The sequence below is a fragment of the Erpetoichthys calabaricus genome, chromosome 12 (assembly GCF_900747795.2).
Source record: "Erpetoichthys calabaricus chromosome 12, fErpCal1.3, whole genome shotgun sequence".
NCBI lineage: Eukaryota > Metazoa > Chordata > Cladistia > Polypteriformes > Polypteridae > Erpetoichthys > Erpetoichthys calabaricus.
This window is the reverse complement of record NC_041405.2, coordinates 158,259,909-158,502,580: the sequence shown is the minus strand read 5'-3', so window position 1 is coordinate 158,502,580 and position 242,672 is coordinate 158,259,909. Positions and strand designations below refer to the sequence as shown.

Genomic DNA, 242,672 nt, shown 5'->3' with positions numbered 1-242,672 from the left:
CCGTTCCTTTTTAAGTACGGCGACACGCCCCTATTTATGCAAATTAATTATTTGCGTAAAGTCAAGCTCCGCGTGGCAGTGAAATTGGGGCACCGAGCGGAGGGGGCACTGCGCTGCGGGGTATGGAGAAATATTTTGGATAAACTAAAATAAATGAATACGCAAATAAATAAAATCACATCTTCTTCTTTCAGCAGTTCCCGTTTAGGGGTTGCCACAGCGGATCACCTTCTTCCATATCGTCCTGTCTTTTGCATCTTGCTCTGTTACAGTAATCAGCTGCATGTTCTAAAATAAGTAAAATCACTAACAATAAATAAAGAATAACAACATGAAAGGTAAGAACTTAATTTGGCCCTAGGGGAAAATTTGTTTTTTCACAGAAGCTGTTTAAATAAACAAATGAATGAATACATACATAAAGAGTCAGACAAGTAAATACGTAAAAAAATAAATATGCACATTCACTTTGGGCTGAACACACACCAGAACGACTATAAAGCAAGAAAATTAAAAAGAAAGAAAAGTTGTGATTTGACTGGCACAGTCACAAGCAGCCCTAGTAGCGTTTATTGAAGTATTAATAGTTAATCGTGTCATGAAATATTGTTGTTTATTTATTTTTTCATTTATTATTTAATTGACACCATATGCAGCATGAAATAAGCCCCGAAATGAAGGTTGTTACTTTCACTCATCAACGTTAAGGGGGCAGGCTCTAGCTCAGTGTATTGACATTTTGCCATCAATCATCCATCCAGCCCCACCCATCATCAGGGTAATATGCTGGCTACTACAGTACAGTTTGCATCCCTGACTACATGTGCATTGATGCTGTGATGCTGCCCGTGATATTCACTTGTGTGTGCTCATCCACACTTGGGCAATGATCTTTACATGCGTGTTGACTTGCATGAATGCAGCTTGCTTTAACTTCACGCGGAGTGGTGGGGACATGTATAAATCTGCGTATTACCTCGTGCATGGGAAGGGTGTTCAAAGTTTGGTCATAATTCCAGAAATGCTTGATTGTGATGTATCCAACTCATCGCTACTGCAAAGCTGCCTTTTCCCTGTGGCCAAAAAGCATAATCATCTTCAGATGACAGTGCATGGCTTCTCCGCATAGATTGGTGGTTCCCAGCCTTTTCTATGTCCTGCACTCCTAGAAAATGTTCGATTTATGTTTTCACCACCTACAAAAGTAATATCACATTTGAAGATGAAGTCCAATTTTTAATTTTTGAACCGCAAATTGACCTGCATACAATACTGCAGATGAACAACTTGAACTAAATTTATCTTTATAAATCTCCATAATCTTCTAAATGTGTCCCCCATGAAATTTAGACACTCAATTGATAATCCAGGGGGTTGGGGTATCTCTGCAAAGCATCAAGTAGCACAAGGAACTTATACACAACCAACAATCAAGGGGTTTGTGGGACTGGAGACCCCCGTCCATCCGTTATCCAACCTGCTATATCCTAACTACAGGGTCACGGGGGTCTGCTGGAGCCAATCCCAGCCAGCACAGGGCAGAAGGCAGGAACAAATCCCCAGGCAGGGTGCCAGTCCACCGCAGGGCACACACACACATACACACCAAGCACAAACTAGGGACAATTTAGGATCACCAATGCACCTAACCTGCATGTCTTTGGACTGTGGGAGGAAACTGGAGTACCCGGAGGAAACCCACGCAGACACGGCGAGAACATGCAAACTCCACGCAGGGAGGACCCGGGAAGCAAACCCAGGTCTCCTGACTGCGAGGCAGCAGTGCTACCCACTGCGTCTCCGTGCTGCCCAATTGGAGACCCCCATGAAGCAAAAGGTGCTGATGCATCGCTAAGCAATAAAACTCAGTCGACAAGCTTTGTCCACGCGATAACACCTGCACCGTAATGTTATGTTTGCAATATGTACATATTACGACAGTGTTTTGTTGTTTGCCGCAAAGTGTTTGGGGATAGAAGGTGAGTTTTTGGCAGGATTGTTTTTTCCGAAATAAAAGCCTTTTTGAGACAATCTGCACCTGCATGCTTTTGTATTGTATGCAACACACAGTTCTAATAGAGATGCCCCACACAGTTAAAATGGACCGCCAGCAGGAGAGATGGGCTGAGTACAAGCATCAGGTGTTGCGTCCAATTCAGTCCCAATTGCAACACTGGAAAAAATGTCAATCAATCCTCAAAATCAGTGACGTTTTTTCACAATCAGGGCTTGCACAGAAATCAATACCAAACCTCACCCTTCTCTACAAATCACTTCAAAGTCCAAATTCCATTCTCAAATTCAAAGTTATTCACCTTTATGAACACTCCGCCCGCAGCAAGGAACCCGCGAGAACACACATTTCTGCGCTCAATCACAGGTGACAATCGCATGCCCAATGCTGGATTCTTTTCATATCATAGGACAGGAGCAACAACTGATAAAAGGCCTATGAATGAAAAGACACTGCAAGATACCGACTGCACCAAGGTACAGTCGCACCTCACTCAAATCTGATGAATTGCAACACAGCCTTCCTTCTTTGCTGCACCCCCAGATGGTGTGGGCACTCCAGCATGGGAAGCCCTGGCATAAATGGATCGAATTTGCATTGTACAAGAATTTTATACTGTAGTAATATTATTCTGTCGCCATGAAATCAATATGTTTTAACAAGTTCTTTGTTGTCCAGCGTTTCCAAGACATTCAACTTCTCCTGGGACGTGCGTGTCGATCTCTGCTCTTCTAGCAGCCTCTACCTTGTTAGGACAGCTCACAAACCCACCCCCCAAATCCAGGTGAAGTTAAAAGTAGTTTATTAAATTAGAAAAATATGATAAAATGCTTTACTCCTAAAGTGGAAGTGGAGAGGAAGTTGGACAAATGCAGAAGGGCTTTGCAAGATAGAGTGTTGACAATAAATAGGAAAAAGGAGGAAGAGGAGGTTGGGAGAATGCACTGATAAAGCACATTGCTGAATCCACCACACGACAAACCACCCAGATTGGGACCCGAGTGCAGCCGTAAAGACAGAATATTCATGGTTTAGCAATGATCAGAATTCATAAGTTAGCCTGCAAGGGGTACAACTGAAAAGAGAGGAGAAGTTTAAATATGTACGATCAGTGGTAGACCGAGATGGAAAATGAGATGTAGAGAAAACCCATAGAGTGCAGAGTGGATGGACCAATTGGAAGAAGGTATCAGGAGTGTTATATGATCGAAAAACTAAGGCAACGGTCAAGGGTAAGGTTTTTAAGACAGTGGTGAGACCAGCAATGACGTATGTGTGACGGGTGTCTGGTCACTCTTACAGATAATCTAACCCTAGACACAGTTAAAATATCTGACTACGCCACCCAGTTTTTACAAAGAGACTGAGGACTTCTGAGATGTACTGATAGTAGCACACAAGATTCTTTAAATTGGGCGGTGAGTAAGCACACAATGAAAGACATGGCAGAAATTTTAGGAAATGTAACAGTAACTTGTATTATACCAGACAGTATAAAATGCACCAAGAAAAAAAGTAGACAAGAATTTAAAAATATCAGGAGCGAAAATCTTTTTTAAAAATACAAAAAAACAGTCCACCCTCTGTTAAAAACATAACAGTGGAGGATACAACCTTTAGTAGTGTGAAGTCCAGTCTACGCACCGTGTACCAGCTTTCTACTGAGACACTCTGTTTGCTGGAAGCTTGTTTTCCAAAAGAAGTTTTGCTAAATTGCTGATTCCTTGTCAGCGTCTCTTCCTCTTGGAGTGAGCGTTTTTTGTTTTTACTTCTGGGCTCCTTGTGCTGCTGCAGTGACCTCAGCACACCCTGCTCCTGGGCACCCCGTCCAGGGCATGTTCCTGCCTTGTGCCCTATGCTAGCTGGGATAGCCTCCAACAGCCCCCCCATTACAACATTAGACCAGTTTAGATGAAAACAAACCATTCAGCCCAACACAGCTTGCCGGTCCCACCCACTTCATTCTTCTAAAATAACATCATGTCAAGTTCTGAATGTCCCTAAAGTCCTCTTGTCCACTACACTACTTGGTCACTTATTCCGTGTCTCTGTGGTTCTCTGTGTGAAGAAAAAACTTCCTAATGTTTGTGTGAAATTTACCCTTCACAAGTTTCCAACTGTGTCCCTGTGTTCTTTGATGAACTCATTTTAAAATAACCATCTCGATCCACTGGGCTAATTCCCTTCATAACTTTAAACACTTCAGTCAGGTCACCTCTTAATCTACTCAATCAGCTTAGTCGCTCTTCTCTGGACATTTTCTAGTGCTGCTATGTCCTTTTTGTAGCCTGAAGACCAAAACTGCACTTAGTACTCCAGATGAGGCCTCACCAGTTTGTTTTACTGCTGTCACCATCCTGCTCCACTGACAGACTGAGGAGATCGTTCCTCCCCCAAACTATGCGACTCTTCAATTCCACCGGGGGGGTTAAACTTTAACATTATTCAAAGTTATTGTCTGTTTTTACCTGCATTTTTATTACTCTTTAATTTAATATTGTTTTTTGTATCAGTATGCTGCTGCTGGAGTATGTGAAGTTCCCCTTGGGATTAATAAAGTATATAGTGTCTTTCACATCTATCTATCTATCTATCTATCTATCTATCTATCTATCTATCTATCTATCTATCTATCTATCTATCTATCTATAGTGCCTTTCTATCCATCTATCTATCTATTATATAGTGCCTTTCATCTATCTATCTATCTATCTATCTATCTATCTATCTATCTATCTATCTATCTAAAGCTTGAGCAGAACCTCCTGTGACTTGTACTCCACACGTCAAGGCGCTATATAACCTGACATTCTGTAAGCCTTCTTAGTGGCTTCTGAACACTATCTGGCAGTCAATAGCTTAGAGTCCACTACGACTCCTAAATCCTTCTCATAAGGTGGACTCTCGATTTTCAGACCTATTGTGTATTCAAACCTCACATTTTTACTTCCTATGTGTAATTCTTTACATTTACTGACATTAAACTTCATCTGCCACAAATCTGCCCAAGCCTGTCTGGTGTCCAAGTCCCTCAGTCTGTTGTAATGAATTCTCGATTATCTGCCAATCCACCTATCTTGGTATCATCTGCAAGAAACTGGCTTATCCACTGTAGTAAAAGGGCAAGAGTTTGTGTGTGTATCTGTGTGTCTGTCCGGTTACAGTTACTCTGTGACATGCTATTTAATATGGGAATTGTAAAAGCAGTGGTAATGTCTGATGCACCATCTGTTGGAATGAAAAATGCAATGCCTTTTTGTAACTGCATGCGTTACAAAATACATTTCAATAGACGGTCCACTGTGAACTTTAACACTGAATATGTCCAACAGGGAGTAACTTCTAGATGGACAGAAATTAGTTTAGCTACCTTAAGAAAAGGGCAAGTGTCTGTATATCTTGTTTTGCTTTGGCCAGGGTTTCTTCTCTGACTAATTTTATTTTATTTATTAGGGGGCTGTGCCCCCTGCTCGCTTCACTCGCCCAACAACACCAACCCCCCGGACTCCCCGGGGTGCGTTATGTGCCAGCCAGTTTGTGTCTCTACTGCTCATGTTGTGAAGGGGGGCTGAATGCACGCTAAGGAGATGCGGACGGATCAGCTGCTGGCTTGCTGCTGCCGAGGTGCGTATTCTGCTTGTCTTGCTGTGCGTCGATCATTTAAAAGCCAGTACAGCAGCTGTCCTTTTGTCTCACTGCCTTGTCTCGCAGGCCGTTAAAGTGTCTTCTGAGAAGATGACATCTCAACCCAACATTTTTTTATTATAATAAAGAGATTTATTAGACGCCTTTTTGCAAGGCAACTTACAAAGCAAATTATAAGACATACAAGTAGGAGGGTGCAACAGAGAAGAAGATAAAAAGGCGAGCACAAGAGAGTAGAACTATGACATTATTAAACCTACAACTAGACTATAACAAACATCGGAATGCTACATACTTTTATCAGTGCAGCAGCAGCTATCCTGTAGAAGAGGAGCTAAGCAGATCCAAAATATTTAATGAAAAGGTGCGTTTTCAAGAGACAGCTAAAAGACATTGGGTGCAGTACCATGAGATAATGGGAGATTCTTCCACAGCTTTGGAGCGAGAAGAGAGGAGCACTGTCCAGTCTCCATCTGCCCTCTTGAGCCTTCCGAGGCGTGTAAGGTGCACTGAGAATGTCTCCGGGGTCCCTGGAATGCAGAGCTCAATACACCTATAAACGTTTTTGCTGTCGATCACCCCAACCAGCAACGCCTGTCTTTCAGGTGGATATGCTTTCTATTACACTATTTTATTTTAATGCAGGTAATGTAATGGAATGTAGAATGGCATCTATTTCTGTTACAGCAGACATAAGCACGTACCTAATTTGAGTGATGAATTAGACTTATTCGCTTTAACAAATGAAGATTTTGAACGAGTCGGTACTGTCATAAACTCTGGATTTGTTTTAGTTGTCCATGCAACTATGCATGCGTTTCATTGTAAAACATTAACAAAATAAATGTCGCCAACGATATATTATAATTCGTTATGATATACGCATGTTTTCGACCGCTGTAAATAGTTTTGTCATGTTCAGTGAAGCAAAAAAAAAAACGATCCAAGTTAACGTCGCCGCGACGTCACGTGACCCGGGGACGCTCGCTTTCGCCGATTAATGTCCTACGCAGAGTTGTGGCGCTTGCGCGTTGGACTGGAAGTGTTTATCGGACAAGCAGATGCTTACTTCTTGGTGTGTGTCCCCCCGAGCCACCTCCAGACGCACCTTCCAGTAAGATTTTTATTGTTCGTTAGTAAATTTACTCGAATGCGGGATGGGTGTCATTTAAATGCCGTGTAAGATATTCGCAGCAAAGTGGGAGACGTTACGTCGCGCCGGCTGTCAGGGCAGAAACCGAAAAGGAGCAGCGAGGTGGCAGGCAGCAAAACAGCATCGGCTACAAACAAACCAGCTCGGTTTTCGTTGTATTTTGCATTTCTATGAACGGGTATTAGCTGTGTCTTACCGTTTTAATGGTGAATGTGTTTCATACACTTTCTTGACGGGTGTTTAAGCGCATATGAAATCGAAATTTAACCGAGTAATCTTCCTTTGAATAAGCCACGTTTTTCAATCAAGACTCCGTCGGTTCAATGAACGCGAAGAGCTCATCGTTAACGGGCCTCGGCAGTCCGCGGATATGGTAGCACTCGGGAGATTGAATAAGCCTCGACGAGCGATCGTGGATAATGTCAATCGGAGTTTGCGTAGTCCGGGGGGGTTGGTGCGATGTCGGCAGACTGGGGACTTGTGACTTGGAGCGTGGAACGGGTGGCGTGCAGGGTGAATTATTGGAAACGTTAACTGTCATGACTTAGGAAAACAAGTAACAGACAGTCTTTTCAGCAGTTGACTTATAAATAACCCATAAAGAAGGGTGAATGTCAGGGCTGTCTTAACAGCATTATTGGTCCCCTGGGAAAGTAGTGTGCTGGGACCCCCGTGTTGATAGCAAAACAGAAACATACGTCAGCATCAGAAACATGGTGGACCCCTGGTCAGTTCCCATATGTTACGACGGCCCTGGTGAGAGGCCATGAAGTTGGCAAACCATAACAGACTGATGCTGAAGTGCATTACAGTTCTGAATTTGTGAATTGTATAATTGAATATGAATGGCATGATTCAGTTTTTTAAGTTTTCATTGAATTGCCTAGTTATGGAAGAAGATGATCCGCTATGACGATCCCTAATGGCTGCTGGAGTATGTGAATTTCTCCTTGGGATTAATAAAGTATCTATCTATCTATCTATCTATCTATCTATCTATCTATCTATCTATCTATCCATCCATTTCCCAACCCGCTGAATCCGAACACAGGGTCACGGGGGTCTGCTGGAGCCAATCCCAGCCAACACAGGGCACAAGGCAGGAACCAATCCTGGGCAGGGTGCCAACCCACCGCAGTCTGTCTATCTATCTATCTATCTATCTATCTATCTATCTATCTATCTATCTATCTATATCTAATGGGAGCAGCCGAAAGAAGAAGTTGTTGAATTGTCTGGTTTTCTTGTAAACACACCGGTTCGTGAATGTCATATTCCCAACACTTAAAATAAGAAAGTATGCAACAGCGATATGAAGTACATTTGGTAGCAATTGAAAATAATACACAAGAACATAACTTAGGGCGGCACGGTGGCGCAGTGGTGGCGCTGCTGCCTCACAGTTAGGAGACCCGGGTTCGCTTCCCGGGGCCTCACTGCGTGGAGTTTGCATGTTCTCCCCGTGTCTGCGTGTGTTTCCTCCCACAGTCCAAAGACATGCAGGTTAGGTGCATTGGCGATTCTAAATTGTCCCTAGTGTGTGTTTGGTGTGTGTGTGTGTGACCTGCGGTGGGCTGGCGCCCTGCCCGGGGTTTGTTTCCTGCCTTGTGCCCTGTGTTGGCTGGGATTGGCTCCAGCAGACCCCTATGACCCTGTAGTTAGGATATAGCGGGTTGGATAATGGATAGTTATGTTCCATCCATCCTACTTGAGATTTACTAGAACAGAATATTTAGCATATGCAAATGTTTAAATCTAACGCATCAAACAACCAAAATGAAATCTGCAGCTTCTGCCACTGGTTTGGTGCTCCAGTGTCACTTCAGAAGGAGTTTGTCCTCCTCAGAATGTCTGACTGCACAATACGACTGCCATTTTAAAGGACATATTCTAGGGTGTTTCCAGTTTGCAGTGCTTAGGACCTCCCAAAAGTGGGCTAAAGAGGGACAGCTGGTCATGGGTGCCCAAGGCTAACTGATGTGCATCGGGAGAGGAGGCCAGCCCGTCTGGTCTGATCTCACTGAGAAGCTGCTTTGATGCTAGGAGTGATTTTTATTTGAAGTCGCGGCTCTGTGGTTAAGGATCAGTGCTGATGTCTGGAAGGCTGTTGGTTCAAATCCTGTTACTGCCAGAAGGGTTACAACGGCAAGATCCTTAACCTGAAAATTGCTCCGGGGGTGCTGTACAATGGCTGACTCAGCACTCTGACCTCCAAAAGTTCTTGTAAAAAGACAATTTCCCTTTGGGGATTAACAAACTATATCAAATCAAATATTAATTACAATATTTTCCATTTGTATAGCGTATTTCTTGCTACTCAAAGTGCTTCAGTGAGTGGGGAGCCACTTCAATCATCACTAATGTGCAGCATCCACTTGGATGATGTGATGGTAGCCATTTTCACTCCAGTAGGCTCTATAGCTGTTAGGTGATGAAGGAGATAGCCAATTAGAGACAGGTGATGATTAAGGGGGCCAGAATGACTAGGCTATGGTGGGCAATTTAGCCAAGACATCAGGATACCCCCTGCTTTTTACGAAGAACCCCCAGGGATCTTTTATGACCACAGAGAGTCAGGACCTCAGTTTTACGTCTCATCTGAAGGACAGCGTCACTTGTACAGCTCGGTGTCCCCGTCACTGCACTGGGCCATTGGGATCCACATTCGGACCACAGGGTAAGCGCTCCCTGCTGGCCTCCCCAACATCTCTTCCAGCAGCAAGCCAATCTTTTCCTGGTTGGTCTCCCATTCAAGTACTGGCCATGCCTGAACATCTTTACCTTCAGGTGCACGACCTCTTCTGAAGTGCAGGTGGCATGGCTGCTGGCATATTCACTCTCTGATTAGCTTGGCAGTGTTGTTATTCTCACACAAGTGCAGTCTGTTGTGCCGGTGACATTTGGGAAGCCTGAATGACTTTATCTAGTGTCAGCAAAGTAGCATTCTTTCTGTTACTGCCAGGATTCGAACCGGCAACCTTCAAATTTCCAGTCCAGATCCTTGAGCCACAACGCTACCTCTGTGCCTTATGGCCATGGAGAAGGCCCTGAGTGCTGCTCTGGTGTTTCAGTTGGCCTCAAAGCACACCATCTCACTATTGTGACTTGCCCACTTTTTGCTCCTTTCAGTTCTCTTCGTTGGTCGTTGACCCTTTCAGTTCCTGCGGCCTGCCCAGCTCCCGTTTTGAAGCCTTTTGTCTCTTTGCATAGAGAGACACACAGTCCAGTGATTGTTTGCGGGAGTCTCATTCATTCACAGGCTGAAATCCAGTGGCTGCTGACCTTCGTACTGGCCAGTGCCAAAACAGATGCTGAGTCAGCCGCTAAAGGGGGTCGCCTTGAAGCTTCGAAATCCACTGGTTCTGGCCCACTTCAAGCACTCGGGGTCTGCCAGCGCCACGGTGGCACTTCCCGCTGAAACTCTGTGAGTGACGCAGTAATCAGCCTGCTGCTGCCCCTCAACTGTTGTGCAGTCCTGTTAGGCCAGGTTTATACTTCACACGCCGTTTGCTCCAGCGGACGCTCCTGCTACACAAGTGTTTTACTATTTATACTTGTGCATGTACTTTAAGTAAATCTGGAAGAATCCACCAGGTGGCAGTGCAAGGTATCATCACGGTGAGAACAGGTTCGGCTTCGCTGTGTTGTGAATTGCATGGAACGCCCGTTAAATTCCGATGACCCCTTATCTCTGAAAAGGATGTTTAATGATTTAATCCATCAATCCAGGGATGTGTCCATTCCAGCAAGCATTGGGCACGAGGCAGAAACAATCCTTAGATGGAGCATCAGCTCATCACAAGGTGAATACAAGCACTCGCATACACTGCCGTCATTTTAGCGTCACCAAATCTGTATATCTTTGGAAGGAAAGTGGAGCACATGGTGGAAACCCAGCTGGAAAAATGGAAACTCCAGGCAGGGAATACCAGCAATGTGACTCACTGAGAGACAGCAGTGCTACCGCTCCGCCACCGTGTCGTACCACATGTGTGTAATTATTAACAGTATTCATTATTTAAGTGAAATTTATCTGTAAAATGTAACATACATACTTTAATACTTCAACCATGTGACGCTGGACAAAACATTACCTGCATTCTCCCAGTATGTGGACTGTAACACCCGGGGAAATAAGACTATTGATTTACTGTATGCAAACGTTAAAGACGCATACAGCGCCACCCCGCTGCCTGCGCTTGGGGAAAGCAGATCATAACCTGGTTCTGCTTCAGCCTCACTATAAACCAAAAGTGAGAGTCCTACCTGTAACCACACGATCATTCAGGAAGTGGACCCCGGAGGCTGAGAATACTCTGAGAGAACTTTTTGGAACTACAGACTGGGATATCCTGCAGGGATCTCATAATGAGAACATTGAGGAAGTTGTTGACTGCACTACTGACTACATCAACTTCTGTATGGACATTGTAGTTCCAGTAAGAACTGTACGCTGCTATGCTAACAACAAGCCATGGATTACAAGTGACATCAAGGGCCTTTTGAACCAGAAGAAAAGGGCTTTTAAAAATGGTGATCAGCATGAGCTCAAGCGCGTGCAGAAGGAACTCCGAGTCCAGCTCAGGGCGGCGAAGGAGCAGTACAGGAGAAAGCTGGAGCAGAAGTTGCAGAATAACAGCATGAAGGAAGTGTGGGATGGGATGAAGATCATCACTGGCTGCAGCTCGAAGCGGGGTACCACCATTGAGAGAGACGTGAAGAGAGCAAACCAAATGAACAACTTCTTTAACAGGTTTGACCACCCTAACCCACTCTCACCTCGGAGTATTGCACCCTCCACACATCCTTCTGCTGATACCAGCATAGGAAAGACATCCCCACCCATAATTACAACAGCGCAAGTGAGCAGAGAGCTGAGGAGACTTCGTTCCAGCAAAGCAGCGGGTCCAGATGGAGTATCGCCACGACTGCTGAAGGTCTGTGCATCGGAGCTGGGGGGTCCTCTACAGCGCATCTTCAACCTGAGCCTGGAACAGGGGAAAGTCCCGAGGCTTTGGAAAACATCTTGTATCACCCCAATCCCAAAGGTATCACGTCCTAGTGAGTTGAATGACTTTCGGCCTGTTGCTCTGACATCACATGTGATGAAGACCATGGAGAGGCTGCTGCTTCACCACCTTAGGCCACAGGTTCAACACGCCCTCGACCCTCTGCAGTTTGCATATCAGGAGAAGGTGGGAGCAGAGGATGCCATCATCTACATGCTACACCGATCCCTCTCTCACTTGGACAGAGGTAGTGGCGCTGTAAGAATTATGTTTCTAGACTTCTCTAGCGCCTTCAACACAATCCAACCTCTGCTCCTTAGGGACAAGCTGACAGAGATGGGATTAGATTCATACCTAGTGGCATGGATCGTGGACTATCTTAAAGACAGACCTCAGTATGTGCGTCTTGGGAACTGCATGTCTGACATTGTGGTCAGCAACACAGGAGCGCCACAGGGGACTGTACTTTCTCCGGTCCTGTTCAGCCTATATACATCGGACTTCCAATACAACTCGGAGTCCTGCCATGTGCAAAAGTTCGCTGATGACACTGCTATCGTGGGCTGCATCAGGAATGGGCTGGAGGAGGAGTATAATCAATCAATGACTTTGTTAAATGGTGCGACTCAAACCACCTACACCTGAACACCAGCAAAACCAAAGAGCTGGTGGTGGATTTTAGGAGGCCCAGACCCCTCATAGACCCAGTGATCATCAGAGATGACTGTGTGCAGATGGTGCAGACCTATAAATATCTGGGAGTGCAGCTGGATGATAAATTAGACTGGACTGCCAATACTGATGCGCTGTGCAAGAAAGGACAGAGCCGGTTATACTACCTTAGAAGGCTGGCGTCCTTCAACATCTGCAATAAGATGCTGCAGATGTTCTATCAGACAGTTGTGGTGAGCGCCCTCTTCTACGCAGTGGTGTGCTGGGGAGGCAGCATTAAGAGGAAAGACGCCTCACGTCTGGACAAACTGGTGAGGAAGGCAAGCTCTATTGTTGGCATGGAGCTGGACAGTTTAACATCTGTGGCAGAGCGACGGGCACTCAGCAGGCTCCTATCAATTATGGAGAATCCACTGCATCCACTTAATAGTATCATCTCCAGACAGAAGAGCAGCTTCAGCGACAGACTGCTGTCACTGTCCTGCTCCACTGACAGATTGAGGAGATCGTTTCTCCCCCAAACTATGCGACTCTTTAATTCCACCCAGAGGGGTAAACGTTAACATTCAACATTATACATAGTTATTGTCTGTTTTTCTGTTTTTCACCTGCATTGTTATCATTCTTTAATTTAATATTATTTATTGTATCAGTATGCTGCTGCTGAAGAATGTGAATTTCTATCTATCTATCTATCTATCTATCTATCTATCTATCTATCTATCTATCTATCTATCTATCTATCTAATGCATTTCATCATGAAAGTGATATCAAGTATAAATCTAAGTATATGAAATGTGCAGAGAGTTGGAATATCATACATTTAATGTTCTCAGTGTGGTGATCTATTGCTGTTTGCCACTGCTGTCAGGTCAGGAAGGAAGCCCCAGGAAAAAAGTCGGCACAAAAGATGGTATGTGAGACTTTTAAAATGTATCATGTCATTACGATCGGGTATATGCAACGCTTGGATATAAAAAGCACCACTTTTTTCATTTGTATGTCGGCATTTTGCTTGACCACATCAAACCATTCATCAAACATCAAAGCGCGCACATTAATCCCGTAGGATCCGTAGGATTTCTGTAACATGTAGATAGTAAACAGAGACTCTGACATCACGTTCTGACTTTTATCACACTGAGCCGCCAAACTTTTTGCTGGTACTGCAGCCCCCGCACACGTCGCATTAATTTCTGATGACCTGCTCAGAGGACACTGGGAAGGCGTGGCAGCCATGATGCGTGCGCGTATATGTTCTGAGCGTGAAGTATAAACGAGCCCTTAAACAAACAAACGCCTCCTGCTGGAATACGAGTACCCGACAGCTTACTTGTGAGGCAGGCAAGATATTAAAAAAAAATAAATAAAGAAAGTGACGGCTGCAGTTTGGCACTTTGAGAAAATTTCTGCAAATGTTTAGAGGCGATCAACGATATTTATTTACATTAACGATGTGTCCAGCCAGTTGTCATTAGACAATATCATCAACCATCGGCGTAGCCCTAGTTTGTATACCATTTTAATGGATACTGTAACCACAAGGGGTGCCAGAGAGCCCCAAACCCAAGACACAGTATAACACCACACGTTATATGAATAAAGAGTACTAGGGGGCTTTGCTCGCCAACCCCCCTGGCCTGCACTATGCGCCAGCCATTTCTCATCTCTGCCGCCTGCGTATGTGGATTTCGCATTCACCAAACAGCAAAACTTTTATTTCTCACGGATACGCCTCTTCATTGGGAAGAAACACAACTTTTCCCTGATGTCAACACGAATTAGACAATCTACAATTCTCCGACTTAAAGTTTAAATCCGAACAATATATTTGATCTCTTTTCGTTGTTCTGTTACTTCGAGTAATAATTTGTTAACGCTAATGCCATCTTTACTATAATTTTTTTGAGACTTTCAAATTTTAGCACTTCCAATATCTGTAACCTGCTGTGCATGTGTATCGCTCCATTTTTGAATTCTTTCCGACATTCTGCTTTGTCATCTACTCTTTGTCTTTTATTTCCGGCCCTGGGCTTGGTTAAATCTCTAGGCACAATGTCTCATCTCACGGGACATGAAAGAATCTCTTCCCAGGCTAAAATGTCTCATCTTGTCCCAGGATTTTTGTATTATAATAGAGAGATTTATTCACACAGGCACCTTTAAACACAATCCTCTCTCCAGTAATAAGCCACAATAAATAGATATAATTTGTCACCTTCCTGTCCCCTCTTCTGAGTGTTGCCTGCTGCCTCCTGACTTGGACTCGATTCAAATAAGGCAGCGGGTTTCCTTTTTAACCCGACTTGAGAATTGCTTCAAGTCTCCTGTCCAGGTCGCCCAGAGCATTTCCGGGTTGTGTGGAAAACGGGGCAGTCCTCCTCCCAAAAGACCCAGACAGGGCTGCATTTCCGGACTTCAACTGCCATGACAACCTGTGGGTGTCCTGCACGGGTTTAGGTCGGCGGGACACTGCCACCTGTCGTGTCGGGGAATGACCTGCTCCCGATGAGCCCGTTCACCTGTTCATTCTATTATTGTCCATTATATTCTATTACTATTCCTTCCGTTATCCCGGCCAGGATGCCTGTCCTTCCTCTCTGGCACTTACAATACATTCTTTAGATAGTATATTTAAATATTGACACAATAAAATAAAGTGGCCAAGAAAAAAAAAAAGTGTATCTTCTAAGGGTGAACTGGGGTCCAAAACTGACAGTGCATTGGATACTAACCCCCCCTTGCACCCCCTTTATTGCAGAAACACACATAGCTTTGTAAGCAAAGTAGTCAACTGTGGTGACCAGAAGCATTTTTGACATGACAGTTCTATTGGTGCCATACCAGAAATGTCTTCTATACGTGTAGACTTCTGTAACGTTACCATATGAAGAATATTGACAAGTCCCCTGATTGTTAATGACTAGTGAAACATTCAACTTCATACTTGTCTTATGCCACAAAGAAATCAATCCTACAGTGGGCTGCTGCTGCTACCTGGTCTGTCTTGATTGGCATCAGATTGGTTTAATATTCTCTGACGTTGTCATGAGCTGATAATTGTAGGTGCCATGAAGGACAAGGGTATGCCAGTTGGATAGCAAAATTACTTCTTGCCTGACCAAAGGTATATAAAGAATGGACCAGCAGAAGCTGGAGGCCAGGAGCAGTTCCGTCACCCATACGACAGGTGGCAGTGGTCCGCTTGAGGCGCCCCCCCCATGTTAGAGTCCGGAAGTCTGGCGCTGTTGGGGTCTCTAGGTGTTGTTAGATGGTGCTTTCAGAGGAGAACCTCCCTGGTTTTCGTATGACCGGGAAGTGCTTCTAAGAGGATACATTATGGCCCCCAGAAGAATTCCCAGGTCCAGCTTAAAAGGAGCCCACTACTTCACCTGGATGGGTCGGAAGGCCATGAGTGACAGTCAACAAGTTGATTATAATTGTGCTTGGTTGCTTTTGCATGTTTGGTGATTCATATTTATGTAATTAAATCCTTTATTTGAGCCTGCTACTGTGTTTACATTGGTGTAGTCGGCAGGATTTCCTTGCCTTCTGTTGTTAGGGTCCTGAAAAAAAATATAATTTAACATAACTGAGACGCATGGGGAAGACCACTGCCACATGTGGTATTGGAGATGGAACTGCTCGTGACCACTGACTTCCACTTCTCTATCCTTTATATACCTCTGGCCAGGCAAGAAGTCATTTTACCATCCAACCTGCATACCCATCTGTCCTTCATGGCACTTTCACAAAATACAGGCATAGAGATTTAAACGCTAAGTAAAAAGAGAGACGGTCAACCAAACTTTTCCAGATGATCGCTTTGCTTATTATGTTTTTTTTTCTTTCTAGTGGTCTACGGATGACTTCCAAGGGAAAGAAGCGTGTGGTTCTACCAACCCGCCCTGAGCCTCCAACTGCAGCCCAAATCCAGGAAGACATTGAAAAGACATCTCCAAATGATCCTGTCTTCACAATGCTCAAGGACACCACTGAAGGTGCTTTCAAAACACATTTAGTGCCTTACATATTAGAACATTACACAGAGTTTGATGAGGACAGGCCATTCAGTCCAGCAAAGCTCATCCAATTCCTCCAAGATAACATCAAGTTGAGTTTTGAAGGTCCCTAAAGTCCTCCTGTCTACCACAGTACTTGGTCACTTATTCCACGTGTCTGTGGTTCTCTGTGTGTAAAGAAAGACTTCATAATGTTTGTGTGAAATTTACTCTTCACAATGTTCCAACTTTGTCCCCATGTTCTTGATAAACTCATTTCAAAGTCACCATCTCGATCAGGTCAGGTCAGGTTGGGAAGCATGCACTGGTACAGAATGTTGCCGCACCCACCACATGACAAAACAGCTCGGGATCCTCGTTGGCAACCCTCCAGACAGACACATGGTCCAGTCCCACCCTCTGGAAATTGACCCTCTATCTGCCACAGCCAGGTGTTACGTGGGCATCCCCTTGACCTGGTCAAGCCACTCAGGTCCTCAACAATGAGGGTCCTGCAAGCCGGAAACCCTCGTGGAATCGCGCCACATGGCCGTAGTGCCGTAACTGACGCTCCCTCACAATGTAGGTCATGTGCCTCATTCAGCACTCCATGAGTAACACAAAGTCAAACCAGTGGTACCCAAAGATTCTCCAAAGAGACACGGTACCAAAGGAGTCCAGTATTCGTCACTGGATAGCGTCCATGTCTCGCAACCATATAGCAAGACATGAAGCACCAGGACTCTAAAGACTTGGACCTTCATCCTTTTGCATAGATATCAGGAGCACCACACACCCCTTTCCAGCTACCTCATGACCCCCCATGCTCTCCCAATCCGTCCACTGACTTCACAGGAAGAATCACCAGAGACATGAATGTCACTGCCGAGGTAAGTAAACCTCTTGACGAGGTCGACACTCTCTCCGCTGACAGACACACTGCTGATGGCCGTGCCCAAGAGGTCATTAAAGGCCTGGACTTTTGGTTTTTATCTGGACACTCCAGACACTCAGACTCCTCACTCAGTCACTCGAGCCCCGATCAGAGCCTCCACTGACTCTGCGAAGGTCCAGGGTGAACTTCTTCAGGCTGGTGGTAAGGCTGTCCTCCTGGCATTGCAAGCAATCTTTGCTTCCATTTGGGAGACGAGTGCCATCCCATCTGACTGGAAAACGGGACTTGTCGTCCCTATCTGGAAAGGGAAGGGTGATAGCCTGGATTGCGGCAACTACAGGGGTATAACAGTGCTCTCTGTGCCGGGTAAGGTCCTTGCTAGGGTCGTCCTCAATAGGATCCGTGAATACTTGCCCACCTACCAGTGACCGGAGCAGTCCGGTTTTACACCTAAGAAGTCTACCATCGACCTCATCCTGGCACTGAGGGTTCTCGTGGAGCGCAAATGCTAATATCGGCAGAGTTTCTTTGCAGCCTTTGCTTTTCATAAATTGTTCGACTCAATTGATCGAGCTGCCCTGTGGGACATTCTGAGACTTTACAGGATCTCCACTTGAGGTTGCTGGATATCATGGCCGGCCTGTACACTGGTACTGTGAGTGCTGTGCAGAGTGGAGGCAAAACCTCTGTGCTTTTCGCAGTTGATTCTGAGGTCCTTCAGGGGTTGTGTTCTCCTGCTACTCTGTTCAATGCTTGCATGGAGTGGGTGTTGGGCAGGGTGGTGGGGTCCGGCAGCTGTGGAGCATCTGTTGGCAAAGAAAGATTCATGTCTCGATTCACTAGACTTATTCCCTTCATAATTTTAAACACTTTAGTCAGTTCTCCTCTTAATCTTCATAGGCTCAGCTCCTTCCTCAAAACTCATCCTCTGTATGAATATTTATGACTGATGGCCAAGCAAGTAGCTGTGAAGGTGAAACTGGAAAGAGTTTAGTGAAAGCATATGACATAAAGGTCACAATGCCATTGAAAGTATCGACCTTAACTCTTTAAAAATATTACAGCAGTTCTAACATGGCACCTTACTTTGTTGTGTGGTTCCTCGCAGAACTAGAGCTTTACCAAAAACCATTTCATTCTGTAAGGGTTCTCTGCATGTGAAGTTGGATCTTTGGTCTTTGAAATGTTTCCTAATACAGTGCCCTCCATAATGTCTGGGACAAAGTCACATTTCTCCCTTTGCTCCACAAGTTTAAAATGACAAATCAGACAAGTCCGATAGGATTAAAGTGCACATTGCAGACTTTCATTTTAAGGGGATTTTCATACCTTTTGGTCACACGCTTTTTCTACACTGACTTCCCGTTTCAGGGCACCATACTGTTTGGGACAGTTGGCGTCACAGTTGTTTGTGATTCCTCAGGTGGGTTCCATGGCTTCATAAGATACCTCGGCCTGCTTCACCCTTTGGAGTCTCTGTGGTCGCCATTGATGGACTGGGTGGTTTCCTCTCATTTGTAACATTTCTTACATTCAGGGTTAGTTTGTGTGCTTGTAGGACTGAGTTCTGCTCCGTGCTATAATCGTCGGATTGGCTGGACCAGAGCTGACTCAGCTGTGGAATGGCTAATAGAGGGAAGCAGCTTGATGGCAGAGGTCTCCAGGACTCTGAACAAATCCTCTTCTTCTTTCAGCTGGTCCTGTTAGGGGTTGCCACAGTGGATCATCTTCTTCCATATCTTTCTGTCCTCTGCATCTTGATCTGTTACACCCATCACCTACATGTCCTCTCTCACCATATCCATAAACGTTGTCTCTTAGGCCTTCCTCTTTTACTGTTCCCTGGCAGCTCTATCCTTTGCTTCCTTCTCCCTATATACCCAGCATCTCTCCTCTGCACATGTCCAAACCAACGCAATCTCGCCTCTCTGACTTTGTCTCCCAATCGTCCAACTTGAGCTGACCCTCTGATGTCCTCATTTCTAATCCTGTCCATCCTCGTCACACCCAATGCAAATCTTAGCGTCTTTAACTCTGCCACCTCCAGCTCTGTCTCCTGCTTTCCCATATAACATAGCTGGTCTCACTACCGTTCTGTAGACCTTCCCTTTCACTCTTGCTGATACCCGTCTGTCACAAATTACTCTTGACACTCTTCTCCACCCACTCCACCCTGCCTGCACTCTCTTTTTCACCTCTCTTCAACAATCCCCATTACTCTGTACTGTTGATCCCAAGTATTTAAACTCATCCACCTTCGCCAACTCTACTCCCTGCACCCTCACCATTCCACTGACCTCCCTCTCATTTACACACATGTACTCTGTCTTGTTCCTACTGACCTTCATTCCTCTCCTCTCTAGAGCATATCTCCACCTCTCCAGGGTCTCCTCAACCTGCTCCCTACTATTGCTACAGATCACAATGTCATCAGCAAACATCATAGTCCACGGGGACTCCTGTCTAATCTCATCTGTCAACCTGTCCATCACCATTGTAAATAAGAAAGGGCTCAGAGCCGATCCCTGATGTAATCCCACCTCCACCTTGAATGTATCCATCACTTCTACCGCAGACCTCACCACTGTCACACTTCCCTCGTACATATTCTGTACAACTCTTACGTACTTCTCTGCCACTCCCAACTTCCTCACCCTGTCATATGGTTTCTCCAGGTCCACAAAGACGCAATGCAACTCCTTCTGGCCTTCTCTAAACTTCTCCATCAACATCCTCAGAGCAAACATTGCATCTGTGGTGCTCTTTCTTGGCATGAAATCATACTGCTGCTCTAATCATCACCTCACTTCTTAACTGAGCTATTTGTACAGAACTCCTGGAGCAATTGCAGGTTAAGGGCCTCGCTCAAGGGCTTTATGATCAGAACAGCAAGTCTGCGTTTATTTCTGTTTTCTCTTAGGGAAAGCAGCTGCTGAAACTGTAGTGATGCCTAAAACTGCTTTTAAAGAGGAAGCTTTAAGTAAAACTCAGGTCTACGAGTGGTTTTCGCGTTTCAAACGAGTGGAAATGTCACTTGAAGACCAACCGAGAGCTGGCTGACCTTCTGCAATTAGGAAGGATGAAAATCTTGAAAAAGTTCACAATGCAATTTACGAAGATCGTCGTCAGACTATTGAAAAGATTTTTGAATTGACTTGTGTGTATCTTGAAGTTCTTGCCACCTTCTCTTCTCGCCTGCTCTTTGCACCGTGCGACTTTTTCTTGTTCCCGCATATGAAAAATGAACTTGAAGGAAAGTGTTTTTGTACCATGGAGGAACTAAAAGAAAAATTACTATAGACATAGGACAACGTTCCTCTTCAGCGATTCCAAAAATGTTTCCACTAGTTGGAAAACCATTGGGACAAGTGCATTCATTTACATGGAGAGGACTTTGAAGGAGACTAAAGTCTCAATAAGTATCAATTTTTAATACAATTTTATTTTTTCAATTAATTAATTATAGTTAATAGATATCGGATCACTATCACCCCAACACGGTTAAAGTTCCGTATTTTTTACGTGCCCTTTTACGTTTGTAAACCGTGCTCGAACAACACCTGCTTATTTGTCAAAGATTGTTTTGTATCTTTTGCTTGCTCGCTCCACAACACTGGCACAAGCCGGCTCTGTCCACAGCACGTGTTTAACAGCACCTTCATTTTATAAAAAAAGTTTTCTGTCTGTTTTAAAAACATAACGACCCTGACTAGAATTGCACAAATAGCTGTGCTATTAGTCTGGATTAAAAGCATGAGCTTCAGCGTTCGCTTTACTAAGTAATTTAAAATTGTCCACGTGTTTTAAGATCAAATAAGTTATTACGTTTGTGTAATTTTTGCCATGGACATTCAGAACTTGAGTGTAGAGAAGTCCTGGATTATTGTGCTGGCTGGTACTGGTGTGTATGATCCTGATCATATAAACCGAGAAGGTATCATGGGAACTTGCGTCCCTCCATTATCTTGATGTGTCTTGTTGTTCCTTCCACAGAGATGCCCTTCACTACTTCTACCCCAAATATGGACAGTGAGCTGGAAAGGAAATACCAACAAAGCCGGCGATACTACGACTTAAATGAAAAGCTGCTGCAGATGCGAGGAGAAGTGGCCGCCAAAAGGCAGGAGCTTCAAGAAACAGGCAGGCGGCTGGAGGAGAGCACAGTTGACATCAAGGGGAAGTCACTCTGAGGAATCTTTACAAAGATCGGTAATTTAGGATTTGCACTTTTGTCGCTGTGCTGGTCCCTTAATGGTGACGGTATTATCATCCCGTGGAAAGACGTTAATGGAGGTGGCAGGGCCAAGCCGAGCATGATATTGAAATATTTAAAAAAAAAATTTTTTTGGCCTTCCTGGGCCACAAAACCAAAATTCCACCTCTTAACATTGTGGACTGAAAAGGAAAGACGTCAGTCCACGATGACATATACATTCATGAAGTACATGTCGCTTTACACGTCTACAGAAATGGCTTGGCTGCAGTTAATCAATGGGGCTTTATTTTCTAAAACTATATTTGTTTTCAGACTTGACGCTTACAGAAGCAGGCATACGCATCTGAGGAATACAAAGAATTGTCCTTTGTTCACAAATAAAACAGCACAGGATCTCCTGACGTCACTTTTGCTCAATCTGTCTTGTTTTCATTTTTTTTTCTCTTTGTCTGTCTCAGGGTTTCAGGAGAGCGTAAGGCGGTCGTTTTTTGCCTGGCACCTTTGTAGTTTAGTGTTGCAAGCTCATCTAGGGGCAAATTAAAAATGAACCGTGAACTGCACATCGTAAGATGGCAACCCTGCCTGCTCTAACGCTCGTCATGTGGCCAATAGCGTTAAGATGGCCACTCACTAACAAAGCCAGCTAAGCTCTCTGTTGGTGAAATAAGCTTTTTCCAAGTGATCTTAGAATTTCCTTCGTGTCCATCATATCATTTGCGTCATAGTTTCTGTCAAATGTGATTCTTTCTCTTTTCATTGTTGTACTTTTTTTAAAGACACTCCATTACTGATGATGTTGAGCACATAAAAGCACCACGCTCTTGTGATGTCTTTGTAAAGTGCGAGTTTTGATTTCAGGGTCGTTCTGAACACAAATACCAAGACCTGAATCAAGGCTTTTACCAGCGTTTCTCAACCTTTAAGTATTTGCGACCCGAGTTTTCATAACAGTTTTAATCGCGCCCCGCTAACGTTTTTTTTGAAAGGAGCCCACTAATACCAATTTCTTCTTTTTTAATTAATGATATATCATAGATGCATATTTTATTATACAGTGGGTACGGAAAGTATTCAGACCCCCTTCAATTTTTCACTCTTTGTTATATTGCAGCCATTTGCTAAAATCATTTAAATTAATTTTTCCCTCATTAATGTACACTCAGCACCCCATATTGACAGACAAAAAAAAAGAATTTTTGAAATTGTTGCAGATTTATTAAAAAAGAAAAACTGAAATATCACATGGTCCTAAGTATTCAGACCCTTTGCTCAGTATTTAGTAGAAGCACCCTTTTGAGCTAATACAGCCATGAGTCTTCTTGGGAAAGATGCAACAAGTTTTTCACACCTGGATTTGGGGATCCTCTGCCATTCCTCCTTGCAGATCCTCTCCAGTTCTGTCAGGTTGGATGGTAAACGTTGGTGGACAGCCATTTTTAGGTCTCTCCAGAGATGCTCAATTGGGTTTAAGTCAGGGCTCTGGCTGGGCCATTCAAGAACATTCACAGAGTTGTTGTGAAGCCACTCCTTCATTATTTTAGCTGTGTGCTTAGGGTCATTGTCTTGTTGGAAGGTAAACCTTCGGCCCAGTCTGAGGTCCTTAGCACTCTGGAGAAGGTTTTTGTCCAGGATATCCCTGTACTTGGCCGCATTCATCTTTCCCTCGATTGCAACCAGTCGTCCTGTCCCTGCAGCTGAAAAACACCCCCACAGCATGATGCTGCCACCGCCATGCTTCACTGTGGGGACTGTATTGGACAAGTGATGAGCAGTGCCTGGTTGTCTCCACACATACCGCTTAGAATTAAGGCCAAAAAGTTCTATCTTGGTCTCATCAGACCAGAGAATCTTATTTCTCACCATCTCAGAGTCCTTCAGGTGTCTTTTAGCAAACTCCATGCAGGCTGTCATGTGTCTTGCACTGAGGAGAGGCTTCCAACAGGCCACTCTGCCATAAAGCCCTGACTGGTGGAGGGCTGCAGTGATGGTTGACTTTCTACAACTTTCTCCCATCTCCTGACTGCATCTCTGGAGCTCAGCCAAAGTGATCTTTGGGTTCTTCTTTACCTCTCTCACCAAGGCTCTTCTCCCCCGGTAGCTCAGCTTGGCCAGACGGCCAGCTCTAGGAAGGGTTCTGGTCGTCCCAAACGTCTTCCATTTAAGGATTATGGAGGCCACTGTGCTCTTGGGAACCTTAAGTGCAGCAGAAATTTTTTTGTAACCTTGGCCAGATCTCTGCCTTGCCACAATTCTGTCTCTGAGCTCTTCAGGCAGTTCCTTTGACCTCATGATTCTCATTTGCTCTGACATGCATTGTGAGCTGTAAGGTCTTATATAGACAGGTGTGTGGCTTTCCTAATCAAGTCCAATCAGTATAATCAAACACAGCTGGACTCAAATGAAGGTGATCTCAAGGATGATCAGAAGAAATGGAAAGCACCTGAGTTAAATATATGAGTGTCACAGCAAAGGGTCTGAATACTTAGGATCATGTGATATTTCAGTTTTTCTTTTTTAATAAATCTGCAACAATTTCAAAAATTCTTTTTTTTGTCTGTCAATATGGGGTGCTGTGTGTACATTAATGAGGAAAAAAATTAATTTAAATGATTTTAGCAAATGGCTGCAATATAACAAAGAGTGAAAAATTGAAGGGGGTCTGAATACTTTCCGTACCCACTATACCTACTTAACTTTTATCGACATTTATCTAACTCTATATTTATTTTTCTAGTATCAGAAGGTACAGGTAGTTTAAGTTAATTTGTTTTGGTTTCAATAGATGTATTTTTCATATTTTCGATTCTCGTTTTCTTTTTTTCACATCTTCGTGCCCCCCTTTTTGTTACTTCGTGCCCCCCTAGGGGGGCCCACCCTACAGATTGAGAACCACTGGCTTTTACCAAATAAAGGATGATGATGATAACCTGCTGGAGCGAAGAGCTCGGCTTAAGACACCGTAGCACATGTGCATGAAATCGGGGTCCTTTATGTTCCTTACTCCATGACGATGTGGTGCAATAGCAAATATAGACTGACTGGTAAGAGCTGGGTTGGTATATCCTGTAATATACAAGGCCTGCAGTGAGACTTGGACATTTGTAGGGACAATATCAGCCAGATTTTACTTAGCCTTAATATGTGAATAACCTCCTTGGTGTTCTTTGCAACTACGGTTAAGCCCTAGTGCCTCTCAGTCTAAGCTGTAATGAAGTGTTAAGTCTGAATAATGTTTGGGGCAGTTTTCTGCTGCCATCTAGTGGTTGAAATAATATTTTGCTGTGAAATATCATGACTAGTTCTATGCATTTTGCCACTCTATGGCAACTTATTAATATTCACGAGTTGGGTGGATCCTTCAACTAAAACACACACACAATGGCACGTAAATAAAAAGCTGTAAAGCCAATTTTAGAACAAACTGAAACTGAACCTTTAGTTGAATCAAGTGTTAGTGACGAATAGTGAAACCGATGCTTCCAAACAAATCACCAGGGCCAGAGGAGATTTACCCTCGAGTGGCCTAAGGAGGTTAGCAAAGTACTCATATAAACCCTTGACACTTATTTTTAGGAATACACTGTGAATCTGAGGAAATTCTGAAGGACTGGAAAATGTCAAATGTTATCCCTTTACATAAAAAGGAAGATCAAGCAGATGCTCTAAACTTGCATTTTTCTGAGGTCTTCACAAGTGAGGAGGTGGATAACCCCCCACAGGTCAATGGGACTACTAAGGAGGTACTGAGGGATTTGGAAATTGTAGAGGGAGAAGAGCTGCTCAGATTAAATAGGCTGAAATCAAACAAATCACCAGGACCAGATCAGATCATATTCACCCTCGAGTTGTTAAAGAGGCTAGCGAGTACAGATATAAAGCCTTGATACACATTTTTAGGAAGTCACTGCACACTGGAGAGATTCCAAAGGACTAGAAAATGGCAAATATCATCCCATTACATAAAAAGTGTGACAGAGCAGATCAAGCAACTATAGGCCAGTAAGCTTAACGTGCATCACAGGAAAATTAATGGAAGAAATTATTACGGATAAGATTGAGCAACACCTAGCAAGAACAGGAGTTATTAGGAACAGTCAGCATGGGCTCAGAACAGGGAGGTCATGTTTTACTAACAGGCTGGAATTCTATGAGGATCCAACAAAAGGATACGATCAGAGTGGAGCAGATGAGATTATTTATCTGGACTTTCAGAAAACATTTGATGAGGTGCCACATGAGAGGGTGGACATCAAACTAAAAGAAGTGGCAGTTCAGGGTGTGGGGTGTAGATGGGTGCAGAATTGACTCAGAGACAGGAAGCAGAGGGTGATGGTGAGAGGAGCTCATTCAGAAGAGTGGTGACCAGCAGGGGGCAGTGCTAGGGCAGCTGCTACTTTTAATATCTATAAATGATTTAGATAGGAATATAAATAACAAGCTGGGTAAGTTTGCAGATGATGCCAAGACAGGTGGACTGGCAGATAATCAAAAATCTCTGATCATCAAAGAAGGACTTGGATAGCATACAGGCTTGGGCAGATTTGCACACAGGAAGTAAAAATGGGAGGTTTGAATACACGATGGGAGGTCTGAAAATCGAGAGTCCACCTCATGAGAAGGATTTAGGAGTCGTAGTGGACTCAACACGATCAACTGCCAGACAGTGTTTAGAAGCCATTAAGAAGGCTAACAGACTGTTAGGTTATATAGCGCCTTGATGTGTGCAGTACAAGTCACAGGAGGTTCTGCTCAAGCTTTATAACACACTGGTGAGGCCTCATCTGGAGTCCTGTGTGCAGTTTGGGTCTCCAGGCTACCAAAAGGTCATAGCGGCACTAGAGAAGGTCCAGAGAAGAGCGACTAGGCTGATTCAGGGCTACAGGGGATGAGTTAGAAGGAAAGATTAAAAGAGCTGAGCCTTTAAAGAAGATTAAGAGGAGACCTGACTGAAGTGTTTAAAATCATGAAGGGAATTAGTCCAGTGGATCAGGACGATGATTTTAAAATGAGTTCATCAAGAACACGGGGACACAGTTGGAAACTTGTGAAGGGGAAATTTCACACAAACATTAGGAAGTTTTCCTTTACAGAGAGAGGCATAGACACTTGGAATGAGCGACCAAGTAGTGTGGTATACTTTATGGTCCTTCAGAACTTGACTTGATGTTATTTTAGAAGAACTGAGTGGACAGGGCTGGCAGGCTTTGTTGGGCTGAATGGCCTGTTCTCGTCCAGATTGTTCTAATCCGGCACTGTACGACTGAAATGCTTTGATATGCCTGGTGACCTCAGTCTTTTAAAGCTGTGGGTTGCTGTATCTGTGTGGCAAAATGACTGCAATCGGGTTTAAGGACAAGAAAGGCGTCAGGCTCCTAAGCTCTGTTCACAATTCAGCCACTGTCAGTGTTTGTGTCAATGAAATGCAGAAGTGACTACGTCTTGTGCTGTGGCAGCCTACAGTAACACAAGGGGCACATGTATTATCGCTGATCAGGCGCTGACATTCTCCCTCATCATGCACAAGCAACAGAACAAATATAAGAAAAGCACAGAGAAATGCAATTCTGATTATGCAAGAATGGGCTGCCACCAGTCAGGATTGGGCCCAGAAGGTGATTGCCAGCCTGCCAGAGTGAATTGCAGGGGTCTTGAAAAAGAAATAAGGGCCAAAACTGCAAATATTGACTCACTGCATAAACTTTATGTCATTGTCAATAAAAACCTTTGAAACTTCTGAAATGCTTGTAATTCTACTTTCAGTACACCATAGAAGCCTCTGACAAAAATATCTAAAAACACTGAAGCAGCAAACTTGAGAATGACACAAATATTAATTTTCACAAAAACATTTGGCCACAACTGTAGTCCTGAGGAACAGACTTGCTGGTACCCCTGGAGCCCAATAGAGGGAGCTGTGGGATTTGGGAGTCCGTATTCCATGGGGCTTCCACCTCACCCAGAAGTGCTTTGGAGCTGCAGCATCATATCAAGGGAAGCACTCCCAGGAGAATTAGAATAAAAGGAGCTGCCTACCTCACATTGATGAGCCAGAGTCGGGTGGACGCAGAAGACGCTTACAAGGAGGAGTGGAAGAGGCAGTGAGTGACCGAGAGCGAGAGAAAAGAAGACAGTGTGATTTATTGTGCTTTATTGTACTTGTGGCTGCGATTGTGGTGGGAAACGCTCATAGGGAAGAGTTTGCCACAAATAAAGACTCCTTGTGCTTTGAACTTGTTTAAGAGCTGGAGTGCCCCCTACTGTCCACAATACATTTTAAAATGCTTTTGAAGATAAATAGCGTTTTCCCACATTTTTCTTACCATTTCTACCATTTTGAGGAGTATCTGTGGGCGGTTGCTCTTGCTGGTGGTCGTTGATTGGATTCCACCCACACCTCAGAACTGTAGCCTCCCTAACGTTATGTTTACCCAGGAAAAATGAGCCAAAAAACGTACAATTTCTTTTCAACAAGAAAAAATGTGATTACGTGTTACCGAAACACATCAATACCAAAACATCGAAAGGCCTGTCAAGTGTCCCCTGCTATACTGATGCAGATTTAGTACACGTCCTTAATGTGACACGTTTTGAAACAGCCACCAATGCACAGCCCGACGTCACAATCGGGACAAGTAGACGTGTGTCTTTTTCTGCACTTGTCTTATATTTTTTTTCTGTTGCTTGCAAACAAGTGAGTAGAATATCCGTGATGGATCCGCACAATCGACCCACCGCTTGTGTAATTGTAGGCTACCACAGTGCAAGGCTGAGCGACTTCCACATTACCACAGAGACACAAACGTCGACAGTTACCGCATTGTGAATTGTGCTTAGGGTGGGGGGGCTGACGTCTTGCTTGCTCTTGCACTCGATCTCAAATGTTACACCTTTTTGTCTCACCGCTAATATCGAACCCTGCTGAAGCTTCAAACAACCAAATTCAGCAAGCGTATCACAGTGGTTTGGGCGTACAGTGCATTATCGTGCACCAGTAATGGCGCACTGCATGATAACGTGCAGTGAATCCACTTGACTTGAGCAGTCCTAGTTTTCCTCCTCTTTCTCTGTACGTTTAGCATTCGTTTGCTCAGATCTTGATGCGTTTGCTCCTTCCTGTGCAGGTCTCTTCTCCACTCTAGCGGCCCACTTCTTCTCTTTCATCAGCATCTTTTTGCGTTAAAACTGATCAAGTCAGTGTTTGTGTTGCAATTACTTAGTACATTTTCTTTAATTTTTTCACTTAAGCTGGCACTTAAGTCTTCAGTCTAACTCAAGAATGATTTAAGATATGAAGAGGTAGAGGAAGTGATGGAGAAGGTGGTAGGGAATGAGAACGGCGCCCATACGCATGCTGGCCACTGCCGACAGTTGATTCTACAATAAAATAAAAAGAGGAATAACCTTGGGAGTCAATCATCACCCCGAAAGCAGATAGTAGGCGTCACGTAGTGTATGTGTACCAAATTTCAGGTCAATAGTTCGAACGGTGTGTGAGCTGCCAGTGATTTAAAATCCTGGACAGACAAATGGACAGCCAGAGTAATGTATTATATGTAAAGAAAACCCAACATCTGTCTGTTTGTTTGTATGTCTGTCCGCTTTTCACAAGAGAATTTGGAAAATAAAAATGAATTAGCACAAGCAGATATAAACCTTAGTGTGATCTTTTATAAGCATTAAACTTAGTGTGAGTTAGGTATGTTAAGTAAATAGTTAAATACAGGCATATGCCATATTTCTTTTTTAGTTAAATCTCAGGGCAAAACCACCGATATTGAGCAACTCAGAAAGACAGAGAAGGAAGAGAAGGACGTACAGAAACTGTCCGAGGACAGAGAAGGGGGAACGCCTGTTGTTAGAAGGACGGTTAGGAAATTAAGGGAAGCAAGGAAAGAAAGTAAGAGATAAACTGAGAATGCGCCGCCCTGCTGGCCACCGCTGAGAACTGATTCTACAATAAAATAAAATAAAAATAAAAAGAGGAATAACCTTGGGAGTCAATTATCACCCCGAAAGCAGACAGTAGACATCACGTAGTATATGTGTACCAAATTTCAGGTCAAACGGTTTGCGAGCTACAGGTGATTTAAAATCCTGGACAGACAAACGGACGGCCACAGTAGCATATTATATATAAAGACTAGCAAAATACCCGCGCTTCACAGCGGCGAAGTACTGCTTTAAAATTTTTATTAAGAAGAAAAGTAAACCATTTTAAACTGAGGGAAAATATACCAATAATTATTTGTTAAGGATCTCTTTGTATACCATGTTGTCAGTTCGCCCCTCTGGTTGTAATATGACCAAGCTGTGTGCTGAGCTTACTCTTGAGCATGCAGCGTACAGTTGGCCATGTGAAAAGCAATCTCGCCTCAAATCAATGCCAACCTTTTGTAGGGTCTGTCCCTGAGACTTATTGTCATTGCAAAGCAGAGCCTTACTGGAAAGTGAAATGGGTTTCATCGATAACTTTGCATCCAGCATTTGAGAGTTTAAACATTCATAAACATCAAAGTGTCCACTACTTATATCGTCACCTGTGAATCTAAGACGTTTAAGAGGCATTGCCAGTTCTCCAAAGGTGTAAAATATTTGGCCATTTCTGTACACTTGAAAGCGACAACCGAACAATTCAGCAGCAGCCATCAACTCACATGCAGAACCATAGGTGAAGGGCTTAAGCATTTCAGTCTTATAGTGCTCCTGTACCGTCATCAGTCCACACCTTGAACCTGTCCCAGTCATTCAATACATAAGACACAATGTTCCTCCGGATATCAAGAGTGAGCCTGATATGGCCGTGCAATATGTAACACAGAGAATGGAAAAGGCAGTCGCCATCTCCTGGCATGGAAACCACTCGGTAAGTGACAGTTCTTTGATCGATGGTGATCACCTCCATAGACATGTTAATGGGGGTACGGTTGGAACGAAAAAGCAAATGGGTACCTGAACAATGTAAACTAAGTCTAAAATACCTACACAATAACTATAATCATAATAACAAACAATAAAACAGCGGAGAAGATGTAGATTAAATAAAAAGGCTGCAGTTATCAGCAGGGAGACATGAATACCGTGGCGAAGCAAGGAAGGGAATGAAGAGACCGGAGCGACAGACGGCCTTATATTAGGCAGGCAGCCAACTACGTGGGAGGCGTGGGGATGGGGGACCCAACGGCGCCTCACACGGCGAATGAGCTGCAGGCTATGGACGTACAAGTGCATCCGGAAAGTATTCACAGCGCATCACTTTTTCCACATTTTGTTATGTTACAGCCTTATTCCAAAATGGATTAAATTCATTTTTTTCCCAGAATTCTACACACAACACCCCATAATGATAACGTGAAAAAAGTTCACGCTGACGGCTTCTACAAACATTGGTGACAGAACGGGTCACTCTCATTAGCTCAGTGAATTCAAGCCTGGTACTGTGATAGGATGCCACCTGTGCAATAAGTCCATTCGCCACTAAATTTTCCACAGTCAACTGTTAGTGGTATTTTAACAAAGTGGAAGCAACTGGGAACAACAGCAAGGTGGTAGGCCACGTCAAATCACAGAGCGGGGAGAGCGCATGCTGAGATGTGCAGAAGTCACCAACTTTCTGCAGAGTCGATAGCTACAGACCTCCAACAGCTCAAGAACAGTGCAGCGTAGAGAGAGCTTCATGGGATGAATGGGTCTCCATGGCCGAGCAGCTGCAGCCAACCCTGACATCACCAAGTGCAGTGCAAAGCGTCAGATGCAGTGGTGTAAAGCCCACCATAACACCACTGGACTCTCGAGCAGTGCAGACGTGTCCTCTGGAGTGACGAATCACGCAGTCCGATGGACGAGTCTGGCCAGGAGTATGGAACTCACCTGACTGCATTGTGTAAAGTTTGGTGGAGGGGGGATTATGGTGTGGGGTTGGGCTTGGCCCCTTAGTTCCAGTGAAAGGAACTCTTAATGCTTCAGCCTACAAAGCCATTTTGGACAACTTCATGCTCCCAACTTTGTAGGAACAGTTTGGGGATGGCATCATGACTGCACACACACCAGTGCACAAAGCAAGGTCTATGAAGAAATGGAGGAGCGAGTTTGGTGTGGAGGAACTTGACTGGCCTGCACAGAGAGAGCCCTGACCTCAACCCGACAGAACACTTTTGGGATGAATTCGAGCGGAGACTGTGACTGAGCCAGACCTTCTCATCCAACATCAGTGCCTGACCTCACCAATGCTCTCCTGGTCACAAATCCCCATAAACACACTGCTACACCTCGTGGGAAGCCTTCCCATAATAGCTGAAGAAGTTAGAGCTGCAAAGGGTGGGTCAATTCCATATTAAAGAGAATAGGGTGTCATTAAAGTTCATGTGTATGTAAAGGCAGGTGTCCCAATACTTTTAGCAATATAGTGTATGTCCTTTTTGTAGCCTGGAGACCCAAACTGCACCCAGGACTCCAGATGAGGCCTCACCAGTGTGTTATAAAGTTTGAGCAGAACCTCCTGTGACTTGTACTCCACACATCAAGGCGCTATATAACCTGACATTCTGTTAGCCTTCTGAACACTGTCTGGTAGTTGATCATGTCAAGTCCACTACGACTCCTAAATCCTTCTCATAAGGTGGACTCTCAGTTTTCCGACCGCCCATTGTGTATTCCAGCGTTTCTCAACCTTTAAGTATTTGCAACCCGAGTTTTCATAACAGTTTTAATTGCGCCCCCCTAACGTTTTTTTGACAGGAGCCCACTAATACCGATTTGTTCTTTTTTAATTAATGATATATCATAGATGCATATTGTATTATACCTACTAAACTTTTATCGACATTTATCTAACTCTATATTTATTTTTCTAGTATCAGAATGTAGTTTAAGTTAATTTGTTTTGGTTTCAATAGATGTATTTTTCATATTTTTGGTTCTTTTTTTCACATCTTCACGCCCCCTTTTTGTTACTTCGCGCCACACAGTTTGAGAAGCGCCCATTGTGTATTCAAACCTCACATTTTTACTTCCTATGTGTAATACTTTACATTTCCTGACATTACATTTCATCGTCCACAAATCTGCCCAAGCCTGTCTATTGTCCAAGTCCCTCTGTGACGATTTAACGGATTCAAAATTATCTGCTAATCCACCTCTCTTGGTATCATCTGCCAGTTTAACCAGCTTGTTACTTGTATTCCAATTTAAATCATTTGTTTCAAAAAGAGCAGCAGCTCCAACACTGACCCCTGCTGGACACCACCATTAACATCAGCCAAGCACTTCAATAAAAGCACACTAATCCCATCCTAAATTGTGTAAAGCAAATATCATGTGCTATTTATTAAGCCCCTGTGGCTGCAGATTTTTGTTCCAACTCGCTTCTGTTTTTAATTGGACTCCTGGGCTAATTAAGTGAACTGTTGTTATTTCCCAAGTTCTGTGTTTTGGGAACAATACAGAAATTAGAGTTTGGTAAAAAAAAAAAAAATAATTAAAATGTACCAAGCAGTTATATGGGAATAATGTATTTTTTTCTTTTTAACAATATTTTCATCTTAATTTTCATTCCTCTTTTCCACATGTTCTAATTGTTTAATTAATCCATTATTTACTAATTAGTGGGTCTGACGCTCAAGTAGTCGCAGCCTTTGATTATTCCGTTTTTTCTGCCTGGATGTCTGCTCTGCTCATTTTTAAATTGTCATTATTAAGATACAACGAGTCCTGCGGTGGGCTGGCGCCCTGCCCAGGGTTTGTTTCTTGCCTTGCACCCTGTGCTGGTTGAGATTGGCTCCAGCAGACCCCCGTGACCCTGTAGTTAGGACTCAGCAGGTTGGATAATGGATGGATGGATGGAAGATACAACGAAGGGGGAAAACTGTACAGAGAAAGGGCAACATAGAATGAAATCAACAAAAGAGAGTTAAGCATTTAAATCAATAGCAAAAACAGAAGTATTGCTAAATCTGTATATATAAAAAAAGCCAAATACCACTGAGTCACTCATCACAAAATCTCCCGAACCATGAAATTCAGAATGTTGGTTACCCTCGGCCCATAGCTGCTCGCTAAGAAACGATTTTAAAAATGTTGTGGTCCAACCGCCAGATTTCTTATAGTCTTTTAGACCCGTCTGTATGTCTGTCTGCTTTTCACGAGAGAACTACTTAACGGATTTAGATCGCTTTTTTTCTAGAATTTGCTTGAACATTCCGGTTGATATTTTGCAACTTCTCTCATTGGGCTAAGTATCAGAGTTCACTTGCGGTACCGATTTATTAGTGCGAATCCGAGAGAGACTCATCAGGCTGCAAGGCCTTCCTCACTCACGCGTCTGACTCTGGGTGTAACCTGAACTCCGCTTAGCTAGCGAACGAGAGAACTACTTAACGGATTTAGATCTTTTATTTTCTATAATTTCTATAATTCACTGGCGGTACCGATTTATTAGCGCGAATCCGAGAGAGACTCATCAGGCTGCGGGGCCCTCCTCACTCACGCGTCTGCCTCCGCTTAGCTAGCGAACGAGAGAACTACTTAATGGATTTAGATCGCTTTTTTTCTAGAATTTGCTTGAACATTCCGGTTGATATTTTGCGACTTCTCTCATTGGGCTAAGTATCAGAGTTCACTTGCGGTACCGATTTATTAGTGCGAATCCGAGAAAGGCTCATCGGGCTGCAAGGCCCTCCTCACTCATGCGTCTGACTCGAGGTGTAACCTTAACTCCGCTTAGCTAGCGAACGAGAGAACTACTTAATGGATTTAGATCTTTTTTTTTTCTAGAATTTGCTTGAACATTCCGGATGATTTTGCAACTTCTCTCATTGCGCTAAGTATCAGAGTTCACTTGCAGTATCGATTTATTAGTGTGAATCCGAGAGACTCATCAGGCTGCGAGGCCCTCCTCACTCACACGTCTGTCTCGGGGTGTAACCTTAACTCCGCTTAGCTAGAGAACGAGAGAACTACTTAATGGACTTAGATCTTTTTTTTTCTCAAATTTGCTTGAACATTCCGGTTAATATTTTCGACTTTCTCATTGTGCTAAGTATCAGGGTTCACTTGCAGTAACGATTTATTAGCGTGAATCCGAGAGAGACTCATCAAGCTGCGGGGCCCTCCTCACTCACGCGTTTGCCTCCATTTAGCTAGCGAATGAGAGAACTACGTAACGGACTTAGATCTTTTTTTTTCTCGAATTTGCTTGAACATTCCGGTTAATATTTTCGACTTTCTCATTGTGCTAAGTATCAGAGTTCACTTGCGGTACCGATTTATTAGCGTGAATCCGAGAGACTCATCGGGCTGCGGGGCCCTCCTCACTCACGTGTTTGCCTCCACTTAGCTAGCGAACGAGAGAACTACTTAACGGAATTAGATCTTTTTTTTCTCGAATTTGCTTGAACATTTCGGATGATATTTTGCGACTTCTCTCATTGCGCTAAGAATCAGAGTTAGCTTGCGGTAACGATTTATTAGTGCGAATCCGAGAAAGACTCATCGGGCTGCGAGGCCCTCCTCACTCACGCGTGTAACGTTAACTCCACTTAACTAACGAACAAGAGGACTACTTAACGGAATTAGATCTTTTTTTTGTTTCTTGAATTTGCTTGAACATTCTGGATGATTTTGCAATTTCTCGTAGTGTGCTAAGAATCAGAGTTCGCTTGCAGGAGTGATATATTCACGCTAATCTGAGACAGAGGCTGCGGGCCGAGGGGAGGGGACAGAGTGACGTCAGGAGTAGAGAGCTGGGTGGGCCCTCCTCACTGTCCTGTCTCACTAATACGCGGGCAGAGCCGGCTCGTGAGTTATAAATGTAAAAAATCAGGCTGCTGTGCTTTTCTGAATGTAGAATAAAAGAAACAAAAAATACCAGCTAATTAAATGAGATCAGGGTTATCAGGTGTTGTCACCAATTATGAATCTGTTTGGAGCAAAACCGACAGCCACGGGGGGTCCCCAGCACAGAGTTTGAGGACCCCTGTACTAAGCTAGTGTAACAATGTTTTACAACCTAATAAAAATACAAGCAAGTATCTGCAGTTGGATTAACACACTTAGAGTTGACATGTCCGGAAGGTTGTTTCTGGCTAGCAACTGTGAGCCCCGGGACCCTTGGGGTTCGGATCCCTAACTGCACCTACTTACCAAGTGACCCCACATTATTTGGAGGATGAGGACAGGGTGGGCCTCTGATAAAACCAGTTGGGAGACTAAAGGGATTGTGATCACTCATGAACATTAATGAGTTAGAGCAGCAAAATCCGTAGTGTGGTGGATGGCTGGGGCTCCTGCTCAGCCGGGACGCCTGGACGATGGATGGACCGGGAGAGGAACAATATCTCTCCCCAGGACGTGAGAGGGCAGCCACCCTGGTTTGCATCTGGGCTTAGAAGCTCAACCCTGTTGGGGCCCGTTGGCCACCGTCGGGGGGGCGCCCAGATGGTTACGGAGCCATGGGCTGCAGCACTTGCACCCCACTGCCGGAACAGGAACTCATTACACCCGGGGTGCTTCCAGGTGCCCATGCAGCAGTTCCGCCACACCAGGAAGTGCTGCAGGAAGGTCATCAGGGAGCACCTCTGGGTGAAGTGTACTCCATTTGGGGAGCCGGAGTCGGGAGGCAGAGTGGTAGCGCTGCTGCTTTGCATTAAGGAGACTGTGGGTTCGCTTCCCGGGTCCTCCCTGTGTGGAGAGCACTATATAAATGTAAAGAATTATTATTATTATTATTAGAGCTTGCGAGAGAGGAGTGGAGGTGGCAGTAAAGGAAGTGAGAAGAACAAAAAGGAGTGAGCACCGTGGGTTTGTTCATTGTGTTGTGCTGAGGACTGAGAAAAACAATAAACGTGTATTTCTGGGACTTCTGAGTCTACGTGTCTGTCTGTGTCGAGGCTGATCTTCCACAATAGAAATGTTTGCTGCACGAAGCTATTTCATCCACTAGATGGCAGCGTTATTCAGGGTTAAAAACGTAAAGCGGCTCTCTACACGTCACCCCGAGACTGACTTGTGGTTAACCCTAATTCTGCAGAATGCCAGGCCCGAGTCAAACTCGGGGTTAATTCCATTGCTGTTTTGAAATATTTCTAGTAAATGAATTCCAGCTCGGCTTTTTGACGTAGTAACAATTTGGCTGTCAGGTACGTGGGGGAAATAAAACCTGGGAGAAGAATGGCCCGACGCAGTCCGAGCGACCAGCCTCCATTCCCCTTTCTAATTCCTTGCCGTCAGCCCTTGTTTTGCTCGCCAGCTTCAATCCCAAGAAGACGCCAGACGACTCCTCATCTGTTGTAGCATAGTTGAATTTAAAGCAAAAGAGATGCATTTGGTGAATAAAAGTCGATACGTTACACATCTAGTGAGTCGGTACAACTTGTTACATAATCGTGGATGCACACCGTGTACTCTACTTACATGACAACAGAGAAAGAAATTTCTAGACCAGATGAAGAACATACGTTGCCCACTGTAGACCTGCCGCTTTATCCTACAGACCACCAGGAGGAGCAAGTAACAAAATGCGTGATCTCAACAAATAAGAGAAAATGTGACATGGATATGTTGTGCCAGGGGTATGGCCGATTGGCCGACACTCAGTTCAGATCCTACCAATGGGCTCACCGTGGCAAGGCGTCTGCTACAGAAGGTGCCATATCAAATAAAGAGTGGCAGACTCTGCCCAGTGGCCATTATCGCGCTCCATTATATAATTTTGTACTACGATGCACAAGAGCAGCGATTATCGTCCCCTAAAGAGAGCTCAGCTAGCAGGAATCAGATTGGATCCTGGTGGTCCGAAGAGGCAGCAGCACTTCTAGCACCCCAATGTCTTTGAGTCATTTGCATTTTTTTTTTATTAAATTGTCCCTTCCCACCGGAAACCTGGGGACACACACAAGAGGGGTCGAGTACTTGAGTGAGCAGGTGAAGCCGAGATAACAGTCAGAAGGCCTCCCCGCTACATGGGGCTTGTGGGTTCAAGTCAAGTGGAAATGGTGCGTTGTGATTGGTAGCTGAGGCCCTTTCGCAGTGCTGCCTTTTGGCGGTCCCACGTCATCGTGGCAGGAAGGAGGTGTCACTCGAGCAACACTTTTGATCGTTTGGCGAGTTTCTAAAGCATTCCCAGTTCAGTATCCAAAGCGGAATGCTTCTGATTTCGACAGTAAATGGACCCGACGGAACCGTTCATCGGGAAAGTTTATATTTACAAGCGATAAAAAAAAACGCACAAAAAGGTGCACCTGAAACTGTTAAGTAACAAGACGTTCAGTCGGCTCTCGTTGCCCTGGCACACCCTTCCCGTTGAAATGTCTGTCTCGGCCATAGGGGAGCACCAGCAGTCAGCCTAAAAATCGGGAACGGTTCACTTGAAATGGCTTCGTGGAGGACTAGGCCCCCGAAAGTCATCCTTCCAGAGGCAACGGATTCTACTGAAGTCCACAGTTAAACCCCCGCAAAGGGGTGAGATGGGCACACGCGTGCATTGGCTTTTGTTTCCTCGGGTTTGGTAATCCACTTAGGCTTCCAGTTTCTCCGCTGGTTTCTCGTTGAGGGTCAGTGCTTGCGCTTGGGCATTCTGAGAGCCGCACGCCATGGGGCTGGGAATGTAGTTGAAGGGGGTGACTCGGACAGCCCTGCTGGGAGAACTTTGCCGGAACAAGCCCATGCCAGCTGCTGGAGCCTCCCCGGAGCAGCCTTTAAAGGAAACAGCCTTGTCCCCCGAGTTGACATCGGGTACCAGCAAGCCGTCACCGCGTGCCACGCTGATCTTCCTGTACAGGGAGCACTTTGCCGCCGTCTCCCCGAATATCGGCACCCTCTCGATGTTGGGCGAGGTGCTCGAGTTGATCCGTGTGGTGGAGAAATCCTCCGTTTGCACCGTGGCATCGCTCGTCTTCCTCGGGGGGTGTACGAAGGTGGCGTGCTTCTGGATAGTCGGGGGCAGCTGCCTGTGCCCATCAGTGGGAGAAGGTGCCAGAGGCAAAGCTGTCGACGGGAGAGTGCTTTTTAGAATGTGGGGCACGTCCTCGTCTTTGATCCTTCTCCAGGTCACTTTGCTACTGGGATGAGAGTAGACCTGTGGCGGTTTCTGGATTTTTCCAGCCGGGGTGCCGTCCCGCATGCTTTTCATCTTGCCGCTGGATTCTGATGAAGAGGAGGAGGACACCACAGAGCAGGGGCTGCTGGCTCTCTTCAGCGTGTCAATGTGAGGCGATGAAGAGTGCCTCTTAAAGGTCTGCTTGTCCTTCTGCCAGGTTCCAGTGGGTTTCTTCTGGATGATCCTCGAAGGACTCTCCGAGTTGGTTCTCCTCGCCGGGTGGGTTACGGCCGAGTTCCTTTCAGCCGACATGCCCCTAGGAATCTCTGCTTCCTTTGCTTTACTTTGATGTGCCGTTTTCAAGGGTTTAAGATCCTGGCACCGTGAGGAGCAAAGAAACACCGCTGGCGTGCCACTTTGGGTTTTGCGTGGCGATGCACACTGGGAAGTGGGAACGGACCTTGAAGACGGCATCGCGGCTCTTTGCCGTATTAGGCTTGGAGACTCCTTGATGAATGTCAGCTGTCGGAGGAAACCAGAGCGCTCCGAGTCACGGGCCGTGGACATTCGGACTAGCTCCACCCTGCTGGCATTGAGCCCCCTTTTGGCAGTCACCTGGGGGGTCTGCTTGGGGCCGCAGCCCGTCTGGTTGCCTGCAAAGGGGGAAATCACTTTGGTTTGCGAGCTCTGCTTGACCTGCATAAACGGGATGCGGACCGGAGATTTCTGGGTTTTCTTGTGAGCTGGAGACTTTGTGCCAGCAGTCGTCTTGGGAGAGGAACAAGGGGCCGTGCCGTTTGTTTTTCGCTCCACTGGGCTTGGCGTGGTTTTACTTGGCTTACTCTCCAGCGAGGGCGAGGGCGAGGTCAGTTTTTTTTGCGGATGCCTGGACGGGGTGGAATTTCGGGAGGACCCAGAGGAGCTGACTTTCGACATCCTGGCAGGAGGAGTGGAACTGCGTTTTGGCAAACTTAACTCACTCTTCTCATGGGGTTGCCCAAGTCGGTGGAGGCTTCGTGACCTTTGCTGGGCCAGGCTTGGATTTTTCATGGGGGTCTCTGTCTTGGGTGAGGTTTTCTTGGGGTCAGTTCTTGGTGAAGCATCGGCGGTCTTCTTCATGTTGGGCATATAAATCACGGTTCTACCCCTGAACACTACGGGTAGGTTCGGTACGGGCTTGCGCTGGACAAAATCTAGCGGCTTGCGGGAGTCTCTGCTTTCCGTCTTTTTCAAGATTTTACTGCGTTCCTTTCTTTCTTTCTCTTCCTGCCTCCCCTCTCTTTTTTCACGTGTCATCTGTAGCGTGGAGCCCATGGACAGTCCAGATATAAAGGAGAGGACTGAGTCCACGTCAGAGTCGGGTTCTTTGCCATGTGAGGCAGCCTTAAGTCTGGTCACGACCGAGTTGGCACCTTCCTGGATGGCCTGCCATTCCATGCTGTTAAGATCCGAGTCTTTGTCCGATTCACCCTCACCACTGTTGTCTTTGGGTGAGCCCCAGTCCTCTAGAATGTTCCCTGATGTCTTTCCCGACTTCTCCTTCCGCCCATTTTTCTTTCTCCTGCCCAAATGCAGCCAGTTCTGCTTGGGCATGGCTGAGGTGATACACTTGTGCAGAAGGTCATCTTCTGAGTCCAGACTGACTGAGCTCAGAGAGCTGTCTTCTTCATCATCATTTTGGGTGCGGCCCGTTGGCACCTTTGGAGCCCCCTGATGCTGATGCTTGTATTTACTCCATATCTGAGGGATTTTTCCATGTTGTTCATCCAGATCCATATCGCTGAGGGAACTTAAGGAAGAGCTGAGGGAATAGCAGGGAGGAGTCTCGTCCATAATGTTTGTATGTGGCACCCTTCCAGAAACACCTTTGTGCCAAGTGAAGCCCTGAGTTTTAACACACGCACCAGGCTTAGTTGGCACCACTCGGCTTGCCTCTTTGGTTGGCTTCTTACTGCTTTCGGAGATTTCAGGACCCATCAACTCGGTATCGTAGAAGCAGTATACTGCCTCCTCTGTCGGTGTGGTGTGACAAAACGATGGAAAGGCCAGATTGCTCTGGTCGTTGTGTTGCTTCTCCACCAGGGTGCTTTTCGGTTTGATAATTGGCAAGTTCAACTTGTGCAAATCCTTGGGTTGAGCTTGAGTTTGAGCCTGGGAGGATTGTGCGGGAGAACGGTCTCTGCTCAGGGAAGACACACTGGGACCATCTTTAGCCTGGGGATACGTTCCTCGAGTGGCGTTCCCCTTTCTACCGACCATCTTCCCCTGCTGAGCTACCACATCGGTAGAGCCAGCCGCATTGGCACTTTTGAGGAAGTGAGGGTAGGAGAGGGCTTCTTGCATACCTTTCTGCCCTGGCAACAGGAAGTCTTGTCTTCCTTTCCGCTTGGACTTGAAGTCATCCTTAACCGAGTAGTGCAGTGTCTCGTCACTCAAGGATGCCGCACTAGAGAAGTTGACGGGAGTTAAGTCGGCTGAATCCGTAAACGAGGAGTCGTCTTGGAAAAATTCTTTTTCTGGCCTGCCGTTCTTTGCTCCGGAGACTTGCATGGTGTGGGTGGGCAGAAGCATGTAAACGGGCATTTGCATGGACTTGCGGGCTTGGTTGTGGAGGACTTGGGCTGATAAACTGGACATGAGCGAAGTCTTGACCTTCTTGAACTTTGAGGGCATCGCCGAGTTAATGCATTCCTTCAGGATTTCGATGTCATCATCGGAATTGCCCTCGCCGCCTCGTTCTGCTGACTTTTCAAGTCCAAAAATGGCCCGTCCTTCTCCAGCTTCCTCACTATCCCTGTTCTCAAGGCCAAAGTTTAGACTGTCTTTCTCGTGGAAGAGCGGCATCAGCTTCAGCTCAACATCCTTCTGGATGTAATGTTCATGGAGCGGCAAGGCACTAAGGCTAGAAGCGCATGAAAAGTTCTCGGTTGGCTTCTCCACAGTAAAGTAAATCATTGTGTCCAAATCGGGAGGGAAGTTAAAACGTTCCTTGAAATCGGCAATCTCCAGAAATTTCCGAAAATTACATTCCCACTGACCAGCGCTTTCCCTCTCGGGCCCACTGGTGTCCATGCAGCAGGGCGTCTTGCTGCGACTGGGGGGCATGGTTTGCCCGGGGCTGTCGGGGAGGTCACTGGGGCTAATGGTGCCACTGATCATCTCGCTGCAGGGATCGCTTTGGACAGAACTAGCGATGGATGGCGATTCGAAACTCCCCAGCGAACTGACTGAGCTGCAACGACTCATCATCAGTGGCGTTTCATGAATGTAATTCTCGGAAGAACTCGATGGAGTCAGGTCGTCCTGTCGGCCTGGTGAAGTCTCTCTTAAGAAGACTTTCTCACGTTTTGTAGATGAAGGGATTTCGATGGGCTGGGAGGCCGGTGATGTGGAGGAGTTGCTGCTACCTTTAAATTGGTTCTGCTGATTATCACTGAAACTTTCCTCTCCGGGAGTCTCCAGATGGTTGTCCTCTGTCTTGTCAGCTTCACATTCCTCCACTTCTATGATCTCCAGGGAAGAATCACTGTCCAACTCATTGTCACTTTGACTCTGCCCGTCAATTGCCCCGTCTCCAGAAGACAGAGAAGACAGGGAGCTACAACGTGAAAAGCAGATGGGAGTATTTTCTACAGAGTACTTCTGCAAAGTCTCCATCTGAGTTAGAGGTGTACCATGAATGGAACCCATTGGAGAGAGCTTACTTAAGATTGTGCTGTTGGTGACAGTGGGTAGCCAGGCATGACGCCGCCCTCCTGGTGGAGCTTGTGGACTGACTGGCTGTCGAGCAACGGAATACTTGGACATGCTCTGTATCAAGGGGACGTACTGGTAAGATGGAGACAGCTTGATGGTAGGTACGCTAGCCTCAGAAGAGATTTTTGATGTGTCCGTCGCCGGCGTGGGCGGTGGAGGTTCTTGGCATTTTTCCTCTAAGTCTGTACTGGACTGATTAGACAAAGACTTCCTGTCTTTCCTTTCTGTTGCCCTTTGTTGTTCTTCTGCTTGGACTTGTTCCACTCGAGATGGACAAGGTTCTTTATCCGTGTAACCCTGCTGAGCCACCTTCAGCTCCAACCTGTTGGGTCGCCTCTGGATGGCGGCAGATCTAGCTGAGGGTCTGACCTGTTCCTTGCCGCCGGAATACCCATCACTTGTGCTGCCACTGTTCAGACTGTCTGTGGACAGGCTGGTATAGGCGGTCTTCAGGCGCAGCAGGGCATGGGCTTTGCTGAGTCGCTCCCTGCGGGCAAAACTGCTGGTGTCCGACAAGCGACATGGAGAGCATGATTTGGCTCGAGCTTCGTGAAGGTCATCCGAGCCATAGTGCCAGTCCATGAAGTGGTCCTCTGAACTCAAGCTGAAGCTATCCTCGGATGATGTGTTCAGTGTAGAGATGTCCTCTACCAGCTTATCAATCTTGGCCACCGTTTTTGTGATCTTCTTAGCCAACTGCTCGGCCGCCTGAGACACCTCATCATCAGAGGGCTGAAGCTTTTTCCCTTCCTCTGGTCTGGAGTCAAGGTCTCTCTCAAACTCCCCTTCTTTCCTACGAGGTTGCATCTGCAGGAAGTTGGAAGAGTTCATGTACATAGACAGCACCGAGAAGCCACCTGTGTCCAAACCAGAAGAGATGTTGGGGGCTTCGTCATCATCAAAGCAACCGGAGTCAGAGGCGTAGTCCTTGGCCAGATTCTCAATGTGCCGCAGGGGTTTGTTGATGCTGGTGAGTTTGGGGCTCTGCTGCTTGTCTATGGTGTCGAAAGTCTCGCTTAGGTTTTTGGCATCAAGCTCAGCTTCCAGAGCTTTCTGCTTTCTCATGTAGAGTGAGGGCATACAGGACCCTGGGGAGATGACCGCGGCGTCTTTGTACTTGAGCGGCCGGTTGGTGAGGAGATTGCGCAGAGCAGCCGCACTGCCCATTGCAATCATTTTGTGCTTTGAGTTAATCAGGTTGCGCAGCATGCTGACTGCTCCCATGTCCCACAGAAGCTCTTGATCTTGGGGGCTTCGTGCCGAGAGGTTCCACAAAGTACCACAGGCGTTGCTAACAATGGTGAGGCTGTGGGACCTGAGGTGCTGAAGTAACGTCTGAAGGCAGTTGTGATCTCTGAGGATTTGGCTGCAAAAAAGAAGCAAAAACAACACACAAATATGATGTAGGAAAAGGTTCAGCTAAACATTTCACTAAAATTACGAAATATTTATATAGCTGGTCACTTACAGTGCATCCAGAAAGTATTCACAGCGCATCACTTTTTCCACATTTTGTTATGTTACAGCCTTATTCCAAAATGGATTAAATTCATTTTTTTCCTCAGAATTCTACACACAACACCCCATAATGACAACGTGAAAAAAGTTTACTTGAGGTTTTTGCAAATTTAGTAAAAATAAAAAAAAACTGAGAAAGCACATGTCCATAAGTATTCACAGCCTTTGCCATGAAGCTCCAAATTGAGCTCAGGTGCATCCTGTTTCCCCTGATCATCCTTGAGATGTTTCTGCAGCTTCATTGGAGTCCACCTGTGGTAAATTCAGTTGACTGGACATGATTTGTAAAGGCACACACCGGTCTATATAAGGTCCACAGTTGACAGTTCATGTCAGAGCACAAACCAAGCATGAAGTCAAAGGAATTGTCTGTAGGCCTCTGAGACAGGATTGTCTCGAGGCACAAATCTGAGGAAGGTTACAGAAAAATTTCTGCTGCTTTGAAAGTCCCAATGAGCACAGTGACCTCCATCATCCGTAAGTGGAAGAAGTTCGAAACCACCAGGACTCTTCCTAGAGCTGGCCGGCCATCTAAACTGAGTGATCGGGGGAGAAGGGCCTTAGTCAGGGAGGTGACCAAGAACCCGATGGTCACTCTGTCAGAGCTCCAGAGGTCCTCTGTGGAGAGAGGAGAACCTTCCAGAAGGACAACCATCTCTGCAGCAATCCACCAATCAGGCCTGTATGGTAGAGTGGCCAGACGGAAGCCACTCCTTAGTAAAAGGCACGTGGCAGCCCACCTGGAGTTTGCCAAATGGCACCTGAAGGAATCTCAGACCATGAGAAAGAAAATTCTCTGGTTTGATGAGACAAAGATTGAACTCTTTGGTGTGAATGCCAGGCGTCACGTTTGGAGGAAACCAGGCACCGCTCATCACCAGGCCAATACCATCCCTACAGTGAAGCATGGTGGTGGCAGCATCACACTGTGGGGAACTGGGAGACTAGTTAGGATAAAGGGAAAGATGGCTGCAGCAATGTACAGAGACATCCTGGATGAAAACCTGCTCCAGAGCGCTCTTGACCTCAGACTGGGGTGACGGTTCATCTTTCAGCAGGACAACAACCCTAAGCACACAGCCAAGATATCAAAGGAGTGGCTTCAGGACAACTCTGTGAATGTCCTTGAGTGGCCCAGCCAGAGCCCAGACTTGAATCCGATTGAACATCTCTGGAGAGATCTTAAAATGGCTGTGCACCGACGCTTCCCATCCAGCCTGATGGAGCTTGAGAGGTGCTGCAAAGAGGAATGGGCGAAACTGGCCAAGGATAGGTGTGCCAAGCTTGTGGCATCATATTCAACAAGACTTGAGGCTGGAATTGCTGCCAAAGGTGCATCAACAAAGTATTGAGCAAAGGCTGTGAATACTTATGTACATGGGATTTCTCAGGTTTTTTTATTTTTAATAAATTTGCAAAAATCTGAAGTAAACTTTTTTCACGTTGTCATTATGGGGTGTTGTGTGTAGAATTCTGAGGAAAAAAATGAATTGAATCCATTTTGGAATAAGGCTGTAACATAACAAAATGTGGAAAAAGTGATGATGCGCTGTGAATAATTTCTGGATGCACTGTAGCTGGTCTCACAACCATCCTGTAGACCAGCGTTTCTCAACCTTTAAGTATTTGCGACCCGAGTTTTCATAACAGTTTTAATCACGCCCCCCCTAACGTTTTTTTGAAACCCTAATAAGATGTATTCCTATATTTTTTGCTGCCGATACACCAGTACAAGTTTAAAATTTCCCTACGAATAGCGAAATTACGCCACATATGGCAACATTCGTGCCCCACAGATTGAGAACCGCTGCTGTAGACCTTCCCTTTCACTCCTGCTGGTACCCTCCTGTCACAAATCACTCACAAATCAGTGAATTTGAATAATTTTACCACAAGGCTGCAGCAGCAAAATGTTTAAAAAGTGAAGGGGTCTGATTATCTTCTGAATTCACTGTAACTTTCATAAAACAGAAATGTGACCCGAAAATTAAAGTTTTGAGAAGATGTGCCCAAAATTGAAGTAAGAAGAAAATGAACTGAATTGATTTTTAGCAAAGGCAGCAGCATAACACTATGGGGAGAAAGCAAAGGGGTCCGAAGACCTTCTGCATTTACTGCACACATTTAATTTGACATTCTTGCCCATCTTTGACAATCAGATAAATGAAAACTCCAGCTGTGAATCCTACACTTACAACTTCTCAGGTTTTCTCAGTTTTCTGTTTTGTTTTACACTTACCGATAATCTTCACGGGTGGCCACCAGGCTGGAGACATTACGCAGGATTCCTCCACCGCTCTCGATGATGGCCAGCGAGTTACTCTGGCATTTGTACGTCAAAGTGCTGACCAAAAAGGCCAGCGCCCCCTCCACTGAGCAAATGGCGACTTTGTTTTCGGTGCTGTGAGCAGAGAGGTTCCAGAGAGCACTGAGGAGGCTCTTCAGCGTTGACTCCTGCGGGTTTAAGAGACACAGGGGAAGATGAGAGACATGTTGGTATCTTAGGGGTCCTCAACAAACTGACCACACTGGGAACAGGTGCAGGAACAACACCCAGAAAACAGGGTGGAGAATGGAGGGCTGGTTAGTGCTATGGGATGTAAGGGACAGGCAGGGTGCCTTGGAAGCCCCCGGTAGCACTTCTTTTTCCGATATGTGTTGTAGTCATTGCAGTTTTTACACATAATGTGTGGTTTTGTACACTGCAGTTCGTTTTTGAAGCATTTCTTATCTAGTTGTGGAAAAGTTTTAATTGTTGTCATGTCTCAGCCAGGGTTCCTTGTATGGTCTCGTACAGTTTGTGAAGTATCACCATGGGCAGACCCATTGACTGTGGACCTTAAACCCACCGTGGCCTCCATATCTTTAATCCCTTAGCCTGGGAAAGAGAGACGGATTACCTGGGTACCCTTTCAGGTCTGGATCTAGATGGTCTTTTTTAATTCTTTAAGTATTTCTTGCCCTATTGCAATGTCTTTTTGTATTTATTGACACTTAAGTACTGTTTGGCGTACTTTGCATTTCTGACCTTTAGGAATTGTTTGGCCTATTTCACAATTGTATCTGTTTGTATTTTCGGTCTCTTATTTGCCTTGGTTGTTAAATATTGTTTGACTTTCTTCGTCTTCATCTTTTCCCACTTCTGTCTGGGGTCAATGTGCCTGATCAACCTTCTCCCTATAGCAAGCTCCTGCACCTCCTTCATAGTCAAGTCCTTTTTGCTTTAGATCCTCTTTTACTTTATCCATTTACAGTGCATCCAGAAAGTATTCCCAGCGCATCACTTTTTCCACATTTTGTTATGTTACAGCCTTATTCCAAAATGGATTCAATTCATTTTTTTCCTCAGAATTCTACACACAACACCCCATAATGACAACATGAAAAAAGTTTACTTGAGGTTTTTGCAAATTTATTAAAAATAAAAAAATTGAGAAATCCCATGTCCATAAGTATTCACAGCCTTTGCCATGAAGCTCAAAATTGAGCTCAGGTGCATCCTGTTTCTGCTGATCATCCTTGAGATGTTTCTGCAGCTTCATTGGAGTCCACCTGTGGTAAATTCAGTTGACTGGACATGATTTGGAAAGGCACACACCTGTCTATAGAAGGTCCCACAGTTGACAGTTCATGTCAGAGCACAAACCAAGCATGAATTCAAAGGAATTGTCTGTAGACCTCCGAGACAGGATTGTCTTGAGGCATATATCTGGGGAAGGTTACAGAAAAATGTCTGCTGCTTTGAAGGTTCCAATGAGCACAGTGACCTCCATCATCCATAAGTGGAAGAAGTTCGAAACCACCAGGACTCTTCCTAGAGCTGGCCGGCCATCTAAACTGAGCGATCGGGGGAGAAGGGCCTTAGTCAGGGAGGTGACCAAGAACCCGATGGTCACTCTGTCAGAGCTCCAGAGGTCCTGTGTGGAGAGATGAGAACCTTCCAGAAGGACAACCATCTCTGCAGCAATCCACCAATCAGGCCTGTATGGTAGAGTGGCCAGACGGAAGCCACTCCTTAGTAAAAGGCACATGGCAGCCCACCTGGAGTTTGCCAAAATGCACCTGAAGGACTCTCAGACCATGAGAAAGAAAATTCTCTGGTTTGATGAGACAAAGATTGGACTCTTTGGTGTGAATGCCAGGCGTCACGTTTGGAGGAAACCAGGCACTGCTCATCACCAGGCCAATACCATCCCTACAGTGAAGCATGGTGGTGGCAGCATCATGCTGTGGGGAACTGGGAGACTAGTCAGGATGAAGGGAAAGATGACTGCAGCAATGTACAGAGACATCCTGGATGAAAACCTGCTCCAGAGCGCTCTTGACCTCAGACTGGGGCGACGGTTCATCTTTCAGCAGGACAACGACCCTAAGCACACAGCCAAGATATCACAGGAGTGGCTTCAGGACAACTCTGTGAATGTCCTTGAGTGGCGCAGCCAGAGCCCGGACTTGAATCTGATTGAACATCTCTGGAGAGATCTTAAAATGGCTGTGCACCGACGCTTCCCATCCAACCTGATGGAGCTTGAGAGGTGCTGCAAAGAGGAATGGGCGAAACTGGCCAAGGATAGGTGTGCCAAGCTTGTGGCATCATATTCAACAAGACTTGAGGCTGGAATTGCTGCCAAAGGGGCATCGACAAAGTATTGAGCAAAGGCTGGGAATACTTATGGACATGTGATTTCTCAGTTTTTTTATTTTTAATAAATTTGCAAAAACCTCAAGTAAACTTTTTTCACGTTGTCATTATGGGGTGTTGTGTGTAGAATTCTGAGGAAAAAAATGAATCGAATCCATTTTGGAATAAGGCTGTAACATAACAAAATGTGGAAACAGTGATGAAGCGCTGGGAATACTTTCCGGATGCACTGTATAAGCCGTTATTCATCCTCATCTGACTCCTGTTATTCCCCTGCTGTAGTTCTGCTTCTAATTAATTCCACCAAGAATTCTTGGCTGAGCGTCCAACCCCTCTCTCTCCATCATCTCTGTCTGACAAGGCCTACCTGTACACCCTACTGGCCTGACGCTTGCTAACATTATTTACAGCCAAAGAGTTCACATTCTCTCTATGGCCAATGGCGTTCATCCTTTCCAGCTCTCCTGCACATCTGACCTTTGGCTTAATGAACTACTGGTGGTTTCTAGCTCATACCGAATAATAAATATACAGTGTGTATAGAAAAGAATCCCCCCTTTGAAATATTCCCATTTTTTTTTGCTTTAGAAGCCTTAAATGTAAACACACAAACCAATATTTTTTCCAGCTGTACTTACTGAATGCAATCTGTAATATCCAAGTGAAAAATATCACAGCTACAGTTCAGAAGAATTAAAAATAATCAAAAACAAGAAATCCTGAGATTAATAAAAGACTCCCCACCCCAACCTCAATCAGGTGTCAGTGCCCACCATTCCCGTTGCGGTTACTGGTTTCCTTTCACCTGTGATCAGTTGTAATGAGTGTGATTAGTGAAGATGTTCCTGGTCCATTCATTCCCTTGCTTAGTAGTGCAACTGACAGACAAACACCTGACTGTGGGTGGCAAGCCAGTTTCAAAAGATCTCAGGGATAGAGTTGTGGACGGACATAAGGCAGGAGATGATGGAGACAAAAAATCTCAAAGGCTTTATCAACCCCAAGGAGCTCAGTAATGTCCATCATAAAGTCATGTTTGGTACGACTAGGACCCTCCCTGGACCCTCCAAACTGGATAGAAGAGCAAGGAGGAAACTGGTAAGAGAGGCTACCGAGAGGCCAATGGCCACTTTGAAGGAGTTACAGGATTTGATGGCACAGAGTGGTCATTAATGGTGTGCAGGTGACAACCATTTGACAAGCGCTCCACAATTGTGGCTTGTTCGGGAGGGTCACAAAGAAATACAATACAATGCAATTTATTTGTGTAGAGCCCAAATTCACACAAGAAGTGCCGTAATGGGCTCTAACCTGCTCTGCATGTGTATTACGGGACTTGCGTCTGAAGATTGTAAGTATGTCCGATGTAAGTATTGTCCGTCTCGCAGGACGTGAAAGTGTCTCTCTCTCTCTGTCTCTCTTCTAAAGATTACGTCTCATCCTTGGGAAAAAGTCTCATCTCATCACAAAGTTTTTTTTTGTAACAGAGAAATAAAAGGACTTTTGCAAATTACACCTTCCCCTTGCTTAGTTTGGTGTCCTCATTGTCCAGCTCATCCGGTTACATTACTGGCGGTGTTGGGTTCAAGAGGCTCCCAGAAGGGAGATAGGAGCAGGTGGAAGTGGGCAATGATGCAATGGCCGTGTCAGTCACATGGATCCTCTTATTTTAGGGCAACAGACAAAAATACAAGAAAAGTGTGCAAAGAAACTCACGTCTACCATCCAGACTGAAACATCAGGCTGCACGTTAGTGACTGTCTCAAAACATGTCACACAAATGTCATGTGCTACATCTGTATCAGTAGAGCAATGGGCCCTTCACATGTCTTTATGCTGACATTTTGGTATTTACAGTTGGGTCCATAAATACTTGGACAGAGACAACTTTTTTTCTCATTTTGGTTCTGTACATCACCACAATGAATTTTAAATGAAACAACTCAGATGCTGTGTGTGGGCTGGCGCCCTGCCCGGGGTTTGTTTCCTGCCTTGCACCCTGTGTTGGCTGGGATTGGCTCCAGCAGACCCCCGTGACCCTGTAGTTAGGATATAGCGGGTTGGATAATGGATGGATGGACAACTCCGATGCAGTTGAAGTGCAGACTTCCAGCTTTAATTCAGTGGGGTGAACAAAACGATTGCATAAAAATGTGAGGCAACTAAAGCATTTTTTGAACACAATCCCTTCATTTCAGGGGCTCAAAAGTAATTGGACAATTGACTGAAAGGCTATTTCATGGGCAGGTGTGGTCAAGTCCGTCGTTATGTCCTTATCAATTAAGCAGATAAAAGGCCTGGAGTTGATTTGAGGCGTGGTGCTTGCATGTGGAAGATTTTGCTGTGAACAGACAACATGCAGTCAAAGGAGCTCTCCATGCAGGTGAAAGAAGCCATCCTTAAGCTGTGAAAACAGAAAAAACCCATCGGAGAAATTGCTACAATATTACGAGTGGCAAAATCTACAGTTTGGTCCATCCTGAGAAAGAAAGCAAGCACTGGTGAACTCAGCAACGCAAGAAGACCTGGACGTATACGGAAGACAACAGTGGTGGATGATCGCAGAATCATTTCCATGGCTTCACAACAGCCAACCAAGTGAACAACACTCTCCAGGGGGTCGGCGTATCGATATCCAAGTCTACCATAAAGAGAAGACTGCATGAAAGTAAATACAGAGGGTGCACTGCAAGGTGCAAGCCACTCATAAGCCTCAAGAATAGAAAGGCTAGATTGGACTTTGCTAAAGAACATCTAAAAAAGCCAGCACAGTTCTGGAAAAACATTCTTTGGACAGATGAAACCAAGATCAACCTCTACCAGAATGATGGCAAGAAAAAAGTATGGAGAAGGCGTGGAACATCTCATTATCCAAAGCATAGCACATACTCTGTAAAACACGGTGGAGGGAGGCAATGGCTGCCAGTGGCACTGGGACACTCGTGTTTATTGATGATGTGACACAGGACAGAAGCAGCCGAATGAATTCTGAGGTGTTCAGAGACATACTGTCTGCTCAAATCCAGCTAAATACAGCAGTCAAATTGATTCATGATCCAGATGGACAATGACCCAAAACATACAGCCAAAGCAACCCAGGAGTTTATTAAAGCAAAGAAGTGGAAGATTCTTGAATGGCCAAGTCAGTCACCTGATCTTAACCCAACTGAGCAGGCATTTCACTTGTTGAAGACTAAACTTCTGACAGAAAGGCCCACAAACAAACAGCAACTGAAAGCCGCTGCAGTAAAGGCCTGGCAGAGCATTAAAAAGGAGGAAACCCAACATCTGGTGATGTCCAGGAGTTCAAGACTTCAGGCTGTCATTGCCAGCAAAGGGTTTTCAACCAAGTATTAGAAATGAACATTTGATTACCAGTTATTTAATTTGTCCAATTACTTTTGAGCCCCTGAAATGAAGAAGGGATTGTGTTCAAAAAATGCTTTAGTTGCCTCACATTTTTATGCAATCGTTTTGTTCACCCCACTGAATGAAAGCTGAAAGTCTGCACTTCAACTGCATCTGAGTTGTTTCATTTAAAATTCATTGTGGTAATGTACAGAACCAAAATGAGAAAAAAAGTTGTTTCTGTCCAAATATTTATGGACCTAACTGTATATGTTTCTGTGACATGTGTAATAACATTTTTTCTTGTTGAAAAAAAAAAATGCAACCTTTTTGCTCGTTTTTTCCGGAGTTAAACACTAAGGAGAGTACAACTATGTGAAATATTCAAGCAAAGTGTGTTATGGAGTACTGATCCACATATTGCAACAGCATATCTGTTATACTTCAGCCAGGCATCCTTCCCGGGCTGGGGTTGAAATCCTGGTTTTAAGTCCTTTTTTTTGTGAGAAGTCAAGCAAAATGACCCCTTTTATTGGCTAACTAAAAAGATTACAATATACCAGCTTTCGAGGCAACTCAGACCCCTTCTTCAGGCAAGATGTGTTAGAGAAATTGGAGTTCCCTGTGTTTTTATAGACACTAGGAGAAGTAACAACATCAGTAAATCTTTAAGTGAGACATCTTAAATGTAAAAAATGAAGAGACCTCTTCAGGCTAAGGTTCATTTAACAAGAGAGAAGAACAATGTATGGTTAAGATCTTTGGATAAGATGAATGTCCAAGAAAGTCTTTTGAAGTTTCTGATGGGTTTTTTCCATACAATGTGGGTCTGTAGTCAGGTTGTCTGGATCAGTCTGAGAGATGCAAACAATTCTCATATCTGGCCATAAGACCCATGTCTCTATTCAAACCATGTTGTAATGTATTAAATTTTAGCATGAGTTTGACTTCCCATTCTTTTCTCTTTTTTAATCATTTATTTATGTTAATGGTTTTTGCATTGTGTAATATGCCTTGGTTATGATCCATGTGCTTTGTGGGTGATTTCCCCCCAAGGGTGGAGCCATCTGCCAATCACCACCAGGAATTTCCCTTCTGCCCTCTAAATCCAGAGGGTCTCTCATTGTCCCTTATGGTTTATTTTGAATGTGCTATGGAGTTGGGGAATGTTCCACTACGCTTTTCCTGATTTTTTGTGCTCTGGTTTCTGACTACTCTTTGGATTCTGGATTAGGACTTACAGTAGTTGCTTTTGGAATTGCCTTTTTGCAGACATTGTATGCCTTTTGTGCTTCACACTGTAACAGAGCTTTTGTGAAATAAACATTCAATTTTTTAATGATCCTCCATTTGCCCTTATTACTATCTGGGGTTTGATGGTGATATCCTCCTCTAGTGGGCATTTTTGGAACTATTAACTAACTATTAACTATTTAACATTATACAAGGTTACTGTCTGTTGTACCTGCAGAGTTATCACTCTTTAATTTAATATTGTTTTTTATCAATATGCTGCTGCTGGAGTATGTGAATTTCCCCTTGGGATTAAACAATTATCTATCTATCTATCTATCTATCTATCTATCTATCTATCTATCTATCTATCTATCTATCTATCTATCTATCTATCTATCTATCTATCTATCTATCTATCTATCTATCTATCTATCTATCATTGTAATAAGTACATAATTTTATTATTGCACTGTGCTCTGTACAAAAAAAATATTTTATAGATCCTGTGGTGGGCAGCTGGGTCCCATGCCCAGCTGGGACGCCCCTTCTACTTATGTTCCAGGGGAGCAACCATGGGCTCCTCAGTACCTCACCCAGGATGCTTGGTGGCAGCCTTCCTGGTTGACGATGGTGCCTCAGTTTCCCACAGGGTTCCATGGGAGATGGAGTTCTCCACAACCGTGTGGGGATCTGGGGTGGCCGCAAGGGGGTGCTGCATGGATCCCGGAGCCAACGTGGACACCTGTACAGCCCCGCCCGGAAGTGCAATTAGCAATAGGTGTGGGCTATAAAAAGGGCCAGCATCCACCACTTAGGAGCCAGAATTGGGAGGAAGAGGACGAGGTTGCCTGGGAGGAGTGGTGGTGCCAAGGTGGAGAGTTGTGTGGTTTATATTAAGTGCTTTTGGGACAGTGTTGTGGCTGGGGGGTTCACGGGGAAGATGTGCCCTCCAGCTGAAGAAAATAAAGTCCATGTTTGGATTTTACACGTGCCTCTGTGCCAGTCTGTGCCGGGTCGGGCGCTATATAGTGCCTTTATCACAATCCACTCACATGTACAGCTAACACAAGGCCAGATTTAGCACACAGGGGCTCATCATTTAGAACTGATAGGCAACCATTAGAAGACAAGAAAGGGACAACTACGAAAATGGCGTTGTACTATTTCTGTGTGACAGAGTCAGCATGACATTGGATCTTCTTTTCCTTGTTTGGAATGGCATGATTTACCTAAGTGGGGGCCTGCACATGAAGAAAGGGTATAAAACCTTGGAAGATTGCCCGGCACACCTTTGAAGCCGACGGATGGATGGGAGATAACGTCATCCGATCCGGAAAATCCTTCCAGTGCAGCAACGAAAATGGCAGACTGTATACATTGAGCTCCCACTTCAGTAATAGTCTTGCTATGGCTTCCTTCGTCTGTAATGCCGCGTAAATCGTCATTAAAGACAGCTAAGTTATTTTCTCTTATGCGATTTCTTACAGCTGTATTAGTTTGGGTGGGATATCGCCTCTTTATAATATATCTATTTAGGTTCAGGTTACTTAAGATGCCACAATTGTAAAACAAACATATTTCTAGGGAGCTAGCGCCTCCTAGAGGAAAACACGTGTGTGCTTTGAGTATCCCAGTTCATAACAACTGCTATATTTATTTACAAAAATACCAAACATGTCCTTTAATGCTTATCATATTGCTCAGAAATTATCTTGCCAGTGGTCCCCATAATGATATACTATATGTACTGTATATTTTACTTTATCACTGGCTGATACCAATATAATGGCCTATTCATTCTGCCTCACTACTCAGAATTGTGTCCCAGTGGTCTGCCCTGCCATATGACTGAAAGTTACCATACAAAAGATACACCAAATAAAGCGCAGTCACCTTGCTGGCTCTTAGCACGCAGGTCATCAGTCCACTGACACAGCCCACGTCCCGTAGAATCTTTTTACTGTTGATATCTGCTCGCCATGACAGGTTCCTCAGTATGCTGGAGACGACCTGCAATGAGAAAAGACAACACAAATCCGTACATTTAAGTCTTGTTAGATGAGGCGGTCTGCTGGTTTTGATCTGTGCATAAGAAATCCTTCCAGTGAAACATTCCAAGAGGGCATCTCTCCTGTCAGAAAAAGCCTACCAAGCAATCATCTTACTAGGAATGGCATTGTAATTAACTGGCTGTGTATTCTGAGTCATGGCTTTTAATGTCAGGTTTGATGTGGAAACTGTAAATATACTGTGTGTATATATATATATATATATATATATATATATATATATATATATATATATATATATATCTCATATCCATATTACTAACCGAGAATGGTAAACCGGAAGGCACAGACGCAGGTCTCAGTAAACCGGAAGGCACAGACACAGGTACACGCCGATGGACCCAGGAGACATAGTGCGCAGGCGCCTACAGCCTGCGTCTCATAAACTGCAAGCGACGTGTGATCCACCGCAAACGAAGGAGTTACGGCTCAAAAACGAAAGAGCTCAACTAACGTAAATAAGACATGAAGCAACAACGCGCCCATAGCTAACGACTAACGACACGGCCACACAGAAAACAGAATTCTGCACTGCACCCCAGAGTCAAACGTAAGTCACTACGGGGTCCGCAAAGGTCCACAAAGATAGTACGGAAAGCGCGAGAAACTACAAAAGGCGCATGCACCTACAACGCGCTTCTGAACTAAATGAACTAACGTACATAAGACATGAAGCAACAACGCGCCCATAGCTGACGACTAACGACATAGCCACACAGAAAAGAGGATTCTGCACTGCACCCCAGAGTCAAACGTAAGACACTACGGGGTCCGCAAAGGTCCATAAATATAGGAAGGCGCGAGAAACTACAAAAGGCGCATGCGCCTACAACGCGCTTCTGAACTAAACGTCCACACTACACAGCATGGTCCGGGTAATAAGAATAAACAAACTCTCCGTATTAATCGTACGGCATCCTCACACGTCCAAACCATATAGCATATGTGAATCACATTACAGTGATGCATTATTAACAGTACAGGCACAGAAAGCGCTCCGTATTAACAGTAAGTGCTATTATCCATATTACTAACGGTAGACAACGGATAACTAATGGAGTCACGGTCACGGCTACACCTTTACACTCCAATATATCTCATACATTCATCAATGTATTTCAGGTTACCCAACACCGGGGGTAGGCGAGCAGGGGGCAGAGCCCCCTTGTATATATATAAGACATGCAGGTTAGGTGGATTGGCGATTCTAAATTGGCCCTAGTGTGTGCTTGGTGTGTGGGTGTGTTTGTGTGTGTCCTGCAGTGGGTTGGCACCCTGCCCGGGATTGGTTCCTGCCTTGTGCCCTGTGTTGGCTGGGATTGGCTCCAGCAGACCCCCGTGACCCTGTGTTCGGATTAGGCGGGTTGGAAAATGGATGGATGGATGGATGGATATATTTCTCTTCTGGTTCGTCCTGCTTCCACTTCAAAACTGGTCCCGCCCACACGCAGCCGACACGGCATTTCTCGATTCCTATTCATCCTCTTCCATGTCATGCACTATACTGGCCTGCTGACCGTAATCCATTCAACAAGTACTCGAGGTGCTGCCACAACGGTGAAGTAGCTTTACCACGCTTGCGGGAGCCACCTGTGTCTTTACAACAGCTTCTTACACAGCAAACATCAGAAGCTAAAAATTATTGTGAACACATTCGAGAATACAACTCTTCTCTAGCGTTTGCTTCTATGGGTGCACAGATAACTCAACCTCCTGGCCACGGACCATACTATTTTAAAATACACAGGCAAATTTATAACCAAATCTCTCCACTATACGCTAACACTTCTGCCTCTCCAGGATATGGACAGTTGTATGTTTTTGACACAGCGCAAGCTACTGATGTATGCTTACAAAATAAAGCAAACTCTGCATGCAGCGGAAATGTACTTCTCCAGCTAGATTCCATGCTCAGAACAATCAACCCCTTCGCTAAATCATACAAACACATGCATGAAATCGCTCAGACCAATCCAACAGCATCTGTACGAATGGTTTTCAAGGAAAACCCTGGGCAGGATTTACGACGATACAATGCCCCGACATGTCACAGCGATGTTGCAGCGATTTTCGTCGGAGAAGATGGCGGAACGCCTGCCGAAAGGGACATTTTGCATCTATCCCATAGGCAACTCCTGTAAACAGATTTCCACGCTCAATATGAATTGCGATCCTATGGTTTACCCACTTTTATTCCCTTATGGAGACATTGGCTGGCACAAAGATTTACAACATGTTCCCAATAAAAGAAGCGCCAAGCGAATAAGGCTTACTCAATGCCAATTTTACGCGTACAGATTAGCAATGAGGAATACATTTAGTATTTTGCACTCCAGCGGCAAACTATTCCAACAGTATGTCATAGATGCGTATGTTAAAACAGAGGGCGCGCGTCTCAACTACTGTATCTCAGATTACATCAACAAGATCTGCGCATGGAACTATCAGACGCACTGCAAGCAATCACTGAAAATAACAATGTACGTGTAGGCAAAATGATCAGATTACCATCCGCATTTCCAGGAAGTCAGGATGCCATGGCCATAGTACGTAAAAATCGGAAAGCCTGATTGATTTATCACTTTCACATGTAATTCTGCTTGGCCGGAAATTCTACATGCACACTGCCTCTGTCAAGAAGTATTTATTTCTTCATTCCTCTCTCACCGTTTTCCGTTCCTATTCTTACATCGCCGTATGCTACGCCGGGCGTCGGCTAGTATATATATATATATATATATATATATATATATATATATATATATATATATACACACTATATTTAAGACACTAGGGGCCTCATTTATAAAACATTGTGTGTATTCGAGTGTGAAAGTATGTGTATGCCAAATAACAGAAAAATGAGTATTCCAAAAAAAGTCTGACTTATAAAACCTGCTGTGCACACATTTCTACACAGTATACATTTTATAAATTACAATCACATTGTAGCGGGGCTACATAACAATCGTATGTTCTATGTTTGTGCTGAGTGTGTTTAATTTTCATTCTCCCGTTTACTGTCCATTATGTGTGCATCAGTGAATGTTGTCCCCGTAAGTGCAGAGGAGAAGGATGATGGAGTGAGACCGCAGCCTCGAGACCGAAATCACCTGTTGGATCCACCAGTTACATCCGGGACATTTTGCATTTAAAAAAGAGGGGTGAAGGCGAGAGAGAGAGGTGAGGAGACAGAGGAGAAAGGAGACAATTTACCCACACGTATGCAAAGACATCACCGCCATTTATTGCATCATTCCACTGCTTTCTTTTTTTACAGCCGATTCAACATCACAACAGCCAGAGCTGAGAAATCCCAGGGTTTGGATTCATAGCTGCCATTACCAGGACTTTTCACGGTGAGGTTGTTTTGTTTTCGTGAAGAAGCACAAGAACACTACAGCCAGTTTCAGTACCGACGGACTTTATTTTGGACTCATTTTTCACCAGATTTCAATCGGTGTGATTACCTGATCCATGTTTGTATTTGTGTTAAGTGTTTTTGTTAATTGTTTAGGGGCAAGTGAGGGTCAATGTAAATATTTGTATATTCCTATTCTTATACAGGAATTAGTCACTGATGTTTATGGGATTATGGTGTTTTGCATGCGCACATTATTATGTATATTGTCACAGGTGGCTGGGGGGGGCGACCCGGCCGGGAAACCTTGCAGGAGGTCTTACGCCTCCCCAAGACCACATGGGTGTGACCGCCATGGTGGCTATGGGGACCATGGGTACAGATCTTTCAAGCTCAACCCTGTAGGGGCCCGTGGTCACCCCGATGCCTTGGGAGCCCTGGACCTCAGCACTTCCGCCACACCCAGAAGTGCTGGGGGGAAGAGGATCGGGGACACCCGGAGTGCTTCCGGGTACGCAGCCAGCACTTCCGCCACACTAGGGAGTGCCGGTGGAAGATTGCCGGGAAGCACCTGGAGCACATCCGGGTGATTATAAAAGGGGCTGCCTCTGTCCATTCAGCGGCTGGAGTCGGGAGTGAAGGAAGGACGAGGTCTTGGAGGAGGCAGGGAGGCGGCCTGAAGAAGGAAAGGCATTGGAGAAACAGGCCTGGACATTGGGGGAGTATTGGGTTGTGTGCACTTTTGTAAATAATGGACTGTGTAAATAAACGTGTTGTGGGTGATTTGAACATGTCCGCCTGTCTGTGTCCGGGTCATCTTCCACAATATATTTTATATATATATATATATACAGTATATATATATATATATATATATATATATATATATATATATATATATATATATATATATATATATATATATATATATATATATATGGTTGAAATAGTTTACTGTCAAATAATGCAAAGAGTATGCGATACGTGTTTCGCCCTCATTCTGGGCTCATCAGGCGTACACACTCACTGCACTCCCTCTCGGGAATTGAAGCGTTACCTGGTAGGGAACCACCCATGCAATCAGATTGTGACACAGACTACGAATGCCGTGAATGTAATTACCCCGATCTACATGCTGTCAAATAAACGAACCACACGCCGTGGCACAACACTAGGGGCTTCGCCTCTAGCGCTGACGTCCGAGGTTCGATTCCTGAGAGGGAGTGCAGTAGAGTGTGTACACCTGATGAGCCCAGAATTAGGGCGAAACACGTGTCGCGTACTCTTTGCATTATTTGACAGTAAACTATTCAACCATTCTATGATCTGCTTCTCACAACTGAAAGAGGGCACCGTGGCGGATGTTAGCAGACTTGCTGGCCAACCACAAGCGTTACCTGGTAGGTAACCACCCATACAATCAGATTGTGACACAGACTACGAATACCGTGAATATATATATATATATATATATATATATATATATATATATATATATATATTCTTCTTCTACTTCTTTCGGCTGATCTCATTAGGGGTTGCCACAGCGGATCATCTTCTTCCATATCTTCCTGTCCTAGTCATTTGCTCTGTCACACCCACCACCTGCATGTCCTCTCTCACCACATCCGTAAACCTTCTCTTAGGCCTTCCTCTTCTCCTCTTGCCTGTCAGCTCTATCCTTAGCACCCTTCTCTCATTATACCCAGCATCTCTCCTCTGCACATGTCCAAACCAACGCATTCTCGCCTCTCTGACTTTGTCTCCCAACAGTCCTACTTGAGCTGACCCTCTAATGTCCTCATTTCTAATCCTGTCCATCCTCGTCACACCCAATGCAAATTTTAACATCTTTAACTCTGCCACCTCCAGCTCTGTCTCCTGTGCCACCGTTTCCAGCCCATATAACATAGCTGGTCTCACTACTGTCCTGTAGACCTTCCCTTTCACTCTTGCTGATACCCGTCTGTCACAAATCACTCCTGACACTCTTCTCCACCCACTCCACCCTGCCTGCACTCTCTTCTTCACTTCTCTTCCACAATCCCATTACTCTGTACTGTTGATCCCAAGTATTTAAACTCCTCCACCTTCACCAACTCTACTCCATCATCCTCACCATTCCACTGACCTCCCTCTCATTCAAACACATGTATTCTGTCTTGGTGGTCCTACTGACCTTCATTCCTCTCCTCTCATATCTCCACCTCTCCAGGGTCTCCTCAACCTGCTCCCTACTCTCTCTACAGATCACAATGTCATCAGCAAACATCACAGTCCACGGGGACTGCTGTCTAATCTCGTCTGTCAACCTGTCCATCACCATTACAGATAAGAAAGGGCTCAGAGCCAATCCCTGATGTAATCCCGCCTCCATCACTCCCACCACAGACCTCACCACGGTCACACTTCCCTCGTACATGTCCTGTACCACTCTTATGTATTTCTCTGCCACTCCTGACTTCCTCATACAATACCACAGCTCCTCTCGAGGCCCCCTGCCATTTGCTTTCTCAGGTCCACAAAGACACAATGCAACTCCTTCTGGCCTTCTCTCTAAACTTCTCCATCAACACCCTCAGAGCAAACCTCACATCTGTGGTGCTCTTTTTTGGCATGAAACCATCCTGCTGCTCACTGATCATCACCTCACTTCTTAATCTATATTATTGAATATTTGTCTGTCTTTTCAATTTACAATATATCCGTGTTTGATTTTACATATCTATTACTGTTTTTTGGTTATTTCATCGTGTCAGGAAAAGTAAGACAACTTGTAAGGAGTACGGCTTGTTATTAGAGCATGAAATCTCAGGCGATCCAAGGAACAAGTCTTGGTAGTGTAGTGACCGGTCTGGGTAAGAGGTCGGCCGTTACAACCTTATAAATATGCGTATGTTGAATGCACCTTAAACACCTCCACATCAGGAGTATGCTAATTAACCTCATACTTATGTAATCACCATGCTGCAGAACTTCATTGGCTGGTGGAGCAGCCCCTCCCTCCTGATGTACTGAGACTCCGCCCCCTGCCTTGAAGAGTATCAGGCTGCACTCTGTAACTGACAGTGCAAGATCATGTCTAGCATTATAGCGCCTCTCCTCTGCACTCTGGTGTAAGGTGTCAGTGTCTGAGAGAGTAGTCACTGTCACCCGGCACATGTAATGATGTGATTGTTGTCAAAGTGTCAAAGTCAAAGTGAACTTTATTGTCATCTCAGCCATATACAAGTATACGGATAGATGAAATTGCGAAGCTCAGGGTCCACAGTGTAACAACATGATGATTGTTACAAAGAGTACAATTAGTGCAGGCCGTGGTGAGGAAGGCAGGCTGTATTGTAGGCACGGAGTTGAACAGTTTGACATCTGTGGCAGAGCGACGGGCGCTGAGCAGACTCCTGTCAATCATGGAGAATCCACTGCATCCACTGAACAGGATCATCTCCAGACAGAGGAGCAGCTTCAGCGACAGACTGCTGTCACCGTCCTGCTCCACTGACAGACTGAGGAGATCGTTCCTCTGTCACACTATGCAACTCTTCAGTGCCACCCGGGGGGGTAAATGTTAACATTAAACAAAGTTATTGTCTGTTATACCGGCATTGTTATCACTCTTTAATTTAATATTGTTATTATCAGTATGCTGCCGCTGGATTATGTGAATTTCCCCTTGGGATTAATAAAGTATCTATCTAATCTAATCTAATCTAAAGCACTGAGCATTCAGCCACATATCTAATCAACAAGCCAGACACCGCATGCAGCGCCATCACATCTACCAAAGCTACTCGGCCTCAAAATAAACGAATCACCAGTTGGCCCAGGCTACCGAGACACAATGTTTGCCAGTCACTTCTTGGATGACTTGTGCATTAATGGAATGTCACCGTTTAGTGTTAACAAAAGTAGCTTCATTCTCAATCGATGCTCTATTATAATGCAAGTGCAGTAGAGTACTCTGATTACGTTAGGAGAACTGCAGATTATATGCTGGTAAAAATGTGTGACGTTTTATCTACGGGCACCCACAACATACAAACACTAAATGTACTGCCTCACTGGTCAGTTAATGGCTGCCAGCATTAACTGGTAACGGAGTTAAGCTTGGCTGAGATATCCCTGACCTATCAGTCAGTTCCTTTAGATGTGATAAAAAGTGATTGATATAAACTGACAAAAAAAAAATTCAGGAGTGCGCTCCCTTCGACTTTCTCGTATACCAAGATGGAGGAAAAGGTCATGAGAACCACTGCCAGTTGCGCAATATTTTTCAAATATCAGATCTCTTTGTTTCTCATCATAACAGATTGATAATATCGATATACAATCATTTATCTCTATTTATAATAAAGCTAGGGGGTTCACCCCCTGCTTGCTTCGCTCGCCAACCCCCTGGCCTGCGTTATGCACCTGCCACTTCGTGTCTCTGCCGCTCGCTCGAATTGTGAAGAGGGGGGCTGAACGCACCCCAAGGGGACACAGTTGCTCCTCCGAAACCCCCTCTTAAACGGTGATACAATGGGAAACAAATAGTTTCTTTACTCAGTCAGCTGCTGGCTTGCTGCTGCTGCTGCCGTGCCGTGTGATCTGCATCTCGAACATTTAAAAGCCTGTGCAGCAACTCTCCTACTCTTTGTCTTTTATTTCCTGGCCCCGGCTGTGGTTACATCTTTTGGCACAAAGTCTCATCTCGCGGGATGTGAGTTCTTGATATTTTTTAGTTTATAATTTAAAAATGGAATACGAATCTGAAAATCTAACAACATCACATTAAAGTTCGATAAATTCTGAAAAGGATGATACCAAACATTTATAGGAAGGTTTTAAAATAAGCTCGATTTAAAGCGTGACAAAAAAACGTCACCTAAAGTCGTTGCACTTTTAGACTTAGGATTTTATATATAGAGAGTAGATGATATTTTTGAACTTTGGGAGGTCGAAAACGGTGGTGGAATTTTTTCGTGACTACATAAGCGTTATCTCGATTACGTGCAAAGTAAAAAAAAGTGTAAACCTACCCATAAGCCATCGCCAACGTATCGTATTGCATCAGCTTCTATCCATTGAGGCAACTGCATGATTTACAGATTGCCTGTATTTTTTGATTCACACTCATCATATACATATATATTGTGGTGGATTGCCGGTTTCCCATTCCGGCCCTCACCCCCAGGCCGCCAGGAGGAGCTCTCCCGACAGCATGATCGTGCCCCGAGTTCCAGCAGGGCCTCATAGACTATGTAGTGTTTATACACAGCCCTGCTGGATACCTTGGGGGCCACCAGGAGTCACTGTAGGGGGGCTCATGGGCTCTTATGTGCCCTATAACCCGGGAGTATGTCACGGTCACGTGACAGCAAGGAATGACGTGCTCCTGGGGTGAAGAAAAGGACTGTTTACCCTGACCCGGAAGGAATACGGACTTGTGGGTAATGGAGCAGAGGCACCTCCGGGTCAGGGTGTATAAAGGACTCATTGGAAAGCCCAGACACTGAGCTGAGCTGGGAGGTAGGAGGGTGAAGTGTCTGGGCGAGGAGGAGTGTTATTGAGTATCGGTATTGTGATATATGAGTAGTGTGGTGTGGAGAGTGCTTTGTGCACATTATTGTTATAAAATAAAGAAGTCTTGGACTTTTATCCAGTGCCTGGAGTGGTACCTGAGGGTGTTAGAGGTGGACAAAGACCTCTACTGCTACAATATATAGTGACCAAAAGGCGCCATATCAACACCTGACCCGACACAGACAGACATGGGAGGCACACATGTAAAAGAAATAAAGTTTCGTTTTCTTCACCTATGGGGTACATCTTCCCCATGTCCTAAAGGCACAAACAAGTCTCCTTTTCTTCACCACCAAGCGTTGTCTCCCTCCTCCTGACTCGGGCTCCTGGAGTGGTGGCTCCTTTTATAGTCCACCCGGAAGTGCTCCAGGTGCTTGATCACCCGTTTCTGGTTGAACTTCTGGGTGTGGATGGGTCCAGAAACCCCTACAGTGGGCCACCGGGTCCCCACAGGGCTGTGGAGAACTCCATCTCCCATGGAGCCCTGCGGGAATCTGAGGCACCATTGCCACCCAGGGGGGGCTGCCATCTAGTGACCTGGAGGAGGTATTGTGTAGCCCATGCTTGCTCCCCCAAAGCATATACTGAAGGGTCATCCCAGCCGGGCATGGGCCCCAGCCGTCTGCCACAATATATTGTGATGGATGGCCGGGGTCCATGCCTGGCCGGGATACCCCTGCAACATATGCACCAGGGGGGCAAGGATCGGAAACCCAGTATCTCCCCCTGGACGCTAGATGGCAGCCTCCCTGGGTTGCAGCGGTGCCTCGGACTCCCCCAGGGCTTCATGGGGGTTGGAGTTTGGTGCAGCTCTGTGGGGTTCTACAGGCACCACCAGGGGGTGCTGCAGCAGGAGCTGCTGGCCCCTTTTGGGCACTGGTTTCGCCACACCCAGAAGTGCAGCCGGATGTCGGCAATCAAGCACCTGGAGCACTTCTGGGTACCTAATAAAAGGAGCCAGCGACCACCACTCAGTGGCCTGAGTCGGGAGGAGGAGGACGAGGTTGCCTGGGAGGAGTGGTGGTGAAAAGAAATAGTGTTTTGGTGTGTGTGTTTGTGCTTTGGGACTGTGTTGTGCCTGTGGGGATTACGGGGAAGACGTGCCCCACAGGTGAAGAGAAATAAAAAGTCTTTGGTTTTTATACATGCCTCCATGTCCATCTGTGTCGGGTCAGATGCCTATATAGCGCCTTATTGTTACTATATATATATATATATATATATATATACAGTAGACCCCGCAAAATCGCGGTTCAGGGTTCGTGGACTCAGTCGTTCGCGGATTTTTCCTTAGAACCTAACTATTAATTGTTAGTGGGAAGCACAAATATCCTCCGCAATTTTTTATGGCTTTTTCCGTGGCAATACTGTGCTGTAGAGGGAACTGCGGCTTGGGATGGTGAAAGTAGCCAATAGAATTTGAAACTGCAACTCCCAGCAGTCCCTGCAGTGGATCTGATTGGTCTTGTGCTGAGAACAGGAAGCAACCGCTGAGAGAAACGTGGTTTGGGATGGTGAAAGTAGCCAATCCGAGAGCGTTATTCATTTCTCCTTGCTGCTGATTGACTGCTGCCCTGTGCTGCGACTCCAGCTGAGTGTCCTCGTGTTTTCTATTTTGTTATTGTAATCATTTTGTTATTCTTAAACGCACAAGATGTCGCCTAAATGCCCTGCATCTTCTAAGGCTTCTGGCACTGAGCCTAAGCGCCAGAAGAAGTTTAAAACACTCCAGGAAAAGGTTGAACTACTGGATTTGCTCCGGGAACTAAAAAGTTCTGCTGCAGTAGCGCGCCAGTATGGCATTAATGAAAGCACCGCACGCTACGTAAAGAAGAACGAAGCAGCGATCTGGAGTACCGTATTTGTAAATTTCTGTGATAGTGCCAAAAAGGTAACGACCATAAGGAATAAAAATATCAGCAGGATGGAATCTGCCTTGACATTGTGGATCACCGACTTCAGGAAGAAGAACATCCCCTTGGACGGTAACATCATCCGTGAGAAAGCATGGAAATTGTACCAGCAGTTCACTACAGGAGACAATGTAGCAGCTTCCCATCACAATGTTCCTGAAACCTATAAAGAAAAGTCAGCACGAAACCTCACCAGAAGAAGACCCATCCAAAGATACGACTCCTCCTGAAGCGCCTGAAGAAGAGGCGCCACCTGAGGAGTTTTAAATCCTCTGCATTGTACTGCACAGCTACTTCATCATCATCATCATCATCAATGTCATTCATCTTTGGTGAGTACCCGTACATTTTACTGTATTTTAATTAAATGAAATTATTATTGCTGCGGTGGGTTGGCACCCTTCCCGGGATTGGTTCCTGCCTTGTGCCCTGTGTTGGCTGGGATTGGCTCCAGCAGACCCCCATGACCCTGTGTTCAGATTCAACGGGTTGGAAAATGGATGGATGGATGGACTGGACTGCCAATACTGATGCTCTGTGTAAGAAAGGACAGAGCCAACTATACTTCCTTAGAAGGCTGGTGTCCTTCAACATCTGCAATAAGATGCTGCAGATGTTCTAAACCAGACGGTTGTGGCGAGCGCCCTCTTCTACGTGGTGGTGTGCTGGGGAGGCAGCATAAAGAAGAGGGACGCCTCACGCCTGGACAAACTGGTGAGGAAGGCAGGCTCTATTGTAGGCACGGAGTTGGACAGCTTGACATCTGTGGAAGAGCGACGGGCACTGAGCAGACTCCTGTCAATCATGGAGAATCCACTGCATCCACTGAACAGGATCATCTCCAGACAGAGGAGCAGCTTCAGCGACAGACTGCTGTCACCGTCCTGCTCCACTGACAGACTGAGGAGATCGGTCCTCCACCAAACTATGCGACTCTTCAATTCCACCCGGGGTTTGGGGGTTTAAACGTTAACATTATTCAAAGTTATTGTCTGTTATACCTGCATTGTTATCACTCTTTAATTTAATATTGTAATTATCAGTATGCTACTGCTGGAGCATGTGAATTTCCCCTTGGGATTAATAAAGTATCTATCTATCTATGTAATCCTGCCCACTATACTAAAATTACATTCTATCTATTATAGTGCCTTTCACATCTATCTATCTAAATATTTACTCTACTTATAACAAAGAAAACAACAGCACATACCAAAGAAAACACGCTTGCATGAATTACAGTACGTATAGCGGTAACATCAGTATTTTACATTCTAGCACCGTGGGAGACACAGCAGTACAGTACTGTACAGTAGACGGGTTTACCTTTACATTCTGTTTTTAGGTAATGTATTAATGTATTAAGATAAGTTTGCAACGAAATTGAAAGTGCTTTGTGGGCATATACTGTATTTAGGATTGAAACTATAAAAATAGTTTACTGTAAAAGGCATTTTTTAACCACATCCAAAAGTCCCGGTTTTTCACAATTCGCGGATGCTCTAGGAACGAATTTTGGGGGTGTACTGCATATATATTATATATATATATATATATATAAATATATATATATTGCCTAGTTTTACTGTCAAATAAAGCAAAGAGTACGCGACACGTGTTTCGCCCTCATTTGGGCTCATCAGGCGTACACACTCTACTGCTCCCCTCTCAGGGAATCGAACCTCGGACGTCAGCATCAGAGACGAAGCCCCTTTACGCTGCGCCACGGCATGTGGTTCGTTTATTTGACAGCCTGTAGGTCCACAGTAATTACATTCATTGCATTCGTAGACTGAGTCTTGACGACCTGAATTGTGTGGGTGGTTACCTACCAGGTAACGCTTGTGGTTGGTCTGCCGTCGGCAAACATCTGCCACGGCGCCCTCTTTCAGTTACGAGAAGCAGATCATGGAATGTTGCATAGTATATACACCTGTATATATAAAGATGGTGCTTGTGATCAGTAGCATGAGGCTCATGAGAGGTGCTGCATGGCTTACCTGATGAAGCTCTTCACTGTCTGAAGCCAGCTGGGCCACAACTGCTTGCAGGCAGCTTTTCTTTGAGCACAAAGTGGCCTGAGAAGAGAAAGAAATAAAGAGAAAAATATAACATTTAAAAAAGAGAATGAGTTTGTATAACTGCTTTGGTATGGCCAGCAGAGGGCAGCAGAGACCGTGTTTTTATATCCTCCAGGTATATTAGTCTATCCCAGAGGTGGGCAGCGTCGGTCCTGGGGGGCCGCAGTGGCTGCATTTTTTTTTTTCCAGCCCAGTTTCTTAATGAGAAGTCAATTATTGCTCAAGTGACATTTTGATGCTTCATTTTGGTTGTCTCGCTTGTTAAGGTTCCCCACCCTTAATTGCTTACTTCAGTCTTAAACAGCTGAATTCAGTGTTTTAATTGCTCCTTATTAGCAATAAGATGTAAATGACAAAGCAGCCAGCAGTTCTCCATCTTGCTTGTTTCCATTTCCATCTGTGTGTGTTCATCATGCACTGTTTAATTCAATAAAACACGTAATAGAAAAATGTGACGGACTGAAAATGATTCTGTTTAAGGCTTCGAATCATTTTTGGAGGATCTCCTCAGATATAAGAACTTTACATTGCACAGGGCAACAAGCCATCAAATTAAATAAGGTCTGAGATTGGCAATCATTAGTTTCTAATTAAGCAGTTGGGTTGGAATGAAAACCTGCAGCCACTGCGGCTCTCCAGGACCGACGTTGCCCACCCCTGGTCTATCCTGTTAGATATGAACACAGGTACTGATGAAAGGAGCTATAAACAAAAAAACACTTACCTGGCAGGAGTAAATGTGCTGTGGCCCACTGGTGTTGTGAACACCTGGGTGAAGGGGGTTAAGGGAAGGTTAAGCAGGGGGAGTAAATGTCAGGGTGGTTATTTTTTTTTGTTTGTCCTCTTACCTTGTTTACCACGTCTCCAAAGGTGAGGTTGGTGAGGGCCATGCCAGCATAGCGGCGCAGAGCCACATTCAGGGGGTCGTTGTTCAGGCTGTGCATCTCGTGGTCCAGCTCTAGGAGTTCAGCCACCGCCTGCAGGCCACCTGAACGGCAAACGGCAGAAAATGTTGAAGAGTGCAGCCCTTGGCACCTGGAGTTCATTGTGGGACACTACTGTTAAATTCTGCTCCGTACTTGTAATATTTTTATTTTTATACTGTATTGTATGTTGTGAGACATGGACGCTATCCAGTGACCTGAGATGAAGACTGGACTCCTTCATGTGTGTCTCTCTGGAGAATCCTTGGGTACTGTTGGTTTGACTTTGTGTTGCTCACGGAGTCTCGAATGAGGCACATGACCTGCATTTTGAGGGAGTTTCAGTTACGGCACTACGGCCATGTGGCACCATTACCCGAGGGTGATCCGGCTCGTAAGAACCTCATTGTTGGGGACCCGAGTGGCTGGACCAGACCAAGGGGTCACCCACGTAGAGGGTCATTTCCGGAGGGTGGGACTGGACCGTGTGTCTGCTTGGGGGGTTGCCATCCGGGATCCTGAGTTGTTTCGTCGTGTGGTGGGTGCGGCAACGTGCTGTACCAGTGCATGCTCCCCAACTTGACTTGACTTGATTAAGGATTTGTTCTATTCTGTGTATTGTGTTGTATTGACCCCCTTCTTTTTGACACCCACTGCATGCTCTTTGAACTGCCTTTCCTGAGGTTTCTTCCATTTTTTCCCCTTTTTTTGGGAGTTTTTCTTTGTCTCCTTAGAGCAGGGGTGTCAAACTCCAGGGCCTGGAGGGCCGCAGTGGCTGCAGGTTTTCATTCTAACCCTTTTCCTAATCAGCGACCAGTTTTCACTGCTAATTAACTCCTTTTCCCTTCATTTCAACAACCCTGTTTTTAAGGATTCATTCTTCTGAATTGATTTGTTTCTTCCTTAAATGGCAGCCAAACAGAAATGAGACGTGAAACGAGCCAACAGATGATCAGCTAAACCGGGATTTCAAACTCCAACCAATTTCATTCCAACCAGTCTCTTAATGAGAAGCTGATTCTTGCTGTTAAGTAAGCCCGTTATTTAATTCAACGGCTTGTTGCTGCTCTCATTCTGCCACAGCAGACATTTCCAAATCGGTTGATTTTTCTGTTTTTTCTGTCATATGGTGGCTTGTTTTGTGTCTCATTATTGTTTGGCTACTAATTAAGGAAAAAGAGACAATTAAGGGGCCTGAGCCAAGTTAATTAAAACTAAAGCAAAAGAAATTAATTAGCAGTAAAAACGGCTCACTAATGAAGAAGATGGTTAGAATGAAAACATGCAGTCACTGCGGACCTCGAGGACCGGAGTTCTACGCCTGTGACCTAGAGAGTCAAGGCTGGGGGGCTGTCAAGAGGGTTAGGGTCTGTTAAAGCCCATTGCAGCACTTCTACAAAAATCAATTGTATTGTATTGTATTAACAATAGGAATTGTGTTTGTTCCCCCTGATCTCTGCTGTTGAATTCTGATGGATGATTTTTTTCGAAGTGCACATCCGTGAATCAGTGTTATGATCTGCTATATATTTAAATATTATAAAAATATTTTTGTGAGAATTCTAGAGTCCTTTTTTAATGTTTATGCATCCAAATGAATTTTTGACATTTGTCTTTTTCTGGAAAAAGTTTTAATGTTGTATCACCATTATGTATTATTATAGCACTGCCAATTTCTGCACTATAGTAACGATTGTTTTCATGATGAAATTACGCAGAAGAAAAGGGGGACTGCATCCCCTGTGACAACAGCAGAGCCCCCGTATAAAGGTAAGCGCACACATCCCATGTTAGGTGTGGATGATTTAAGTGGAGTGATGAGGGAACCTTGCAGAGTTTGCTTCACTGCAAGTTCTGTGAAATCACACAAATACTCGGAAACTTCTCCGAACTTCACGAAATGCACTCAAGTCAACAGGCTTATAATGGTGTAATGGGGTTTGAATAGCCCCTGAGGGCTAGGTGGGCTTCTGCCAACTATGCTGGACTAATGTAGGTTATGTATGACATGGGTGGCACGGGATGCTTGCACCAACAAATTTAGAATAGTGATTTCAGCCTATTGGGGGTGTGTGAAATAAAAATGAACTGCTTACAAGTTACTAAGGGTTAACAAAGGGTATCCAAAGGGCAACCCCACAAAGACAGAAGGTGGCATGGCTCTACCTAACTTTCAGTTTTACAAACTATAAAAACCTGGACATGGACACAAATAGATGAACATGCACAGGTTTGGTCCACAATAGAAATAAAATCCTGCTTTATATTCCTTGCTTTGTACCCCAATAAGTACAAGTTATCGTCAATATACAGTGGAGCCTTGGATTGCGAGTATAATTCGTTCCGGAAACGTGTTTGTAATCCAAAGCACTCGCATATCAAAGTGAATTTCCCCATAAAAAATAATGGAAACTCAGATGATTCCTTCCACAACCCAAAACTATTCATATAAAAATGATTAATACAAAATATAAAGTAAAAATACATAAAACAAATTAACCTGCACTTTACCTTTGAAAAGAATCATGGCTGGTGTGAGTGAGTTTCTGAACTCTTTTGGGATTCCACCCAACAGGCAGAAGAGCGTCCCAAAGCAATCGCAGTCTCCCAGCGCTGTAGCAGTTCACCGTAAAAGCGAATCCGAAAAGATCGCAGACATGCTATAAGCACTTGCCGTCGATGGGTGATACAAGGAACATTATAAATGTGCAGGGCACAGTACTACTTGGCCATGGCCCTGCCTGACTGCTGTCTCTGTGTATAGGAGAGAGTGGCAGATCCCGCTACAATAAATAACCGCGCTGTTCCTGTTTCAAGCTGAATAAAGCTGGTGTTGCTAATGTACTGAGACTCAGCTTCGTGTTTTGGGGTGCAAGATGGGGACACGTACGTCACAGCACACACACGTGGTCACCATGCTATAGTAAACAGTATATGATTGTACGGATGTTGACTGTGCGAGTGAGGCACGCCGACTGAGCCTGAGAACTGGAGATGATTACCCACAATCCCGCAGCGCGAAAGAGAGAGAGAGAGAGAGAGAGAGAGAGAAGAACCATCAGCTCAGTTGTAATCACGTGACGCTCTGCAGACAAAGCGTATACGTACTACTCGTATTGCAAGACCTCGCTCGTTTATCAAGTCAAAATTTATTAAAGATTTTAGCTCGTCTTGCAAAACACTCGCAATCCAAGGTTCCACTGTACTAACAACTCAATTGTGCTTCACTCACTCAGAATATGGAAGTACTTTAAGACAGTGAAGCTTTTATCGGTGGCACCTCTGCATGATAACCATCTTTTTTCCATGCTCTCAAACATACGCAATTTTTAAAGCCTGGAAAACATCTGGGATTAAATCACTCAGAGATCTGTACACAGACAACGTCTTCGCATCCTACAAACAATTACACTCAAAATTGAACTTTCCGGCACTAACGAGGGTTGTAAATGACATTCTGATATCCTCTGATGAAGGAAACTCCACTGCAATTATGTTGTTAGACTTAAGTGCAGCATTTGACACCATTGACCATTCTATTTTACTGCACAGGCTAGAAAATGATGTTGGGCTTACAGGCCCTGTGCTCTTATTTATCAAATTGATTCCAAAATGTACAGAAATGTGCTGACAGGACTCCATCATTATACACAGAAGTTCAATATGGTGTCCCGCAGGGCTCAGTACTCAGACCTTAACTGTTTTCACTTTACAGGCTTCCACTGGGATCTCTCATTAGGAAACATCATGTTAATTTTCACTCGTATGCAGATGACACCCAGTTATACTTTTCTTTTAGACCAAATGAAGTTTCTCAGATGTTGTCTTTAATTAGTTGTATTAGTGAATTAAAGGAGTGGATGAATGAGAACTACTTGTCTGTAAAACAGAGATTTTAATTATTGGAGGGAATGACGCTGATCACAACAATATTCTGTCATCATTTAACTCAGTTGGAATCTCCATTAATTTCACTGAATCAGCCCGCAATATCGGAGTTATCTTTGACTCTAGCATGTCATTTAAAGCACACGTCTCAAAGTTGTCCAAAACAGGTTTCATCCATCTTAAAAATGTTAGGAAATTAAGGCACTTTCTAAATAAACAGGATTCTGAGAAACTAATTCATGCATTTATTTCTAGTAGGATTGACTACTGCAATGCGGTGTTCACTGGATGTTCAAACTGTTCTTTATAAGCCTCCAGTTAATCCAAAATGCGGCTGCAAGAATTATTACAAGAACAAAAAAATACGAACACATAATTCCAGTCCTTGCATCCTTACACTAGCTCACGGTTAAGTTTAGGGCAGATTTCAAAATCCCCCTTTTAACATATAAAGCACTAGCAAAATACCCGCGCTTCGCAGCGGAGAAGTAGTGTGTTAAAGAGGTTATGTAAACATATATATACATAAACATATATACTTATATACATATCTACATACATACATTCACATATATATATATATATATATATATATATATATATATATATATATATATATATATATATATATATATATATATATATATATATATAAACTGTATATATATATATATATATATAAACTGTATATATATATATATATATATATATAAACTGTATATATATATATATATATATATATACATATATATATATATATATATATATATACTGTATATATACATATGTACTTATTGGCTCCTGTATTTAGGATATAGCAGGTTGGATAATGGACGGATGGACATTTGTATGCATAGCCCCATTTGCCCGTTTTCGTTTTTTTTCTTTCTTCAGTAATATTTCAGCAAACCCGGAGCTTGTCAGTTCAAATCCTGGTACTGACACCACTGTGTGACCCTGAGGAAGTCACTTCACCTGCCTGTTGTGCAAAAAACAAAAGTAATGTAACAAATTGTACCTCAGATGTTGTAAGTTGGTGGAATAAAGGCATAAGTAAAATAGATAAATATGTATTATACACATAGGAACTATTCATTTATTTTCAGTTAAGTCATCTGCAGCAAACTTTTATAAATGAGGGTTTCTGATTTTTAGATAGTGCAAAGTGTTTCTTCTTTATTGACGTTTTCTCTTGGAGAGCTTTTTTCATTTTATTGAAAATGAAAGCAGCAGCTGCCAAAATATGTAGCTTTTTTATTAATTTTTCAACATTGTGTAAAATAAATGTATAAAGTAACATAAAAACTTTAAATACTGGTTATTGTTTTACACTAAAATATTACTACAGAGATAGAAAAAAAGTAAAATGGATATGTTCTTTTTCTTTAAGGAGATTAAATATTGGGCGGCACGGTGGCGCAGTGGGTAGCGCTGTTGCCTCGCAGTTGGGAGACCTGAGGACCTGGGTTCGATTCCCGGGTCCTCCCTGCGTGGAGTTTGCATGTTCTCCCCATGTCTGCGTGGGTTTCCTCCGGGCGCTCCGGTTTCCTCCCACAGTCCAAAGACATGCAGGTTAGGTGGATTGGCGATTCTAAATTGGCCCTAGTGTGTGCTTGGTGTGTGGGTGTGTTTGTGTGTGTCCTGCGGTGGGCTGGCACCCTGCCCAGGATTGTTTCCTGCCTTGTGCCCTGTGTTGGCTGGGATTGGCTCCAGTAGACCCCCGTGACCCTGTGTTTGGATTCAGCGGGTTGGACAATGGATGGATGGATGGAGATTAAATATTACTGAAGAAAGAAAAAAAAAAATTAAACAGCCAAATGGGGCTATGCATACGAACTTAAAAGGTTTAAATAAAACAGAAATATATATTTTATTTTTACTTGCTTAACTTGTGGAGGGTGTATCCTGTAGCAAAGCCCTAACTTTTTTCGTGAAAGCACGTTTCAGTCAATAAGTGTTAAAAAAACGTGTAAAGATATTGACAATAAGCTAAGTCATCTGCAGCAAACTTTTATAAATGAGGGTTTCTCCTTTTTAGACAATAAGCTACGCAAACCCAGGAAGACATGGAATCGTTTAAATCAAGTATCATTACATCTTCCTTTCTTAAAGAGAAGTAAAGCAGTACTTATAAGCTTACATATTTATATATAGACATACATATATATATATATATATATATATATATATATATATATATATATATATATATACATATATATATATATATATATATATATATATATATATATATATATATATATATATATATATATATATATATATATCTATATCCGAAGCCGTGCAAGCACACTCTTTTGAGAATGCAATATATAGTTGTACAGAAGAAAAGCAATCTTGCCTCAAATGAATGGCAACCTTTTGTAGGTCTATGAAGTTAATTTAAACTTTAGGTTTACGCGGTGCTTTCTTTCCGAAGTACCTGCACTCATGAATATGTCTGTATGTGTCAGTGGGTGAAATCCACGCGCTTCGCACCGGCGAAGTACCGCTTTTAAATTTTTATTAAGAAGAAAATAAAACGTTTTTAAATTGAGGGAAAATATACTAATAACAGTTTGTTAAGGATCAGTTTTTTTGTGAAGCTGCCTTTACTCGAGTGATCACTTCGAGCTGACTTGGTGGCCAAGTGTAAGCGTTACCTGGAAGTAAGCACCCATACAATCAGATTGTGAATCAGACTACGAATGCCGTGAATGTAATTACACACTCACTGCACTTGCTTACGGTAATCGAACCTCGGACGTCAGCGCTAGAGGGGCTTAGCAGCGGTGAAGTATTGCTTTTAAATTTTAATTAAGAACAAAAGAAAACCTGAGAGGTTCGATTCCCGAAAGGGAGTGAAGTGAGTGTCCGGTTACCTACCAGGTAAAGCTTATGGTCGGACAGCAAGTGACGTAACATCAGCCACGGTGCCTTCAGTTGTGAGAAGCAGATCATAGAATGATTGAAAATAGTTTTGCATTTACCTTTTTAGTAAAAGGCGAGCTTTTAAGCCTGAGAAATCACCGCGTAAATGCACACGTTTAATTGCACATGTGTTAATATGTATGCTTACACAGTATTAAAAGACACTCAAAAATTAACGTCATTTACCTTCGTTCCCGCGTGTGACTCGTGCTGTAAATCTCTTCCTTGTTTTCAGTTCACGTGATTACGTAGGAGGCGTGATGACGCGATACGTGACTCCGCCTCCTCCATTACAGTGTATGGACAAAAAATATGTTCCAGTTATGACCATTACGCTTTGAATTTCGAAATGAAACCTGCCTAACTTTTGTAAGTAAGCTGTAAGGAATGAGCCTGCCAAATTTCAGCCTTCCACCTACACGGGAAGTTGGAGAATTAGTGATGAGTGAGTCAGTCAGTCAGTCAGTGAGTGAGTCAGTGAGGGCTTTGCCTTTTATTAGTATAGATTAAATGGCAGAGGTCTGGCTTACTTGTCTGAACTTATCATGACTTACAAACCTGAGTGCACAGTAAAATCTCAAGATGCCGGTCTGCTTATGATTCCAAGGATTAATAAAATAACAATGGGAGGTCAAGCTTTTAGTTACAGGACCCCCCTAAACTGTGGAGTGGTCTGCCTGCTACTATAAGAGATGCCCCTTCGGTCTCAGCTTTTAAATCCTAACTGAAGACTCACTACTTCAGTTTAGCACACCCTGACTAGAGCTGCTGATTAACTGTACAGACTGCATCTCTGTTGTTAGTCATTAGCACTAAAACATACAGTAAGTCACATGACAGTTAGAATTTATTACTAACCCTCACCTATTCTGTTTCTCTTCTCGGTACTCAAATGTGGCACTTGGTGCCACGGCCCACCTGCCAAGTTGTTTAGCCTGCCTAAGGTAAAGTCATCCCTGATGGAGGATCACAGGAATTGTGGGAAAGAGGGGTCCTTTCATCAGATTAGCGCTATTTCAGCTGTGGAATGGCCAAATGGGGGAGACAGCTTGATGGATGAGGTCTCCAGGACTCTACACAAATCCAAATCATATTATGGGATATCATCTACTATTAAATTCTGCTACGTACTTCTAAAATTTTTATTTTTATATTGTATTGAGGATTTGTAGTGTTCTATGTATTGTGTTGTATTGACCCCCTTCTTTTTGACACCCACTGCATGCCCAACCTACCTGGAAAGGGGTCTCTCTTTGAATTACCTTTCCCAAGGTTTCTTCCATTTTTTCCCTACAAGGTTTTTTTGGGAGTTTTTCCTTGTCTTCTTAGAGAGTCGAGGCTGGGGGGCTGCCAAGAGGCAGGGCCCGTTAAAGCCCATTGAGGCACTTCCTGTGTGATTTTGGGCTCTACAAAAATAAATTGTATTGTATTGTATTGTATTTCTTTCACTTCCTGCAAATTAGAAACTTAAAAAAAAAATTGTAGCCAAAAAAAAAAAATCGGTTTGCCAGAAAGAAAAGTGGAATGAAATCCCATTGTAATCTTTTAGAGTTTCACCCTCAAACGTGGAGGATTGCAGACGTGAACGGGCTGAGCCTTGTCCAGCTGCAGCTTCTGACGTCACAAATCACCTGTGCTGGTAATGGGAAAGTCACCGAGGAAAATGACAGCAACCATTTGAAGCAGAAATTTGAAATTTCAATATTCAAAAATCACACCAATGATAGCAAAAGGTGTAAATGGAGGCTAAGAACATTTTAAAACAAAGAAGAATGAACTCCAAAACTGGATAAACCTTGTGTGGGTTAATGAATTTCTAGCGTTTTTGTTTTTCTTTTGGTTCCACAAAAAATATTTCTGGCTTAACGGCTTTGATTCCTGGGTGACATTTTGGTTTACACAACTGATATCCCACACTTCCATCCATCCATTATCTAACCCACTATATCCTAACTACAGGGTCACAGGGGTCCCAGCCAGCACAGGGCGCAAGGCAGGAAACAAACACCGGGCAGGGTGCCAGTCCACCGCAGGGCACACACACACACACACCAAGCACACACTAGGGACAATGTAGGATCACCAAAGCACCTAACCTGCATGTCTTTGGACTGTGGGAGGAAACCCACTCAGACACGGGAAGAACATACAAACTCCACGCAGGGAGGACCACTGCGCCACCGTGCCACCCCTTCCTGGTACACAAAATTGTCTCGACGTTTCACTACATACAACTCCCGGTCCTCTCTCATTTAAAATTTTCTCCATCTCAATCGCAAGTCGGAAAACAAATCTGTGAGTTCGGCCAAACTGGACAAGTGGAAGTCGTGGGGATGGTGGCTGGAAGTGCCAATTTAGAAGGAACGCTCCATCTGGCACTTTGTTTGTATACCCAGAAGGCGAGGCGCATCACAAACACTTACCCAGCTCGTTCATGGCCCTTCGATATTCCTCCTCAAAGGACAGCTTCATGATGGCACACATGGCCTGGCAGATCTGGGGCTCAATCGGGTCTGGGGGGTCTTAAAGAAACAAAAAGAAGTGTGACAAACATTCAGCCATACTGCCCACCTCATGCTTTTCTTTAATCAATACTTAGATTTCTTAAAAAGCACTATATGATTGATGTGGAAGCCATATTGCCTGGTGCTTCCCTAGGTCCTCAACTATAAGTAGGTGCACAGAGACGCAGATCATGACATTAAGAAATCTGGTGCCAGAGGTGGCCCAACAACTCACTGACTGACCGCTGCTTGGTCAGTTGGAATGACTGTGGCATCTAAAGCCACTTCACTTCACCCTACGCCAACAAGACTTGGTCACTTGGACAACATGGGTGGTGATGGCTTCAGCTCCTCTTTGCTCCTCCATTGTCCTAGTAGCCCAGTAGTGTGGAAGACAGTAGGACTTTAGAGACCTTCAAATCTCGACTTGATGTTACTTTAGATAAATGAAGTGACACTAAATGTTATCTGATATTACACCTTTCACAAGTCAGAGCAACACCCACCTGTAGTGCCCTTGTGCTGACCCTCCAGCCAGTCCCATCCACTCTCACAGTGCGCCCGGATCTGCTCAAGAATGTGCAGGACCCTCATCTCTCTCCGGGCCTGGCCTTCATCTGGCTGAGAGTAAACGATGTTATGGAGGGCCGCACTCGCCCGAGTGCGGGACTCTCGAGTGCACCTCCCAGCCGCCTCCCCTCCGGCCGGGCCATCATGCAGGATCTGCACCAGCAGGGGCATACAGCCAGATTTGCGCATCGCCAGGCAGCTCTCCTGGGAGCTGGACATGGCCAAGAGGGTGCGTGACATTTCCTCCCGGTCCCGTGTGGCCAACATGGACAACAGCCAGAAGACCATCTCCACCTGAAAGGCAGACAGGAGATGAGCAATGAGGACAAGTGACAGAGAGGAGGAGGAGGAGGAGTTGGTCACCAAACTGCTCATTTATTACCTTGTTACCCGATTCGCTGGTCACTTCTGGCCCAGTGGGATTATTTGATGTGTTCTCCAACTCGGGTGCAAGCAGCTTGGTACTTCCAAAGGCCTGAAGAGATAAGGCAACAGCATGTGGTTATCATCATGGAGACCGACTTGGTTTAACAATTTAGAAAATGTCTGCATGGGGCAAGGTTTTAGGTTGTTGGGGTGCTTAGTAATTCGACTTTAAAATCTGAGAACTTCACGTCAAAGAGTCAATTACCACATCTTTATTAAATATTTTTCTAACAATCAGTCAAATAGAAAATAACAGCGGTAACAGAATGCAATAATATGCTAGTAGACAACATTAAATACTTGATTTATTAACGCACTTTACAATGACATGTAGTTAAAAACAAAGCCCAGATAGTCTTGTGGTGTCCAATTCAAGTGATGAAAAACAGAATTGAGTGAGAAATGCAGAATCAACCAATCATCTATCTATCTATCTATCTATCTATCTATCTATCTATCTATCTATCTATCTATCTATCTATCTATCTATCTATCTATCTATCTATCTATCTAATCCTGCCGACTATGCTATCTATCTATCTATCTATCTATCTAATCCTGCCAACTACGCTATCTATCTATCTATCTATCTATCTATCTATCTATCTATCTATCTATCTATCTATCTATCTATCTATCTAATCCTGCCGACTATGCTATCTATCTATCTATCTATCTATCTATCTAATCCTGCCAACTACGCTATCTATCTATCTATCTAATCCTGCCAACTACACTATCTATCTATCTATCTAATCCTGCCAACTACACTATCTATCTATCTATCTATCTATCTATCTATCTATCTATCTATCTATCTATCTATCTATCTATCTATCTATCTATCTATCTATCTATCTAATCCTGCCAACTACACTATCTATCTATCTATCTATCTATCTATCTATCTATCTATCTATCTATCTATCTATCTATCTATCTATCTATCTATCTATCTATCTATTATAGACAGCCTTTCCTGTTTATCCATCTGTCTACTAATCTATAGTACCTTTCATGTCTATCTGTTTCAGGGGTGCCCAACTCCGGTCCTGGAGGGCCCCAGTGGCTGCAGGTTTTCATTCTAACCTTTTTCTTAATTAGTAACCTGTTTTTGCATCTAATTAACTTGTTTCTGAATTAATTTTAATTGACTTGTTTTATAAGATTTGTTTCCCTGAATGTCTTCATTGTTCCTCTGAATTTCTTCATTTCTTTCCTTAAAAGGCACCCAAACAGAAATGAAACGTGAAGTGAGGGAGCCAACAGAAGAACAGCTAAGTCAGGGCCTCAAACTCCAACCAATTTCACTCCAAGCAGCTGCTTAATGAGGCGTCGAGTCTCGTCGTTAATTAAACTTGTTCTTTATTCTTTAATTCCATGGCTTGTTGCTGCTCTCGTTGTACATTAGCAGACATTTTCCGAAATTGTTGATTTTCTCTTTTCCAAGAGCAGCTCTGTTAAAATGTTTTGAGGACCTGAGCAGATCCACATTCCTGAGACCTTCATCTTTTTTGATGTTCAGATATTGTATGATGGACACGGTTTGCTGGTCGTGTTTTGGCTCATTTTCTATCTCATTATTGTTTGGCTGCTGATTAAGAGAAAAGAAACAGCACAAACAGGTCACTAATTAAGAAAAGGGTTAGAATGAAAACCTGCATCCACTGCGGCCCTCCAAGACCAGAGTTGGGGACCCCTGATCTATCTGTTATATATTGCCTTTCCTCTCCCTCTCAATGTCTATCTTCTATAATATAGTGCCTTTCCTCTCTACAGATACTGTATTTTTCTGTTATATAGTGACTTTCACACATCTACTGTACCTGTCTGTTATATCATGTCTGTTACACAGCATCTATACTAAATTGTTATAGAGTATCAATTATATAAAGCCTTTACTCTTTATCTTAGTAAATGCAGTGCATGATGTTAACAGACAGCGAGGCGGTGCCATCTGTGCCTATTCTGACCCACACGTCCTTTACGGACAGACACAAGTTCAACCATCTTGTCCTGTTACAGAGCACAAAATGAAGCTTGAGCTCCCAGCTGTCATGTCCTACCTGTCCATCTGAGTGCTGCATCTTCTCCTGCACGTCCTGCATCTCCTTCTCCAGTTGCTCCAGCCGAGCAGCTCGGATCTGTAGAGAGCCAGTGGGAAGATTAATTTAATCCAATAATGAGTCTCCCAGGAGCACACAAGAAAGAGTGTGACTGGTCATCACACAGTGCTTTTCACAATGGAGCTGTTTTAGATCAAGGGAGGACCGTAAGACTTGTGGCCATTGTGCCTTAAATGCCGTATGTTGTCCCAATTACATGTGAGCCAGAAGGAACATCCGAATTCTGTACAAGTGACAAACCTGCTGTAACATTTTGAAAAAAAGAAAAAGAAAACAGCATTCTGTACGCCACCCTCATGCCTGGTTGTCAACTCAAATACAGTCGAGCCCTTCAATGAAAACCCCCTTTGAAAGAGCATTAAAAAAAAGCCAAGAGGAGCCCCCTTCACAAATAGACTTTCATCTCAAGTCTGTCCAGCTTCTGTATGGAGGAGGAGGAGGAGGAGGAAGCTTGGGAGCGTACGCTGATTTTACAGCACAGGTGATACTATTGGGAAAAGCCCACACCTTTACTTTACATGGTGCCCTTCTATAGTGAATACCACAGATACAGGACTACAGTGCCATTGTGATGAGCCGTGCCGTGTTAATAGCGGCTCCTGTGTGGCTCCATTTAGGCGAACAAGCAAACCTTAACTTTACATATCAACTTTCGATAGTATGCCACAAGTACAATGGTTCAGTACCACTTGATATATTTTGGTGGGAGATTAATAGGACCAACACACAAACCCTTATAGAGCGCCTTTCTATACGCCACATGTATTGAAGTACAATACGTCTGTATGTGTATTTTATCAATATGGTGTCATTAGGGCCAACAAACAAACCTTTATTTTATACACCAGCTTTCTCTAGTGTGCCACAAACAGAGCAGGACAGTACGATTGTCTGGATGTGAATTTTAATAACTGCTCCTGTATACTGTCATTAGGACCAACAAACAGCATCTTCTTTTATAGTGCTTTTCTATAGCATTTCATAAGTACAGTTGTAGAGTACATCTATTTTATTACCAACTTTAACAGGATTTAATTAGGACCAAGACACAAACCTTCATATAGTGCCTTTCTCTAGTATACTACAGGTACAATGGCTCCGTATGTGTACTTATATAACAGCTCCTGTATGATGCTTTTGGTAAAATCAGACATTGTTTTATTTTATTTAGCACCTTTCTTTATATATATATATACTGTATACAGTATGCCACAAGTACAGCAGGATGGTAAACTTATCTCTGTGTGTGTTTTGTCATCGGGTTTTGCAGGAAATCATGAGGACCAACAAACAAACCTTTATATGGCACTGTGACACATGGAATGTGGTAGAGAATACAACTGGATGAGTATTTCATTAGCACCACTTAAATGGTGCCATTGGGACCACAAACAAAACTTTATTTAATATAGTGCCTTTCTCTAGTATTCCACAAGTATAGTGGTACGAGTATTTTCAAAATGGGATTAACGATTAGATAGATAGATAGATAGATAGATAGATAGATAGATAGATAGATAGATAGATAGATAGATAGATAGATAGATAGATAGATAGATAGATACTTTATTAATCCCTAGGGGTAATTCCCATACTCCAGTAGCAGCATACTGATAATAACAATATTAAATTAAAGAGTGATAACAATGCAGGTATAACAGTCCATAACTTTGTATAATGTTAACGTTTACCCCCCCGGGTGGAATTGAAGAGTCACATAGTGTGGTGGAGGAACGATCTCCTCAGTCTGTCAGTGGAGCAGGACGGTGACAGCAGTCTGTTGCTGAAGCTGCTCCTCTGTCTGGAGATGATCCTGTTCAGTGGATGCAGTGGATTCTCCATAATTGACAGGAGTCTGCTCAGCACCCATCGCTCTGCCACGGATGTCAAACTGTCCAGCTCCATGCCTACAATAGAGCCTGCCTTCCTCACCAGTTTGTCCAGGTGTGAGGTGTCTTTCTTCTTTATGCTGCCTCCCCAGCACACCACCGCGTAGAAGAGGGCGCTCGCCACAACCGCCTGACAGAACATCTGCTGCATCTTATTGCAGATGTTGAAGGACGCCAGCCTTCTATGGAAGTATAGTCGGCTCTGTCCTCTCTTACACAGAGCATCAGTATTGGCAGTCCAGTCCAATTTATAATCCAGCTGCACTCCCAGGTATTTATAGGTCTGCACACAGTCACCTCTGATGATCACGGGGTCCATGAGGGGCCTGGGCCTCCTAAAATCCACCACCAGCTCCTTGGTTTTGCTGGTGTTCAGGTGTAGGTGGTTTGAGTCGCACCATTTAACAAAGTCCTTGATTAGGTTCCTGTACTCCTCCTCCAGCCCACTTCTGATGCAGCCCACGATAGCAGTGTCTTCAGTGAACATTTGCACATGGCAGGACTCCGAGTTGTATTTGAAATCCGATGTATATAGGCTGAACAGGACTGGAGAAAGTACAGTCCCCTGAGGTGCTCCTGTGTTGCTGACCACAATGTCAGACGTGCAGTTCCCAAGACGCACATACTGAGGTCTGTCTGTAAGATGCCACCAGATATGAAACTACACCCATCTCTGTCAGCTTGTCCCTAAGGAGGAGAGGTTGGATGGTGTTGAAGGTGCTAGAGAAGTCCAGAAACATAATTCTTACTGCACCACTGCCTCTGTCCAAGTGGGAGAGGGACTGGTATAGCATGTAGATGATGGCATCCTCCGCTCCCACCTTCTCCTGGTATGCAAACTGCAGAGGGTCAAGGGTGTGGCGGATCTGTGGCCTCAGGTGGTGAAGCAGCAGCCGCTCCATGGTCTTCATCAAATGTAACGTCAGGGTGACAGGCCTGAAGTCATTCAGCTCACCAGGACGTGATATCTTTGAGACTGGGGTGATGCAAGATGTTTTCCAAAGCCTCAGGAATCTCCCCTGTTCCAAGCTCAGGTTGAAGATGCTCTGTAGAGGACTCCCCAGCTCCAACGCACAGGCCTTCAGCAGTTGTGGCAATACTCCATCTGGACCCACTGTTGAAGGCCTGTGTTGATTAGCCACTTACAGTCATATGAAAAAGTTTGGGACCCCCACTCAGCCTGCATAATAATTGACTCTCCTTTCAACAATAAAGATAATCAGTGGTCTGTCTTTCATTTCGTAGGAACATCTGAGTACTGCGGTGTTTTTTGAACAAAGATTTTTAGTGACGCAGTATTTAGTTGTATGAAATGAAATCAAATGTGAAAAACTGGCTGTGCACAAATGTGGGTCCCCTTGTCATTGTGCTGATTTGAATGCCTGTCACTACTCAATGCTGATTGGTTGATGAGCTCATTAAGCCTTGAACTTCATAGACAGGTGTGTCCCATCATGAGATATACAGTGGTGTGAAAAACTATTTGCCCCCTTCCTGATTTCTTATTCTTTTGCATGTTTGTCACACAAAATGTTTCTGATCATCAAACACATTTAACCATTAGTCAAATATAACACAAGTAAACACAAAATGCAGTTTGTAAATGGTGGTTTTTATTATTTAGGGAGAAAAAAAAATCCAAACCTACATGGCCCTGTGTGAAAAAGTAATTGCCCCCTGAACCTAATAACTGGTTGGGCCACCCTTAGCAGCAATAACTGCAATCAAGCGTTTGCGATAACTTGCAATGAGTCTATTACAGCGCTCTGGAGGAATTTTGGCCCACTCATCTTTGCAAAATTGTTGTAATTCAGCTTTATTTGAGGGTTTTCTAGCATGAACCGCCTTTTTAAGGTCATGCCATAGCATCTCAATTGGATTCAGGTCAGGACTTTGACTAGGCCACTCCAAAGTCTTCATTTTGTTTTTCAGATGGCCGGACATTCTCCTTCAGGATTTTTTGGTAGACAGTAGAATTCATGGTTCCATCTATCACAGCAAGCCTTCCAGGTCCTGAAGCAGCAAAACAACCCCAGACCATCACACTACCACCACCATATTTTACTGTTGGTATGATGTTCTTTTTCTGAAATGCTGTGTTCCTTTTACGCCAGATGTAACGGGACATTTGCCTTCCAAAAAGTTCAACTTTTGTCTCATCAGTCCACAAGGTATTTTCCCAAAAGTCTTGGCAATCATTGAGATGTTTCTTAGCAAAATTGAGACGAGCCCTAATGTTCTTTTTGCTTAACAGTGGTTTGCGTCTTGGAAATCTGCCATGCAGGCCATTTTTGCTCAGTCTCTTTCTTATGGTGGAGTCGTGAACACTGACCTTAATTGAGGCAAGTGAGGCCTGCAGTTCTTTAGACGTTGTCCTGGGGTCTTTTGTGACCTCTCGGATGAGTCGTCTCTGCGCTCTTGGGGTAATTGTGGTCGGCCGGCCACTCCTGGTAAGGTTCACCACTGTTCCATGTTTTTGCCATTTGTGGATAATGGCTCTCACTGTGGTTCGCTGGAGTCCCAAAGCTTTAGAAATTGCTTTATAACCTTTACCAGACTGATAGATCTCAATTACTTCTGTTCTCATTTGTTCCTGAATTTCTTTGGATCTTGGCATGATGTCTAGCTTTTGAGGTGCTTTTGGTCTACTTCTCTGTGTCAGGCAGCTCCTATTTAAGTGATTTCTTGATTGAAACAGGTGTGGCAGTAATCAGGCCTGGGGGTGGCTACGGAAATTGAACTCAGGTGTGATACACCACAGTTAGGTTATTTTTTAACGAAGGGGCAATTACTTTCTCACACAGGGCCATGTAGGTTTGGATTTTTTTTCTCCCTAAATAATAAAAACCATCATTTAAAAACTGCATTTTGTGTTTACTTGTGTTATATTTGACTAATGGTTAAATGTGTTTGATGATCAGAAACATTTTGTGTGACAAACATGCAAAAGAATAAGAAATCAGGAAGGGGGCAAATAGTTTTTCACACCACTGTAAAGGGATTTAAGGAGGTCAATTACAAGTTGTGCTTCCTTCCCTTTGACTCTCCTCTGATGACTGACAGCATGGGATCCACAAAGCAACTCTCAAAAGATCTGAAAACAAAGATTGTTGAGTCTCCTGGTTTAGGGGAAGGCTACAAAAAGCCATCTCAGAGGTTTAAACTGTCAGTTTCTGTAACTGTAAGGAATGGAATCAGAAAATGGAAGGCCACAGGCACAGTTGCTGTTAAACCAGCAGGTCTGGCAGGCCAAGACAAATACAGGAGCGGCATATGAGCAGGATTGTGAGAATGGTGACAGACAACCCACAGATCACCTCCAAAGACCTGCAAGAACATCTGGCTGCAGATGGTGTATCTGTACATCGTTCTACAATTCAGAACATCTGTATGGCAGGGTGATGAGAAAGAAGCCCTTTCTGCACTCACGCCACAAACAGAGTCGCTTGTTGTATGCCAATGCTCATTTAGACAAGTCAGATTCATTTTGGAACAAAGTGCTTTGGACTGATGAGACAAAAATGGAGTTATTTGGTCAGAACAAAAATCGCTTTGCATGGCGGAAGAAGAACACCGCATTCCAAGACAAACACCTGCTACCTCCTGTCACCTTTGGTGGAGGTTCCATCATTCTGTGGGGCTGTGTGGCCAGTTCAGGGACTGGGGCCCTTGTTAAAGTCGAGGGTCGCATGAATTCAACCCAATATCAACAAATTCTTCAGGATAATGTTCAAGCATCAGTCACAAAGTTGAAGTTACGCAGGGGTTGGATATTAAAACAAGACAACGACCCAAAACACAGTTGGAAATCTACAAAGGCATTCATGCAGAGAGAGGAGTACAATGTTCTGGAATGGCTGTCACAGTCCCCTGACTTGAATATCAGCGACAATCTATGGGATGATTTGAAGTAGGCTGTCCATCAAACTGAACTGAACTGGAGAGATTTTGTATGAAGAATGGTGAACAAGACCTCCATCCAGAATCAGACACTCATCAGAGGCTATAGGAGGACAGCGTCTAGAGGCCAAAAGGAGGCTCAACTAAGTATTGATGTCATATCTCTGTTGCGGTGCCCACATTTATGCACCTGTCTAATTTTGTTATGATGCATATTGCATATTTTCTGTTAATCCAATACACTTAATGTTACTGCTGTAATACTACTGTGTCCATAAGGCATGTCAGATATGAAAAGGAAGTTGTTACTTTGAAAGCTCAGCCAATGAAAAACAAAAATCCAAAGAATTAAGAGGGGTTCCTGTATTTAGGATGTATCCATCAGTTGTCAAACCTGCTTAATCCAGTTTGAGGGTACACCACCATGGGGGTCTCAGCTGACCCCAGCCCCAATTACAAACCGTAGGTGCAGCCCATGTCACATTTGATTTGCACGTATCCTTTTGGTATGAAATGCTGTTTAATGTTCATGTCTTTGTTATATTGCCTTTCTCTAGTATTTCATAAGTGCGGTGGTACAGTACAATTATCTGGATATCTGTTTAGTATCTGGCTTTTGCAGGACATCATTAGTGTCAATATTCAAACCTTCATTTTGTATGCCACAGGTATGATGGCACAGTACAATTCCCTGTATGTGTATTTAAATTAAAGCTCCTGTGTGATGTCATTGGGACCAACAAACCTTCCTTTATTTTACATTGCACCTTCCTAGAGGACGCCACAAATACAAGAGTACTGTACAGTTATCTGTGTGTGTGTTTTATCACCAGATTTGGCAGGAAATCATTAGGAACAACTAACAAACCTTTATATGGTAGCTTTCATTATGGAGCACGTACTGAGGAGTTATACAACTGTACTGTATGTGTAATTCATTAGCACCTCTGAAATGGTGCCACTGGGAACAACAGACAAGCCTTTATTTAATTTATCATCTTTCTGTCGTATGCCACAAGTAAAGCAGTACAGTTCTGTTATCTGTACAGTATGTGTGTTTCATCACCAGCTTTTGCAGGAGATCATTAGGAAATCAAGCATGTGAATTTCCCCTTGGGATTAATAAAGTATCTATCTATCTATCTATCTATCTATCTATCTATCTATCTATCTATCTATCTATCTATCTATCTATCTATCTATCTATCTATCTATCTATTATATAGTGCCTTTCACATCTATCTATCTATCTATCTATCTATCTATCTATCTATCTATCTATCTATCTATCTATCTATCTATCTATCTATCTATCTATCTATTATATAGTGCCTTTCACATCTATCTATCTATCTATCTATCTATCTGGACCACCAAACAAACCTTCACTGTATATAGGACGTTTCTCTGTCACTCATGTGATTCTGATTATAGTGGTTTTGTTTGGTTTTAATTTTTAGATTTTCTGATGTTTTAAGTTGTTTATAATTGTGTCTTTTATTTATTTATTGTTTGCTTGGTGTTTTTGAGTTCTCTGAAAGGTGCCTTGTATAAATAAAAATGTATTATTATGTACTGTGGTATAGTACCACTGCAGGTGTATTTTGTTAGCATTTCTTGTACGGTGCCATTGGGACCAACAAACAATGCTTTATTTTATATGGCACCTTTCTATCATATGTCCCAAGTACAGCAGTACAGAACTATTATCTGTATGCGTGTTTTATCACCAACTTTAGTAGGAAATCATTAGCACCAACAAACAAACCTTTATATAGCACTACTATAACAACTACAGTAGATGTGTATTTCATTAGCACTTCTTGGATGGTGCCATTGGGACCAACAAACAAGCCTTTATTTTATATAGCACAAGTAAAGCAGTACAGTTTACAGTATACAGTACAGTCTGTATGCCTATTTTATCACCAACTTATTCCAGGGGGTGGCGCAGTGGGTAGCATGCTGCCTCGCAGTTAGGAGACTCGGGTTTGCTTCCCAGGTCCTCCCTGTGTGGAGTCTGCATGTTCTCCCCGTGTCTACGTGGGTTTCCTCCCACAGTCCAAAGACATGCAGGTTAGGTGCATTGGTGATCTTAAATTGTCCCTAGTGTGTGTGTTTGGTGTGTGGGTGTGTGTGCCCTGCAGTGGGCTGGTGCCCTGCCCCAGATTTGTTCCTGCCTTGCCACCCTGTGTTGTCTGGGATTGGCTCCAGCAGACCTCCTGTGACCCTGTAGTTAGGATATAGCAGGTTGGATAATGGATGGATGGGCTTATTCCAGGACATCATTAACAAACCTTTTCAGCGCCTTTATATAGCGCATTTCTATTTGCCACATGTGCTATGGTGCAGTGCAATTGTTTTTGTATCAGCCTCTCTTATATGGTGTGTGGTATATGGCTGGCAGTTCATCCCGGCCAATACCCCCACGCCGCCAGGTGGAGGTGCCCCGAGTTCCAGCAGGGCATCATGGACAGTGGAGTTTTACATCACAGCACTGCTGGATACCATGGGGGCCTCCAGGGGACGCTGCAGGAAGGCACGAGGATTTTTATTATAGCCCGGAAGTACTTTCTAGTCACGGGAATGGAATTAACTAAGTACTTCTGGGACGAAGAAAAGAAGGAGTTTTCACCTGACCCGGAAGTGTTATAAAATCACATGGACTGAGAGAAAGAAGCACTTCCGGGTCAAGGACTATAAAGGATTCTGGGAAAACCCAGCAAGTTGAGCTGAGTTGGGAGGAAGGGTGACTGAGCTGCTGGGAGTGGAGGAATTGATTATTGTGGATTACTGTTTATTGATTGTTTATTATTGAGTATTGTGGAGTGGAGGTGCTTTGTGTACATTATTAGAATTATTAAATTTACTTATTGGACTTTTACCTGGGGGCGGCACGGTGGCGCAGTGGTAGCGCTGCTGCCTCGCAGTTAGGAGACCTGGGTTCGCTTCCTGGGTCCTCCCTGCGTGGAGTTTGCATGTTCTCCCCGTGTCTGCGTGGGTTTCCTCCGGGCACTCCGGTTTCCTCCCACAGTCCAAAGACATGCAGGTTAGGTGGATTGGCAATTCTAAATTGGCCCTAGTGTGTGCTTGTGTGTGTGTGTTTGTGTGTGTCCTGCGGTGGGTTGGCACCCTGCCCAGGATTGTTTCCTGCCTTGTGCCCTGTGTTGGCTGGGATTGGCTCCAGCAGACCCCCGTGACCCTGTGTTCGGATTCAGCGGGTTAGACAATGGATGGATGGATGGATGGACTTTTACCTGGTGTTAGAATGTGTTGTCTGAGGGTTCAAGGGGACGATAGCGTCCCTTATCTGTTATCTGTCCCTTATTAGCGCCCCTTATCTGTCACAGGTGCCATTGGGTCCGACAAACAGCCCTTTACTTTTATATAGCTCCTTTCTCTAGTGTGCTCCAAGTGCCGTACAGCCGTGTGGATGTGTATTTTTTTTTTAGCATACAGGTTTGGTGACTCCTACACAGGTAAATCCAACATCTTCACCACTAGACGCTGCCACAGTGAATCAAGCAAAGATGGGCCCTTTAACCTTTTCTGTTTTGATGGCCACTTATTCTCCATCGCCGCCATGCTTCTTGTCTGCTGTTTGCTGCTATCACGTGGGGTCTTCTTATGAACTTCATCAAACTCTTGTCAGAAAGAATTCCAAAGTGTCTGACACCCCAGACAACTTTGGTGAGACCATGAAAAGGTGAGAAATGAACACCATTTGGATGGTACCAGCCCCACAACCTACATTTTTATAGCGCCCTGCGTGTATGTTGTAAGTGAAGGCCCCCCCATGAGTGAATGCACTCCGCTCATTGAGCTGAAGTAACCAGCTGCTGACACATACATTTGTTTTGCATGTTTGGGGTTTTTTTCGATAGTAAGATTCAGGATCCAAACGTTTGGGTTTTCTGCCAGCAGATGGCAACACCCATCATTAGCGGGTGCAGGACGGCATGGCCTTTGAATGTTAATTAGGCTGCCGCTAAGGCCAACTGCAAGGATTTGTGTGGCCCCTGCTGACTGTCTGTCATCCCATCATGGCCCACCATTAGTCCACACCTTCAGACATTGAGCCTACCGAGCCAGACAAGTCCTGTCATGGCCACACCACACCGCCCTGAGCAGAAAAGTGAACTGCACTTTAAAGCAACTTTCAGCCAAAAAGTGCCGGACCTGTGGAGGGGCAGCCCCAGTTTCTGTGACACCCTTGTATGACTGTACCAGTTTAGCTTGTTTTGAAAGGCACTATATGAAGTATGAAGTTGACTGAGCATATTCCACCACAGCTTAGTAAGAACTCTGTCTCGTTGAGCTGCTTTAAGCATCACAATCAGGACATCAAGAGCCACGTCATTTACGATGTTATAATTAACCATTGTTGGTGTCTCTTTCTTACTGTAAGCAACACAAAAGAAGTAAAAAGGAAGACCTGAGTACGCTGAACCATCTCATCACTGGTGCCAAAGCGTTCCTCCATCACCGAGCGCAGCTGATTGGCCTCAAACTCGAGCTGCTGTCTGATCAGGTCCATCTGCATGGAGAACTGAAAAGAGACAAGCAAGTGGGAAACTGTGAGTCCTGGAGACATGCAGAATACACAGTCCATCCAATCATTCACCCTGCACTGCACTGGTCACAGCTGAGGTGGCATAGCCTATATGTAAAGCAGCAGAAAACCTGCCCTGTAGGGGGCGCCAATGCATTCCGTCACTCGTAGGTCAGTTTAGGGTCACTCGACAGTCTGACTGGACATGTGACAGGAACACAGGGATTCAATGAGGAGTGCCATGTGGTGCCATCACTACCCTCATGAACCACATAGGCCACTGCTTTCATCTTGAAGTTGGCCATGTGTGACACCGGGGTCTTTTCCAAAAGTCCCTTACCACTGCCATTAGTGAGTCTCTGGTCTCTCGAGGCAGGACGGATGACATCTTGGGGCTTGTGAGTGGTCCGGGCCCTGGGAGAGAACACGCGCTGTCAGACCCCTCGTGCAGCCAGGCACTCGTGTCTCTTTGAGGCTGTTACCAGTAAGCTCACCTCAGGCTCTTCCTTATTCAGGGCCCCTCCCATGGCTGTCAGTGGGTCATGTGGGGGAGTGTTGTGTTACATGATGTTAGCAGTGGGTTTTGGCTCCACCCCAATCCTACCTCTTCTGGGCTCCACCTCTTTCTATCTGTTTCAACTGTGGCCCCATTGGGGGGTTTGCTGTTACCAGGTGTTACCAGTGGGTTTTGTCTCTGCACTTGTTCTCCCCATATCTGATTTTATTTCCTGGCCTGTCCCATTTCTACTCTTCATCTTCTTCTTCCTCTTCTTTCGGTTGTTCCCATCAGGGGTTACCACAGTGGATCATCTTCTTCCATATCTTTCTGTCCTCTCCATCTTGCCCTGTCACCCCCATCACCTGCATGTCCTCTCTCACCACATCCATAAACCTCCTCTTAGGCCTTCCTCTTCTCCTCTTCCCTGGCAGCTCTATCCTTAACACCCTTCTCCCTACATACCCAGCATGCACCTCTCCTCTGCACATGTCCAAACCAACGCATTCTCGCCTCTCTAACTTTGTTTCCCAACTGTCCCACCTGAGCTGACCCTCTAATGTCCTCATTTCTAATCCTGTCCATCCTCATCACACCCAATGCAAATTTTAACATCTTTACCTCTGCCACCTCCAGCTCTGTCTCCTGTGCCACCGTCTCCAGCCCATATAACATAGCTGGTCTCACTACCATCCTGTAGACCATCCCTTTCACTCTTGCTGATACCCGTCTGTCACCAATCACTCCTGACACTCTTCTCCACTCACTCCACCCTGCCTGCACTCTCTTTTCTTCACTTCTCTTCCACAATCCCCATTACTCTGTACTGCTGATCCCAAGTATTTAAACTCATCCACCTTCACCAACTCTACTCCCTCATCCTCACCACTCCACTGACCTCCCTCTCATTCACACACATGTATTTTGTCTTGGTGGTCCTAATGACCTTCATTATTCTCCTCTCTAGAGCAGATCTCCGCCTCTCCAGGGTCTCTACTCTCTCTACAGATCACTGTCATCAGCAAACATCACAGTCCACGGGGACTCCTGTCTAATCTCATCTGTCAACCTGTTCATCACCACTGCAAATAAGAAAGGGGTCAGAGCCGATCCATGATGTAATCCCACCTCCGTCACTCCTACTGCAGACCTCACCACGGTCACACTTCCCTCGTACATATCCTATACAACTCTTACGTACTTCTCTGCCACTCCTGACTTCCTCATACAATACCACAACTCCTCTCTAGTCACCCTGTTATATGCTTTCTCCAGGTCCACTAAGACACAATGCAACTCCTTCTGACCTTCTCTCTACTTCTCCATCAACATCCTCAGAGCAAACATCACATCTGTGGTGCTCTTTCTTGGCATGAAACTACATTGCTGCTCACTAATCATCACCTCACTTCTTAACTGAACTTCCACTACTCTTTCCCATAACTTCATGCTGTGGCTCATCAATTTTTTCCCCCTGTAGTTACTACAGTCCTGCACATCCTCCTTATTCTTAAATATCAGCACCAGTCCACTTCTCCACTCCTCAGGCATCCTCTCACTTTCCAAGATTCCATTAAACAATCTGGTTAAAAACCCCACTGTCATCTCTCCTAAACACCTCCATGCTTCCACAGGTACGTCATCTGGACCAGCGGCTTTTCCATTCTTCATCCTCTTCATCTCTGTCCTTACTTCCTCCTTGCTAATCCATTACACTTCCCTGATTCACTATCTCCACATCATCCAACCTCTTCTCTCTCTCATTCTCTTCATTCATCAGCCTCTCAAAGTACTCTTTCCATCTTCTCAACACACTCTCCTCACTTATGAGTATGTTTCCATCTTTATCCTTTATCACCCTAACCTGCTGCACATCTTTCCCAGCTCTGCCCCTCTCTGTAGCCCACCCATCCTTTTCTCCCTCCTTAGTGTCCAATCTGTCATACAACTCATCATACGCCTTCTCTGCCACTCCCGACTTCCTCATACAATATCACAACTCCTCTCATCACCCTGTCATTTGCTTTCTCCAGGTCCACAAAGACACAATGCAACTCCTTCTGTCCTTCTCTCTGTTTCTCCATCAACACCCTCAGAGCAAACATCACATCTGTGGTGCTCTTTCCTGGCATTAAAACCATCCTGCTGCTCACTAATCATCACCTCACTTCTTAACTGTGCTTCCACTACTCTTTCCCATAACTTCATGCTGAAGGCTCATCAGTTTTCTCCCCCTGTAGTTACTACAGCTCTGCACATCTCCAGGTTTTATGCCAGATCACTGTTCTCTATGGTCCTGCCTGGTATCAGCACTAGGGTTTGGCCACGCCCCTTGTTCTTTTCTACAGTCTGTCTGTCTTTATCATTTGGCTCCTCCCAGTTTTATATATAGATCACTGGTCTTTCAGTAGTGGGCTTTCTTACATGCTACAGTTAGCCCGGCCCCTAGTTTTAACCTTCCTGTCTCTTAATGTCAAAATTAGGCTCCACCCCGTCTGTTCAAAAGTGATCTCATTGGGGGTTTGATGTGGGTTTTAGCTCCACCCCTATCTTTATCTCCTGCCCCTCCTCCCATTTATATAGACCACTGGTGTCTCAGGGTGGGGAGGGATAGCAATCAGCTTGGCTCTGTCCCAAATCCTATGCCTGGTCCGTCCAATTTATGGGTGTGCTGTTACCTGGTACCAGCTGGAGGGCAGCACCACTTTTATATTTGATTGGCGCCTCCTCCTGGCTGGAGTGAGGAGGTCAGGTAAAAGGAGCAATGGGAGGAGTCAGGCAAAGGTAGAGACACCACCCCCATCACACACCTCATCTCACCCCCCAATATGGACACAGGCAGCCCTTAAGACACACATGTGCTCCCTTTTTTGATAAAGCCACCTTTTTCTTCCACCAAAAGAGCTTTGGACATCACAAGAGCCAGCCATTGAAGACACTTACAACTAGACTGCTGCTGGAGTGAGTTTCTGGCCTGCAGCGAATTCTAAGGACACATCTACTTAACTGCAACATGTGACATGCTGGTGAATGACCACAGAGTGGACACAAGTTGAACCCGAGTCCATTCAGAACCCATCCAAAATGAGAAAGACGAGGAGATCCCAGGGCGGGATGGAAGGAAGGAAGGAAGGAAGGCATACCGTGTCAATGTGTGGCAGCTCGGCGAGTCTCCTTGACAGGCCCTGCAGCTGACTGTAGTACCAGTGCCGCTCCTTCTCCTCCTTCTCAATCTCCCGGAGAAGCAGAATCCTGGAAAAGGAAAGAGGATAAAGTTAAGGAGGTGGGTAGTTGTTGGTTGTTATAATATGTCTTGCACATTAATTAAGTTACATTTGCCCTTGGGACAAATAAAGTGCTGTCTAGTATCTTATATAATGTCTTTCATATCTGCCTATCTATCTATTTATCATATAGTGCCTTTTATATCTATTTATCTATCTGTTGTATAGTGTCTTGCATATACATGAGGGACGTTCAAAACGTTCCCTCACTTTTATTTTTTCATTGGAAACGGTGAAGACGGGAGGAGTAGTAATTGGTCGTGTTTGACAGTGTCATGTGACTGGGAAAACTGCATCACAAAGGAAGGTGACTGTGTAGAAAAGTGATGTATAATTTGTTTTTGAAATTCTTAATAAATAGACTTAAAAAAATGCGCAAAGGGTTTGAATGTCCCTTGTATACCAGCTATGCTACCCCTGTAAGACAGGTTAAAATCTAAGTAAAAAATGTTAATGTTTTCAGTTCACCATGCAATGGATATGTCTCTGTTATATCCCATTTGGTATGGGATTCATAAAAAAAAAACAGTTTCAGTGTCTGTGATGTGCCATCTGCTAGAATGACAAATGTGGTGGATTTTGTTGCTACAAATGTTTGTGATGCGCCATCTGTTGGAATGACTGGGACACAGCAACCGGACAGAAACACAAACACTTCCCTTAAGGTGGATTATATAGTGCGTTTTGTATCTATTTATGTATCACATAATACCCTTCATGCTGTCTATAGATAGATAGAAAGGCACTATATAATAGATAGATAGATAGATAGATAGATAGATAGATAGATAGATAGATAGATAGATAGATAGATAGATAGATAGATAGATAGATAGATAGATATGAAAGGCACTATGTAATAGACAGATAGATAGATAGATAGATAGATAGATAGATAGATAGATAGATAGATAGATAGATAGATAGATAGATAGATAGATAGGCACTATATTATAGATAGATAGATAGATAGATAGATAGATAGATAGATAGATAGATAGATAGATAGATAGATAGATAGAAAGGCACTATATAATAGATAGATAGAACTTTATTTGTCCAGCTAACATCATTAAAAACTCCTTGTATGTGAGCTTACTTGCCCAATAAATTTGCTTCTAATCTTTCTATCACAATAAACATCCCCACCTGTCACTTATACACTACATTGGTTCAGGTTTTCACAGTCTAATTATATTAAACTAACATTTAAAACACAGCTTTATCAGTGCGTCTGTACTATATTCTTGTCTAGTTGATGCTTATAAATAATTATATGTGAAATTTTTTTGCTGTTTCTCTATATATGAATAAATCTATGCAAAATGTATCTTAATTTTTCTCTATATGTCATTTTAATTTTCTATTTACTGTACATAGGTTAACATATTCAGATATGTTGGAGGGCAGCAAACTGAAGCAGCGCCCCGTCCCGAGCGCCATGACCTCGAGCTCTGCCACTAAATGAGCAGTCTTGGGTGACTGCATTACTCGTGAGCAGGGTATTCCAGTGGTAAAACATTGCACTTTAATCCCCAATGCTGGTGGTTCAAACCCCACCTCTGACGGACTCCCTTCGGTGGTCTGTCTTCCTGCTATGGTAAAACACATGTAAAGAATTGGTGTACAGTATATCTCTGGTGTATTAGCATTCACTGTCGAAAGGCATTTTATAAAGTAAAGGTTGGGTGTTTGTTAAAGCGTGTTGCTGTTTAACGCTGCATATTAATCCCAACAATATCTGCAAATGCACTGAACAAAGGTGCAAGTTATAATCGCTCATTAATGGAACATCACCAACCTTTGGGAGGAAGTCACTTAGAGAAACTGACACAATAGCATTCATTTATTAAGTTCAATGTAACCAAAGGCACTTTATAAGGCTATATTTTAATAGTTTATATCTTATTTTTTAGTGCAGTCTCACTCAGGGTCACACAATAGGTCAAGTGAAGTTCAATGCCTTAGTCAGCAGGGGGCACACTGAATGGCAGCCAGTCACATCACATTTTCCTAATCGCTGCCCGTACTCACACGGCATTATGGAATGGAGAGTATTTGGGCATGAAATGCCATTGGTTAACAAATTTGGGGAGGAGCCACATGACATGGGGTGGGGTCAAACTAAAAAGAGGTGGAGTCACTTGGAAGGCTGTGATTAGCTTCATTACCGTGTGCCAATTCTGTGCTCATTGCCAACACAATGGACATCCACAAGAACTGACTCAAGGACCAAATACCTTAAAGTGCCAGAGCATGCCCCAAAATGCCAGGAAGACTATTTTTTTTTTTTTTTTTAAACCTTCTGCCTACTTGTTGTTAGCTGCCACGGCACACCTGACTTCCAACTTACCTCTCCTTTTCCAGCTCTTCGAGATGCTGGGCTGTCACGCAGTCCTCTCCTGAAGTCCCGCTCTTGTGTGCAGTGCCTTCTAGCACCTGAGGGGTCCCGGCATGCAGGGCACCACCTTCTCCCAACACTGAAGAGGGCTGCCTACTCGCGGGGTATGGGGGGCTGCCTTCTCCTTCTCCTCCTCCTCCTCTGAATGTCACATCCCTCAACAGGGACTCACTTGAAATGGTGGCTCCTTTGTTGCACCGCAGGTTGTGAGGCTGGCATTTGAGCTCATAGTAAGCTGTCAGGTCCATGTGCAGCTCTAAGGGGGGAAATGGAGAGACAATCTGTGAGCTGCATTTATTACAAGAAGGTTACCAGAGAGGCCAGGCAGCAGGGCACCATGATGGGCATGGTGAGATGGGGATCAAAACAGATGTCCATCCTACTGCTGATCTCGACACATCACACCCGACATCAATACTTGTTACAATAATCTGTTGAGTTAAGATGAGTAACTCCAATTAATAAGAAGGAGCATAATGAAGTGGACGGGTGTAGAATGTGGCCTGGCTCGCAATATGACAGGACGGAGCGAGACAAAAGCACAATGCAGTGAAGTGAAGATGCCTGGTGCAGGCGGAGGTTTACGTCATGTTCATTTTCGGGCGTTCAGTATGGGCAGGAATCCTTTCGAAAACGACACACTTGAACTCCACTGTAGACCGAGATCATTTTCATTTTCGACTTCATTTTTAAATGAAAACGTGGTAGTGTGGGCGCCCAAAAATGCATATGACGTAAATCTTCGCCTACACCAGTAGTCTCAAACTCCGGTCCTGGTGGGCCACAGTCCCTGCAGGTTTTCCTTCTAACCATCTTCTTAATTAGTGAGCCGTTTTTGCTGCTGATTCACTTGTTTAGCCTTCGTTTTAATTGACGTGACTCAGAACCCTTAGTTATTTCTGTTTCCTCCATGAGCAGCCAAACAATAATGACACACAAAACAAGCCACCAACATGCCCAGCTCACCTGAAAATAAAGAAAGATGAAGGTCTTGGGCATGTTGGTCTGCTCAGGTCACCTAAACATCTTGACGGTGGTCTTAGAAAAAACAGAAATTCAGCAGTCTGCTGTGGCAGAACGAGAGCAGCAACAAGTCCTGATATTCAATAACGGCTTTAATTAACAGCAAGAATCGGCTTCTCATTAAGAATCAGGTAGGAGTGAAATTGATTGGAGTTTGACGTTTCAGCTTAGCTGTTCATCTGTTGGCTCATTTCGCATCTCATTTCTGTTTTAGCAGCCATTTAATGAAGAAACAAATCCATTCAGAGGACCAAATCCTTAAAAACAGGAATTAGCAGGGAGGAAGTAAGGATAGTAAAGAAGAGGACGAAGAATGGAAAAACCGTTGGTCCAGGTGACAAACCTGTGGAATCATGGAGGTGTTTAGGAGAGATGGCAGTAGAGTTTTTAATCACATTGTTAAATGGAATCTTGGAAAGTAAGAGGAGGCCTGAGAAGTGGAGAAGAAGTGTACTGGTGCTGATATTTAAGAATAAAAGGGACGTGCAGGACTGCAGTAACTACAGGGGGATGAAATTGATGAGCCACAGCATGAAGTTATGGGAAAGAGTAGTGGAAGCTCAGTTAAGAAGTGAGGTGATGATTAGTGAGCAGCAGGATGGTTTTAGGCTAAGAAAGAGCACCACAGATGAGATGTTTGCTCTCAGGATGATGATGGAGAAGTTTAGAGAAGGCCAGAAGGAGTTGCATTGCATATTTGTGGACCTGGAGAAAGCAAATGACAGGGTGACTGAGAGGAGCTGTGGTATTGTATGAGGAAGTCGGGCAGAGAAGTATGTAAGAGTTCTATAGGATATGTACAAGGGAAGTGTGACAGTGGTGAGGTCTGTGGTGGGAGTGACGGAGGTGGGATTACATCAGGGATCAGCTCTGAGCCCCTTATTTGCAAGATGAGAGATGAGACTAGATGTTTGGTGATGACATTGTGATCTGTAGTGAGAGTAGGGAGCAGGGTGAGGAGACCCTGGAGAGGTGGAGATATGAGGAGGAGAGGAAAGGAATGAAGATCAGTAGGACCACCAAGACAGAACACATGTGTGTGAATGAGAGGGAGGTCAGTGGAATGGTGAGGATGGAGGGAGTAGAGTTGGCGAAGGTGGAGGAGTTTAAATACTTGAGATTAACAGAGAAATGGGGATTGTGGAAGAGAGGTGAAGAAGAGAGTGCAGGATGGGTGGAGTGGATGGAGAAGAGTGTCAGGAGTCATTTATGACAGATGTGTACCAGTAAGAGTGACAGGGAAGGTCTACAGGATGGCAGTGAGACCAGCTGTGTTATATGGGCTGGAGACGGTGGCACAGGAGACAGAGCTGGAGGTAGCAGAGTTAAAGATGTTCAGATTTGCACTGGGTGTGACGAGGATGGACAGGATTAGAAATGAGGACATTAGAGGGTCAGCTCAGGTTGGATGGTTGGGAGACAAAGTAAGAGAGACGAGATTGCGTTGGTTTGGACATGTGCAGAGGAGAGATGAGGGGTATAATGAGAGAAGGGTGCTAAGGATAGAGCTGACAGGCAAGAGGAAGGCCTAAGAGAAGGTTTATGGATGTGGTGAGAGAGGACATGCAGGTGGTGGGTGTAACAGAACAAGATGACGAGGACAGAAAGATATGGAAGAAGACGATCCACTATAGTAATGCCTAACAGGAGCAGTCAAAAGAAGAAGAATCCTTAAAAACAAGGCTATTAAAATGAAGGGAAAATGAGTTCATTAGATAGATAGATAGATAGATAGATAGATAGATAGATAGATAGATAGATAGATAGATAGATAGATAGATAGATAGATAGATAGATAGATAGATAGATAGATAGATAGATAGATAGATAGATAGATAGATACTTTATTAATCCCAATGGGAGCAGTGAAAACTGCAGTTTGAGACCACTGACGTAAGATTATGTTTATGGAGGTCTTTTCTGTGTTTTATTTCATCATATTGTGGTGTACCATGCATGTGTATAACATTTCCCTAATTTTCACTCCCCTGTAACTCGAAAAGGATACGGCGTAGGAACATTTCATTCGCACCAGTAACTTTGTCATGCGAGTAAATCCAGTACTGCAATTTTAATCAAAATCTAAGATCCAGAGGTGAAATTTGAAATAAAAACAAAAAAATGTTTGTGGTAATCCATCGTGGGACAAACTCATTGAAGAAGATAACAGTAGTTGCCCTGACCTCGCTGCTGGTTGTAAAGGGGCCCCCATAGCAGTTCAAGATTCAGGTCCCCAGAAATGTAGGCCTGCTGAAAACACATTACTTTAACATGGCCTTCTCATAGTGTTAAGAAGAACATCCTCATAATAAATAAAACTCTACGACCAACACCCTCCTAACCTCCCCACCTCATTACCCCCCCACCACCTAATTTTGCTATATATTGCCTTTGATTCTTGTATGTCTAATCATTATCCTCTGATGACGGCTCCTGGCAGGAGCTAAAGGCTCAGGAATAAAAACTACTTTATGATACGTGATTCATTCTCTCCCTTGGATCTCCAACTACATATATAGCATATATAGATATATATATATTGTGGCAGACAGCCGGGTCCCATGCCCAGCCAGGACGCCCCTTCTGCATATGTCTTAGGGGAGCAACCATGGGCGGCTCAATACCTCCCCCGGGACGCTTGGTGGCAGCCTCCCTGGCTGTTGGAGGAGCCTCAGTTTCCCACAGGGCTCCATGGGAGATGAAGTTCTCCACAGCCCTGTTGGGATCTGGGGTGGCTGCCAGGGGGCACTGCATGGGTACCTGATGAGCCCGGCTGGATGAGTCTTCAGCCCCATCCAGAAGTGCAACTGGAAACAGCTGATCAAGCAGCTGGAGCACTTTGGGGTGGGCTATATAAGGGGCCAGCAAGCACCACTCAGTGGCCAGAGCTGGGAGGAGGAGGACGAAGCTTGACAGGAGGAGTGGTGGTGGTGCCATAAGGGAGTGTTGTGTTGGAGAATTGTGTTACTGTTTTGGACTGTGTTGTGCCTGTGGGGATTACGGGGAAGACGTGACCCACAGGTGAAGAAAAATAAAAGTTTCTTCATTTTATATACGTGCCTCTGGGTGAGTCTGTTACAATATATATATATATATATATATACAGTGCATCCGGAAAGTATTCACAGCACATCACTGTTTCCACATTTTGTTACGTTACAGCCTTATTCTAAAATGGATTCAATTCATTTTTTTCCTCAGAATTCTACACACAACACCCCATAATAACAATGTGAAAAAAGTTTACTTGAGGTTTTTGCAAATTTATTAAAAATAAACAAATTGAGAAATCCCATGTCCATAAGTATTCACAGCCTTTGCCGTGAACATCGAAATTGAACTCAGGTGCCTCCTGTTCCCCCTGATCATCCTTGAGATGTTTCTGCAGCTTCATTGGAGTCCACCTGTGGTAAATTCAGTTGACTGGACATGATTTGGAAAGGCACACACCGGTCTATTGAAGGTCCCACAGTTGACAGTTCATGTCAGAGCACAAACCAAGCATGAAGTCAAAGGAATTGTCTGTAGACCTCTGAGACAGGATTGTCTCGAGGCACAATTCTGGGGAAGGTTACAGAAAAATGTCTGCTGCTTTGAAGGTCCCAATGAGCACAGTGGCCTCCATCATCCGTAAGTGGAAGAAGTTCGAAACCACCAGGACTCTTGCTAGAGCTGGCCAGCCATCTAAACTGAGCGATCAGGGGAGAAGGGCCTTAGTCAGGGAGGTGACCAAGAACTCGATGTTCACTCTGTCAGAGCTCCAGAGGTCCTCTGTGGAGAGAGGAGAACCTTCCAGAAGGACAACCATCTCTGCAGCAATCCACCAATCAGGCCTGTATGGTAGAGTGGCCAGACGGAAGCCACTCCTTAGTAAAAGGCACATGGCAGCCCGCCTGGAGTTTGTCAAAAGGCACCTGAAGGACTCTCAGACCATGAAAAAGAAAATTCTCTGGTCTGATGAGACAAAGATTGAACTCGTTGGTGTGAATGCCAGGCGTCACGTTTGGAGAAAACCAGGCACCGCTCATCACCAGGCCAATACCATCCCTACAGTGAAGCATGGTGGTGGCAGCATCATGCTGCAGGGACTGGGAGACTAGTCAGGATAAAGGGAAAGATGACTGCAGCAATGTACAGAGACATCCTGGATGAAAACCTGCTCCAGAGCGCTCTTGACCTCAGACTGGGGCGACGGTTCATCTTTCAGCAGGACAACGACCCTAAGCACACAGCCAAGATATCAAAGGAGTGGCTTCAGGACAACTCTGTGAATGTCCTTGAGTGGCCCAGCCAGAGCCCAGACTTGAATGTGATTGAACATCTCTGGAGAGATCTTAAAATGGCTGTGCACCGACGCTTCCCATCCAACCTGATGGAGCTTGAGAGGTGCTGCAAAGAGGAATGGGCGAAACTGGCCAAGGATAGGTGTGCCAAGCTTGTGGCATCATATTCAACAAGACTTGAGGCTGTAATTGCTGCCAAAGGGGCATCGACAAAGTATTGAGCAAAGGCTGTGAATAATTATGGACATGGGATTTCTCAGTTATTTTTATTTTTAATAAATTTGCAAAAACCTCAAGTAAACTTTTTTCACATTGTCATTATGGGGTGTTGTGTGTAGAATTCTGAGGAAAAAAAATGAATTGAATCCATTTTGGAATAAGGCTGTAACATAACAAAATGTGGAAAAAGGGATGAAGTGCTGGGAATACTTTCCAGATGCACTGTAGATATATCTATTATAAAAAAAAACCTGGAAAGCAAAAGCAAGACCCGTGAGACCAAAGAGACTTGCCATGATGTGTCTCGTGGGGACCATAAACATGAGACATTGTGCTAAGAGACTGGCCCAGGACTGTCTCGCAATGACGTAGAACATAAGATTCTTGCAAGACACGTCCTACTTACTATCAAATAAGACAACGGGGCAGCCAAACATTCAGTCTTGTGAAGGATTTGAGCACATACAGATCCAGGGTCTCAGCGCATATAAAGCGTATAAGGACAATACGTTACAAATGAAACATCGACGACTAAGCGAAGAAGAAACAAGCGTGGAGAAAAGAGACTCAAAAGCGTTGGAAAGAAAAAAGAAAAAATAATCGAGGTGCAAATTCAGAAAATAAGGCAAGTAATTATCAGCCCATAACAAGTGGAATTGAAACAAAGCACGTCCAATCGGGCTCAGAATTAAAAGACAGAGTAAAAGACAAAGTAGAACTTCATAAAGATGTTCACAAACGTTGGCTCAATACACATGCAGAGCAGATTATGAAAGCAGTGCAATTCGAAAGGCTCAAAAAAAAAAAACGTATGCGCGATTCAAATGTGGAGAAAGTTAAAGAATATGAAAGTAGGAAAATTAGAAAGTATAAAAAAAATAGAAAGTAAACATCGCAGGAGCGCAAACAAATGGAAATTATTCCTCAAAAAAGGGAAAATAATCACCACGGACCAGGTGTCATTGAAAAAAAAAGCAGGATAAAGCGAGGCCAGAAATAAAAGATGGAGTAGAAAACAAAGTAAAACATCGTAAAGAGGTTAAAAAACAAGGGGGCCAAACACATGCAGAGTAGGTTAGAGATAATTCAGGATAGGTTTCTCTGTTTGGAATTTCAGCACAGCCAAAGCGATCTTCATCATCATCAGCAGTTAATAATTTTTTTTGCAGAGTAACCAATAAATGCATGTGAGGTAAAACACGTTTTTGAAATTCTCTTGACTTAAACTTCAAAGACTTACAATATTTACATATCACCTGTGTCCATATATTCGATCTCTAATCGCCTTTTCGTTATTTCTCCGAGTAATAATTTCTCTTTTTTTGCGCTAATGCGATGTTTACTTTTTTTTTTTTGACACTTTAGTTTTTTTTCTGCTTTCATATTCTGTATCTTGCTCTGCATGTGTTTCGCGCCTACGTTTTTTTGGGGTCTTTTGAATTCCAGTTTTCATTATCTCTAACCTGACAAAGTCATTAAACACATGTCTCACTGACCTCATTTAAAAGATTCAGCATATTTGGACTCGAAAGATTCCAAATATTGTTTCTACAGAAGTTCTGAAATAAAAGTGAAACTAATGAAATAGCAACAATTCAAAGAAAAAAAAAACTTAAAAGTGTGTCCGGAAAACCAAACATGGGGGTTGGCGAGCGAAGCGAGCAGGGGGCAAAGCCCCCTAGTATATATATACATATATATATATATATATTTTTCACATCCTTTCCTACAAGGGTTTTCTTGTCTTCTTAGAGAGTCGAGGCTGCTGTCAAGAGGCAGGGCCTGTTAAAGCCCATTGCGGCACTTCTTGTGTGATTTTGGGCTCTACAAAAATAAATTGTATTGTATTGCATTGTGGGGACTGTGGACTGTTGAATTAATTCCAGTTAGGTTAGTGGGCAGGCTGCAAATATTTATAATAGTAGCGAGGTGTGGTGGGTTGTGAAGTGGGTCGCGGTGGGTCACACATTGGATTGCCCCAACGATCGCTCTCAATCGTCCCCCTTTACCCTTCCTCGATGGGTCTCAAAGACACTTACTTGGGCTGGATTAGATGACACTTCTGCATGTCCAGCCCTAGACCAACAGTCCATGTTCGGGTCAGCATGCATTAATTACACCTCAGTTGCTTGCACGTGTGACAGTTGAAGTGAAACAGCCAGTGAAAATGTTGTCCTGCTCTGACTCTCACCCACCACACGTACCTTTCAGCTGCTCCAGCACATCAGCCCTGCCCGAAGACGCCAGGCTCCGAGCCTCCTGCTCCAGTTTGCCCTGCAGTTGCTTTAAGACCTCCTGCAACAAGAAGAGGGCAGCCATGGTCAGGCACCAGGTCACGCATGAGGCTGAGAGGCCTTCCTTTCGTCCTCGGGGTCGCTCACCTTCATGTCTGACGTCTCTGTCTCCAGCTTGGTCAGGTGGTGGGTGTTGTCTTCCAGTTCCCGGCGCAGGTGCGAGTTCTCCTTCCTTAGCGCCTCCACCTGGTGGACCAGCTGGTCATACGAAGTCTCAGAGTTTGCCATTTTCAGCTGCTCCAGAATCTGTGGACAGACAGACAATGCAAAGGTCAGAGCAAAATGTCCCAGAAGGCCAAACTCACCCCAGACGGTTACCAAGAGTGTGGCAGTGCCATCAGCATGTGTCCTGTACCAGTGTGGCGATGTAGTTCTCCCACCCAATGGGGAGGCTTATATTCTGGAGGCCGTCACAGGAAAGCCTGTACTGAGGTCATGTGGTAAAGGCACTATAAACTCAAAAGAGAATGGACCACAGCATTACCGTGAGTCCGACTGGTGTCCAAGGAGTCGCACAATTGTGGTGCAAAAAACACAAAGAGGCTCAAAGGTGAGGAACCATGGCAATGGTGTGTTTAAGACACGGTGGCATAGTCAGCGGGAATGTTGGCATAAGCATCTGTAACATGAGCTTCATAATCTTAGAACCCATAAAAATCCAAACTTGACGTCGAGGGCCGTCACACAGCTCAGGCAGCAGCAGTCAAACAAGGAAAGCTGCCATGAGATGAGAAAGTGTGTGTGTGTGGTTGTGTGTGCGCTCATCTCTGGACATGCTGGTGGCACTCTGTTTGTTTGTGTTCATGTCTGTCACATGCACAGAATGCCCGAGTGTGCCTGCACATGAGTGTGTCCATGCAGATCTCTGCCTTGACCGTATTATCACTGTGTGTGTGTGAGTGAACATGTTATACGTGTATGCACACACATCTCTGAATACATGGACTGATTATGTTTTTGTCCTACCAGGAATTTGGGAATATGTGTGTATCTGCGTGGTCCTGCATGTCTTGTGTGTGTGTGTGTGTGTGTGTGTGTGAGCATATCTACGTGTCCACATGCACATCTGTTGTATGTGCAATATGGCTTATGAGTGAATCTGTGTATGTGTTATCTAAGATGGCTACATGGAAGGATACTACACAGATACATGGGTATGAAAAGCACTATAAAATAAACTGATCTTTCATATCTATCTCCCTATCAATCTCTCTATATATAATAATATCTATATCTATTTATAATATAATATCAAATCCAATGTCTGTCTGTCTGCTTTTCACGAGAGAACTACTTCATGGATTTAGATTTGGTTTTTTTCAAGACTTTGCTTGAACATTCCAGTTGATTTTGCGACTTCTCTCATCGCACTAAGAATCGCAGTTCACTTGGATCCATGTGATATACAGTAATCCCTCGCTATATCGCGCTTCGCCTTTCGCGGCTTCACTCCATCGCGGATTTTATATGTAAGCATATTTAAATATATATCGCGGATTTTTTGCTGCTTCGCGGATTTCTGAGGACAATGGGTCTTTTAATTTCTGGTACATGCTTCCTCAGTTGGTTTGCCCAGTTGATTTCATACAAGGGACGCTATTGGCAGATGGCTGAGAAGCTACCTAACGTACTTTTCTCTCTCTCTCTCTTGTGCTGACTTTTTCTGATCCTGATGTAGGGGGATTGAGCAGGGGGGCTGTTCGCACACCTAGACGATACGGACGCTCGTCTAAAAATGCTGAAAGATTATCTTCACATTGCTATCTTCTGTGTGCAGCTGCTTCCTGAAACGACATGCTGCACAGTGCTTCGCATACTTAAAAGCTCAAAGGGCACGTATTGATTTTTGATTGAAAAACAAACTCTGTCTCTCTCTCTCTCTTTGTCTGCTCCTGATGGAGGGGGTGTGAGCTGCCGCCTTCAACAGCTTTGTACCGGTGGTGCTTCGCATACTTAAAAGCCAAACAGCCCTATTGATTTGTTTGCTTTTCTCTATCTATATGACATTCTCTGCTCCTGACGCGCACTCCTTTGAAGAGGAAGATGTGTTTGCATTCTTTTAATTGTGAGACAGAACTGTCATCTCTGTCTTGTCATGGAGCACAGTTTAAACTTTTGAAAAAGAGACAAATGTTTGTTTGCAGTGTTTGAATAACGTTCCTGTCTCTCTACAACCTCCTGTGTTTCTGCGCAAATCTGTGACCCAAGCATGACAATATAAAAATAACCATATAAACATATGGTTTCTACTTCGCGGATTTTCTTATTTCGCGGGTGGCTCTGGAACGCAACCCCCGCGATGGAGGAGGGATTACTGTATTAATGTTAATCCGAGACAGAGACTGCGGGCTAAGGGGAGCGGGAAGAGTGACGTCAGGAGTGGGGAGCCGGGCAGGGCCCTCCACACTGTCCTGTTTCACTACTACGTGGGTGGAGCCATGTGGGACGGCTAGTTTATTATATAGTGCCTTTCATATCTATTTATCCATCTATCTATCACACAGCACATCTACAGTACGTATTTGTTGTGTGTCTGAGCTCACACATTTAGCTCTCTGTTATATAGTGGCTTTCATATTTAATTCAGTTCTTTTTGTATAGTGACTTTCGTACATATCTTATATAGTGCCTTTCATATTCAACTTTTTTTGGTATAGTGCTTTTCAAGTATGCCTACCTATTCTTCTCATCTATCTATCTATCTATCTATCTATCTATCTATCTATCTATCTATCTATCTATCTATCTATCTATCTATCAACCATACAGTTCATCCATGTGTCTATGTATGTGTCCATGTGCCTGAGCACACATCTATGTACTGTATCTGTCTATCTATTATAGTGCCTTTCATATCTACTGTATCTTGCTATTATATAATGCTTTTCATAACAATTTACCATATAGTGTCTTTCAAATCTATCAAAGTGGGCCCATTGTGTATGTGTAAAAATACCTGGGAGTGCAGCTGGATGATAAACTGGACTGGACTGCCAATACTGATGCTCTGTGCAAGTGAGGACAAAGCTGACTATACTTTCTTAGAAGGCTGGCGTCCTTCAACATCTGCAATAAGATGCTGCAGATGTTCTATCAGACGGTTGTGGTGAGCGCCCTCTTCTATGCGGTGGTATGCTGGGGAGGCAGCATAAAGAAGAAAGACGCCTCACGCCTGGACAAACTGGTGAGGAAGGCAGGCTCTATTGTAGGCACAGAGCTGGACAATTTGACATCCGTGGCAGAGCGACGGGCGCTGAGCAGACTCCTGTCAATTATGGAGAATCCACTGCATCCACTGAACAGGATCATCTCCAGACAGAGGAGCAGCTTCAGCGACAGACTGCTGTCACCGTCCTGCTCCACTGACAGACTGAGGAGATCGTTCCTCCATCACACTATGTGACTCTTCAGTTCCACCCGGGGGGGGGTCAACGTTAAATTATACAACGTTATTGTCTGTCTGTATACCTGCATTGTTATCACTCTTTAATTTAATATTGTTATTATCAGTATGCTGCTGCTGGAGTATGGGAATTTCCCCATGGGATTAATAAAGTATCTATCTATCTATTATATAGTGCCTTTCACATCTATCTATCTATCTATTATATAGTGCATTTCACATCTATCTATCTATCTATCTATGATCAGGGGTGTCGAACTCCAGGCCTGGAGGGCCGCAGTGGCTGCTGGTTTTCATTCTGACCCTTTTCCTAATCAGTTTTCACTGCTAATTAACTTTTCCCTTCATTTTAACAGCCCTGTTTTGAAGGATTCAGTCCTCTGAATTTATTCTTTTCTTCATTAAATGACAGTCAAACAGAAACGAGCCAACAGATGACCAGCTAAACTGGGATTTCAAACTCCAACCAATTTCACTCCAACCATTCTCTTAATGAGAAACTAATTTTTGCTGTTAATTAACCCCGTTATTTAATTCCATGGCTTGTTGTTGCTCTCATTCTGCCACAGCAGACATTTCCAAAACCGTCAAACCTTCAAAATGTTTTGGTGACCTGAGATATCAGCCTTTAGTTTCAGATATTGAGTGATGGGCACAGGTGAGCTGGTAATGAGGCGGCTTGTTTTGTGTCTCATTATTGTTTGGCTGCTAATTAAGGAAAAAGGAACAACTAAGTGGCCAGAGTCACATCATTTAAAACTAAAGCAAATGAAGTTAATTAGCAGCAAAAACTGGTCACTAATGAAGAAGATGGTTAGAATGAAAACCTGCAGCCACTGTGGCCCTCCAGGACTGGAGTTTGACACCTGTGATCTATGTGTTGGTCATGTACAGTGTGTGTCCCTGTATCAGTGCACTCATGTCCCTCTTGGTATGTTGTTATTATTTGGTGTCTTTCTTATTTAATGTCAGCTCTTCTGTATTGCATTTGTGTTTGGCTCCTTAAAGCATAAAGTGAATGTGCCCGTTGTGAAAGACACTAAATGAGATTTATGGGGAGAGGTGTTTGTCCAAAAGTGTGTGTGTGCCCACATCCCACACACATGTCTAGCAGGCGTGTGACCTCAGGTTTCTGTTGTATTTTAATTTTCCTTTTTTTTTTTGGTTCTGTTGGGGGGGGGGGGGGGGGGGGGCTTTGTTGTGATGATCGGTTGACTAAAGCTTTGCATTTTGGGTAATCTCTGTAAACTCTCCCTGGAGGGATGTGAACAACCGCAGCACAGTTAACGGCAATCAGCCAATCAGGGGGAGAAAGGCTCTGCTTGTTGCTACGGTAACAGCCAACCCTGCCCCGGGGAAAGTGCAGCCAGTGGCTTCAGATGCAGCAGCAGACAAAGCGCCTGGCAAGGCCTTTGTGTTTCAGGCTGGTGTTTGGCTTCTTTCTTTCTTTCTTTCTTTCTTTCTTTCTTTCTTTCTTTCTTTCTTTCTCTTTCTTTCTTTTTGTGTTTTGTGGAAAGATGGAGAAGCAAACTGAGAGCATAATGGCAGCCCGTCCTTTCACTTGTGCAACTAATAGTGCCATTCAATACCAGTATGGCATGTTCTCTCAGATGGGAAGTGGTTGTCTTTTATGTGTCACAGCTCATCAGTGACGTAAGAAGTGACAATTCCTTGAAGCTGATATTAGATCCTGCACACATGTATTATTGTATATAGTGCCTTGAACATAACACTTAAGAAAAAACATGACAATCCATTAAACATAATCTGGCTAGCGACACACTGCAGCACTACACTAGAACATTAGAACACTCTAGATGAGAACAGGCCATTCAGCCCAACAAAGCTCACCAGTTCTGTCCACTTATTTCTTCTAAAAAAACATCAAGTCGAGTTTTGAAAGCCCCTGAAGTTTTATTGTCCACCACACCACTTGGTCGCTTATTCCAAGTGTCTGTCGTTCTTTGTGTAAAGAAAAACTTCCTCATGTTTGTGTGAAATTTCCCCTTCACAAGTTTCCAACTGTGTCCCCGTGTTCTTGATGAACTCATTTTAAAGTCACCGTCTCAATCCACTGCACTAATTCACTTTATCATTTGAAACACATAAGTCAGGTCTCTTCTTCGTCTTCTTTAAAGGCTCAGCTCTTTTAATCTTTCCTCCTAACTCATCCCCTGTATCAGCCTAATTGCTCTTCTCTGGACCTTCTCTTGTGCTGCTATGTCCTTTTTGTAGCCTGGAGACCCAAACTGCACACAGGACTCCAGATGAGGCCTCACCAGTGTGTTATAAAGCTTGAGCAGAACCTCCTGTGACTTGTACTCCACACATCAAGGCGCTATATAACCTGACATTTTGTTAGCCTTCTTAATGGCTTCTGAACACTGTCTGGCAGTTGATCATGTCAAGTCCACTATGACTTCTAAATAATAATAATAATAATTCATTACATTTATAAAGCGCTATCCACACAGGGAGGAAACGGGAAGCGAACCCACAATCTTCCACAGTCTCCTTACTGCAAAGCAGCAGCACTACCACTGTGCCACCTTTCTCATAAGGTGGATTCTCGATTGTCTGACCCTCCATTGTGTATTCAAACCTCACATTTTTACTTCCTATGTGTAATTCTTTACATTTACTGACATTAAATTTCATTGTTCACAAATCTGCCCAAGCCTGTCTGCTATCCAAGTCCTTCTGTGATGATATAATGGATTCCAAATTATCTGCTAATCCACCTATCTTGGTATCATCCATAAACTTAACCAGCTTGTTCCTTATATTCCTATCTAAATCATTTATAGATATTAAAAATAGCAATGACCCCAGCACTGACCCCTGCTGGTCACCACTCTTAACATCGGCCAGTTCTGATGAGGTCCCTCACACCCTCATCACCCTCTACTTTCTGTGTCTGAGCAAATTCTGCACCCATACCTTGAACTGCCACTTCTTTTAGTTTGATGCCCACCATGTGGCACCTTCTCAAATGCTTTCTGAAAGCCCAGATAAATAATCTCATCTGCTCCACTTTGGTCGTCTCCTTTTGCTGCTCCCTCATAGAATTTCAGCCTGTTAGTAAAACACGACCTCCCTCTTCTGAGCCCACGCTGACTGTTCCTAATAACTCCTGTCCTTGTCAGGTGTTGCTCAATCTTCTCCATAATTATTCCTTCCATTAATTTTCTTGTGATTCATGTTAAGCTTACTGGCCTATAGTTGCTTGATCTTCCCTGTCACCCATTTTATATAACGGGATGATATTTGACATTTTCCAGTCCTTCGGAATCTCTCCAGTGCACAGTGACTTTCTAAAAATATGTGTACATGGATGGTCTTTATTACTCCTGATCAACAGGGGGCACAATCATCACAGCAGACGCTGTTGTTTTAATTAAAAGAAACCTTACTATGGTGTTTGTGGTTTTCAGGCCACTAGAGGGCACTATTTTGTACCCTCATAAGGGACCTGGGTAGGACAGTGCGTTAGGTCCCCTCCAGTACACCTCTTTGGTTGTGGGGAGCCTGTAGAAATACCTGGTGCCACTAGGGGGAGCTCTGCCTACACCAGCGGACTGATGACATTGCAAAGGCGTTCCAGTTCTTAGTCCAGTGAGCTTAAAGGTGTCAAGCAGGCCTGTTATGGTCATGAAAATATGACTGATGATTAATTGCCATAAAAATAATTGCATTTAACAATGAAATGTTTTCTGCCATTACAATTTAAGAGTACAACTTTAGTGATATTATAATTATGCATATAACACCTGATGAAGAAGAGTCCATATATTGACACCAAACATCAGAATATAAATCCACACTGGGGATGACCGCAAATCGTACTTCATGGCACACCAGTCAACCTGAGCCTGACCAACTTGTCACCATCTTTTCTTCTGTATGTGAATCCTCAAACACTCCGGCCTTCTAAGACACCCCACCACACACAGCACTTCCACTCCTGTATACACCTAGCGAGGGGTCCTCCTCAGAAGGGCTCACCACACGGTCAAAGCTGCCAGGAGTCTGAAATTGGCATTGAAAATTTCAATGATGCCCCAAGAGCACCTGGAAACAGCCAATGGCAGCTACACCACCACCAGGTGTGCCAAAAGATCCACAGACACTTCACCGGCATGTATACGGATCAGCCCAGGTCATCGATTTGTTTAATATGGGCGAGCCGCCAATGTGACGGGGCACAATAGTTGCTAAGACGAGCGGCTTTGTGGATCATCGATACAACAGATAAGGTGCCCGGCTGGACACGGGATATTAAAATCAATCTTGGCAAAGCATTTGGGGGTAGCAAGTTGATGCTTAAACTTTGTGAAGTGTCTTTTCAGGTGTGCAGCATGTGTCCTCCTGTTGTAGACCCCAATAAAGCTGTGCGAGTGTGTGCGTGAGTGTGTGTGTTAGTGTGCGTGAGTGTGTGTGTGTGTGTGCTTACATAGCAGGAATGCCCTGCCTTCTTCTTCTTGGTTTATATGCCCACAAGAACGCCCTGTTATGGTGTTTCTATTTCGATTCTGGGAACCCCCTGCGTCTGCACACCCACCTTCTATGGTAGAATATTTTGGACTAAAAAATTAAATAAAAAATGACACAAATTAAAATTATAGCAACATGTGACAATAAAAATAAAAAAAATATTAGCGCCGCCCCGACAGAGACTGACACCGGAGGCGCACGTAAAATAAATAAACTTTGATTTTCTTTGTCTGTAGGCTATGTCTCCCCCGTACCCACAGACACAAACACAAATCTGTTCTTCTTTGAATCCCCAACTCCTCTCTGGCTGCTTTGTCCCCCTTCACCCGACTCTGCCTCCCTTGGCTCGTTTTATAGCCCACCCGGAAGTGCTCGAGGTGTTTGATGACCGATTTACAGCTGCACTTCTGGGTCTGGTGGAAGAACCACCCAGATGGGCTCAGGAGCCACTGCAGTGCGCCCTGGTGGCACCCCTGAATCCCAACAGGGTGGTAGAGAACTCCATCACCCATGGAGCCCTGCGGGAATCTGCAGCACCTCTGCCACCCAGGGGGGCTGCCATCTAGCAATCCGGGGGAGGTACTGATCAGTCCATGCCTCTTCCCCCGGACCATATACAGAAGAGGCGTCCCGGCCAGGCAAGGACCCCAGCCATCTGCCAGAGTCAGCCTAAATAATTACATGTTTAACAAAAGGTGCTTCTCATTGCTAATTTTGTTATTTGTTTATTGAATTATTTCTTCATTTACTTATTTCACAGACACTCCACACAACATGAAATATGCGATACAATAAAAACTGTCACTTTCACCCATCAGAATGAAGAGGGTGGGGACAGAGTGAGTACTGTGTTTCGATTGGTGCATCATTAATGGAGAGCATGTAGTCGCACACAGCGGCTCCTTTCATTCCAGACGCTCTGAATTCGCCATCAGGAGTCTGCGTCTGAAGAGGCTGCTGGGAATGTGGCACTTAAGAGTTACAGCAGCCTAACCGGCGATCCACCAATCAAAACGCAGTGCTCGCTAGGGCCCACCCCCTCGGCCTCAGGGCTCTCTTTCAAGGCATCTCTCACGACGTGTGCGGCGTCACTGAAATGAATCAGCGAAGACAGACATCAAGAGACCAGCCACCAAACACACTGCATGACACGGTGAATTATTTAGGCTCACACAGGACTGTTCTTAACATATTTATCGTCAAGTTTCAAATGTATCTATTTATTTTTTGTATATCTCTCTTGCTTGCTCTCTCATTCTGTCTTTCTCTCTTGTTCTCACTCTATAGCTTATTCTCATTCTTGCTCACTCTCTCTCTCTCTCTCTCTCTCACTCACGGTCTATTGCTCACTCTGCCTCTCACTATTTTGCTCACTCGTACTCTCTCTCTCTCTTTCTTTCTCGCTTGCACTCTCTGTCTCACTCCTGCTCTGTCCTTCCCTCTTGCTCTCTCACTCTCTGCCCATCTCTCTCTCTCTCTCTCTCTCTTACTCTTGCTTTCTTTCTCGTTCTCACTCTCCCTCTCTCACTCACACTATGCTGTTCTCTCTGTCTCTCACTACCTCTTGTTTTCTTTTTCACTCTCTCACTGATTCACTCTTTCATCATTCTTTCACTCTAATTCACTAATTCTTGTCCGTCTGCTTTGCTCACACTTACTCTCACTTATTCTCTCTCATGTTTTATTTCTCATTCACACACACTCTCCCTTTGTCTGTTTTGCTCGTTATTTCCATCTTTCTCTCACTCTTTCATCCTCTGTCTCACTCATGCTGTCTTTCTTTCTCAATCTCTCACCAACTCACTTACTCATGCTCTGTCATTTTCTCATCTCACTCTCTGTCTAGCTTACTCTTACTCTCAATCACTTTCTCTCTCACTCTCTCTGTCCCTTTGTTGCTCTTGCTTGCTCTCTTTCTCTCTATCTTGCTCATGCTCTATTGTTCTCTCTGTCACTCTCCATCTCTAACTCAATCTCTGGCTCACTTTCACTCTCTCTCACCTTTCTCACTCTCCGTCTCTCTGTCTTTGATCTCTCTCTCACTGTCTTGCTGATGCTCTGTTGTTCTCTCTGTCTCTCACCCTCTTGCTTTCTTTCTCACTCTCTTACATACTCATTCCTTCACTCTCTGTCTCACTCATTCTGTCTTTCTCTCTTGTTCTCACTCTATAGCTTATTCTCATTCTTGCTCACTCTCTCTCTCTCTCTCACGGTCTATTGCTCACTCTGCCTCTCACTATTTTGCTCACTCTCTGTCTCACTCACTCATTCTCTATCTTTTATTCTCATTCTAACTCTCACTCTCGGTCTTACTCATTCTCTGTCTCACTCACTCACTCTCTCGTTTGCTCAGGTGCAGAGGGGGCCGTTAAGAGCGCCTTGTGACATTTGACTGTAAACCCCTGAATTCACACACTCCTGTAAAGAGATGGCAGTCAGGTCGACTAACGGTGATCCTGCAGTCCTGTCGTATGTCACAATGGGGCCTCGGAGCGCTGCAGCGTTTGACGGCGAGGGAGCCGACGTGGGAGACCCCTGCTGTTTAGGTGGGCCACGAGGGCGGAGGCGTCCGTTATTTGCGCCCTTCTTTCATTAATGAAAGCCCCGTTTCTCTGTTCCTTTGCACTTCTGTGTTGGTGATTTGGGCTCACAGTCAGCTCAGCGGCGCCCCCACAGTCCACCGACGACAATACAATGGGATCATTTTAGTCTCTGTGTATCCCAGCTGGGCAGACACGTGGCCGGCATGTGCAACTTCAACAAATTATGTAAAATGCTCCGAATGTCAGGTCACATTAACAACCGTGTGCCTCCAGGGCACAACTCACAGCCCATCCACCAAAATCACATAACAATGGCATGGAATTCCTTGGCATGGAGGGGGGCATAACTGGGTACAACACGTCATGCAGAATCAGGCGATCTGACAACCTCTCGTTACGCTCCAGTGCCATCATCCCCTCACATTCCCCAGAACGCCCACCTTCAAATACCCAAGAATAAATCTTCAACCATCCTTCACCCAGATGCCATCTGCAGCATCATATCAATGCCATTCAAGTCATTGCTGTAGTTAAGGGTGCATCTCTGCCATCCCACGTGCTCTTTTGTTTTCTCGTCATTGTGCAGCTGCCCCCTGACTACCCTTTGGCACTCTGTTCATAAACAGCGCTTTACCACTCCTTGGCTTTGTTGAAAGGCGCTATATAAACTCCGGCCACTAGACTGAGCCAAAATGGCGGAGCCTGCAGCACTTACTTGGTTAAACAGACTTTATATGGCACCCTTACACCTGCCCAGTGGGAGACGAGTTTCAGTCACCCTCTTGCCCATACTGAAGCCAATGCACTGAGTACTCAAAGGGCATCATGAAACCATAAAATGTGTAAAGTCTGGGTAAAGCACGGTAAAGCTGGGAAGGGCACTCTACTGAATCCAGCATTCGAGAGCAGACACCCCACCCAACAGCAGTGTGGGGAGCTGCTCTGGCAGCGGGGTGAGGCACCCAGGTGCAGACAGACTCCTGGAGGCCCTCTCAGTTTGTTCACTCTGGGGTTTGAGCCTTGGCATTTGATTATTAAAGCCTGAATCCTGCCATCTTTTGATCCCACTTGGTTGCATTTCAGGTTCATAAGGAGGCAGAATCCATCCACGTAACACAAGGGGACAAGACAGGGGGGACACCAGTCCCTCACAGACATGAAGAGAACAGACTGGCGGCACACAGGCCACGGCCCGATCAACTCTTGAACTTCAGTCCCAGTGCTTACTGCTACAATGCCAGGGCAGCCAGGAAAATCGATGCCAGGAAAATCCCACTACATTCCACTTTCTCTCATCTTCATACTGACACAGTGAATAAGAGGCTGACCGAAGATTAGGGAGTTAAGCCGCATCTGGTCAGAAGTGGAACGCACGTGCTGGGCAGACAGCTGGGTGTCATGGACATCTGTCAAGCGGCGTTGTAAAGTAGACAAAGTGACCCCCGTGGAATGTAGGATTGGAGGACTCTGAATGGCCTTTAAGGGACTAGTGCCCCCTACAGGAGGACTTCCTGTCTCACAACATTAGGCTCCGCCTCTCCTGATTGGCAGACTACAATGAGATTCTGCTGTGCAGTAGATGGGGAGCCATTCCAGGAGTGAGCAGACAAGCAACTTGCACCCGGGTTCATATGCGTGGGCGAGGCTTTACTGAAATAACGGAGAAAGAAATCAAATTTTGGATATTCCAGAGTTACTTTGATGGCCTCACTGGAATGCACACAATGGAATATGACCAGGAGGAGCTCCATGTACCGCCAGCACAGGGCAAGGACATCCCAGAGTTATTAAGTCTAAAGTTGCTGCAACTCAACAAATCGCGGCTTTTGGGGGGTTGGGCTTTGGGGCTTCCCACAATCCATCCTTAGTCATGCGTAAAAATATAATAAAGCTCTCTGGTGGGTAATGTCCCAACTCTATGGTATCTAACATATAAAGCCTTAAATGGCCGAGGTCCGGCTTACTTGTCTGAACTTCTCATGACTTACAAACCTGAGAGCACAATAAGATCTCAAGATGTCGGTCTGCTTATGACTCCAAGGATTAATAAAATAAAAGTGGGAGGTCGAGCTTTTAGTTACAGGACCCCCCTAAACTGTGGAGTGGTCTGCCTGCTATTATAAGAGATGCCCCTTAGGTCTCAGCTTTCAAATCCCAGCTGAAGACTCACAACTTCAGTTTAGCACACCCTGACTAGAGCTGCTGATTATCTGAGCAGCCTGCATCTCTGTTGTTAGTCATTAGCATCAAGTCACATGATAGCAAGAATTTGTTACTAACCCTCACCAGTTCTGTTTCTCTTCTCGGTACTCAAATGTGCCACTTGGTGCCACGGCCCACCTGCCAAGTTGTTTTGCCTGCCTAAGGTAAAGTCATCTCTGATGGAGGATCGCAGGAATCGTCGGGTAGAGGGGTCCTGTCATCAGATTGGCTGTCTCAGCTGTGAAATGGCCAATTGGGGGAGACAGCTTGATGGCCGAGGTCTACAGGACTCCAAATAAATCATATTATGGGATATCATCTACTGTTAAATTCTGCTCTGTACTTGTAAAATTTTTATTTTTATACTGTATTGAGGATTTGTTCTGTTCTGTGTATTGTGTTGTATTGGCCCCCTTCTTTTTGACACCCACTGCATGCCCAACCTACCTGGAAAGGGGTCTCTCTTTGAACTGCCTTTCCGGAGGTTTCTTCCATTTTTTCCCTACAAGGGTGTTTTTTTGGGGAAGTTTTTCCTTGTCTTCTTAGAGAGTCAAGGCTGGTGGTCTGTCATAAGATAGACAGGGCCTGTTAAAGCCCATTGTGGCACTACTTGTGTGATTTTGGGCTCTACAAAAATAAATTGTATTGTATTGTACTGCTGGTAACATCACTTTAAGAGAGGACCACCGAATCAACAATTTGATTAGAAAGGCAGGCTCAGGTATGGGACGCCCTCTAGACACCTTGGAGGTAGAAGTGGACTACAGAAGAAAAGACAAAACTGAGGGCCATTAGGAACAATGCTGCACATCCTCGCTGGGAGGCACCGACATTGAGGACTTCAGCAGAAGTGTGTGACATGATACACGACTGGGGCTCTTTCATACCTACAATGGTATGTTTTTATAGCGCCTCAGTGGGGGCGAGCGAGCCTGCTCTTTTTATTTTTAGCCATGTCAGGCTAAAGTGAATGCAGGTTAGGTGGATTGGCGATTCTAAATTGGCACTAGTGTGTGCTTGATGTGTGTGTCCTGCCCGGGATTGGTTCCTGCCTTGTGCCCTGTGTTGACTGGGATTGGCTCCAGCAGACCCCCCGTGACCCTGTGTTCGGATTCAGCGGGTTGGACAATGGTTGGATGGATGGATGTCAGGGGCCTTTTTTATTTCTTTTTTGCTTTCTCTAGGGAAAGTATTGGAATCATCCAAAAATTCAACGTTGAGGTTTTGATGAATCTCGACATTTTAGATCTCCCCAAGTCTGATTTACTTTCTCGTAAGGAAAGTATTGGAATCGTCCAAAAATTCTATTTCGAGATTTTGATGAATCTCGACGTTTTAGACGTCCCTGAGTCCAAAAATGGTATTTTTGGAATTATGTCTGTGTGTGTGTGTGTGTTGTGGTAGTTGGCTGGAGGCTTATGCCCAGCCGGGACACCTGGAAGGACCAGGAGAGGGATTATACCTCCCCTGGGCCACGAGAGGGCCACCGCCCTGATCTGTATGGGGGCGACGGGAACCGAGCATGGAAGCTCAACCCTATTGGGGCCCGTGGCCACCACAAGGGGGCGCTCGGAGGATTGAGGAGCCCTGGAAGCAGTCAATGGAGTCAATACAGTCCTGTCTGTGTAAATATTCTATGGTGGCTTTCATACGTATCTATCTACACTATATTGCCAAAAGTATTGGGTCCCCCCTCCAAATCATTGAATTCAGGTGTTCCAATCACTTCCATGGCCACAGGTGTATAAACTCGAGCCTTTCGGCATGCAGACGGCTTCTACAAACATTGGTGACAGAACGGGTCACTCTCAGTAGCTCAGTGAATTCAAGCCTGGTACTGTGATAGGATGCCACCTGTGCAATAATTCCATTTGCTACTAAATATTCCACAGTCACCTGTTACTGGTATTTTAACAAAGTGGAAGCAACTGGGGACAACAGCAACTCAGCCACGAAGTGATAGGCCACGTCAAATCACAGAGTGGGGACAACGCATGCAGAGGTGTGCAGAAGTTGCCAACTTTCTGCAGTGTGAATAGCTACAGACCTCCAAAAGCTCAAGAACAGTGCAGCAGAGAGAGAGAGCTTCGTGGGATGAATGGGTCTCCATGGCCGAGCAGCTGCAGCCAACCCTGACATCACCAAGTGCAATGCAAAGCATCAGATGCAGTGACATAAAGTCCACCGCCTGCCACTGGACTCTCGAGCAGTGCAGACATGTCCTCTGGAGTAACGAATCACACAATCCGATGGACGGGCCTGGCCAGGAGAACGGGACTCACCTGAATGCATTGTGTAAAGTTTGGTGGAGGGGGGATTATGCTGTGTTGATTGGGCTCGGCCCCTTAGTTCCAGTGAAAGGAACTCTTAACGCTTCACCATACAAAGCCATTTTGGACAATTTAGGGATGGCCCCTTCCTGTTCCAACATGACTGCACACACACCAGTGCACAAAGAGCAAGGTCTATAAAGAAACGGAGGAGCGAGTTTGGTGTGACTGGCCTGCACAGAGAGAGCCCTGACCTCAACCTGACAGAACACCTTTGGGATGAATTCGAATAGAGACTGCGAGTGAGCCAGGCCTTCTCGTCCAACATCAGTGCCTGACCTCACAAATGCTCTACTGGTCACAAAATACCCATCAACACACTGCTACACCTCATGGAAAGCCTGCCCAGAACAGTTAAAGCTGTTAGAGCTCCATATTAAAGCCTATGGTTTAAGAATTGGATGTCATTAAAGTTCATGTGTATGTAAAGGCAGGTGTCCCAATACTTTTGGCAATAGAGTGTCTGTCCTTTTTGTAGCCTGGAGACCAAAACTGTGCACAGGACTCCAGATGAGGTCTCACCAGTGTGTTATAAAGATGAGCAGAACCTCCTGTGACTTGTACTCCACACATCAAGGTGCTATCTTTCTATCTATCTATCTATCTATTATATAGTGCATTTCATATCTACTTATCTATTTAGTAGATTAGGAGGCCCAGGCCCCTCATGGACCACGCGATCATCAGAGGTGACTGTGTGCAGAGGGTGCAGACCTATAAATACCTGGGAGTGCAGCTGGATGATAAATTAGACTGGACTGCCAATACTGATGCTCTATGCAAGAGAGGACAGAGCCGACTATACTTCCTTAGAAGGCTGGCGTCCTTCAACATCTGCAATAAGATGCTGCAGATGTTCTATCAGATGGTTGTGCCGAGCGCCCTCATCTACACGGTGGTGTGCTGGGGAGGCAGCATAAAGAAGAGGGACGCCTCACACCTGGACAAACTGGTGAGGAAGGCAGGCTCTATTGTAGGCACGGAACTGGACAGCTTGACATCTGTGGCAGAGCGACGCGCGCTGAGCAGACTCCTGTCAATCATGGAGAATCCACTGCATCTACTGAACAGGATCATCTCCAGACAGAGGAGCAGCTTCAGCGACAGACTGAGGAGATCATTCCTCCCCCAAACTATGCGATTCTTTGATTCCACCCGGTTGGGGTGCAGGGGGTAAACGTTAACATTTAACATTATACAAAGTTATTGTCTGTTTTTTACCTGCATTATTATCAATCTTTAATTTAATATTGTTTATTGTTTCAGTATGCTGCTGCTGGAGAATGTGAATTTCCCATTGGGATTAATAAAGTATCTATCTATCTATCATATAGTGCCTTTCCTCTCTATCTATCTATCTATTATATAGTCCATTTCATATCTACCTATCTATTTAGTATATTGTTCCTTTCATGTCCATTTATCTATCGAGTTTTCCCTGCAAGTTGGAGGACCTGCTTGCAGGGCTAGATGCAGGTTGACGTCATACTCGGGACGGAGGAATTTACAGGTTAAGGGCCGTGCTCAAGGGTCCAATGTAGTGGAGTCACTTCTGGCATGTATGAGATTTGAACTGGCTACCTTCTGATTGCTGGCGCAGATCCCTGGCCTCAGAACCACCACTGCGTCACATATCTTAGATAGAAACATCTACACGTGGAAGTGTTTGTTTGTCCGGCCTGGAAGTGAGAGGTGGAGTCAGGATAAAGATACACAAGCGAGGCCATCACATCAGCAAAATGAAACCTCAGAAAAGAAAGAGTCACATGCTTAGTAGCTAATATAGGAGTGAGGGGAACACGCGGGCAAAAGGAAACCTCCAAAAACAGACAGTCGCTTAGCCTCTAATGCACAAACAATGCAAGCACATCGGCAACACGAAACCTCCTAGGAGGCCCAGAGCAGTTCCTATCAATTCCCTGACATCTCTACATTTCAGTTTATTTTCTGATGATTTCAGTAGTTTCTAGGACCCCGGGCTTTTTTACAGCACAGGCTTACACAGCTAGTATGAATATGACTATATATATTAATTGCTATTTACAGTCATATGAAAAAGTTTGGGAAGCCCTCTTAATTCTTCAATTTTGTTTCTCATTGGCTGAACTTCCTTTTAATATCTGACATGCCTTATGGACACAGTAGGATTTCAGCAGTGACATTAAGTTTATTGGATTAACAGAAAATATGCAATAAGCATCATAACAAACTTAGACAAGTGCATAAATCTGGGCACCTCAACAGAGATATGACATCAATACTTAGCTGAGCCTCCTTTTGTCCTCTAGACGCTGTCCTCCTATAGCCTCTGATGAGTGTCTGATTCTGGATGGAGGTCTTGTTGACCATTCTTCATACAAAATCTCTCCAGTTCAGTTCAATTTGATGGACAGCCTGCTTCAAATCATCCCATAGATTTTCGATGATATTCAAGTCAGGGGACTGTGGCGGCCATTCCAGAACATTGTACTTCTCCCTCTGCATGAATGCCTTTGTAGATTTCCAACTGTGTTTTGGGTCATTGTCTTGTTGGAATATCCAACCCCTGCGTAACTTCAACTTTGTGACTGATCCTTGAACATTATCCTGAAGAATTTGTTGATATTGGGTTGAATTCATCTGACCCTCGACTTTAACAAGGGCCCCAGTCCCTGAACTGGCCACACAGCCCCACAGCATGATGGGACCTCCACCAAATTTGACAGTAGGTAGCAGGTGTTTTTCTTGGAATGTGGTGTTCTTCTTCTGCCAAGCAAAGCGCTTTTTGTTCTGACCAAATAACTCCATTTGTGACTCATCAGTCCAAAGCACCTTCTTCCAAAATTAATCTGGCTTGTCTAAAGGAGCACTGGCATACAACAAGCGACTCTGTTTGTGGTGTGAGTGCAGAAAGGGCTTCTTTCTCATCACCCTGCCATACAGATGTTCTTTGTGCAAATTGTGCTGAATTGTAGAACGATGTACAGATACACCATCTGCAGCCAGATGTTCTTGCAGGTCTTTGGAGGTGATCTGTGGGTTGTCTGTCACCATTCTCACAATCCTGCTCATATGCTGCTCCTGTATTTTTCTTGGCCTGCCAGACCTGCTGGTTTAACAGCAACTGTGCCTGTGGCCTTCCATTTCCTGATTCCATTCCTTACAGTTACAGAAACTGACAGTTTAAACCTCTGAGATGGCTTTTTGTAGCCTTCCCCTAAACCAGGAGACTCAACAATCTTTGTTTTCAGATCTTTGGAGAGTTGCTTTGAGGATCCCATGCTGTCACTCTTCAGAGGAGAATCAAAGGGAAGGAAGCACAACTTATAATTGACCACCTTAAATCCCTTTATATCTCATGATGGACACACCTGTCTATGAAGTTCAAGGCTTAATGAGCTCATCACACCAAGTCATCAGCATTGAGCAGTGACAGGCATTCAAATCAGCACAATGACAAGGGGACCCACATTTGTGCACAGCCAGTTTTTCACATTTGATTTCATTTCATACAACTAAATACTGAAAAAAAATTTGGAAAACACCGCAGTACTCAGATGTTCCTAGGAAATGAAAGGCATACCACGGTTATCTTTTTTGTTGAAGAGAGAGTCAATTATTATGCAGGCTGAGAGGGCTTCAGAAACTTTTTCATGTAACTTTATATGGTGCCTTATATCGTCAGGGGTCGCCAAGTCCACTCCTGGAGGACCACAGTGGCTGCAGGTTTTCATTCTAACCCTTTTCTTAATGAGTGTCCTGTTTTTGCTGCTAATTAAGTCCTTTTCCATTCATTTTAATTGACGTGCACTTGAACACTTAGACCCCTTAACTGTTTCTTTTTCATTAATTGGCAGCCAAACAATAATGAGATACAAAATGAGCCAAAACAACTAGTGACCATCAAACAATATCTGAAAATAAAGAAAGATGAAGGTCTCAGGAATGTTCATCTGCTCAGGTCCTCAAAACATTTGCTCAGTGCTCTTAGACAGAGAAAATCAATAATTTCAGAAATGTCTGCTAACAAGCCACAGAATTAAAGAACAAGTTTAATTAACAATAAGAATTGACACCTCATTAAGCAGCTGGTTGGAGTGAAATTGGTTGGAGTTTGAGGCCCTGACTTAGTTGGTCTTCTCTTGGCTCCCTCACTTCACATTTCATTTCTGTTTGGGTGCCATTTAAGGAAAGAAATAAAGAAATTCAGAGGAACAAATCTTAAGAAAGCAATTCAATTAAAATGAATTCACAAGAAGTTAATTAGCAGGTCACTCATTAAGAAAAGGGTTAGAATGAAAACCTGCAGCCACAGTGGTCCTGCAGGACCAGACTTGGCGACCCCTGGATTATATAGTGCCTTTCATATCCATATTTACATTTGTTCACTTGGCAGACACTTTTATCCAAAGTGACTTACAAAAGACCTCAAAATAATTTTTCAGTCGGTATATTGTAGTACTGAATATTTATATATACACAAACACACACACATACACTGGCTGTGCTACCCATCTTTTGGCTTAAGGGTGAATCAGGTACTAGAAGACATCAGTGGAAATTAAGAGGAAGTGCACTGAAGACTGAGGTGTGGAAGCTCTTCATTACTCAGATAGTTGTGGGACTCCAAAACAGACTACAGAGACATGGAGGTGACAACCTTTAAGAAGAATCGGGACAGCTGAGCTATTAGCTAAATAAATGAGCTTGATGGACTGAACGGTTTCTTCTCATTTGTCAGATTTCTTATCTTCTAAGACAGGTTTTGAAACCTAAGTAATCAATGCAGACCTCAGATTTAACGTTTACAGTCAGTCATTATCCAACCCACTATATCTTAACACAGGGTCATGGGGGTCTGCTGGAGCCAATCCCAGCCAACACAGGGTGCAAGGAAGGAACAAACCCTGGGCAGGGCGCCAGCCCACACACCAAGCACACACTAGGGACAATATAGGATCGTCAATGCACCTAACCTGCATGTCTGTGGGAAGTGAACCCAGGTCTCCTTACTGCGAGGCAGCAGCGCTACCACTGCGCCACCGTGCCGCCCCGTTTGCAGTTCACTATGCAATGCCTTTATCTCTGTTATACAGGTAAGCTATTTGGTATGGGATTCGTAAAAGCAGTGTTAATGTTTGCGATGTGCCATCTTTTGGCACGATAGACTCACAGCAACTGGACAGACACGCAAACACGTATCCTTTTAATAAAGTGGCTGTATATTGTGGCCACCAGGGGGTGCACCAACGTCCCAATCCCCTCAGACAGCACTTTTCGTGATGGTTCCAAGTTACTGGCACAGTTCATTTTTCTGCAAATACCTGTCCCAGGCTTTCCTTTGCACTCCTGTACAAAACAGCAGAATCTGATTTAAGCTGTGAAATGTAAGGCAGGGGTGATGGTGTGTGTATCAAACCAGTTTGGGAAGAGTGACTGGGTTTGGACTTACATGAGCCTATAAAGACATCACCCTACATAAACAAGCCAACTGCGGAGTGAGTTGTATTTGGGCACTTTCATTGGCCCAGGAAGGGACAGGTAAACGAATTCTATTGGTCTGGAGTACGGCGGTTTATGATTGGTTCTGAATCAGGAGCCAGTCTGTACCACGATGCTCCATTGGTCCGAACTACAAAGGCAAGTTGCAGTAAAGATAGATAGATAGATAGATAGATAGATAGATAGATAGATAGATAGATAGATAGATAGATAGATAGATAGATAGAGTGAGTGAGAGGCACTATATAATAGATAGATAGATAGATAGATAGATAGATAGATAGATAGATAGATAGATAGATAGATAGATAGATAGATAGATAGATAGAGTGAGAGGCACTATATAGTAGATAGATAGATAGATAGATAGATAGATAGATAGATAGATAGATAGATAGATAGATAGATAGATAGATAGATAGATAGATAGATAGATAGAGTGAGAGGCACTATATAATAGATAGATAGATAGATAGATAGATAGATAGATAGATAGATAGATAGATAGATAGATAGATAGATAGATAGATAGATAGATAGATAGATAGATAGAGTGATAGGCACTATATAATAGATAGATAGATAGATAGATAGATAGATAGATAGATAGATAGATAGATAGATAGATAGATAGATAGATAGATAGATAGATAGATAGATAGATAGATAGATAGGCACTATATAATAGATAGATAGATAGATAGATAGATAGATAGATAGATAGATAGATAGATAGATAGATAGATAGATAGATAGATAGATAGATAGATAGATATTAGATCAGGTATTTATAGATCTGCAGCCTCTGCACACAGTCACCTCTGATGATCATGAGGTCTATGAGGGGCCTGGTCCTCCTAAAACCCACCACCAGCTCCTTGGTTTTGCTGGTGTTCAGGTGTAGGTGGTTTGAGTCGCACCATTTAACAAAGTCATTGATTAGGTTCCTATACTCCTCCTCCTGGCCACTCCTGATGCAGCCCACGATAGCAGTGTCGTCAGTGAACTTTTGCACGTGGCAGGACTCCGAGTTGTATTGTAAGTCTGATGTATATCAGCTGAACAGGACCGGAGAAAGTACAGTCCCCTGTGGCGCTCCTGTGCTGCTGACCACAATGTCAGTCCTGCAGTTCCCAAGACGCACATACTGAGGTCTGTCTTTAAGATAGTCCACGATCCATGCCATCATGTATGACTCTACTCCCATCTCTGTCAGCTTGTCCCTAAGGAGCAGAGGTTGGATTGTGTTGAAGGCGCTAGAGAAGTCTAGAAACATAATTCTTACTGCACCACTGCCTCTGTCCAAGTGGGAGAGGGATCAGTGTAGCATGTAGATGATGGCATCCTCCGCTCCCACCTTCTCCTGGTATGCGAACTGCAGAGGGTCAAGGGCGTGGCGGACCTGTGGTCTCAGGTGCTGAAGCAGCAGCCACTCCATGGTCTTCATCACATGTGAGTAGTCTTCATCACATAAAGAGAGCAGAGTTCCTTTTGCCTGAAGAAGGGGCCTTGAAAGCGTGCATACTGTAATGTGTTCAGGTGTCTTTTTCTCGTTGCATTCATAATGGCTAACACGGTACAACACCCTACTATTACTTGAATACGCTAATTAACATGAAACATGTCTTCATCATTAGTGACTGACCTCGACACTTCTGTCTTCCTTACCTGGAAGATCCAAACAATCCCAGCAAATGCCAACTGGGCTGTGGGATTTTCCAGTTTATATGTTAACACACCTTCAGGTTGAACATTGCAAAGGTTTAATCAAATCGATTTAATACCCATAATCCTTATGTAAATGTCCCTGAAAACATGAACAGGTATGCAGCTAACGGAGTTGCTATAGAAAGTACACATTGCTTGATTAACACAGGGGAGCAGCACCCAGTGGACCCCCCCGAAGACCTGAAAGCTGCCATCAAAAATTCTGTGCTGCTTACTCACAGGCGGCCCTTCATTGTCAAAGTGGCGGCAGAGGGAGGAGGAGGAGGAGGAGGAGGAGCGATGCTGTGCGGTGGGGGGAGGAGCAGGTTATTTACATTTACAGCCATCCATAAACTAGAAGCAGCTCACCGAGGACATGAAGGGAGGATAAATAATGACGATGGGGGTCCGGTGAAGTGTGGGACTGTGCAACATTAAAAAACAACAAAACAAAACAACCTCCTCCAGGGCTCCCTAGAGCCCCACATTCCCGGGGTCCGCATCTCCTCCCTGCCGTCGCCATGGCAGCCTGACTTTGAGGCGTCTGGATTATTTATGCCGATTGTACTCAAATGTGGGGCTCCTTCTGATCTGCGTCAGACTCTCAAGTAGCTCGGCTCAATTCAGCCATGCAAAGCAAGAGAGAGAGAGAGAGAGAGATGGCAGTAGGGTGGTCTTAAGAGAATAACTGAAAGGTGGTCTGCTGCTGCTGCTGCACCTCTGGAAGGGTAAGGCCATAATTCAGTGGTCCTGGGGACCCCCTGTGGCTGCATGTTTTTGGTTCCACCCAGATTCACAATCGGTGATAATAGTCGATAACAACTGACCTCATTTAATTCGCTGCTCTTTGTTTACTCTTCTCTTATTCTGCATTCAGAAAAACACAACAATATGGTGTTTACAATTAAAAGACATTTTTAAATATTTCTATTTCTATTTGTTGTTTTCCAATTACAGCTGGGAAAATAAGTAAATACAGGGCTACTCAAAATGAAAGAGCAGATTTCAAAAATGTATTCCAAGTAAACTGTATAAGACAGAAACACATTTGGCACATCACTGGATAGAGGAACGTTCAAAATTTGGTCCTGTGGTCCTTGAGGTTGCATGCACTCAACATGAGCACCATGTGTAGCGCGACAAACATCAAAACAGTACACCATTTCTTGCCACACGAAACTCAACTGGTCCCTAATTACTGAATTCACAGCTTCCTCAATCGCGACCGTCAATAATCAAACAGGATGAGATGAGCCGGGCAAACGAGGACACACAGAGTTAGCAAGGGGTAGGTGCGAAAAGAGTTAAGTCAGTCAGTCAGTCAGTCAGTCAGTCTGTCAGTCATTATCCAACCTGCTATATCCTAACTACAGGGTCACAGGGGTCTGCTGGAGCCAATCCCAGCCAACACAGGGCACAAGGCAGGAAACAAACCCCTGGGCAGGGCACCAGCCCACCACAGGGCACACACACACACACACACATACCTGGGACAATTTAGGATCACCAATGCACCTAACCTGCACTGTCTTTGGACTGTGGGAGGAAACCCATGCAGACATGGGGAGAACATGCAAACTCCACGCCACCATGCCGCCCAACAGTTAAGTGCTTTACTTAAAACCAATCTGAAATAAAGTGCAAATAGTGCAGCGATTCAAAACTCTTCTTAGTTAAATAAATAAATAATCCCTTAAAGGTGGAATAAACTCAAGGAGGTTTAAATATAGACATATGAAAAAATTTGGGACCCCCTCTCAGCCTGCATAATAACTGACTCTCCTTTCAACAATAAAGATAACAGTGGTCTGTCTTTCATTTCCTAGGAACATCTGAGTACTGCGGTGTTTTCCGAACAAAGATTTTTAGTGTCACAGTATTTAGTTGTATGAAATTAAATCAAATGTGAAAAACTGGCTGTGCACAAATGTGGGTCCCCTTGTCATTGTGCTGATTTGAATGCCTGTCACTGCTCAATGCTGATTGGTTGGATGAACTCGTTAAGACTTGAACTTCATAGACAGGTGTGTCCATCATGAGATACAGTATAAAGGTATTTAAGGAGGTCAATTACAAGTTGTGCTTCCTTCTCTTTGACTCTCCTCTGATGACTGACAGCATGGGATCCTCAAAGCAACTCTCAAAAGATCTGAAAACAAAGATTGTTGAGTCTCCTGGTTTAGGGGAAGGCTACAAAAAGCCATCTCAGAAGTTTAAACTGTCAGTTTCTGTAACTGTAAGGAATGGAATCAGGAGATGGAAGGCCACAGGCACAGTTACTGTTAAACCAGCAGGTCTGGCAGGCCAAGAAAAATACAGGAGCGGCATATGAGCAGGATTGTGAGAATAGTGACAGACAACCCACAGATCACCTCCAAAGACCTGCAAGAACATCTGGCTGCAGATGGTGTATCTGTACATCGTTCTACAATTCAGCACATCTGTATGGCAGGGTGATGAGAAAGAAGCCCTTTCTGCACTCACGCCACAAACAGAGTCGCTTGTTGTATGCCAATGCTCATTTAGACAAGCCAGATTCATTTGGGAACAAAGTGCTTTGGACTGATGAGACACAAATGGAGTTATTTGGTCAGAACAAAAAGTGCTTTGCATGGCGGAAGAAGAGCACCCCATTCCAAGACAAACACCTGCTACCTACTGTCAAATTTGGTGGAGGTTCCATCATGCTGTGGGGCTGTGTGGCCAGTTCAGGGACTGGGGGCCCTTGTTAAAGTCGAGGGTCGGATGAATTCAACCCAATTTCAATAAATTCTTCAGGATAATGTTCAAGCATCAGTCACAAAGTTGAAGTTACGCAGGGGTTGGATATTCCAACAAGACAATGACCCAAAACACAGTTGGAAATCTACAAAGGCATTCATGCAGAGAGAGGAGTACAATGTTCTGGAATGGCCGTCACAGTCCCCTGACTTGAATATCATAGACAATCTATGGGATGATTTGAAGCAGGCTGTCCATCAAACTGAACTGAACTGGAGAGATTTTGTATGAAGAATGGTGAACAAGACCTCCATCCAGAATCAGACACTCATCAGAGGCTATAGGAGGACAGCGTCTAGAGGACAAAAGGAGGCTCAGCTAAGTATTGATGTCATATCTCTGTTGGGGGGCCCACATTTATGCACCTGTCTAATTTTGTGATGATGCTTATTGCATATTTTCTGTTAATCCGATAAACTTAATGTCACTGCTGAAATACTACTGTCTCCATAAGGCATGTCAGATATTAAAAGGAAGTTCAGCCAATGAGAAACAAAAATCCAAAGAATTAAGATGGGCTCCCAAACTTTTTCATATGACTGTAAATAGCGATATATATATATATATCGAATATACTGGCTATTATGTGAATAAAATTACGTGAATTTCCCCTTGGGATTAATAAAGTATCTATCTATCTATCTATCTATCTATCTATCTATCTATCTATCTATCTATCTATCTATCTATCTATCTATCTATCTATCTATCTATCTATCTATCTATCTATCTATCGATCTATCTATCTATCTGTGTAAGCCTGTGCTGTAAAAAAGCCCGGGGTCCTAGAAACTACTGAAATCATCAGAAAATAAACAGAAAATGTAGAGATGTCAGGTAATTGATAGGAACTGCTCTGGGCCTCCTAGGAGGTTTTGTGTTGCCGATGTGCTTGCATTGTTTGTGCATTAGAGGCTAAGCGACTGTCTGTTTTTGGAGGTTTCCTTTTGCCCGCGTGTTCCCCTCACTCCTCCATTAGCCGCTAAGCGAGTGACTCTTTCTTTCAAAGGTTTCATTTTGCTGATGTGATGGCCTCGCTTGTGTATCTTTATCCCGACTCCACCTCTCACTTCCAGGCCGGACAAACAAACACTTCCACACGTAGATGTTTCTATCTAAGATATGTGGCGGAGTGGTGGTTCTGAGGCCAGGGATCTGTGCCAGCAATCAGAAGGTAGCCAGTTCAAATCTCATACATGCCTGAAGTAACTCCACTACATTGGACCCTTGAGCACGGCCCTTAACCTGTAAATTCTTCCGTTCCGAGTATGACGTCAACCCGCATCTAGCCCTGCAAGCAGGTCCTCCAACTTACAGGGAAAACTCGATAGATAAATGGACATGAAAGGAACAATATACTAAATAGATAAGTAGATATGAAATGCACTATATAATATATTCAGTGGTGTGAAAAACTATTTGCCCCCTTCATGATTTCTTATTCTTTTGCATGTTTGTCACACAAAATGTTTCTGATCATCAAACACATTTAACCATTAGTCAAATATAACACAAGTAAACACAAAATGCAGTTTTTAAATGATGGTTTTTATTATTTAGGGAGAAAAAAAATCCAAACCTACATGGCCCTGTGTGAAAAAGTAATTGCCCCCTTGTTAAAAAATAACCTAACTGTGGTGTATCACACCTGAGTTCAATTTCCGTAGCCACCCCCAGGCCTGATTACTGCCACACCTGTTTCAATGAAGAAATCACTTAAATAGGAGCTGCCTGACACAGAGAAGTAGACCAAAAGCACCTCAAAAGCTAGACATCATGCCAAGATCCAAAGAAATTCAGGAACAAATGAGAACAGAATTAATTGAGATCTATCAGTCTGGTAAAGGTTATAAAGCCATTTCTAAAGCTTTGGGACTCCAGCGAACCACAGTGAGAGCCATTATCCACAAATGGCAAAAACATGGAACAGTGGTGAACCTTCCCAGGAGTGGCCGGCCGACCAAAATTACCCCAAGAGCGCAGAGACGACTCATCCGAGAGGTCACAAAAGACCCCAGGACAACGTCTAAAGAACTGCAGGCCTCACTTGCCTCAATTAAGGTCAGTGTTCACGACTCCACCATAAGAAAGAGACTGGGCAAAAACGGCCTGCATGGCAGATTTCCAAGACGCAAACCACTGTTAAGCAAAAAGAACATTAGGGCTCGTCTCAATTTTGCTAAGAAACATCTCAATGATTGCCAAGACTTTTGGGAAAGTACCTTGTGGACTGATGAGACAAAAGTTGAACTTTTTGGAAGGCAAATGTCCCGTTACATCTGGCGTAAAAGGAACACAGCATTTCAGAAAAAGAACATCATACCAACAGTAAAATATGGTGGTGGTAGTGTGATGGTCTGGGGTTGTTTTGCTGCTTCAGGACCTGGAAGGCTTGCTGTGATAGATGGAACCATGAATTCTACTGTCTACCAAAAAATCCTGAAGGCGAATGTCCGGCCATCTGTTCGTCAACTCAAGTTGAAGCGATCTTGGGTGCTGCAACAAGACAATGACCCAAAACACACCAGCAAATCCACCTCTGAATGGCTGAAGAAAAACAAACTGAAGATTTTGGAGTGGCCTAGTCAAAGTCCTGACCTGAATCCAATTGAGATGCTATGGCATGACCTTAAAAAGGCGGCGGTTCATGCTAGAAAACCCTCAAATAAAGCTGAATTACAACAATTTTGCAAAGATGAGTGGGCCAAAATTCCTCCAGAGCGCTGTAAAAGACTCATTGCAAGTTATCGCAAACGCTTGATTGCAGTTATTGCTGCTAAGGGTGGCCCAACCAGTTATTAGGTTCAGGGGGCAATTACTTTTTCACACAGGGCCATGTAGGTTTGGATTTTTTTTCTCACTAAATAATAAAAACCACCATTTACAAACTGCATTTTGTGTTTACTTGTGTTATATTTGACTAATGGTTAAATGTGTTTGATGATCAGAAACATTTTGTGTGACAAACATGCAAAAGAATAAGAAATCAGGAAGGGGGCAAATAGTTTTTCACACCACTGTAGATAGATAGATGTTAAAGGCACAAAAAGACAGCACTCTATTGTCAAAAGTATCGGGATGCCCTGCCTTTACACACACACATGAACTTTAATGACATCCAATTCTTAAACCATAGGCTTTAATATGGAGCTCTAACAGCTTTAACTCTTCTGGGAAGGCTTTCCACGAGGTGTAGCAGTGTGTCATCTAATGAGAAACAAAAATCCAAAGAATTAAGAGGGGTTCCCAAACTTTTTCATATGACTGTATCCATAATACATTTGTTCTGTTAAAATCCACAGCAGGTTTAAACTCTTTAAAGATGCCTGCACCCAGGTACCTCCATCTTGGAACAGACGTCTCTCCAGCTTACCCTTTGTGGATCCCTCGGCACGAGGAGACGCGCCCCCCCCCCCCCCCCCGAGAGGCACAGCCACCCCTCTTAAACAGACTCGGGTCTCTGCTGCTTACAGGCACCAAGCTAGGACTCCCAATCCGAGGCTCGCTTTGCTCCATCCGTCTCCAACTGCCTCTCCGCTGACTTATGTGGGAGCCCGCTGAGAAGATCAGATCACTCTGGCTTCCAGTAATGCTCAGCCAAGTAGACCCTCTCTTCAGCCTCCATCAAGAACCTATCCTTTGCTACCCTTGGGGCTCGTCACCTGGCTGCCTGCCTGTTTCACTGGCTTACACATGTTGCCACCTCCATCATCCCTTCTTTCAGTTCAACCTCCGTTCTCTGTTTCTCGTTCGTTCCGTGTTGGCTCCTCTTATCTTACCCTGCCTAAGTGACAGTCCGCGGGCTCAGAGGTGCGAATGAGGCACCTGAGTGACACTCACATTCGCATGTGTGCACAAACGATAAGCCAGGCCACCCAACCATCCCCAGAGCACAGCACACACACACACGCACATCTGCACCCGATTGGAACCTGCACACCACTGGAACCATCACGGACCACTTCTGGTACTAAAACAAGCAGACAGGAACGTAATGGAATGAAACGAAAAAAAAAAAGAGTTAACCTGTCCTGTGGCATCAGGGAAGCAAAAAAGCAGTACAGCAATAAAATATCTGGACGCTTTAGCACCACCAGAGATGCACAGTCTCTCTGTCATGGCATCCAAACCCTCACTAATTACAAACCCCCACCACAGACCTGTGAAGGTGACATCACACTGCTTAACTGCCTTTGGCCGGTTTGAGACATAATTGAGCTCACCAGCACAGAAAAACATCCCAAACCCCCAACGGGGCGAGCAGGCCATATGTCTGGCCCCAGCCAGCTTGAAGAGAACCCTCTCTAGGATCAACCCACAGAAGGCAGTCGGACCAGATGACATACCTGGTCGTGCGTTGAAGGATTGTGCTGAGGAGCTCAAGGATGTCCTTGCTGACATCTTCAACATCTCCCTGGACCAAGCTGCTGTTCCCACATGTTTTAATGTCACAACCCCAATTCCTGTCCCTAAGAAGCCCCTCCCATGTAGATATAATGATTATCGGCCTGTAGCCCTGACTTCCACCATCATGAAATGCTTTGAGCGGCTGGTTATGCAGAGCATTGAGTTCATTCTTCCCGCCTCCCATGACCCGTTTCAGTTTGCATACTGGTCAAACAGGTCCATAGAGGATGTCATGTCTGCTGCTCTCCATCCAGCCTTCACCCACCTGGACTCAAAGAACTCCTATGTATGAATGTTGTTCTTAGATTTTAGTTCAGCATTCAACACAATCATTCCCCAGCAGCTAATCCAAAAACTCAGCCATTTGGGACTGTGGCAGCCCCAGCCGGGACGCCCAGGAAGACTGGAGGAGGGCCTGCGCCTCCTTCAGACCATGAGGGGGCGTCCGCCCTGGTTGTGTTGGGGGCCACGGGTACAGGGCTGTGAAGCCCAACCCTGTAGGGGCCCGGGGTCACCACCAGGGGGTGCCCCAATGCCTGGAAAGCCCTGGACCTCAGCACTTTCCACCACACCAGGAAGTGCTGGGGGGAAGAGAAGCAGGGACACCCGGGGATGCAGCTGGAACTTCCGCCACACTGGGGCGTGTAGGTGGGAGATTGGAGTACATCCGGGTGCTTATAAAAGGGACCGCCTCCCTTCACAGAGAGGCTGGAATCGGGTGGAAGAAGGATGAGGCCTTGGAGGAGAGACAGGAGGCGGCCTGAAGAAGTGAGGCATAGTGTGGTTTGGCCTGGACTTTGGGGGAGTTTGGGGTTGTGTGGCACTTAAGACTGTAAATATTAGTGGTATAATAAACGTGTGGTGGTGACTTTAACATGTCTGCCTGTCTGTGTCTGGGTCTCATTCCACAGGACTCAACACCTCTCTCTGCAATTGGGTGTTGGACTTTCTTGCAGGGAGGCCACAAAACGTGTGGGTTGGCAATAACACCTCTAAGACCATCACGTTGAGCACAGGGGCCCCACAAGGGTGTGTGCTCAGCCCATTGCTCTTCACCCTGCTGACACACGACTGTGTACCAATCTACAGTTCCAATCACATTGTCAAGTTTGTGGATAATACAACCGTGGTTGGCCTCATCACCAACAATGATGAAGCCAACTACAAGAACGAGGTAAGCCAACTGGTCCAGTGGTGTAAAGACAACAATCTCTTCCTGAACGTGGGAAAGACCAAAGAGATAGTGGTCGATTTCAGAAGAGGACATTCACATTACCCCCCATCCCCACCAAACAACCCCACTGACCATCGATGGTGCAGCTGTGGAAAGGGTGAGTAGCACCAACTGCTTGGGGACATACATCTCCCAGGACCTCTCCTGGTTTGATAACACCACATAACTGGCCAAAAAAGCTCATTCCCACCTCTACTTCCTACGCAAACTGAGGAGAGCACAAGTTCCAGCCCCCATCATGCGTGCTTTCTACCGGGGCACAACCGAGAGCATCCTCACCAGCTGCATCTCTGTGTGGTATGGAAGCTGCACTGCCTCCTGTAGGAAGTCCCTGCAACGCATGGTGGATGTGGCCAGTAAGATCATTGGTGCCCCACTGCCCTCCCTCAAGGACATTTTCCACACCCGTCTCACCCGTAGAGCCATCAGCATTGCTGGTGACTCCTCTCACCCCTTACACTCCCTTTTTAGGCTCCTCCCCTCAGGGAAAAGGTACCGGAGCCTCTGGGCCCACTCCATAAGAATGTCATCCACCAAGCTGTCAGGATGCTGAACTCTGTCCACTACCTCAACCTGTCCCCTGCCCCTGGACCGTAACAAGAGTCACCATCTACAAGTACCCTACATCAGTTGGTATTATATAAAGTCTCAATATTACATCTGCTGCTAACTGTCTGTCTTTGTGTACATCTCATAAGCTACTCTAGAATGGAACTTCTCATTTGAACTACTGATTATTGCACATTGTACACAGGTCTACTTACAAGCTCTAATGTTATTTATCTTATATGTTATACTTTATACTTTTTATATTTTATTGTACTACGAAGATGAGAGAGAAACAGTATTTCGATTCTCCTGTATGTTCTGCACATATAGTGAATTGACAATTAAAGGCTATTTGATTTGAAAAAAAATACAATCCAGTTAAGGAATTAATTCATTAGTAAATCATTCTTATATAGTGCCTTTTCTTTTTGATTTCTTGTAAAGCATTTTGATCTCTACCCTTTATATGAAAATGTACTTAAAGAAATAAAATGTTGTTTCTAGTTAGAAGTATTGAAAATAATTCAGAAGAGCACAAAGGTGGGCATGAGCATAAGTGGGCCCTGTGGTGCCACTCCTGTGGTTGCCTTTTGCCAATTGCACCCAGGATCAGCTCCAGCCTACACACTGGTGAGCCTTACTGGTAAAACTGGATTAGGCAGGTTTATTAAGTGATGTTTAAACCCAAAAAAAATCTCATTCAGAGATGACTCGGGCGCCGCCGAGAGTGGCAGCCTTTCCAGCAGCTCCGTGTACGACTTATTTTTCTACCTTTTTTGTCTATTTTTCTCTTTTTTTATTGATCACTCCTTTCACTTTCTTTTATGTGGATTCGTTCCCTGGACACTTTTACTACTTGGACATGTATTTTTTTTTATAAAAATGTATGTGAATTTCTCCTTGGGATTAATAAAGTATCTATCTATCTATCTATCTATCTATCTATCTATCTATCTATCTATCTATCTATCTATCTATCTATCTATCTATCTATCTATCTATCTATCTATCTATCTATCATATAGTGCCTTTCATCTATCTATCTATCTATCTATCTATCTATCTATCTATCTATCTATCTATCTATCTATCTATCTATCTATCTATCTATCTATCTATCTATCTATCTATCTATCTATCTATCTATCTATCTTTCTGATATGGTGATGTGTGAGTAACGAAAAGATGGAAATGAAAATGATCAACCGACAGAGGAACACCCCAAAAATCAAAGGGAACAAAATGATGCAGTGGCAGGCAGACGAGTCCATTTGGACGAAATTTCCTTGTAGCAACTCACAATCGTACTCAGTAGTTTGTATGCCCCCACCCAGCCCCCCATGCCTGACAACGTCCTAATGAGACGACACATGGTGTCCTGGGGGATCTCCTCCCAGATCTAGACCAAGGCATCACTGAGCTCCTGGACAGGCTGAGGCGTCAGATGGACTGAAACATAATGTCCCACCCAGAGGTGTTTTGTTGGATTGAGGTCAAGCAAGTGAGCATGCATGGGGGCAGTCAATGGTATCAATTCCTTCATCTTCTCGCCACATGAGGCCGGGCATTGTTGTGCACCAGGAGGAACCAGCTTAGGGTCTGATGATGGATCCAAGGATTTCATCCCGATACCTAATGCCAGTCAAGGTGCTGTTGTCTACCCTGTAGAGGTCTGTATGTCCCTCCATGGATATGCCTCCCCAGAACATCACTGACCCACCACCAAACTGGTCATGATGAATGATGTTACAAGCAGCATAACACCCTCCACGGCTTCTCTAGACCCTTTCATGTCTGTCACATGTGCTCTCAACTGTGAAAAGCACAGGGCGCCAGTGGTGGACCTGCCAATTCTGGTATTCAATGGCAAATACCAATCGAGCGCCATGGTGCCCACTAGAGGATGTCGGGCCCTCAGGCCTCCCTCATGAAGTCTGTTTCTGATTGTTTGGGCAGAGACATTCACACCAGTGGCCGGCCTGCCTGCTGGAGGTCATTTTGTAGGCTCTGCCAGTGCTCATCCTGTTCCTCGTTGCCCAAAGGAGTAGATACCGGTGGGTCCTGCTGATGGGTTAAAGGACCTTCTCCTTCTTCTCCTAGAGGAACTGCCTGTCTGTCTCCTGGTATCTCCTCCATGCCCTTGAGACTGTGCTGGGAGACACAGTAAACCTTCTGGCAATGCCACATGGTATTGAGGTGCCATCCTGGAGAAGCTGGACTACCTGTGCCAGCTCTGTAGGGTCCAGGTATGGCTTCATGGTACCAGTAGTGACACTGACTGTAGCCAAATACAAAACAAGTGACAAAACAGATGAGGAGGGACAATTGTCAGTGGCCTCCCCCCCACCTGTTAAACCATTCATTCCTGTTTTGGGGGTCATCTCATTGTTGCCCCTCTAGTGCACCAAAGCAGCTGAAACTGATGAACAAGCCCCTCTGCTACTTCACTGAGCAGATCAACAGCACACAAGTGTCACTGACTTGATACGATACTCTCATTATAAAGGGGTCTCTTCATTTTTTTTTTTTGAGTGGTTTATTTCACTCTGAGGATGGCACAAGCATTGTGCAATATGGGGAATACCAGGGTAATATTACTATGGGGGCAACAAATGTTAGAAAAATGGCAGCACCCGTAGAAAAACAAAAATGGCACCATGGCATCAAAACTCTGAGAAAATTAAACTTTACCGATATTCAATATCCAACTGTAAACTCAAAATCTGTGGGTCCCAATCCACTATTTAAGACTCCTGGATTGCTAGAACCCATACAGGAATTCTAACAAATGGGATCACAACACATTTAAATCAGTCAGCCTTCTGTTTATATAGCATCTTTCAATGTGGTCACAACCAGAGGGCATGCAGAGTGGCACATCAAAAATAATAAAGCAAACGAAACACAACACAACTGCCTAATAGTGAGTCCTCCTGGTGAGCTGATGCCACCCATGCGAGCTGGTCACCGCCTTGTGCCAAATGACTGCTGAGAGCAGCACTGACCCCACACTGCTCAGCCCTTAAACTGGATTAAACCGGCTTGATTCCTGATGGTCAGATCCTAAATCACTTTACATTCTAAGGTTAAATATTGATTAGTCAATCAGTCTTTTGCTCATGCAGCACCTTTTAAAGTGGGCACTACTAGAGGTCATGTAGAGAGGCATTTTGAATATGAAATCCATCCATCTATCTATTTTCTAACCAACATGATCCTGAGTAGGGTCGTGGGGGACTGGAGCCTATCCCAGTGGGCATAGGACAAAGGCAGGGACAAACCCAGGACAGGGTGCCAGTCCATTGAAGGGCAAAAACAATTTTAGCATTGCCAATCCACCTCACCTAAATGTGTTTGGACTGTGAGAGGAAACCCACCCGGACATGGGGAGAAAACATGCAAACTTCACACAGGGAGGACTTGGGATGTGAACCCCCCAACTCCTTACTGTGAAGCAGTAGTGCCACCACTGTCCACCATCCTGCCCATGAAAACTGAATATCAAATAAAGTGAAGCCCAGCACTTAATGTACGAGTGTGCCCTGTGAGGGACTGGCACACCTTCAGGGGGTTGGTAACTGCCTTGTGCCAAATGCCAATGGGATCAGCTCTGGCCCTAAAATGGATTACGCAGGCTCCATAACAAAGATATGAACATTAAACAGCATTTCATATCAAAAGGATACGTGCAAATCAAATGTGACATGGGCTGCACCTACGGTTTGTAATTGGGGCTGGGGTCAGCTGAGACCCCCATGGTGGTGTACCCTCAAACTGGATTAAGCAGGTTTGACAACTGATGGATACATCCTAAATACAGTCATATGAAAAAGTTTGGGAATCCCTCTTAATTCTTTGGATTTTTGTTTCTCATTGGATGAGCTTTCATATCTGACCTGCCTTATGGACACAGTAGGACTTCAGCAGTGACATTAAGTTTATTGGATTAACAGAAAATATGCAATATGCATCATAACAAAATTAGACAGGTGCATAAATGTGGGCACCCCAACAGAAATATAACATCAATACTTAGTTGAGCCTCCTTTTGTCCTCTAGACGCTGTCCTCCTATAGCCTCTGATGAGTGTCTGATTCTGGATGGAGGTATTGTTCACCATTCATCATACAAAATCTCTCCAGTTCAGTTCAATTTGATGGACAGCCTGCTTCAAAACATCCCATAGATTCTCGATGATCTTCAAGTCAGGGGACTGTGACGGCCATTCAAGAACATTGTACTTCTCCTTCTGCGTGAATGCCTTTGCAGATTTCCAACTGTGTTTTGGGTAATTGTCTTGTTGGAATATCCAACCCCTGCGTAACTTCAACTTTGTGACTGATGCTTGAACATTATCCTGTAGAATTTGTTGATATTGGGTTGAATTCATTGGACCCTCGACTTTAACAAGGGCCCCAGTCCCTGAACTGGCCACACAGCCCCACAGCATGATGGAACCTCCACCAAATGTGACAGTAGGTAGCAGGTGTTTTTCTTGGAATGTGGTGTTCTTCATCCGCCATGCAAAGCACTTTTTGTTCTGACCAGATAACTCAATTTTTGTCTCATCAGTCCAAAGCACTTTGTTCTCATATGAATCTGACTTGTCTAAATGAGCATTGGCATACAACAAGCGACTCTGTTTGTGGCGAGAGTGCAGATAGGGCTTCTTTCTCATCACCCTGCCATACAGATGTTCTGAAGTGTAGAACGATGTACAGATACACCATCTGCAGCGAGATGTTCTTGCAGGTCTTTGGAGGTGATCTGTGGGTTGTCTGTCACCATTCTCACAATCCTGCTCATATGCCGCTCCTGTATTTGTCTTGGCCTGCCAGACCTGCTGGGTTTAACAGCAACTGTGCCTGTGGCCTTCCATTTCCTGATTCCATTCCTTACAGTTACAGAAACTGACAGTTTAAACCTCTGAGGTGGCTTTTTGTAGCCTTCCCCTAAACCAGGAGACTCAACAATCTTTGTTTTCAGATCTTTGGAGAGTTGCTTTGAGGATCCCATGCTGTCACTCTTCAGAGGAGAGTCAAAGAGAAGGAAGCACAACTTGTAATTGACCACCTTATATCCCTTTATATCTCATGATGGGACACACCTGTCTATGAAGGCATAATGAGCTCATCAACCAATCAGCATTGAGCAGTGACAGGCATTCAAATCAGCACAATGACAAGGGGACCCACATTTGTGCACAGCCAGTTTTTCACATTTGATTTCATTTAATACAACTAAATGCTGCGTCACTAAACATCTTTGTTCGGAAAACACCGCAGTACTCAGATGTTCCTAGGAAATGAAAGACAGACCACTGATATCTTTATTGTTGAAAGGAGAGTCAATTATGATGAAGGCTGAGAGGGGGTCACAAACTTTTTCATATGACTGTATATGGTGCCTTATATCGTCAGGGGTTGCCAAGTCCACTCCTGGAGGACCACCGTGGCTGCAGGTTTTCATTCTAACTCTTTTCCCAAACTTTTTCATATGACTGTACGTTGCTTTTACAAATACCAAATGGCACATAACAAGAAGCTTCCAATTGCAGAGCTGCACCACAACTTTACACCAGCAGTTTTACGGTGGAAGTGATGTCACCACACATCTGTACTGCTCACTAATGGCACTAAGCTTAATCTTAACTTACGCCTGATCTTAACCATTTATACTACAACGTACAAGATAACCACACTAAACCATTTTTACTTGACATAGAACCATTTTATTCTGGGAAGGCGTCATTTGTATATGATGTTGTTTCTTTGGGCTTAAAAAAGCTCCTGGACAAAATAGAAATCTTTAATATACACTCTTAAAAATAAAGGTGCCAAAGCTGTTCATCCACATGAAGCTTCCAGAAAGAAGCTTTATTTGTTTAAGTTGGTAAGAGTGTCCATAAATAACCACAGATGATAATAGATTTACATTTTAGATTTTAGTGCATCTTCAACCTGAGTCTGGAACAGGGGAGAGTCCCGAGGCTTTGGAAAACATCTTGTATCACCCCAGTCCCAAAGGTATCGCGTCCTAGTGAGCTGAATGACTTCCGGCCTTTCGTTCTGACGTCACATGTGATGAAGACCATGGAGAGGCTGCTGCTTCACCACCTGAGGCCAAAGGTCTGCCATGCCCTCGACCCTCTGCAGTTCGCATACCAGGAGAAGGTGGGAGTGGAGGATGCCATCATCTATATGCTACACCGATCCCTCTCCCACTTGGACAGAGGCAGTGGTGCTGTAAGAATTATGTTTCTGGACTTTTCTAGCGCCTTCAACACCATCCAACCTTTGCTCCTTAGGGACAAGCTGACAGAGATGGGAGTAGATTCATACCTGGTGGCATGGATCGTGGACTATCTTAAAGACAGACCTCAGTATGTGCATCTCGGGAACTGCACGTCTGACATTGTGGTCAGCAGCACAGGAGCGCCGCAGGGGACTGTACTGTCTCCGGTCCTGTTCAGCCTATATACATTGGACTTCCAATACAACTCGGAGTCCTGTCACGTGCAAAAGTTTGCTGACGACACTGCTATCATGGGCTGCATCAGGAGTGGGCAGGAGGAAGAGTATAGGAACCTAATCAAGGACTTTGTTAAATGGTTCGACTCAAACCACCTACACCTGAACACTAGCAAAACCAAAGAGCTGGTGGTGGATTTTAGGAGGACCAGACCCCTCATGGACCCCATGATCATCAGAGGTGACTGTGTGCAGAGGGTGCAGACCTATAAATACCTGGGAGTGCAGCTGGATGATAAACTGGACTGGACTGCCAATACTGATGATCTGTGCAAGAGAGGACAGAGCCGACTATACTTCCTTAGAAGGCTGGCGTCCTTCAACATTTGCAATAAGATGCTGCAGATGTTCTACCAGACGGCTGTGGCGAGCGCCCTCTTCTACGCAGTGGTGTGCTGGGGAGGCAGCATAAAGAAGAAAGACACCTCACACCTGGACAAACTGGTGAGGAAGGCAGGCTCTATTGTTGGCATGGAGCTGGACAGTTTGACATCTGTGGCAGAGCGACGGGCACTGAGCAGGCTCCTGTCAATCATGGAGAATCCACTGCATCCACTGAACAGGATCATCTCCAGACAGAGGAGCAGCTTCAGCGACAGACTGCTGTCACCGTCCTGCTCCACTGACAGACTGAGGAGATCGTTCCTCCATCACACTATGCGACTCTTCAATTCCACGTTAACATTATATAAAGTTATTGTCTGTCTGTACACCTGCATTGTTATCACTCTTTAATTTAATATTTTTATTATCAGTATGCTGCTGCTGGAGTATGGGAATTTCCCCTTGGGATTAATAAAGTATCTATCTATCTATCTATCTATCTATCTATCTATCTATCTATCTATCTATCTATCTATCTATCTATCTATCTATCTATCTATCTATCTATCTATCTATCTATCTATCTATCCATCCATCCATCCATCCATCCATCCATCCATCCATCTATCTATCTATCTATCTATCTATCTATCTATCTATCTATCTATCTATCTATCTATCTATCTATCTATCTATCTATCTATCTAGATTTGTGAACTGTCAATGGCTTCCTGACTCTTGCTTTATATAATAACTCAGGGTAAGTTAAGGTTTTCTTTACATCTCATATCCTGCTAGTCTTCTACTGTTTATTAAAGATTTCTGGTTTGTCCACATGAGGACCTTCTTCAAAGCAATGGCTCCTCAAGGTGCCACAAAACCCAGCAAAGTGCCATTAAGGGACTGTAAAGAAGGCCACTTAGTAGGACGCAAACAGGTCAAGAAAACCTGAACTTAGCCTGTGTGATTGAAGAATAATAATAATAATACATTTTATTTATATAGCGCCTTTCCCATGCTCAAGGCACTTCACAGAGTTTAAGAAAGAATGGCAGGGTATACAGTATATAGCATTGTACAAACCCAATAAATAAATAAAGAAGATTACGACAGTAAATTCAGAGAAAAGTCTAACAGACAACATAACTGATGGTCTCGCACACACACAGGTTACATGAGCATCTTGACATGGAGGTAAACTGAGAGAAGGTAATAAAGTCAGGTAGAGCTAAAAGCCTTCCTGAACAGATGAGTTTTAAGTTGAATTCATGGAGTCAGCTGACCTGATTAATTTCGGTAGGTCATTCCAGAGTCTGGGCGCCATACAGCTGAAGGCCCTGCTGTCACCCATGGAGTGTAGATTAGTGTGGGGCACAAGATTACCAGAATCAGAGGACCTTAGTGGGCAGACAGGCACATAGTGATGGAGAAGGTCACTGATGTAGTTTGGCGTGAGGTTATTTAAGGCTTTGTAGGTTATTAGTAGGATTTTATATTCAATCCTGTAGGACACAGGGAGCCAGTGGAGACGGAGCAGGATGGTGTGATGTGCTCACTGCTGGTGGTCCATGTCAGGACTCTTACAGCCGAGTTTTGAATAAGCTGGAGCAGTGTTAGAAGATTAGAAGGGGCACCTGCCAGTAGGGAATTACAATAATCGATGTGGGATGTGATAAAAGCAGGGACAAGTTTCTCAGCATTAGAGAAGGAGAGGAAGGAGCGAACACGGGATACGTGACAGAGGTGAAAGTAATAAAGTTTCTTAATGTTGTTTATGTGGGAAGAATAAGAAAGGGAGGAATCAAAAATGACACCAAGATTCTTTACAGTAGAGGCAGGTCTGATGAGATCACCGCCAAGATAGACTGGGAAGGAACTCATTTTATGAAGTTGCCCTTAATTGTCCCAATTTGCAGGAGGTCAGTTTTGTTGCAATTTAATTTTAAAGAGTTCTGCTCCATCCAGGTTTTAATTTCACTGAGGGAAATTGTGAGCTGAGAAAGCTCTGATGAAGTTCCACTTTTGATATTGAAATAGAGTTGAGTGTCATCTGCATAAAAATGATAACCCAGTCCATAGCTACGTATAATATGACCAAGGGGACGCATATAAATACAGAAGAGAAGAGGGCCGAGGACAGAGCCCTGAGGAGCTCCTTGTGTGACTGGCACTGTGCTGGATCTGCTGTTGCCAAGACTAACAAACTCCTGCCTATCAGTCAGATAGGACTTGAACCACTGGAGGGCAGTGCCAGAGATACCCAGCATGTTCTCCATTCTGGACAGTAGGATGTCATGTCTGACCAGAGTGTCAAATGCTGCACTGAGGTCTAACAGAATTAATATGCTGGTCTGTCCAGAGTCTGCTGCCATAAGTAAATCATTGGTTACCCGTAGCAGAGCAGTTTCACAGCTGTGCTGTGCCCTGACACCAGAATGAAAGGGTTCCATCAAGTTATTAGAGGTTAGGTAGTTGGTGAGTTGGGAAGCTACAACACGTTCAAGAACTTTTGACAGGAAAGGTAAGTGGGAGAGAGGCCGGAAATTGATAAGACTGTCAGCATCAAGACCAGACTTTTTTAACATTGGGGTCACAGAAGCGATTTTAAAAGTGAGCGTCACAGAGCCAGTGTCAAGGAATGAGTTTATTATTGTTGTAACAGTCAGGATTATGGAATGAAGGCAGGATTTAAGTAGTGTGCTGGGGATGGGGTCCTGTACACAAGTAGTCGTCCTCATCTAACAAAGCAGATGTGACTGGTGAGAACTTAGAGAAGGAGCTGGATGGAGTGGGAAACAGGAAGAGATATAAACAGATGATGGATTTATGTTAGTTGAATTATTTAGATCTTTAATTTTGTTAAGGAAAAAGTGGAGGAATTCCTCACAGACTTCAGTAGAGGAGGTAGTTGGGCCAGATGCGGGTTCCAGTCGTTTATTAACTACAGAGAACAAAACCCTTGGGTTATCGTGGCCACTTTCTATTATTCTGCCATAATGAGTGTTCTTGGCAGCAGTTAGTGCTTCTCTGTAAGCTCTTTGGTGGTCATTGAAAGCCTGGATGTGCACGGTGAGGCCAGACTTACGTGACATTCTCTCAAGGCATCGGCCAGCTGCTTTCATAAATCGTAATTCTGAGTTATACCAAGGAGCTGAACGTTGAAATGAAACCTCCTTATGTTTTAAAGGAGCTGTTTAATCTAATGCTGAATGAAGGGCTGAGTTATAGTGGACAACAAGACTATCTAGTGTTGATGGAATAGGAGAAGACAGTAAAAGATCAGAAATGGATTCAGAAAGGATAGAGGGACAGATATTTTTAAGGTTTCTGTAAGAAATTTGTCGTTTACAGGTAAGAGGAGGGAGAGATAATGAGACAGTGAGAAGTGCTGCTTTATGGTCAGAGAGTCCCAAATCAGTGCTATAAGTGATGGCAACAGATAGTCCAGAAGTGCAGATCAGATCCAGTATATGACCACCAGAGTGAGTGGGAAAATCAACATGTTGTGTCAAGTCAAAGCAGTCCAGTAAGGATAGGAAGTCATTTCTCAGTTTAGATGTGAGGATGTCAATATGGATGTTGAAATCACCGAGAAGGATAACTCTGGGAGTAAGAGCTTAGGTGGGTTAATAATTCAGAATGTATGCAGCAGGAGTCCTTTTAAAAATCAGCTGGCCATTGGTATTTCACGTATCTGTTATCATCTTTTTATGGCTGTCTATGAAGCCTGATTGAAGATTTCAATAAATAAATGTTTTGGTTTTTTTCTGATGAGTTCTTTTAGGAGCCAGAAATGTTCCCCTATGGCATTGCTCTGAACTTTGACACCTTTATTTTTAGGAGTGTAGTGGTTATGTATACTGAAGACACTTCTTACTGTGTCAGTGGCATGCATTTCAGGTCAGGCCAGGATGGGGGGCATGCACTGGTACCGCATGTTGCCGCACCCACCACGTGTTGAAACAGCTTGGGATCCTGGTTGGCAATCCCCCCAGACAGACACGCCCTCCAGAAATGACCCTCTATCTGTCACAGCCAGGTGTTATGTGAGTGTCCCCTTGGCCTGGTCCAGCCACTCAGGTCCTCAACAGTGTATATATCAGTCTTAACAGCACTTACAGAATTTCAAAAGATCTCTGGTCTCAGAATCAATTTGACTAAACGTGTGCTCTTTCCAGTGAATTCTCAAGCACACAACATCAGATTGGACACCTTCCCTTATATTATTGCAGATCAGTTTAAATACTGTGGTGCCCGGATGGGGGTGGTACCCACCCGGGATGCCCGAGAAGACCAGAGGAGGGCTTGTGCCTCCTCCAGACCTCGAGGGGGCGACCACCCTGGGGGCCACGGGTACAGAGCTGGGAAGCTCGACCCTGTAGGGGCCCGTGGTCACCGCCAGGGGGACCCCAATACCTGGAGGACCCTGGACCGCAGCACTTGCGCCACAACAGGAAGTGCTGGGGGAAGAGGAACAGGGACACCTGGAGTGCTTCCGGGGAGACAGCCGGCACTTCTGCCACACTGGGACGTGTCGGTGGGAGCACACCTGGAGCACATCCGGGGGCTTATTTAAAGGGGCCGCCTCCCTTCAGAGATGGACTTGAGTTGGGTGGAAGAAAGGACAAGGTTGCTGAAGGAGAGAAGGAGGCGGTCTGAAGAGAAAGAGAGAAAGAAGGCATTGTGATAAGGCCTGGACTGAGGGGTATTGGGGCTTGTGAGTGATGCATTGTATCATGGAGACCCTAAATAAACGTGTGTGGGGTAATTTAAACGTGTCTGCCTGTCTGTGTCCGGGTCATATTCCACAATACGTAGGGGTAAATATCACAAGTTAACATAAAGCTCTTTATCAACAAAATTTCACCTTCTGTATGGAAAAAATTAAGCAAGCCTTGCATAGATGGTCAACCCTCCATCTCACTCTATCTGGAATAATTAACGTTGTTATGAAGAATATTCTTCCTACGCTTTTCTTTTTATTTCAAAACATTCCAATATGCAGTACATCAGCAGATCATTTTTAAGCAATTAGAGTCAACCATAACCTCATTTATTTGAAATTCAAAATGTCTATGTATCCAAAGAGCGACCCTACAAAGACCTAACGCAGAAGGTGGCATGGCTTTACCTAACTTTCAGTTATATTACTGGGCAGCAAACATACAAGCTATAAAAACATGGACACAAATAGATGAACATACACAGGCCTGGTCCGCAATAGAAATAAAATCCTGTAGTACTTCTTTATATTCCCTGCTTTGTGCCCCAATAAATACAAGTAATTGCCAATATACTAATAACCCAATTGTGCTTCACTCACTCACAAACCAATGTAGGAAGTATTTTAAGATGGAGAATCTTTTATCTGTGGCACCTCTGCATGTTAACCACCTTTTCCCATCCTCTCAAACATACGCAGTTTTTAATGTCTGGAAAACATTTCGGATTAAATCACTTTACACAGACAACGTCTTTGCATCCTACGAACAATTACACTCCGAATTGAACTTTCCAGAAACACTTTTCTTTCACGACCTTCAAATCTGAAACTTTGTTAAACAGAACCTGCCCGATTTTCCTCACTTCCCACCTACCTCTAATATTGCTCAGTCTCGAGGACTCGGTCAGCATTTCTATAATATATAAAAACTATTTTATAGGCCCTTTCTTTCAAAGATCCAAGAGGATGATGGGAAAAGGACCTCTCTGTCAACATCTCAGAAAAGGAGTGGAAGGTAGCAGTGCAGAGAATTCACTCGAGTTGCATATGTGCAAAGCATACAATTATACAACTCAAAATGATACATCGAGCACATCTGACTGTCTAAAATGTTTCCAGGACGACAGCCAACCTGCGAACGTTGCAATCGAGCTCCAGCCTCACTGGGCCGCATGTTTTGAGCCTGCACCACATTAACATTATTCTGGACCAAAATGCTTAACTGCCTATCAGGCAGCCTTGGGGTCCCAATCCCTCTTAACCCACTAGCAGCTGTGTCTGGTGGGCTCAGAGAGGGGCTTAAAGCGGAGAAGGACAAACCAACTGTCATTGCCTTTAGATAGATAGATAGATAGATAGATACTTTATTAATCCCAATGGGAAATTACTACACTATTGGCACGTAGACTTATTTTGCTAAACTGGAAGAATCCTAACTCTCCTCTTTTAAGTCAGCGGGTAACTGATGTTTTATATTATGTGACTGAAAAAAATCAAATTCTCACTTAGAGGATCTGTGCAGAACTTTTTCAAAACCTGGCAGATCTAATTAATAATATTTTAGAAGCGCAGAGGAAGTAGATTGTCTTCTCATTTCTTTTTCTTCTCCATTTATCTGTATCCGCCTAATAAACTCATCAATGTATATATATAATTCACTAAGCCGCCGCCAGCGCAAGCATGACACCCATGGAAGCATGCAGGACGGAGCCACGCCCACCAACTCTAAGACCATTGGATATGACGACAACTCGCAGAGCCACACCCACCAACTCTAAGACCATTGGATACGACGACAACTCGCAGAGCCATGCCCACCAACTCGGATGCAGCAACTCACAAAACAGGGCGTCATTCGTGTTCGTCTCTGCTACACTTCACGTGTACCTCTGAGCCACGTTGACTTTTCATTATTCTTTTTGGTTACGACGCACGACCGCGTCCACCATCGCAAACTGTTTTACACACCATGGTCTTAGAGTTTCTCCATGAGTTGCTCTAGTGAGTGGGCACATGACCAGGCGGTGTGTATGCTTCGAGAACGAGGGTGGACGCGACAGGATCATCTAAGAAGAATCATGTTTGTCGCGGATGTGAATCGCTGTATGCAGCGTGTAAAACAGTTTGTTTGTCGCGGATGTGAATCGTTGTATGCAGCGTGTTAAACAGTTTGCAAGGGGTATCCCATGGTCTTATAGTTGGTGGGCAGGTCTCTGTGAGTTGCTCTAGCAAGTGGGCACATGACCAGGCAGTGTGTATGTTTCGAGAACGAGGGTGGACGTGGCAGGACCATCTAAGAAGAGGCATGTTTGTCGTGGATGTGAATCGCTGTATGCACCGTGTGAAACAGTTTACGAGGGGTATCCCATGGTCTTAGAGTTGGTAGGCGGGTCTCTGTGAGTTGCTCTTGCGAGTGGGCACATGACCAGGCGGTGTGTATGCTTCGAGAACGAGGGTGGACACGACAGGATAATCTAAGAAGAATCATGTTTGTCGCGGATGTGAATCGCTGAATGAGCGTGCGACGGCGCTCCTCCAATTGTCAGTCACGGACAGTTGTATGTTGCCCTCTCCAGAGTTTCATCTTTTCGTTCACCTACAGTCGTATCCTCAAACCCACCCCATTTGGACAACTGTGTCTTTCAGGAAGTGTTCACCCATCAATACATAATTATGCGGCGTATGCTACGCTGCGGGTTGGCTAGTGCATTTTATTTTACTAGCTTTAAGTTTTACTGTGTTAGCTATGCTCTCTTTCTTAGGGGTGGGGGTTGATTTGTTTTCAATCCTATTTTTGTTTTGTAGAAATTGATCTATTTGTATGGAATGATTACAATAAAATTAAAACTAAAAAATAAAAAAAGAGGCAGGGCTGTTAAAGCGACAACTGACCCCGAGCGGACTGGCAACACAGCTAGGGGCAACCAAGACGGGGGTCAGGACGGAGAGGATCGCAGCTGCTGAACGAGTGATGGGTGAGCTCTGGGGAGACTAGAAGGGAGTTGTGCTCGGCTCGTTCAAAACTGCAAGCGACACTGACCTTGACGACTGTTGGTTTTTATTCTCGTTTTTTCTTGTCTTCTTAGAGAGTCAAGGCTAGGGGGGGGGGGCTGTCAAAAGGCAGGGGCCTGTTAAAGCCCACTGCGGCACTTCTTGTGTGATTTTGGGCTACACAAAAATAAATTGTGCCGTATTGTATTGTAAAGTTTGTGCAGACAGAAATGGAAATATCCGCTTTGCGGGAACTTTTAATATTTAAAATGGGCTCAACTGTCCTGTGGTGTCTCCCAAAGGAGTGTAAGCCACAAAAACCTTTGGCTCAGGGAGACAAACAAAGCAAGAAATCTTTACAGAAAGCAGGAGTTGCCTGATGTGGTCATTTGTGAGCTTTGTGTCTCGGTTCGTTTTTTTTTTTTATCAAGCTAAAGTGATTTTTTTTTTTGAGGGTTCTAACCATTTTTGTTTGTTTTTATAAATTTTACATTTTGTTTTTTATGTTATTCTGTTGTTTGTTTTGTGTGCCAAGAGAGACGTGTCACGTGAGTGCAATCAGCGCATTTGTGACTAAGCAGTCGTTACACTTTACATTGGGTGGTGGCTCCATGTTGTCGTCTCTCTCTGCTGGATACACTTTTAACAATCATTCACGGTAGTGAGTCTGCAGCTCAAGGAGGCCGAGCGCTGGGTTTTGTTTCGTTTCTTTTTGTTGATCGCCTTTCTCTCCTGGATTTTCTCGCATACTCAGATATGGGGATGGATATTTGAGGGGTAACCCACAAGACAAGGATTATATTTCTATATGAAGTACTAGGGGGCTTCGCAACCCCCAAGGCCTGTGCTACGACACCGCTGTGAAGAGGGGGGCTGAACGCACCCCAAGGGGACGCAGTCGCTCCTCCGAAACTCCCTCTTAAACCAGCGGTTCTCAATCTGTGGGGCGGGCCCCCCTAGAGGGGCGCAAAGTAACAAGAAGGGGGGCGCGAAGATGTGAAAAAAAGAAAACAAAAATCGAAAATATGAAAAATACATCTATTAAAACAGAAACAAATGAACTTAAACTACATTCTAATACTAGAAACAGAAATATAGAGTTAGATAAATGTCGATAAAAGTTAAGTAGGTATAATAAAATATGCATCTATGATATATCATTAATTAAAAAAGAACAAATTGGTATTAGTGGGCTCCTTTCAAAAAAACATTAGGGGGGGCGCGATTAAAACTGTTATGAAAACTCGGGTCGCAAATACTTAAAGGTTGAGAAACGCTGCATTATGGGAAACAAATACCGTTTTCATTTGACCTCCTCTTTGCTCGATCAGCTGGTGTCTCGCTGCTGCTGCTACCGTGTGATCTTCATCTCGTGCGGTGCTTCGAAAATTTTTAAAGCCTGTACTATAATATGATTATTATTATTAATTTTATTATTAATTGCGTTTGGCTTTGTGATGAGGGTGTCTAGGAAAGCATGTCTATATAAATAAAATATATTACTGTTTACTGCATTCCACATGGGTGTGTAGGGATATACAAATAAAATGTGTTATTACTATTATTATTATTATTATTATTACTATTAATTTTATTATTAATTGCGTTTAGCTTTGTGATGAGCGTGTCTAGGAAAGCATGTCTATATAAATAAAATATATTACTGTTTACTGCATTCCACACGGTTGTGTAGGGATATACAAATAAAATGTGTTATTACTATTATTATTATTATTATTATTACTATTAATTTTATTATTAATTGCGTTTAGCTTTGTGATGAGCGTGTCTAGGAAAGCATGTCTATATAAATAAAATATATTACTGTTTACTGCATTCCACATGGGTGTGTAGGGATATACAAATAAAATGTGTTATTACTATTATTATTATTATTATTATTACTATTAATTTTATTATTAATTGCGTTTAGCTTTGTGATGAGCGTGTCTAGGAAAGCATGTCTATATAAATAAAATATATTACTGTTTACTGCATTCCACATGGGTGTGTAGGGATATACAAATAAAATGTGTTATTACTATTATTATTATTATTATTATTACTATTAATTTTATTATTAATTGCGTTTAGCTTTGTGATGAGCGTGTCTAGGAAAGCATGTCTATATAAATAAAATATATTACTGTTTACTGCATTCCACACGGGTGTGTAGGGATATACAAATAAAATGTGTTATTACTATTATTATTATTATTATTATTACTATTAATTTTATTATTAATTGCGTTTAGCTTTGTGATGAGCGTGTCTAGGAAAGCATGTCTATATAAATAAAATATATTTCTGTTTACTGCATTCCACATGGGTGTGTAGGGATATACAAATAAAATGTGTTATTACTATTATTATTATTATTATTATTACTATTAATTTTATTATTAATTGCGTTTAGCTTTGTGATGAGCGTGTCTAGGAAAGCATGTCTATATAAATAAAATATATTACTGTTTACTGCATTCCACATGGGTGTGTAGGGATATACAAATAAAATGTGTTATTACTATTATTATTATTATTACTATTAATTTTATTATTAATTGCGTTTAGCTTTGTGATGAGCGTGTCTAGGAAAGCATGTCTATATAAATAAAATATATTACTGTTTACTGCATTCCACATGGGTGTGTAGGGATATACAAATAAAATGTGTTATTACTATTATTATTATTATTACTATTAATTTTATTATTAATTGCGTTTAGCTTTGTGATGAGCGTGTCTAGGAAAGCATGTCTATATAAATAAAATATATTACTGTTTACTGCATTCCACATGGGTGTGTAGGGATATACAAATAAAATGTGTTATTACTATTATTATTATTATTATTATTACTATTAATTTTATTATTAATTGCGTTTAGCTTTGTGATGAGCGTGTCTAGGAAAGCATGTCTATATAAATAAAATATATTACTGTTTACTGCATTCCACATGGGTGTGTAGGGATATACAAATAAAATGTGTTATTACTATTATTATTATTATTATTATTACTATTAATTTTATTATTAATTGCGTTTAGCTTTGTGATGAGCGTGTCTAGGAAAGCATGTCTATATAAATAAAATATATTACTGTTTACTGCATTCCACATGGGTGTGTAGGGATATACAAATAAAATGTGTTATTACTATTATTATTATTATTATTATTACTATTAATTTTATTATTAATTGCGTTTAGCTTTGTGATGAGCGTGTCTAGGAAAGCATGTCTATATAAATAAAATATATTACTGTTTACTGCATTCCACATGGGTGTGTAGGGATATACAAATAAAATGTGTTATTACTATTATTATTATTATTATTATTACTATTAATTTTATTATTAATTGCGTTTAGCTTTGTGATGAGCGTGTCTAGGAAAGCATGTCTATATAAATAAAATATATTACTGTTTACTGCATTCCACATGGGTGTGTAGGGATATACAAATAAAATGTGTTATTACTATTATTATTATTATTATTATTACTATTAATTTTATTATTAATTGCGTTTAGCTTTGTGATGAGCGTGTCTAGGAAAGCATGTCTATATAAATAAAATATATTACTGTTTACTGCATTCCACACGGGTGTGTAGGGATAAACAAATAAAATGTGTTATTATTATTATTATTATTAGTATTATTAATTTATTGCTTTCGGCTTTGTGATGCGGTTATCTAGGAAAGGTGCATAAATCAAATATTATTTATTGTACTTGGCTTTGCGGTGAGGGTTTCTAGCAAAGGCGCTCTACAGATTAAATGTATTATTATTATTATTATTATTATTATTATTATTATTATTATTATTGTTCATTGTATTCGTCTGAATGATGAGGGTTTCTAGGAAAGTCGCTATAAATAAAATGTCTTTATTATTTATTGCGTTCGGCTTTGTGACGAGAGTATCTATGAAAGGCGCTATATAAACTGTCAGATTGCTGGTGCCGATGGACCCTTATTGAAGGCTCGCTCCTGGCTTGAAGGGTGCCCTGTGGCCCACCGCTGCAGATCAGGCTGTCTTGAAGGATGCTGCGCGGTGTCACCTTCCAGCGCTGGCAGGTGGCACTGCTCGCCATCTCATAAACACATAAAGGAGCTGCTGCGGTCTGCGCACATACGAACGCTATTGAGCAAAGCCGTGACCATCTGGACAGTTAAACCATTTAGGTGGCATCAAGCCATGACGCCGAAGGGGCACATGCAGACATGCCGTACTGCTGCCCGGCGGGACCGGACTGGGCGCTGTCCCGTGCCGATAACAAAGGGGGACCGCCTGGCATTCCTCTTGTCTACATGTACAGATGCCCGGCCTTCGCCGATAACCCCACAGATCTGCATTACCAAACAGTATGTGGGGAGGGGGGCATAGGGGACAACAAGGGCATCACATAGTCTCCTATCACCCCCCCCCCCCCTCCCCCCAACCAAACACCATCACTCTCCAGGTAATAATAAAAACATAACAGCAGAAACCTCCAGCATGTAATGATCCCGAATCAAATAACGGATTGCGATATTAAGGAAGAAAATGGCTAAAATATCTAAAATATATAATAAGTATAAGTAATAATGAGTTTTTACACCAAATGAAATAAACACCGAGCCCCCAACACGACTGCGCGTCCTCCGCTGCTAGGCTCCGCACCAAATTCTCATCAGCACCGCAGCTCAGCCGCCGCTGCCGCCGCATCATTCCGGTCAGCCAGCGCCTGTCATTCCGACGGATACTTCGAGGACCGACCACTCAGTCACTCAGCCAAGTCACTCACCTCATCTCTGAAAAGGGCGGACTGTAGCAGAGAGCTCATCCACAGAAAGACCATGAACGCCGCCGCGCTCTCCGACGCCGCTCGCCTCCTTTCGCTGCGCCCCGCTCGCTGTGTCTTCTTCGCGCAGCCTGCAGGGCTGGGACTCACTGAGCAGACGGGCTCGTCCGCTAGGGGGCGCTGTTGTGTAGCAAGCCGTTGTGACTCAAGGCCGTCTTCGCGTTCACCTCTCTTGACATCACAGTCGGGTGTGTGCGTGCGCGCGCGCGTGTGTGTGTGTGGCGTGTGAGTTGGGGTGGGGGAGAGCTGGGGGTCTTCAGGTGAGATCTGATTTACTGCTGATTTACCGCGGCTTCATTTAAAAGCGTGCAGTTCACACCGTTATAAAGAATGAGGGTGGGCGATGGGGGCCTCCCAGCTCCATCATTGCCTCTGCTGTCTGTTTTTCCACGCCAATTACATCTTGATTACATCTTGCCTGAAGAAGGGGCCTGAGTTGCCTCGAAAGCTTGCATATTGTAATCTTTCTAGTTAGCCAATAAAAGGTGTCATTTTGCTTGGCTTTTCTCTACACGCCAATTATAAAGCACTTTACACTGAAGGGCAAACAGCGCGCTATTAACTGGTAGAACCAAGGAGGCGTAATGGGGCCCTTCTAATGTATTCCTCAGAAAAAAAATCAAATCGTGCGGGACTGAAGACCGCACATAAAAAAAAACAACTCAGTCATGGAGTTGAGCCAAAGATTAGGAGTGAGACCCCCACAGTAAAGTCGAGCCCCTGTGCACTCGACAACGCAAGGCCGGCGTGGGACGCTGTTAAAATGCGATATTCGTATACGGGAGCCCTCCAGTGGACAAGAAGGAGAACTGCTTGTTAAGTGGAAGGGCCGGCACCTTTCTGTGAGTCGATTCATCCGGCAGGTCTCGCTCGCTCTCTAATATACGGGAATGGGGTGGACTCCAGAAAGGCGCTATATAAAGGCCCAAGTACACAGCTTTACCCTTCACCCCCTCACTCGCTTACATTCACCCCTCGAGTTTCTAAACCAGCTTAGCTTATCCAGAGCATGGGCGTGAGGAAGATGGAGCCTAACCCAGTCAGCACCTGGTGCAAGGCAGGAACAACATCAGGATTTGACAGAAGCCCATCAGGAGGCGAACACACAAACCCCCACACACTGGCTAGATTAGCATCGCCAGACCACCTAAGTCAAGTCTAGTAGCTTTATTATCACAGCATCCATACCAGTGACGTGCGGTGAGGTCCATGGCTGGAGAGGCGCTGACTCCTTCAGAGTGAGATTTATAAATATATGAACCCCAAAGAGTAGCTTATTCACTATTTGATTTACGGCATGCACATACGGGTTATGTTTCATATCTTATCAGCATTCTTTACACACACACAGGTAAGGCGCATATTTGGCTGAGAAAGAACGTTACAATTATAGCGGAGAGAGAGAGCGCATTTACACCTCACCCTCCATGTGTTCTAAATTTGCCGTTGCAATTCCACAATTCAAACTCATTCAATACAAATGACAGTATATAGTGGTGTACAAAAAAAAACGGGTTTCAATTTTGAATTTAATTGAAATATTAAGTTTTTTTTTTTATTCTGATGCTTTAATCAATTTTAATGCAGACTGTTCAATAAAAGGATAACAAGAACAATAAAAGAATATTTTATTTAAAGTCAAAATTTAGCTTTTAAATATTGGATTGTTTTTTTTTTAGTCTGATCCCATTTATTTTGCAAAATTGAAAACCTTTTACCGTCTTACCTTTATTTGTAAATGAAGTCCATGCGCCTATCCTTCTCCACGAAAATCTCCGTCACTTTTTTGTAAAAGTCCTCCTTATTTTCCTTTAGTTTTAAAAATCTTAAATCTTCCATTTTGGCAGTCAGCCGGAACAAAAAAATAAAAATAAACGGCCCGCCGCAGTGCACTTGACTTTCTGATGTCGCTAACTTATCGGCGCCTCTGCGTAGAAGAATAGCAGCAACGAGCAAACTGTTGGGCACGCATGCGCCCCCTTCAGGACGGCTCGGTACTGTCTGCCTTACCTTGTACCTTTTCACTGCGGTTTTATGTCCGATCAGCAAGACTAAATATGTCACACACATTCATTAGAGATATTAGCCAGACTGTGGCAAAAGGACCATGGTGGAGGGAGTGTGGAGTGGTCCTTCACAATGCGGATACATCACTTTACAAAGATGTCTGTAATGGAGGGCAGAGAGGACCCAACGGTCTTTTCTGTACTATCGATTGTAGGACCTTACGGTCAGAAACACTTCAGTCACCAAACCAGACGGAGATGCGGCCGGTCAGGACGGTGGTCTCTATAGAATGTGATGAGAACTGGTTAGTCTTGCCTTACTTGAGCCACTGAAGGAAGTGGAGACGTTGCTGCTCTTTCTTGGCTATGGAAGTAGTAAAGTCAGCTGACAGGTGCACAACAAGGAATTTGGCGCTCCTGTCCAATTCCACTGCAGAGCCCTCGACGGGCAGTGGGGTGCGGACAGCATGGGGTCTCCCTGAAGTCAACAGTCCTCTCCTTCATCTCGTCCACATGAAGAAACAGAGCTCTGCCCTCGCACCCGCCCGCCAATCGTCGTGTCTCCATTCTGTAAGCCGTTTCATCTCCACCGTTGATGAGACCCTCCACCATCATGTCATCCGCACACTTAATGATGGCACGCAGCAGAGTGAACAGAAGGAAGTAAGAGGATGGTGCTGGAGAAGGCATTTCTGATAGACTTTCTAATCAATTATAATTATAATAAGGTGCCAGTAAAGCACCATGGGATGGAAAGGCGCTATACACGATACAGCTGGTGGTATGCGTTATCAGATCAGATCCTGTGAAGGATCTATAAAACATTTAGCTTGATGTTTGTAACTCCTGTCACATACCAGGAACCCTCTGAAAGCAACAACTTAAAAAGAATGACAATGGATGGTGTCAGGCACTATAAAGGAGTTTTCTAAGTTTATGACCCACAAGTATGGAGTTTCTATGTTGCTTCTGTTTTTTAACCGCACTGTATGATGCTTCTTACGAAAGGCGTTATATCAGAATAATATTCCATTATTAATGTAGTGACTGATGACCAGTGAGTTTGGACTTTATGACCAGTTCATGACTAACCATTAATGTTAACCTACATGTTTGTAACTGCTGCATGCCTGCTGTCTCTTACCACACTGTGTGATGCTTCTCATGAAAGGCGCTATATCAAAGTAAATATTCCATAACTAACGGAGTGACCGATGACCAATGAGTTTGGACTTTCTGTCTCGGCCATAGAGAAGCATTAATGTTGTCCTATATGTCTGTAATTGATACACGCCTGGTGGTGCTGATGTCACAGTGTGATAATGCTTCACGTGAAAGGCACTATATTAAATAAACTAATGCAATAACTGATAACCAATGAGTAGGGACTTATTGGATATTTCATAACTAATCATTAATGTCAACACACATCTTTGTAATTGCTGCATGTCTGCTGTTTCTTACCTCACTGGGTGATGCTTTTTATGAAAGGCGCTATATCAGATTAATATTCCATAACTGAGTGACCAAAAACTGACCAGTATGGACTTTCTGACTGGTCCATAGCTAATCAGTAATGCTGGCCTATATGTCTGTAATTCCTACCTGTCTGGCATTTCTGGTGTCACTGTGTGATAATGCTTCTCATGAAAGGCGCTATACTAGATAAATATCCCATAACTAATGTTGTGACTGGTAACCAATGAGCATGGAGTTTATGGCTACTCCATAACTAATCATTAATGTTAACACACATTTTTGTAATTGCTGCATGTCTGCTGTTTCTTACCTCACTAGGTGATGCTTTTTATGAAAGGCGCTATATCAGATTAATATTCCATAACTAACAGAGTGACCAAAAACTGACCAGTATAGACTTTCTGACTGGTCCATAGCAATCAGTAATGCTGGCCTACATGTCTGGAATTGCTACCTGTCTGGCATTTCTGGTGCCACCGTGTGATAATGCTTCTCATAAAAGGCGCTATATCAGATAAATATCCCATAACTAATGTTGTGACTGGAGTTTATGGCTACTCCATAACTAATCATTACTGTTGACCCACATGTTTGTAATTGTTATATGCCTGCTGTTTCTCACCTCAATGTGTGATGCTTCTACTAAAAGGCGCTATATTAAATAATTCCTTAACTAATAATCAATATGTACATTTACTTATTTGGTTGCCGCCTTTATCCAAAGCGACTTATAGTATTTATGACACAATTGGTTACATTTCTTTTATTGGTTTTCCAATTAGAGCACAGGCAGGTCATGTGACTCGTTTAGGGTCACACGTGGTGTTAGCAGTGGGATTTGAACCCACAGCCTCAGAGTCTGACGTCCAAAGCCTTAACCAGTACACCACCCTGCCTGCCTATATGGAGTTTACAGCCATTCCATAACTAATAATTACTGCTAACCCCCATGTTTGTAACTGCTACATGCCTGCTGTTTCTTCTATCATTGTGTGATGCTTTTACTAAAAGGGTCTATACCAAATAAATATTCCATACTTAATGTAGTGACCGATGACCAACAAATTCTGACCAGGCCATACTGTAGATATTCATTGATGTTAACCTAAAAGTCTGTAATTGCTACATGTCTGGCGTTTCTGAAGTCACAGTGTAATAATGCTTCACGTGAAAGGCACTAGAAGAAATAAATCTTCCATAACTAATGCAATAACTGATAACCAATGAGTAGGGACTTTATGGATATTTTATAACTAATCATTAATGTTAACACACATCTTAGTAATTGCTGCATGTCTGCTGTTTCTTACCTCACTGGGTGATGCTTTTTATGAAAGGCGCTATATCAGATTAATATTCCATAACTAACAGAGTGACCAACAACTGACCAGTATGGACTTTCTGACTGGTCCATAGCTAATCATTGATGCTGGCCTACATGTCTGGAACTGCTAAATATCCCATAACTAACATAGTGACAGATGACCAATGAATTTGGACTTTTTGACCAGGCTGTACTGTAAATAATCATTGATGTTAACCTACATATCTGTAATTGCTACCTGTCTGGCGTTTCTGGTGTCACTGTGTGATAATGCTTCTTACAAAAGGCACTATATTAAATAAATATCTCATAACTAATGTTGTGACTGATAACTAACAAGTATGGAGTTTATGGCTACCCCATAACTAATCATTAATATTAACCCACATGTTTGTAATTGTCACATGCCTGCTGTTTCCTACCTCACTGTGTGATGCTTCTACTAAAAGGTGCTATATTAAATAATTATTTCTTAACTAATAACCAACATGAACATTTACTTATTTGGCTGCTGCCTTTATCCAAAGTGACTTTCAATATTCATGACACAACCGGTTACATTTCTTTTTTAGTTTTCCAATTGGAGCACAGGCAGGTCAAGTGACTCATTTCAGGGTCACACGTGGTGTCAGTAGTGGGATTTGAACTCACAGCTTCAGGGTTTGAAGTCCAAAGCCTTAACCAGAACACCACCCTGCCTGCCAATATAGAGTTTACAGCCATTCCATAACTAATCATTAATGCTAACTCACATGCCTGCGGTTTCTTACCTCACTGTGTGAGGATTCGATTCAAAGGCACTATATTAGATAAATATTCCATAATTAATGTAGTGACTGATAACCAAAAACTTTAGGCTTTCTGACTAGTCCACAGGTAATCACACTCACGCTTTATAACACACTGGTGAGACCTCATCTGGACTCCTGGGTGCAGTTTTGGTCTGCAGGCTACAAAAAGGACACAGCAGCACATGAAAAGGTCCAGAGAAGAACAACTAGGCTGATTCAGGGCTACAGGGGATGAGTTAGGAGGAAAGATTGAAGGCATTGAGTCCTTTAACCATTTAATGTCAGTAAATGTAAAGTATTACACATAGGAAATAATAATGTGCGGTTTGAATACACAATGGCCGGTCGGAAAATTGAGAGTCCACCTTATGAGAAGAACTTGGGAGTCATAGTGGACTCTAAGCTACCGACTTCCACACAGTGTTCAGAAGCCATTAAGAAGGTTACCAGAATATCCAGTTATATAGCGCCTTGATGTGTGGAGTACAAGTCACAGGAGGTTCTGCTCAAGCTTTATAACACACTGGTGAGGCCTCATCTGGAGTTCTGGGGACAGTTTGGGTCTCCAGGCTACAAAAAGGACATAGCAGCACAAGAGAAGGTCCAGAGAAGCGCGACTAGGCTGATTCAGGGCTACAGGGGGCGAGTTATGAGGAAAGATTAAAAGAACTGAGCCTTTAAAGAAGATTAAGAGGAGACCTGACTGAAGTGTTTAAAATTATGAAGGGAATTAGTCCAGTGGATCGAGACGGTGACTTTAAAATCAGTTTATCAAGAACACGGGGACACAGTTGGATACTTGTTAAGGGGAAATTTCGCACAAACATTAGGAAGTTTTTCTTTACACAAAGAACGATAGACACCTGGAATAAGCGACCAAGTAGTGTGGTAGACAGTCAGACTTTTAAGACTTTCAAAACTCGACTTGATGTTTTTTGGAAGAAACAAGTGGAGAGGACTGGCGAGCTTTGTTGGGCTGAATGGCCTGTTCGCGTCTCGATTGTTCCAATTAATGTTAACTAACATTTTAGTAAAAGTTGTGTTCCTGCTGTCTCTTAGCTTACTGTGTGATGCTTCTGCTACAAGGCACTATATTAAATATTCCATAATTAATGTAGTGACTGATAACCAACAACTTTAGACTTTCTGATTAGTCCACAGCTAATCATTAATGTTGACTCACATTTTAGTAAAAGCTGTGCTTCTGCGGTCTCCCATCTCACTGTGTGATGCTTCTTCTGAAAGGCGCTATATCAAATGACATATTCCACAACTAATGGAGTGACCGATAACCAATGAGTTTGGATTTTCTGACTGGTCCATAGCTAATCATTAATGTTGGCCTACATGTCTGTAATTGCTGCATCCCTGGTGCTGCTGAAGTCACAGTGTGATAATGCTTCATGTGAAAGGTGCTATATTAAATAAATACTCCATAACTAATGTATAAACTGATAACCAATAAGTTTGAATTTTGTGGCCATTTCATAACTACTCATTAACGTTAACCCACATGTCTGCCGTTTCTTTCCTTTGTGTGTGTTGATTTTGTATATATATATATATTTGTATTTGCTATAACTGGAGTCACCAAAACCGGAGTCAGACTCCTTGTGTGTGTTCACACTCGGACAATAAATCTGATTGAGATTCTGATTCTACCTCATTGTGTGATGCTTCTCATCAAAGGCGCTATATTATAAATATAAATGGACCACTCTCCCCCACCCCCATTTCCATTCTCATGTGTTCATACTGTGTTCTCATCCACTGGTTACAATGACCTGCCAACCCCCCCCCCCCCCCCCCCCCCCCAACTGCCCAGGACTGACTTTCCCAGTGGACCAAGTGAAGAGACAACTATGGAAACTCAGGCCAGGCTAAGCTGCTGGTGTTCACCCTAAGGTGCTGAAGGAACGTGCAGGGCGACCATGTGCAGTTTTTTCAGTGTATCTTCACCCAGAATCTGGGCTCCTTCCAAATGCAGGAAAAAAAACATCTTGTGTGATCAAGGGGCCAATGCAGCAGAAAGTCTTAAATGAGTACTGACCAGCGGCTCTGCCCTCACACACTACAAAGACCTTGGAAGGGGTAATGTTGGTTCAGTGCCACCACGTGGTCAGAACAGCACTAGACCCTCTGCAGTTTACCAATCAGGACCATTTAGTAGTGGACGACATGGTCATCTGTCGGCTGAACAAATCCAACTGCCATCTGGAGAAACCAGTTTGTGTGGACTTCTCAACACCACACACCCCAAACTGCCAGAGGAGAAAGTCTGGTCAATGCCACCACAGTGTCCTGGATGATGGGCTACCTAACTGGTTTGTGTGGCTTAAGAACTCAATCTGATGTGGTCGTGAGTGGCACAGGGGTCTGTCCTGTTTACCCAGTACACCTCAGACTTGAGATATGATGCTGAATCAGAAAGTTTCTGATGACACAGACATAGCTGGGGGGAGGGGTGACCAGTGGTGGGCAAGAGATTGAATACAGGACACTTATGGAGGACTCTGTTGAATGGTAGAAACCGAACGACCTGCAGCTCAACACAAAGGAGATGATCGTAGGCTTCAGGAGGGTCCTCACTGATGGTGGAGATATGAAGGTGGTGAGGACATTCAAGTACCTCAGGGGTCCATCTAAACGACAGGCTTGAGTGGGGCACCAAAAGAGACACCATCTGTATGCAGGGGCAAAACTAATGAAGCTTAAGCTTGAGGGTCTCCAATACCAGGTGGGCCACAGAAGCGACTTCAGTCCACATTGGGTGCCTACTGTATGAGAAGGGGATTTTAAAACATAATAACAATAGAGTGATTCAGTACAAAAAGGTTATTAATGTATTCAAAAAATAAAATTTGTGGTGATCTGTCGTGGACCAGCTCCATTGAAGAAGATAACCATGGTTACCCAGACGTCATGGCTGGTTGGAAAGGAACCCCCCATAACAGTTCAAGCTTCAGGTCCCCAAAAGTGTCGGTCTGCCACTGTCCATATATGAGAAGGGGACGAGTCACCTCCGAGGAGGCCGAGGTCGTTTGGTGTCTGTAGGCCACTCTTTCCCGTATTCTACCTATTTTTATTGGCCAGTGCCATCTTCTGTGCAGTAGTGGCATTAGTGTGGGTGATGCCAACAGCCTAAATAAACGGGGAGTCGGGCTGAAGGAAGTGATGGAACTCGGACGGTCATTTGGGAAGCCGCTGGCCATCTTGGACAATGACAGATTTCATTGGTGACTACGGTTTTATTTGTGAAGGATTATAACTGAATGTATACATAAACAAATAAAAAACTGAAATGAGGACGAAATGCCTTTACCCCTTCATTTTATTATTTGTTTCTGCCTCTTCCTTACTTTTCCTCTTTTACCATTTGCTTTTTATTTGATATGACGAGCAGACCATTTTAACATTGTGACCAAACCCCAATGTCACTCTTCAGAGAGGCAAGGGGGTTCTTCTCCATCACCAGAAGCACATACTGTGTATGTCCAAGCTGTCCACCAGCTTGTAAATCTCACTCTGGACCTTACTGGGTGGGTACACTTAACACCAACATCAACTCAAAGCATCAGCTACCCATATGGTGAGGTGGTGCAAAGGGATTAAATGCCATAAAGAGAAATGGACACAAAAGGTCCTAGTGTCCCCTAGGGGTTCCTCATGTGACAAAATTGCAAATGACAGGTAACAGTGTTGCTTGTATACTGAAACCAGACTAGAGAATCCCCCAAAGACTTGAAAGGCCAGGAGTGTGGTGATGGCTGTGTTAGGGCGAGCAGTGACAGGTGACACTTTCTGCTAAACACACTCCTGTGACAGTAAAACGAAAAACTCCAAGGGACAATCTGCATGAGACACAGAATAGGACTGGAGATTAGCAAATGTAATGAGGGCCAAGTGTTGGACCACCACACTCAAGGTTACCATCACTACAGACTCCACTTGAAACTTGCCTCTCATTGTCACTACAGCATCGCTAACAGGCAGGTGTTTGGACCCGCAGCAGCCCATCAGCATACTGGAACTGATCGCTGTTCTCATACTCGTACATGTCCAGTGCCACCTCACAGCTCTCGTGCACCACTCGTTCACCATCACCAAGATGTTTCCGTAAAATCTGCAGACAGGGTTCCTTGCCAATGGCTCCAAGGGCCTCGGCACACTCGTGCCGCACCATGGCATTTTCTTCCAGCTTGGACAGCGCTGTGCTCAGCTGGGGGACGCAGGCCTCGTGCTGCATCTGACCAAGAACGTAGCCGATCTCATGGCGGAAGAGGGCACTGCTACACTGCAGACCTGAAGGAGGACAAGACACACACTGTTATCCACTTGGAGATTTATCTGTGACACCAATAAGAGAGCAAAAACATCATCAGGTGAAGCGAGTCTGGATGTGTGTGCTTGTGAGAGACGACCCTGCAGCCCTGATGTGGCCAGAATGACCTCAAGTCACCCAAAACACTAAACCGGATTAAGCACATTTAAGAATGTTAACTCAACAGCTCTGAGAATTACAGTTCTGTGAAAAAGTATCTGCCCCTTCCGGATTTTCTTTATTTTTGCTAATAACACCGTCTCCACACAAATATACTAGAATACAAAAGATAACCTGAGTTAACACAATACAGTTTTATAATTGATCATTCAATTTAATCAAGGAAAAAAGTTCACCGATATTTACATCATCAGCGTGAGAAAGTAATTGCCCCCTCAACTTAATACTCGGTTGTGCCACCTTCAGCAGTAACAACTGCAATTAAACACATCTGGAAACAGGAGATCATTCTTCAGCATCGCTGTGGGGGAAAGTCTGGCCCACTCGTCTCTACGGAATTGTCTTAATTCAGCCACATTGGAGAGTTATTGACAGAACTGGCTGTTTAAGGTCACACCACAACATCTCAGTGAGGTTCCAAGTCAGGACTTTGACTCGGCCACACCAAAACCTTCATTTTTTTCCCCCCAGCCACACAGAGGTGGACTTGATCTTGTCCTGCTGCATAACACAACTGTGTCTGAGCTACAGATCAAGGACTGATGACCGGACATTTTCCTTCAGTACTTTAAAGTAGAGAGCAGAATCCATGCTTCCCTCAGTTATGACAAGTCACCCAGGCCCTGAAGAAGGGTCGGAGACATGGCATGAGTGTTATTTCGCTTTGTGCCATCCCCCACCATAACCTCTCTTTTATGGGGGAGGAGTGAAAGCTTTAGATTTGTCAAAAATATCCATCCCTGCTTTTCGAAGGATCTTGATGTTTAAGGTTCCACTAATACTGAAAACATTGATATCTTGATGATGAATGCGTGTATCACAGTTTCTTTGAGGACGGTTTGGAGCTAAAAATGACTGGGCGGAAAAACACCAAACCCGAAACTTAAGCCTGTTATGAGACGATGATGTGCTGATTAGTTTTTGAACCAAATCATACGAGAGAAAGAGGTGCTCATGAGGAACCCTCAAATACCAGAATTCTGCAATGAATTAGGAATTCTCATCAGTTGCTATCCTAATGCCCTGTTTTAGGATTAGAAAGATCGGCAACAGAGCGGAAAATCATTACTCAAATGTTAGAGAAGTGTTTGGGGAACTTGTTTCCAAGGGCACAAAGCCTACTGACGCTCACTTCTGAATTTTTTTTGTTTATACTATATAGATATTTTCATGCTTAGGTTTGATTTATTGTGTCTTGCATTTGTATATCTCTCTATTATAAATAAAAAAAATAAAAAAAACTTGTAATGAAACGTGATCTTTTGAAGAGAGACAGGGAGACAGAGACACACTTTCATGTCCCGTGAGACGGTCAAGTCACGTCATACTTACAATCTTTGGAGGCAAGTCCCGTGATACACATGCAGAGCAGGTTAGAGATAATGGAAGTAGGAAAATTCAAAAGTCTCAATAAATGAGAGTAAAGATCGCATTAGCGCAAACAAATGGAGATTATTACTCGGTGAAATAACGGAACAGCGAAAAGAGGATATCTGGGGGAGAAGAGAGACTAAATGAAGATCACACGGCATGGCAGCAGCAGCAGGCCAGCAGCTGATCAGCATTGAATCAACGTTTACAAGGGGTTTCGGAGGAGCGGTCACATCTCCTTGGGGTGCTTTCAGACCCTCTCTTCACAATGGCTGGCAGGCTGGTTGGGGAAGGGGTTGGCGAGTGAAGCAAGCAGGGGGGCAAAGCCCCCTAGTTTACTTAAATAAAAAAAAAAACACACATACACAGTGCCCTCAAGAATTCTTAAATAGAAGATGTTTGCAACAGCCACAACTCTTACAAGAGCTGGCTGCACGACCAAACTGAAATCATGGGAGGAGACCCTTGGTAGGAGAGGAGCTCAAGAACCTGATGGCCACTCTGGCTGAGCTCCAGTGGATCTGTCTGTATGGTCGATGATAGAAACCTCCAGACGGACAACCATCAGTGTAACGCTCCACCAATTTGAGACAAGGTTCTCTGGTCTGATGAAACCAAGATAAGTGCCATGTCTGGAGGAAACCTGGCACTGCACACCACCTGTGCAAGACCATCCCAAGGTGAAGCTTTTTTGGGGGTGTTTGGGGCAACATCAGGCTTTAGGGTTTAAGGAAGGCTGAACAGATCAAATAAAGAGATGTTCTTAATGAAAGTCAGCTGCAGAGCACTTGGGACCTCAGAATGGGCCAAAAGCAAAGACAACACAAGAGTGAATGTTCAAGAGTTGCCCAGCCAGAGTCCAGATTTGAACCCAATCAAACATCTCTGGAAAGACTGGAAAATAGCTGTCCACTGATGATCTCCATCCAACCTGACAGAGAGCTTGAGAGGATCTGCAGAGAAGAATGGCAGAAAATCCCCAACTCCAGGGGTGTAAAGCTGGTTGCATTAAACCCAAGAAGACTCCAGGCAGGAATGGCTGCCAAAGGAGACTAAACTAAGTACTAAGTAAAGGGTCTGAACACTTGCATCAATGTGATATTTAACTTTTTAATACATTTGCAAAAATTTCTAAAATTCTCTTTTTCCTTTATCCTACAGGGGTACTGAGTGTTGTATGATGAGGAAAAAATGAATTTAAATGATTTTAGCACAGTGGTTCTCAAACTTCTTTAGAATTTCTTGCGTGGCGGTCCCTTTAAAAATTGTTCGATGGCTCGTGGACCCTTTTATTAAAAATTAAAAAATCAATATTATTTCAAGAAAATTGGGGGTGCCAAACACTTTGCACAAGGGTGCCACATACCCATTGCGCGGCACTGCATAGGTACAGGCTGCTGTGAATAAAACATTTTTTGACAAACAATTACTTATTCAGAAAATATTATGTACATTTTAGTTATTAAATTTAAGTTAAAATTTTAATGGGATGGATGTCTGCTTTGCCTTAACCATTTGTGTTGAGCGGGCAATTTCACCACTTAAAAACACAAAATGTAAAATATGTTGTTGATTATCTGTACCCACCTTTAGCGCACTTATTTGCTTCTAAAATATACGAAAACTGTTCACAAGTGTTTTGATTCTACGAAAGAATCGATAATTTTTGATTATGATAAAAATAATAAGGGCTGGTTTGTGCCGAGCGATAACGGTGGGAAAACAATGCAGTGGCAGCGAATAACGGAACAGCGGATTTGTGGTTGGGTCTAGGTGGTTGGGGTAACGACGGAGCTCAGTCACTTACTTCCCCTCGGATGGTAAAGGTTAATAATGATAAAAATATAAATAGTATAAATATGCAATCATTTCTCACGGACCCACCGAAACCACTAGGGGACCACGGACCCCAGTTTGAGAACCGCTGTTTTAGCACAAGGTGGCAACATAAACTGTGTGAAAAGTGAGGAGGTCTGAGGACTTTCTGAAAGCATCGTATCTGGTGGTGCATTCAATTTCTGCTCTTGGTATTACAAGACAGTCATGGCAGTAAGAATTTGACTACACTCCGGACAACCGGGAATAAACTTGAGGAATTTTCACAGCTAGTTAGTTCGTTTAGAGTAGTTAGTTCTAAATCTAATCTGATACAAAACAGCTTTTACCTTTTTGTCTAATTTTGCATTGAAAAAACTGCTATATGGAGAGATTACTATAAAAAAAATTGGTCTTGACCATGAAGATTGCTTAATGTTTTCAGTAAAGGAGGAGTCACACAAAGAGATCTCGTTACGTACCATCTGCCAATGCAAGTACAGCTTCCTCTGAGCCATCGTTTCTCAGGGCAAACATGGCACGGTAGCGTTCAAATAAAGGCAAGGATTCATCTAGTAGCTCTGCCCTTAACCTTGAAACATCTCTCTCTTCGGATGGGGGTGCTGGGTCCACTGACAAGTAAGGCCCCTTCTCTAAACTGCCTTCCTGCTTTAACTGGAGCCATTCGATTCGTCTTACAGCAAGCTGACAGGTTTCTGCCACCTAGAAGATGGGGAAGGCAAACAACAGATTTTTTATTAAACTAATAGTAGGAGCTGTCCCTCAGTTTGACTTCTGCTGGGGTCTCTCAGGCAAAAGTAATGTTTCTGAAACCTCTGTGAGGAATAGTATGCTCTACACTAATGTAAGTGGAAGCAAAAGCAAAGCTAGAAAGAATGGAGATGAGAATGATCAGATAGATGTGTGGAGCATCACAAGGTAATAAGAGGAAGATGAATGTCGAGTTGAGAGAAAGTCTTGGTGTGGTGGTAAAAGAAGAAACCAACTAACTAGGCTGGAACAAGGTGGAGGTGAAGGAGATGAGGCCCTGTTATGAAAAGATCTGGGTGTTTTGTTTGATTCTTACCTACATTTTGAAAGCATTGTGAAATGGGGTTGTTCAGACGTGATTATCATCCAACTGATAGATACTATGTCGATCACCGTCATTAAGGAGGTTGGGAACATTCACTGATAGTGCGTTGCTGCACCCACCACATGATAAATCACCTGGATTGGTAATAGCTCAGTACCACACAGGAACAGTGTGAGATTTTTTTTTTTTTATATAAATGGTGGCTGGAGTGCCAATCCTGCCACCAACCCCCAAGTTTTCCCTACAAGCTGGAGGACCTGCTTGCAGAGCTGGATGCAGATTAACATCATACCTGGGATGAAGCAATTGCAGGTTAAGGGACTTACTCAAGGGCCCAACAGAGTAGAGTCACTTCTGGCGATTTAACACTTGAATTACCAAAGCCTATGAAAAAGCCTGTAAACTTGGCCCACCTTACATCTGTTCGCACATCTCTGTCAGCGTCTTTTGTTTTGTAAATGTGTGGAAAAGCACAAGTAGCAAGCAGCCTACTATCCTATCCTCCCACCGCTACAGAAACGGCAAAAAGCTCTCCCTGCTCAAGCCTGGTTTATCTGGGAGTGAGGTACCAGGAGCTGTAGAATGTAAATAATATCATTATTTGAAACGCATGCATTTCATATGCTGGGCACGTCAGCTTTACCGACTAGGTTGAAATTTTCCAGCATGGCTGTTCCCACCTCTTTTTTCTGACAGCCAAGTGTGTGTCGCCTGGTTGTACAAAGGGATAGCGGGAGCGACTTCAGCAGCTATCTCTGCCTTTTTTTCCCCATTCTGTTTTAATATGTGACACACAAGATCACAGAAAGACCAAGCCTCTCATGTTTGCAAGGTTCACAACTCATGTGCTCCTTATTACTCATTGCTACATTCTATGCACTCAAATTCCGCAAAGCAAACCTGCCTTATGTTTATATAGGATTTGTTTTGCTGATCTTACACCTGAATGAATATCATGGGAGTAAGACTGTGAATGTTTCTTTCGAGTTTGTGGCTATTTACTCTTGCATACGCTTGCTGAAATTGTGTTTCTCAGAGTTAACATTATATAATAACCCTGTAGTACTTTTTTCACTACACAAGCCGCTACAGAGAGTGGGGAGGCACTTTAAAAACCACCAATGTGCAGCACTCAGCTGCAGCAATTTTGGGGTGAGAGAGAGTTAGCCAATTAAGGGCAGTGGAATGATTAAGGGTCTAGAATGACTAGGCCGTGGTGGGCACTTTAGACAGGACATCAACCTACATCCTACTCTTTAAGAAGGATCTTGATTTTATATCTCATCCAAAGGACAATGTAATTTTTACAGCATAATGTCCCTATCACTGCACTGGGGCATTGGGATTAACACACAAAGGGACAGGGTAGCCTTGCTAACTCCTTTTCCTTTAGCCACCCAAATTTTTCCTAGATGGTCTCCCATCCAAGTACTGGCCGGGCCCAAATATGGTTTGCTTAAGGTGGATGACTTCTTCGGAAGTGTGTGTTTAGTAGGCCAGAATGGTCAAGCCGTGGTGGAAAATTTACCCAGGACATCAGGGGTGTACCTAACTCTTGTGATGTTTGACCACCCCACCTTGTTGTGTTCCCGTGAAGACCTTTTCTGGCTGAGCATGGTGTTTATTTGTTTATTTTATATAATGAGATGAGATGACAAGTCATTGTTAGGTTTGTGAAGCCCTGGGTGCAAACAGCTGCCCTAACCCGACACAGACAGGCAGGGCACAACTTTCACCACACAGCACACGTTTCATTCTTCAGTGGGGAAGCATTTCCTGTTGCTCCCCACTTCACAGCACAGTACATAAGCCACCCACAAATACAGCATAGTCCCTTCGCCTCCAGTCCTCCTTACAGGCTTTGTCCTTCGTCCTCCCAACTATGGCCATTGAGTAGAGGCGATTGGCCTCTTTTATAGGACGCCTGGAAGGACTCCACATGCCCAATGACCTTCTTCCGGCAGCACTTCCTGGTGTGGTGGAAATGCTGCCAAACAGGGCCCAGTAAAATGTTCAGGCTCCCCTTGGCGGTGGCCACGGGCCCCCAGCAGAGTTAAGCTTCCATGCTCCAAACCTTTGGCCCCCGCTGTAAGCCAAGGGGGCTGCCCTCTATCAGTCCAAGGAAGAAAATGTCCTGAAAAAGCTCTCTCAACCTGGTTCTTCCATTGTCGGGGCGTCCCGATCGGGTAAGGGCCCATGGCTTCTGCCACAGTTACAACTCCACTAATTCAGGCAAAAAGTCTTCTCCAAAATGGCCCAACTTGGAGACGGTGCTAGGAAGGAAGTACATGTGAAACTTTCCATTGGTCAGCTTCGTTATTCCTATCTATCTCGTATCAGGGGTACACAGCATGAGGTCTAACAGAACACAATTCTTACCTCAACCACTGGATCCTCAGAGTATCGCTTCAATATATCCAACACCTCAGGGTTTCCGATGGCTCCTAGTGCTTCCCCTTTTAGAGAGGAAAAAAAAAATGTTTAAAAGCAAATAAATCAAACAATTTATATGATATAAAGCACCCTTCAAGGAAAAGACCTGTGTAAGAAATAAATGGTAAATATATTAAAGAACTAATTAACCCGAAGACCAGGCAGGAAGAAGCTTGTTCACGAAGACGGATATGCTCTGTCAGAGTAGTCTGTGAAGGAATAGTCACCGATCAAAGACACAGAGTCACATTTACAGACAACGGAGTTTGCACATTTACACAGCATTTGACATTTACTCTGACTGGTTCATTAGTTTCCATCCATCCATCCATTATCCAACTCGCTATATCCTAACTACAGGGTCACGGGGGGTCTGCTGGAGCCAATCCCAGCCAACACAGGGTGCAAGGCAGGAAACAAACCTCGGGCAGGGCGCCAGCCCACCGCAGGGTTCATTAGTTTACATACCCAAAATAAAAGTCTCATTTCACTACATTCTTGTCCAATACTTATTCTTTCATGGAGTTTGTGTGTATGTGACAAGTGCCAAGTCGTATCGAGTACATGACAGTCAGCCACGTCACCTGGAATGTTCTTGTTCCTTTATTGTTCACTTGACCTTTATCTGCTTTCCCGATATGCTTAATTAGGCTTAGACTATATTTATTAACCTTTAATGATACTTCTAAAACAGATGAGCTATGTTTTTAATGTGGAAAGCATACCAAAACACTGTGTGCAATAACTATATTCCACCTGAATGACTAATTGACCCCTTAACCTTATTTTTCTTCCACAGACCACAGTAAGGTAAAATCCCAATTAAACAACAGTACAATCACCACGACCTTGCACTGGATAAGCACAAAAATGCAATTTCTGGCTGACTAAGTGATTTATTTTTTTAAATTTTAACAACTTTTTCAAAACTTGGCCGGATCTAAATCAATAACATTTTAGAATAAGCATTTAAATCAAGGAAGCAGATTCTTGCCCCTCTTTTTTATTTTATTTATTTTGATTCATTTATTTATGGTTGGGGGTTGATTTGTTTCAAACCTAGTTTTGTAAAACTTGACTTACTTGTATGGAATGTTATTTGATTTTAATAAAATTAATACAATGTTTAAAAAAAAAAAAAAAACCTTTTGCATCTGAGCAAACTTATAATTTCTAGATTATCCAGACCTTAAATTTTATACCAGGCTATTCAAAATGAAAAAGCAGATGATGATTTCAAAAAAATATTTCAAACTGTATAAGACAGAAACCCATTCTGCACATTACTGGATAGAGGAAAGTTCAAAGTTTGGTCCTGTGGTCCTTGAGGTTGCATGCACTCAACATGAGCACTATCTGTAGCGTGACATACATCAAAACGGTTGACCATTTCTTGCCACACACAAGTCAACTGGTCCCTAGTTACTGAATTCAGCGCTTCCTCAATGCGATGTCGCAGATCTTAAAGATCAGCGGGCACAGGTGGAACAAACACTCTTTCTTTAAGGTACCCCCATAGATAACAATCGCAGGCGGTAAGGTCTGGGGACCTGGGAGGCCATAGATGATGAGCAAGATCTTGTTGTCCACCTCTTCCAATCCATCGTCCTGGAATGGTCTCATTCAGGTAACGCCAGACCTCAATAAATAAAAAAATGAATCAAAATGAATAGAATAAAACAAAAAGAGGGTCAAGAATCCGCTTCCTCGATTTAAATGCTTATTCTAAAATGTTATTGGTCAACCGTTTTGATGTTTGTCACGCTACACATGATGCTCATGTTGAGTGCATGCAACCTCAAGGACCATAGGACCAAATTTTGAACTTTCCTCTATCCAGTAATGTGTGGAATGTGTTTCTGTCTTGTACAGTTTGTTTGAAATAAATTTTTGAAATCTGCTCTTTCATTTTGAATAGCCCTGTATTATTGACTGAAGTGAAAGGTCAGCATTACAGCACAACTCAAGTAGCATTAGCTGCTTTATCACCACAGAACTTTCAGGAGCCAGGGAGTTCTTAGAAACTCAGGATCTCGGGTCATTTACAGTTCCTGATACTTTTTTTTAGCTCCTACTCCAGGATAGGAACTTTTCCTTCAACCAGAAACATTTGTGGGTGTGGCCCAAGCAATGAATGCTGCCGATTGGTTGACTGGCGCCATCTTACAAATCTCTCAGTAGTTTGGATTTTGGAGAATTATTGGTGGAGGAGGACCACTGCACTTGACACAGCATTACTCATCATAGCCAACTTCAATGGTGCGCCACACTCCAGCACCACATCAAAGCAATAATCCCCTCTCCCAATCACTGAAAAGTAAGAAGGGTGGGTTTTGGGGTTGCCTTGTGATCTTCTGATGGCGCTGCACTTTGCACCACATTACTCTCCGTAACATCCTCCTAGTAACCACACCATAATCTCCCTTCTGATTGTGCCAAAGCAAAAAGGTGCTGGGGTCCCCAGTGAACTCCGAAACACACCACACTTTGCACCGCACCACACTTTGCACCACCATCCATCACATCAAAGCAATAAGTGGGGTGTTCACTGTGAACTCCTGGATGCACCTCACTTTGCAGGTCACATATTTTGCATAAAGGTCATTGTTCCTCTTGGGTGGAGGAAACGCAACACACAAAAGCAGCCAGGTACCAAAAGTGGCCCAGGGCCTATGTCATACAGGAACTCATAGCTTCCTGAAAACAAAGCTTCTGTGGTGGAACAATCTCTGTTGTTTTTTTACAAATTGTCTTGACTTGGTACTCCAATTCCGAGGGGCAATCACCTGATTTTTCCAACTGGGAAACTCATTTTACTTCATTTGTCTGACGAACCGTGAACAAAGCATTTTATTCTGCAACTTTCATAGCAAACGTTTCCATCAGTCTTGGCTAATAAACACATTTAAATGAGGAGACGCCCTTCAGCCAGCATCTACATACAAAATGCAATTAGCCACTATGCGCTCTGAAATTATTATTATTTTTTTTTTGTTCTTTATTTCGCCTTATACAATTTCTTGTATTAGGAATTTGTTAGTTTTCGCATACCCCATGGGGTCAGAGCGCAGGGTCAGCCATTGTACAGCGCCCCTGGAGCAATTGAAGGTTAAGGGCCTTGCTCAAGGGCCCAGCAGAGTAGGATTTCTTTTGGTAGTGACGGGGATTCGAACCGGCAACCTTCGGGATACCAGCGCAGATCCTTAGCCTCAGAGCCATCACTCCGCCCCATTATTATATATAATTTTTTAAAAGTACTTGGAAATGTACAGTATATCAGAGAAACTAATTGGTAAAAGCTTAAGTATAGAACAGGATTTTCTAAAATCCAGTGCTTTAAAACGCCGATTGATTAAGTCAGTTACAGTGCAGTGCATTAAGGGTGATCGATCGATCTTGTGCAGCAAGTAATTAAGGTCAAAGGGTTAATGGAGAAAGGAGTTAGGGGTCAGGTGAATGAAGGCTTATTTAATGACGGGGGATTTTTATGGTGAAGCCAAAAGCAGAATGATCTTCAGGCAAAGAGAAATGACATCCTTAATGTATCTGAAGAGGTGAAAATGGAACACGGACAGGATCAGTGCTGCAGACAGGTCTTAAGGTGAGGACTGAGAAAATGAGATGTGAACAAATTACTTAACATCTCAAATAATGACGGTGTAGAAATAGGAGGAATTTTGTTTACGACAGACAATAGGGAAAACTTTTTTTTTTTTTTTTTAACCTAAAATCTTTATTACAAGTGTTATGGATGGCATGCAGAGACTGGCATCCCAACCGGGACTGAATGAAGTTTCATACCCAGCCAGGAGGCCAATACAATGGAAGGAATAAAGTATGGCCGATTATGTTCTCCAGCAGTATGCTAGGCGGCAACCTCCCTGGTTTAGGATTCCCATATGGATAGTCGTAGGGCATGCTGGAACCTGTAGTCCCGTGAGGCAGCCCTGTTAAGTTTCATGGGGGACGCCAGGGGGAGCCGAAGGGATAAACAATCCCTACCTTTTCCAGACTTCTGATTGACCCAGAAGGACTTCAAATCGGGCTACACCATGGCACCGGAAGTACTCCCGGGTCCAAGATAAAAGGAGCCACTCGACCTCACCCAGGTGAATTGAAGTCAGGTGGAAGGGGAAAAAAGAGAAGAATTGTATTATGTTTGGTGTATGCCGCTTTGGAAGCCTTTATACAGAGTGTCAATAAAGTGTGTGTGCAATTTTAAATAGTTGTAACTTTGTAAGTATATGTGATAGAAAGGCTTTGAAAGGTTGACGTATCTAGTTTTTTCGTCTTTAAAAGTTTTATTTTCGCCGTATTTGGGGAACTGAAAATCCACACGAGTCTCGTTGAGCATGAAAGAGATTCTCCCAAAGTTAGTGTGGTGTGCTTTAGGAAAAAAAATCGAGTCATCAGGGTTTATTAAAAACAGAAAAATCTGTTTTTAATAAAAAGCACTTTTTTGCACCATCCCCTTGCTTTGTTGTGCCTCACTGCCAAGCTCATCAGTGACATTACCTGATGGTGTCGGGTTCAAGGGCTTCCAGAAGGAAGATGGGAGCGTGGAGCAGAACCCGCATCGTCACAGTGCTGCACAGACAGTAACCTTTAATGGAAACTTTGTGTTCTCTCAGTTCTTTTTGTTTCTGAATTTGTTTTACATGTTACCAGTTTTCATTAAGGTTCGCAAAATTCAATCTGTCACCAACACTTTAATGATGACTCATTCCGACCCTACAGCTATAGTACGTGGGGACTTTAACCGTGTAACTTTGGATGAAACCATGAAAAACATCTTTCACTTTGTGCCCTGTTCCACTCAAGGAAGTACCACGCTGGATTTGCTCTATTCAAAAGTGCAAGATGCCTTTAAGTGTAAACCTATGGAACTTCGGGCAAATCTGACGACAATCTGATCCATCTTACTCCCAGCTACCAGCCTGTTATTAGACAGCAACCTGATACCACCAGGACAGTGAGGAAGTGAAGCATGGAGTGTGAAATGGTTATGAAGGACTGCTTCTGGGAAATGATGTGCCAGTCATATGGGGGATGATACTGACGGACTCCATCACTGCATCACACAGTATATGAAGTTCTGTTGTACGATCAGTAACAGTGTACTGCTTTCCAAACATCAAGTCCTGGATTAAGGTGCTAAAATGAAAGAAAGAAAGAGCAAATCTGGTGACAAAGAAACTCTAAAGGGGGTGCTGTGAGTGTCAAAGAAAAAGCAGAGTGAAGGAAAGAAAGCTTACAGAGTTAAAATAAAAGAAAAAAAAACTCGCTCAGAATAACATGAAGGACGCTTAGAATGGACTGCTCTTAATTGCTAGGCTCAAGTAATCCAGGCTTTAGGTGTTAGAAGGGAATGTGGTCAAGGTTAACAACTTTTATTGATTTATGTTTCCCCTTCAACCACCACCACCACCTTCAGTGACCAGTCCCCACATTTCATCTCTACTGCATTAACATTTACTATCACTTCAACTGGTATGGTTGGTGATGAGTCCTCCTCTGATCATCAGTATGGCCTGTCCATCACCGATGAACAAGTTAGGAGACATCTCAGAAGGCTACACAAAGAAAATGCCAGAGGAACAGATGGAGCCAGTCCTCGAGTTCTTAAGACTTGTGCTGACCCGACATTTTGTAGCCTTAATGACAGAGGATACCACAAAGTGCTGCTGATAGTGGAAAACACTCAGCACTGTCCCAGTTCCAAAGACAGCAGGTACAGTGGGTACGGAAAGTATTCAGACCCCCTTCAATTTTTCACTCTTTGTTATATTGCAGCCATTTGATAAAATCATTTAAATTAATTTTTTTCCTCATTAATGTACACACAGCACCCCATATTGACAGACAAAAAAAAGAATTTTTGAAATTGTTGCAGATTTATTAAAAAAGAAAAACTGAAATATCACATGGTCCTAAGTATTCAGACCCTTTGCTGTGACACTCATATATTTAACTCAGGTGCTTTCCATTTCTTCTGATCATCCTTGAGATCACCTTCATTTGAGTCCAGCTGTGTTTGATTATACTGATTGGACTTGATTAGGAAAGCCACACACCTGTCTATATAAGACCTTACAGCTCACAATGCATGTCAGAGCAAATGAGAATCATGAAGTCAAAGGAACTGCCTGAAGAGCTCAGAGACAGAACTGTGGCAAGGCACAGATCTGGCCAAGGTTACAAAAAAATTTCTGCTGCACTTAAGGTTCCCAAGAGCACAGTGGCCTCCATAAGTATCTATCTATCTATCTATCTATCTATCTATCTATCTATCTAATCCTTAAATGGAAGACGTTTGGGACGACCAGAACCCTTCCTAGAGCTGGCCGTCTGGCCAAGCTGAGCTACCGGGGGAGAAGAGCCTTGGTGAGAGAGGTAAAGAAGAACCCAAAGATCACTTTGGCTGAGCTCCAGAGATGCAGTCAGGAGATGGGAGAATGTTGTAGAAAGTCAACCATCACTGCAGCCCTCCACCAGTCAGGGCTTTATGGCAGAGTGGCCTGTCGGAAGACTCTCCTCAGTGCAAGACACATGACAGCCTGCATGGAGTTTGCTAAAAGACACCTGAAGGACTCTGAGATGGTGAGAAATAAGATTCTCTGGTCTGATGAGACCAAGATAGAACTTTTTGGCCTTAATTCTAAGCGGTATGTGTGGAGACAACCAGACACTGTTGATCACTAGTCCAATACAGTCCCCACAGTGAAGCATGGCGGTGGCAGCATCATGCTGTGGGGGTGTTTTTCAGCTGCAGGGACAGGACGACTGGTTGCAATCGAGGGAAAGATGAATGCGGCCAAGTACAGGGATATCCTGGACAAAAACCTTCTCCAGAGTGCTAAGGACCTCAGACTGGGCCGAAGGTTTACCTTCCAACAAGACAATGACCCTAAGCACACAGCTAAAATAACGAAGGAGTGGCTTCACAACAACTCTGTGACTGTTCTTGAATGGCCAAGCCAGAGCCCTGACTTAAACCCAATTGAGCATCTCTGGAGAGAGCTAAAAATGGCTGTCCACCAACGTTTACCATCCAACCTGACAGAACTGGAGAGGATCTGCAAGGAGGAATGGCAGAGGATCCCCAAATCCAGGTGTGAAAAACTTGTTGCATCTTTCCCAAGACGACTCATGGCTGTATTAGCTCAAAAGGGCGCTTCTACTAAATACTGAGCAAAGGGTCTGAATACTTAGGACCATGTAATATTTCAGTTTTTCTTTTTTAATAAATCTGCAACAATTTCAAAAATTCTCTTTTTTGTCTGTCAATATAAGGTGCTGTGTGTACATTAATGAGGAAAAAAATTAATTTAAATGATTTTAGCAAATGGCTGCAATATAACAAAGAGTGAAAAATTGAAGGGGGTCTGAATACTTTCCGTACCCACTGAATATCTTCACCTAAAGACTTCAAACCAATGCCCTTACATCCCACATCATGAAGACCTTCACGAGGTGAAGCCTGTCCTGGACTCTTGTGAACCACCAATTAGACACACACTATACTTTGCCTATCAGACAAAGACTGGCGACGCAATTATCTGTCCACTCCACAAGGCTGGCAGCACCGTGACGATTACACTTTGATTTCTCCAGTGCCTTACATATTAAGGAGGAAGCACAGGGATATGCAGGTATGGAGTTTTTGATAATGGACTTTTTGTCCGGCATTTTTTGGAATTCAAGGACTGTGTCTCCGATATGGATGTGAACAACATGGAAAAGCAACAAGGAATAGTCCTGTCCCCTTTTCTCTTCATTCTGTAAACGTTTTGACTAGAAGTATAACACTATGTCATGTCACTTACAGAAATTTGATAATTCTGCACTTGAGAGACTGGTTCCAAAGTCCTGTAAATAAATTAGAGCGTTTGGGTAAGGGCGGAATGGTGGCTCTATGGCTAAGGATCTGTGTTGGTATCTACAAGGTTGCCAATTCAAATCCCATTACTGCCAGAAGGGATCCTAATCCACTGGGCCCTTCACCCAAAAAGATGCCCCAGGGGAGCTATACAATGGCTGATCCTGCGCTCTGACCCCTGTAGGTCATGCGAAAAGAAAATTTCCCCTCAAGGATTCTCAAAGTATATCAAATCAAAGTCACAACAGCTCAATGATCACACAAGAAAAATGATGTTTGCAAAGAAAAAAATACGGCCACCACCCCTACTGTTGAAATATCGAGGGGGCTCATTAATGTTATGGGGATGCTGTGCAGTCTTGACACCAGGACATAATGAAATGAGATGATTACCTGAGAAAGTATGGAGTCGACATGGCACAAATAACAATATGGAGCAAGAAAAATAACAGGACAACCTTGGTAAACCCAGAAGATGGCTATAAAATTGGTTATTCTTATAAAGTTTATTTATTGTAACAAAAGGCCAGCAGCTCAACCCAGTCGGGATGACCACAGAAAGGAAGGATGGGGAAAGGCAACATCTTTGGGACACTACATTCCCTAAGACATTAGATGGTAGCTTCCCTGCAGTGTAGCGGTGCCCCGGATTCCCACAGGGCACCATGGGACATGTAGTTTAATACCACAGCCCTGCTGGGTACCGTGGGTGCAGCCAGGGGACGCTACAAGAGAACCTGAGGAGTCATGTCTCACCTTTAGCCCAGAAATGAAAAGCCAGAAAAACTCAACTTCTCCATCTGACCCAGAAGTGCTGGAATGTCACGTGGACAGAAGTACCTCCGGGTTGGACCATATATAAAGGACTGCTGAGAACCCAGCAAGTGAGCCAGAGTCAGGTGGAGGTGGGCAAAGCTTGCTGGGAGATGTGGAGGAGAAGAAAGAGAATATTGTGATTATTGTTGCGTTTACTTGCTTGTTTATTGGTGGCTATGATGCTTGGAGGGCACTGTATAAGAAGAAAAGTTAAATAAATTACTTCTTAGTGATTTTACCTAAAGGCCTGTGTGTGTCTGTCTGTTGTGTTTAAGGGGCAACAGTGCCACCAGGCGTCCACACTATCAATATAAAATGAGACACCTCTCTGTCACGTACCATCTTGCTTTACATACCTGCTTCATGCCTCACCATCGGCTCCTGATTTGTGTCTTCCAGCACCCTAATTAGGGCCGGAATGGCGTATTCGTTCTGCATCTGGCCCAGACAGTAGGCTAACTCGTGCTTGAGGAGAGCAGAATCGTCTGAGAATGCACGAGATATCCAGTCGATGGACGCATTGCCCCCCAGGTTCCTCAAGGTAAAAAGCGCTCTGAAGCGGGATTTGAGAGGTTGCCGCGTGTCTAGCAGCACCTTACCAATGGCTTCAATCTCCTTTTCACTGGCCATCTTTCCAAAGCTTTCTGCAGGCCTAAAAAAAAAAAAAAAAAAAAACACACAACAAATGAGGCATCAAAGAAGGATGAAACAAAATGAAAGAAGGGCAGTAAGAGCAACAATCCATATTACTAACCGAGAATGGTAAATCGGAAGGCACGGACGCAGGTACACGGCGATGGACCCAGGAGACATAGTGCGCAGGCGCCTACAGCGCGCGTCTCGAAAACCGCAAGCGAAGTCTGATCCACCGCGAACGAAGGAGTCACGGCTCAAAAACGAAAGAGCTCAACTAACGTAAATAAGACATGAAGCAACAACACACCCATAGCTAACGACTAATGACACAGCCACACAGAAAAGAGGATTCTGCACTGCACCCCAGAGTCAAACGGAAGACACTATGGAGTCCGCAAAGGTCCACAAAGACAGTACGGAAGGCGCAAGAAAGTACGAAAGGCGCAGGTGCCTACAACGCGCTTCTGAACTAAACGTCCACACTACACAGCATGGTCCGGGTAATAAGAATAAACGAACTCTCCGTATTAAACATACGGCATCCTCACACGTCCAAACCATATAGCATATGTGAATCACATTACAGTGATGCATTATTAACAGTACAACCACAGAAAACGCTCCGTATTAACAGTAAGTGCAATTATCCATATTACTAACGGTAGACAACAGATAACTAATGGAGTCACGGCTCCAAAATGATCCAGCTCAACTAACAGAGCTACAAAAACGAGCCCGCATGGATAAAAAAAAACGCCTGAATACAATTAATGAACGCAGGCGCCTACAACGCGCCTCTCAAACAGCAGAGGCAATAGATAAACGGCAAAGAAAGGAATGACAAACAGCCGCTAAACAATTGCGCCAATTAGCTGACAACGCATTCTGTAATGAGTCCACTATTAATGAACATTCATTAGGATTAATGAATATCATTTGCTGTCATTGTCATTCACTTAACTTCCCTGAAGAAACAACTGGCAATACAACTAATGAGTTTACACGTTGTTGTCAAAAGGGTCAGGTTAGACTGCCTCCTTTAGATGAATATCCTGAATATCTACGGAAGCTTCTAACAAACAATGTACCCGAAAGTAAAAACTTTATGGACTGCATTAGATCCTACAATAATTCATTTGCTTTTGCATCTACCGGGGTAAATATCAGGCCACCAGCTGGCAATGGCCCATACTGCTTTCGCGTATGTGGACAAATATTACATCGGATTGGAACAGTGCACCCTGAACGCAAATATGCACAAATCTACGTGTTAGATCCAGATGACGCAATCTATCAACGAATGAACCTTCCAGAAAACAAGCAATGCACAGAGCTGATAATGAGAAACGTTGCTGAGGTCATAAACAATCACCCATTAGCTAAGTCTATAAAAATGCTACATGAGGTTGACAGAGAGGCCAATACAAAAGCAGAAGCAGAAGGTGTAGCGCCAACTACAATTGCTTTAGCAATTTCCCATTAAACCTGCATTTGCCATGACAATCAACAAATCCCAAGGACAAACCATGGACAGAGTTGACATATACCTCTCTGAGCCTGTCTTTGGACATGGACAACTTGATGTAGCCTTCTCAAGAGTTCGGCGTTCATCTGACATTAAAGTTAAAGTTATAGATACTCCATACCAAGGAAAACTCATTCAAGGACAACACACCATCTTTACTACAAATGTTGTGTATAAAGAAATATTCCAATAAATCTTTCTAATGTGCCATGCTATGGGTTCTTTACTTCCTTTGTTCGTCATCTACACCTTTACACTCCAATATATCTCATACATACATCAATGTATTTCGGGGTACCCAACACCAGGGGTTGGCGAGCAGGGGGCGGAGCCCCCTAGTAAGAGTCATACGATACATATGTAACATGTGAGGAGTTGGTATCTAGAAAATGTTTGGTTTGCTAAACCAGTCAGTCGCTTTCCTTTGTCTGCCATCTCCATGGATTTTAATGAACGTCCCTCAACTTATCTGCAGCATAAGTGCCTGCATTTACACAGCAGGAGTGGGAGTTCCATCCCCACTCAATCAACAATTGGAAAAGTAAGATGTTAGGAAGTGGCAATGTAGGATTAGGATGTAATCCTGTAATTGCTCCAGGGGCGCTGTACAATGGCTGACCCTGCGCTCTGACCTCAAGGGGTATGCGAAAACTAACAAATTCCTAATGCAAGAAATTGTATAAGGCGAAATAAAGAACAACAAAAAAAATCTGTTATTTGGATTACCATGTCACTATATACTGCGGTGGGCTGGCGCCCTGCCTGGGGTTTGTTTCCTGCCTTGCGCCCTGTGTTGGCTGGGATTGGCTCCAGCAGACCCCCCGACCCATGATATAGTGGGTTGGATAATGGATGGATGGATGTCACTATATAACAAGAGCAAATAGTGTTCAGATAAGCATTGACATACAATATGTGAAAGCTCTGTGGCTAATTTGTCATTGCACGTGTGCATTTCTAATTAGACGGCAGTGTTATATTTCTTTAGTTGTGCGGTCAGAAGGTGGATGTTGTGCAGCATCGCCTGTGCTTTTCTGGTGTCGTTTGGCAGACTTGTTGATTTGAGTGTTTTGAGTACTGAAATCTGAATCCCTTTTGGCTCTCTTCACGGCTGTCCTTTTGACGGGGTGTCACACACTATTTACTCTGAATGCGTATTTTGCCGTTCATATTTTCATAACCATATCTGTCAATTCTTTCAAGCTCACATCGACTCCTACATGATCGTCATAAATGAATAACACAAACAGCACCTGCAACAACATATTCTTCATATTTACCACTCGTCCATTGATGCCATCGAATGCCAATGTACAACCTGATGCTACAGAAAGGATTTCCCCTTCTATCAGGTTATGTTTATTTTTAACGCATGCAAGTTTTTTCAGAAAACTGACTGTTGACAGCTCATCGAAAATGGAATGTTGCGATTTGTCGAACCAGGTGAACATGAGCAGTTGAAAATTCCCGCCCCCAGTTTGAGCTCCGCCTTCATGAGGCGTTGGATTGGCTTAGAAATGTGACACTTAGGGAACCGTCTAATTGTTCCCACCCATTTTTAAGCACATTCCCCCCATGGTTGTCTATCTCATATACTGTAGCACTGGCAGTGTTGCCACTCCAATGTTTTTCCGTTCTGGTCTATCTTTTTGTCTCCTGAATTTATGCTTTTTTTTTTTATCAAAATCATTCATTTCTTTTAGCACCATTTCTGAACTACAATTTCTTGTGTACAATATTGTTCAGTACATGCTAATGAACTATCAATTCCATGCATCTCTAAAATGTAACTATTAGTCTGAGCATCAAGAAATTAGTTTGGTGATTGTGACTGAGGACATGTGCCTTGACATCACATCCTGTATAGTGCACACGGCTTAATGTGCCAATAGTAAATCAGGCCATTAAATGTTAAGGTGCTTGCAAACCGTCAAAATTTTTTGTCAAGGACATTAATGGATGGTGTCATAAACGAAACCGTGAGAAACTGGAAAGTTACAAATAGGAAAATCAAGCTGAAGTTGTTGACTTGACCAAGGAGTTCTGTTTAATGCTCTTCTCCTAAACTTGAATTTTCAATTACTGCTTCTCAGGAATGTGATTTAGTTTTTTGACACTTTGATTTATTTAAGAGAGAGAGAGAGACATGTACTGCTTCGCGGAGTCAATGGAGGCTCTGACCGGGGCTCTCGAGAGACACTGAGCGAGGAGTCCGAGTGTCTGGGCTTGCAAGTGTCCTGGATAAAAACCAAGAGCCAGGCCTTTAATGACTTCTTGGGCACGGCAGTGTGTTTGTCTGTGGAAAGAGTGTTGACCTCGTTGAGAGGTTTACTTATCTGGGCAGTGAGAATTCATGTCTCTAGTAACTCTTCCTATGAAGTCAATAAACGGATTGGGAGAGCATGGGGGGTCATGAGGTCACTGGAAAAGGGTGTGTGACGGTCCTGATATCTCTGCAAAAGGACGAAGGTCCAAGTCTTGAGTGTCCTGGTGCTCCCCGTCTTCCTAAATGGTTGCGAGACATGGACGCAATACAGTGACCTGAGACTGAACTCCTTCATGTGTGTCTCTTCGGAGAATCCTTGGGTACCGCTGGTTTGACTTTGTGTTGCTCATGGAGTCCTGAATGAGGCACATGACCTGCATTGTGAGGGAGCATCAGTTACGGCACTACGGCCATGTGGTGCCATTACCCGAGGGTGATCAGGTCACAGGATCCTGATTGTTGGGGATCCGAGTGACTGGACCAGGCCAAGGGGACACCCATGTAACACCTGGCTGTGGCAGATAGGGGGTCATTTCTAGAGGGCGAGAATGGACTGCATGTCTGCCTGGGGGGTTGCAAACCAGGATCCCGAGCAGTTTCATTGTGTGGTGGGTGCGGCAACTGACCTGACCTGTACTGCCGTTGTATTTCACTAGAAATTTCCTTGCACACCTTATTAAACACGTCTATGTTTTTCCTTTTTTTAGTTACACGGCCTGTGTTTTGCCTAAAAGTGAGAGTGGCAACCACCTCCAGTGGTTCAAGTCCTATCTGACTGATATGCAAGAGATTGTTAGTCTTGACTTTAAAATACTGCTTATGGTTTACAAAGCCTTAAATAATCTCGCTCCATCTTATATTTCGGAATGTCTGACACCTTATATTCCAAATCGTAACCTCAGATCCTCAAATTAGTGTCTGCTTAGAATTCCAAGAGCTAAACTTAAAAGAAGTGGTGAGGCGGGCGACCTTCTGCTGTTATGCACCTAAAATCTGGAATAGCCTGCCAGTAGGAATTCGCCAGGCTGATACAGTGGAACACTTTAACTGCTAAAAACTCATTACTTTAACATGGCTTTCTCATAACTTCATTTTAGTTTAATCCTGATGCTCTGTATATTCAATTAATTATCATAACTATTCATGGTGACTCTAAAATCCATACTCCCTCCTACTCTCTCTTCTGTTTAATTTCCTGGTTTTACGTGGTGGCAACCTGCTCCACCACCACCTAATCATAGCACCATGATGTTCCTACATTGATGGATTAAAAGCCAGGAGTCTACACGACCATCATCATCATCAAGTCCTTCCATGAGAACCCTAAATACAAAGAATGCAACTCCTTCTGGCCTTCTCTAAACTTCTCCATCAACATCCTCAGAGCACACATCACATCTGTGGTGCTCTTTCTTGGCATGAAACTACATTGTTGCTCACTAATCATCACCTCACTTCTTAACCGAGCTTCCACTACTCTTTCCCATAACTTCTTGCTGTGGCTTATCAATTTTATCCCCCTGTAGTTACTACAGTCCTGCACATCCCCCTTATTCTTAAATATCGGCACCAGTCCAATTCTTCTCAACTCCTCAAGCATCCTCTTACGTTCCACGATTCCATTAAACAATCTGGTTAAAAACTCCACTGCCATCTCTTCTAAACACCTCCATGCTTCCACAGGTGTGTCATCTGGACCAATGCCATTTCCATTCTTCACAGCTGTCCTTACTTCCTCCTTGCTAATCTGTTGCACTTCCTGATTCACTATCACCACATCATCCATCCTCTTCTCTTCATTCATCAACAACAACATTTATTTATATAGCACATTTTCATATAAACAATGTAGCTCAAAGTGCTTTACATGATGAAGAAAAGAAAAAAAAAGACAAAGTAAGAATTAAAATAAGACAACACTAATTAACACAGAATAAGAGTAAGGTCAGATGGCCAGGGAGGACAGAAAAAACTCCAGATGGCTGGAGAAAAAAAAAATCTGTAGGGGTACCAGACCATGAGACAGCACAGCCCCCTCTGGGCCCTCATCAGCCTCTCAAAGTCCTCTTTCCATCTGTTCAACACACTCTCCTCGCTTGCGAGTACATTTCCATCTTTATCCTTTATCACCCTAACCTGCCACACATCTTTCCCAGCTCGGCCCCTCTCTGTAGCCCACCGGTCCTTTTCTCCCTCCTTAGTGTCCAACCTCTCATACAACTCATCATACGCCTTTTCTTTAGCCTTTGCCACCTCTCTCTTCACCTTGTGTCTTATCTCCTTGTACTCTTGTCTACTTTGTGAATCTCTGACTATCCAACTTCTTCTCGGCCATCCTCTTCCTCTGTTTACTCTCCTGTATTTCCTCATTCCACCACCAGGTTTCCTTTTCCTCCTTCCAGATGTCATGCCAATCACCCTTCTTGCGGTCACCCTTACTAAATGTATGTATGAGTCCTGCCACATGCAAAAGTTCGCTGATGACACCGCTATCGTGGGCTGCATCAGGAGTGGGCAGGAGGAGGAGTATAGGGACCTAATCAATGACTTTGTTAAATGGTGCAACTCAAACCACCTACACCTGAACACCAGCAAAACCAAGGAGGCCCAGACCCCTCATGGACCCCGTGATCATCAGAGGTGACTGTGTGCAGAGGCTGCAGACCTATAAATACCTGGGAGTGCAGCTGGATGATAAATTAGACTGGACTGCCAATACTGATGCTCTGTGTAAGAAAGGACAGAGCCGGTTATACTTCCTTAGAAGGCTGGCGTCCTTCAACATCTGCAATAAGATGCTGCAGATGTTCTATCAGACGGTTGTGGCTAGCGCCCTCTTCTACGCGGTGGTGTGCTGGGGAGGCAGCATAAAGAAGAGGGACACTTCACGCCTGGACAAACTGGTGAGGAAAGCAGGCTCTATTGTTGGCATGGAGCTGGACAGCTTGGCATCTGTGGCAGAGCGACGGGCGCTCAGCAGGCTCCTATCAATTATGGAAAATCCACTGCATCCACTAAACAGGATCATCTCCAGACAGAAGAGCAGCTTCAGCGACAGACTGAGAAGATCGTTCCTCCCCCAAACTATGCGACTCTTCAATTCCACCCGGGGGGGTAAACGTTAACATTATATAAAGTTATTGTCTGTTTTTACCTGCATTATTAACACTCTTTAATTTAATATTGGTTTTTGTATCAGTAAGGTGCTGCTGGAGTATGTGAATTTCCCCTTGGGATTAATAAAGTATCTATCTACATCTGGTGTAGTTTCCCAGCTGTCTGGTGACTCTTCACTGCCACCCAGTGCCTGTCTCACCTCCTCACTAAACTCAACCTTGCAGTCTTCCTTTTTCAACTTCCACCATTTGATCCTTGGCTCTGCCCTCTCTCTCTCTCTTCCTCTTCTTGATCTCCACCATCATCCTACAGACCACCATCCTATGCTGCTTATCTACACTTTCCCCTGCAACTACTTTGCAGTCTTCAATCTCCTTCAGATCAACTCTTCTGCATAGGATGTAATCTACCTGTGTGCATCTTAATCCACTCTTGTACGTAACCCTATGTTCCTCCCTCTTCTTAAAATACATATTCACCACAGCCATGTCCATCCTTTTGGCAAAATCCACTATCCTCTGTCCTTCTTCATTCCTCTCCTTAACACCATACCTACCCATCACCTCCTCGTCTCCAATGTTTTCTTCACCAACATGCCCACTGAAATCCACTCCAATCACCACTTTCTGTTCATCACTTCAACTCACTCCAAAAATCTTCCTTCTCCTCCATCGCACACCCAACTTGCAGGCCACATGCACTAACAATATTCATCATCACACCTCCAATTTCCAACTTCAAAATCATCCCTCTGTCTGACACTCTGTTCCTTCAGAATAACTCCTACTCCATATCTCCTCCTATCCACACCATGATAGAACAATTTGAATCCACCTCTGATCCACCTGGCTTTACTCACCTTCCATTCAGTCTCTTCACACACAATATATCAACCTTCCTTCTCTCCATCATATCGGCTAACTCTCTCCCCTTACCAGTCATACTGCCAACATTCAAAGTTCCTACCCTCAGTTCCACTCTCTTTACCTTCCTCCGGACACGTCTCCCACCTCTTCTTCTCGGCCAACAATAGCCCAATTTCCGCCAGCACCCTGTTGATTAACAGTACTAGTGGCGGTCGTTGTAAACCTGGGGCTTGACCGATCCGCTATGGAAATTTGTATTGTTGTCCGCATATTGATTTGGCAAAATTTTACACCGGATGCCCTTCCTGACGTAACCCTCACCATTTATCCGGGCTTGGGACCGGCATGAAGAAACACACTGGTTTGTGCATCCCCTGTGGCAGAGGAGCCGGTACACCTTTAAAATGACTAGCCGACTGCACCAAGATAAAGGATGTTCTGACGTGCCTGGCTGACGCGAATGCGGCATCTAGGTGTGGATATCCGTGCATACACTAATTACATTTTCGGGTGCTAAGTTACCAACACCTGCCATTTGCTTAAACTTTGAGAATGCAGCAGTACAACGTAATATTAACAAATCGGTACAAAGAGATATATTCATAAACAGGGGAACAACAACAAACATAACAAGAAAAAAAAACATAACGCGTTCTTTTGTCTCCACACGCTAAACATAACAACGGCACTTAAAAGTAAATAAGAAACACATTACAAATCCGGAAGACCGCCGACATACCCACGTGTTAATACGGAAGATACGACTGCGTGAGAGTAAGATTCAGCAAAACATTTCAAACAAACGTATTCATACTTTCCTGTTTGTTTGTTTAAAAAAAGGACATTTAAACTAAATCAGTCTACGCCGGCACTTCGTATATGACATAATATAAAAACCAACCTCTTTAAAGCTAATAAATGAATGATTCAATGTTTTCAGTCCGTCAGCATTACAGCGTTTCGCTGCTTCCGGATAAGAACCAAGTGTTTGTTTAAGGAGGTGTCGATATATATGAATTCTTTATAAATATTTACCATTAAAAGATATCTTACATAAAATTAACAGTACACCAAACAAATATATTTAGTAATAGACTGTTGTGTTTAATGAAAATATACAAACGCATAAACATTTTTAATTTGTGACATCCCCCGCATATTTATTGGTTTGATCTTATGAGAGGGTAGAGGTCACCAAAATGACGCACTTCCTCTATGGAAATCTTGCCGGTTCCGTAATGAACACCGGCATTGAAAGTTTGAGCATGCGCGCGCAGATCAGGCAGGCAACAATTTGGGAAGGGGCAAGTACGTTTATTTTTTTTAATCAATTTTAACGTTGCCACCGGTAATATCAGAAGGATTCGAATATAATTGCATAAAGCATTAAATTGAGGAGATGTCAGTGCTTTCAAAACCGCTTAACTTCGTCGGTGTGTTTTGAAATAATAGAAGAGCGGTGATAAACGGTTGCAATTCATTTGGCATCTGCGGGCGTCGTGGTGATTTTAGAGAGTTTCATCTTACAACAATTAGCGATGTTTAAAAGAATATAAATAACGCCGGTCAATTATCTTGCCAGTTGTATGTTTCAGTGATTACTGCTTACCCTGACGAAATCTTGAAGCAGGGAAAACGTTCGGGCTGACTTTACCAGCATTTTACAAAATTTGGGACCTATAAGGATAAATAATCGAGTTAGTAATGTATTTTTTGATTTTACTCCCTTGTGTTCAAAAAGTATTGCAGTTCATCTTTACAGTAAAATTCAGGGTCGTGCGTGAAGTTGAGAAAACATTTGTAATTCTGTCGCTGATGGCTAGACTTGCATGTCGCGTTTTTACTTTAGAGTTTGTATTACTAGTAATTAAAGAAAATTTAATTATCTTACATTGTGATTCTTGTTTATTTGAATAATGTAACAAAATAAGTGGATTCCGAAACTCTTCAGACCCCCATCACTTTCTGCATATTTTGTGTTGGGAGATTTCATTCGAAACAGATAAATTCGTCATTTTTGCCCATCAGTCTATGCTCATTAACCGATCATGAAAAGTGTAAACATGTTTTCAGCAAGCTTTACAAATTTATTAAATGTCAAAAAGGAATATCCCTCATATAGATCTACCAGCCCTGGGGGGGGGGGGGCAGCGGGTTAAACGTTAACATTATACAAAGTTATTGTCTGTTTTTACCTGCATTATTATCAATCTTTAATTTAATATTGTTTTTTTTATATCAGTATGCTGCTGCTGGAGAATGTGAATTTCCCCTTGGGATTAATAAAGTATCTATCTATCTATCAGTGCCTTTCATTTCTATGTATCTATTAATACCCTCAATTCAGTACTTAGAAGTCCTTTTGGCAGCAACTCTGTCTTCTTGGGTACGTCTCTACAAGCTTTGCACCCCTGGATCTGGGCAGTTTTATCATTTTCCTCCTGGCAGATCCTCTCAGGCTCCGTAATTAGAGATGGTAAGAATCTGTAAAGTGCCATCTTCAGCTCTCCCCACAGATGTTGTACGGGGTTCAAGTCTGAGCCACTCAAGGACAGTCATAGACTTGTCCCAAAGCCACTTCAGTGATGTCTTGTGTGAGACAATAATATACTTATCTAAGGGGTCACATAGTTATTTAGGGGAAATGTAGTTATTGTCCATATTAATATAATACCTAGCATTTATCTTAAACTAGCTGTCCCCCACGGCTCCGCCTGCATAGCAGTGAAACAGGACAAATTATAAAAATCAATAAACAAACGGGTATCAATAGCTAAGCGGTGGCAAGGTGCACTCCAACACGTGGTCAGAGGTAGAGCAACTCAAACGAAGGCTGGTGCGTGAGTGAGGACGGTCCCACCCAGCTCCCTACTCCTGACGTCACGCTTTCCCTTCCCGTTGGCCCGCAGCCTCTGTCTCGGATTAGCACAAATATATCACTCCTGCAAGTAATCTATGATTCTTAGTGCGATGAGAGAATCGCAAAATTAACCAGAATTTTCCGATCCGAGGACCTCACTAAACCATCCAATCGGTAGTAGCGACGGGCGGTGTGTACAAAGCGCAGGGACTTAATCAGTGCGAGCTTATGACCCGCACTTACTGGGAATTCCTCGTTCATGGGGAACAATTGCAAGCCCCGGTCCCCATCACGAATGGGGTTCAACAGCTTACTCACGCCTCTCGGCGCCAGGTAGACACACGTTGATCCATTCAGTGTAGCGCGCGTGCAGCCCCGGACATCTAAGGGCATCACAGACCTGTTATTACTCAATCTCACGTGGCTGAAAGCTTAGCAGCTGCAATAGTTTTACAGTCCAGTACATTGCGGTGAATGCTGGTAACAGTCAGGCAGGCAGGCAGGTCAGCAGGCATTCTCGTCCCATGGTCTTAGAACTGGTGGGCGTGGCTCTGAGATGGCAGGCGTGGCTATGTCGTGCGTATCCCATGGTTGTCTTGCGTCCCCTGGTCGGCTGCTTAGTGAATTGTATATATAGATGGAGAGAGAAGTAGCATGAAGGGTTAAGCAAGCCATGCCATGTGAGCAAAAGGACATAGAATGTTCCAGATCTTGTGAAAAGTGGACAGTCAGACAGACAGATGTTGGATTTTATATATACAGTGCATCCAGAAAGTATTCCCAGCGCATCACTTTTTCCACAGTTTGTTATGTTACAGCCTTATTCCAAAATGGATTAAATTCATTTTTTCCCTCAGAATTCTACACACAACACCCCATAATGACAACGTGAAAAAAGTTTATTTGAGATTTTTGCAAATTTATTAAAAATAAAAAAAAATTGAGAAAGCACATATACATAAGTATTCACAGCCTTTGCCGTGAAGCTCGAAATTGAGCTCCGGTGCTTCCTGTTTCCCCTGATCATCCTTGAGATGTTTCTGCAGCTTCATTGGAGTCCACCTGTGGTAAATTCAGTTGACTAGACATGATTTGGAAAGGCACACACCTGTCTATAGAAGGTCCGACAGTTGACAGTTCATGTCAGAGCACAAACCAAGCATGAAGTCAAAGCAGTTGTCTGTAAACCTCCGAGACAGGATTGTCTCCAGGCACAAATCTGGGGAAGGTTACAGAAAAATTTCTGCTGCTTTAAAGGTCCCAATGAGCACAGTGGCCTCCATCATCTGTAGGTGGAAGAAGTTCGAAACCACCAGGACTCTTCCTAGAGCTGGCCGGCCATCTAAACTGAGCGATCGGGGGAGAAGGGCCTTAGTCAGGGAGGTGACCAAAAACCCGATGGTCACTCTGTCAGAGCTCCAGAGGTCCTCTGTGGAGAGAGGAGAACCTTCCAGAAGGACAACCATCTCTGCAGCAATCCACCAATCAGGCCTGCATGATAGAGTAGCCAGACGGAAGCCACTCCTTAGTAAAAGACACATGGCAGCCCACCTGGAGTTTGCCAAAAGGAACCTGAAGGACTCTCAGACCATGAGAAAGAAAATTCTCTGGTCTGATGAGACAAAGATTGAACTCTTTGGTGTGAATGCCAGGCGTCATGTTTGGAGGAAACCTGGCACCATCCCTACAGTGAAGCATGGTGGTGGCAGCATCATGTTGTGGAGATGTTTTTCAGCAGTAGGGACTGGGAGACTAGTCAGGATAAAGGGAAAGATGACTGCAGCAATGTACAGAGACATCCTGGATGAAAACCTGCCCAGAGCGCTCTTGACCTCAGACTGGGGCGACGGTTCATCTTTCAGCAGGACAACGACCCTAAGCACACAGCCAAGATATCAAAGGAGTGGCTTCAGGACAACTCTGTGAATGTCCTTGAGTGGCCCAGCCAGAGCCCAGACTTGAATCCGATTGAACATCTCTGGAGAGATCTTAAAATGGCTGTGCACCGACGCTTCCCATCCAACCTGATGGATCTTGAGAGGTGCTGCAAAGAGGAATGGGCGAAACTGGCCAAGGATAGGTGTGCCAAGCTTGAGGCATCATATTCAACAAGACTTGAGGCTGTAATTGCTGCCAAAGGGGCATCGACAAAGTATTGAGCAAAGGCTGTGAATACTTATGGACATGGGATGTACAGTTTTTTTATTTTTAATAAATAAATGTAGTACTAGTGTGTTGTACCGTGTTAGCCATTATGAATGTAGAGAAAAGCCAAGCAAAATGACACCTTTTATTGGCTAACTAGAAAGATTACAATATGCAAGCTTTCGAGGCAACTCAGGCCTCTTCTTCAGGCAAGATGTAATAAATTTGCAAAAACCTCAAGTAAACTTTTTTCACGTTGTCATTATGGGGTGTTGTGTGTAGAATTCTGAGGAAAAAAATGAATTTAATCCATTTTGGAATAAGGCTGTAACATAACAAAATGTGGAAAAAGTGATGCGCTGGGAATACTTTCTGGATGCACTGTATACAGTAGAGAGAGAAGTAGCATGAAGGGTTAAGCAAGCCAAGGCATGTGAGCAAAAGGACATAGAATGTTCCAGAAATTGACTGATGTCATGTTCTTTCATGTACCCCGTAAGATTTGACAGTTGTCACGTACAGAGAAAATTTCGTAAAAGAAGGATAAGAGCTGAACTCAAAAAATATGGAAAAGAACAAGAGCATATTGGAATGAGGCTTGTATTTTGGGGTATGTAAACTGGTTAGGCTTTCTGCTGGAAACATCAGGTCAGGTTGGGGAGCCTGCACTGGCACAGTGTGTTGCCACACCCCCAACATGACGCAACAGCTCCTGGTTGGCAAGGCAGGCAGAAACGCGGTCCAGTCCCATCCTCTGGAAATGACCCTCTATCTGCCGCAGCCAGGTGTTACGTGGGCATCTCCTTGGCCTGGTCCAGCCGCTCGGGTCCTCAACAATGAGGATCACCCTCAGGTAATTGCACCACATGGCCGTAGTGCCGTAACGGACGCTCCCTCCCAATGCAGGTCATGTGCCTCATTCGGGTCTCCGTGAGCAAAACAAAGTCAAAACAGCGGGACCCAAGGACCCTCTGAAGAGACACACATGAGGGAGTCCAGTCTCGGTCTCAGGTTACTGGATAGCGTCCAGGTCTCACAAACAGGAAGCCCCAGGACTCTAAAGACTTGGACCTTCGTCCTTTTTCAGAGATATCAAGAGCGCCACACACCCCTTTCCAGGGACCTCATGATATGTTTCTTTAGCAAGGCAGTGGTCATCTTGGAGGTGTGTTTGGGGTCGATCTCATGTTGGAATACTGCCCTGCGGCCCAAGGGAAGGGATCATGCTCATCTTCAGTATGTCACAGTACACGTTGGCATTCATGGTTCCCTCAATGAACTGCACTCATGCAGCACCAAACCATGAGACTCCCACCACCATGCTTGACTGTAGGTAAGACACACTTGTCTTTGTCCTCCTCACCTGGTTGCCGCCACACACACTTGACACCATCTGAACCAAATAAGTTGATCTTGGTCTCATCAGACCACAGGACGTGGTTCCAGTAATCCATGTCCTTAGTCTGCTTGTCTTCAGCAAACTGTTTGCGGGCTTTCTTGTGCATCATCTTTAGAAAAGGCTTCCTTCTGGGACGACGGCCATGCAGACCAATTTGACGCAGTGTGTGGCGGGTGTGTGGTCTGAGCACTAACAAGCTGACCTCTGCAGCAATGCTGGCAGCACTCATACGTCTATTTTCAAAACACCACCTCTGGAGATGACACTGAGCATGTGCACTCAACTTATTAGGTCTACCATGGCGAGGCCTGATCGGAGTGGAACCTGTCTTGGCCACCGTGCTGCAGCTCAGTTTCAGGGTGTTGCCAATCTTCTTCTAGCCGAGGCCATCTTTATGTAGAGCAACAATTCTTGTTTTCAGATCATCAGAGAGTTCTTTGCCATGAGGTACCATGTTGAACTTCCAGTGACCAGTATGAGAGAGTGTGAGAGCGACAACAGCAAATGTAACACACCTGAGACCTTGTAACACGAACGAGTCACGTGACACCGGCTAATTGGGCACAATTTGGACATTTTCCACTTAGGGGTGTACTCACTTGTGTTGCCGGTGGTTTAGACATTAATGGCGGTGTGTTGAGTTATTTTGAGGGGACAGCAAATTCACACTGTGATACAAGCTGTACACGGACTACTTGACATTGGAGCAAAGTGTCATACTGTATCTTCAGTGTTGTCCCATGAAAAGATATACAGTAATCCCTCCTCCATCGCGGGGGTTGCGTTCCAGAGCCACCCGCGAAATAAGAAAATCCGCGAAGTAGAAACCATATGTTTATATGGTTATTTTTATATTGTCATGCTTGGGTCACAGATTTGCGCAGAAACACAGGAGGTTGTAGAGAGACAGGAACGTTATTCAAACACTGCAAACAAACATTTGTCTCTTTTTCAAAAGTTTAAACTGTGCTCCATGACAAGACAGAGATGACAGTTCTGTCTCACAATTAAAAGAATGCAAACATATCTTCCTCTTCAAAGGAGTGCGCGTCAGGAGCAGAGTCTGTCAGAAAGACAGAGGAAAGCAAACAAATCAATAGGGCTGTTTGGCTTTTAAGTATGCGAAGCACCGCGGCACAAAGCTGTTGAAGGCGGCAGCTCACACCCCCTCCGTCAGGAGCAGAGAAAGAGAGAGAGAGAGAGAGAAACAAAACAGTGAAAAATCAATACGTGCCCTTCGAGCTTTTAAGTATGCGAAGCACTGTGCAGCATGTCGCTTCAGGAAGCAGCTGCACAGAAGATAGCAACGTGAAGATAATCTTTCAGCATTTTTAGACGAGCGTCCGTATCGTCTAGGTGTGCAAACAGCCCCCGTGCTCACACCCCCTACGTCAGGATCAGAGAAAGTCAGCGCAAGAGAGAGAGAAAGAGAAAAGTAAGCTGGGTAGCTTCTCAGCCATCTGCCAATAGTGTCCCTTGTATGAAATCAACTGGGCAAACCAACTGAGGAAGCATGTACCAGAAATTAAAAGACCCATTGTCCTCAGAAATCCGCGAACCAGCAAAAAATCCGCGATATATATTTAAATATGCTTACATATAAAATCCGCGATAGAGTGAAGCCGCGAAAGGCGAAGCGCGATATAGCGAGGGATCACTGTAATAAAATATTTACCAAAATGTCAGGGATGTACTCACCCACTGTAATTAACTTGGAAACTGTGAAGCCATGCAGCTCAAGTCTGGGGGTCTTTCACCTCTATAAGTAAAGGGGGCATCCAGTAGATCAGCAGTTTTCTAGTATATAGAAAACGTAGGTGCCCACTGTACCGTTACCTTGCTAAGCCTTGCGCCAAGTTTGGTTGGAACTGAAAAACAGACAATAAATAAAAAGGCAGTATGTGCCAGCAATGGAAATCCATACTTTTGAGTTCATGCGTTAGCAGCAATCGGTTTGTGCCCAGGCTCAGGAATAATTCAACTTAACTATGTCGCTAAAATCGGATGCCATTCTACCGGCCCGATACCAGCTTCTGCTATGCCCATCCACTGGCCTCCAAAGTGCCTGCAGTCACAATGGCTTTAAAGTTGACTTGGGACACTATGGAGCCATGGTGCTCGAGTCTGGGGTGTTTCCCACTTGTTAGTGAAGAGGGCATCCAGCAGATCAGCAATCTATACACTGTACATCGGTGCCCACTGTGGCATTGCCTTATTAAACCCAGGGTCACATGGTTACGGAAAAACAAGAAACAATACATAAAAATCCATTGTTTTCCTCCACGCCTTAGTAGCATTCGTTTTATGACAAGACTCGGGAATAACAAGAACACTAAAAGGAGACGCCACTCTGCCATCCTGCTACCAGCTTTTGCTATGCCCACCCACTGTCCACCAAAGTTCCCACAGTCACAATGACTTGGGACACTGTTAAGCCATGCAGCTCAAGTCTGAGGGGTTTTCCACCTGTTAGTGAAGGGGGCATCCAGCAATCTATACACTGTATGTCGGTGCCCACTGTGGCATTTCCTTGCTAAGTCCCACACTGCATTAGGATGGAACTGAAAAACAGAAACACGTAAAAAACAAAAGTATGTGCCTACAATGCAAATCCATTCTTTCAATTCATCTGTTAGCAGCAATCAGTTTGTGACAAGACTCGGGGATAATTCAAATAACGACCAAGGCTAAAAGCTGATGCCATTCTACCGTCCCTGTACGAGCTTTTCCTATGCCCACTCACTGGCCTCTCCTGCGCCCACAGTTAGGGTGGCTTTATAATTAACTTGGAAACTGTGAAGCCATCAAGGTGACATCTGGGGGTCTTTAACCTCCACAAGTAAAGGGGGCATCCAGTAGATCAGAAGTTTTCTAGTATATACTGTGGGTTGAAAAAGTATTCGACCCCAGCTGGAAAGCCACCGTATTTCTATCTTACATCATTACAGCCTATAAAAATCACACATGCAGAGTATCACAGTGAACTTTTATTTCTCTGTGTCCATATTTTGATACATTTAGAGCTCGGTGAACTAAACAAATACAAATTGACAATCATGTTGTGAAAAATGCTGTTGAAAAAGTAATGGACCCCTTCACATGACACCCAGTCAATACATGGCAGCAGTGCCAATCACTTTGGATAGCCATCTACAAGCTTAGCACACCTGGATGGAGGCCATTTCCCCCCCATTCTTCCTTGCAGAACTGCTCGAACTGGGCAAAGTTTGAAGACTTTCGTTTGTGCAATCTTGAGATCACGCCACAAGTTTTCAAATTGGATTCAGATTCGGACTCTGGCTATAAACCTGGATCTTCTTTTTGTCAAACCCTGCTTTGGTTACTTCTGCACAGTGTTTCGGGTCATTGTCCTCCTGAAAGTGGTAGCGTCGTCCGAGTCCCAATTTCATGGCTGACATTTTGAAGGTTTTCTTCCAAAATCTGGATCTACTTCTTACTATCCATTCTTCCTTCAATACGGAAAAGGGACCCAGTGCCTGCCAAAGCATGATGACCCCCACCCAACCACGCTTTATGGTAGGTATGGTGTTTGCTGGATCATTGGCAGTCGCTTCTATCCGCCAGACAGACAAAACGCCTTTGTGCTGAGGCCAAAAAGTTCAATTTTGGTCTCATCAGACCCAAGTGCAGGACTCTTGTCAAGATGTCTGTTAGCAAATTCTAAATCGAGCTTTCAGATGACATTTTTTTTTTAGTGGTGTCTTTTTTTTCGGCAACTCTGCCATGCAGCCCCCTCTCATACCTTTGATATTGTAGTCTTGTGCACATCCACTCCAGCTGCAGAGAGTCACCTTATAAGGCGAGTTTATACTTTACGTTCACAACGCGGACGTGCCCGCATCATGGCCTGCCACGCGTCCCCAGCGTTCATTTGTTGCGTCCTCTGAGCAGGTCCTCAGAAATTAACGCGGACGCGCGCGCGCGAGTTGCAGTACCAGCAAAAAGTCGGGGGGCGCAGTGTGCTAAAAGTTGGAATGTGACGTCAGAGTCTCCGTTTACTATCGACACGTGACAGAAAGCTGCTTTGCGGATCCTACGAGATCGGTGTGCGCGCTTCGATGTTTGATAAATGGTTCGATGTGGTGAAGCAAATTACCGACATACAGATGTATTCGTGGTGCTTTTATATTCAAGCGTTGCATATTCCTCAACGTAATGACACGATACGTTTTAAAAGTCTCACATGCTGTCTGTTTTTCTAGGGCTTCCTCTGGTCCTGACAGCAGTGGATCACCACACTGCGCACATTAAATGTCTGATATTCCAGCTCTCTGTACATTTAGAATCCTTAGATTTATAATTGATATCACGTTCATGATGAAAAGCATTACATTATGTATGTTACATTTTACAGATAAATCGGTAATTTCGTTTAAATAATGAATACTGTTGCTTACTTCCACCTACGTAATATTAATCGCATTCGCCCCTCCCTCACTCCTCATACCACTGCCATTCTTGTTCACAGTCTTGTCACTTCTCGGCTGGACTACTGCAATTCACTCCTCTTTGGTCTCCCTAATAAATCCATCCATCCATTGTCCAACCCGCTGAATCCGAACACAGGGTCACGGGGGTCTGCTGGAGCCAATCCCAGCCAACACAGGGCACAAGACAGGAACCAATCCTGGGCAGGGTGCCAACCCACCGCAGCCCTAATAAATCTCTTCATAAATTTCAGCTAGTCCAGAATTCTGCAGCACGTATCATCACTCGAACCTCATCTATTCACCATATCACTCCGGTCTTGCAGCAGCTTCATTGGCTCCCGATCAAGTTTCGTATTTATTTTAAGATTCTGCTATTAACATTTAAGGCCATCCATAACCTCACCCCTCCATATCTGTCTGACCTTCTTCATGTTGCCATTCCATCCCGTAACCTAAGATCCTCTTCCTCCACCCATCTGACCGTCCCTCCCACCCGTCTAACCACCATGGGGAGCAGAGCTTTCAGCCGTTCTGCTCCCAAGCTCTGGAATTCATTACCTGCGGAGCTCCAAAACATCCATCCATCCATTATCCAACCCGCTGAATCCGAACACAAGGTCACGGGGTCTGCTGGAGCCAATCCCAGCCAACACAGGGCACAAGGCAGGAAACAAACCCCGAGCAGGGCACCAGCCCACCGCATTCAAAGAAAAATATTACAGGAAATTTAAACCTTGTCTAGAGGGTCAAATACTTTTAAAAACCACTGTATACGTAGGTGCCCACTGTGGCATTACCTGGCTAAGCCTCGGGCCACGTTTGGTTGGAATTGAAAAACGGAAACAATAAATAAAAAGGCGGTATGTGCCAGCAATGCAAATCCATTCTTTTGAGTTCATGTGTTAGCAGCAATCAGTTTGTGCCCAGGCTCAGGAATAATTCAACTAACAATGGCACTAAAATCTGATGCCATTCTACAATCCCTACACCAGCTCTTGCTCTGCCCACTCACTGGCCTCCTCAATGCCCACCATCAAGATGGCTTTATAAATAACCTAAGATACTGTGGAGCCAATGCATCTCAAGTCTTTGGGTCTTTCACCTGTAAGTAAAAGGGGGCATCCAGAAGATTAGCAATTTATATACGTAGTCGTCCACTGTGGCACTGCCATTGCAATGTGCCCTGTGGTGGGCTGGCGCCCTGCCCGGGGTTTGTTCCTGCCTTGTGCCCTGTGTTGGCTGGGATTGGTTCCAGCAGACCCCCCGTGACCCTGTAGTTAGGTTATAGCGGGTTGGATAATGGATGTATACATAGGTGCCCACTGTGGCATTACCTGGCTAAGCCTCGGGCCACGTTTGGTTGGAATTGAAAAACGGAAACAATAAATAAAAAGGCGGTATGTGCCAGCAATGCAAATCCATTTTTTTGAGTTAATGCGTTAGCAGCAATCAATTTGTGCCCAGGCTCAGGAATAATTCAACTAACAATGACACTAAAATCTGATGCCATTCTACAATCCCTACACCAGCTCTTGCTATGCCCACTCACTGGCCCCCTCAATGCCCACCATCAGGATGACTTTATAATTAACTTAAGACACTGTGGAGCCAATGCAGCTCAAGTCTGTAGGTCTTTCACCTTTTAGTAAAAGGGGGCATCCAGAAGATTAGCAATTTATATACGTAGTTGTCCACTGTGGCACTGCCCTTGTGATGCCCCACACCACATTAGGTTTTTAACTCCATCCATCCATCCATCATTCAACCCACTACATCCTAACTACAGGGTCACTGGGGTCTGCTGGAGCCAATCCCAGCCAACACAGGGTGCAAGGCAGAAAACAAACCCTGGGCAGGGCAGGGTGCCACACACCCACACACCAAGCACACACCAGGGACAATTTAGAATCGCCAATGCACCTAACCTGCATGTCTTTGGACTGTGGGAGGAAACCCACGCAGACACGGGGAGAACATGCAAACTCCACGCAAGGTGGACCCGGGAAGTGAACTCGGGTCTCCTAACTGCAAGGTAGCAGCGCTACCCACTGTGCCACCGTGCCGCCCCAGTTTTTAACTCAATAAATAAAAAGACTGTTATGTGCCAACAATGCAAATCTGTGTTAGCAGCATTCAGGAATGATTAAAATAACAGTGACGCTAAAATCTGATGCCATTCTACTGTTCCCATACCAGCTTTTGCTATGCCCACTCACTGGCCTTTCCAATGCCCACAATCAGAATGGCTTTATAATTAACTTGGACACCATGAAGCCATCAAGGTCAAGTCTTCCTTGTAAGCTGACTGGGTCATCCAGCAGATCAGCAAACTTAACGTTTGGGGGCCCACTGTGGAGTTGCTCTTGTGATGCCCCACACCACATTGGGTTGGAACTGAAAAACAAGAACAATAAAAAAAATGATTGATATTTGACCCAATGTGCCAACAATGCAAATCCATTCCTTGAGTTCATGTGGTAGCAGAATTCAGTTTGTGCCCAGGCTCAGGAATAATTCAAATAACAGTGACGCTAAAATTCGATGCCATTCTACCATCCCCATACTAGCTTCTGCTATGCCCACTCACTGGCCTCTTCAATGCCCGCAGTCAGGGTGGCTTTACGATTGCCCTTTGGACAATGAGAAGCCATGCAGCTGAAGTCTGGGTGGGTAGGTGGGGAGGGGTTCCCCTGTAAGTGAAAGGGGCATCCAGCACCTCAGCAGTCTATATCTACAGTATATTTATATGTGTGTGTATATATATATATATATGTAGGTGCCCATTGTGGCATTGCCCTTGCTATGTTCCGCGCCACATTAGGATGGAACTGACAAACGGAAACAATAAATAAAAAGACCGCAGGTGTCAACAATGCAAATACTTTCTTTCAATTCACGTGGTAGCGGCATTCAGCTTACAAATAACTATGACACTAAAATCTGATGCCATTCTACTGCCATGGCTTTCCTTAAGCCCAGTCACTGGTCTCCCCAATGCCCTCAGTCAGGATGGCTTTACGATTGACTTGGACACCATGAAGCCATCAAGATCAAGTCTGGGGGTCTCTTCCTTGCAGCTGAATGGGGCATCCAGCAGATCGGCAGTGTATACATGTAGGTGCCCACTGTGGCATCGCCCTTGCTAAGCCCCACACCACATTAGGCTGGAACTGAATAAATAAAAAATTTTTATGTGCCAACAATGCAAATCCATCCATTCAGTTTGTACCCAGGCTCAGGAATAATTCAACTAACAATGACGCCAAAATCTGATGCCAGCTTTTGCAATGCCCACTCATTGGCCTCCCTCCTTGATGCCCACAGTCAGGATGGCTTTACGATTGACTTGGACACCATGAAGGTCAAGTCTGGGGGTCTCTTCCTTGCAGCTGAATGGGGTATCCAGCAGATCGGCAGTGTATACATGTAGGTGCCCACTGTGGCGTCGCCCTTGCTAAGCCCCACACCACATTAGGCTGGAACTGAATAAATAAAAAGTTCTTATGTGCCAACAATGCAAATCCATCCATTCAGTTTGTGCCCAGGCTCAGGAATATTTCAACTAACAATGACGCCAAAATCCGATGCCAGCTTTTGCTATGCCCACTCATTGGCCTCCCTCCTTGATGCCCACAGTCAGGATGGCTTTACAATTGACTTGGACACTGGGTTAGCCATGGAGCTCAAGTCCGGGGGTCTCTTCTTAGCACGTGGAATGGGCATCCAGCAGATCAGCAGTCTATATATACACGTGGGTGCCCGCGGTGGCATTGCCTTGTTAAGCCTGCCGCCACATTAGGGTTGAAACTAAAAAACAGAGCATATGTGCCAACAATACAAAGGCGTGTTAGCAGAATTGGGTCTTTTCTTTTCTGTTACCATGTAAAAAGAGAAGAGTGCGTTGACCTGGCATCCTGCGGAGTAAACGGGAGCGCTCACCCCCTTCATAACATCATCAATTAACAGCACTGACCACCAGGGGGCAGCGTTTGTCCAAGACAACACTCAACCGGAACAGGAAAAGTCCAGACTCTGAGAACGTAGTGGTTTGGGGTCTGTCCTCCATTTCAATCGTCGTTCACATTCTCGTCCGTTTTAGCAGGGGGTCCTCAGATGCCCCCAAGGCAGAGAGGGATGAGCCCCCCACCCCTCACTTCACTCCTGCTGACGCTCAAAATAGTCGCAGAGGAGAGAGCGCACCGCCTCGCCCTCCGGGTCGTCCAGGGCCGTCGGCACGATGTCCGAGGGCTGCGGGAAGTCGGGCTGGTTGATGGCCTCCAGCCAGTCCTCATTGAACGAGTCGCTGTGCACCTCACACACGTTGTGGAGGATGCAGCAGGCAAGGATCATGGTGGGCACTAGGTCCAGACTGCAGTCGTTGCGTTTGTGCAGGCACTGCCAGCGGGCCTTGAGGCGCAGGAAGGCGTTCTCGATGACGCTGCGGGCTCGGTTCAGCCTGTAGTTGAACTTCAGCTGCCTGGCCGTCAGGTCTTTGGACTCTGGGTAGGGCTTGAGCAGCCAGCTTTGAAGGGGATAGGCCGCATCGCCCAGGAGGACGTACTTGAGAGGCTTGCCCGTAAACTCCTTGGGCGGGTCCGGAAAGAGGCCGCCCTCCGTGGCGGTGCCCCAGAGGGTAGAGTTCTGCAGGATGGTGACATCCTCGGTGCTACCTGGGAAGCCGGCACAGACGTCCCAGAACTGGCCCAAGCCGTTGACGACCCCCTGGAGCACCACGGAATGCCAGCACTTGTTGTTCCAGTAGTCGACCGTGTACTGCGGCGGGGCGATGATGGAGATGTGCAGACTATCGATGGCTCCCACGCAGTGAGGGAAACCCCAGCGGGTGTTGAAGAGGCGCACCATGTCCTCCAGCTCGTGCTCGTTGGGCTGCTGCAGGTACAGAGGCTTCAAGAGGGACACGATGGCGTGGCACACATCCCGCACGCACTTGCACACCGTCGAGCGACCCACCCCGAACAGGACGCTGATGGTGCGGTACTCGACGTTGGTGGCCAGCCGCCACAGGGCCACGGCCACGCGCTTCTCCAGGGGCAGGGCGAGGCGGAAGTGAGTGTCCTGCCGGGCGAGTTTGGGCTTCAGCTTGTTGCAGATAAAGAAGAAGGTGTCCTTGGACATGCGGAACTTCTCCAGCCAGTCCCGGGGTTGGAACTCGTTCATCACCACTCTCTCCCACCAGTCTGTGCTCTGGATGTTGGTCCAGGCCCTGGTCCGGAAGCAACAGGTGCAGCGGCTGCTGCGGGCAATCAGCATCTAAAAAAAAAAAAAAAAAAAAAAAAAGACGACATTTACAATTAAGGACACCCCAGGGACACTCAGTTAAGAGGTTAACAACCTGCACCGGGAAGTTAGAGGAACCGCAGATCACTAATGAAGGCCGTCGTCATCAAACATATTGACAATCTCATCGTATCGTCATTCATTATACACACGAGCTTCTCCAAATATGGGGCTGTGAGCTCCAGAACCGTCCGGCCACCCCGGGCGACATGCCTGTCCACTGTGAGACACACTCAGGAATGTCAATCTACAGAGCTGTGAAAAGGTTTTTGACCCCCTTTTCATACCTTCTGCTTAATAAAAGGACAAGAGTCTGGGTGTCCATCTGGTTGCTATCTCTGTCATCCCAACAGAATCACAAAAATCTTTAGTCGTAAAAGGCACTGCATTTTTCTTTCCAACAGATGGTGCACCACAAACTTGCATTTTAATTTATCGTTCCAACAGATGCCACATCAGAAAACACTTATACAGTAGTAATAAAATGCACTGTTTGTCATTCCAACAGATGGCACATCAGAAACACTTGTAGTAAAAAATGCATTACATTTTTCTTTCCAACAGATGGCACATCACAAACTAAAAAATGCATTGCAGTTTCCTTTCCAACAGATGGCACATCAGAAACGTTGTAGAAATAAAGTGCATTGTGTTTGTCATTCCAATAGATGGCACATCACAAACAATTGCAGTAAAAAAAATGCATTGTATTTTTCATTACAACAGATGGCGCATCACAAACATTTATAGCAGGGCTGGGCAAAGTCAGGGAAGGCAGCTGATTTAAGACTGAAATAAGCAATTAAGGGTGGGGAATCTTAACACGCGAGACCACTAAAATGAAGCATCAAAATGTCACTTAAGCAAAAAGTGTTTCATTAGCAATAATTGACTGCTCATTAAGAAACTAGGCTGGAACAAAAACCTACAGCCACTGTGGCTCTCCAGAATTGATATTAACCACCCCTGATTTATATTAATACTGTAAAGTGCATTGCATTTGTCATTCCAACAGACGGCACATCACAAACACTGGTAGTAAACAATGCATTGCATTTTTCTTTTTAACAGATGGCACATCACAAACACTTATACTAATAAAGTGCATTGCATTTGTCATTCCAACAGATGGCACATCACAAACACTTGTACTAATAAAGTGCATTGCATTTGTCATTCCAACAGATGGCACATCACAAAGTAAAAAAATGTATTGCATTTGCCATTTCAACAGATGGCACATCACAAAAACTTGTAGTAATAAAGTACATTGTGTTTGTCATTCCAATAGATGGCACATCACAAACAATTGTAGTAAAAAAAATGCATTGTATTTTTCATTCAAAACAGATGGCGCATCACAAACAGTTATAGCAGGGCTGGGCAAAGTCGGGAAGGCAGCTGATTAAGACTGAAATAAGCAATTAAGGGTGGGGAATCTTAACAAGCGAGACCACTAAAATGAAGCATCAAAATGTCACTTGAGCAAAAAGTGTTTCATTAGCAATAATTGACTGCTCATTAAGAAACTAGGCTGGAACAAAAACCTACAGCCACTGTGGCCCTCCAGAATTGATATTAACCACCCCTGATTTATATTAATACTGTAAAGTGCATTGCATTTGTCATTCCAACAGATGGCACAAAACATATATTTGTAGTCATGCATTTTATTACTAGCCATGTTTGGAATGCCCCCTATGGTGGAATGGAAAATGCAGTGCATTTTATTACTAAAAATACTACAACCCACGGCACGGCATGCAAAATGATTTTCAATGGCACCCTGATTGAATTGAAATATAGTAGAAAATGATATTTTAATTACAGCACACACATTCGCGCCCTGACCTATGTTTTGTGTATGCGACTCGCATGTAATTGGAAAACGTGTTCAGTGCAGGCCGTGGTACATTCAAACAAACCTCTCGTTATTATTAAGTAATACACTGCCCTAAAATGAAACATGATGTTTCGCTCTTTTCAAGATTCTTGGATGAATGAATATGACATTGTACAAGGTGTGCATTATACTGTGAAAGTGCAGCGTGTCGTACATCAAGTGTACAAAGACGACATTATCAAACTAAATACCAGTCCACGTTTAAAAACTCTGATGAGAAAAGTAAAGCATTAAAAGAAGTTGTCCAACGCCTGAACATTCAGAAGCCTGCATGAAGCTAAAAATGATCAATTACACCCCTGATATTGAGCAAAGAGCTACAGGTGCAAGGTTCACATTAATTGATTAATAGCTCTGATTAATAATAAAGAATGATTACTCATATTAGAATCCTTGATAACATTTTCTTATTCAAACTATGTATTTTGTATTGAAAAAAAAATGTAATTTATAATTTGTAATACAATTTTTAATCAATGTGTTTTTTGAAAATTAAAATTTAACAAAACATTCTTTACACATATGATCCTATGTATTTTAAAATATTGAATGACCAATAATATAAGATCCGGTTATAATGGGCTTCAAAAGTATGCCCATTATAACTGGACCATTTTTGATGCAATATATATATAAAAAAAATTGGTAGAATTATGTCGCCACGCGAACATTGTAACACAGGTTTGGCATGACTCTGCTGAAAGGTAGCCGACCCCTGCACTACAACATACATTCCAACAGGTGGTGCACTGCAAGTGTTGATGCTAAGGTCTGCACTGATGACTTACAATTCAACCCCTCATAGACGGCATGAAAGAGAATTTAACTACTTGCAAGCTATTAAGTGTTAAAAGCTGTTTTGCTATAACGGTAGGTTATTCATACAGGCGTCTGTCATAAGACAGGCTGCAGTAAGCTGACATATCACAACTTCCTTCTTTACAAATGCATCGGTGCTAGGATATACAGTGCATCCAGAAAGTATTCCCAGCGCATCACTTTTTCCACATTTTGTTATGTTACAGCCTTATTTCAAAATGGATTAAATTCATTTTTTTCCTCAGAATTCTACACACAACACCCCATAATGACAACGTGATAAAAGTTTACTTGAGGTTTTTGCAAATTTATTAAAAACAAAAAAAACTGAGAAATCCCATGTCCATAAGTATTCACAGCCTTTGCTTAATACTTTGTCGATGCCCCTTTGGCAGCAATTACGGCCTCAAGTCTTGTTGAATATGATGCCACAAGCTTGGCACACCTATCCTTGGCCGGTTTCGCCCATTCTTCTTTGCAGCACCTCTCAAGCTCCATCAGGTTGGATGGGAAGCGTCGGTGCACAGCCATTTTAAGATCTCTCCAGAGATGTTCAATCAGATTCAAGTCTGGGCTCTGGCTGGGCCACTCAAGGACATTCACAGAGTTGTCCTGAAGCCACTCCTTTGATATCTTGGCTGTGTGCTTAGGGTCGTTGTCCTGCTGAAAGATGAACCGTCGCCCCAGTCTGAGGTCAAGAAGCGCTCTGGAGCAGGTTTTCATCCAGGCTGTCTCTGTACATTGCTGCAGTCATCTTTCCCTTTATCCTAACTAGTCTCCCAGTTCTCCACAACATGATGCTGCCACCACCATGCTTTACTGTAGAGATGGTATTGGCCTGGTGATGAGCGGTGCCTGGTTTCCTCCAAACGTGACGCCTGGCATTCACACCAAAGAGTTCAATCTTTGTCTCATCAGACCAGAGAATTTTCTTTCTCATGGTCTGAGAGTCCTTCAGGTGCCTTTTGGCAAACTCCAGGCGGGCTGCCATGTGCCTTTTACTAAGAAGTGGCTTCCATCTGGCCACTTTACCATACAGGCCTGATTGTTGGATTGCTGCAGAGATGGTTGTCCTTCTGGAAGGTTCTCCTCTCGTCACAGAGGACCTCTGGAGCTCTGACAGAGTGACCATCGGGTTCTTGGTCACTTCCCTGACTAAGGCCCTTCTCCCCCGATCGCTCAGTTTAGATGGCCGGCCAGCTCTAGGAAGAGTCCTGGTGGTTTTGAAGTTCTTCCACTTACGGATGATGGAGGCCACTGTGCTCATTGGGACCTTCAAAGCAGCAGACATTTTTCTGTAACCTTCCCCAGATTTGTGCCTCGAGACAATCCTGTCTCGGAGGTCTACAGACAATTCCTTTGACTTCATGCTTGGTTTGTGCTCTGACATGAACTGTCAACTGTGGGACCTTCTATAGGCAGGTGTGTGCCTTTCCAAATCATGTCCAGTCAACTGAATTTACCACAGGTGGACTCCAATGAAGCTGCAGAAACATCTCAAGGATGATCAGGGGAAACAGAATGCACCTGAGCTCAATTTGGAGCTTCATGGCAAAGGCTGTGAATACTTATGTACATGGGATTTCTCAATTTTTTATTTTTAATAAATTTTCAAAAACCTCAAGTAAACTTTTTTCACGTTGTCATTATGGGGTGTTGTGTGTAGAATTCTGAGGAAAAAAATGAATTTAATCCATTTTGAAATAAGGCTGTAACATAACAAAATGTGGAAAAAGTGATGCGCTGGGAATACTTTCCGGTTGCACTGTGTGTATATATATATATATATATATATATATATATATATATATATATATATATATATATATATATACACACACACAATAGATAGATAGAGATATACAGATGTACAGAGTGTATATCTGTCATGGACAGACAGGATGGACACCATTTCTTTGCCTTGTTGTGAAGCCAATTTAGTGGATGGTGATGGAAAAGCACAGCATTCTGTATCTCAGCCAGGAAGCTGGCATGGAGGGTGACTGGCACAGAGGGTCCTAGCTAGCAAGGAATGGAAATCCCTTACCTGGCTGGGACTCCAGAAGAAATAATGGACAGTGGCAGATTGCTTCCCAAGCTCATGTCGTTCCCCCATACACTAAGATGGCATGCATCCCTTCTGGCACGCCCCTGTCTGGATGCCCCCAGTTTTATTGGGCTGCCTTGTTGGGTTCCATGGATGCCACCTGGAGGAGAAGGCGTACCGGAGAAGACCCTCGGCACATGATGATGTCTGTGAATGGCAGACTTCAAGCAGTCATTGCATGCTGGGATATGTGACAAACTCATAAATATCAGGTCAGGTTGGGGCACATGCACTGGTACAGCACATTGTTGCACCCACCACTTGACAAATCAGCTTGGGATCCTGGTTGGCAACCAGTGTTATGTGACCCAAATGTCTCTAAAGACCCCTTTAAAAATAATAATCTTATTCTTTTGGCTGCTTCCGTTAGGGGTCACCACAGCAGATCATCTTCTGCCATATTTTCCTGTCCTCGTCATCTTGCTCTGTCACCCCCATCACCTGCATGTCCTCTCTCACCACATCCATAAACCTTCTCTTAGGCCTTCCTCTTTTCCTCTTGCCTGGCAGCTCTATCCTTAGTACCCTTCTCTCATTATACCCCTCACCTTTCCTCTGCACATGTCCAAACCAACGCAATCTCGCCTCTCTGACTTTGTCTCCCAACCGTCCAACTTGAGCTGACCCTCTGATGTCCTCATTTCTAATCCTGTCCATCCTCGTCACACCCAGTGCAAATCTTAGCATCTTTAACTCTGTCACCTCCAGCTCTGTCTCCTGCTTTCTGGTCAAAGCCACCGTCTCCAGTCCATATAACATAGCTGGTCTCACTACCGTCCTGTAGACCTTCCCTTTCACTCTTGCTGATACCCGTCTGTCACAAATCACTCCTGACACTCTTCTCCACCCACTCCACACTGCCTGCACTCTCTTTTTCACTTCTCTTCCACAATCCCCATTACTCTGTACTGTTGATCCCAAGTATTTAAACTCATCCACCTTCGCCAACTCTACTCCCCTCATCCTCACCATTCCACTGATCTCCCTCTCATTCACACACATGTATTCTGTCTTGGTGGTCCTACTGACCTTCATTCCTCTCCTCTCATATCTCCACCTCTCCAGGGTCTCCTCAACCTGCTCCCTACTCTCGCTACAGATCACAATGTCATCAGCAAACATCAGAGTCCACGAGGACTCCTGTCTAATCTTGTCTGTCAACCTGTCCATCACCATTGCAAATAAGAAAGGACTCAGAGCCGATCCCTGATGTAATCCCACCTCCGTCACTCCTACCACAGACCACACCACAGTCACACTTCCCTCGTACATATACTGTACAACTCTCACGTACCTCTCTGCCACTCCCCACTTCCTCATACAATACCACAGCTCCTCTCGAGGCCCCCTGTCATCTGCTTTCTCCAAGTCCACAAAGACACAATGCAACTCCTTCTGGCCTTCTCCCTACTTCTCCATCAACATCCTCAGAGCAAACATCAGACCTGTGGTGCTGTTTCTTGGCATGAAACCATCCTGCTGCTCACTAATCATCACCTCACTTCTTAACTGAGCTTCCGCTACTCTTTCCCATAACTTCATGCTGTGGCTCATCAATTTTATCCCCTGTAGTTACTGCAGTCCTGCACATCCCCCTTATACTTCCTTAATAATAAATAATAATAATAATCTTCTTATATAATACACTACCGTGGCTGTCCGTTTGTCTGTCCAGGATTTTAACTCACCCGTAGCTTGTAAACCGTTTGACCGATTGACCTGAAATTTAGTACACATATACTACGTGACGTCTACTGTCTGCTTTCAGGGTGATGATTGACCTCCAAGGTCATTCCTCTTTTTATTTTCATTTTATTTTACTGTAGAGTCAACTCTCGGTGCAGGGTGGCTGTGTGGCGCATGCGTTCTCATCCCTACCACCTTCGTCGTCACTTCCCCTCCCTCTTCATATCTTAAATCATTCTTGAGGCAGATTAAAGACTTAAGAGCCAGCTTAAGTGAAAAAATTAAAGAAAACATACTAAATAATTGCAGCACAAACACTGACGTAATCAGTTTTAAGGAGAAAAGATGCTGATGGAAGAAGAGAAGAAGCAGGCCGCTAGGGTGGAGAGAAGAAGAGCTGATCAGGAAGGAACAAGCGTATCAAACTCTGAGCAAAGAAATGATAAAACGTACAGAGAAAGAACTAGGAACGCACAAGTCAAGTGGATTCACTGCACGTTATCGTGAGGTGCGCCATTACTGGTCATTAAATACTTAATAATTTTCTGTTTAGCAGAAATAATTCAGTGATTGATTTCTAATACCAAACAGGGTAACACTTTAGCTTAGGTTACGGCACAAATGCATTATTCACTCTTATATAATAAAACCTTAATGAAGGCCTCTTGTGGGGTTAATGACACTCACAGAGCAGCAGTAAAGGAGGAGGATTAGTAAAGCGTCATCAGCGCAATGGGTCCGATCTGTTTCTAACCCCCTTAATCCTGACCAGGGTCACGGGGGTGTGGGGGGAGTGCCGGAGACCATCCCAGCTAGCATAAGGGGCAAGGCAGGAACAAACCCTGGACAGGGCACCAGTCCATCACAGGGTGAGCACACACACACATTAGAACAGTCTAGATGAGAACAGGCCATTCACCCTAACAAAGCTCGCCAGTCCTCTCCACTTACTGCTTCCAAAAAAACATCAAGTCGAGTTTTGAAAGTCCCTAAAGTCTTACTGTCAACCACACTACTTGGTCGCTTATTCCGATCGTTCTTTGTGTAAAGAAAAACTTCCTAATGTTTGTCTCAAATTTACCCTTCACAAGTTTCCAACTGTGTCCCCGTGTTCTTGATGAACTCATTTTAAAGTCACCGTCTCGATCCTCTGGACTAATTCCCTTCATCATTTTAAACACTTCACTCAGGTCTCCTCTTCATCTCCTTAAGGCTCAGCTCTTTTAATCTTTCCTCATAACTCATCCCCTGTAGCCCTGAATCAGCCCAGTTGCTCTTCTCTGGACCTTCTCTAGTGCTGCTATGTCCTTTTTGTAGCCTGGAGACCCAAACTGCACACAGGACTCCAGATGAGGCCTCACCAGTGTGTTATAAAGCTTGAGCAGAACCTCCTGTGACTTGTACTCCACACATCAAGGCGCTATATAACCTGACATTCTGTTAGCCTTCTTAATGGCTTCAGAACACTGTCTGGCAGTCGATAGCTTAGAGTCCACTATGACTCCTAAATCCTTCTCATAAGGTGGACTCTCGATTTTCAGACTTCTCATTGTGTATTCAAACCTAACATTTTTACTTCCTATGTGTAATTCTTTACATTAACTGACATTAAATTTCATCTGCCACAGATCTGCCCAAGCCTGTCTGCTATCCAAGTCCTTCTGTGATGATATAACGGATTAAAAATTATCTGCTAATCCACCTATCTTGGTATCATCTACAGACTTAACCAGCTTGTTCCTTATATTCCTATCTAAATCATTTATAGATATTAAAAATAGCAGCAGCCCCCGCACTGCCCCCTGCTGGTCACCACTCTTAACATCGGCCAGTTCTGATGAGGTCCCTCCCACTCTCATCACCCTCTTCTTTCTGTGTCTGAGCCACCCACACCTTGAACTGCCACTTCTTTTAGTTTGATGCCCACCCTCTCATGTGGCACCTCATCAAATGTTTTCTGAAAGTCCTCATCAATAATCTCATCTGCTCCACTCTGGTCATCTCCTTTTGTTGCCTCCTCATAGAATTCCAGCCTGTTAGTAAAACACGACCTCCCTCTTCTGACCCCACGCTGACTGTTCCTAATAACTGCTGTCCTTGCCAGGTGTTGCTCAATCTTATCCTTAATAATTCCTTCCATTAATTTCCCTGTGATGCATGTTAAGCTTACTGGCCTATAGTTGCTTGATCTGCCCTGTCACCCTTTTTATATAATGGGATGATATTTGACATTTTCCAGTCCTTCAGAAATCACACAGAGGTTATGAGCACACGCTGACACAGTGCACTGCTGCACCTACCACATGACATACAATACAATACAATTTATTTGTTGTAGAGCCCAAAATCACAAAAGAAGTGCCACAATGGGCTTTAACATGCCCTCCCTCTTGACAGCCCCCCAGCCTTTACTCTCTAAGAAGATAAGGAAAAACTCTCAAATAAAGGGAAAAAATGGAAGAAACCTTGGGAAGAGACCCCTTTCCAGGTAGGTTGGGTGTGCAGTGGGAGTCAAAACGAAGGGGAGGTCAATAAAACACAATACACAGAACAGAACACAAGTCATCCTCAATACAATATAATAGTAAAAAACAGATTAGGACCCAAGTGTAGCCATGCGACAGGTGACACATCGGCACCACACTAGTTTAGATGGAATGGAACCAGTGGGAGTTTTTTTTATGGTGGCTGGAGTGATGTTCCAGTTTAGCTGCTCATCTGTCGGCTCGTTCCACATCTCCTTTCTGTTTGGCTGCCATTTAATGAAGAAACGAGTCAATTCAGAGGACGGAATCCTTAAAAACAGGGCCATTAAAATGAAGGGAAAAGAAGTTAAGTAGCAGTGAAAACTGGTCACCGATTAAGAAAAGGGTGAGAATGAAAACCTGCAGCCACTGTGGCCCTCCAGGCCCGGATTTGGCCACCCCCTGTTCTAAACGTGTGGCTCTGCACATACCACTGAGCACGTGAAGGCCCGGTTTGAAACTGTGAGCCCTCCATGGCTTACCTACGGCAAGGCAGGTCACTAACTGAGATTAATCTGGAGTGAGAGGGACAAGAAACAGTCAGAAAATACCAATTCAATTCAGCTGGTGGGGGTTTACAAAGACCTCCGATATGCTATGCATTATTTGGTACTTGTGTACTAAACGGACGGCATGACAAAGGAAAACAGAAGTGTTTTAACGAATTCATAACATTTATTGGGATAAAAAAAAAGAGAAATTTAAAGAAATTGGAATATTATAGAAATTCATACATTCATCCATCTATCCATTATCCAACCCGCTATATCCTAACTACAGGGTCTACGGGAGCCAATCCCAGCCAGTACAGGGCACAAGGCAGGTAACAAACCCCGGGCAGGGCGCTAGCCCACCGCAGATCAATAAAAAGTATTATTATTATTAACCCTTGTGTTTTGTGGGGGGACCCCCAGGAGGCAGGGCCACCATGACATCACCATTCCTGACACATGCACACACACTAGGGACAATTTAGGATCGCCAATGCACCTAACCTGCATGTCTGTGGACTGTGGGAGGAAACCCACGCAGACACGGGGAGAACATGCAAACTCCACACAGGGAGGACCTGGGAAGCGAACCCGGGTCTACTTACTGCGAGGCAGCAGTGCTACCACTGTGCCACCGTGCTGCCATCTCACTATTGTTTGGCTGCTAATTAAGGAAAAAGAAGCAATTATTGGGTCAGGGTCTTCAATAGCAAGTCAATTAAAACAAATTCAAAAGAAGTTAATTAGTAGCAAAATCACTGGTCAACAAGCATTTTGCTACTGGGAATCATTCACCTTTACTTTAACAGGTTTCACTTGCTGACTCCAAATCTGAAAACTGTTTTCGTCCAGCACGTCCCACGTTTTAGTTATGATGTTCCAGGACTGGACAGTAAAGGCAGATAACCATCCATCCATCCGCTATTCAACCCGCTATATCCTAACTACAGGGTCACAGGGGTCTGCTGGAGCCAATCCCAGCCAGCACAGGGCGCAAGGCAGGAAACAAACCCCGGGCAGAGCGCCAGCCCACCGCAGGGCACACACACACCAAGCACACACTAGGGACAATTTTGGATCGCCAATGCACCTCACCTGCATGTCTTTAGACTGTGGGAGGAAACCCACGCAGACACGGGGAGAACATGCAAACCCGGGTCTCCTAACTGCGAGGCAGCAGCGCTACCCACTGCGCCACCGTGCCGCCCTACGTTCAATTGCAACGTATTATGAAGTTATTATACAGGTTGCCCACAAAAACACTCCTTGATTTTAAATGGTTACAAAATCAAAACTAATTGGAATATGTTTATAAATAAGATGACAGCAAATACATCAACTCAAAACATTTCTTCTTTTCCACAACTTACTGAGGTAGGTGACTACCTTTTTCAACAAGATGGGGCACCACCGCACTGGCATCTTGCTGTCCGTAATTTTCTCAATGAGCACCTGCCAAACAGATCGCTTGGTCGCGCTGGACAAAATGACCAAGTGTTTCTCAAGTGCCCCCCCCCCCCGCCCCAAGGATCACCGGACATTACTATAAGTGACTTTTTCCTAGGCGGCATGGTGGTGCAGTGGGTAGCACTGCTGCCTCGCAGTAAGGAGACCTGGGTTCACCTCCCGGGTCCTCCCTGCGTGGAGTTTGCATGTTCTCCCCGTTTCTGCGTGGGTTTCCTCCCACAGTCCAAACACATGCAGGTTAGATGCATTGGCGATCCTAAATTGTCCCTAGTGTGTGCCCTGTGGTGGACGGGTGCCCTGCCCAGGATTTGTTCCTGCCTTGTGCCCTGTGCTGGCTGGGATTGGCTCCAGCAGACCCCTGTGACCCTGTAGTTAGGATATAGCGGGTTGGACAATGACTGACTGACTGATTGAGAAGGGGAGAGGAGTCAGGGGGACAGCTTTGAGAACCATCTGCAACACCAAGAAAATGATGATTGACTTTTTTCCCCCCCACAAAGTGCCATTATGACCGGCCACTAAATAGGGAGTGGATGTGGACCACTGCTACAAGTATTTCGGGGTCCTCCACATCAATAACATTTTGGACTGGCCTCGTACTGCAGAAGAACGATACAAGAAAGGTCAGAGGAGAAGACTCTCTTTTTTTTCTACGTTCCTTTAATGTCAGTAGTGACGACATCTTTCACATCTTCTAGAATGCTGTGATGGCCAGTGTGTGGTGTGCTGGGCTGTTGACATCACTTCAAGAGAGGCCCACCAAATGAACAAGCCAATGAAAAGAGCAGACTCGGTTATGAGGACACACTCTGGACGTCTTAGAGGAGGAGAGAATGAAGACAAAACTGAGTGCCATTATGAACAAAGCTGCACATCCTCTCTCCGACATACCAACACGGAGGACTTTCATCTAATTAATTTATTCTGAAATGTGTAGAGAAACCTTCATACTAACAGCAACACGCCTGTATAGCGCCTCATTAGAGCAGCCATGTCAGACATTTTCTTTCTTTTTCATTTTCTTCCTTTTCAGCACTGTGGTGTGAGTTTATCTCAGGGGTCTCCAACTCCAGTCCTTTAGGGCCCCAGTGGCTGCAGCTTTTCATTCTAACTCTTTTCTTAATTAGTGACCAGTTTTTGCTGCTAATTCACTCTTTCCCTTTATTTTTAATTGACTTTTCTTGAGACTCTGACCGCTGAATCGATTCTTTTTTCCTTAAACGGCACCCAAACATAAATTTGATGTGAAGTGAGCCAACAGACAACCAGCTAAGTTGGGGCCTAAAACACCAACCTTCATTCAATTTCTTAATTTGAAGCCAATTCTCGTTGCTAATTAAACCCGTTATTTAATTCCGTGGCATTTATTCTGCCATGGCAGACATTTCCAAAACTGTTCTTTTTGATGAGTGCGGTCAAAATATTTGTGGACCTGAGCAGATCAACATCACTGAGTCCTTCACCTTTCTTTATTTTCAGTTATTGTGTGATGGATGCGGGTTATCGTTTATGTGTTGGTTCATTTTGTGACTTAGTATTGTCTGGCTGCTAATTAAGGAAAAAGAAATAACTAAGGGGCCTGAGCCTTAAGTCATGCATCAATTAAAATTAAGGCAAAGAGCTAATTAGCAGCAAAATCTGGTCACTCATTAAGTAAAGGGTTAGAATGAAAACCTGCAGCCACAGTAGCTCTCCAGGACTGGAGCTGGAGACCACCGGTTTAGACCAGGGGTTGCCAAGTCTGGTCCTAGAGGACCACCGTGGCTGCAGGTTTTCATTCTAACCCTTTACTTAACTCTTTCAGGGCAGATGTCGACATTTGTCAGCAGGGAGGAGAGGAGAGCAGTAAGCAACTGCAAACGGTGACAAAGCCCGCCGTTATGTTTTAGTTCGACTCTCTTTGCTGGAAAGAAAATTAGCTTCATTGGTTTGACCGAGATTCCCTGCACTTGCAGGAGTAGTGAAGAGCAAACAACAATAAGAATGCCATCAACGTCCGATGAGAAATCGAAGCGAACGGACAAAGCAAACTACTCCGTGGACAATGTTTTTTGTACATTATCGCTGAACTGGACTCTGACCTGTCGGACTTCGATTCTGACGCAAGTGATCTGGATATGGAGATTCAAAAAAATGAAAGTGAGGTACCGGCATTAGGTGATTGATCCCCAGCTAATCACGTTTGTGTAGATGAAGACCGCCACTCATAGGGACACGAGGTACAAACTAGATTGAGTCGCGCTGTGACCGAGTCGCCTCCCTGTCCCCATCACACAAAGACAGCCTGCCACATGTTCCTGCCAGCCGTCATGCCACCCCACAAGCGTCTCGAGCCACAAGAGACTATGAACTGCCAGCCACAGCACCCAGCAACTGATATTTTAGGGTGATTTATGTGGGAGACCCTTGTTTTAGGTGCTTTACAAAAAACTGTGTGTCTTGGAAAAAATATTCAGCCCACAAAGAGTTTTTACTGCTAATTAAACTTCTTTTGAATTCATTTTAATTGACTTACTCTTCGAGACTCAGGCCCCTTAATTGTTTCTTTGTCCTTAATTAGCAGTCAAACAATAATGAGATGGCGGCACGGTGGCGCAGTTGGGAGACCTGGGGACCTGGGTTCGCTTCCCGGGTCCTCCCTGTGTGGAGTTTGCATGTTCTCCCCGTGTCTGCGTGGGTTTCCTCCCACAGTCCAAAGACATGCAGGTTAGGTGGATTGGTGATTCTAAATTGGCCCTAGTGTGTGCTTGGTGTGTGGGTGTGTTTGTGTGTGTCCTGCGGTGGGTTGGCACCCTGCCCGGGATTGGTTCCTGCCTTGTGCCCTGTGTTGGCTGGGATTGGCTCCAGCAGACCCCCGTGACCCTGTGTTCAGATTCAGCGGGTTGGAAAATGGATGGATGGACAATAATGAGATACAAAATGTGCCAAAACAACTGGTGTCCATCACACAACAACTGAAAAGAAAGAAAGGTGAAGGTCTCAGGAATGTCGATCAGCTCAGGTCCTCAAAACATTTTAACAGGGCAGCACTTTGAAAAAAGAAAATCATGTCTGCTAATGCACCACGAGAGCAGCAACAACAAGCCATGGAATTTAAGAATGGGTTTAATTAACGACAAGAATCGGTACCTCATTAAGCAGCTGGTTGGAGTTTGAGGCCTGGACTTAGTTGGTCTTCTCGGCAATCCTCCGAATACTGGTCCCAAATTATTTAACAACTGTTTTCCTATCGAGTGGACAATATTTAGGAGCGGGAGCAATAAGGTTAATTATAACCAGCTTACTTATTTAAAAATATCGGTTGCATCATGACATCTGACAAGATAATAATGATGATGTACTTCTGGCTGTATGACGTGAAGTCGAAGCATGTGATGTTGTTTGAGGGTCTGACCAGCTGGGACACCATAGTGAATTATAATAACTACTTTTACCACTAAGAGACGTTGCAGCTGTTGTGCTGGAATTAATACAAAATATTGGAAATACATCTTATTGTCTTGCAATAAATATTTTTTCGCGGCTTTCAGTGTAGTATTGTCCACACGATAGGAAAACAGTTGTTAAATAATTTGGGACCGGTATTCGGAGGATTGCCGTCTTCTCTTGGCTCCCTCACTTCACATTTCATTTCTGTTTGGTTGCCATTTAAGGAAAGAAATGAAGCAATTCAGAGGAACAAATCTTAAAAGAGAAGTCGATTAAAATGAATTCACAAGAAGTTAATTAGCAACACAAACGGGGCACTCATTTAAAAAAAGGGTTAGAATGAAAATCTGAATCCATGGTTTAGACCATAGTACGTATATACTTATCGATCTGCTCCTTTATGTATGTATGTATTTATTTATGTAATGAGCTTCTGTAAAAAGCCAAATCTCACCTATTCTCTTCTCTCCTGTTTTATCTAACGCAATGACTTTTATAGATAATTTATGAAGTTGTGTATTATTGTTTATCGTCTCTTTATATTATTCTTTAATGCACATCATCTTGAAGAGTAGCAACTGAACATCTCCCCTCATATTATACTGTGTGTATGATTGTATGTGACAAATACAATTTAATTTGATTTAAAACTCCACACAGCCTCCTAGAGCAGAGGCGCGGCAGCAACGCCGGCGGCCCCGCTCCTTTTGCAAACACACTCGTAGCTTTTGTGATTTAGAAGATTGTTGAAAGAGGAAAACCAGTATATGATCCCGAACGTCTAAAACAAGCGTTAACGTCACAGTAACAGAGTAACGGACACACACACACACACACCGACAATAAAAACAAGTCAAGCAGCGGACACCTGCGATCAACTCGGCAGGAGAAGCCAACGAGGGGGCCGTTAAGGTTTAGTTTTCGCCTTGATCTGCGCGAATCGTACGTGTCAAAGACCACCCCGTTATCGACAATCAGGAAAGAAAAAAAAAAACTAATCAATCAGCTGTGTACCATAAGCATTCGTCTCTGTCGCTGGAAAAAGTACTGCCGGTGCCGCACTCTCCTCTGGATTTCATTGCGTCTCTGGACGTTGGCGTTATTTATGTCGGTTCTTCTCTTCATCAGCATATAAAGTAGAAGAAACATCAAAGGGCGCAAAGCCTCTTCCCCAGCCATCTTAATAAATAATAATAATAATAATTTAAAAAAAAAAACTGCTTATAGTTTCATTCACTATACGGTCACTAGCGAATAGAACGGGCTTCAACCTGGAAGTTGATAAACACTGCGATGACGTAATAACAACTTCCAAGTTCACAGGGTAGGCGCGTAATATACCGTATTTGTTTTTTTTTATATAGGTCCTACTTTTCATAGATAGTATTTACATATAATTTGCATCTCAGTACCTAAAGATTTTCTGCATCGATCCGAACTATTTTTACATTTTCTTTTTGCCTCACTCTGCTTGATTGGCACTTGCTTAGCCAATCATTGGATGAAATGTGAGCTGGACCACGCCCACAGTTGGCATTTGTTTTCGGCGCCAGTGCGACTGGAGGTTCGCGCGCTTCTTTCTCATTTGGGATTTGAATGTTTACAATTGTAAAACGAATTGACAAATCCAACGCAAAACAGTTTGGTATTGCAGAGTGGGAAGCGGTGGGAGATAACGGAGGAGAACGTGGGGGTCCGACTGGCCGTTCAGCGGAGCTTTTTAATCGCGGATCTGTGGTTACAGAAAATACAATGCAACGATAACGGCACAGATTATTTACAAAGATAAAATATAGTTATCTATGGAGGGACACACAGACCTCTACAGGCTAGACAACGGTGGGCACCTTGACTGCCATTAGGTATCGGGATGAAATCTTTGGACCCATCGTTCAGCGTGACTGGTTTGGTGGTGGGTCAGTGATGGTCTGAGGAACTGAAGAGTTGCATAGTTTGGGGGAGGAATGATCTCCTCAGTCTGTCAGTGGAGCAGGACGGTGACAGCAGTCTGTCGCTGAAGCTGCTCCTCTGTCTGGAGATGATCCTGTTTAGTGGATGCAGTGGATTCTCCATGATTGACAGGAGTCTGCTCAGCGCCCGTCGCTCTGCCATGGATGTCAAACTGTCCAGCTCCGTGCCTACAATAGAGCCTGCCTTCATCACCACTTTGTCCAGGCGTGAGGCGTCCCTCATCTTTATGCTGCCTCCCCAGCACACCACCAAGTAGAAGAGGGCGCTCGCCACAACCGTCTGATAGAACATCTGCAGCATCTTATTGCAGATGTTGAAGTTCGCCAGTCTTCTAAGGAAGTATAATCGTCTCTGTCCTTTCTTGCACAGAGCATCAGTATTGGCAGTCCAGTCTAATTTATCATCCAGCTGCACTCCCAGGTATTTATAGGTCTGCACCATCTGCACACATTCACCTCTGATGATCACGGAGTCCAGGAGGGGGCCTGGTCCTCCTAAAATCCACCACCAGCTTATTTAGATTATGCATGAAAAGTATCTGCATAAACGTTTTGGGAAATCTCAAGTCTGAAAACAGTCCAGAAGTAGTGAGTGCCTGAACTATGGAGTGCAACATGTGATTGCAGATTCTCACTTGTATTTTCTTTCCCCTGTAAACGTTTCATGCCAAGAAAGAGCACCACAGATGTGATGTTTTCTCTGAAGATGTTGATGGTGAAGTAGAGAGAAGGCCAGAAGGGGTTGCATTGCGTCTTTGTGACCTGGAGAAAGCAAATGACAGGGTGAGGATAGAGGAGGTGTGGTATTGTATGAGGAAGTCGGGAGTGGCAGAGAAGTACGTAAGAGTTGTACAGGATATGTACGAGGGAAGTGTGACTGTGGTGAGGTCTGCGGTGGGAATGACGGAGGTGGGATTACATCAGGGATCGGCTCTGAGCCCTTTCTTATTTGCAATGGTGATGGACAGGTTGACAGATGAGATTAGACAGGAGTCCCCATGGTCTGAGATGTTTGCTGATCACATTATGATCTGTAGGGAGAGTAGAGGGCAGTTTGAGGAGACCCTGGAGAGGTGCAGATATGCTCTAGAGAGGAGAGGAATGAAGGTCAGTAGGACCACCAAGACAGAATACATGTGTGTGAATGAGAGGGAGGTCAGTGGAATGGTGAGAATGCAGGTAGTAGAGTTGGTGAAGGTGGATGAGTTTAAATACTTAAGATCAACAGTACAGAGTAATGGGGATTGTGGAAGAGAAGTTATAAAGAGTGCAGGCAGAGTGCAATGGGAGGAGAAGAGTGTCAGGAGTGATTTGTGACAGATGGGTATCAACAAGAGTGACAGGGAAGGTCTACAGGAAGGTAGTGAGACCAGCTGTGTTATATGGGCTGGAGACGGTGGCACAGGAGACAGAGCTGGAGGTGGCAGAGTTAAAGATGCTAAAATCTGCATTGGGTGTGACGACGGTGGACAGGATTAGAAATGAGGACATTAGAGGATCAGCTCAGGTGGGACAGTTGGGAGACAAAGTCAGAGAGGCGAGATTGCGTTGGTTTGGACATGTGCAATGGAGAGATGCTGGGTATATTGGGAGAAGGCTGCTAAGGATAGAGCTGCCAGGGAAGAGGAGAAGAGGAAGGACTAAGCGAAGGTTTATGATGTGGTGAGAGAGGACATGCAGGTGATGGGTGTGACAGAACAAGATGACGAGAACAGAAAGATATGGAAGAAGATGATCCGCTGTGGCAACCCCTAACGGGAGCAGCCCAAAGAAGAAGAAGATCTGAAGGATGGCACCGATTTTTACATATTACATTGTCCTTGTCACTGCACTGGGGACATTGGGATCCCCACACAGACCCCTAATGGCCTCACCAACACCTCTGCCAGCAGCAATCCAAGCTTTTCCAAGATGGCCTCCCCTCCAAGTACTGGCCGGGCCTGAACAGGCTTAGCTTCAGGTGGATGAGCTCTACTGAAGCACAGGGGGTATGGCGGCTAACTAAATAAAATACTGTGAGATGCTGGTGTTTTGGGACTAAGAAAAATCTTCATTTTTTTGGTTGACATGTGTTATCAAACCTGCTGCTATATGTCCAGGGTTTTTTTTTTTTTTATTTTTTTTTTTTTGCCTGCCCCATGTTGTTTGGTTTCCTGTGACTCTGAAGTGTAATAAGAAACAAATGATACATGGTCAGCAGCTTCTGCACATCCTTCACATGTCAAAGCAGTGAATGGGCGTAGTGTATAATAATGGATTCTTCTTCTTGCTCTTCATCTTCTCCTACTTTTATGTGGGGTTGGTGTGTTTGACTACCCCTCTGCTAACAGCTCGGTCAGAGACAGCCCTGGCTGGTGGACCATCTGACAGGGAGACCACTGTTTGTGACACTCGAGGACTGTGAGACACCACAAGGAACAGGCCTGTCTGCTTCACTCTTCACTCCCAAAGTACGTACTGTAAGTCCCGCAAGCACTTGCCCACTAGAGGGGGAAATCCAACCAAAAGCCCGGCTAGATGCACAAAGGTCACACGGAATCTTTATTAAATAAAGGCTTTACTATCACAAAATCAATTATAACAGCAGGACAGGTCACTTGCCAAAAGTCTCAGATGATTCTGCACTTGGGGGGGGGGGGGGGGGGTATTGATAAGGGGGATGAGACAGAGAAGAGGTATCAGGGGGAGAACGTTGATAATTGTCTGCAACTGAACATCAGCAAAACCAAAGAACTGCTTATTGAATTTCACCGCATCAAAAAGCCGCCATGTCAGGTCACTGTTCAGGGAGTACATGTAGAGGTGGTCCGCATTAATGACAGATTGGACTGGTCTCAGAACACAGAGGAACTATAGAAGAAAGGGCAGAGTAGACTCCTCTTCGTTAGGAAACTGAGCTCCTTTAATGTGGGAAGTGATGTCCTTCACATCTTCTAGAACTCTGTGAAGGCCACTGTGGTGTGCTGGGCTGGTAACATCACGTCAAGACAGGACCATCGAATCAACAGGAGCTAGAACACATTACTGACGAACCCCAGAATCAACTGGGAAAAACACAGAGGTTCTGCCTCCACTCTGTACAGCACTCACAGTACCAGAGTACAACTGGCCATGACATCCAGCAACTTCCAGGACATCCCCATCTCAGGATGCCCCACATGGCAGATTAATCAACTGAGTTGTAAGCTTTATGAAAATTGACAAAGGCTGCAAAAAAACTATGCCAATATTCGCATTTGCTCTCCATGAGAACCCTCGGTGCCAGGATGCAGTCAATAGTAGATTTCTTATGCATAAAACTAGACTGCTCCGGTCACTAGTAGGTGAGCAAGTGATCACGGATCCTATTGAGGACGACCCTCAAACCTGTAGTTGCCACAATCCAGACGATCACCCTTCCCTTTCCAGATAGGGATGACAAGTCCCATTTTCCAGTCAGTTGGGATGACTCCCCTCTCAAAAATGGAAGCCAAGATTGCTTGCAATGCCAGCTTGGAGAAGTTCACCCCAGATAACACAGATCCCTGCAGGTTTCTCTGCCCTCAGCTGGTCTGCGCAATCTCAGTGAGATTGGGTGGTTCACAGCTAATTGGAGGATCAGCCTCAAGAACTGTGGACCCAGAGATGTCCAATGTCCTAGCCAGAGGATCAGCTTTAAAGAACTAGTCAAAGTAGCCAGCCCAGTGGGTCACAACTGCAGTGTCAACTAAAAGGGCAAGCAGAGTTATAGGACACACTCCGGACCCTCTGAATGCTGTTGTGAATGAGAGAATTAAAACTGAGTGCAATTATGAACAACGCTGCACATCCTCTCTCTGACACAGCAACACTGGAGACTTTCAGACAACAAATCATTCAGCAGAAGTGGGTCAGGAAATGTGACTGGGGGGCTCCTTTATACCAACAACAATACACCCGTGTAGCGCCTCACTGGGACTGGGACAGACAAGTGTGAACTTTACTTTCTTTTGATTCTGCTTTTCTCTTTCTCTCTATTTACTTATTTATCTACCTATTTATGTGTTTATTTATTTAAAGATCTTCTGTAAAAATCCAAATTTCCACCCTGGGTTCAAATAAAGTTCTATCTATCTATCTATCTATCTATCTATCTATCTATCTATCTATCTATCTATCTATCTATCTATCTATCTATCTATCTATCTATCTGTTACATAGTGCCTTTCCTATCTATCTATCTGTCTATCTATCTATCTATCTATCTATCTATCTATCTATCTATCTATCTATCTATCTCTATCTATACTGCCTTTCATGTCTATCTATTATATAGTGCCTTTCATATCTATCTATCTATCTATCTATCTATCTATCTATCTATCTATCTATCTATCTATCTATCTATCTATACTGCCTTTCATGTCTATGTATTATATAGTGCCTTTCATATCTATCTATCTATCTATCTATCTATCTATCTATCTATCTATCTATCTATCTATCTATCTATCTATCTCAACCCTTTTCTTTCACTTCTTCTTTTTCTCCATCCACCTCTACTTCAGTCTCCATCACTTTCTCATCCTTCATGTCCATCACTCTTTTGTCCACATATTCCTTGTGTCTCCCCATCACATGTCAATTCCACTTCAGTCTTCCTTCCTATACTTTAATTTTTTTCTCCCACTTTTGTTGCACCTCTGATCGTCTCATTTCTTGTTCTTTCCTTCTTTGTATCTCCACAGTCTCATTTCTCCCACATGTATCTTTTTCTCCTGCTCCTCTGCTCCCTTTACTGCTCGTGTCTCAGCTCCACACATCATTGCTGGCCTCCGGATTACAGTTTTACTTGTGCAGATTGCCAGGGAAAGAATGGCGGCGGCCTAGCTAACATTTACTTGAGCTGGCTAAAGTAAAAAGGTGTCAGTTTTGGTAAATTTAAGTCCTTTGAGTATCTCGCCATTATTATTCAGGGAGATTCTCACGTTCTAGTATTATCCGTGTATAGACCTCCTAAATTCAACGCGTCTTTCTTTGAGGAATTCTCTGACTTGATGTCAATTTTAATTATGAACTATGACACACTCTTAATAGTTGGCGACTTTAATTTTCATTTAGATAATCAGTGTGACCAAAAAGTAAAATAATTTATGAACCTCCTGGACTCTTTTGATTTGAGACAACTCGTTAATCAGCCTACACATAAAGCAGGTCATACATTAGACTTAGTAATTACTAAAGGACTAAAAGTTGATATAAAGCAGGTCATTGATATTGGTCTATCAGACCATTTTCTTCAACTTTTTAATATAGAAATAATGATAGAAAACACCCATGAGAAGCATATTGTTAAAAAATGCTCCTTTGACTCATCAGCAGCTTTAAAACTTACAAACATTCTAACCAATCAGTCCGTTTATAGTGCCAACTATAATAGCAAGGAGAATGTAAATAGTAAGGTGGAAAGATTTAATACTAAAGTGAGGGCTGCTGTTGACTTAGTTGCACCTGTAAAGACAGTTAAAAAATCTTCTAGCATTGTTATACCATGGAAGACCCAAAGAGTGTCTGATTTAAAGAGAACATGCCGTAGAGCTGAGCGTAAATGGAGAAAAGCTAAACTATCCACTATATACAGTACTAAAATATTAAAAGTTAAAATAACAGAATACAATAACACAGTCCGTCTTGAGAGGCGCTGCTATTTCTCTAAGATTATAAATAACAATGCTGGTAATCCCAGAGTCTTATTTTCGATGATTGATCGTCTGTTAAACCAGGTAACTCAAAGGAATGCCTCCTAAGTACTTCAAGTAAAACCTGTGAGGCTATTGCTGTATTTTTCAATCAAGAAATTAATGATATTAGAAATAACATAGTATATCTCCCCAACACTGAGGACCCTCCTAAACCCCAGTATTCCGTTACAAACAAATTAAACTCTTTCACTAGGATAGATTTACCTGATTTACATAAAATAATTTCTCAACTGAGACCCTCCACCTGCGTCCTTGACCCAATACCAACAAGTTTTTTCCAAGAAGTATCGGGCGTGCTTATTGATAGTATTCTTGACATAGTAAATTCGTCATTAGATACGGGGGTCTTCCCAGACTGTCTTAAGACTGCGGTAGTTAAACCCCTACTTAAGAACAAAAATCTCAACTCCTCTGCTTTTGAAAAGTTTAGACCCATCTCTAACCTGCCTTTCTTAAGTAAAATTCTAGAGAAGGCAGTCATTATGCAGTTAAATGAGCACCTCAATAAACCTGCTATTCTTGATAAATTTCAGTTGGGTTTTAGAACAAATCACAGCATAGAAACTGCACTCGTTAAAGTAGTAAATAACTTGCGGGGAAATGCAGACAGAGGCCGTTTATCTGTTCTCATCCTCTTAGATCTGAGTGCCACATTTGACACCATTGATCATAATATTCTTAGAAATCACCTTAGTCAATGGGTGGGCCTCTCTGGCAGGGTCTTAAATTGGTTTGAATCCTACCTGGCAGGGAGAAAATTCTTTGTTATTTGTGGTAATTACAACTCAAAGACACATGATATCCTATATGGTGGTCCACAAGGCTCTATCCTAGGTCCGCTGCTCTTCTCAATCTACATGCTTCCATTAGGTCAGATTATCTCAGGGCACAACGTGAGCTACCACAGCTATGCTGATGACACACAACTGTATTTATCAATAGCACCTGATGACCCCGATTCTCTTGATTCACTAACACAATGTCTGACTTGTATTTCAGAATGGATGAATAGTAATTTTCTAAAGCTAAATAAAGAGAACTGAAATTTTAGTGATTGGCAATAATGGATACAATGAGGTTATTAGAAATAAACTGGATACATTAGGATTAAAAGTCAAGATGGAGGTAAAAAGCTTAGGGGTAACTGTTGACTGTAATCTGAATTTTAAATCACATATTAATCAGATCACTAGGACAGCATTTTTTCACTTAAGAGACATAGCAAAAGTTAGACCTCTAATATCATTGAAAGATGCTGAGAAATCAGTTCATGCGTTTGTTTTCAGTCGACTAGATTACTGTAACACACTCCTCTCAGGACCACCCAAAAAAGACATAAATCGTTTGCAACGAGTGCAGAAGGCAGCTGCTAGAATCCTAACCAGGAAAAGAAAATCCGAGCACATCTGTACAGTTTTGATGTCACCACACTGGTTACCTGTGTCATTCAGGATTGACTTTAAAATACTGCTTATGGTTTATAAAGCCTTAAATAATCTCGACTCCAACACTAAAAAAAAAAAAAAACCCACCCTAATGAAACTGATCAAGCCCACTGCAGGCTGAAATCATTTTTGGGGGCCAGCTCAATGAATTAAGACACAGAATGTCCAAGATGGGTCCTGCTGCAGACCCCCTCGACTTCAAGATTCAGCAGCTCTGCTGGACAGCCAAACAGATTGCAGCATTTTGTCACCTGGCTTACCTGACTTGAGTCAGACCCCCCCCCCCCCCCACCCCAGTCTTAACCATAATGTGACCAGGTGTTATCACTGACCTATAGTATAAAGTGACAACCTCCTCAATAGAGCAACTAGATATTACTTTCTGTTATACAAAAAGTCACAAACAATTTAACTATGCAATAAATCTCTTCAGGGTGGCACAGTGGCGCAGTGGGTAGCGCTGCTGCCTCGCAGTAAGGAGACCTGGGTTCGCTTCGTGGAGTTTGCATGTTCTCCCCGTGTCTGTGTGGGTTTCCTCCCACAGTCCAAAGACATGCAGGTTAGGTGCACTGGTGATCCTAAATTGTCTCTAGTGTGTACTTGGTTTTTGTGCCCTGCAGTGGGCTGGCACCCTGCCTGGGGTTTGTTTCCTGCCTTGCACCCTGTGTTGGCTGGGATTGACTCTTGCAAACCCCAGTGACCCTGTGTTTGGATTCAGCGGGTTGGAAAATGGATGGATGGATGAATAAATCTCCTCATAGTACTGTACTTGCAAAACACTTTCAGGTAGTAACAGAATTCCAAACTACGATTTATTTCTTGATGACCTTAACTCTTTTATGTACTCTATCAATAACAATAAAAAGAGTAAGGCAATTAAAGCACTAAATTTGTTGTCCAAATATAATTTTTTAAATATGTATAGTATATATACAGTTTGTCTATGTTATGTACAGGTATGACTATATTCCCATGGCATTTTTATTCTCTGAATATTTTGTATTATTTGCATATTTTATTGCGTATTTACAATGTATAAATGGCTTTTGATAATATTCTATTGAATAATTATAAAAAAAATAGTTAAAAACAATAGATATTGCTGCAGCCCGGAGTAACATGGACGTGGCGGGGAGGTGTGGTCACCAGTCAATCATTTCCGACTTCAAAGATTCGAGTTTGATTGACATTTATTCCGCCCCTCCCAAAGATCCGCCCATAATTTCTCCGGGCTGCAGTAGTCGGGTGTTGCGCCGTGGCTAACTAAACACCAGTACCCTTATCTGGAGCTCTGGAGGTCTGCAGCTAGAGTCGATTGGGGTTCTGTCCGCCCCCAGCTTTGTTTAACGTATACGATCACGTTTGATCAAGGAGCTCTATTCATTAAGTCACCCAGGTGTCTTAATCCGGTTTTGGTTACCGCACTGGGTGACACCAATAGTGACGCCACTCTTCGGTGTAGTGACACTCCTGTTTTAGGATGCTTCTGGACCACTCACTGAGTGAATGTATTTGATGTACAAATTCAACGTTTTATATGTCGTTCCTGAGCGATTTTTTTTTTTAGTTATTATTTTTGTCCGACTCCTGTGGCCTTCAATACACGAGAGCCCACCTAAGGCGGCACGCTCCACCATTCGTTTACTTTGAGGCTTTCTCACAATGTGAGCGCCGCAGGTCTTCTAATCTTTGACAAAGGACCACTCCCACGGCAGGACCCCACCCCGATCACTATACCTAACTCACCCTACACAGTTTAAAAGGGGATCGTCTTGTCGCTGGCACCCAGCGGAGCTCTCGGCGATTTCAATTCTGAGGGCTAACGACATCTCTCGTCTCTGACGTCTCAACTTTTTGGCACAATCCATCCTTCCTGTTTCGCTCCATTCGCTTCTTTATGTAACCGCAGGACCACCGGGCGCCTTAGGGCTCTGAATAGAGAAGAGCAGCAGAGAAGGTAAGCGTACTGATGGAAAGTCCTCATACTGGTTAATCGGCGCTTTATTAGGTTTTGTTGTCTACGTGTGGAATTGCTTGACAAAAGGACCGCTTCATTCTGGGGTGGGCTGTTTGCATATGAAACTTCTGTGGACAAAGCAGAACAACTCATTAATGTGCTGTCGGCTATCTAGCAGGGCACAACGAATAAAAAAAACCGGGGCTGGCTTGATCTGTCATTGTAGGCAGCCAGCGAGAGTCCTTGCAAAAAGTATCCGCCCATTATTATTATTATTATTATTATTATTATTATTATTATTATTATTATTATTATTATTATTATTATTTGGCGGCACGGTGGCGCAGTGTGTAGCGCTGCTGCATTATCACTGACCTATAGTATAAAGTGACAACCTCCTCAATAGAGCAACTAGATATTGCTTTCTGTTATACAAAAAGTCAAAAGAATTTAACTATGCAATAAATCTCCTCAGGTGGCACGGTGGCGCAGTGGGTAGCGCTGCTGCCTAGCAGTTAGGAGACCCGTCTGGGTTCGCTTCCCGGGTCCTCCCTGCGTGGAGTTTGCATGTTCTCCCCGTGTCTGCGTTGGTTTCCTCCCACAGTCCACAGACATGCAGGTTTAGGTTCATTGGCGATTCTAAATTGTCCTTAATGTGTGTGTGTCCTGCGGTGGGTTGGCACCCTGCCCGGGATTGGTTCCTGCCTTGTGCCCTGTGTTGGCTGGGATTGGCTCCAGCAGACCCCCGTGACCCTGTGTTCGGATTCAGCAGGTTGGAAAATGGATGGATGGATGGATGGATTATTATTATTCAGTGACGTGCGGTGAGGTCCATGGCTGTTGAGGCGCTGACTCCTTCAGAATGAGATTTACAAATATATGAACCCCCAAAGAGTAGCTTATTCACTATTCAGTTGGCAGCCAGCATGCACATTGACTACTGGTTATGTTTCATATTTCATTCTTTACACACACACACACACACACACAGGTAAGGCGCATATTTGGCTTTAAGAACGTAACATTTACACCTCACCCTCCATGTGCTCTAAATTCGCCGTTGCAATTCCACAATTCATACTCATACAATACAAATGAAACAGAGTGGTGTACAAAAAAAAAAAACGGATTTCAATTTTGACCTTAATTGAAATATTTTTTTAAAATGCTTTTTATTCTGATACTTTAAGCAATCTTAATAGAGACTGTTCAACAAAAGGATAATAAGAAAAACAAAAGACTTTTATTTAAGGTAAAAATGTAGTTCTTAAAAATTGGATTGTTTCTTTTCTTAATCTGATCCTATTTTATGTAAAATTGAAAACCGTTTACGGTCTTACCTTTATTTGTAAATGAAGTCCATGCCCCTATCCTTCTCCACGAAAATCTCTGTCACTTCCTTGAAAAAGTCCTCCTTATTTTCCTTTAGATTTAAAAATCATAAATCTTCCATTTTGGCAGTCAGTCAGAATAAAACATAACAAATAAACGCAGTGCACTTGACTTTCTGATGTCGCTAACTTATCGGTGCCTCTGAGTAGAAGAACAACAGCAACAAGCAACCTGTTGGGCTCACATGCGCCCCCTTCAAGACGGCCCGCTACTGTCTGCCTCTGCCTGTGCCTTTTCACGGCGGTTGTATGTCCGATCATCCATCCATCCATTTTCCAACCCGCTGAATCCGAACACAGGGTCACGGGGGTCTGCTGGAGCCAATCCCAGCCAACGCAGGGCACAAGGCAACACCAAACACGGTGCCAACCCACCACAGGACACACACAAACACACCCACACACCAAGCACACACTAGGGCCAATTTAGAATCGCCAATCCTAACCTGCATGTCTTTGGACTGTGGGAGGAAACCCACGCAGACACGGGGAGAACATGCAAACTCCACGCAGGGAGGACCCGGGAAGCGAACCCAGGTCTCCTAACTGCGAGGCAGCAGCGCTACCACTGCGCCACCGTATGTCCGATCAGCTTGATATGTCACACACATTCATTAAAGATATTAGCCAGACTGTGGGAAGTCAGTCAGGGTGTATAATAAACGTGTCTGCACTCATTATATTGGCGACATACAGAGAGACAGCGACAGGCACGCACATTAACCCTTTGAGCGAAGGAGGTGAGGCTCATCGCTACCGCACATCGCTTTTCTCTTCTGTATTTGAAGAAGAAATGCGCCAATTCAGTGATTTTGACTATAAAACTGATCGAAATTATTGGAATCATACAGAAAACAAATTTATAGCATAGACTAGTGGACACATTTATTTTGTTATAATTATTAGTTTTTTACTTTTCATGATTACTCACCCTGTGGTGGGTTGGCACCCTGCCCAGGATTGGTTCCTGCCTTGTGCCCTGTGTTGGCTGGGATTGGCTCCAGCAGACCCCCGTGACCCTGTGTTCAGATTCAGCAGGTTGGAAAATGGATGGATGATTACTCACCTGCCTATACTGACCGCACGTCCATATATATATTATTATTCCATATTATTATTAATTAATTAATTATAATATATTAATATCATCCATATTATTATTATTATTATTATTGTTGTTAATGGCATGTCAGATTAAAATTTTAAAAAATGTACATCGGTTGCACATAATAAAATTGTTTTTATCAAAATTTATTTAATTATGCTTAATGCACTAAATTAATACACCCTGAAACATGATATTTGTATATAAAATCAATCTTAACTGGATTACTAATCCAAAGAAAATATTCTGTAAATGTAACCAGCGCTTATTTCTGCTCCATAAACTCAAACTGTTTAAAGTAGACAAGGACCTCATGTTGTCCTCTTATCACAGTCTGTGGTCACTTTCAGTTTCATTGCCTGGTTTAATAGTCTGACAAACCAAAACTCAAAAAAGTTCCAGCAGATTACAAAGTATGCAACTAAAGTAATTTGTGCTGATGTCGATGATTTGACTTGTGTGTGTGTGTCAGAGGGCAATGCTAAAGAAACTGGAAATCATCTCAACTGATGACAGACAGCCATTACATGTAGAACTAAAGTTCAGTAAATCAGGAAGGAGAGTCGCTTTGAAAACCCACACAAATCACTCCAGAAACTCCTTTCTTTCTTGTGCCATTCGACTCTTCAATAATAAATATCGGCGATAATGATTAAGGTTTTGATATACATCCTGTAACCTTTTTTTTTTGGTGTAAATATGCATTATCTAACTACCTTACCTTAACCCAGCCACAGGGGATGCACAAACCAGTGTGTTTCGTCATGCCGGTCCTGAGCCCTTACCTTAACCTGTCTTGTTTCTATTTGTTTGTTTTATTCCATTCTGTCTGTTATTAGATGCAACTGAGAAGGCAAATTTCATGTTTTCTTGCGTAAACATAACTAAAGAAACCTTAAACCTTAAAATGAATGAAACTTTTTCATTCTCTGTTAAATTAATTATAAAATGTTAAATGAACATGTCAATAAAGCATAATATTTTAACAATTGTTTTTAATACAGACAAATAAATAATACACCCGAATACAATACAATGCAGTTACCAAATTTGCTTGTTTGACCAAAATGAAAAAAAAAAATTGTGAAAGAAGATGCCAAGCAGCAATTTTGCACTTTATATTTTACTAATATGTAACATTTATTCTATAAATTCTATATACAGGTACTTAAATATAAATAAATGTATTTTATAATATAACACTCTTTCCAAAGTGCATTTGGTGTTCATATGTAGTTATACATTGGTTATGGCATTCTGGCACAGCCAAAGAAGCAGTCTTCTTGTACAGCTGTTGTACATTTCAGGTTTTGAATACACATCTTTTGTATTTTTGTTAGTCTGTGTTGTTTGTACCAAATAAAAGTACACTGAAAAAAGTATAAAATTGATGTTGTTCATTCAACGTAAATTTTCTCTTTCAAGCAACTTAAGATTAGCCATTTAGATAGATAGATAGATAGATAGATAGATAGATAGATAGATAGATAGATAGATAGATAGATAGATAGATAGATAGATAGATAGATTTGAAAGGCACTATATGAAATAGATAGATAGATAGATAGATAGATAGATAGATAGATAGATAGATAGATAGATAGATAGATAGATAGATTTGAAAGGCACTATATGAAATAGATAGATAGATAGATAGATAGATAGATAGATAGATAGATAGATAGATAGATAGATAGATAGATAGATAGATAGATTTGAAAGGCACTATATGAAATAGATAGATAGATAGATAGAGAGATAGATAGATAGATAGATAGATAGATAGATAGATAGATAGATAGATTTGAAAGGCACTATATGAAATAGATAGATAGATAGATAGATAGATAGATAGATAGATAGATAGATAGATAGATAGATAGATAGATAGATAGATAGATAGATAGATAGAACTTTATTTGAACCCAGGGTGGAAATTTGGATTTTTACAGAAGATCTTTAAATAAATAAACACATAAATAGGTAGATAAATAAGTAAATAAAGAGAGAAAGAGAAAAGCAGAATCAAAAGAAAGTAAAGTTCACACTTGTCTGTCCCAGTCCCAGTGAGGCGCTATACGGGTGTATTGTTGTTGGTATAAAGGAGCCCCCCAGTCACATTTCCTGACCCACTTCTGCTGAATGATTTGTTGTCTGAAAGTCTCCAGTGTTGCTGTGTCAGAGAGAGGATGTGCAGCGTTGTTCATAATTGCACTCAGTTTTAATTCTCTCATTCACAACAGCATTCAGAGGGTCTGGAGTGTGTCCTATAACTCTGCTTGCAGGTGAAGAACAAACAATAACTTTGTATAATGTTAAATGTTAACGTGTACCACCCAACCCCCCCCCCCCCCCCCCGGGTGGAATTGAAGAGTCGCATAGTTTGGTGGAGGAACGATCTCCTCAGTCTGTCAGTGGAGCAGGACGGTGACAGCAGTCTGTCGCTGAAGCTGCTCCTCTGTCTGGAGATGATCCTGTTTAGTGGATGCAGTGGATTCTCCATGACTGACAGGAGTCTGCTCAGCGCCCGTCGCTCTGCCATGGATGTCAAACTGTCCAGCTCCATGCCTACAATAGAGCCTGCCTTCCTCACCAGTTAGTCCAGGCGTGAGGCATCTTTCTTCTTAATACTTAATATTTAATATTTAGTGTTGCAGCTTGAAATATTTGGTTTCAGATCTCAATCAAAGTAAAAATATTTGTTTGTACCAAAGTAAGTTATGGTGGAGGGAATAAACATAAAAACCCTATTTCAGTTAACTTAATATTTTAGGGTGTTCATGTGCTGTGTTTGAGGGGCCGTTTGTATATTCTTTCGGTCGAACTTCCCAGTTTGATGGCTTTCCAACTGCCAAAAAAGAAGAACAACTTAAAAAATAGATTTACTTCAGTAACAAAACAAGTGAATTGCACCCAATCACTCTAAATGATTTGCCTCAACTTAAAAATCGTGGGATCAATAAGCTAAAAAGAATTACATTGGTTCAGATTGAAAATATTAAGTGTGAATCATCACACTTTTTTTTCAGTGTAGTTTGGATATAAGCAAACCTGTTTATTTCTTATTAACAACTTTGAACATGAACTATTAAAATGATACTGAAACAAGTATACTTGACAACCTAAAAAGGTTATAGCTTAGTAAGTCAGGGAGGTGCATTTTTTAAAAAGCTTATTCACAGCCTTTGCTCAATACTTTGTCGATGCACCTTTGGCAGCGATTACAGCCTCAGGTCTTGTTGAATATGATGCCACAAGCTTGGCACACCTATCCTTGGCCAGTTTCGCCCATTCCTCTTTGCAGCACCTCTCAAGCTCCATCAGGTTGGATGGGAAGCGTCGGTGCACAGCCATTTTAAGATCTCTCCAGAGATGTTCAATCGAATTCAAGTCTGGGCCGCTCAAGGACATGCACAGAGTTGTCCTGAAGCCACTCCTTTGATATCTTGGCTGTGTGCTTAGGGTCGTTGTCCTGCTGAAAGATGAACCGTCGCCCCAGTCTGAGGTCAAGAGCGCTCTGGAGCAGGTTTTCATCCAAGATGTCTCTGTACATTGCTGCAGTCATCTTTCCCTTTATCCTGACTAGTCTCCCAGTTCCACACAACATGATGCTGCCACCACCATGCTTCACTGTAGGAATGGTATTGGCCTGGTGATGAGCAGTGCCTGGTTTCCTCCAAACGTGACGCCTGGCATTCACACCAAAGAGTTCAATCTTTGTCTCATCAGACCAGAGAATTTTCTTTCTCATGGTCTGAGAGTCCTTCAGGTGCCTTTTGGCAAACTCCAGGCGGGCTGCCATGTGCCTTTTACTAAGGAGTGGCTTCCGTCTGGCCACTCTACCATACAGGCCTGATTGGTGGATTGCTGCAGAGATGGTTATCCTTCTGGAAGGTTCTCATCTCTCCACACAGGACCTCTGGAGCTCTGACAGAGTGACCATCAGGTTCTTGGTCACCTCCCTGACTAAGGCCCTTCTCCCCCTATCGCTCAGTTTAGATGTCCGGCCAGCTCTAGGAAGAGTCCTGGTGGTTTCGAACTTCTTCCACTTACAGATGATGGAGGCCACTGTGCTCATTGGGACCTTCAAAGCAGCAGAAATTTTTCTGTAACCTTCCCCAGATTTGTACCTCGAGACAATCCTGTCTCGGAGGTCTACAGACAATTCCTTTGACTTCATGCTTGGTTTGTGCTCTGACATGAACTGTCAACTGTGGGACCTTCTATAGACAGGTGTGTGCCTTTCCAAATCATGTCCAGTCAACTGAATTTACCACAGGTGGACTCCAATGAAGCTGCAGAAACATCTCAAAGATGATCAGGGGAAACAGGAGGCACCTGAGCTCAATTTTGAGCTTCATGGCAAAGGCTGTGAATACTTATATACATGTGCTTTCTCAGTTTTTTTATTTTTAATAAATTTGCAAAAATCTCAAGTAAACTTTTTTCACGTTGTCATTATGGGGTGTTGTGTGTAGAATTCTGAGGAAAAACATGAATTTAATCCATTTTGGAATAAGGCTGTAAGATAAGAAAATGTGGAAAAAGTGATGTGCTGGGAATACTTTCCGGATGCACTGTATATAGTAACAAAGGCGTTATATACTGTAGGTGCCTGACCTGACACAGATGGACACGGGAGTCACTTATAAAATAATAAAGTTTTTATTTTCTTCACCTATGTGACACGTCTTCCCCGTAATCCCCACAGGCACAACACGGTCCCAAACAACACACAAGTATAGCCCACTCCTCTCTTTCTCTTTTCCTCCACCACTGCTCCTCAAGCTTTGCCCTCCTCCTCCCGACTCTGGCCACTTAGTGGTGGTCGTTGGCTCTTTTTATGGCCCACCCCGAAGGGCTCCAAGTGCTTGATCACCTGTTTCTGGTTGCACTCCCGGGTGGGGCTGAAGACTCATCCTGTTGGGCTCAGGAGCCCATGCAGCGCCCCCTGGTGGCCACCCCAGATCCCAATAGGGCTGTGGAGAACTCCATCTCCCATGGAGCCCTGCGGGAGGCTAAGGCACCTCTCCAACCCAGGGGGGGCAGCCATCCAGCATCCAGGGGGAGGTATTGCACCGTCCAGGGCTGCTCCCCCTGAATATATAGTGAAGGGGCTTCCCGGCCGGGTCCGCCACAATACATAATTTTATTTATTTTGGTTTTACACTTTTAATGTGGGGATGGCTAACACTGCAGCCTCACAGTAAGCAGACCAGGGTTTGGGTCTCGGATCCTCCCTGCCTGGAGTTTGCATGTTCTCCCCATGTCTGTAAGCTTTTCCTCAGGGGGGCTCCGGTTTCCTCCCACTCTGCAAAGACGTGCAGGTTTGGTGGACTGGCGATACTAAATTGGCACTAATGTGTGGTGGGTGCCCTGTGACAGACTGGCACCCTGTCTGCATTTTGCTCCTGTCTTGTGCCCTATGCTAGCTGGGATAGGCTCCAAACCCACCCCCCAATGATCCTGGTCTGGATTAAGTGGGTTAGAAAATGACTTGACATGACTTTTATAGTGTTCAACACTCTGAGCTTATCAGTAGGAGTTGTAATGCATTGTGGTAGAGGAATGACAGGGTCGTGGAGAGGATGAATAGTCGGGACACCAAGTGGGAGGTCCTGTGTAATTAGATAGATAGATAGATAGATAGATAGATAGATAGATAGATAGATAGATAGATACTTTACTAATCCCAATGGGAAATTCACAATTAATTAATTAATTAATTAAAGAAAGTCCAACAAAAGCACACCTTGTGGGCAAGAAACCAGAAACAAGTAATCGCCTCTTTGCTGTAGAAATGAGGATCAATTGTCCGGAGCTCTGTCCGGCGGGTTGCTCAATTTTCAAAAGACGCCTCCTTCCGGGCAGTTGGGCTTTTTATAACATCCATCCATCCATTTTCCAACCCGCTGAATCCGAACACAGGGTCATGGGGGTCTGCTGGAGCCAATCCCAGCCAACACAGGGCACAAGGCAGGAACCAATCCTGAGCAGGGTGCCAACCCACCGCAGGACACACACAAACACACCAAGCACACACTAGGGCCAATTTAGAATCGCCAATCCACCTAACCTGCATGTCTTTGGACTGTGGGAGGAAACCGGAGCGCCCGGAGGAAACCCACGCAGACACGGGGAGAACATGCAAACTCCACGCAGGGAGGACCCGGGAAGCGAACCCAGGTCCCCAGGTCTCCGAACTGCGAGGCAGCAGTGCTACCCACTGCGCCAACGTGCCGCCCCTTTTTTATATCACATGAAGCCAAAGGGGCCGGGCGGGGCAGAGAAGGAAAAGAGACAGTTAATGACACCCTGACGGGGCATCACATAACTCAATTGAGCCCGTGACAAGGACCTCCGACGTGCACGCGTGACAGTGTGTACGGTAAGTTTGATTATAGCCCAAGGAGCTGTGACCCGTCTTAGCATCCACAGCCGCAAAGTGGAAACCAACGGTAGACAGGGAGCGGGCCCATCACACGCACACACACCCCACACCAGCTTAAAGGCGTTTTCACACTCCTCGTTCGTTTGCTTTATTCCAAATCCGCGGCTTGCTTTCAATTTCAGGTTATTTCTGCTGCATTCCACACGTCAACCTTTCAAGCAAACTAAACATATCAATAAACGCCCCGTGTGCGTGGCACGGACTTCTTTCATTGGACAGAAAAAAACGTCATTCACAGTTAGGATAATCACGTCTGAATCGTTTGATTTGTAATTTTAAAGTAGAGGGACAAATCAAGCAGAAACGTGTCTTTGTCTAAACATTTATGGGGGGCGCCTTTCGATGAGTCGTGTGTCGGGTCCCATTTAAACCGCATGTGAACTGCACCTCTCTAAAGGGTCTCGGTCCAGTTGTGTTGGTCCGCATCCAAGTGTGATTACTGTGTTTATGTCTTACCCAGAATGTCAGGGAAAATCGGTTCAACAAACTAGGTGTGGAAACGCCTTTAGAGTCACCAAGCGCGTCTTACAAAATCACATAAACACGAGGCAAACCTGCAGAGACCCCAAACAAGCAGGTCCCAAGCTGGAATTCAAGCCCTCGGACTCAGCGATAGACCACTGCACCACCAGGCTGATCCAATCTGCTTTTTATCTTCAACTGACAGAAACCAGTAAGCCGGTGATAAGATTATGAAAGACCATCAAACAGAGCTGTTTGTATAACCCTTCCCCAATCCAATGGAGAAGAGGAGAAATGGGAAAGAGTTACAAATCATTAGTCAAAGGTACGGAGATAACCTGAGCGTTAGCGATGGCCGCTCCAACAGCCCGGGTAGAACGTTAATGAGGGCCTACTGGATTATAAAAAGAGTGCGCCACGGTAAATTCAACTGTTTGTTCCCAATCTTCTCACATGAAATAAAACATATTTAGAGGTAATAAGAGTTACTTATGATAATTCAATTTTGTTTGGTCTGGGGCCTCTTGACTCACTTGTATGACGAAACCCACCATATGAGATACCTGATGTCTGGTTAGGCAAGACCTTTGTGGAGGCCCCCCAACCCCCCCCCCCCATTTTTGGCCCTCTTGACCCTCACGTCTATGCCATTTTTGGACACCCTTAAGCAGAGGCAGCCGTTAGGGGTGTGCGGGGGGGTGTCCTAGGGCTAACCAATCCCACGTGGGGCCGGTGACGTCAAGTGCTGTTACCGGTATGTGTGGACTGTAGAAACTTGCACGTGAATTTAATAAAAAATAATGTTAACATAAACCGGATTTTCTCATTACAGTGTTCAGCTCAATTTTTGCAAGATAACTTTATCTTCTCTGTCTTCTTATATATAATACGTTACCGTGGCTGTCCGTTTGTCTGTCCAGGAATTTAAATCACCTGTAGCTCGCAAACCGTTTCACCTATTGACCTGAAATGTGGTACACATATACTACGTCTGGTCTTGATGGTGATGATCTTAACAATTTTCGGCCTATCTCCCACTTATCTTTCCTGTCAAAAGTTCTCGAGCATGTTGTAGTCTCCCAACTCACCAGCTTATTCAAAACTCGGCTGTAAGGGTCCTGACACGGACCAGCAGCCAACCCAGTGACTAATGGGCTATACCTATTTTAGTAAGGGATTATACTGGTGACCCTTTTCAGGTGATGGACTATGGAATGTTTTCAAACACGTACGGAATTTAAACTTGAAGAGGGATTGTTAAAGGGTTCCTCTTAGAAGCATCTCAAATGTAT

The 242,672-nt window shown here is 44.0% G+C and overlaps 4 protein-coding genes across 8 annotated transcripts; 1 reads left to right on the top strand and 3 right to left on the bottom strand.

Annotated features, from left to right (window-relative positions):
* The first annotated feature begins 6,649 nt into the window (after positions 1-6,649).
* On the top strand, positions 6,650-22,811 carry c12h19orf25 (chromosome 12 C19orf25 homolog). Its single transcript, XM_028816617.2, has 3 exons — positions 6,650-6,773; positions 16,350-16,495; positions 21,384-22,811. Exons 1-3 carry the CDS (start codon positions 6,721-6,723, stop codon positions 21,578-21,580), a joined length of 396 nt encoding a protein of 131 aa, XP_028672450.1. The 5' UTR covers positions 6,650-6,720; the 3' UTR covers positions 21,581-22,811.
* A 14,070-nt stretch (positions 22,812-36,881) lies between these two features.
* Positions 36,882-156,478, bottom strand: apc2 (APC regulator of WNT signaling pathway 2). The gene is made up of 15 exons (XM_028816616.2): positions 156,322-156,478; positions 105,921-106,079; positions 105,744-105,834; positions 97,967-98,270; positions 95,473-95,581; positions 91,717-91,830; positions 81,433-81,510; positions 79,323-79,415; positions 78,877-79,234; positions 78,290-78,388; positions 68,973-69,112; positions 68,044-68,121; positions 55,029-55,145; positions 46,149-46,363; positions 36,882-43,757 (listed from the first exon to the last, which is right to left on the bottom strand). Exons 1-15 carry the CDS (start codon positions 156,373-156,375, stop codon positions 38,114-38,116), a joined length of 7,653 nt encoding a protein of 2,550 aa, XP_028672449.2. The 5' UTR covers positions 156,376-156,478; the 3' UTR covers positions 36,882-38,113.
* Positions 156,479-165,187: 8,709 nt separating this feature from the next.
* dohh (deoxyhypusine hydroxylase/monooxygenase) lies at positions 165,188-191,273 on the bottom strand. The gene is made up of 5 exons (XM_028816613.2): positions 191,201-191,273; positions 182,246-182,541; positions 173,141-173,217; positions 170,148-170,388; positions 165,188-166,280 (listed from the first exon to the last, which is right to left on the bottom strand). Exons 2-5 carry the CDS (start codon positions 182,517-182,519, stop codon positions 165,961-165,963), a joined length of 912 nt encoding a protein of 303 aa, XP_028672446.1. The 5' UTR covers positions 182,520-182,541; positions 191,201-191,273; the 3' UTR covers positions 165,188-165,960.
* Positions 191,274-198,584: 7,311 nt separating this feature from the next.
* Positions 198,585-222,171, bottom strand: LOC114662893 (uncharacterized). Of its 5 annotated transcripts, none has more exons than XR_007936475.1 (4): positions 221,894-222,171; positions 204,813-206,425; positions 203,742-203,784; positions 199,435-199,450 (listed from the first exon to the last, which is right to left on the bottom strand). XR_007936475.1 is itself a non-coding variant. In XM_028816612.2 (2 exons), exons 1-2 carry the CDS (start codon positions 222,056-222,058, stop codon positions 205,310-205,312), a joined length of 1,281 nt encoding a protein of 426 aa, XP_028672445.1. In that variant the 5' UTR covers positions 222,059-222,171; the 3' UTR covers positions 203,895-205,309. The 5 variants fall into 5 exon arrangements, 1 of the variants encoding a protein (XP_028672445.1); XR_007936474.1 differs by lacking the exon at positions 199,435-199,450 and adding an exon at positions 202,156-202,170; XR_007936472.1 differs by lacking the exon at positions 199,435-199,450 and adding an exon at positions 203,344-203,374.
* Between the last annotated feature and the right edge of the window lie 20,501 nt (positions 222,172-242,672).

Coding starts and splice junctions, on each gene's coding strand:
- c12h19orf25 (XM_028816617.2), top strand. CDS start 6,721: ATGCTTACTTCTTGGTGTGTGTCCCCCCGAGCCACCTCCAGACGCACC. Junction 6,774..16,349: donor ACCTCCAGACGCACCTTCCA/GTAAGATTTTTA, acceptor TTTTCTTTCTAG/TGGTCTACGGATGACTTCCA. Junction 16,496..21,383: donor GCTCAAGGACACCACTGAAG/GTGCTTTCAAAA, acceptor TTCCTTCCACAG/AGATGCCCTTCACTACTTCT.
- apc2 (XM_028816616.2), bottom strand. CDS start 156,375: ATGGTCTTTCTGTGGATGAGCTCTCTGCTACAGTCCGCCCTTTTCAGA. Junction 106,080..156,321: donor CCGCCCTTTTCAGAGATGAG/GTGAGTGACTTG, acceptor GTCTGTCCACAG/ATTCTGGAGCAGCTGAAAAT. Junction 79,416..81,432: donor TGCAGCACTCAGATGGACAG/GTAGGACATGAC, acceptor TTATCTCTTCAG/GCCTTTGGAAGTACCAAGCT.
- dohh (XM_028816613.2), bottom strand. CDS start 182,519: ATGGCCAGTGAAAAGGAGATTGAAGCCATTGGTAAGGTGCTGCTAGAC. Junction 173,218..182,245: donor GATGGTGAGGCATGAAGCAG/GTATGTAAAGCA, acceptor CCTCTCTAAAAG/GGGAAGCACTAGGAGCCATC. Junction 170,389..173,140: donor CTGAGGATCCAGTGGTTGAG/GTAAGAATTGTG, acceptor CCCATCTTCTAG/GTGGCAGAAACCTGTCAGCT.
- LOC114662893 (XM_028816612.2), bottom strand. CDS start 222,058: ATGGCTGGGGAAGAGGCTTTGCGCCCTTTGATGTTTCTTCTACTTTAT. Junction 206,426..221,893: donor GACAGAGACGAATGCTTATG/GTACACAGCTGA, acceptor TTTTTTTTTTAG/ATGCTGATTGCCCGCAGCAG.